Source organism: Cibotium barometz, chromosome 60 (genome assembly GCF_041138505.1).
Source record: "Cibotium barometz isolate CiBa-2024 chromosome 60, ASM4113850v1, whole genome shotgun sequence".
NCBI lineage: Eukaryota > Viridiplantae > Streptophyta > Polypodiopsida > Cyatheales > Cibotiaceae > Cibotium > Cibotium barometz.
In genome coordinates, this window is record NC_141105.1 from 6,246,166 (window position 1) to 6,534,523 (window position 288,358).

The following is a 288,358-nucleotide window of genomic DNA, read 5'->3' on the forward strand; positions in this document are numbered from 1 at the left end:
AGCTGGCGGGAGTGTTTAAAGGACGGCTCACATGGCAAAAACTGCCCAGGTCTTGACCAGCCTAGGTATGGTGAAAAATGGTGTGCTTCCGATACGATCGGCGAGGGCCAACGAAGCGGTCCCCCCTAAGTGAAAAACCAAGACACCTAAGGAGGATCCCGGAGGGTTCTGACCAGGCGATGCATGGGCTCGCGGTGCTTAGGACACCCATGCGTATGTTGTGGAAGATATATATATGTATGATGACGAGAAAATTATTATAATCTATTACTGGATCTTGTTGCAGACCTGCTGGTCTCAACGGAGAGTCCAGAGTGATACTATTTTTTTGTGAGAAACAAGGATTGAATGAAAATTTTGAGCTATGACATCTGTAATAACCAATAATTGTTTGTCAATGAATTGTTTTATAAGTTAAAGTTTAAAGAGGAGTGTGTGCGTATCTATATTCAAAGCAAAAGTTAAGAAAGGCATTCAATTATGGGTGGGTGAGTACTTGTCTGGTTCTACCAATTCCAGTGGTTGGGCGGTGGCTAACCCATGGGCCAGATGGGTAGGCTGGAATCAGTAGAGTTTTAATAATAAAATTGATTAATAGGATTACGCTTAGAACTCGAGTAGTTAAATAAAAGCCTAAAGACTTCTCTAATGAATAGATCAACGGCTGTGCCGCCCGATTCAATTAGGAAAAAAGCGTTGATTCCTTCAAGTTAAGTTTGTAATAGTTTCCCTTCCATCTGATTTAATCAGATGAAGGTTAGTTCAGTATCTTGACCTCGTTAGAAAAATTCGTTAAGAAAATAAAAATGGTGGAATCATCCCCATTTTTTAGGCATGGAAAATTTTCCCAGTTTCGGTTTTCGGAATGACCACTAGCTTAGTCTCGTGCCGGACATTTGAGGGCGAGGCCTCGAGTGAGAAACCGTGCCCCGTCCAAGAGGAAGCTACTTCTTCTACTACCATCTGAGAATCCGGTGCACAGAGGGGGCAGTGGGATCCCACAGTAAGTCGCATAATTTGATTGGGACTCAATGTGAGATCCCACAGCCCCCTCTGCGCACCGGATTCCCGGATGGTAACAGCGGAAGTAGTTTCCTCATCATGCGAGGGGCAGGGTTCTCGAGGCCTCGCCCTTGAATGTCTGGGCACGAGACTAAGCTGGTGGTCATTCCGAAAACCAAAACCGAGATAATTTCCCATGCTCGAAAAGTGGGGACGATTCCACCATTTTGATATTCTTAACAATTTTTTCTAACGAGGTCAAGACTGAACTAACCTTCATCTGAATAAACCAGATAGAAGGGAAACTATAACAGACTTAACTTGAAGGAATCAACGCTTTTTTCCTAATTGAATTAGGCATAGCCGTTGATCTATTCATTTGAGAAGTCTTCAGGTTATTGTTTAACTATTCGAATTCTAAGCGTAATCCTATTAATCAATTTTATTATTAAAACTCTACTGATTCCAGCCTACCCCATCCGGCCCATGGGTTCCACTACCCAACCACTGGAATAGTAGAACCAGACAAGTACTCACCCACCCATAATTGAAAGCCTTTTTTAACTTTTGCTTTAGAATATAGATACTCACACACTCCTCTTTAAACTTTAATTTATAAAACAATCCATTGACAAGTACAAATGTCACAACTCAAAATTTCCATTCAGTCCTTGTTTCTCACAAAACAGTATCACTCTGGACTCTCCATTGAGACCAGCAGGTCAACAATGAAATCCAATAACAGATTACAATCGTCACTCATCATACATATATATTTGACGTGAATTTGGGATCTCGATCACTTACTATTATTTTGGGTAGGCCATGCAATCTGAAGATTTCCTTGAGGAACACTCTTGCCACATCCGCTGGAGTGTAGGTTTCTTTTACTGGAATCAGATGGGCAACTTTGGTTAGTCTATCAACTACCACGAAGATGGAGTTGTAACCTGATTGCATTGAAGGTGATCCAGTAATAAAATCCATACTGATGCATTCCCACTTCACCTGGGGGATGCCTAATGGATGTAATTTCCCATGCATTTTTACTCTCTCGACCTTGACTTTCTAATAGGTCAGACATTGACGTACATGATTAAGCACATCCTTTTTTAGGGCCACGCCAAAAGAAGATTTTCTTCACAGACATGTAGGTTTTGATGAAACCTTGATGTCCTGCAATAAGGCTGTCATGGGCTTCATTCAGAATTTTACCCTTAGTTCCCTCATCATTTGGGAATGCATAGCCTACAATTATAATACATAATTCCATCATCCAGGCTGTACCCTTGAACTCGGTTGTTCAACTCCTGCGGAGTTTTGCTTTCCTGCATAAGTAGGGTAGCAATAGGGCCAAAGAATCTATCCTGCATGATCTTCTCTCTTGCTTCAATAATCAAAGGATTTGACACTACAGTAATTGCAAGCAAGGAGGCTTTTCTGCTGAGGGCATTTGCTACCACATTTTCTTTGCATGGGCGGTACTTGATTTAAAAATCAAATTCCTACAGGGTCTGCATCCACCTTCTCTGGCGCATGTTGAGATCCTTCTGAGTGAAGATCCACTTTAAGCTCTGATGATCTGTCATCATCAAAGTGAATCTTTGACCCAGTAGGTAATGTCTCCACCCACAACTTTAGGGCATATAGTATTGAAAGTAGTTCCAGGTCGTGGACAGCATAATTCCTCTCATGCGTTCTGAGTTTTTGGGATTCATAGGCCACTGCATGACCTTCCTGCATGAGTGCACCTCCCAGGGCAAAACCACTGGCATCAGTTACTACCTTAAAGGGTAGAGAGAAATCTAGCTGCTTCACAACAGGATTGGTTACCAAGGCGGTCTTCAGCTTATCAAAAGCACTCTGGCACCTGGCAGACCATTGAAACGGGATATTTATCTTGAGAAGATTAGTCAGGGGGAAGCTATGATAGCATACTTTGGTATAAAAATTCTATACCAACCAATCAATCCCAAGAATCCTCTGACTTCTTTCACTGTCTTTGGTTTAGGCCAATCTATGACTGCTTGGACTTTCACGGAGTTTGGAGAAATTCCATCTTTGGATACCAGAAAGCCCAAGTATTCAACATGGTCGGCAGAGAAAGTGCATTTGCTCTTTTTTACAAAGAGTTAGTGCTTCCTTAGAATCTCAAGAACTTTTTTGACATGAGCTTCATGGTCAGCTGCATTCTTTGAGTAGATCAGAATATCATCAAAGAAAACAAGAACAAAATCATCTAAGTATTCTCTGAGAATGTCCTACATTAAGCGATTGAATGTAGCTAGGGCATTTTTCAATCCAAACGGCATGACAGTGAATTCATAATGCCCATACCGAGTATTGATGGTTGTTTTCGGGATATCTTGCTCATTATTCCTAATCTGATAATACCCTGATTTGAGATCTATCTTTGTGAAGATCTAGGCTCCGCTTAGCCTATCCAGAAGCTCATCAATTCTGGGGATAGGATACTTATTCAGCTGATTGAGACCTCTGTAGTCCACACAGAGTCTTAGCATTCCATCTTTCTTTTTCTGAAAGAGAACTGGCGCACCCCAAGGTGAAACACTAGGTCTTACAAACCCTTGTTCCAATAGTTGTTTAAGCTGTTCCTTGAGTTCGATGGCTTTAGGAACTGGCATTTTGTACGTGTGCAAGGCTACTGGGCTGAGCTCCGGGAGTCAATTCTATGACATGATCTACTTCCCGAATTGGTGGCATCTCTATTAATTCTATTGGGAATAAATCATCATATTCACTTAACTATTCTACATGATTCATTTTGACAAGATAAATGCGCTGCTTCTTTCTAAGTCCTTTTAGTAACTTAGAAGCTTTTACTAGACTAGGGGATCCTGAAATTCCGGTTCCTTGAACTTTGTTTCCATGAAGGTCACGGAAGGAGATGGTTCCATTATGATAGTGAATGTCAGCTTGATTTTTGTGGAGCCAATCCATTCCAAGGATCCTGTCGAAAACTCTCAAAGGTATAACTCTGAACTGATAGAGTTAAATTCCCATCTAGATTGAACTGAATACGATCTATCTCAAGGTGAGTGAAAAGAATCTTCCCACTTGCCAATTCAACTTGCATAGGTTTCCCTGATTTTTGATCTAAGACTAGCTTACGCAAGCATCCAGGGGAAATGAAAGAATGATAACTGCCTGAATCAATCAAAAGCTTAAAAGGCTTACCCTGATACTCAGTTGGAGTATGAATGACGGAGAATTGATGGTTTGGCCCTTGGTTTTCAACTGCAGTATAAATCTGTCCTCTTTCCTCTTCCACTACTTCTGCAACATTGGACTGCTCTAACTGCTATAGTCTGAGGCTAAACTCTTTCTCTTTGGTTGCCCAATTCTGGGAAGGAGTTTTGAGGCTACTCTGGATAGAGGCAGCTGCACGCTTGAGCTGGAGTTCTTCTGGGATTTCCCTGATTTGGGCGAGATGTTCCTTGATTTGACTGATAGGAAGGGGTTGGTCTTTGCATTCTTGGTCCTTGACTTCCCTGTCCCCTTGACATGGTAGGAGTCGGGCAGTCTTTCAACTGGTGACCAAAACCCTGGCATCCAAAACCCCAGTTCTCACTTCTGAGCTCATCCCCCTAAATCCTTGAAATAGGTGGGGCTCCTGAGAAAGTGTTCTGGGGGAAGGGTCTTCCTTCACTTCTGAATCTTCTCGCATCCTGATTTTGAATTAGACCTTGCTGCCTCTTTGGGGGAGGAAAGTTTGAAGTACTTCCCGGGGTTTGGAATCTTTTAAAGTTAGAGGGTGCAGGCTTTGACGGGACCTTAACAACAAAGGCTTTGGCAAAGTCCTTTGCTATTCTTACTGCTTCGGCCATTGAGACAGGTTTGGCATTCTTTACTAAGGTGTCCAATGGCTTGTTCATTCCTCGAATGAACTTGGCCATTAGCTGCTCTTCATCCAACTGAGGGGAATATTTGAGAAGAAGGGCAAAATCTTGATATGGTACTCTTCAATTGTCCGACTATCCTACTTTAATTCCAAGAATTCAATCATTTTAGTTTCAAGGAAGCCCGGAGGACAAAACCTCTTTCTGAGGTAAACTTTAAGATTGGTCCAGGTCTGGGTATTCCGGTCAAGACGGTTAGTCTCGCAGTGATTCCTCCAAGTGACCCTGGCCATTTCCACAATCTTTAACCTGGTGAGAGCCATCTTGCTTCTCTCATTGTAGCCAGTTACATCAAAGTATTCCTCCATTGCTTCAATCCACTTTTCCACTACTTCACCTAACTGTTCCCCTCCCTTCACCCTTGAAGGGACCAAGTTGGGATCTGTGCAGGGCTTTTCGAACATCCAGATCTAACTCTTCGTCTTATCGGTTAGAGGATCCGGTTGCCTTGCATGGGCCGCGCGCCTCATGATTCTAACAAAACGAGATTTTTGTCAACTTAACTTTGATAACAGATTTATGATTATTTATTTTTTACGATTTATTCAGATATTTATTTCATCATACTTCATGAAACAAGATTAACCACATTCACAATCATGAAAATAATTTGGATTTTTTTTTTTGTAAAACATCATTTATTATCAAAAGTTTTCGATATATACATAGAGCATCATGGCTCCCAAAATCACTGCCTCAATCGTATACACATAAAGAAGCAAAATTGCGAAGGAGACATACCATGGTACACAAGATTCATTACAGAAAGAGGTGCTGTAATTCTATCTCTAGGGATAAAGCAGCTAAGAAGCCTGAAAACTCGGCATGAAGTTCTGAAGTTCCTGGGTGAATGATCAAAGAGTTGCACATGCTGAACAAGCCCTAGCCTTATCATCAGAATCATGGCTAAGGAAATATTCTGCCTGAGCCTCTAACATTGTGACTGGTACTGACATTAATACATTGTCCTCCACAGAACCACATATACCAACGTCGCTCGAGGATAAGGAAAGTAAAGACTCTCAAAATGACGTGCGAGTCTCACTCTGCTTACTCGGGTTGTAGTAGAGCTAACGAGGTGCTCGAATGCAAAGGCTATCATATCATCCTGACTCTAGGAGAGTTCAGGAATGCCAGAAAGATTCGGGGTATCTATCTATAAATTCCAATTCAATTTATGAGTTTTTAATTTTTGAAGTTCCTTCAACATAACATTAACATCGAAAATATTATTTTCCAGATTTACTTTAAAAATTTTAAGTAATTTTTGCTGCTGTTACGTAAATTTACAACAGCGCTCTGATACCAACTGTGAGATCCCACAGCCCCCTCTACTGCACACCGGATTCTCGGATGGTAGCGGAAGTAGTTTCCTCATGCGCGGGGCCGGGTTTCCCACTCGGGGCCTCGCCCTTGAATGTCCGGGCACGAGACTAAGCTGGTGGTCATTTCGAAAACCAAAATCGAGAAAATTTTCCATGCTCGAAAAGCGGGGACGATTCCACCATTTTGAATTTCTTAACGAATTTTTCTAACGAGGTCAAGACTAAACTAACCTTCATCTCTGAATAAAAGGAAAACTATAACAGACTTAACTTAAAGGAATCAAAGCTTTTTTCCTAATTGAATTAGGCACAGCCGTTGATCTATTCATTTGAGAAGTCTTCAGGTTATTGTTTAACTATTCGAATTCTAAGCGCAATCCTATTAATCAATTTTATTATTAAAACTCTACTGATTCCAGCAGCCTACTCCATCCGGCCCATGGGTTAGCCACTACCCAACCACTGGAATAGTAGAACCAGACAAGTACTCACCCACCCATAATTGAAAGCCTTGTTTAACTTTTGCTTTAGAATATAGATACTCACACACTCCTCTTTAAACTTTAATTTATAAAATAATCCATTGACAATTACTGGGTACAGATGTCACTCTCAAAATTTCCATTCAGTCCTTGTTTCTCACAAAATAGTATCACTCTGGACTCTCCATTGAGACCAACAGGAGTCAACAACAAGATCCAGTAATAACAGATTACAATAAGTTTCTCATCATCATACATATATATCTTCCACGACATACGCATGGGTGTCCTCGGCACTACAAGCCCGTGCATCGCCGCCTGGTCAGAACCCTCCAGGATCCTCCTTAGGTATCCAAGCACTTCACTCAGGGACCGCTTCGTCGGCCCTCATCCATCGTACCGGAAGTGCACCATTTTAACCATGCCAAGGCTGGTCAAGACCAGGCTTTGCTGCATGAGCCGTCCTTTGAACACTCCCCGCCAGCTGTTGCAACCGAACTTCTCTTAGAACACACATATACCAAATGCTTCCTCCAGCATTCTGGCGTAAGATAGTCCTTTAAGAAAACAGGGTTTCTATGCAAGTTTTCAATTTTGATTTTCTTTTGAATACAATGAGTATATCTTAATTCCGTATCCCAAGACTTCTAGATCACAGGTCTGGATTCCCAGGTAGAATTCCTCGAATTCTGAATTCTAATTCTGAATTCTTGATCCTTAGATCAAAATCAAAGGTCTCAACTTAGTTTCAGATTCGGTGGGTGATTTGATTGTAGATTACTGAACTGGTCACATCGTCATTTCTTGAAACTGACGAAGGAGTTACATCTTGGTCATAGTCTGATTCAGGGTTTGAGTCTGGAAAGGTCCTCCCTAAACTATCTTTCTCAAAGGTAATATTTCAATTACTACTTTACTGAATTCAAAACTAAACACGAATTCCTATGAGGAATAAATTAGTCATTTATTTGAAATTCTGACTTCGATAGTTTTTTTGAATTTTCTCATTACCATCCTAGAGAATATGAAACGGTATAATTTTCCTTCACTAAGTATTTACTTAGAATGCTTTAAACCATTTGGGATAATTTCTAAGTAACTTGAGAATGAAAAAATTTGAAAAATGGTCAGCAATACAAAGGAGGTTATGGCAAAATTTTCTTAAATTTTAGGAAATAAGTTTTATCTTTTATTATTCAAAAAGAGTAATCCCCACTGCTTGTGTATTCTAAAAGTGTTATTTTTATTCTATGCATATAAAAATTACATATTAGAAATATTTTTATAATAAAAGTGTTATTTTCATTAAAATTAATTTCTATGCATAGAAAGATGCATATTGGGAATATTTTGTTTATAAAAGTGTTACTTTCATCAAAATTTATTTTTATGCATAAATAGATGCATAAAAGAATTTTTTTTATTATAAAAGTGTTACTTTCATTAAAATTGAATTTATGCATAAATAGATGCATAAAAGAGTTTTTTTATAAAAGTGTTACTTTCATCAAATTTTGATTTTATGCATAGAAAGATGCATAAAGAAATTTATTTTTATTTCAAAAGAGTTATTCTCATCAATTTTGATTTATGCATAGAAAGATTCATAAAAGATTTATTTTTATTTTGAAAGTGTTATTCTCCTTAAAATTGAATTTATGCATAAATAGATGCATAAACGGATTTTTATAAAAGTGTTATTTCCCACTGAAGTTGTTCTTATGCATAAATAGATGCGTAAAGAATCTTTATATCAAAAATAAGAATTCTCTTACATTCTATAAATAGATGTGATAAGATGTGATATGAATCAGATAGATGAGAATGAATAGAGGATGGATATAATGAGAATAGAAGTGATGAGAATGAAAGGTAAATAGATGTGATGATATGTGATGCGAATCAAATAGATGGGAAAGAATGGATGGATGAGAATGAGAATGAGAGGTAAATAGGTGTGATGATATGTGATGCAAATCAGATAGATGGGTGGATGTGATGAGAATAGAAGTGATGAGAATGAGAGCTAAATAGATGTGATGAGATGGGATGCAAATCAGATAGATGGGAATAAATGGATGGATGGATGTGATAAGAATAGAAGTGATGAGAATGAAAGGTAAATAGATGTGATGAGATGGGATGCAAATCAGATAGATGGGAAAAAATAGATGGATGGATGTGATCTCGAGTCCCAATCAAATTGTTCCCATCCATCCTAATCTAAGAAGTACTACAGGCATGATATAAAACTTCCCTTCCCAAGGGGTTATTCCCAATGTGAAACATAGTAGTGAAAGCTCCTATACATGTGGTTTGGAACGAGTTCACTCCTTCCACCTGCACTTTTGTGGGAGTCAATGATGGTTGTTGTATCTCACGCTCTCTCATGAGACATTAGGTTATAGGGAGCTCTCTTATGTTTTGTTTGAGACCAATTTCTATGGTCATGTCCAACCACTAGCACGCTTCACCTTCGAGTCTTCCTCTTCTAGGTGAATTGCTTGGGCCATGTTAACAGAGATGGAGCAATTACGAAGCTTGGCTTTCCTAACCTTAAGTTCTTTTTTAGCCTTTGCTAAGGATTTATTTATTGCTCTTCTTGGTAGAGCGAGAGAGTTACAAGCCTCCCCCTTTGTTGAAGTTTAATAGTGTTTTATGCACTGTTACTCTACTCCTCCCAAGAGCCAAGATATGTGAATTTCTTTATAATTCACTAGTTTTTTACCATTCCTCCCTCTTCTAAAGAATTGGTGGCCACTCTTGTTGGCAAAAAAGAGTAGAACCCTCAAACCATCAAACCAAAGGAAAGCTCCTAGATCTCATATAAGTCAAAAATCTTATATTTTTCTTTATTCTTTTAATGGTTTTCTAAATTGTTTGTTATCTTGAAATGATAAACATATGCTATGCCTTCTTGTTGGAAAGGCTTTCCCGCTCTCTCATTCTAAAAATCAACCCTTCTTTATCCTAGTTAAGTGATCTAATTGTTGGAATTAAACTTTTCATATTGTTTCTCTCTTAAAAGTGAAAATTGATTAGTTTAGAATGCTTTAAACCAATTGGGGATAATTCCTAAGTAGATTAAGGTTAGAAAATTTGAAAAATGGTCAGCCATACAAAGGAGGTTATGGCAAAATTTTCTAAAATTTTATGAAATAAATTTCATCTTTTCTTAATCAAAAAGAGTAATCCCCATCATTAGTGTATTCTAAAAGTGTCATTTTTATTCATGCATAGAAAGATGCATATTGATTATTTTTATTATTATAAAAGAGTGATTTTTAATAGAATTAAATTCTATGCATAGAAAGATGCATATTGATTATTTTTTATTATAAAAGAGTGATTTTTAATAGAATTAAATTCTATACATAAAAAGATGCATATTGATTTTTTTTAAATATAAAAGAGTGATTTTTAATAGAATTAAATTCTATACGTAGAAAGATGCATATTGATTATTATTTTTTTATAAAAGAATGATTTTCAATAGAATTAAATTCTATGCATAGAAAGATGCATATTGATTATTTTTTAATTATAAAAGTGTTAATTTCAGCAAAATTAATTTTTGATGCATAAATAGATGCATAAAAGAATATATTTTTTATTATACAAGTGTTACTTTCATCATTATTGATTTTTATGCATAAAATGATGCATAAAAGAAACTTTTTAATTATAAAAGTGTTACTTTCATCAAAATGGGTTTTTATGAATAAATAGATGCAAAAAAGAATATATTTTTTTATTATAAAAGTGTTACTTCTTTTATGCATAAAAGAATTTTTTTAATTATAAAAGTGTTACTTTCATCAAAATAGATTTTTATGCATAAATAGATGCAAGAAAGAATAATTTTTTATTTATAAAAATATTACTTTCATCATTTTTTATTTTTATGCATGAAATGATGCATAAAAGAATTTTTTTAATTATAAAAGTGTTACTTTCATCAAAATGGATTTTTATGTAGATTCAAAAAAGAATAAATTTTTATTATAAAAGTGTTACTTTCATCATTATTGATTTTTATGCATAAAATGATGCATAAAAGAATTTTTTGATTACAAAAGTGTTGCTTTCACCAATATTGAATTTTATGCATAAAATGATGTATAAAAGAATTTTTTTCATCAAATAATCAAATTCCACTTTTTAAAGAGGAACAATATAAAAAGTTTAATTCTAACAATTTGATTACACATCTAGGATAAAGAAAGGCTGAATTCAAGAATGAAGAGAGGGGGAAAGCCTTTCCAACAAGGGATAGCATCATTTTTCATTTAAAAGTAGGATTTCTAGGAATTTTTGTGAGCTTTCCTTTGGCTTGATGGTTTGAGGGATCTACTCTTATTTGTAACAAGAGTGGCCATCAATTCTTTTGAAGAGGAAGTGGTCAAAAACTAATGAATTATCAATAAATTCATTGTTTTTGGCTCTGGGGAGGAGTAGAGTAACAGTACATAAAACACTATTAACCATTTACAAAGAGGGAGGCTTCATTTATAGGAAAAAGTGAGCCTCTAACCAAGAAAACTGATTCTAAAATTTTCCAGATCAGTTTGGTCAATTTTTAACCATTTTTAGGTCAGTTTAGCTTACTTTTTGGATCTAGTTGAAGCAGGAGAGAGGAGAGATAAAAATATCTCATTATTTGTGAGTTTAAAACTCAACCACACATGTGAAATAGGCACCTCCTTCATGAGGGGAATCCCCCCACACTAAGGTGTCAAAAAATGCATCATTTCTTCTAACTATCTCTTCTTTTTTAACTAATAAACTTGACTTAGTCAACTCTTCATCTTATGTGAGTATTTACTCATTTTTGGGGGGATTTCCTTTTATTCCTCAATTTATCTCCTCCCTACATTTGGATTAATCTAATTGATCCATAGGAACCTTAATTCAAAAATTTTAGAAAATTTGGACTCTTAAGCTAAGGTCCTTTTTACCTGATTTCAATTTATTCCAATTGCACATTGGAATTTTTTTTTTGAATATCTGTTTCAGGCGAAACCATTTTAGACACACTAGGAGGATTTTTATATCCTAAAATATCTCAATTTTGAATTACCTCCCTCTAGACATTTTCTCTCTCTAGGCCAAAACAAGGTAAAACAAGATCTTTCTTTTATTTTAGAGAGGGGAATAATTATAAAATCATAAGGGGAGGTTTTTACACTTGCACACCTCAAAAGCCGGAGGGAGGAATCTTACAATATCATCCCTGTAGTACTTCTTGGAGGACGAGAATGGACGGCCATAATTTGATTGGGACTCAAGAACTGCTATCTTGTAAGTAGGCTTGGGATAGGTAATCATTGTGATGTGACAAAAGAGGACTTCTTGGACGAGGGAATGAAGACCATTAGCTTTGATATGTTGAGGCCATAGATTCTCATGTCGACTTTCGCCACTAATGAAAAAGAGAGCTCAATATTTTGATCAAGTTAATGGCCACATAGAGAGATGAACCCTTAGGTTTGGAAGAATATAGGAAACTCTCTCGCTCTGCCAAGAAGAGCAATAAATAAATTCTTAACAAAGGCTAAAAAAGAAGTTAAGGCTAGGCAAGCCAAGCTTCGTAATTGCTTCATCTCCGTTAACATGGCCCAAGTAATTGACTTAGAAGAGGAAGACTAGGAGGCGAAGAGTGCCAGACTATGGTTGGTCGTGATCATAGAAATTGGTCTCAAATAAAACATGGGAGAGCTAGCCATAACCTAATGTCTCATGAGATAGTGTGAGATACAACAAGCATCATTGACTCCCACAAAAGTTCAGGTGGAAGGAGTGAACACGTTGCAAACCACATGTATAGGAGCTCTCAGTACAATATTTTGCATTGGGAATAACCCCTTAGAAGGGAAGTTTTAAATCAGGCCTGCAGTAGTTCTTGGATGACGATGGATAGCCATAATTTGATTGGGACTCAAGAACTGCTACCTTGTACGTTAAACACATGCTATGCCTTGTTGGTGGAAAGGCTTTTCCCCTCTCTTCTTTCTCAAATTTTACCCTTCTTTATCATAGTTAAGTAATCTAATTGTTGGAATTAAACTTTTCATATTGTTTCTCTTTAAAAAGTGAAATTTGATTAGTTTAGAGTGCTTAAAACCCTTTGGGGATAATTTTTAAGTAATTTTAAGCTAGGAAAAATTAAAAAATGGTCAGCCATACAAAGGAGATTATGGCAAAATTTTCTAAAATTTGGTGAAATAAGTTTTATCTTTTATTATCCAAAAAGAGTAATCCCCACCAATTGTGTTTTCTAAAAGTGTAATTTTGATTTTATGCATAGGAAGATGCATAAAGAAATTTATTTTTATTTCAAAAGAGTTATTATCATCAATTTTGATTTTATGCATAAGAAGATACGTAAAGAAATTTATTTTTATTTCAAAAGAGTTATTTTCATCAATTTTGATTTTGATTTTATGCATAGAAAGATGCATAAAGAAATTTATTTTTACTTCAAAAGAGTTATTCTCATCAATTTTGATTTTATGCATAGAAAGATGCATAAAGAAATTTATTTTTACTTCAAAAGAGTTATTCTCATCAATTTTGATTTTATGCATAGAAAGATGCATAAAGAAATTTTTTTTTTCAAAAGAGTTATTCTCATCAATTTTGATTTTATGCATAGAAAGATGCATAAAGAATTTATTTTTATTTCAAAAGAGTTATTCTCAGGAATTTTGATTTTATGCATAGAAAGAAGCATAAAGAATTTATTTTTATTTCAAAAGAGTTATTCTCATCAATTTTGGTTTTATGCATAGAAAGAAGCATAAAGAGAGTTATTCTCATCAATTTTGATTTTATGCATAAAAAGATGCATAAAGGAATTTATTTTTATTTTATTTTAAAAGTGTTATTTTCCTTAAAATTGAATTTATGCATAAATAGATGTATAAAGGGATTTTGATAAAAGTGTTATTCCCACTGAAGTTGATTTTTATAAAAGAATGAATAGATGGATAGATGTGATGTGAATCAGATAAATGTGAATGAATAGATGGATAGATGTGATGTGAATCAGATAAATGTGAATGAATAGATGGATAGATGTGATGTGAATCAGATAAATGTGAATGAATAGATGGATAGATGTGATGTGGATCAGATAAATGTGAATGGATGGATGGATGGATGTGGATGTATGTGAAGAATAGAAGTGGATGTATGTGAAAGAATGGATGTGGATGTGTGTGTATGTGAAGAATAGAAGTGGATGTATGTGAAAGAATGGATGTGGATGTGTGTATGTGAAAGGATGGATGTGGATGTATGTGAAGAATAGATGTGGATGTATGTGAACAATAGAAGTGGATGTATGTGAAACAATGGATGTGGATGTGTGTATGTGAAAGGATGGATGTGGATGTATGTGAAGAATAGAAGTGGATGTATGTGAAGAGTAGAAGTGGATGTATGTAAAAATCAACAATGATGAAAGTAACACTTTTATAATTAAAAAAATTCTTTTATGCATCATTTTATGCATAAAAATCAATAATGATGAAAGTAACACTTTTATAATTAAAAAAATAACCAATATGCATCTTTCCATGCATAGAATTTATATCTAATGAAAATCACTCTTTTATAATAAAAAAGTTAACCAATATGCATCTTTCTACGCATAGAATTTAAATCTAATGGAAATAACACTTTTAAAATAAATATATTTCTACTATGCATTTTTCTATGCATAGAATGAAAATGTTACTTTTAGAATACACAAACGATAGAGATTATTCTTTTAGAATAATAAAAGATGAAACTTATTTCACAAAATTTTAGAAAATTTTGCCATAACCTCCTTTGTATGGCTGACCATTTTTCAAATTTTCCTATCTTAAAATTACTTAAAAATTATCCCCAAATGGTTTTAAGCACTCTAAACTAATCAATTTTCACTTTTAAAAAAGAAACAATATGAAAAGTTTAATTCCAACATGTAGATTACTTAACTAGGATAAAGAAGGGCTGATTTTAAGAATGAGAGAGGGGGAAAGCCTTTCCAACAAGGCATAGCATCCATTTATCATTTCAAACAAAATAAAAATTAGAAAACCATTAAAAGAATAAAGAAAAATATAATATTTCTAACTTACATGAATTCTGGGAGCTTTCCTTTGGCTTGATGGTTTGAGGGATCTACTCTTGTTTGCAACAAGAGTGGCCACCAAATCTTTAGAAGAGGGAATGGTAAAAAACTAGTGAATTATTAAGAAATTCACAGTTCTTGGCTCAGGAAGAGTAGAGTAACAGTGCATAAAACACTATTAAGCTTCAACAAAGGGGGATGCTTCTATTTATAGGAAAAAATGAACTCCTAACCAAGCAAATTGATTCTAGAATTTTCCAGATCAGTTTGGTCAATTTTTGACCATTTTTAGGTCAATTTCGCTTACTTTTTGGAGCTAGACTTGAATTAGGAGAGAGGAGAGATGAAATATCTCAATTTTTTATAATTTAAAACTCCACCACACATGTGAAATAGGCGCCTCCTTCATGAGGAGGGAATTCCCATTGTGAGGTGTCAAAAATCCATTTTTTAAGTATTTCCTTTGGTCCTTAGTCCACTCTTCATCTTATGTGAGTATTTACTCATTTTTGGGGGGATTTTCTTTATTTCTTCTACTTATCTTCTCCACACATTTGGATGAATCTGATTAGCCTCTCAAAATCTTAATTTAAAATTTTGAGAAAATCTGGACCCCTAGGATAAGGCCTCTTAAACAGATTATACTTGATTTCTAATGCAACTTCTGAACCCCTGGGATAAGGCCTCTTAAATAGATTATACTTGATTTCTAATGCAACTTCTGAAAATCTTTTGACCTTCTATTTCGGGGGAACTTATTTTAATAAGAAGAGATATTTTTCCATCCAAAAATATTCAAAATCTGAATAACCTCTCTCTAGAATATTTTCTCTCTCTAGGCTAAAACAGAGGTAGAAACAAGATCTTTTATATTTCTGAAGAGGGATTTGATGGGACTCGAGAACATGACCCGAGTAATTGACCTAGCAGAGGAAAACTGGGAGGTGAAGCGTGCTAGACTATGGTTGATCATGATCATAGAAATTGCTCTCAAATAAAACAACATGGGAGACCTAGCCATAACCTTATGTCTCATGAGACAGTGTGACATATAACAACCATCATTGACTCCCACAAGAGTGGTAGGTGGAAGGAGTGAACTCACTCCAAACAACATGCATAGGAGCTTTCACTACTATGTTTTACATTGGGAATAACCCCTTGGAAGGGAAGTTTTATATCATGCCTGTAGTTCTTCTTGGACGAGGATGGATGGGCATAATTTGATTGGGACTCAAGAACTACTACCTTGTAAGTAGCCTTGGGATAGGTAATCATTCTGATGTGACCAACGAGGAGCCCATGTAGTACTTCTTAGAGACGAGGGAATGAAGACCATTAGCTTTGATATGTTGAGGCCATAGACTCTCATGTGGACTTTTGCCACCAATGGAAAAGAGAATGAAGACAATGCATTATCTTTGATATGTTGAGGCCATAGACTCGCATGTGGACTTTTGCCCCACCAATGGAAAACAGAGCTCAATATTTTTTAGGTTTTGATCAAGTTAATGGCCACATAGCAAGATGAACCCTTAGGTCTAGAAGAATCTAGAAAACTCTCTTGCTCTACCAAGAAGAGTAATAAATAAATCCTTCTAAAAAAGAAGTTAAGCCTAGGCAAGCCAAGCTTTGTAATTGTTCCATCTCCGTTTAACATGGCCCAAGTAATTGACCTAGAAGAGGAAGAATGGGAGGTGAAACGTGCAGACTATGGTTTTGCATGACCATAGAAATTGGTCTCAAATAAAACATGGGAGAGCTAGCCATAACCTAATGTCTCATGAGACAGTGTGAGATACAACAGCCATCATTGACTCCCACAAAAGTGTAGGTGGAAGGAGTGAGCTTGTTTCCAAACCACATGCCTAGGAGCTTTCAGTACTATGTTTCATATTGGGAATAACCCCTTAGAAGGGAAGTTTTATATCATCCCTGTGTAGTACTTCTTGGACATGAATGGACGGCCATAATTTGATTAGGACTCAAGAACTACTACCTTGTAAGTAGCCCTGGGATAGGTAATCATTGTGATGTGACAGAAGAGACAAGGAAATGAAGACCATTAGCTTTGATATGTTGAGGCCATAGATTCTCATGTCGACTTTCGCCACCAATGAAAAAGAGAGCTCAATATTCTGATCAAGTTAATGGCCACATAGAGAGATGAACCCTTAGGTTTAGAAGAATCTAGAAAACTCTCTTGCTCTGCCAAGAAGAGCAGTAAATAAATTCTTAGCAAAGGCAAGTCTCACTACTATCAAGGGAGTAAACAATAAGAAAGATTAAATCAATTTATTTGTTACTCATTTTAGGATAAAGAAAGGTTGAAATTCTTAATGAAGAGAAGGAAGCCTTTTCATTAAGGCTTAACATCCAAAATCACATTAAAAAGCAAGAATTCAAAAAACCATAGATTAGAATTTAAAAAAAGTAGAATTTCTAACTTACATGGAGTTTTGTGAGCTTTCCTTTGGCTTGAGGGATTGAGGGTTCTACTCTTGTTTGGATCAAGAGTGGCCATTAATTCTTTGTAGAGGAATTAGTAAAAAACAAGTGAATTATCAAATGAATTCAATGTTTTTAGCTCTGGGGAGGAGTAGAGTAACAGTGCACAAACACTATTAAGCTTTTACAAAGGGGAAGGCTTCTATTTATAGGAAAAAGTGAGCCTCTAACCAAGCAAACTGATTCTAGAATTTTCCAAATCAGTTTGGTCAATTTTTGACCATTTTTGGGTCAGTTCAGCTTACTTTTTGGAACTAGACTTGAATTAGGAGAGAGGAGAGATGAAATATCTTATTCTTTGAGAGTTTAAAACTCCACCACATGTGAAACAGGCGCCTTCTTCATGAGGGGGAACCCACTCTGAGGTGTCAAAAATTCATTTTCTTAGTATTTCCTTTGGTTCTTAGTCCACTCTTCATCTTATGTGAGTATTTACTCATTTTAAAGGGGATTTTCTTTATTTCTTCAATTTATCTCCTCCCTACATTTGGATTAATCTGATTGGCCCCTCCTACATTTGGATTAATCTGATTGGCCCCTCATAACCTTAATCCAAAATTTTTAGAAAATTTGGACCCTTAGGCTAAGGTCTTTTTAGCAGATTATAATTTATTTCTAATGCACCTTAGAAAATTCTTTTTAAAATTCTATTTTGAGGAAATTTATTTTAATAAGAAAGGATATTTTTTCATACTAAAAACTAAGTTACCTCTCTCTATAACATTTTCTCTCCCTAGGCCAAAACAGATAGAAACAAGATCTTTTATTATTCTGAAAAGGGGATTGATTACAGGGGAAGATACTGGACATCTTGAGGGGCTCGGGAGGAATCTTACATTCTCTCCCACTTGAAAAACGCGAGATGTCCTCAGCTCGCAAAATTGGGGGTAATCCTGCAATAGTTCGGCTTCTTTCTCCCAGGTGGCGTCTTCAAAAGGATAGAACTTCCATTTGACTAAGAATTCTGTTCCTGATGAGAACCTTCTCTCGAACATCAAGGATTTCTTCAGGTTGGAGTTCCATCAGCCCTTGGGTTGAAGAAGTTAAGAGTTCATCATTATGCACATGATTCGGGCTTGGTACATACTTTTTAAGTAAGCTGACATGAAATACATTATGTACTTTAAGATGAGGATGCAGAAGAAGTTCATAGGCTAAGTCACCTACTTTCTTTGTAATCAGATATGGCCCACAGTATCTAGGAGATAACTTCTTGTACTTCCCAAGAGATAGAAGACTTCTTTTTGGGCGTACTTGAAAGAAGACCATATCTGCTTCTTCGAATTCTCTGTCTGATCTCTTCTTATCTGCATGCTGCTTCTGTCTATCCTGGGTAGCTCTTAAATCTTTGCGGATTGATTGCATCTGCTACTCCATGTCGTCAAGCATCTGTCTAAACATCTCAACCCTAATCAATGGATCGGACCAAGTTAATGGTGTTAGGAAGTCTTGTCCATACAGAGCTTTGAAAGGGCTCATCCCGATGCTTCGGTGATAAGAGGCATCATAGGCGAACTTGACTAGGTGCAGATAGCTTAGCCACTTTTTGGGTTCCCTGCTGCCAGCATGAACAAAGTATATCTTTGATTACTTGGTTCACCCTTTCTGTTTGACCATCGGTCTTGGGGTGGTGAGCTGTGCTGAGATCCAAGAAAGTTCTTACTACTTCAAAAAATGCAGTCCAGAATCTTGACGTGAACTTGGGATCTCGATCACTTACTATTCTCCTGACTATTCTCCTGGTGGTGGGTAGGCCATGCAATCTGAAGATTTCCTTGAGGAAAACTCTGGCCACGTCCACCGCCGCAGTGTAGGTTTCTTTTACTGGAATCAGATGGGCAACTTTGGTTAGTCTATCAACTACCACGAAGATGGAGTTGTAACACTGAAGGTAGTCCAGTAATAAAATCCATACTGATGCATTCCCACTTCATCTGGGGGATGTCTAATGGATGTAACTTTCCAAGCATTTTTACTCTTTTTGCTTTGACTTTTGACAAATCAGGCATTGATGTACATGATTAAGTACATCCTTTTTTAGTCCAGGCCAAAAGAAGCTTTTCTTCATAGACATGTAGGTCTTGATGAAACCTGGATGTCATGCAATAAGGCTGTCATGGGCTTCATTCAGAATTTGACCTTTAGTTCCCTCATCATTGGGAATGCATAGCCTGCTATTATAATACAAAATTCCATCATCCGGGGTGTACGCTTGAACTCGGTTCAAGGGTGTACCCTTGAACCCGGTTCCAGGGTGTACCCTTGAACCCGGTTCCAGGGTGTACCCTTGAACCCGGTTCAACTCCTGAGGAGTTTTGCTTTCCTGCATAAGTAGGGTAGGAATAGGGCCAAAGAATCTATCCTGCATGATCTTCTCTCTTGCCTCATTAATCAATGGATTTGACACCACTGTAATTGCAAGCAAGGAGGCTTTTCTGCTGAGGGCATCAGCTACAACATTTTCTTTGCCTAGGCAGTACTTGATTTCAAAATCAAATTCTTGCAGGGTCTGCATCCACCTTCTTTGGCACATGTTGAGATCCTTCTCAGTGAAGATCCACTTTAAGCTCTAATGATATGTCCATCAGAGTGAATCTTTGACCCAGTAGGTAATGTCTCCCCACAACTTCAGTGCATAAACTACCGAAAGTAGCTCTAGGTCATGGACAACATAATTTGTCTCATGCGTTCTGAGTTTTTGGGATTCATAAGACTGTATGACCTTCCTGCATGAGTGCACCTCCTAGGGCGAAACCACTGGCATCAGTTTACTACCTCAAAGGGTAGAGAGAAATCTGGCAATTTTAGAATGGGATTGGTTACCAAGGCGGTCTTCAGCTTATCAAAAGCACTTTGACACCTGGCAGACCATTGAAACGGTATATTCTTCTTGAGAAGATTAGTCAGGGGGGAAGCTATGAGAGCATACTTAGGTATAAAAATTCTATACCAACCAGTTAGTCCCAAGAATCCTCTGACTTCGTTCACTGTCTTTGGTTTAGGCCAATCTATGACTGCTTGGACTTTAGCGAAATCTGGAGAAATCCCGTCTTTGGATACTAGGAAGCCCAAGTATTCAACATGGTCGGCAGAGAAAGTGCATTTGCTTTTTTTTGCAAAGAGTTGGTGCTTCCTTAGAATCTCAAGAACTTTTCTGACGTGAGCTTCATGATCAGCTGCATTCTTTGAGTAAATCAGAATATCATCAAAGAAAATAAGAACAAAATCATCCAAGTATTCTCTGAGAATGTCCTGCATTAGGTGATTGAATGTAGCACGAGCATTTGTCAAACCAAACGGCATGACTGTAAATTCATAGTGCCTATACCGAGTATTGATGGCTGTCTTCGGGATATCTTGCTCATTAATCCTAATCTGATAATACCCTGATTTGAGATCTATCTTTGTGAAGATATGGGCTCCACTTAGCCTATCTAGAAGCTCATTAATTCTGGGGATAGGATACTTATTCTTAACTGTCAACGCTAATTGAGACCTTTGTAGTCCACACAGAGTCTTAGCGTTCCATATTTCTTTTTCTGAAAGAGAACTGGCGCTCCCCAAGGTTTTCTGGGTCTTACAAACCCTTCTAACAGCTGCCTAAGCTGTTCCTTGAGTTCAATGGCTTCAGGGACTGGCATTCTGTACGTGCGCTGGGCTACTGGTGGGGCTGAGCTCCGGGGGTCAATTCTATTACATGATCTACTTCTCGAATTGGAGGCATCTCTATTAGCCATTCTGGTTCTTTAGATTTTAACTTTGTTTCTACTGGATTCATTTTGACAACGTAAATGAGCTTCTTTCTTTCTAAGTCCTTTCAGTAACTTAGAAGCTTTTACTAATTACAGACATGGGGATCCTGAAATTCCGGTTCCTTGAACTTTGTTTCCGTAAAGGTCACGGAAGGAAATGGTTCCATTGTGAATGTTAGCTTGATTTTTGTGGAGCCAATCCATTCCAAGGATCCCGTCGAAAACTCCCAAAGGTAGGACTCTGAACTGACAGTCAGTTATATTCCCATCTAGATTGAACTGAATACGATCTATCTCATGGTGAGTGAAAAGGATCTTCCCACTGGCCAATTCAACTTGCATAGATTTCCCTAATTTTTGATCTAAGACTAGCTTATGCAAGCATCCAAGGGAAATGAATCAATCAATCAAAAGTTTAAATGAATTACCCTTATACTCAGCTAGAGTATGGATGACTGAGAATTGACGATTTGGCCTGTGGTTTTCAATTGCGGCATAAATCTGGCCTCTTTCCTCTTCCACTACTTCTGCTATTGTAACCGCTCTAGTTGCTGCTGCAGACTAGGACGGAACTCTTTCTCTTTGGTTACCCCAGTTCTAGGAGGGAGTTCTGAGGTTACTCTGTAGTAGTACAGACGCAGATGACTGAGCTGGATTCCTCCTGGGATTTCCTTGATTTTGACGAGATGGACCTTGATTTGACTGATAGGTAGGGGTTGGTCTCTGCATTCTAGGTCCTTGACTTCCCTGCCCTCTTGACATGGTAGGAGTCGGGCAGTCTTTAAGCTGGTGTCCAAAACCCTGACACCCAAAACATTTGTTCTCACTTCTAAGCTCATCCCTCTGAGTCCTTGAGAAAGGTGGGGCTCCTGAGAAAGTGTTCTGAGGGAAGGGTCTTCCTTCCATTCTGAATCTGCCAGCATCTTGATTCTGACTTGGGCCTTGCTGCCTCTTTGGGGGTGGAAAGTTTGAAGCACTTCCCGGGGTTTGGAACCTTTTAAAATTTGAGGATGCAGGCCTTGGCCGGACCTTGACAACAATGCCTTAGCAAAGTCCTTTGCCATCCTGACAGCTTTCGCCATTGACACTAGTTTGGCATTTTTCACACTAAAGTGTCTAATGGCTCGTTCATTCCTCGAATGAATCTTGTAAGATTCCTCCCCCAGCCTCTCAAGATGTTCAGCATCTTCCCCTGTAATCAAATCCCTCTTCAGAAATATAAAAGATCTTGTTTCTAACTGTTTTGGCCTACAGAGAGAAAATGTTCTAGAGAGAGGTTATTCAGATTTTGAATATTTTCGGACAGAAAAATATCTCTTCTTATTAAAATAAGTTCCCCCGAAATAGAAGTTCAAAAAGATTTTCAGAAGGTGCATTAGAAATCAAGTATAATCTGTTCAAGAGGCCTTACCCTAGGAGTCCAGATTTTTGAAAAATTTTAAATTAAGGTTTTGAGGGGCCAATCAGATTCATCCAAATGTATGGAGAAGATAAATAGAAGAAATAAAGAAAATCCCCCCCAAAAATGAGTAAATACTCACATAAGATGAAGAGTGGACTAAAGACCAAAGGAATTCTTAAAAAAATGAATCTTTGACACCTCACAATAGGAATTCCCCCCCCCCCATCAATGAGGCGCCTACTTCACACATATGGTGGAGTTTTAAATCATCAAAAATTGAGATATTTCATCTCTCCTCTCTCCTAATTCAAGTCTAGTTCCAAAAAGTAAGCTAAACTGACCTAAAAATAGTCAAAAATTGACCAAACTGAACTGGAAAATTCTAGAATCAGTTTGCTTGGTTAGGAGCTCACTTTTTCCTATAAATAGAAGCCTCCCCCTTTGTTGAAGCTTAATAGTGTTTTATGCACTGTTACTCTACTCCTCCCAAGAGCCAAGAACTGTGAATTTCTTAATAATTCACTAGTTTTTGACCATTCCCTCTTCTAAAGAATTGGTGGCCACTCTTGTTGTAAACAAGAGTAGAACCCTCAAACCATCAAGCCAAAGGAAAGCTCCCAGAATTCATGTAAGTTAGAAATCTTATATTTTTCTTTATTCTTTTAATGGTTTTCTAAATTGTTTGTTATCTTAAAATGATAAATAGATGCTATGCCTTCTTGGAAAGGCTTTCCCCCTCTCTCATTCTTAAAATCAGCCCTTCTTTATCCTAGTTAAGTGATCTAATTGTTGGAATTAATCTTTTCATATTGTTTCTCTTAAAAATGAAAATTGATTAATTTAGAATGATTTAAACCAATTGGGGATAATTCCTAAGTAGATTAAGGTTAGAAAATTTGAAAAATGGTCAGCCATACAAAGGAGGTTATGGCAAAATTTTCTAAAAAATTATGAAATAAAATTCATCTTTTATTAATCAAAAAGAGTAATCCCCATCGTTAGTGTATTCTAAAAGTGTCATTTTCATTTATGCATAGAAAGATGCATATTGATTATTATTTTTATTATAAAAGAGTGATTTTTAATAGAATTGAATTCTATGCATAGAAAGATGCATATTGATTATTTATTTATTATAAAAGAGTGATTTTTAATAGAATTAAATTCTATGCATAGAAAGATGCATATTGATTTTTTTTAATTATAAAAGTGTTACTTTCATCATTATTGATTTTTATGCATAAAAGAATTTTTTTAATTATAAAAGTGTTACTTTCATCAAAATGGATTTTTATGCATAAATAGATGCATAAAAGAAAACAAATTTTATTATAAAAGTGTTAGTTTCATCATTATTGATTTTTATGCATAAAAGAATTTTTTTATTATAAAAGTGTTACTTTCATCATTATGGATTTTTATGCATAAATAGTTGCATAAAAGAATATTTTTTTAATTATAAAAGTATTACTTTCATCATTATTGATTTTTATGCATAAAAGGATGCATAAAAGAAACTTTTTATTATAAAAGTGTTACTTTCATCATTATGGATTTTTATGCATAAATAGTTGCATAAAAGAATATTTTTTTAATTATAAAAGTGTTACTTTCATCATTATTGATTTTTATGCATAAAAGGATGCATAAAAGGATTTTTTTAATTATAAAAGTGTTACTTTCATCATTATAGATTTTTATGCATAATTAGTTGCATAAAAGAATAAATTTTTTATTATAAAAGTGTTACTTTCATCATTATTGATTTTTATGCATAAAAGGATGCATAAAACAATTTTTTTATTATAAAAGTGTTACTTTCATCATTATGGATTTTTATGCATAAATAGTTGCATAAAAGAATTTTTTTTAATTTTATAAAAGTGTTACTTTCATCATTATGTATTTTTATGCATAAATAGTTGCATAAAAGAATAAATTTTATTATAAAAGTGTTACTTTCATCATTATGGATTTTTATGCATAAATAGATGCATAAAAGAATAATTTTTTATTATAAAAGTGTTACTTTCATCATTATTGATTTTTTTACATAAAAGGATGCATAAAAGAATTTTTTTATCAAAATAAGAGTTCACTTTAATCCTATGTTTAAATCCCATGAATATTGAAAAAATGAATAAGTAAATACTCAATGAAGGAAAATTATACCGTTTTATATTCTCTTGGATGGTAATGAGAAAATTTAGAAAAACTATCGTAGTCGGAATTTAGATAAATAACTAATTTATTCCTCATAGGAATTCTTGTTTAGTTTTGAATTCAGTAAAGTAGTAATTGAAATATTACCTTCGAGAAAGATAATTCAGGGAGAACCTTTCCACACACAAACCCATGGGCCAGATGGGGCTAGAATCAGTAGAGTTTTAATAATAAAATTGATTAATAAGATTACGCTTAGAACTCGAGTAGTTAATTAAAAGCCTGAAGACTTCTCAAATGAATAGATCAACGGCTATGCCTAATTCAATTAGGAAAAAAGCGTTGATTCCTTCAAGTTAAGTCTATTATAGTTTCCCTTCTATCTAGTTTATTCAGATGAAGGTTAGATATGTCTTGACTTCATTAGAAAAAAATTTGTTAAGAAATTCAAAATGGTGGAATCGTCCCCGCATTTCGGGCATGGGAAATTTCCCCGGTTTCGGTTTTCGGAATGACCACCAGCTTAGTCTCGTGCCCGAACATTCGAGGGCGAGTCCCCGAGTGGGAAACCCTGCCGGGCGCACAACGAAAGCTACTTCCGCTGTGCTACCATCCGGGAATCTAGTGCGCAGAGGGGGGTAGTGGGATCTCACAGTTGGTATCAGAGCAAGCGCTGTTATAATCTACGTAACAGCAACAGAAATTGCTTAAAAATTTTAAAGTAAATCTGGGAAATAATGTTTTCACTTGTTTATATTATGTTGAATGAACTTCAAAAATTGAAAACTCATAAATTGAATTGGAAATTTATAGATGGATACCCCGAATCTATCTAGCATTCCTGAACTCTCCCAGAGTCAGGATATGATAGCCTTTGCATTCGACCACCTCATCAACTTTGCTACGACCCGAGTAAGCAGAGTGAGACTCGCACGTCATTTGAGAGCCTTTACTTTCCTGATCCTCTTGAGCGATGTCAGTATATGTGGTTCTGTGGAGGACGATGTATTAATGTCAGTACCAGTCAGCGTCAGAGGCTCAGGCAAAATATTTCCTTGGCCATGATTCTGATAAGGCTAGGGCATGTTCAGCATGTTCAACTCTTTGATCATTCACCCAGGAACTTCAGAACTTCATGCCGATTTTTTAGGCTTCTTAGCTGCTTTATCCCTAGAGATAGAATTACAGCACCTCTTTGTGTAATGAATTGTGTGCACTATGGCATGTCTCCTTCGCAGTTTTGCTTCTTTATCTGAATACGATTGAGGCAGTGATTTTTGGGAGCCGTGATGCTCTATGTATATATCGAAAACTTTTGATAATAAATGACGTTTTGTAAAAAAATTCCAAATTGTTTTCATGATTGTGAATATGGTTAATCTTGTTTCATGAAGTATGATGAAATAATTATCTATTTAAAGAATAAATCATAAGAATTAAATAATCATAAATCTATTGTCAAAGTTAAGTTGATGTGAAAATCTCGTTTTGTCAGAATCATGAGGCGCGCGGCTCGTGCAAAAAGCAACCGGATCCTCTAAACTGATGTGACGAAGAGTTAGATCCGGATGTTCGAAAAGCCCTGCACAGATCCCAACTTGGTCTGGTCCCTTCAAGGGTGAAGGGGAACAGTTAGGTGTAGTGGAAAAGTGGATTGAAGCAATGGAGGAATACTTTGATGTAACTGGCTACAATGAGAGAAGCAAGATGGCTCTCGCTAGGTTAAAGATTGTGGAAACGGCCAGGGTCGCTTGGAGGAATCACTCTGAGACTAACCGTCTCGACCGTAATACCCAAACCTGGACCGATCTTAAAGCTTACCTCAGAAAGAGGTTTTGTCCTCTGGGCTTCCTTGAAACTAAGATGAATGAGTTCTTGGAACTAAAGCAGGATAGCCAGACAATTGAAGAGTACCATCAACCTTTTTCCCTTCTCCTCAAATATTCCCCTCAGTTGGATGAAGAGCAGCTGATGGGGCCAGGTTCATTCGAGGAATGAACGAGCCATTGGACACCTTAGTGAAGATGCCAAACCTGTCTCAATGGCCGAAGCAGTAAGAATGGCAAAGGACTTTGCTAAAGCCTTTGTTGTTAAGGTCCTGCCAAAGCTTGCACCCTCAAATTTTAAAAGATTCCAAACTCCGAGAAGTACTTCAAACTTTCCTCCCCCAAAGAGGCAGCAAGGCCCAATTCAGAATCAGGATGCGAGAAGATTCAGAAGTGAAGGAAGACCCTTCCCCCAGAACACTTTCTTAGGAGCCCCACCTATTTCAAGGATTTAGAGGGATGAGCTCAGAAGTGAGAACCGGTGCCTCAGAACTCCTTCCTAGAACTGGGGCAACCAAAGAGAAAGAGTTCAGCCTCAGACTGCAGCAGCCAGAGCAGTCACAATTGCAGAAGTAGTGGAAGAGGAAAGAGGATAGATTTATGTTGCAATTGAAAACCAAGGGCCAAACCATCAATTCTCCGTCATTCATACTCCAGCTGAGTATTAGGGTAAGCCTTTTAAAGTTTTGATTGATTTAGGCAGTACTCATTCTTTCATTTCCCCTAGATGCTTGCGTAAGCTAGTCTTAGATCAGAAATCAGGGAAACCTATGCAAGTTGAATTGGCAAGTGGGAAGATTCTTTTCACTCACCTTGAGACAGATTGTATTCCATTCAATCTAGATGGAAATTTAACTGACTATCAGTTCAGAAATATACCTTTGGGAGTTTTCGACGGGATCCTTGGAATGGATTGGCTCCACAAAAATCAAGCTGACATTCACTATCACAATATTCACTATCACAATGGAACCATTTCCTTCCGTGACCTTCACGGAAACAAGGTTCAAGGAACCAGAAATTCAGGATCCCCAAGTCTGCAGTTAGTAAAGGCTTCTAAGTTACTAAACGGACTTAGAAAGAAGCAGCGCATTTATCTTGTCAAAATAAATCTGGTAGACTCAAAGTTAAAAGCTAAAGAACCTGAATGGTTAAGTGAATATGATGATTTATTCCCAGCAGAGCTAACAGAGATGCCTCCAATTTGGGAAGTAGATCATGTCATAGAATTGACCACTGGAGCTCAGCGCCAGTAGCCCTGTGCACGTACAAAATGCCAGTTCTTGAAGCCATCAAACTCAAGGGGAACAGCTTAGATAGCTGTTAGAACAAGGGTTTGTAAGATCCAGTGTTTCACCTTGGGGTGCGCCAGTTCTCTTTCAGAAAAAGAAAGATGGAACGCTAAGACTCTGTGTGGACTACAGAGGTCTCAATCAGCTGACAGTTAAGAATAAGTATCCTATCCCCAGAATTGATGAGCTTCTAGATAGGCTAAGTGGAGCCCAGATCTTCACAAAGATAGATCTCAAATTAGGGTATTATCAGATTAGGATTAATGAGTAAGATATCCCAAAAACAGCCATCAGTACTCGGTATGGGCATTATGAATTCACTGTCATGCCGTTTGGATTGACAAATGCCCCAGCTACATTCAATCGCTTAATGCAGGAAATTCTCAGAGAATACTTGGATGATTTCGTTCTTGTTTTCTTTGATGATATTCTGATCTACTCAAAGAATGCAGCTGACCATGAAGCTCATGTTAGAAAAGTTCTTGAGATTCTAAGGAAGCACCAACTCTTTGCAAAAAAGAGAAAATGCACTTTCTCTTGAATACTTGGGCTTTCTGGTATCCAAAGATGGAATTTCTCTAGACTCCACGAAAGTCCAAGCAGTCATAGACTGCTTGGACCAAGACAGTGAAAGACGTCAGAGGATTCTTGGGATTGACTGGTTGGTATAGAATTTTTATACCAAAGTATGCTCTCATAGATTCCCCTTGACTAATCTTCTCAAGAAGAATATCCCGTTTCAATGGTCTGCCAGGTGCCAGAGTACTTTTGATAAGCTAAAGACCGCCTTGGTAACCAATCCCATTCTGAAGCTGCCAAACTTCTCTCTACCCTTTGAGGTAGTAAAACTAATGCCAGTGGTTTTGCCCTGGGAGGTGTACTCATGCAGGAAGGTCATGCAGTGGCCTATGAATCGCGAAAACTCAGAACACATGAGAGAAATTATGCTGTCCACGACCTAGAATTACTTTCAGTAGTATATGCCCTGAAGTTGTGTGGAGACATTACCTACTGGGTCAAAGATTCACTTTGCTGACAGATCATTAGAGCTTAAAGTGGATCTTCACTCAGAAGGATCTCAACATGCGCCAGAGAAGGTGGATGCAGACCCTACATGAATTTGATTTTGAAATCAAGTACTGCCCAAGCAAAGAAAATGTGGTAGCAGATGCCCTCAGCAGCAAAAAAGCCTCCTTGCTTGCAATTATTGTAGTGTCAAATCCTTTGATTATTTAAGCAAGAGAGAAGATCATGCAGGATAGATTCTTTGGCCCTATTGCTACCCTAAAATACTTGGGAAGTTACATCCATTAGACATCCCCCAGATGAAGTGGGAATGTATCAGTATGGATTTTATTACTGGATTACCTTTAGTGCAATCAGGTTACAACTCCATCTTCGTGGTAGTTGATAGACTAACCAAAGTTGCCCATCTGATTCCACTAAAAGAAACCTACATTGCAGTGGATGTGGCCAGAGTGTTCCTCAAGGAAATCTTCAGATTACATGGCCTACCCAAAAGAATAGTAAGTGATCGACATCCCAAATTCACGTCAAGATTCTGGACTGCATTTTTTGAAGCAGTAGGAACTTTCTTGGATCTCAGCACAGCTTACCACCCTGAGACCAATGGTCAAATAGAAAGGGTAAACCAAGCAATCGAAGATATACTTTGGTCATGCTGTGGTGGGTGGCAGGGAACCCAAGAAGTAGCTAAGCTATCTGCACCTAGTCGAGTTCGCCTACAATGCTTCTTATCACAGAAGTGTTGGGATGAGCCCTTTCAAAGCTTTGTATGGACAAGATTGCTTAACTCCATTAACTTGGTCCGACCCATTGATTAGGGGGTGGAGATGTCCAGACAGATGCTTGATGACATGGAGCAGCAGATGGAGTCAATTCGCAAAGATATAAAAGCTGCCCAGGATAGACAGAAGCAGTATGCAGATAAGAAGAGGACATATAGAGAATTCGAAGAAGCAGATATGGTCTTCATTCGAGTACGCCCCAAAAGAAGTTATCTATCTCTTGGGAAGTACAAGAAGTTATCCCCCAGATATTGTGGACCATATCTGATTACAAAGAAAGTAGGTGACTTAGCCTACGAGCTTCTTCTGCCTCCTCATCTCAAAGTACATAATGTATTTCATGTCAGCCTTCTTAAAAAGTATGTACCAAGCCCGAATCATGTGCTTGATGTGATGAAATCTTAACTTCTTCAACCCAAGGGGGCAGATGGAACTCCAACCTGAAGAAATCCTTGATATTCGAGAGAAGGTTCTCAAGAACAGAATTCTGAGAGAATTATTGGTCAAATGGAAGTTCTATCCTTTTGAAGATGCCACCTGGGAGAAAGAAGCCAAACTGTTGCAGGATTACCCCCAGTTTGCGAGATGAGGACATCTCACATTTTTCAAGTGGGAGAGAATGTAAGATTCCTTCCCCAGCCTCTCAAGATGTCCAGCATCTTCCCCTGTAATCAGATCCCTCTTCTTCAGAAATATAAAAGATCTTGTTTCTAACTGTTTTGGCCTACAGAGAGAAAATGTTCTAGAGAGAGGTTATTCAGATTTTGAATATTTTTGGATAGAAAAATATCTCTTCTTATTAAAATAAGTTCTCCCAAAACAGAAGTTCAAAAAGATTTTCAGAAGGTGCATTAGAAATCAAGTATAATCTGTTCAAAAGGCCTTACCCTAGGGATCTAGATTTTTAAAAAATTTTAAATTAAGGTTTTGAGGGGCCAATCAGATTCATCCAAATGTATGGAGAAGATAAATAGAAGAAATAAAGAAAATCCCCCCCAAAAATGAGTAAATACTCACATAAGATGAATAGTGGACTAAGGACCAAAGGAATTCTAAAAAAAGGATCTTTGACACCTCACAATAGGAATTCCCCCCCTCATCAATGAGGCGCCTACTTCACACATGTGGTGGAGTTTTAAATCATCAAAAAATGAGATATTTCATCTCTCCTCTCTCCTAATTCAAGTCTAGTTCCAAAAAGTAAGCTAAACTAACCTAAAAATGGTCAAAATTGACCAAACTGAACTGGAAAATTCTAGAATCAGTTTGCTTGGTTAGGAGCTCACTTTTTCCTACAAATAGAACCCTCCCCCTTTGTTGAAGCTTAATAGTGTTTTATGCACTGTTACTCTACTCCTCCCAAGAGCCAAGAACTATGAATTTCTTAATAATTCACTAGTTTTTGACCATTCCCTCTTCTAAAGAATTGGTGGCCACTCTTGTTGCAAACAAGAGTAGAACCCTCAAACCATCAAGCCAAAGGAAAGCTCCCAGAATTCATGTAAGTTAGAAATCTTATATTTTTCTTTATTGTTTTAATGGTTTTCTAAATTGTTTGTTATCTTAAAATGATAAACAGATGCTATGCCTTCTTGGAAAGGCTTTCCCCCTCTCTCATTCTTAAAATAAGCCCTTCTTTATCCTAGTTAAGTGATCTAATTGTTGGAATTAATCTTTTCATATTGTTTCTCTTAAAAATAAAAATTGATTAATTTAGAATGATTTAATCCAATTGGGGATAATTCCTAAGTAGATTAAGGTTAGAAAAATCGAAAAATGGTCAGCCATACAAAGGAGGTTATGGTAAAATTTTATAAAAATTTGTAAAATAAAATTCATCTTTTATTAATCAAAAAGAGTAATCCCCATCGTTAGTGTATTCTAAAAGTGTCATTTTCATTTATGCATAGAAAGATGCATATTGATTATTTTTTTATTATAAAAGAGTGATTTTAAATAGAATTGAATTCTATGCATAGAAAGATGCATATTGATTATTTTTTTATTATAAAAGAGTGATTTTTAATAGAATTAAATTCTATGCATAGAAAGATGCATATTGATTATTTTATTTATTATTATAAAAGAGTGATTTTTAATAGAATTGAATTCTATGCATAGAAAGATGCATATTGATTATTTATTTATTATAAAAGAGTGATTTTTAATAAAATTGAATTGTATGCATAGAAAGATGCATATTGATTATTTTATTAAAAGAGTGATTTTTAATAGAATTGAATTCTATGCATAGAAAGATGCATATTGATTATTTTTTTAATTATAAAAGTGTTACTTTCATCATTATTGATTTTTATGCATAAAAGGATGCATAAAAGAATTTTTTTTAATTATAAAATTGTTACTTTCATCAAAATGGATTTTTATGCATAAATAGTTGCATAAAAGAATATTTTTTAATTATAAAAGTCTTACTTTCATCAAAATGGATTTTTATGCATAAATAGTTGCATAAAAGAATATTTTTTTTATTATAAACGTGTCACTTTTATCCTTATTGATTTTTGTGCATAAAAGGATGCATAAAAGATTTTTTTTAAATTATAAAAGTGTTACTTTCATCAAAATGGATTTTTATGCATAAATAGATGCATAAAAGAAATTTTTTTATTATAAAAGTGTTACTTTCATCATTATTGATTTTTATGCATAAAATAATTTTTTTATTATAAAAGTGTTACTTTCATCATTATGGATTTTTATGCATAAATAGTTGCATAAAAGAATAATTTTTTTAATTATAAAAGTGTTACTTTCATCATTATTGATTTTTATGCATAAAAGGATGCATAAAAGAATTTTTTTAATTATAAAAGTGTTACTTTCATCATTATGGATTTTTATGCATAAATAGTTGCATAAAAGAATAATTTTTTTATTATAAAAATGTTACTTTCATCAATAAGCGTTGATTCCTTCAAGTTAAGTCTGTTATAGTTTCCCTTCTATCTGGTTTATTGAGATGAAGGTTAGATCAGTCTTGACTTTGTTAGAAAAAAATTTCGTTAAGAAATTCAAAATCGTGGAATCGTTCGCGCTTTCTGGGCATGGGAAATTTCCCCGGTTTTGGTTTTCGGAATGACCACCAGCTTAGTCTCGTGCCCAAACATTCGAGGGCGAGGCCCCGAGTGGAAAACCCTGCCCCCCGCAACAACAAGAGGAAGCTACTTCCGCTGTGCTACCATCATCCGAGAATCTGGTGCGCAGAGGGAGCAGTGGGATCTCACAAATCTGGCCATCAGCTGCTCTTTATCCAAAAGTGAAGAATATTTGAGGAGAAGGGTAAATGCGTGATGGTACTCTTCAATTGTCCCGGCTATCATTCTTCAATTCCACGAATTCATTCATTTTGGTTTCCAAGAAGCCCGGAGGACAGAACCTTTTCCTGAGGTATGCTTTAAGATCTAACCAGGTCTGGGTATTTTTGTCGAGATGGTTTGTCTCGCAATGGTTCCTCCATGCGACCCTGGCTGTTTCCACAATCTTTAATCTGGCGAGAATCATCTTGCTCCTCTCATTGTAATCGGTTACATCAAAGTACTCTTCCATGGCCTCAATCCATTTTTCCTCTCATTGTAATCGATTACATCAAAGTACTCTTCCATGGCCTCATTGTAATCGATTACATCAAGGTACTCTTCCATGGCCTCAATCCATTTTTTCCTCTCATTGTAATCGGTTACATCAAAGTACTCTTCCATGGCCTCAATCCATTTTTCCATTGTTTCTCCTAATGACTATTCCCCTTCACCCTTAAATGGACCAGGTTGGGATCGGTGCAGGGCTTTACAAACGTCCGGATCTAACTCTTCATCATCGGTAAGAGGATCCGGTTGCCTAGCATGGGCCGTGCACCTCATGATTCTGATAAAACGAGTTTTTTTTGTCAACTTAACTTTGGCATCAGATTTATGATTATTTATTTTTTTGACTTATTTCTTAAACAATAATTCTTCCATCATAATTCTTAAAAACAAGATTCACTTTGATAATTTGCTAATCAATATTCACAACCACGAAAAACAATTTGGAATCTTTTGTAAAATGTCATTTATTATCAAAAGTTTTTGATATATACATAGAGCATCACGGCTCCAAAAGTCACTGCCTCAATGGTCTAATAAAGTCAATTCCTCCCTTTTCAAATGGTTGAAGAGACACTACAAGGTGGGGCATTGCCTCCTCTTTGATCACATCAGGATACCGATATCCTAGGGCTACTTACAAGGTAGCAGTTCTCGAGTCCCAATCAAATTAAGCCCATCCATCCTTGTCCAAGAAGTACTGTAGGCATGATGTAAAACTTCCTTTCAAGGGAGTTATTCCCAATGTGAAACATAGTAGTGAAAGCTCCTCCTATGTATGTGGTTTGGAACGAGTTCACTCCTTCCTACTGCACTTTTGTGGGAGTTAATGATGGTTGTTATATCTTACATTTTCTCATGAGACATTAGGTTATGGCTAGCTCTCCCATGTTTTATTTGAGACCAATTTCTACGGTCATGCAAAACCATATTCGGGCACACTTCACCTCCCAGTCTTCCTCTTCTAGGTTAATTACTTGGGCCATGCTAACGGAGGTGTAGTGCAGCAACTAGTAGTGTAGCTGCTACCTGAGAGAGAAACGCCGTAGTTAGGCTGGTGATCATGCGCACAACTGCCTAAAGTTCGAGCAGTGCAGCCTGACAGCATGCGCAGCTTGTATGGGAGAGGCAGCATGCGTAGCAGTTTTGATGCAGGTGGAGTGCACAGCCGCCTGGGGGAGCAGTTCAGAAGTCGCCTAGGTGTGCAGTTTAGTAACGCCTGGCTGCAACACCTGACTGCAGCCTGCGCAGCCGCCTGCAGAGCAGCAGCAGGGGAGAGGAGGTGGTGTGGGTGCCTGCTGCAGTAGACAGGGCAACGTGCTGACAAATAGGCGCAGGCTCCTACAACAAGTACAGTCGCCAGCAGAGGAAAACATGCGCAGAGATGGTCGCCTGGTTTTTTTACGATGGATGTGGTGGCTTTCTTTTATAAAGGTTGGAGGGGGAGTAAACAAATAGATTTGGCTGGCTCCCCACGTTTGCATGTGGGCGGCCAGTTCCAAGGGGGTGTGGGTAGGTGACCATGCACCCACCCCCACACACACACAACTTAAGTGTGGCTACCCACTTTGGCCCCTAAGTGGGTGCTACCCAAAGTGGGTACCCACTTTTAAGTGTATGTGAATATACAACCTTATAAATCAAAAGGTTAGAGATTAAAGTATTAAACTAACATGTGCAATATACTTACCACCTGTTCACATGCAAACAGAACTCGTCTCAGAAGACAGAGCAGACTTCACGACTCACTGGCAGGCGTCCTCGCTCAATAAGTAACACGTCAAGCAAGCAAACACAAAAATACAAGTCATGCGAAAACAGTTTAAAACATGCAAAACATGAGTGCATGTGCAAATAGTATCATGGACATATCTCCCGTTCATGGAACAAATACAAAATATCTATCAGCACAAAAATGGCACGACGTAAAACATAGATCCTAGTCTTCCTATGGAGTGACAGTCCCATAGGTAAGACACAGTTCCAGGCACGAGCCTTCCTATGGAGTGACAGTCCCATAGGTAAGACACGGCATAAATACTGGCTCTTCCATGGCGTGACAATCCCATGGATAGAACATAGTCCAGGTCATACACGGGTGGCACCAGTCTGGCTCCCGTCATACGACACCTTCCTACTAACACACGGGTGGCACCAGTCTGGCTTCCATCCATGTCAGCAAAATACTGGCCTCTTCACATGAGACACTGGCCTGGCCGCCTCAAGTGAATGAGACACAAAAACTAGAGATGGACCAAATGGTCGGCCAATTGGTGACATCCCCCCAGGCTTCTAAAGAGTTGTCCTCAACTGAAAAGCCTCAAGATATGCCTGCACAACAACTGTGGGTAATCAACAAAATAGTCCTCATTTACCCACTTGGCATCAATAGGCAAATAATTCTTAAACTTCACAAGGTATCTCCTGGAAAGCTTTCGTGCAGGTAGCTTTCTCTCCTTGTGAAAAACAATTTGTTCTGGCTGGAGGATCTCCTCAAGCTCTTCAATCTTTGGCGGATCTTTTGTGATGAGACAGGCTCATCAGGATATGGCCCTACATATTTCCGAAATAGACTCACATGAAAAGCATTATGAATCTTCCAGTGACTAGGTAAAGCAAGCCTGTATGACACTTCATTGATCTTTTGAATCACCTTGAAGGGTCCATAATAGCGAGGAGAAAGCTTAGGATATGATCCTTCTCGTCCTGGCCTCTTCCGAAGCCTAGCCTTCTCAAATTTCAGCAAAACCCAATCACCTTCTTTGACTTGCATGTCTCGTCTATGCTTGTCAGCAGCAGTAGCCATTTTATGCTGCTTATCCTGTGACCTTGCAATGGCTGTCTGCACCTGACCAAAGGCTACATCCAAGTCACGAAAATATTCATCAGCTGCTCTGCTGTGCAAAAATCTCATCCTTTGTATGAAGGATGGGTGGCAATACCACTATGCCATAAATAATCTCAAACAAAGCCTTTCCCGTGGAGGCATGGATTGTATTGTTGTAGGCAAACTCAACAAGTGGAAGATACTTCTCCCATGCAATCTTTTGATCTGCCACATAACATTTCAACAAATCCAACACGGCTGAATTTGCAGCTTCACTTTGGCCATCTGTTTGGGGATGATAAGCTGATGAAAACTCAAGTTTAGTACCCATATTATCAAATAAAGCCCTCCAAAAGAGGCTTGTAGTCCTGGGATCTCTATCCCCAACAATGGATTTAGGCATACCATGATGCTTGAAAATATTAGCAAGAAAAAGCTTTACCATATGATCAGCTTTAATGGATTTCTTGACGGGCAAGAAATGAGCTTGCTTGCTAAACCTATCCACAATGGTCCAAATAGCATCATTCCCATGCTGGGATCGAGGCAAGTCCATAATAAAATCCATAGTAATACTTTCCCAAGGTTGCGAGGGAATAGGCAATGGCTGAAGCAAACCTGGAGGTTTTTGCCTGTCAAATTTCACCTTTTAGCAAGTGATACATGCACGTACATAAGCCTCAATGTCTTTACGCATGCTTGGCCAAAAGAAATATCTCTGAATCATGCGAGTAGTGGTCATAATACCTCTATGACCAGCATAAGGTGGAGCGTGACATTCGTTCCATAACCTTTGGATGCAAATCCTTCACCACATATAGGCAATTATCCTTCATAAGATAACCCTCATTGATAACATAAGAGGCATGTGAATGACTAGCCATCAAATCAGTCCATATATGGCAAAAATCAGCATCCAAATGATACAAATCTCGCATAGTAGATAAGTCACCATGAGAGGCCATTGAGACTACAGCTACATAAGGCCTCCTGGATAGTGCATCGGCCACCACATTTTTCTTTCTTGGAGTATGCACAATCTGAAAATGAAACATGGAAAGAAAATTTACCATTCTCATCTGCTTTTCCGAAAACTTTGTTTGAGATAGAAAGTATCTCAAGCTTTAATGATCTGTCTTGACTACAAATTCAGCCCCAAGAAGATAATGTTTCCATATCTTTAAAGCATGAATTACAGCCAAGAGCTCTTTCTCATAGATATCCATATGAAGCTCAGCATCATGCAAACGACGGCTCTCGTATGCAACTGCATGCCCTTCTTGATTTAGGACAGCTCCTATGCAATCACCACAAGCATCACATTCAACTACGAATGACTTGTGCAAGTCAGGAACAATCAAAACTGGTCCACATATGATAGCATGCTTGAGCTGCAAGAAAGCATCCTGTTCCTTCGAAGTCCATTTGAAAGTGGTTTTCTTCTTTGTGAGATCATGTAGAGGAGTGGCTATCATAGCAAAATGCCTTATGAAACGCCTATAGTATGAACATAATCCCAGAAAACTACGTACTTGATGTACGTTTTGCAGTTCGGACCAATTCCGAATGGTCTCTATCTTTGCAGGATCCATTGTTACTCCTTCTCTGGATACAATATGACCCAAATAATGAATCTCTGAAAGGAAAAACTCACTTTTCTTGGCATTAATGAAAAGTTTATGCCTCCGCAACTCTTCGAATACTGTGACCAAATGAGTTCTGTGTGCCTGTTCATTCTTGGAGAAAACCAAGATATCATCAAAGAATACTCCTGTGAATTTATGATGGGGTCGGAATATCCTATCCATCATACGATTAAACGTAGCAGGAGCATTGGTGAGACCAAAAGGCATTACCAAAAATTCATATAATCCGAAGGCTGTCCTGAATGCAGTCTTATGGACATCTTGTGGTACCACACGTATTTGGTGATAACCACTAGTCAAGTCAAGTCGGCTCAAGCAAGCCGAACCATCAAGCTTATCCAAGATGTCATCAATACACGGAATTGGGAATCTGTTCTTGATGGTAAGCTTGTTTAAAGCTCTATAGTCCACACACATGCAGAATGATCCGTCCTTCTTTTGAACAAGAAGCACAGGAGAGCAATAAGGTGAGGCTGAACTTATCCTTCTTTTGGACAAATAGAATGGGAGCGGCAAAAGGGGAGGATGATGTTCGGATAAATCCAGATCGGAGTAGCTGGGCTAATTGTTGCTCTAGCTCACACTCCAATGCCTCAGAAAGATCATAGGGGAACTTGCTTGGAGGTCTTGAACCAAGAACCAACTCTATGTGATGGTTCTTAGGTCTATCGGGTGGGAGGTCATCTCGTAGCATGATGTTGCTGTATTGAGACATAAGGCCAGCCATCCGCTACTCCATTGCGGGTGCTATTTGAACAGCATTAGACTGAGAGCGGACATATAGTAACACACACTCTGCTCCTTTTCTAATGGCTCGTTGGGCCTGAATGTGGGAAATGAGTGGAATTCCAAGAATGCTTCGATCCCTGCGAATCACGATGGGCTCAAGAAAACCTTCAACGATAGTGAAAGTGTCCTGCCTCCAATCAAGAATGGGTGCATATTGTCTAAACCACTGGATCCCGAGGATCATGTCACACCCTAAAAGAAGGGAGACAATAAAATCGTGTTGGAATGTGGTTCTCTGAACTTGAAACTCAAACTGCTGAGCTTTATGAGAAATGTGTGTAAGTAGACCAGGGGTAAACCCGTCCACACCTAGATGATAAGGAACCAAGGTATAACTCATCTTGTTTGCCAATTGCAGAGAGATGGCATCCTTAGAATTGCCCATGTCAAAGAGGACAATGAATTGCTGCCCCCTTGCAGTGCCATAGGTATGGATGAGAGCCTTTGTCTATCCCTCAGTCTCACCCTCCTGCTTATCATCAAATACCATTGGTGGCATTGAATTCAAAGCGGGCAAAAGTTGAACAGCATTAGAGGTTGATGGGGGAGGTGTGGATGGGACTTCTATGGTTGCTACTGTGAAAGTAGATGCCTTAAAAGACTTTTCAGCTTCAAACTTAGTGCAATCTTTCTTCATGTCCCACAGTGTGACAGAAGAAACAACGGTTCTCTGTCTGTTCATCCGGTTAGAGATAACCTCCGGTGATGCCCTCCTTAGCTTTTTCCTCAGGAGTTTTCTTGGGCGTAGAATCCTTTCTATTGCCCGATTGACCTTGAGAGTTTTTCTTTTGGTCCTTTTGGTCTTTGCTGTTCTGAGTCCCCTTACCCTGGTAGATGACTGCTGGGGCTTAGGGGAAGACTGTACTCACTTGGGCTTACCTCTGTTCAGCATCAGTTCTTGATTTTGAGCAAGGGTTGGTGCCTATGCATAAGTCTAAGGCTCAAAATTCCTAATTGGGTACCACCTTGTTGGAATAGGTCAAAACAGGGGAACCATCCAGAGTGAGTTTGTAAAACTCGTCCTCAAGATTAGTCATGCAGTGTGGTGGAAGAAAACGGGCTTTGAGGTAAGCCACAAAGGTAGTCCAATGAAATTGAAATTGGCTTGTGATGGGGTCTGTGTGAAGTTGTGACCAATGCTGCCCACCAAGTAACAGCTTTCCCAGTGAGTTGGGGTGTTGCCACATGGTCTTTGTCTTGTGGATCTGTGATTTTAGCTAAAGGAAAATGTGCTTCAAATTGATGAATAAATTGAGTAACAGTAGCATGATTATACTTACCATCATACAAACGTTACACCGATGAATTCAACAAGTTTACCACTTGGGCCGATAGGTGCGGGTAATCTTTTGAAATTTCATCCGTGATGGGGATAGATCATTGCAATTATTGACGAGGAATTCCTAGTAAGCGCAAGTCATCAGCTCGCATTGACTACGTCCTTGCACCCTTTGTACACACCGCATGTCGCTCCTACCGATTGAATGGTATGGTGAAGTTTTCGGATTGGCGACGTTGGTAGTTTGCCGCCGCGACGTTGTGAGAAGTTCATTTAGCTTTATCATTTAGAGGAAGGAGAAGTCGTAAGGTTTTCGTAGGTGAAAGCGGAAGGATCATTGACACACATCCGAGAGAACCCCGTGAATACCGTGGAGGGGCCTTGGAGAGGTTCGTATGACGATGGTGGTACGGGGCAGTGGAGGACGAGGAATTTGGAGCCGACTGGGGGAGGGATGACAGAATATGTGCCATCGTTTGTTCATGCTGGATTTGCATAGGCTCCCTCTCGAGTCCTTTCTGAAACTCTTGATCAACGATTTCTCGACGGCACTGGTCTTTCTCATATTTGTGTGTGGCTTCCTTATCTTGTTGTTCCTCCGCATGTCTCAGTTCTTTTTGTTCTTCATCTTTTCTTTTTGCTTCTTTATCTTTTTTTCTTTCTTCGTCTTTTCTTTTTGCTTCTTCACGTTGATCTTCATCTTTTCTTTTTTCTTCATGTCGATCTTCGTCTTTTCTTCTTTGTTCCTCCATAGTGAGAAGGATCTGTGCCAGATTTAAGTTGCCTTCTTTGGGCTTCTCTTTTTCTGCTGGGCCAACTGCATCTTCAAAGAATTTATATCATTATTCTCAGGAGCACTTCTGTGCTTGGAAGAAGCGTGCTTTCTGTTTGGAAGCTTTGTGCCTTCATAACTTCTTGCTAGCTTTCTTCTTGATGTGATTTCTCTCCCGACATGGTGGAGGTGTGGGTGTTTTTTCTGGACCGCAGTATTACCATCCACCGGATGCTCACTTCTTTAGGTCGCCAAGCTGGGTCACCAACCTAATGTTCTGATACCAATGTTACATGCAATGGGCTTGATCGTTGATAACGCACAACAGGGCCTGTCAAATCCCCACAGGATCTCCTCGTAGAACGCTCCTGGTACAAGACTCGAATCCTGCAAACAAACATAAAGGGGTGCAGGCCTGACTCACCTCCCAACCTTGACATCCGTGGGCAAGCCCACAAGTCTTGGTTGTCCCCACCGAGCCACGAGCTGAGCTAACTAGATGGACATACCAACCAATCTCTACCTTGTGACGTCCCATACCGCCACGAAGCTACCCTCGTGGGCCTCGAAACTGCTGTCGGCCTCGGCTGCATAAAGTAGGTGCACGTTTGCACTAGATCCATGCTCCTGACCATAGAGCTCTCACAAGACATGCGAGACTCTATATGAACTAATGACTAACCTTGGCCACACTTTTATAGGCTCTTGGCTGGTCATCGAGCATCCACACTTGGGCGCCCGCCCGTCCATACTTGGGTGTTAGTCTATCCCTAACTCAGCTCGCCAAATCAGCTTGCCTAGCTCCAAGCTTCCCCAAACCTCGAAGCTAGTCTTGTGTGCATGTAGCACACGGTAGATACACACTGTGCACATGACATACTCCCCTTCCTCTAAGAGCTCACTCTTGAGCTCACTAAAAAGCCAGGGTAATCTCTCTGAAGAGTAGTCAATGTTTCCCATGTAGCGTCCTCCTCAACACGATCCTTCCACTTGATCTTGTATTCCGTGATGATAAGCGTATTACGCAATCTTCTTTCATGAAATCCAAGAATCTTTTCAGGTTCGTGTTGTGGAACAAATGTCATGTCCTCGACATCTATGATTTCTTGAGGAGTAACTAATTGATCTATTCCACCCAGTACTTCCTTAAGTCTACTGACATGAAATACAGAATGAACTTTCACATGAGAAGGTAAATCCAATTCATATACGATTGAACCAATCCGTCGTGTAATGAAATGGTCCACAATATCTAGGGGATAATTTCGGAGATCGACCTGTCCATAAAGTCTCAGAATCTTGCGGAACTCATCGTTCCTTCAGAGAACTCTCTGGGTGAACGATGTCTATTAGAATAAAGTCTTGATGAGCACTTCTAATAGATTCTTTCGCAACTTGTAACATTTCTTGCATATCTTGCAAAAAATTACGTGCTGCATCATGCTGAAGTCGTGAGAATCCCACTATAACAGGTGATCTAGGTTGAAAACCATACATAAGCATGAAAGGATTGAAACGTGTACTCGTATGCTTAGTACTGTTATATGCTGATTCTAACATAGGAAGATAATCCTCCCTTGAACGCTGTCTTTTGGATACATATGCTCGAAGCATATTCTCCAAAATCTGATTCACTCTTTCAGTCTGTCCAACCATCAGATTGAGAATGATCTGAGGAACTCAAATTCAAAGTTGTTTCCAACTTCTCAAAAACAAGTTTCCAAAAGTCACTTGTAAACTTAGAGTCCCTACTTAGAGTCCCTATCATCACTGACTATGTCCTGCAGTAACCTGTATAGTCTAAACAATTGCTCGATAAATGTCTTGTGTATCCCAGGGTTTCCAGGTGTTTATTCTCCTTTGATTCTTGTCTTCGTTTTGGAGGCACATATGTCAAAACAGGTGTTTATTCTCCTTTGATTTTTGTCTTCGTTATGTATGACAATCTTATGTGTAGTTTCATCAAAACAAGGGAATGCCAATGCATTTGAAGAATCACATGATCACATGGAGGCTGGAGTAACACATGAAGCTAGATGAAATGAAAAGAAGGGTTTACACATGGAGCATTTGGGTTGCATACGTTTCAATGGTTCACCATTGAATATATTGCCATATGCAGAATAGAAGCATTTGGATTGCATACGTTTCAATGGTTCACCATTGAATATATTGCCATATGCATGCAGAATAGAAGCATTTGAAAGTGTGATCATGGTGGCCACGATCCATGCTCATCTTCTCTCTCTCTCCTCTCTTTCTCTCTCTCTCTCTCTCTCTCTCTATATATATATATATATATATATATATAGAGAGAGAGAGAGAGAGAGAGAGAGAGAAGATATATATATATAGAGAGAGAGAGATATATATATATATATATATATATATATATTCTCTCTCTCTCTCTCTCTCTCTCTCTCTCTATATATATATATATATATATATATACATATATCTTCTCTCTCTCTCTCTCTCTCTCTCTCTCTCTCTATATATATATATATATATATATATATATATATATATAGAGAGAGAGAGAGAGAGAGAATATATATATATATTCTCTCTCTCTCTCTCTCTCTCTCTCTCTCTCTCTCTATATATATATATATATATATATATATATAGAGAGAGAGAGAGAGAGAGAGAAGATATATGTATATATATATATATATATATATATATATATATATAGAGAGAGAGAGAGAGAGAGAGAATATATATATATATATATATATATATATATATATTACATTCCTTTATCATATGGATTCGAACTTGAACTTACGTGGAGATTCCTCTCAATTGGCAAGGTTACCTTGGTGACCAACAAAGGTAAGACTAGGAGGTTCAGTATGAATGTGAGTTATAGAGTGTAGCGAGCATGAACCAAAGAGAAAACACTGCAAGTGTTAAAAACGAAAGAGATTTAATGTAAATCTCATTCGCATATAATATCTTGATCAAAACAACATAAATATTCAAAGACTCTCTTCTTCTCTCATTAGAGTTTACAGTCTCAATCCTTGAAAATTAAATTACAAAAAGAGAGTAAAAAATGTCCAAACTCTCTGTCAAGATTACAGATATGTTTTTTCTAGATCTATCTCCTCCTCCATTTGTCTTGTTTGTTTGGTTTTGCCATTGGCCATCGATCGTGTATTTGTTGGCTTCCTCTAGGTTGTCTAAAGTGTATTTGTCCGTCATGTTGAGTTCCTCTGGGTTGTCTAAAGTGAATATGTCCGTCATGTTGAGTTCCTCTGGGTTGTCTAAAGTGAATATGTCTGTCATGTTGAGTTCCTCTTGGTTGTCTAAAGTGAATCTGTCCATCATGTTGTGTGAAACGGTAAAACCTAGTGTTGGCCATGCTTGAGCCCCGCTTTGTTTACGCTCTACTCACATACCCTTTCTTTACTCTCACCATGGTTATGGAAGGGTAGTAAGTGTGGTTAAGCTAGAGGGGGTTTCTATGGATAACATAAAGCATCGGGTGCGAGTGCTAAGGTTAGTTGGTCGAAAACTTTCTATTCTTATTATAGTCATAAAAGACCATGTATTCAAACGTTGATCAAGGACTAATATGGAGTGGATGATGGCATGGCTCTAATAAGAGGCCTCTTGAGGCCATGGGCGGGTCTCTGCGGAGTAAGGGTTCACATTGTGGTGTCTTTTGACATTTGAGGGGAGGAGAATAAGGGTTCTTGTGAGGGCCTAGCTTCTTTGGGTACCGCCCCCAACCCAAGGGGGTATAAACAAATTCTTTTTATCAGGCACAACAGAATTCGTAACCTTTTAATAGTTCACACAAAAAGTATAAATAATCTCTTATGTTAGGTGTATAGGCTAAAAGGTTTAATTATGCAAACATCTAATATGCATAGAGATTGTCACGCAAAACACATTAATTGTCGGCAATTCTTAACATTATGAAATTGATGATTATATGATTAGGGAAATTGTGTGTAAGCTTACTAGGATGTAAGAATTGGGGTTTATATTGAATCGAGAAATTAGGTCTACATGCAAATGCTTTACAGTACTTAAGAATTGAGCTAATGATGTTTCATGAATAGGTTAAGCATTCTTAGATTCTCTCTTATGTATCTGCACTGCTAATGATGCTTGAATGTATCTGCACTAGATTCTCTCTTATGTATCGGCACTAGTCCCAAAACGTTTTTTTTTGGGTACATTAAAATAATAAGTACCCAAAACGTTTTTTTTTCCTTGCATTAATAACCTTGGAAAGAAGTTTTGGAAATTTGTAAAGGTTCAAAGGTTCAAAGGCCTATTATTTTCTTTTTAGAAACAAATCTCGCCGGGATTTCATCGAAATGATGACCACCACATGCGCGCTTTTACAAATTCTCGAACGCGCAATTTAGATTTAATTCGAATTAGCTCTCTCTGAGTGCAGGCTGCCAATGAATGAATGAGAGAGAGAGAGAGAGAGAGAGAGGAAACCAGTCAAAAAAAGGCGCAACCTCAGAATCGTCGACAGAGATCCCAATCACGATGACCGGTTTTCAAGCGCTATAATAAAAAAATTCACTTCAAATTTGGTGAAGCTTATCCACTCGGCAGGTCTTATTGGCAACGTGGAAGTTGCTAAGCTTTTCAACCTTCATGATAAGGTGCTCCTATTAAAAGGCCGATGAAGTCGGGGCCTTGTTAATATACCACACTAATAAAAGTTGTTAATACACCACCACACTACTAATAAAAACCTAATTATTTTATCTTAATTACAACATAAAATTGACATAATCAATAGCAATTGACTTAATCACCTTATCTTAATCACATCAAAAATTTGACATAATCAATAGCAAACCAGCAATCAACAATCATTTGCAAAGAACAAATCAAAGAAGCAATTTACCAATTGAAATAGGGATTGATCAAAAGACGAGCAATAATAGAGATTATCCCTTGATGTGCAGCCAAATGAGAGATGAAGAAGTTACACCACACTCCCCTCTTTGCTCCAAGATCCAAATGATGAAGCCAACAGCAGTCTCCAAGCTCCAATTCATAGGTAGAATGCTAAATTTTCAAACCAAGAAAAAAAAATCAGCTTCTTGATTGATGATTAAGACCCTTAAAAACCCACTAATTGAAGCCCCAATAGTGCCTAATCATAAGCTTATATAATATAGATGAGGTTCAATGTCATAAACAAGTAATTGGCAGCCACTAATGATGGTTTATGAGCTCCCTAATCATCGTAGAAGTAGGCGTCCGTTTTCAACTTCAGGGGAAGATACAAAAGCTGCATGTGATCACTTCCCATAATTAGATGGAGTCGAGTTGAGAATCATGTAGACACAATTTGGCCATTTAAAGCCTAATTAATTAACTGCCTCATAAATAAAAAAACACAATCTTAGGCTCATACTCTCAATTTTAATCCTATTAATTAATGTGTGAGAGATTAACCATTACCAAGGTAATATAGATAATTAGGATTTGATCAAAGCAATTACATGAGAGATTAACCATTACCAAGGTAATATAGATAATTAGGATTTGATCAAAGCAATTACATAGAGTTCATATACGAAAGTTAGGTTCTTGCTCTAGACAATTTTCATCGACATTGGCAGTACTCGAACACCTACTTTTACAATTAAAAATATAATCCTATTTCCAAACCCAAGTTTCATAATCATTTGCAAATTTACTATTTTTAGAAATATTTGGGTTAAGGATTCAATCTTGATGGGGAGAAGGCTAACATGAAACACATTGTGAATCCAAAAATGAGGAGGCAGTAGAAGTTCGTATGCATGTTCTCCTACCTTCCTTCTTGTCACATACAGACCACAATACCTTTTTGCCAATATTTAATATTTTTCCAATGCGTTGAGGAACTTCTCTTAGGCTTGGTCCTAAGGAATACCATATCCCCGTCTTAAAATCAAATCTGCGTACCTCTTTTTGGTGATCTTGACCCCTCTTCAAATTTTGCCGAATAAGTCTGACTTGTGTTTGCATTTCAGTTAGCATTTGTCTTGCAACCTCAACTCCTCAACTTTAATTACAAGTTAATGGAGTAACACATTCTTGACCATACAAAGCCTTAAATGGAGACATTCCTAGATTTCGATGAAAAGAAGCATTATAAGTAAACTCCACTAAATGAATAAAATTCATCCACTTGCTAGGTTCTGACTGCAATGCGCTCAAAGCATATCCTTGATCATTTGATTCACATGCTTAGTATGGTCATCCGTCTTACTAATGATAACTCGTACTCCTATCCAAATGAGTGCCAATAAATTCAAATAAATTGGTCCAAAACTAAGATGTAAACTTAGAATCTCTATCACTGGCTATACAACGGCGGGAAGAAGACCATCCAAATGCACAATCTCCCTAAGGAAGAGGCTGGAAATATTGACAGCTATAAAATTCTTCTTTTAACATGAATGAGATGAACTACCTTGGTCATCCTATCCACCACAATCCTGATCGAGTCATATCCACCTTGTACCTCAGGAAGTCATGTGATAAAATCCATACTAGTACATTCCATTTCATATGTGGGCAAATCTAAAGGTTGGAGAGCTCTAGGTAATTTTCACTATCTTGGCTTTAACCTTTTACAAACCAAACATTTCCTAACAAAGTCTAAAACATACTTCTTCATTCCTAGCCAAAAGAAATTTCTTCTCAAGGAATCATAAGTCTTATGGTAACTTGGATGAGCAACTAAGGGTCCTTCATGAGCTTCGCTAAGAATCTGTCTCTTTAGTTCAAGATTATTAGGCACACACAACCTTTTATTGAAATACAAGTTCCCCATCGTCTATGGTATGAACATGCATTTTGAGTTGATCATTTCCCTGCATTAACCTTGTCGGACCAAAATATTGATCTTTAGCTATACCCTATCTGGATAACTCGGGAAGGGTGTTAACAGCATAGAATATACAGATATCGAGGCTTTTCTACTCAAAGCAACCATAGCTACATTCTCCTTACTTGGTCTAAACTTAATTTCAAAATCTATAGTATTTGCACCTAGCTTTATTGTCTCATGTTTAACTCAAGTTGATTAATTCAAGTTGAGTGAAAACCCATTTGAGACTCTTATGATCTATCACAAAAGTTGAAATTTATTTTCTAATAAATAATGTCTTCATAGCTTGAGATCATGGATCACTACCAATAATTCTAAATAATGGGTAGGTAAATTATTCTCATGAGGTCGAAATTTTCTAGATTCATAAGCCACTATTATATCGACATTCCAATGGCATCTACCACTACTTTAAATCGTTGATAGAAATTTGGAAGTTTCAAAACTGGAAAATTGCTAACCTTCAACTTTTCAAAACTACTCTAGCACTGCAGAGTCCATTTGAAAAGGCAAGTCTTTCTTCGTCATTTAAATAGAGGAGCAATAACCTTTGCATAACCCTTCACAAAAGTTGGCACCAATCTATCAGGCCCAAGAAACTACGGACTATCAAGAGTTGGCTGGGAAACTCTTACACCATAGAAAGAACGCAGGGACAAACCAATGTTGTGGGGCTTTGCCTAGCCACACTCGTGAGTAAGCACAACAACTCAACCGAAAAACCAAATTACTATGGCCTAGCACACAAATGCACAGTTGAAGTGTGTCACTCACCTCATGAAAGCTTGTTTCATGGGATTCTTGTAGGAAACAATATTGCCGTGTAGCCACACCCGAAAGCTCCACTCTGCCATCACACTCCAAAGGAAGCTCGACTCTCCTCACAACTTAATCTCTCACCTACGCACACATAAGAGCTCAAAAAAGAAAACAAGCAATAGCATGAGATAATAGATAGAGAAGAAGAGCACTTTATTGAATTGGCATAAAAGAATGAGTTATGAGAGTTATATTTTGCCTCTTATGTATGGCTGCTAGGGTATACACTCTTGGGTGGCCAAAGTTAAAATTAGGTCCTAGGGCTCATTAAACCACTCTAGCTTGTGTAACACCTAATAGTACTCTCTACCTAAATTCATGTGGTGCGACTTTAATAGACAAGCGACGAGCATACATGTAAAATATACAATACGTGGATTCTGACCATTCTGGCGCTTATGGCCCAAAGGTGGTGAAAGGACAAATCAATGTTGTGGGGCTTTGTCCAATCACACTCGAGAGAGCACAATAGCTCAACAACCGAGAAACCAAATTACTATGGCCTAGCACATAAATGCACAGTCGGGGTGTGTCACTCACCTTGTGAAAGCTTGTGTCCTTGGATTCTCGTAGGAGACGATGTTGCCATGTAGCCGCACCCGAAAGCTCCACTCCACCGCCGCCGCACTCTAAAGGAAGCTCGACTCCTCCTCACAACTTAATCTCTCACACTCACTCTCTCACATGCAAGTAAGCAAGCAAACATAAGAGCTCAAACAAGTAAGCAAGCAAGCAATAGAATGAGATAATAGATGGAGAAGAAGAGCACTCTATTGAATTAGCATAAAAGAATGAGTTGTGAGAGTTACATTTTGCCTCTATGTGTGGCTGTTAGGGTTTACATTGTTGGGTGGCCAAAGTTAAATTAGCTACTAGGGTTTACACTCTTGGGTGGCCAAAGTCAAAATTAGGTCCTAGGGCTCATTCAACCACTCTAGCTTGTGTAACACCTAATCTACAAAATAGTTCTCTCTACCTAAAATCATGTGGTCAGCCTTTAATAGACAAGCGGTGAGCACACACATAAAATATACAATACATGGTTTTCAAGTGAATTCCAGCCATTCCAACGCCTGTGGCCCAAAGGTGGTAAAAATGATATGGTGGTTGGCATCAATGCTATAGAGGTCTTTGGCAGGGGTTAACATACCTCCCTTCCCTGATGTAGATTTCGTCCTCCGGAATATGTCGATAAAGATGCGTCGAGGCTATATGTTGGATGCATGTTGGTGTTGGAAATGTCGGAGGTCTTGTAAGGTCTACAAGATAACAGGGTATAACTAGTAAGGTGTTCATGTGAAAAATAATTGAAATTTACGCACAATGCAAACACCTAATCAAGTAGTGAGGAAATATTGTTGTGACTGGTCAAATTTATCTAGTTAAGACAAGGGTAATATTAAGGTTGGTCCAAATTCGATCTAAACCGAGATGGAGCAAAGAGCATGCCTTGGGTTATGACCCTAGTCTCTAGACACTATCACTTTGGTGAAACCATCTCTACCTATTATCGAGCCTCATAAATGAAATTGCTAATTGATTATTATAAGCTTTTACCTTGATTTTTTTTAAATTTAATAATAAGATAAAAATATAAAAGTAGAGCACCACCCTGCACAGGGACCCAAGCAATGGCCTAGAGGCCTCATACAAGAGCATCTAAGAACCACTAAGTACCTCTACAACAATTGGTAGGTTTTTAGCCACAAGATCCTATCCCCATGGAGATCAAGGCTACAATCCCAAGGCTCCATCACTAAGAGCCAAAAGTCCTACCTAGATTGTACATGGTGATGGTTATCTTCTTGGGTCTTTTTTTTGTCTTTTTTCTTATTTCTTATTTTTGTATTTTTGGTTTTTGTTTTTTGTTTAAACTACTTTCACTTTCACAATTCACCTACTAGAAGGCTAACAAAAGAGGGCACACTAAGGAAGGTGGATTACTTGGCATACTCATGTGGCATACTTTAAAGTCAATCTTCAAAAGGCAAGTCCTGAATTCTGACATATAGGTGTTTGTCGTGTGTGGAGGTAAAATAATCAAGAGTTCCTTGAATAGTGACGCTAAAGTGCGTATCGTTAGATTTTGCGGATGTTGAAGCTTCCTCGTCGTTTGCGACTCTCGACAAGAGTGAGAGGTGGTAGGGGTTTATGAGTAGAATGTTTAGCCATGGTTTCATCCACAGAGATACGTCGTGTTGACCAATCAATCATACATCCAGTAGCCTTCATCCATTTGCGACCAAGTATTACCAGTTCAGGTAATGTTTTGGCAGGCATAACCAGGAAGTCTCCCACCAGATGCTTGTTACCATCACAATATGTCTCTATTTGTAGTAACCCAAGAACCTTGGTATTCCTACCATGGATACCCTTCATCTTTAAAGAGGTACCTAAAAGTTGGGGTTTTCCCAACTGGTTTCATGCATTGAAAAAAATTAGATTCTGACTAGCCCCTATATCAAGCAATGCATTGTAAAGAATTTTACCACAAGGGCTAGACAATTGAAAAGATGTTTGTAGAGGTACTATGTGCTCCTTTGTGTCTCCTTCCAACTTCTCCCACAAAAGCTTGTGGTGCGGATCTCAAACTAGCTTCTCATCATCGCTCTGCCTTTTCTTTAGCCTCTTGTCGAGCTTAAGCTTTCTTTTAATGCTACTTTTTTCTTGGCTACCTTTTTATCATATGTGCAACCTGCAAGGCTTCTTCGGCGGTAAGAGGACCATAATACTTTTTGAATTTACTACCATTAAGGAAGCTAACAATTTCCACCCCATCAAGGTTTTAAACACACATGGTACCTTGAGGTGTTATTTTGTAGACTCAAAATGGTCCTTTTTTGGTATATTTTAGTTTCTTTTTTGTTTGTTATACATGAGTACAAGGTCTCCCTCATTTATTTCTTTATCCTTGAGATTATTAATCACCACTTTTTTTTTGGTCGATCCTTTTCTGTTAACATGTTCTGCACAGCAATTTGTCTTTCTTTCTCCAGTCATTCAAGAACGAACAGTCGGTCGGCCAACACGTTATCCTCAAGTCTCTCAGTCATCACTGGCATTACCACCTAACCCCATACATATACCATCTTAAATGGTGTGTAACACAAATTTGTAAGAGGTTTGGTAAGCCCATAGACTTGCTGCTGTGAGTTTGAATTTCCAATCATTGCATCGAGCTTCAACAGTTTTTGTCAATATGGAAATGAGGACTTTGTTTGGTGCTATCACCTGCTTGACCATTTGCTTGCGGGTAGTATGGTGTGGACTTGCTGTGTGAGATCATGAACGTTGTGGTGAGATGTTGGATTACATCATTTATAAAGTGTTTCCCTTAGTCATTCACCAACTCAAAAGGATAGCCAAAGTGGGTAATGATATTCTTATAAAGAAATTTAGCTGTAGCCACAGCATCCGCTTTTCTTGAAGCTCTTGCTTTGGCCCATTTTGTGACATAATCCGTAGCTATTAGAATGTACCTTGCTTGGGTGCTACATGCAGTCGGACTGATGGGTCCTAAAAAATCAATGCCCCATTTTGTAAAGGGTTCTAGAACTTTAATAGAATGTAAGGTCATCATATCCTTCTTTTGTGGTTTGGCACATCTTTGGCACTCGTCATATCCTCTGACAAATAGTGCACAATCCTTGAAGAGCGTGGTCCAGCAATAACCTGATTAGAGTATTTTTCTTGTAGTAATATCTGTTGAAAAGTGCCCACCAGCTACCCAGTGTGCTTGTTCGATCATGTATAAGTATTCATCCTCCTTGGGGTAGCGTCTTAATATGTCATCCTTACCTCTTCTATAAAGAGTTCCAATAATCAATTGTTGGTAAGGTTCTGCTTCTTTAGGCAACTTCCCTGCTATATCTTTCCTTAGCTTCTTTACCTACTATGAAAAATCATTAGCTACTAGAAAGTTAACAATTTTCTCACTCCACTCTGGTATAGCCTCAACTTTAAACAATGTAGTGTTGGGTCATCCATGACATGTTTCTTGCTAGGCTATACCACCAGTATGAAATAAAATCTGAGAATAATCAAAAGCTAGCTAGTGATCATCCATGACATGTTTCTTGCCAGGCCATACCATCACTGTGAAATCAAATTTGAGAATAATCAATAGCCAGCTAGTGATTCTCCCTGTGGAGCATAGCAAGGTTTGATGATCAACATAGGAAAAAAATTTATTAGCTAGAAGATAATGTCAAAATTTCTTCATGGCATATACCATTCGTAAACCTTCACGTTATGTGGGGTATAATTCATCTCAGCCTCACATAATTGTCAACTAGAAAAACTTACAGGAAGGGTAGTCCAATTTGTGTTCACTTAGCTGGGCTAGGATGCATCCAATTGCAAAGTTAAAAGCATCAATATGCACATGGAAGATAACATCCCAATTTGGCACTCGTAGTATGGTGTCAACCAAATCGAAGATGCTACCTCTTGCACAAGAGAGGGAGAGAAGAAGAGAAGGAAGACCATGCAAGGGTCGGTTTGGGGGCTAGCTAGCACTTAGCCAAACCTAATGAGGGTTAACCACTCCACCTCCACTTGTGTCACTCAAATAGAGCTTCCACAAGCTAGGTACTGAGCAAAGAGGAAGGGAGATATGGAGATCTCAACCTCTACTGTATGCCTTTGTGTGTGCAAGAGTGATATCAAAGAAGAAGACGAGAAGAGGGAGAAGAGGAAGCAAGGCAAGAACCATCACCTACATGAACATACCACCACAATCAAACAAGCAAGGATCAACACACACAAGCCTACCACCATAGCAAGAAGAGAGTGAGTGAGAGAGAGAAGGCAAACTCAATTGTGATAATGGGATTGTTCCTTTTTATATTTCATAAGTCACTTATATACATGAGCTCACTTTTTACAATGGTCAACCGTCCATTTAAAAATTAGGGGCCCAAAACTGATTTCCTAGCTCTATATACACCTAGGCTTATTCTTATGGCCCGAATTACACATGTCGTAAGCTCGGTCATCCCATTTATCATTTACATGAAGCGCTAGCGTGGTTACATTGTAATGAGTTACAAGAAGTGTAACCATGCTTAAAAATAATGTTAACCAGTGTGGTTAACATACCCTCCTCCCTAATTCAGACTCGTCCTTGGAGTAAGGAGACTCAGCAATAGTAGATGGAGTAAGTTTGGATGAAGTTGTACCGTGATCTGGGATGTGGGGGGATCGATAGACTTTGTAGCTCGTCCAAAATGTAGTCTCCATCATGCCTTCAAAATTCTGCATGCGGGCATCCATTGGATGTGCTTATAGTAGCCAAACAAATGCTTTAGGGTTGGGCCTTTGTTAAGATCGAAGGTAAGGCCTTGGCTGACCTCGTAGTAGTGGTTCCAATCCAGAAAGGCCTCTAGGAGCACGATGATCAAGTTGAAGAAGTGGATAGTTGCCACAATGGCTAGGTTGGGGACGTGGTCGTTTTTAGCGGTCGATGAATGCATACGTATATCTTTATCAACATGGTGGCCTCTGGGATGTTGGCGGGGGGAACCAAGGAAAGTTGTACAATAGCTTGGGGTTCGTTGTTTACTCCTCCTCGAATAAGTCCCAAGCCCATCGCCTGTGGAAAGACAGGTATGCGGGATTTATCTGCCAAGTGGCAGGGTTCCTTGCAGTATTGCTCCTAGATGTATGGCTTCAAGAGAAAACGTCAACGCCAAACAGGTTGCTCTCCCATGATCTCGAAGATTATGGGGAGAGCATTAGAAGGGGGCCACTGGTAACTGCTGGATTGGTGATGTGGCTGATGCAGTTTTTAGGCATCATGTTTGGCATCTAGATAAGGCCGAAGGATGTGGATGTGCAGTCGGTATATAAGCCTATTGATTGGGGGTTGTTAGAGTTGTCGAGACTAAGTAGGATATTGATTTCTTGCTTAAACTCCATGTGATCCAGTGGGTCACGCCAGTTGAGGGGGTTGAGTGGTGGGTCCACCTCTTTCTGCTCTTGCAGGGTGGTAGGGGAATCTCTCCTTCCTCCAAGGGTGTGGGGGAAGGGAGGTCAGGCAGTGAGTGTGACTGGGGTGGAGGAGCCATCTCAAGGGAGAGAGTCTCAAGGGAGAGGTAATAGTGGTGGCGAGGGTGGCATCGAGGAAGGGTGGGGGCCTTGCTGATGTTGAGGGTATACCCTTGAGGTCTTTGGGGAGGCCCAGATGAAGGTTGAGGGTGGGTGGTGGTGGGTGAAGGAGGTGTGAGTGAGGGAGGAGGAGAAGGAATGTGAGGGGATGGTGCAAGGAAAAGTGGAAGAATTGTGGTGGAAGTGGTGGGGGGTGTCAAGGGACAATATTGGGTACCTGGGGTTGGGGGGTGGAGGTTGTGAGCTTGGTCCAGGTTTGGATTGATGAGGGGGTGGTGGTTGGTGAGGAGGAAATGAGGGTGCGGGTGGATTAGTGGGGGGGGATTGCAAGGACCGGCTCCATCGCCATTATTGTCATTGTTGTCCTCACAGGCGTGTGGGGCACTTGAAATAGAAGAAGTTGTGTGCTTCTTCAGCTTCCTAGGGGGGAGATGTCGAGGGTTAGGTCACATGGGAATTATCAAATTGCATGATCCCAGTGGCTTGGATCCACCTGGAGTTGAAGGAAGTAGTGGTGGTATAGGACTAGGAGCCCGTTAAGGGGTGTAGGGTGGGAGCTCACAGAGCGACATAAAGATTTATAAGCCTAGTAGAGTGTCTCCCATCCCTGGTGTTGAAGGAAATGTAGGGCTTCGGCGGTATAGACCCTTGGGAACGGCAAGGTTGAGGGTGTCGGTGTGGTGGGGTGCCCGTATCTGATGAGGTTAGCCCAATTGATAAGGTTTGTAGTAAGAGGGTGGACAGGGAGGTTGAAGAGGGAGGCGAGTTCTGAGAAGGAGATCTGGGACTGAAAGAAGAGGGTGATGAGGAAGGGGATGGAGTTAGATGGAATTTTGGTGAGGATATAGGAAAGAGTGGCGAGGGAGATGGGGTCATTGATGAATATGTCGTGTTGGAGGTTAAGGTGGGAGGGCATGGTGGTGGCGAGGTTGAGGATCTGGTTTGGGTTTTGTAGAGTCCATCAACGCATAAACCTTGCACTTGAGCACGCTTGGTACTGGCCCGAAAGATGTGGGTTAAGGGAGAGTGGCGTGGGCCTCTGCGGCGGCTTGCAATTATAGGTCCTTCTGGCGAAGGGTGTGCTTTTCCACTTCTCTGTATTTTTTGAAGGAGAGGAGGCAACGGTTGCCTTCATCCCCTTGGTGCGCGAGAAGCTCTTTGTTTGAGTTGGTGGGCTTCGGTTTAGGTGAGGGCAAGTGCTTGGGTTGCGCGTTGTTCTACTTCTTAGGCAGCTTGGAGATTGTGCTAGAGCTTGGTGGTGGAAAGGGCGGTGGCGAGTGTGGCCTCGTGGTCCTCCAAGGCCACATGGAGTCACTAGTTGGCAAACATAGCTTCACAGAGGCTGGTCTACCTTGGCGCGATGAGCATTTGCTATTATGCAGTTGTGACCCGCTCCTTCTGTCTCTACATGTAATCTATATAGATGTGAATGACTCCTGGGCAAGGTTGGAAAAGCCTTGGGAAAAATCTGGGACAATGCTATGGGTCGAGTAGATGCCCTTGGAGTAGGTAGCTTGGGAGCAAAAATTGTTCGCGTGGGCCCAACACTGCTTCAAAAAAGGGAGAGTGAGGAGAGGAGAAATGAGGAGGGGGGTTTCAAAAAGGTTCTCTTTAAAAAATTGGGCAATACGTTGGAGATCTTCCTCTTCCTATGATTTTCTATGGGCTTTAGCCTCCAATTCCTCCATGAGTTGTGCCTCAGTCATAGCAGTAGCTTGGTGGCGGGCAGCTCCCTATTCTTGGGTGTTGGTGTGATGGAATTTCGGGGGTGGAGAGGTCTCGGAGAGGGTCAGGGTTCTGGTAGAGGAGTGGGAATGGGGGTGGCACCCTGGAGTCTAATGGGTGGGGGAGTTTTGGCCAGCTAGTGGCGTGGTAGATCACTTTGGTGAGAAGGGAGGAGGCCGCAAACTTGCCTTGGGGGTTGGCGTGCATACTCCATGGAGATCCTTGTGGATGTACTCCACCCAGTTGACCTGCACCCCTTATTGATGACACGAGCGAGGATGGACAGGTGGCACCTGTTGAATCTGTCGGTCCATCGGGTGGTGAGGAGGAATGAAAGGGCTCGGGTTGGCATAACAAGCTCTTGTAAGAAATATTCTGCCATTCCACCCCATCCTTTGTTGTGGGCCCTTGGTATGTACCCCTAACATGGTGCATCACCTTGGCTAGCCGAACATAGGGCTGCTCCATGCGGAGGAGATGCAGTGCCTCCCAAACATGGTCCAGACTAAGATGGAGAGTCTGGAGGTGGCCCTCGTTGTCGATAACGTGCCTTGTAGATTGGTTTGCATCATATGTTTCGATGAAGTAGAGGAAATTGAGAAGATCCAGGCCCTAGGGTCTGAAGAGGGGATAAACTGCCGAGCCTTATCTGCGAGCCTTATCTGGTCCAGGCGTAGGCCATATTATAATAGGATTGGTTATGGCCCTGTAACAAGGTTCTGTATGATAGAGAAACTTGTGCTCAACCTTGTGGTTGTTCTTGATGAGGCTGTGGACAGTGTGGGCCCGTTGGACTTCCACATAAGGTTCTCACCCAGGGTGGGAGAGCTGGGTAGGGCGATTCTCGTACTCCTCGAAACGGGGACTGGTAGGTCGCTTCTTCTAGGGTGCATGAGGGAGGACCTCACAGGAGGAGTCAAACTGGGCGAGGGGCTGCCATGTTGCTAAGGATAAAAAGATGGTATGGGAGTGTGAAAGCTCGAGAGAAAAAACGGCAAAAGTTTAGCTAGGGGAGAGAGACAAAAGTGAGTGAAATGAAAGTGTGGTGGGCTCTTTTTATAGATTTTCAAGAAGTGAACGGCCGTGGCCTCTATTAAGGGACTAAAGGTTATGTAGAAGGGGAAGAGAAGGGTATGAGTGTGAATGGACTTAAGGTCCACTTGCTCACCTATTTAAAGGTGGAGCTATGAGGCATTTTGTAATTGAGCAAGGCCTAGTTGTATTCATAAACAACTTAATAAGCAAGAGTTTGTTCTTGTACTTTGTGAGTCTCTCCTCTCCACACACTTGATCTAGCATGAGCACCACGTTTTCTCAACATGGTATCTAGAGCTTGGTTGATTAGAACCTCTTGTGGTGTAGAATAGGTCAAAAATCTTCACTTTTTCTTATCTTCCCTTGTGTGGAGCTCAACCCTCTGCCGGTGGAGGCCTTCTACCAGCTTGTAGAGGCCATATCTTGTGGAGATTTCTTCAAGGTAAGTGGAGTAGAGGCATAGGCGTTTCATTTCGTACGACCAATTGCAAGGATTGATGGTGCGCTGCTGTGGCATTCGTCACTGTGTGTGCCGCCTGCAGTTTCTGCTCTGCCCACTGGTCGTACAGCCATTCCCCGCTTGTGAGCCATCATTAAGCATGGTGTTTGAGGGCTTTAGTAGCCCATTGAATGAGGATTCCATAGCTCTCGTTTGAGCTTCAACGCTTCGAGGTGCCGGTTTGCAGACAAAAAACCAGGCGGTGGTCTTCTTCTCCTTCAAGCTTTCCATTAAAGCTTCAAGTGTGAATGTTTTCTTGCTCTAATCACCTACTCCCTTGCTCTAATCACTCAAGTGATGTAGTGAATGTTTGTTGTTGCTGAGTTTTCTCTTGATTTTGAAGAGTTTCCATTCACATGAGGTATCTGTTGGATATCGAGCTCGTCTAGTGAGGTGGTGGACACTGATGACCCGCCTGGGGGATAGGCCCCACACTTACACCAATCTTGGGTGATATGCGGCCAGTGGAATGACAGGCTGTGTGACAGCCATTCTAGAGACTAGCATAGTTATAGCGCCAGCTCATTTAGTTGGGTTCACACTATAGAGAACCCTCGTATGTATTGGTTGAGTACCTTTCATATTATGTGTACTCTTATCTTGTATATGGTGTGTTGAGTGTTGAGTGAAGAAGAAGAAGATTTTCAGCCTCTCACCTTGTGTGTTCTCTATTAGGGTTTTGTGAGTGTGTGTGTGCTTGCAAGAGCTCAAGCTCTCTTCCCCCCTGCATCTTTTCATGCTAAGGGCTGAGCTGCAAGCAAGAGAACCACAGGAAGCCGTACGAGGGTAAGAGCTTCAACTACTCTTCCCTATTTGTGTTGGTGACTACACCCTTGTCGGGAGCTCTACGGGAGGCACCGACAAACGATCTCTGAGATTGAGGAGCTTTCTTCACGGGAGTAAAGCTATAGGCAACTATACTGTCCTATCGAACTAAATTTTTTGGGCCAAAAACGCGTTTCGGGCACGTCTGGACCTTCGTTTTTCAGAAAGCAGGCGATTTCGAGCACTGTGGGTAAGTCATTCGATTCTCTGCAGAAATCTGTTTTAAGAACTACAGGAAAACAGATTGGCTATGCAGACACTGTGGGTGCTGCAAAGAAGTCAACAATTGCCATTGGGTGTATGTATGCATATTGAAGTCACTAGTTGTGACATTTGAGAGTACTACAGTACCGCTGCAGAAAATACAACAGTTTGTGCAGGACAAACCAGAGTGCTGTTTCTGGTAAATTTGTGTGTCTGGCAAGATGTCAAATGATGGCATAACCCAGATTGTGGCTGAGAAGCTTGATAAGAACAACTTCCATGCTTGGAGGTTCAGGTTGACGAATTTCCTGAGATGGGAAAGGGCTATTGGGACTACATAGAAGGTGAGCATAAAGAGGCACCGGAGATACCGGACATAAATCCGACTGCTGATGTGAAAGAGTTTAAAGACTAGAACCAATGAGCCAGGAAAGTTATGTATTGGCTCTCCATTAGTATGGACACCATGATTGGGCACATTCAGGATGCCAAGTCCCCCAAGGAGGCGTGGGACACCTTGGTAAAACTCTATGAAACAAATACCAAGGCACGTAAGATACAGTTGAAGAATAAACTTCATACTGTGGAGAAAAAGAGCATGTCTGTGAATTTAAAGACTAGAACCAAGGAGCCAGGAAAGTTATGTATTGGCTCTCCATTAGTATACAGGACACCATGATTGGGCACATTCAGGATGCCAAGTACCCCAAGAAGGCGTGGGACACCTTGGTAAAACTCTATGAAACAAATACCAAGGCACGTAAGATACAGTTGAAGAATGAACTTCATACTGTGGAGAAAAAGAGCATGTCTGTGAATGACTCTGCATTGAAGATAAAGGGTATTGTGGAATCCCTTGCATCTATTGGTGTGTCAGTAGATGATGATGATAAGGTGGAAGTCTATCTACGTGGTCTCGGGCCACAATACAAGAAGGCATTCAAGACGTCTATTCAGACTCGGGAAAACATTCCCAACTTTACAGATTTGGTGTCTATGCTGATTATAGAAGAGAAGAGCTTGGGTGAAGACCAACAGTCTTCACAAAACAAAAACAGTTCAGAGCAACAGGCCTTCTACACAAGTTCAGGAAGAGGACGAGATAGAGGAGGCCATGGACGCGGTCAAGGAGGTGGCCGAACAGGTAATCAAAATTAAGGCCAGCAGCAGCAGCAGCAACAACAATCCCAGAATACACAACAACAACATCAACAACACACAGGTGGAAGAGGCAAATTCAGAGGCAGGGGGAGTCAAAGAGGACGTGGAAATTGGCAAAGGCAATATAATGATGCACGTGAATGCTTTTATTGTGGTAAGCCTAGAGATGTGCAGGCAGAATGTTATAAGAAGCAGGCTGACATGGAAAATGGGAAAGTGCAGCAGAACAACTATGCATCCTCAAGCAGAAACAATGAGCATAATGAAAGGTTGTTTGTTATGCAGCATGTCGTGAATGCCATGTCTGAAAATGTTGAAGCAGCACAAAAAGATGATGTATGGTATGTGGATTCAGGTGCTTCGAACCACATGACAAGTCATGGGGAGTGGTTCAAGGAGATGAAAAACCTTGAAAGACTAGGTTTTGTAGAAACAAGGGATGACACTGCTCATCCGATTGCCCATGTTGGAGATGTGCCATTATCTATGCAGGATGGCAAAGTGAAGTACCTTGCGTACTATATGTTTCACATTGGGAATAACCCCTTGGAAGGGAAGTTTTATATCATCCCTGTAGTTCTTCTCGGACGAACATCAACATCAACTTTCAAGCTTTTTCAAAGCTTTCAAAGTGTGCCTTTAAGCACTAATTGTGTTGTTTAACACTAATTAATCTGATAATCGAGCAAAGAAAAAGTGTTCTTAAACATTAATAGTGTTATTAAACACTAATGGTGAGTTAATCACTAAAATAAGTGTCATTTGACACTAAAAATATGTTTTTTAGCACTAATTATGATTTATACACACACTAATGGTGATCTTAATCACCAACCAAAGTGTTCTTTACCACTAATTCAGCAAATCCCTATCAAAATTAGTAATTAAGCACAAACCCTAAGTGCTAAACCATAAAAATTACTATTTTAATCTCCTATTTATGCAACATTCTCAACTTCATTAGGGTTGTTGCACTCTCATAAGGCTCTCTCTTACTAATTAAACCTCGCTCTTACTAATTAAACCTAAATATCATAAATTTTTGGTTTTTTCTTCTTCATAATCAGTCCATTACTCTCTCATAATCTCTTTCAATACCCAATGTCAAAGGACACTCAAATCAAGAAGTTCTCGAGAGAGGGCTTCCACACTTGGCAAGTCCTTGTCAAGTACAAGATGATGTCCAAAGGCTTTTGGCCATTCATCTCTGGCACCAAAGTAATTGATTGAGCAAAGGCTGAAGATGTTGAAGATGATGAGAGGGCACAAGCCATCATCATGCTTCACCTTGATGAGGCACTCATCCACCATGTGGACTTGCTTCGGAGACTGCAAAGGAGAAATGGGATGAGCTTGATAAGCTCTATGGAGCTCGTGGTAAGAATTCCAAGATCTCACTCAAAATTGAATTTTTCAGCTTGGAACTCAAAGAGAGAGATGGCATTGGAGCCTTCATCTCTCACTTGAAGGGCCTTATGGCTCAACTTGCATCAGTGAATGCGAGAATGGATGAAGATGATGCAGTGGCTGTTTTGCTCAAAGCGATCAAAAAGGTGTACCCCACTTTAGTCACCACCCTCCTGAAGAACATACCTAATCCCACCGTCGAAGGAGTCATCCAATCATGTCTTGATGAAGAAAAGAGGCCAAAGGGAGCAGCTGAATCTTCAAATGCAACCACTTCATCGACTATCGAACAAGGTTTGTCACATCAAGTGGTCAAAGTAAGATGTGCCCATTGCAAAAAGGTGGGTCACTTAGCAAATAATTGTTGGATCAAATATCCCAACAAAATGAAATGTAACAAATGTAAACAAATGGGGCATATCACTTCTAAATGTCCTAACAAAGAGTCAGAGGCAAACTTTGTATCAGCCTCTACCTCTGCTGAGAAATTGTTTTAATTCTCAATGTAATCACACCTATATTCCAAACCTTGTACGCCTAATGTTATAAAGGCATCCTATGTCCAATACCACCTATTCCATCCTTTCATAGTTGGTATTGAGGGGGGGTATTAAGGGACTAAGGTTATGTAGAAGGGGAAGAGAAGGGTGTGAGTGTGAATGGACTTAAGGTCCACTTGCTCACCTATTTAAAGGTGGAGCTATGAGGCATTTTGTAATTGAGCAAGGCCTAGTTGTATTCATAAACAACTTAATAAGCAAGAGTTTGTTCTTGTACTTTGTGTCTCTCCTCTCCACACACTTGATCTAGCATGAGCACCACGTTTTCTCAATAGCCTCATGAGGGTACGGTTGTGGATAAGGAGCATACGATCATGGCTAAACAGAGTAAATAGCCGTGTCTTAGAAGATGAGGAGTGAACGGCCATGGCTTCATGAGTGAAGGACTGTGGCTAAAGCAGATGACAAGGGAACGACCGTGGCTTTTAACCTTGGACAAGAGAATGACCGTGGCTTCGTTGAGTGAATGGCCCTATCTTCATGAGTGAACGGTCGTGGCTAAATAGATGATGAAGGAATGGCCGTGGCTTCATTGAGTGAATGGCCATGGCTTCATTGAGTGAATGGCCGTGTCATGAGTGAACAGCCATGGCTAAATAGATGATGAATGGCCGTGGCTTTAGCAGTTTACAAGGAATGGCCATGGCTTAGCAGCTTACAAGGAAACAACCGTGTCTTCATGAGTGAACGGCCGTGTCTTCAGAGAGAGATATTTTTTTGGCACCCTAGAAACAAGTTTTGTACCCTAAGGCTATATAGCCAGCACCCCATTATGGGTTTTGTACTTTGCCTAGATTGCAAGAGTGAGAAAGCAGCTCTAATTAGGTTTTTTGCAAGGTTGGTAGATCCATTAGGAGCTTGGAGGCTTCATTGGAGGGAGCAACTGGGTAAAGGGGGGTTGGAGAAGCAAGGGATTGAGTGGGGGTGCACCGAGGGAGTCGGCGGATGATAAGGGGTGGTGGAGTAGTTGAAATTGAAGGTACATCATTGTCGGGGACAGTGGGGATGGAAATTGTATGGTCATGGCGTCCTCCTAAATTTTTGCTTTCCCTTTTGTTTTCCGCACATTAGTGGTGGTGGTGGCAATGGATGCTATCTTGGGCCACCCATTGGAATTTTTGTGGTTCCGGAATCACGGGAGTAGGAACAATGCACTTCGGTTGTCACTCGTGGTACCCATTGTTAAAATTACAGCAATGTGATGAGCAAAAATTTCTTGCCACCACAATACAAAGCTAGAGCTAGATTGTAGTGGGATATGCTTTCTTAGTTAGATAAGGAGACTAGAGAAATATATTGTGTCTGCTTATATAGACTAGGAAAAGAAATTGTGCCAGCTTATATAGATGAATTCTTCTTCATCTAGAGAAGGAGACTAGAGAAAGAGATTAGTTTGCTTATATAGATAAATGCTTTCTCAGCTAGAGAAGGAGACTAGATAAAGAGATTTATTTGCTTATATAAATAAATTCTTCTTCAACGTTAGGGCATAGATAAAGTTCACGAGAAAGAGTAAAACAGTAAATCATGGTTTGAGACCTACTACTAGAGAGGAAGTTAGCATGTTTGACCCAAATTCTCTTAGCTGTACTATCTGTCTAGCTATGAATTGTGAAAGAAAGAATGGAGTTCCAAAAGGAGTATAAGATTTTGAGCAATATGTGTGAGAATGTCCAAGTTGTGAATTCTTTTCTAGACCTACTACTACTAGACCTTAACATCTTTCACCCTAATTCTCTTATTTCAACTATAGAAGGAATGGAATTCCAAAAGGAGTTCAAGTTGTGGATTCTTTTCTAGACCCTTTGATAAACCAAGGGGCAACAACAACAACAACAACAACACCAACACCAACAACAACAACACCAACACCAACACCAACACCAACACCAACACCAACACCACCACCACCAACAACAACAACAACAACAACAACAACAAGTGACGACGACGATGACAACACCACTACCAAGTCTAACAAGGGGGGATTCCAAACCTTGTGTGATTAGATATGTTATAGGTGCAACAATAGATTGACTAGACAAGAAGAAGAACCAAGTGGCTAAGCTACACATGATTGAGGATGACGAGAAAGACTACTCTTTTTCAAGCAAAGGGTTATTTTGACTACGATTGTTCTGATTATGGATTGTGACAACACTAATACCAAGTCTAACAAGGGGGGACTCCAAACCTTGTGTGATTAGATATATTATAGGTGCAACAATAGATTGACTAGACAAGAAGAAGAACCAAGTGGCTAAGCTATACATGATTGAGGATGACGAGAGAGACAACTCTTTTTCAAGCAAGAGGGTAATTTTGACTCTACGACTGTTTTGATTATGGAGGTAAAAGTAAATCTCGTTCTCTTTTGAAAATGAAATGGAAAAGATGAGCAACTATTTTGCATGATGATGGTAGCACACAATTTCATTTTTGAAAGAGTTTTGAGATTACTTAACCTTGAATCTTCACCCTCACATTTGTAAGAATCCTCCTCAGTCTGAATAATGAAAAGGCTCTTCTTCAATCCCCTGTAGTCATTCCATGTTTCTGAATACAAGAAAATATTATTTTTCATTGTTTTTGCCTAGTGAGATGAAAATTTCTAGAGAGTGATAATTCAATATTGAGATATTTTTGGATATATAAATTCTACAAATATCAAAAATATGTTTCCTTGAAACATAAAATCAAAATAAATTTTCCAAGATGCAATTGAAATTAATTAAAAATGATTTAAAAGACCTTAGCTACCTAAGGGTGGTCAAGATTTTCTGAAAATTTTGGATTATGGTCCAATTAAGGTTCTTATGGGCCAATAAGGTTAATCCAAGTGTTGGGATGAGATAAATCCAATGAATTTAAAAAAAACTAAAAATGAGTAAATGCCCACATAAGATGAAGAGTTGACTGAGTACATGATTTATTAATTAAAAATTATGAAATATTACTAAACAAATGAGATATTTTGGAGTAATCATACCATTTTGACACCTTGGTAAGGAAAGGGAGAGCCTTCAAGGAGGTGCCTATTTCACACATGTGAAGGAGTTTTAAACTCAAGAATATAAAGATATTTTTATCTCTCCTCTCTCCTGGATCAAACCAAATAAAAAAGGGAGCCAAACTGGTCCAAATCTTATCCAAATTCAACCAAACTGAAGCTAGAAAATTCTAGAACTTAGTTGGACTCAGTTAGTATCCTCCCTCACCTACAAATAGACCCTCATTCTTTTAAATTCTCGTCTGTGAACTAGACCATGTGAGTATTACTCTAAAATAAGCATATTTTCTATTATCCTCTAAAAATCCTTTACAATTTGGAGAGATTGAAACTTCTCTCTCTCTTCAACCTTCTTTGGAGCTTTCCTCAACATACCAACCAATTGATTGGTTGGGGGCCTCTACTAAGACTAGAGAATCAAGTAAAACAAGAGGTAAAGTGTGACTTTATGATTTTTTTTCTTCTTCTAAATGTTTTTCACTTCTCAACCCTTCTCAAGCTTGAGAAGTATTCAATTGAATGGTTCTTAAATGTAAATGAAGCTCTCTAATAAATTTTAGTGATTAAGCACATAAAGTTTACATTTATGCATAAATTAAAATGTTTTTTAAGCATATCTCTCTCCCCCCCAAAGAATGGTCATTCCTATGACCAATTCTATATTCAAATGATGCTTCTCATGGAGCAATTCTTAATTTTAAAAGTAAACTCTATGCTAGTCAAATTAGAGGCCAAAGAAATGGCTTTTTAATGCTTTTATGTTACTTAATTTATGATAAATTTAGGGATTAAGTCCATAAATTGGATATTGATCCAAATGATAGTTATTCTATCATATTTTATTAACTAAACCTTATGCTTTTCAAATTTATTAAAAATTTTCAGTAATAGTAGTACCGGAGCTATGGCAAAATTTCTAAAAAATTAACACATAAATCATTTTCATGCATAATATGAAAAGAGGAATTCCTACCATATTCTAGGATTAGTCATCCTAGGTTAAATGAATAATTCTCATCATATCCATGGAAAATTTGATTTTAATGTTTATGCATAAATAGTTAATTAAAGAAAAAGAGAAATTTCTAGTAATTTTATTTTGATGATTAAAGAGAAATTTCCATGACAATGGAAATCCATGTATTCCAATGGAGAAAGAGAAAAATTGGAATACTAAAATAATGGATATTTTATTTAAATTTAAAGAAGAATTTTAGTTAAATTTATTTTTATGCATAAATAAATTTAAATGATGAAAGAGGAATTTCCACCATATTTGGAATTCAATCATTTAAATGAGAAAAGTGGAATTCTTAGTATAATAGAATTAATGGATATTTTTATCTAATTTTTAAGAGAAAATTTAGTTAAATTTATTTTTATGCATGAAATATTTAAATTATAAAAGAGGAATTCCCACCATAATTGGAATTCAATCATTTAAATGGAAAAAGTAGGATTTTTATCATATTTGGATTAATGGACATTTTTATTCAATTTTAAGAGAAATTTTACTTAAATTTATTTTTATGCATAAGAAAAATTTAAATGATAAAAGAGAAATTCCCATCATATTTGGAGTTCAATCATTTAAATGGAAAAAGTGGAATTCTTATCATATTAGGATTAATGGATATTTTTATGTAATTTTTAAGAGAAATTTTAGTTAAAATTATTTTATCCATGAATAGATTTAAATGATGAAAGAGGAATTTCCATCATATTTGGAATTCAATCATTTAAATGGAAAAAAGAAGAATTTTTGGTATATTAGAATATTACATATTTTTATTTAATTTAAAGAGGAATTTTAGATACAATTTATCATAAAAGAGGAATTACCATGATAATTGGATTACACTCATTAAATGAGAAAAATAAGGATTTGAATAAATTTTTAGTGTCAAAAGATGAATTTCCACCATAATTCTACCTAGGGAATTAAGTTCGAGAAATTAAGTAATAGAAAGAATATCTTTGGATATTTTCTTTGGTTAAATCACTAAATTGGTATTTATCCAAAAATAAATCACTAAATTGGTATTTACCCAAAAATAAATGTTTATCTAATGGGAATCCTTGTTAGAACTAAACCTAATGAATTTGGTTAGACTACGAGAGGGACGAACAGTAAACCTACTTGTCCATCTCTCGATCAGAATCAAGAAAAAACTTCGTGACCAATTCTAGTTTCCAAATACAAGGAATAGACTACCGTTGAACTAAACTAGTTTTCCTTTGACCGAACTCACCAAGAATCTAATTGGACAATCAGTCAAGTTGTCCTTTTTATCGAGTTGATTTTTAAGTTGAATCTTCACCCACTTTTGTGTACCCTTAGATGAAACTAGTAGCAAAGAACCTGACCACCAAAGAAACCATGAAAAATTAGCCAGCTTAGAGACCTGCATGGTTTGCCAAAGGCCCTCTTTACACAGGAATACATACTACAAGGATTTGACCCAAAAAAGAATAGATCTACGATACATGCCAATCACGAGGATCTACCCGTGGTGTATGTACTTCAAGAACAAGGATCATGGGTGAGCATAAGGATTCTAAAGACCTACATGTCCAAGCCACTTGTAAGATCTTCCATACCTTGAAAACCTACCTTAAAGGATTCAACAAGGTGAATAGCTCTCAGGGTCAGCATATTTATCATGAAAGCAAAATGTAGTAAATTGGCCTTTGACTTTACCAATCAACCCAACTCTGAGATAGATCTACGGCTAGTAGAGCGTATCTACTAGTACTTATCGTCCCATCATCGCATGTGAGGAGGGCTTTATGATAGAATTTTCACAATGTAGCATGTCAAAGATTTTCCAACCATTTTATGTAAACCCTCTACTTCGGCATGATGCCATCAAAAACTTTTCACTCACACACTGCTCAATATAGTGACACTTTTGAGGTCAGAAGCTTGGCTAGGTAGGGGAGGTTGTTACTCCTTTTTTGCAAAATTGAACATGGAACCTAAAGGTAGAAACAAAGAAGTTCAGCACAGCAACAAAGAGACACAGATAGAAGCCCTCCACCACAAGGCACAGTAATAACATTGTTCAGTTGGGTGGAAGGAATAATTAAAAACTCCCACAAAGAGCTAAAACGATTGCATCAACAAATGCCCAAAAGTGCCCAGGTGACCCCTTGGTTCTTGTGGGCAGTAAAACAGAAAGGTGTACAATGGTTGCACAATGGGTATGAGGTAAGCAAGGTATCATTCACTCATTATGTGCATGTTTGACTGCTTGAGCATGAAGGGAAAAATGAGAAGGTATCGATCTTATGCATTCAAAATTTGAAAGGGTTCACGCTGTGAACAAATTCACAAAGGTTCACGCCATGAATAAATTCACAAAGTTCACACTGTCGTGAACAAATTCACGAAGGTTCACGCCGTGAACAAATTCACAAAGGTTCACATCGTGAACAAATTCAAAAACATTCCTACCGTGAAACGGTAATTTCTCTCACAAGCCAATCAAGTAGCGCCATGTGGTTTTCTTCATTAAGGCAGCCGCCCTGTCCGATAGCTGTGTTATAAAATCAAATTTCTTTCCTCTTTCATCATTTTGCATCGTGTGACCTGCACTTTCAATTTTTGTCGCTTCCGCTCTTGATCGTTCTCTGCATCTCCCATCCCACCATCCCGGATTTTGGACTTAATCGACTATCTCCTTCCGAGGTGGGAGCTTGATCCTTTTTCTTTTCGTTTTCTTTTTCTTCTTGTATTTTTGTTGATCTTCATAATTGATCAAAATCTTGTCAACACTGCTTTGTGTACATACATCGTAATTAGTCTAAACAATTTCTTCATGGTATCCTCACATGCATCTCTATAATAAAAGCAAAAATGAAAACCCTCATAACAAACAACCTTAACTAACGATTCAGGATATTAACACCCTGCGGTTTCACGGAAACTCAGCTTCGTGATCCTGCAGTTTCACGGAACCTAAAAGGTTCACGGAACCTGCAGTTTCATGAAAACTCACTTTTTCTTCACGAAACCTCACCTTTTCACGCCTAACCGGTTCACGGAACCTAACTTTTTCATGGAACCTCACCTTTTCATGCCTAACCGGTTCACGGAACCTCAAAGGTTCGTGGAACCTGTAGTTTTACGAAAACTTACTTTTTCATGAATCTAACCTTTTCACAGAACCTTACTTTTTCATGGAACCTCACCTTTTCACGCGGCCTAACCGGTTCACGAAACCTAACTTTTTCATGAACCTTAGCTTTTCACGCCTAACCGGTTCACGGAACCTAACCTTTTCACTCACACGGAACCTCAAAGGTTCATGGAACCTAACCTTTTCACGGAACCTGACTTTTTCACGGAACCTCATTTTTCATAAAAACTAACTATTTCACGGAACCTAACTTCACGGCCTCCAAATTCACAAAACCACTCTAACCCTGCACCTTCACACCACAACCTTCACCTATCTATTAACACACCCTATGATTTCTTCTACACTAACAAACTCCTCAATTCAACTAATCAATTACCCATCCAAAAAAGAAAAAGAAAAAGAAAAAGAAAAAAAAAGATGGTATCAACTCCACCAGTCTCGCGGTAGACTAATGCAATGTTCATGTACAGATGTCGGCCTCAAAGTCAAAAGCTCTCGAGACCCAGCTGTGCGACTCAAGCCAGCACCACTGGATCCCTAGCAAGTCAGAGAAAGAGGCTAGCGGCACGGGTCCCAAAGTTAAACTGTTTGGGCGCTTATGCCCAGGCCTTCCATGGGGCCATCATTAGCAAAGAAGCTCATGACCTATGGAAAGGTAGCCCTACATCACCACAACCCAAAATGCCTCCAAATTTTGGAGGAGGCCGAAGTCAAAGCAAAGCTGGACAAGGTTGGTTTGGGGAAAATGGCATAGATGCTCCCAAGAAGTATCTCGACACAGAACTCTACACTGAATACATCAAGACCTACTACAAGGTCACCAAAAGGGGAACCATCACCAAAGCTGACGGCACTTCCGAGAAACTCCTCATCACATAAGAGCTCATATGAGATGCTCTGCAGCAACTTCCGTGCGCAATCAAGGTCCACGTACACACCATCGACAAAATGCCTCTAGATGCAATGCTTAAGAAAATTTCTTACAACTCAAATGGGGTAGAGTACGAAAACATCCAGTATGAGGCTTTGAAAAAATTTTGCAGGGCCATGTCCTTGATTATGCAGGTGAAGCTCGTGGACAGATATAACAGGGTCACCTTGAATAGGATTGCAAAAGTACATGAGGAGAAAGAAGAAGACTGGGCCTACTAAGTCCATAAAGAGATGGAGAACTACTTAAAGGCCCACCAATCCAAAATCTGTAACCCATACCTACTCACACAAGTTCTAAATCACGTAGCAAAAAGGCCTCTCCTAGAGCTCGAACCAGAGGAGAACTTGCAGTTGGCACTGCTGCCAGAACAACCCAAATTAATAGTTTAAGATATGCAAGAGGGGCAGGCTATTTTGATGGAGACCCAGGCAATCATAAAGGAAATCAAGAAGGGGCGAAGGAAGAAGACAGATAAGAAGATGAGGGGAGTAATTCCAGATATAGCTTCTGAGTTACAAAGATTAGAGGTGGAAGTGGCCAAGGAAATCCAAACATACAAGAGGCATTGCAAGAGACCACACTCAGCCAAGCCATGCAGGAGCCCCTGCAACAACAAGTTACTCCTCCGACAAGCCCGACTCAAGTAATATTTACAGATCTATCTCCCCTCAAAAAATTAACTCAGGCATACACGCCACAATAGAGACAACGCCCGAACAAGAAGCACCAATACAGGCTGAGGAAAGACAAGGCGTTGAGGTGGCCATAGCTCCAGTACAAGAAACAGAGGCCCCAATTGACGCAAGAAAAAGACAACGAAGTCCAAAGCCATCCAGTCCAAGCAAGAGAAGGCGGTTGGAAGATGAAGTAAGAATACCCCAGCTGGCCTCCCTGCAGAACATAGACTATCAACAATTCTTGTAAGAGACCATGGAAGGACTAAATGAGCTCCTCAACCAACCACAGACTGGGTTGGAAGAAGAAGCAAGAATAAGTGCAATATGGGAGCAAGAACAAAAGGTCTGGTGGTGCCACCTCCTCACAACACACATGCTCCATGATTGTAACGCCGCCCTCTGGAAATAGGTTAACGTGGATGCACACAAGTGTGAAAATTAAAAGACAACTTGGCAGTAGTAGCAGGGCTGCTGAAGCTACCCATAAGGATGTAATCATGAAGAGCTTGAAGGCCACAGAGGATCAAGAGAACATGTATAAAGCCCTGGAGAGAGCAATAACATGGTCCTCAGCCTACAAAGAATCAAGGAAAATGTGGACCTCAAAGAAAAATTAGAACAAGCAAAGGAGCAGCTTCAGAAAGAGGTCACCCACACAAATGAGCTCACTACACTTCATGCACACCAAATACAGGAGCTCCAAACCAATGCCAAGGCCAAAGAAGAAGATTTGCAATGCCAAATCCAGCAGCTAATAGCACAGCTAAAGGCACTGTGGAGAAAAGGGCAACTCATTTGTAGCATGGGAGGGAACAAACAAACAAGGCCCATGTAAAAAAGAAGAGGGTACAAAGAAAAGAGTTGGCACACCAAGAGACAATGACGCAGCTTACACAACAACTACACGACATTCAGAGGCTAGTTGCCCAAAGGCTCCAACAAATCACCAAAGCTCAGGAAAGAGAAGCAACGGCCACGCGAGCCCAAGAGGACGCAACCAAAAGATTCAAGGAATTAGATGCTGCAAAGATGGTCCAAGAAACAGCACTTTCAAACCTCCTTAGCAACACTGACTCCTGCCTACAAGAGTTAGAGCGTCGGCTGGCGGTCCAAGATAGAAGTCAACGGTCGGAGCCTAATGATGATCTCCGCCTCCTCCTTGAGTGCACCTCCGAGTTGGGTCAGCCTGCCAGTAACTCCTCAGGCCCCTCCTGAAACTCTTACCTTGCTTTTGTCTACACTAACACTCTCTCTACTTTAGTATGACATAAATCTATATGAAGATATAGGCCTAGGAGAACTATCACTAATTAAACAAAATACTAAAAGCGATTCTCACCCTACCATAATAATGGGAGTTTTGCGGGGAGACTTAGTATTAACTAATCCACAAGAAATCTTCTTCAACCCTTTACATCCTATAGTGCTAAACCTTGGTGTCGCATCCTCCAAAATTCAGAAATTATGGACAACAGTGTCGAAAAATTAGACCCGTTTGTCCCAAATTACATTCTTGAGACGCTCGCCAACTATGAGGTAGTAGCACATAGTTACCTATGGATTATAAGTCATGGGTGGCTAGAAGTATATAACACTCACCAGCATCTAAATTTATGTGAGTCAACTTTATATCATCCTTTTGGCATTCTAAAACTTTACTCTAATATCTACGTACTTAAAAGCCATGCTAACAAATGTACAACACAATTTTGATGCTACCCACATTGAATATCCCACTATCGATTCCGAAGAGATTCCAGACTTACAAGAATTTATTGTCTCATAAGCTTAGCTACCCACCCCCTAGCATAGGTCAGGGTCAAGAAGAATCCTCTTCTTCATCTTCAAAATCAACTTACCCTGTCTATTCTAATGTCGCTAGTAAGCTACTTAACCCCTATCCTAACACACCACCTACTAACACATCTCAAGAGGATGACTGCATTTTCTCAAACTTGAATCCTCCAGAGATAGATTTTCCCACTAACCCTCTCGCCCCCCGAGGAGATACTGGCACCTCACCCATCTCCACAATGGTACTCTCAAGAGGTACGACATCCTATCCCACAAGATAATATTGAGACATTCACTGATGACACCATTTTGGAATCTTTATCAGGTGTAGATTACGAGGGTTTCATTCGTGCTGGAAACCCTCTTTTGAAGCCAAAGTTAATGTTCAAGGTCCTCATGCAGATAATTCCATTTGAGCCAACTAAACGAATCATGCCAAAAGCTTACTCGGAGATCACCCCAACAAAACAGCACAATGTGCCATACTCTCTCCGAGCTCCATGCCCTGACTTAGAAGAATTAATTCCTTTAGCTGGAGAGGGCACATTATGGGCAAATGTGGCAAAGCACACAAAGTTGGCAAACCCCCAATTAGCTGATCTGCTAGAAATACAGATCGTTACATTCATGATCAGCTACTGCTTCCGAAGGTGGAGGAAAGAACACCCTGTGCTGCACACAAGAGGCACCTATGCCACCATAGTCACCGATGAAGGGCAACCAGATTGGAAGACTTTGGCATACAACCAGACTTACGGAAGGAGTACCTGCAATTCCAGAATATAGCCAAGTATATATGGGCATGCCACCAACATAGTGGGTGGATCCTTTATACATGCCAATTAAAAGAAGATGGACACCGTTGGAATTTTAGGAAACCAAAAGGCGCGACTCACATGTTTGCTACAACTTCCCAATTTTCATGCTAGCAACATTTACAAACATACAGGAGAAAGGACAGCAAATGCTTACATAGATACGGGCATGGCACATAATTCTAGACCTGGCAATTGTGGCTAGCATCAGATTTTTAACATTGGTGGTGGTGTTGATAGACCGACCCAAGGAACCCTATGATGGGTATGAAGCAGAACAACTGAAGGTCGACATGATACGGGCATGGCACATAATTCCAGACCTGGCAATTGTGGCTAGCATCAGATTTTTAACATTGGTGGTGGTGTTGATAGACCGACCCAAGGAACCCTATGATGGGTATGAAGCAAAACAACTGAAGGTCGACATGAACCAAGGGCATCGGGCATCATGATTTAATACCATTGACTACGATATCTTCCAGGCTACATGCATATAACATTTGAAGACATAGTGGATACAGGATTCTGGAGATCCCACTCATCATTCCAACGCACACTCAGAAAGCTCCAATCTAGAAGAAATTTAGTGGATGAGCTTAGTAATGCCATATTAGAAAAATTGAAAGCAAAGGAGGGAAAAGAAACATCTGGGCATGGGCATAATCATCTTTGACCCCGTAGGGAATTGGTATGGTGCTCTATGTGTAGATTGAATCATACTACCGAGTGTCCATAATTAAGAGCAAGGCCATTACTCTATTATGCCCATTGTGTAAAATTAGAAAATCATGACACTTCAATGTGTAGATATCCAAGATTTCAAAATGTTGCATAGCCCCATTTGAGTTGTAAGAACTTTTCTTGAGCATTGCATCCAAAGGCATTCTGTCAATGGCATGTGCGTGGACCTTGACTGTGGGGCGGAAGCTGCAGAGCATCCCATATGAGCTCTTCTGTGATGATGAGGAGTTGCTCGGAAGTGCCGTCAGCTTTGGTGATGGTTCCCCTTTTGGTGCCCTTGTCCTAGGTCTTGAGGTATTCAGTGCCAGAGTTTTGTATCGATACTTCTTGGGAGTATCTATGCTATTTTCCCCAAACCAACCTTGTCTAGCTTTGCTTTGACTTCGGCTTCCTCTAGAATTTGGAGGCATTCTGAGCTGTGGTAATGTAGGGCTACCTTTCTAAGGGCCGTGAGTTCTTCTTTGCTTCTGATGATGGCCCCATGGAAGGCATGGGCATAAGGGACCAAAAAGTTTAACTTTGGGACCCGTGCTAGCCTCTTTCTCTGACTTGCTAGGGATCTAGTGGTGCTGGCTTGAGTCGCACAGCGCTTCTGACTCTGAGGCCGACATTTGTACATGAACATCGCATCAGTCTACCACTGGTGGAGTTGATACCATCTTTTTTTTTATTTTTTTATTTTTTCTTTTTTTTTGGATGGGTAATTGGTTAGTTGAATTGAGGAGTTTGTTAATGTAGGAGCAATCATAGGGTGTGTTAATAGACAGGTGAAGGCTGTGGTGTGAAGGTGCAGGGTTAGAGTGGTTTTGTGAATCTGCAGGCCGTGAAGTCAGGTTTCGTAAAACAGTTAGTTTTCGTGAAAAAATGAGGTTCCGTGAAAAAGTCTGGTTCCGTGAAAAGGTTAAGTTTCGTGAACCTTTGAGGTTCCATGGAAAAGGTTAGGTTCCATGAACCAGTTAGGCATGAAAAGGTGACGTTCTATGAAAAAGTTAGGTTCCGTGAACCTTTGAGGTTCAGTGAACTGGTTAGGCGTGAAAAGGTGAGGTTCCGTGAAAAAGTTAGGTTGCGTGAAAAGGTTAGATTCCATGAAAAGTGAGTTTTTGTGAAACTACAGGTTCCATGACCTTTGAGGTTCTGTGAAAAGGTTAGGTTCCGTGAACCGGTTAGGGGTGAAAAGGTGACGTTCCATGAAAAGGTTAGGTTCCATGAGCCGGTTAGGCGTGAAAAGGTGAGGTTCCATGAAAAAGTGAGTTTTTGTGAAACTGCAGGTTCCATGAACCTGTAGGTTCACGAAGCTGAGTTTCCGTGAAACCGCAGGGTGTTAATATTGTGAATCGTTAGTTAAGGTTGTTTGTTATGAGGGTTTTGATTTTTGCTATGTACACAAAGTAGTGTTGTGACAAGATTTTGATCAATCATGAAGATCAACAAAAACACAAGAAAAAGAAAATGGATCAGCTCCCACCTCGGAAGGAGATATTCGATTAAGTCTGAAATCCGGGATGGCGGGATGGGAGATGCAGAACGATCAAGAGCGGAAGCGAGACGAAAATCGAAAGTGCAGTCACACGATGCAAAATGACGAAAGAGAAAATAAATTTGATTTTATAACGCAGCCGTCGGACAGGGCGGCTGCCTTAATGAAGAAAACCACATGGCGCTGCTTGATTGGCCCTCGTAAGAAATTATCGTTTCATGGTGTGAACGTTTTTAATTTGTTCACAGCATGAACCTTTGTGAATTTGTTCACGACGTGAACCTTTGTGAATTTGTTCATGGTGTGAACTTTGTGAATTTGTTCACGGCGTGAACCCTTTCGAATTTTGAATGCATAAGATTGATACCTTCTCATTTTTTCCTTCATGCTTAAGCAGTCAAACATGCACATAATGAATGAATGATACCTTGCTTACCTCGTACCCATTGTGCAACCATTGTATGATACCTTGCTTACCTCGTACCCATTGTGCAACCATTGTACACCCTTCTGTTTTACTACCACGAGAACCAAGGGGTCACTTGGGCACTTTTGGGCATTTGTTGATGGAGTCGTTTTAGGTCTATGTGGGAGTTTTCAATTGTTCCTTTCCCCCAACTGAACAATGTTGTTACTGTGCCTTGTGGTGGAGGGCTTTCTATCTGTGTCTGTTTGCTGAACTTCTTTGTTTCTACCTTTAGGTTCCCTATTCAATTCTGTAACCGGAGTGGGTACTTTCATTGCTTTGGCAATTCCCAACCCATTTGGCTGAGTTGTCTTTTTCCTCCACACAAGGGTTGGCAAGGTTCTTGCTTGAGTTGGGAGTTGATGTTGTATGCTCTTACTACTCTCTTTTTTATGACTTGAATTGCTTGTGGTGTTGGCCACAGAGTAGGGTTTGGGCACCCACATTGCCATATTGCCTTGGTAGTATCCTTGTGCTCGCAGTAAGTTCTTTTTAGGACCCATTGCTTATGGAACCTTTGAGGTCTATTGGGATGCTTGGAGTCGTGCCAATCTGTTTGTGTCAGCAAGGTTTGACTTTTGATTTTTTTACAGATTCTTCTTGTGGTCCCCATATTATTCATGGTGTCCTTTTTGTCAGGTTGATTTTTAAGTTGAATCTTGGGCACCCACTTCTGTGTACCCTTAGATGTTGGGTATTGTGTGTGCAAGCTTCGTGGGACTGATGCTTGTTCTATTTTATGATGTGTTGCCACCACTGCATTCAGTGTTGTTTGTTCATCAGTTATGATTGGTTTCCCTCTGTTTGTCAAGCTCCATTTGGGTATGGACATGACCTTGTCACCCGTGCTTAACAACGTTGTCCTTTCTTCCCATTGGATATTGCATTTACTTGCACAGATCCAGGATCGTCCTCCTAGAATCATTTCCTCTTCCATGGAACCTGCAAGTATGACAAACACCTTCTCAACCAAGGAATTATTTCTTATGGAAATGTTAACATTTAAAAATCCCTCAGCTCAAGTGAACATATCTTTGGTCATAATGCTCACTCCTAGTCCCCTATCAAGGATCATAGTTATTGTCACTCCTTCCGATTTGATTGATTGAAATGGTGGAGTTCATATCGTTTCCTTTATAGGACTTCCTAATTGCACACTGACTGGTACATCCTTGAATGTCCCTCATGGGTTCTCCTCTTCAGCTTGGTCCGTCTCCTCAATTTCTCCAATGGGTTTAAGATTTTCTTTCATCATTGATAGCCCCCTACCTAGACCTTTCAATATTCCTTGCCTCCTCCCTAAGTCTTGGGGTATATGTGTTACCTTCTTCACATCGACATAGTCGTTTGATCCATATGGTTGGCTGGCAACACTTGCTCCATGAGGGGTGCTTTAAGGAATTATAAAGATCCCTAAAATTCCTTAGGAATATTTGTGGTAGTGTAGAGGTTGCCTGAGAGGCATCCTCGTATTGTGTTATTCCCTCATTTGACTCTAAGACTCCTTTTATATTACAAAGAGTATGTTAATCACATTTGAGAGCTTAGTCCTCACCACCCCCCAAGATCAACCTGACTTGACAGCTGGAGTCTTTTATGAGAAACATAAGGACATGATGCACTTATTGGTGAAAATAGAAATATTTGGAAAGGTGTTGGGATTTGTTTCTGTTATTGAATTTCAAAAAAGAGGCTTGCCACACATGCACATATATTATTGATATTAGAAAGTGGAAGTAAACCGGTTGAGATTGCACACTATGATATGTTGGTATGTGCTGAACTTCTTGATAAGGAGATGTTTCTTGGGGGTTGCACACCATAATTAGTCATTGTAATATCCATGGACCATGTGGGGAACTAAATATGTGCTCTCCTTGCATGGTTAACGGGAGGTGCAAACATCGGTACCCTCAAAATTTTTCCAACACTACTAGCGTTGATGAAAATGGATATCCAACTTACATGCGGAGAGACAATGGTAGTTTCATACAGGTAAAGGATCAAAGGCTGGATAGTCGATGGGTTGTTCCATATAACCCTTTTTTGTCTATGAGGTACAAAGCCCATATTAACATTGAAGTATGCTCTACTATTACTGCCGTAAAGTATTTGTATAAGTATGTATCACTCGAGGGTGATAGAAGTAGAAATCATTACAGGTACAAACATTGGAGACATGGTCTTTATTGCCAGGATAACATTCATACCTACAATGTTGCAATCGCCTTTTGACATGAGAAGGAGAAAATTTCCTATAAGGTTAGCCTTTGGTATGTCAATAAAGAAGTCTCAAGGACAAACATTGAGTGTATTGGGACTTTACTTGGCCACACAAGTATAGCTCTAGAAGTGGAGGATAAAAAAATACCATGGTTCCACTCTTTTATAACAAGATCATTGTATATGGACCTAGGTGACCAAAAGAGCGTAAACGATGTCTTTCCATGTACTTCAAATACAATGGGTGCCATAAACATGAATACCCTTGAATTTCTCTCAGCATCTGGTGTTCCAGATATGCCATGTCATGATATTACCAATAATCTACCAGGTGGTGTCAATACTCAGGTGATGCGTATCATAATTAGGAGGGAGGTATCTTGAAGCAAACATCTTTGAGCTTTTCCCCTATGGACAAGCATAACATGATCTTCTCCGCTGTCCTCAAAAAGAAGTTGTGGGCTAGGTTGAGTCAGCCATGCAATAGCGCCCCAAAGAAAATAGATAGGATCACTTCTCAATCTACCCAACAGCTGAGCTATAGATACGAAGATCCTTTGTCCTCCTTTGCACTCCTATAACCATTGATACATTATCTTAGATGGATCTAGGCTATTAGATACCTAGATCCTCTATAACCCCATTGATACATTATCTTGGATGGATCTAGGCTATTATACCAAGATCCTCTATCGTACTTTGCACTCCTATTACCATTAATACATTATCTCGGATGGATCTAGGCTATAGGTACCAAGATCCTCTGTCCTACTTTGCACTCCTATTACCATTGATACATTATCTTGGATGGAGCTAGGCTATTAGATACCTCGATCCTCTATGCTCCTCTACACTCCCATAAGCACTGATACACTATCCTAAATGGAGCTGGGCATCTAGGATAAGAGGGGTCCATGCCAAAAATAGATCTCCACTAGATAACCCACCATGTAGAAATAACCAGAAGAAGTAGGAAATTTGGCTCATCTTGTACAAGTGCTCGAGTCTGTCAGAATCTCCTCTAAATGGGGGATGTATTGTTTTAAGCCTCTAGTGAGGCCTAAGAGTAAAAAAATTTTGGGTTTGTCTAAGCATGAGTAACTTGGCATTACACACAATGTAGATGAAGAAAGATACACTCCTCGTTGGGGTTAATCACGTCAATCCATTCCCATTCCAATGTCGTTATCTCTGATAGGGCATCCACCATATAACCATACGCACCACCAAGCACGAGTAACCACCATCACTGGGGAAGGGCCAATACACTAACACTTCTTAGAGTGCGACCCACTACTCTCACATAACAGGACAGATCACACAACTAGGTGTGATTACCTATACATCACATCTCTCCATCTACCATCTAGAGAATGAATGGAATAGAAAGCAAGACCCTCTTCCTCCTCTTACTTTGGAAATCCCAACACCGTGTCCCAAAAAACCCCCCATACAATTGATACTTATCTAAAAATGCTTTAGTGAACTGTACATCACATGTCTCCATATGCCATCTAGACTGAATGGAATAAAAGGCAACAACCTCTTCCTCTTTTGGCTTCAAGAATCCCAAGATTTGAAGGGGCACACGTGTCCTAGAAAAAACCCCAATGACAAGTGATGATACTCATCTAAAAATGTACTAGTGATCTATTGGTTAGGTATAGCTGCATAAAAACTCTATGTTATCCATTGGTGGCTTCCTCTAAGATGCTTGGTAGACACTGGCTAGGTAGCCAGGTGGCTAGGGGTCTGCCAAGATCATCTCATCTTCCCTAATACAATGGTCAAAGAGCCTACATTGAATGCTCTCTAGATAAGCTTTTCATATACTTTTTTGACCACAAAATGATGATGATAAGGTGATATTTTTGGTACCTTCATAGTTTAATTTTCCTAAGCTTGTGCTAAGTGGTATCCCTAACCATCAATTGGTAGGTATCAGAGTAGCTTATAGAGGAATCTTTCCAAAGCTATCTGTACTAGGTCTTAGAACACTTGCCTCTGCCATCATACTTGTCATATCGGTTACCATGTGCACCTACATCCTACTGCTATGAGAATATATTGAGGATGGAAAGGGAAGTAAAAAGGAGCATGCAAATCATGCTTATGCATAGAGCCTTAGATCAAGGACAACTAGTCCACAAAAGCAATGACTGAGCCACTCCACAAAGATAATGACTAAATTTGAGGAGAGCGAAAATACAATTGATTAAAAATGGATTAAGCTTATAACTTTGCATATATTTTAAAAAGGCCTTTCTAAAGTGTGTCTAAAAGATTCCTCCTTTCACTCACAGGTGGAAGGCCCTATGTAAGAGGTGTTTCTATGCATAAATTTGGGAGCCTATAAATTGAAAAAAAAATCATTGATTCCATTTTCTCATTTCGGTTCTATTACAAAATGAAATAATTTCTCTATTTCATCTGTAAGTGTCTTGAAGTGTGATCGTCTTCATGTATCACACTCAAGCTGTTGGACTAGGAGATTATTGATACTCGTTTGGAGACTACCTATCAATCAAAGTGTGAATTATGACTTTCAACTCAAGGGAGGCATTGATCTTTCTTCTTTCGTTATTTTGAGTGATATATAAGAAATTTTCTTTTTACTTTTATTTCTCTCATTTTTCTCTTCTTCGTGTCTCTTTAATTCTCAAACCATGGGTGATAATCCATTATCACCCACTATTCAAGACCACTATGTAAGATAAGCTCAATGCACTTCAAGAACAAATAGCTTTAGAGAGGGAGATAATAAGGAGAATAGAAAGTTATCCTACTATAGAAAGAGGAGTAGATGAAATTATGGTCTAGAATCATCTAACATCGAAGAGGATTATATCCATAGGACTATTCATGCAACCCTTTGGACATATAATTCTAGAAAAGAGAGTAAAATCAATCGTAAAGCATTTACTTTCTAAAATTATGTCACGAAGAAGGATGCAAGTGTTGTTCTTTCTTTGGTGGATTGTCCAAAAATTAATGATTACTTTTTTTGGAAAGAGATAAAAATCAAGGGTGCTAGTTTGGTGAAGCAATGGTGCTTTATGTTGGAATTTTATGAAGAAGAGCCTACATAAAATCGACAACAGTTTGAGAGCTTTCCAAAATCTTATTAAGAAGAATTTCTTGCCACCACAATACCAAGCTAAAGCTAGATTATAGTGGGATATGCTTTCTCAGCTAGATAAGGCGACTAGAGAAAGATATTGTATCTGCTTATATAGACTAGAAAAAGAGATTGTGCCTGCTTATATAGATGAATTCTTCTTCATCTAGAAAGGAGACTAGAGAAAGAGATTATGTCTGCTTATATAAATAAATTCTTCTTCAACTTTAGACCATAGATAAAGTTCATGAGAAAGAGTAAAAGAGTAAATTTATAACTGGTTTGAGACTACTACTAGAGAGGAAGTTGGCATGTTTCACCCAAATTCTCTCAGCTGTACTATCTCTCTAGCTATGAATTGTGAAAGAAAGAATGGAGTTCCAAAAGGAGTACAAGGTTTTACAGAACGTCCAAGTTGTGGATTGTTTTCTAGACCTATTACTACTAGAGCCATTATAAGAGTTTTGGCACCTTATCTTCGTAAGAGTTTTGAAGATCTACTTTGGAGATGAATCTATGTATGGAAAGACTTAGAGAGTCATTATAATTTCAAGATCATGAATACTTAGAAACTAAACCTGGTTGTTTTTTTCCTATTCATAAGAATCTTAAGGATATATTTTGGAGATAAACCTATGTATATCTAAGTACAGATCATGGAGTTCTAATAAGTGTGAAATCATGTTTATTGTTAGATGCTTATTGAAACTGATTTTTTCTTTATCCATCATAGTATGAGAAAACATTTTATCTATTTTTTCCATCAATATCGATGGAAAGACGTTAACATTGTGAAATTCGAAGGCTCAGAAATCTGAAATGTATTTTTAAAGAGAGGCTTAATTTATAAGAGCATATGAAAAAATGTGCCCTTCTATTAAAAAAAATGGACGGACAACTTATAAAAAGTGACCTCGGTGGCATTGGGTGCTATGTCATCATCCAAAATTTCAAAACAAGGTTGTGTGTGTCATGTGACAAATGAAGATACACATCGCTACGTGGCACTAGTATGATATGTACGTTGGGTTGGGTTGCCATGCCTCAAACAATGTAATAATCTTAACTCCCCAAGAAAAGGGATGTATACAAAATGTATAGAAATCTTCAAGTTGGAGGAGTATACATATACATCACCTTTTTATTTACTCCCATCTCACAACACACAAACACACGCATCTTTTTATTCACCTCGCATCTCATGACACACACAACTAACCCTGTCATTGCCAACTCTTAAGGTACATCTCTAGATGGGAAGACTATGGTGGACGCAAGCTTGGCCCGTGATACGACCCATCACCTAGAGAACCCTTAACCTTCCATGTACCTCTAAAGAGCTTCAGGACATGCAACCTTTTCTTTTGACTCCAATTCAATACAAACAAAACCTCACCTTGGATGACGTATTCGTTACGAAGAAGCACAATCGCTTTAGGTATCACGCTATGAAGATGTGCACCGCCACTTACACATGCAAATCATTCCATAGTGGTTGTGGCATTCATTTCACCAATACAAGGTACAAAGTACTTCTACTAACTATCGATATTTAAAGGCTCCAAGCCATTTCCTCAACAGAAAGAGACCTCGCATGAAGAACTTCTACATCACCTATGCCTTTCATACCATCTCGACAAGTTACTTACCACCAAGGCGACCCAAAGCATCTCACCAATGTCCTACATTCGATTGTAGTTCACTCTTGAACCAACCTCACATGCCAACTTCATGGTATATCCTAGACCATCCACATCTCTCAATTGTGATAGCAACTTCACGACCGACTTAGGTGACACGAGAACATGGTCACTATTAGATAGGAGGGTATGTAATCACTCCATAGGTTACGGTTTTACCCGCTCAACCTACCGTAAGACTTTTTGCTATCTTACTCAATCAAACATGTGCTTATCTAACACAATGCTAGAACATGTACTTATCTAACACAATGCTAGAACATGTAAAGTGGCCCAATGTGCCTTAGACTTCATCTACATATTAAGACTAGTAATAGATGCCAAACCATGTACATACTTAATTTCAAATAAGAAAACTCTAAGGATTTCATACACATACTTAAGACTACTAATAGATGCCGAACCATTTTTATGTTTGAACGGTCTAGTGTAAAAATTAATCACGTATTTTTTGATAGGAAGCAATGGACAATCATTTCCTTGCAAGAGAATACTCCTAAGCTCCTTTGTTCACAACTCTTGTTTGCACGTATGCTACTGAATCTTGCTTGCTCGATGGATGCATGTTACATAAGTTTGTTTGTAGATTTTCCCTACATAAGCTTTCTTCTTATTCCCCCCGCTTTTTTTGACAGAATAGTTGTGAAGGCTAACTCTTTTTACTTCCATAAAGGCATAGACGTCTTTTCCTTGATCCTATTAGCAAAGAAGCATTCCAATGTGACAACAAGGAGTGAGAAAGCAACGATGGACAAGTTAGTGCACCCACATCGAAAAGTTGCAATATAATACTTTTGAGCTCCCTTCTTCTCTATTCTTGCTTGCATGTATGCTACATAAGTTTGTAGTTTTTCCCCTTAAGTAAGCTGCTTCGAACCATCTAAAGACTAACAATTTTTGCCTCCATAAAGGCATAGAGTTCAGCCTGGGTTGGATATCAAGGAGCAATGCAACTTGTAAAATTGTATGGTTAGGAAGGTTACTTATAGATAAGGACCTACTAAAGTCCTTTGTGATAGCATTCTAGCATAGATTTGCCTAGTTTGCATGCCACATTAAAGCATATATCAAGATGCAATTTCACTACACTGAGGGAAAATGATGGATAAAGAGGTTGACTAGAAACACTATTCTACATAATAAATTGCATATATTTTTGCAAAACCGTTCAGTCAGTAAGTTCATGGTTACTTTGAAAAAACTTGTCATCGAGCAAATATAACTTTATAACATTTGGCTCTAATTAAAACTAAACAATGGGTTATAGCACTTGCGTGATGATTATTGAGATATTACACCACAATTCAAAATCTACTTGTACCGATTAGATCTATATATCTCCAAGAAGCCGAAGTTATTAGTCAAAAATATTTAAGTGTTGTCCATTCCACAATAATACAAAATCTCGAGTCTTCTTCACCTATTTTCCACCATTCATATTATTGAGTGGTTTCATTATTCATATTGGTTCTCGAGTTATTGAATTGACCTTGGTTGCTGCCAAAATTTATCCCTCTACACACACAAATGAGAGAGAAGAGAAGAAGAAGAAGAAGAAGAGGAGGAGAGTGTGTGTGAGATCAAAGTGCAGAAGGCACACTCGCTCTTCTGATAATGAAGGAAAATTTTAGATAATTATTTATACACCGGAATTAAACTTCAGTTTTCCACCAACAGAAGCAGACAGCTTGTTCCACTTCTTGATCAAAAAATTGTCCTGGAAATGTTGCTATCCTAGGATGCTTGCCTTGGGAGCAACTGCCTTGAGAGGAGTATGTCCATCTTACCATCCTCTGTGCATTTCTCGTTTTTTACCCCATGCGTATGAAGATTGCCTGTTCAATCTGTTTTCACATTGGACAAGATGAGAGCCCTGGTCATTAACCTCTTGAAAGCATGAGACACTTCTTTGTTTGTCTCTACCTAGACAATCTCTTCACCAAATAATGGAGTAAATATATCCGCAATGTTGTAAGGACACGAAAACAAACCTGTTTTTATCCTCCTCTTTGGACGCTAATATTTCTTAGGGATCCTCCTCCTCTTCAGAAGCTTCTTGGAGCCACTACGGATTACACATGAGGCTTTGTTAGCAGAAAAGGAGAAGAACCAGCTTGAAGCTTTGAAAATGTTGCTAGACCAAATAAAATGAGGTGTCTTGTTAGAGTCTCACCATGCACCATGCATTGCAACCACTTGGGCTAACTTAAAAGTGGAAGTTCCTGGAATGGGTGCAGAAGGCACAAAGGGCACACATCAGCAAAGGCAACAACCTTGACATTCTAGCGTTGGCATGGGTGGTGAGGAATGACTTTACAAGCCTCGACTCTGTGAATGAGAGGGTACCAAAATGATACAGGTTTCAAACGCAACTCCAAAAGGCAAAAGTGTGGTCATAAAGAAATCTGAGACAAAGGTGATGAGAGTCACCAGCATAGCTGCAAAAAACGTGAATGGGAAAAAGAAATTGGCAGATGTGTTAAATTGGGATGTGTCTGGCACGCATTTGAAAAAAAGCCCTCGTGTCGCTTCTCTGTTGCGAAAGGCATGTGTGTAGAAACAGTGCACATGCCTGTAAGGGTGTGGGCAGCACGTGCATGTGCTAGTGTACATGTTCACAAGTGTGCGTGCATATGCCCATCCATGTGCATGGAGTCACTTAACAATTACAGATCTTCCTTATTTCTGTGTATACACCTGCATTAAGTTAGATGCGCATGAGGTCACTTAACCATTAAGAATTTTTACCTTGATAAAAGGCTCACACTGCCTGACAAAAATCTTGTCTGCTTCATCTGCCTCCTGCTTCTCCGAGGCCCAAGACAATATGGCATCCTCTGATATTGTATCTTGATCATAAAGCACACGTAAAATCTGCATAATGCAACGACACTATCCGTTATGGCTGTTGGCTTTTCTGATCATCATTTTGGATGGTCATATAGAAACAATCCTTACACCTAGCCCTTACCCCAAGGTCCAGAACTACTAAACCGACAAAATAACCTTTACAAAACATACAGCTCTGCTTCTGCCTTTCTGTATATTGCCCCCCCCCCCCCCCCCCCCCCCCCCCCCCCCCCCCCTCCTTCCTCTTCCCCCCTCGCTCCAGCTCTCACAGAGACACATGTTAATGGTTTTAAATCTATAATTAGAATCTAAGACTTAGTTGATAATAACATAAAGACTAAGGCAGGTGAACCAAGGACAGATACAAGCTCATACTTACAGGGCAGAAGATAGGTGCGAATTCCTTTCCAGACTCCAGGCAGATCTCTTCAAATTTCAGCAACACTTCCACCTTTCATATGTAAGCAGATTTAGAAGTGCTTCAGATGTCTGTTTGCAGCGTTCTAATGCAGCCCTCAAACTGCAAACTTGACTTGTATAATTTACCTGGTCATCCTCAGTTGTTAAGTAGTGCTCCATAATATTTTTCCACTTGCCAATCAACCTTCTAGCGTTTGCAAACAATTCACCTGAATCCGAAAAGAAGATTCAGTTGGTCCCACTTGAAAGCATGCAGAGCAAGAAAAGCACCAAACAATGGATGTGTTGTTTTTAAAACCGTTGCACCTCTTTAGTGGAAGCACATTACGGTGGAAAATTGAAACGGTAACCGCTGCCTCTTAAAGAATAATGCAAAACACACACCGGGATGGCATTTCAATAAGAAATCATAACAAAAAATGGTAGGAATTGTACTAAAAAATAAGATGACTACATTCATCAGCGTCTGTAGGGCTTGCCAATATGCGCATGTGCACACACATACGTATGCACGTGGATGAGGAGGGACATCAGCTGGTTGGGCTTACACGATCTCACCAACAGTGTACATGCATGACCATGTACATCTAAAGGTAAATGCAAAATGAAACAGTCACTTCAACTGTCAAACTCTCGTGTTTGGTGGTCCGGAGCAGCCGGGCCTATGGTTGGGTCGGTGAGACCATCAACTGCTTTCCGTGTCTTCTTAAGAGTTTGGTTGTGTGTTTGGTGCTCTGGATACAAGTGAATCCCTGGTGGTTCCAGAAAGTGTGGAGGGTGTAACATAAACCACGTGATTTGACATCCCTATGCATTCTCATGAGTAGATATGATTCTACATATCAATACATATATGCCCTGTTAAAAAATGAAAACTACACAGGTAACTCAAGATGCTGAATCTCCACAACTTCTCTACAGGTAAAAGGTATGCTGACAAAGGCTTGAAAGCCACCTCTTTCTCAAGATAGATTTTCCATTCATGAGCACAAATGTTGGAAAACCCGATTTTCACATACAAGGTTTCCAGACTTACTATCTTTACTATGTGGTTCTTCCAAGGCCAGGTTAATTATGGACTTGAAAATAGCCCCTGCGCAATCTGAAGAACTAGCATTGAAACCTAACCTGTTAAACAAAACAAACATAAGCTATAAAAATCCTCCTGTGGCTTTGAAAAAGATTCTGTTGACAGCAGATTCTTTTTGTGAGTCTCTCTCCCCCCCATGTAAGCACAAGGACACCCTCACAAGCGCAACCCAATATTATGAGCCAAAAAGTGCAAGCATCTTTTTGTGGCCTGTAGCAGCGATTCTCACCTCAAAGCTTTCACTTCTAGAATGACATTAGTTTCAGGCACCCCTTCAAAAAATAAACGCCTAAAGGTCTCCTCTGCCTGCATCAGAAATCAACCGCATGTCAACAAGTCCAACAGATGAGCCAAACAGGAGTTTCTAAACATCTGAATCAAGTGATGCCAGAACACATTGCAAAATGATAGCAGCAGCAAAGCTATTCGAGTCAAACCTCTTTCTCGAAATAACGTTTCTTTTTCAAGGCATCTTCTACTTCATCCTCTTCCTCATCAACTCCAACAGTGACTCCAGCATCTTGATCTGCATCATCTAAATCAGCCTGCTCCTCTCTCAATCTCATCTCTTCAATTTTATCAGTTGGAATAGGAGCCACAGAGTATCTCCACTCCTCATCATGACTCGTTTCCTTCACAGACCATCTATATCCAGCTCCTGAAGTTCCTACCTGACACCAAAAAGCACAACTCGGTTACACTGATATGAAATCAGTACAGAGAAAACTATGAACACCCTTATTATCACCATTTGTTAATATACTGAACAGAAATGCAAGTTTCTTGCTCCCACATGTTCCTAGTACCTAGTTTGGCAATATTTCATGTACATATGTTGAAGAAGTGTGGTTCCAGTGCCTAGCACCTGTGCTGATCTTAAGAACTGAAAGTATCATATCATTTCTGATACCTCACGAAACTGTGCGATAGCACATTGTTGACTGCTAATATGTGAAAAGAAAGGTTGCTGGAATTCCCAGTTGTACAGAGCGCAGGAGAACAATGGCAGCAATGCACATATGATCATGGAGTGATATGGGAAGAGGCAGGTTCCCCTTCCAATTATAAAAACAGCCCCACAGATTGCTAGGCTGGTTGCACTGTTTCAGGCAACCAACCAACTGGCTGGCATGCTTTGATCAGTTTGCCAGCCCCATCAAAGCAATAGAATTGAACTTTCAAGAACAATCACATACAAGGTTCAGGAGGATAACTGATATCCTTCATTTAAAAGCCACTGCTGAAATTCTACGCCTGAACACCTTTCCCTTGCCATTCATGTTCGCATGGCAACTCACAGTTGCCTCAAGTTTGTATCCACCACACCTCCTTAGGGAGATGTGATAGATGGTGTCACAAACCTTCGATGGAGTCCTCCACATGACGTGATAAGGGCAAGGCTGTACCGTATATGTACACAATAGATCACCACCCAACAAATCCCTCACCACCGCCCCCCCCCCCCCTTTTTAAAAAGTGACGTATGTGCATGAAAACCACTTCGAATTCCCCAAAAAGGGTTGTGACTTAGTTCAGCGGTCATGAGAAAAAGTAGCAGTGTATAAACAAAGGCATTCCCAGCTTGACTGATTCTATTTGGTACAGAAAACAGAGAGAAATTAGGGAATAAGGTTAGAAGACGGAGACGGTATGCTTTAAAATTCAAGCATTCATGTAGCAGAAGCAAATTTCGAAAAGCACCCATTCTGAGAGAAGACTACATCAGCAATGATGGCATCAAACAGGAAACAGCATTGTAGCACATATCACCTCTGATTCATCCCAAACTTGTGATTGAGAACCTTCCTCAACCTCAGGTCCTGATCCCAAACCATTAGAGGATCCCTGTTCGACTGTTTAAACAAAGATAAACATTAGTATTTGATTTCCAGCAGCTATAAACCAACGCTGCAAAAAAGTATATATATAGGAAATCAGTGGTTATCTAGAAGGTGAACATCGAATCTCAAATGGGCATCCATTTCGCAGATATGCTTATATTTAATGCTCCAAATTCCTGTCTATTTCCTAGTTATAAAGGTTTTAATCTTTCAATGTAAGTGAGCTCATGGGGCCCACTAGATTAGCAAAAGGCACCTTCTACTCTTGCTAAAATAGCCCTTCTGTTACAGTGCATACATGCCACCAAACCTGGCCTGTTCTGATGGATATTTCCATAAGCCCCCTGTACCTTCCAGGAGGATCCCAAACAATTGGGAATTGAGCCCCCTCAGCCTGTCATCTTGGAACAATCCTGACACTTCACTCCTGGCCGTCATCCGTTTGCATTTTTGCATCCAGTTGCAATTTATAAATGAACATGAGGGGGAAGTCAGAAAATAGTTTTCTCTACTGCAACGCTAGCTGCCCAACAATCTCATGTGCGTAATGGCCACGTGCTTTGGGCAGCAAGGGCACTTGATAAGTCATGCCCAGCATGAAAGAAAAACTCAACCCAGAGGGTTGTCCACTCCTGCAGAAATAAAAGTTGCACCTGTTTCTCATCTCTGTTTAGTTGTTTCTAGAACTACCTTATAGATCCTGGAATCTTTTATCGTTTCTATAAACTACCTTGTAGGTTATCTAGACAATGATTCTGTTAGAGACCAAGCCGAAAGAATCTGCCTTGTGTGCAACTAGTACAATTCTTTTGATCTTTATAAAACAACAAACACCTTGAGTTGGTTTTGGAGGACTTTCTGAGGTACCACTTGCAGTCTCCACATACTCCAATTCTTCATCGCTACTGTCCTCCTCAGTTGGCTGAGCAATGAGTGAGATTTTAGAATATGATGGAACAGTAAAATTCTGTCCAATAACAACCTGCAAGAGCAACATGAAGCAATGCATCATTACTTATGTCAAAAGAGAAGATCCAAGTATAGGTCATCTTTCCTTTAAAAGAGCTGCCTTAAAACATGAACTTTTCCCCACCCTTTTAGTTTAAGAGTTTGAAAAAAGCGTCGTCTTCCCATAAAACACACGCGCAGGCACTGGATCTTAAATAGTCTACTAAGGCAGCAAGAATGAAGCTACTGTGAAGACAAGAATACTACAAACCCAACTCTAGTTACGATAAATTCAATGGTATTTGGTGCTGGCTCAAGAATCACTGACAGTAGGCAGCAATGCATATGACTAGCCACGCAGACCCTCAAACGATCAGCTAAAATGGCACATGTGCAATCAATAAAAAACATACATCCGTTCCCCACTGAAAGAAGGAAACACCAAAACACCTTGCAGATGTGTTGTATGTTCCAAGCTTGTAACAAACTTTTGCTCTAAAAGCGCAATATCATTAACAAAACGTCAGAAAGTGCAAAAAAGTATTCTTTAGGCTAAAGCAGGCCACCAGGGCATGCAATCAGCCGCAACTGATTAGTATTATAAGTGAATCAATCTCTTTCACTCATGCAAAACTCAACTCTCTGCCTCTTTGATGGCAGTGGGGCCTTGTCCTCTACATGACCGCCTTATCCCTTCACACTAATACCCCATGAGCACCTCTCTGGGAGTTCAAGCTAGCAAATCTTGGGCTCATGCACTAAAGCCCCAGCATTAAAGCCAAACAGATCTTCTTGATGTCAAAGCAACAACTCTGACAGAAGAGGGGAAAAAATTTTCATTTATTAAAACTTTCCGCTAAGGTACAGTCCTTACACTGAAAGATAAGACGGCACCCGGTTCAATCACAACACCGGCTTTCACGACACACCCATCACAAACCACTGCATATCGTATATGTGCATTATCATGAATGGTCACATTATTCCACACATAGCTTCCCTCAATAATAACATTTTTCCCAATGACACAGCTGCGGCCAATCACGGAGTTCGAAATAACGCAATCGTCATCAACAGACGTCCCTTCTCCTAATACGGTTGCAGGACCAATGTATGCAGAGCGCGGCAATAACACACCTGGCCAACAACATGGTACAAAATAAGATTTAATGGCAACCACACACGCGTGCACACACACACACACACACAGGTTGACATTGACCGCAATTTCTTATTTTTATCTGGACAGTACCTAGTCCACATGAAGTTTGGAAACAAATTAATTTTAAATTATCATAAACTTTACCATTTTCTCGGTACACATTGCAGCGCTCAATCTTCAATCCAATATTGTTGCCGGTAAACCGTATATCTGGCACGATAGGGTAAGTCCATCTGTGTATGATGTCCTTGCTTACAGAGTCATATGACCTTAGATTATCAATGCGTGCTGCATACTCCCCCGTTATTTCAAAGGTGAAAATCTTGTTCCCGGATATCTTTGCAAGAAAAAATCATCATAAAACCCCACATATTTATTCAGACAAAACAGGGAACTCCCCCCCCAAAAAAAAGGCATAAAGCCATAGATCACAGTAGGTTTTGATGCTATGAAACATACTGTCAGCCTCATCATTTGCCCAAAAAAAAGGGTGATATCTTACTTAAAGCAATTTCTACCAATCTCTACATCCAGTATGTCAACATCAAAAGAAATGCTGAGATACAAAATCTTGACCATCTAGAAATCTGCGTACAAAGTTCCAGTTGAACAGCTTTATTGGGCGTGACAGAGACTGCTTGATATTGAATCCTTCTTATGTCAGCAGTATGCCATTCAGCGACTTATACCAATTATGTATTCAAGTTGCAATTCTCTGTACTGAACCTAAGAAACGAATCTGAGAAAGACCAAATAAAAAGTCTGAACTGTTCACTGAATGCCCTAGACTAAAACATTTTTATATACTAGAAAATACCCAAAGCATACCTGCACATGAAAAACTACACTGCAAGGAGAAGAACTTAATGTGAAAAAGTGTAATCAAACGCATCTATATTTTATAGGAACGTGTATATACACCATAGTTGCATGCAATGGAAACAGATGTGATGTCTCCGCTAGAAACATTAGGTCTTTAACATTATATAGTAGCTGTACATAGAAATGATGAAAAAAGTTGAGAGAAATGAATTTGGGATAGATCATAAGCTAATAGAGACACAAGGAAAGAAACTAGGGGAAAATCATGGGATATTTCTCAAGTGAGATTAGGAAACAGGGAAACAGAAATGGAAATGGCTCCTCCTGAGAAACCGAGTTTCTGCAACTTTTGTCTAGGAAACGGAGGTTTCCTGTTACTATGATATACACACATTCATACATAGATACATGTATGAATGGTCATGCATATGTATGTATGTATATGTATTCCTATTTGTATACGTATACGTATATGCATATCTATACCGCACATTGAACTAGCCACATGGCTATCTATACTACCTTTTTATCAACGTATGTTCATAGTGTATACCTAGATGAATCCAGGAACATGCCCAAATTCACCTTTCAGGAACGTGCATGTTACATACTCATGGTAGTCAACCCACAAGACTATATACCTATCAAGTCCATTATGCATAGTATGGACTAGATACTACAACATCCCCACTAACGTCATCAGTGCTCAATAGTGGGTGTAGAACTCTGTATCAAGATATGCTCTCTCTCTCTCACACACACACACACACACACACACACACTCCACACACACACACAAGATATGCTCTGTATAGATAGCTAGTTTATGGATCAATACTTTCATGAAGCTATTATATTTCTCAGGTGAGATTAGGAAACAGGGAAATAGAAATGGAAATGGCTTCTCCCAAGAATCCACAACTTTTGGCTAGGAAATGGAAGTTTCTTGTTACTATGATATACACAAATGTTCGTGCAAATGTATATATGTATATGTATTCCTATTCGTATGCGTATACATATATGTATACACATACCTATACCGCACCTTGCATTAGCTATATGGCTATCTATACGACCTTTTTATCAATGAATGTTCACAGTATATAGAGCTAGTTTATGGATTGGTACTTTCATGAAGCTATTTTATTACCCTTTCCCACCCATATAAATAATTGTATGTATTCTATAGGCAACCATGGCTTCTCCTCCTCGACATTCAATTCCAATTGACACTTCTCAAGACCAAGATGTGGTGCAGCTACTCTTCATCGTCGATCAACGTTATGGGCATCAGGGATGGACACAACTAGCACATACACATGTATATTCATATGGATAGACAGGCTTTCAAAGAAGCTACTCGACCCTTGACCACATCTTCACCCTCTGTGCCATCATCGAGGAGGGTAGAGCACGACACCAGAGGATTTACTGCTACTTTGTGGATTTCGGCAAAGCTATTGATACTGTACCCGGAGCCCACCTCCTACACCGTCTACAAGAGATAGGAGTCCCTTCTGACATGGTTTGGAGCATCATCGCCAAGATTCTGTCACTAGACGAGTGAGAGCCCCAAGAGGTACATCGCAAGAGATTTCCAGTACCGTTGGGGTGAAACAGGGTTGCCCTCTATCACCCACTCTTTTTGGCCTTTACATTGATGAGATCTTGAGCTTCATTGACGGATTAGGCAGAGCTGGTCCCACATTGTCAAGCATATTGGTCCCCATACTACTTTATGGGGATGACATTGTCGTCCTCTCAGATTCAGCCAAGGGGCTTCAAAGACGGTTGGATGCCTTACAGGACTTCTGCACTCAACCGGACACCTCTGTTAACCTTGGTAAAACCAAGATAATTGTCTTCAATACTTCCCACCCCTTCACATCCAGATTGAGCTTCACATACAGAGGGGATCCTATGGAGATTGCCTCATCCTATGTCTACGTTGCTGTCACCTTTAGTGGCCCACGCTTCACCATGCTTCTTGTAGCACATGCCAGAGCAACACAGGGATATACAACCTTGAGCTTACTTGAGCGGCAATGCTTCTAGACACATTTCCAAGAGCCCAAGACGAAGGGTTGGCTTTTTGACACCCTCGTCACACCAGCCTTGATGTATGGAGCAACCTTTTGGGGGCCATATTTATCCCATGAGGATTGCCCCAGCGAGTTGAGAGGCCTTAGATCATGATGTTCTCCTTTATGATCTACAGTAAACCATCAATCCCACACCAGATTATCCATGTAGAGTTTGCTGCAGCCCTGATGGTAGTGGATGCACTCTTCCAAAAAGTCACATAGATCCCCACAGGTACCCGAAGGTTGCCTTGGAGTCCTCGAGATAGCAGCTAGCACTTGAGGGCCACTTTCGAGTATGGTGTGCCTTAGTTTCCACTTGGCTCTCATTATATGGGCTCTGCATGGACCACCTACCACCCCTTCAATATAGTTTTTGGACTCCCCTTTCGTCCGGCTCTCTCATGAGGATACCAACCAGGTTATCCGGTTAGTTCTTCTTAGCCTCTACACCCATTGCACATGGATCACACCTTCGGTGCTCCCAACAAAGATGCACTTCTATAGAGATCACTTCCTCATGCTCACTGAGGATGTATTCATACAACCACCTAGCTACCTTAGTGTTCACATGTCCCATGCCATGCGGATTGCAATTGGCAAGATAAGTGTTTCATCCCACCGCCTCAGAGTGGAAATAGGTAGAGCTGAGCATGTCTTTAGGGCTGGGGAGCTCATACAAAGACCCAAAGCAGAGAGGATCTCCCAATTATACCACGCAGAGGTTGAGATAGAGGAGCATTACATATGCCGCTGCCCAATATACTATGTGATCCACGGAGGGTTTCACTGTCTATCTCTTTAAACCCCCATATATTTGACCAAAAAGTTCCGCAAATACAAACTACCATTTCCAAGGCATCTTTGGTAGAGAAAGAAAGAAAAGAAAGAAAGTTATATTAACGTCTGAGAGAGAGAGAGAGATAGAGAGAGAGAGAGAGAGAGAGAGAGTGTCTACTAAAGACCCAATCGGCCTACGAGACCAAAGTGATACAATAATGTCCATGGCATATCTCATCATGGAATGGAAAATAAAATACAAACAAAAACATAGCTATCTCATTGGGGTGATACAAAACTATCCATGGAAACTCGTCATGGAATACCAGGAACATAGAAACATGAAAGGAGCATCGGCCCCCGTATACCACTCTCCAAAATATCAAGCATGGGGCCACTGAGTATGGTCGAGAGGTCTCTCTCAGCTATGTCACGTGGAAAGGTAGGTAGCCCTCTTTCAGGGCTTTGGTGAGTTTATGTATAAATGAAATCATCTTGATGTGTAGACTTCATTCCAGCATCTTGTACTTGAATTTCAGTTACATGCACTAAGGTTGATCGTGGTAACACACAATAGGGCCTTCTTTATAGCTTTATGTGGTGAGATCTTTAGCACCCAATTCATAGAGTAGAGAGAGAGAAGAGAATATAAGAGAAGTAGACGACACAATATTGGGTCCCAATTACCCCCACTTAAGGAGTATTTGCTTATATTAATTCTTTGGAGAATTGTTGTACAATGCTTGAGAACAATCGATATGACTACCCAACACAAGGACGAGAAAGACCGAACGTCATCTGAGTATCCACCAATCCAAGGCACTGCAGAAGACTCTTCGGGCCACTTATGCACGTCCAGATAGCTATAGGACTGCACATATGCTGGCTGAGAATGGAAGATGAGCTCATAGTCACCAAGACCGGGAAACGGACCGGGACCGGGCCAAGTAGAGGAAACGAGACCGGGCCAATTAAAGGAAACGGAAACAGCAAGAAACCACAGGTGTACAACTTAATGCACGAAAAACAAATAATTCAATACGCCGACGACTCACATAATTAAGCATACACAAAGTATTCAAAAAACATTAAAAGAAGTTGACATTTATTTGCTCAATGAGATCTCATTATGTAGCACAGTGAAATACCTCAAGATCATGAGGCTCTACATAAGAGTACAACAAAACAAACGAGAGGGGAATCTCAATGCCAAGGTCTAGATCTAGTAAATCATCTGAAGGAAAAGAGCCTGCACCGCTAGAACTAGCACCTGTGTCCATGGGTCCACCACACTGCTCCTCTACATCTAAAGTACTCTCATCCTCCTCTGACCAATGTTTCCATTCTTGTGGGTTCTCTAAGCACTCTAGAAGCGCATTAACAAAAACCAAATCATCGGGTTTTCGAGTGCCAAGATGGTTTCGCTTTTTTGAAGCGATGTGACTGAAAGAGCTCCAAAGCTGCTCTAGGCAAGAAGAACTCACAGCTTGGCTCAAGATCTTGATGGCCACCTCCTGTAATTCCAGAACATCGGCCCCATAGTCCTCCCACCACACACAGGGATAGGTGGTCAACCGATCCACTAATGCATTTGCTTTACCAAATCTTTTCTTGCAAGCTCTGTAATCAGCTAGTTGATTCTTGATCAATCTTTGCTTCATAACATCTAGTTGTAGTCTCTCCAAGACAATGTCCCATCCATCCATGACCTCATCATCTGAGAACTGGTTGCCTAGCTGAAAGTGAGGGTCAACAACAAAGGTTGCTCCATGTATAGGAGAGTGATAGCCATCCCATCTATCCTGACATAAGGACCTCAACTCCTTATATTGTATTGGATTTGGCTCAATCTCCTTAAGTTTCTCCACCATCTTGTCCATGGACTTGTATATCTGGCCAATGCATGGCTGACGTGCATCACACATCCTCAGCAAGTGGATGATGGGATTTCCCAAAGCCACTATGCGTCTCCACTGCTCGATCGTGGACGTAAGAAGCTGATGCCTTGCCTACAACTGTGCCTAATAATGCATGCCTCTCATACTCGTCACTGACGAACAACTGCTTCACAGCACTAGCGCACTTCTCGATGGACTCCAACATAAGAAAGTTGTAGGCAAATTGAGTATCAGAGTACTTGCGCAGGTCCCTATGAGATTTCTTTCTAAACTCTGAGAACAAGAAAGTGTGCCTGTAAATGAATGTGACGATGTCCTGGACCTGCTCTATGATTTTTGCAAGTCACTCTAGCCTTCCAATGTCTTTGAGAAGGTTGTTAAGACAATGAGCCATGCACATGGAGAAGGTGATATGTGGGTATCTCTCAAAAAGCAACCTACCAGCTGCCTTATTGGCATTCTCTCTATCTGCTACAAACAAAATTACCCTCTCTGCACCCACCATCTCAACAGCTACTCACTAGTGGCTGATGCATCGTGCGAGGAGATCAAGTACGCTTGCCCCCTAGAGTAGGCAACAACAGCATGAATAGGGTGAGACCTGGTGTCACTCCAGCCATCAGGAATTAGCGTGATGCCATTCCTATCCCATGAGGATTGCACGATCTTAGTAGGGGCTGCAACAGCTTCCCTCTCCTTCACCAAGAAGGTGGTCCTCAATGCCTCTGATGATGGAGTGTAAGTGGGCCCAAACTCTGCGATCCTCCGCACCATCTCCTTGAAGTAGCAGTTGCATGTGGCATTGAAAGCTATTGCGTTGTGATAGAAGAACCGCGCAACGCTCGCATCAACTTCCTCTTTCTTCTTTGGGTCCCAACGTTTGGCAAGTGTGCTTTCCCTGGATTGCCCTTACTAGTGGTGGTGCCGGTCCAAATGGACTAGCAGTGGGACCAAAAAAGGAAGGCATGCCACCCATGGAGGATCTCCTGCTGCCAACACTCGGTACTTGGTGTTGAGGTAAAGGCATTATGCCCACCCTTGTAGTGTGTACAAGCCCATAAGTTTTATAGTACATAGTACACTTAGTACTGTTAATGTACTAAGTGCACTATGTGTACTAGAGCAAATATACATGTGTGATAGGGGAGTCACACACTCATACACACTGATATACTGTGAGTTGACTTATCCCCACATATGTCTCTCTCTCTCTCTCTCTCTCCCTTCTTCTCTGTGTATGTCTCCCACATGAAAACCTAACCCTAATTCTCTCCCATTCAACTGGTATCAGAGCCCTGGTTTTAGGGTTTTATTCTCAAGGGTGCAGAGCTGGAAATCGACTGTGGAGGTAGTATCTTTCGCTGTCAGCCAGTTGCAGCCGAGGGCTGGTTTACAGAGCCGATAGCCTGTGCGTGTGAGCCTGGAGAAGAAGCGCAAGGAGTCAACGTTAGCAAGCGTGTGCTGGGCGCAGTCTGTGTGAGCGTTGAACGTTGGACGCCTGGCCACAAGGCGTAAAGCCACTAGGCGGAGGCGGCGTCAACAAACGGCGTTGCGTGTCCCCGTGAAGCGTGTCCCCGTGAGGCCCATCGCGTGTAGCGCTGGCCACTAGGCAGGCGGGCGTCCATCGACACGCCTACGAGCGAGCCCCTATAGCCGCCAGCTTCGGTGAGAGCCGTCGCGTGTAGCGCTGGCCACTAGGCAGGCGGGCGTCCATCGAACACGCCTACGAGCGAGCCCCTATACACAGGGGCTTCTTTTGCAGCACGCCTGAGGAGCTCCCGCCACGTCAACAACTAGTCAGCACTTCAGCAAAGCAGCTAGGAGAAGCCTTAACCTGCAACCTGCAAGACCTACACAGAACAGCAGCATCATCATCACTCCCTTTTCCTGCAACAAAAAGAAAAATCAAAAATTACAAGGTATTTGCTTCAATTTTTTTTTGGGATTTGCAATTGAGCAGGTACAATCATCAATTGAGCAGATACAGGTGCCAAATTGCTCAAATTTTGAGCAAAATTGGCAAAATTGGGTGACATTGGTCACATTCAGGATCAATTTGCAGGAAATTGGATGTCAAAATTTGGGGCTTTTGATGTATTTGTGCCATTGGGCATTCATACATGCTGTATGATGTGAGCAATCTCACATTCGGGCCTAAATTGGAGTGCAAATCAAATTGGGCATTCATACATGCTGTATGATGTGAGCAATCTCACATCCGGGCCTAAATTGGAGTGCAAATCAAAGGGCTTTTGTGCCGATTGGGTTGATTTGCATGCAGGCACTGGCATTTGATGCTTTGGGCAATGTGTTGATGCCTGTCAAGCACTCAATGTGCCTGTAAATCAAGGGACTTTTATGTATTGGATGTATATGTGGCCAGGGGGAAGCATTGTGAAGACTCTGGATGCCTTCATGTGTGTTAATGTACCATGTATGATCAGAAATTGATCTTGAATCAAGGGGCTTTTCAAGATTTTATGTTTGTTGAGCTTGGCAAAGCAGCAGGGAAGACTTTTATGCCTTGAATCCTCAGAAATCCACTTGCAATCAAGGGGCTTTTGCCCAATTTCTGTTCGGGACTGTTGTATGCAATGGTGGGGACTGTTAAAGTCTGATTTTCACTCATTTGGACAGCCAGGAGAGCATTTATTGCTGCTGTACTTGTTGGTACAGATTTGGTACAACTTTGTGCAAGTTTTGGCATGGCTGTACATTGATTTGAGTGAGGAAAAGGTTCATTTTCAGCTGCTGTACTTGCCGGTACAGGTTTGGTACATCATTGGTGAGCACTTAGTACTGATGTACAGTACTTTGGAAGGGGAACAGAGCACATTTAAGGTGCTGTCCTAAATCTGCAGCAACCAGATTTTGGTGATTTTATCACATACAGTGGGAGTAGAGTTGCATTTGTGCTTCCGTAGTGGGAGATAAACTTTGGGAGAACAACTGTGAGCACTTTGTGTGCTTTGGTGCAGCGTTTGCACATCTTGCAGGGAGTCAGGCATTGACTGTGACAGGTTGCATATTGCTATGGCAACCACAGGTGAGAGCTCTTCATTGCTTCACATCAAGAAGCTTGAAGGCTCACATAATTATGACATTTGGCAAACCCAGTGCTATAATGTGTTGCTCCAGAAGAAGCAGCACAAGCCCATCAAAGAAAGGGGTGTAATGCCCGCTTCTCTTACTGCTGAAGAATGGGAAGATATGGATGAGCTGGCAAGATCCACCATCATGTTGTCTGTGTCAGACTCTTTACTTTTCAGCATACGTGAAGAGAAGACAACTTGGGGAATGTGGCAAAGATTGCAGGACTTGTATGCCCAGCAAAGTGCCTCAAGCAAAGTGTATTGGTTGAAGAAACTCATAAGTCTTCAAATGAAGGAAGGGGCGTCTATGAGTGACAGCTCATCTAAATGAGTTTAATGGTGTTGTCAGCCATGTCATCAATCAAAAGTTGGCAATGGACGATGAGTTCAAAGCCACCTTTCTCTTATGCACTTTGCCAGAGAGTTGGGACACATTCAGGACAGCCACTAGCAATTCAAATGCTATGCTGTCATATGCAGATGTGGAGGGTGCTCTCCTTCAAGAGGAGATGAACAGGAAGAACAACTCTGTTGGAAAGGGTATACCATCTACTCGAAGCTTATGCTGCTCTCATGTTTCTATGTTCTTAGTATTTCCATGATGAGTTTCCATGGATAGTTTTGTATCACCCAAGTGAGATAGCTATGCTTATGTTTTCTTTCTGTTTTATTTTCCATTCCATGATGAGCTATGCCATGGACATTATTAAATCACTTTGGTCTCATAGGCCCACTGGGTCTTTAGTAGACGCTCGCTCTCTCTCTCTCTCTCTCTCTCTCTCTCTCTCTCTCTCTCTCTTGTGCACCATCAATTTTCTTTCAAATCTTTCTTGCAGTGTAAGGGGATTAAGCATCAATGTAGCAATGTACAGTGCCATAAACACTTGAACAAAATGGTGCAGCATAAAGGAAGAACATAACTTTGATAGGGATGGCCAAGATGTATGATCAAAGGCCAACAGTTACTTCACAAGTTTTGAACTGGGGTAGTGTTGACTTCGGCACATCTAACACGTCCTACAAAAGCTTTGGAGAGCATCACTCCATTTGAAGCTTGGTATGATAGGAAGCGAAAGGTTGACTATACGTGCACCTTTAGTTGCATGGCATATGCACTTGTCCCTGCAACAGCAGAGATGAGAACCAAGCTTCATAACAAAGTTGTCAAATGTATTTTGTGAGATCAAGAGCAAGGGTTACAAGTTATACAATCTCTCTACTCACAAAATCTTCACTGGTAGAGATATTTTGATGAAAAACAACCTTTGTCTCTCTCTACTTCAAACAAGGTCACCGCGAAACGTTTCACTGCTGAAATGAAACGTTGTTGAAACAATTTATTTTGGAACGAAATGTTTCAGCGCCGGGCAGGTGGACAATGAAAAAATAGGCCGAAACGATTATATACATAAAATGTCTTGGGGTCCAAATTTGAAATTTCACATTCGCGCCTTCAAGTGGAGAGGAAAAGTGCAATTTTCCCCTCCAATTTAGGGGCTTAAATGTGAAATTTCAAATTTGGGCCCTCAACTGGAAAGGGAAAGTGCAATTTCTTCCTCCAATTTGAGGGCCCGAATTCAAAGTTTCAAATTTGGGCCCGCCAAAATGTGAAATTTCGAATTCGGGCCCTCAATTGGAGAGCGAAAGTGCAATTTCCCTCCCCAATTTGGAGACCCAAATCTAAAATTTCAATTTGAGCCTTCAAACTTATTTACAATTTTACTTTAATACTTACAATCAAGAAAACAAAAGTACCAAAATCCAATAGCCTATACATGTTAAGCGATTTCCTCATTTTGAGTCATATTGTATACATGTTACATAAACAAAAAATAGCATGCCTCATAATTGGTGGAGCAGCAAACACAAATTGCAGTAATGTTCAATATTGAACGTTTTTATTTCTTCCTTCTCGACTTTTCAACTGCCCTGAAACGTTGCACGAAACATCCATGACTGAAACGTTTCAATAGGGAAACGTGTTTCACGTTTCGCAGTGACCATGACTTCAAACAGGAAAGATATTGCTCACACTAAGGACATGTTTGCTCATTGTTTGATCCTGCCATACGCTGAAAATTTGGATCAGCCAGCTGATTTTCAGCAAATTCCTCGTGTTGCATGTTTGGATGAGCCCGAGATGCCTCACAATTCTGAGGATGTTGGAAGGGATAAAAGGGAAGCAATTTAAGAGGCCGAAACAATCCCAAGATGGCTTCTCAAGACACTCCAGGACAACCATATGCAAACTCCTTTGGAAGGGAGAATGAGAGCTTCAACACAGGGGCTAGGCAGAGTGCAATCTTTGCTTTTATGAGCATTGTCATGGATGTGGAAGACCCATGGACTTATGAGAAAGCCAAAGGCATTTTACATTGGGAAAATGCAATGCAAGATAAATATACCTTTATTTTGGTTCCTAACTTCCTAGAAATTCTTGTACCCAAAGTCAGCAAGATAGCAAGAGACGATTGTGGAGACGAGTCTGGAGAAAAAACCAAACATGGTGTAACATGCAGAAGCTTCCAGACGAGGATTACGTTTTGATAAATAACTTTCATCCCTTCTGTTCTTGACTATGTATAGTGATGAAAATAAGAGTGCAGAGAGAGAAGAGAAACAAGACACAGTGTTGGGTCCCACATACCCTCTGAAAGGCCCCCACCACATATGGTGTATTTGCTTCATTGAATGAGTAGAATGACAGATTGCTAGCTGTAAATAACCAGGACTGAACTAACTTGGAGACCTTTCTTTGGCCGAGACGACTTTCAACCTAAAGATGACACTCCTATATGCGGTTCGGTTTGATCAACTATAGTTGGCCTCCTCTGAATAAGCTCACACTCCAGCAAGTTCCCAATGCCTCGGATTGATTGTACCTTAGAGAGAGTGAATGGAACCAATGTGTTTATCTTCGAGCTCCGAGCTAACAATAGCACCAATTGAAGCCGAAGAACTAGAGGCATCCTGAGGAAGGAAGGGGGGGGGGGGGGGGGGCGCTGTGTGGGAGCTAGGCTCACCATTGAAGCTATGGAGGCTCGGGTTGAGCACTCGGCAGGGGCTTCTTAGGACATGCCCTAGAAGTATGCCCTATTGTATGACAATAGAAGCATCGCGCCTCCTTTTTATATTGGGTTTTCTCATCCTGGTTGTGCTTACCACCAGTCATCCCATTGGATCTGCATGTCTAAACCATAGAGGAACTGCCCTCATTTGTTCTCCACAAATTAGTTCAATCATAAAGGCAGGTGAGTGACTTTGTTGGCGAACCGGAGAACCGGCTACATGCTCTAGCAAAATCCCCTGAGCTCGTCCTCAAGATGCTCAAGATAATGAGACAGTAGAAACCGCTTCTTGACGTTGGTGACGAGCTGGTCCCACGCATAGGTGGCAACTCCAAAACGGGAATTGGCTATGGCCCAATGAGTCCACCAACAAATGGCCTTTCGCTTAGAGTAGAAACCGCTTCTTGACGTCAGTGACGATCTGGTCCCATGCATAGGCGGCAACTCCAAAACGGGAATCGGCTAGGGCCCAATGAGTCCACCAACAAAATGGCCTCTCCCTCAATTTATTAACTAGCTAACACTACTTCATCCACGTCCAACTTTCTACCCGTAGCAAAATAAGCTTCATGAATCCTAGAATACAAAGCAGTGGGTTCGAGTTTACCATTATACTTACTGAAGTTCACTTTCTCGTACAGATGAGTTGAGAAAGTGACCGTCGTACCACTCTTGAATCCAAGCTGCAAGGAACCGCTCGTATTCCATGTGTCACCTTTGGTCTTCTTGCACGGAGGCACCACCTGCTGCTTCACGGTCCGCCTGCATCTGAAGTTGAAGCTCCCGTTATCTGCAACTCAAGTGGAGAACGGGCGTGCTGCGTTAACCCCTCAGTGGAGTTAGTAGAGATAGGGATTGGGGTAGGGATCTGGGTCAAAAATCGCGAGTGGAGGAAAGGAGGAATGGGGGAAGAAGGGGCAAGAAGAGGTAATCGCTTCTCTAGGGCCTAGTTCATAGCTTGCTACTCAAGCAATTGATCTCTGTTTTGCTTCATGAGATTCATGAAATTCTGGAACATCAATGTCATTTGGTCCCCAATGGAAATAGTACTCCCTGATGCCGTTGCTATAGAAGTGGCAGCCTCTTCCTGGATCTGTTGTTCTCTCTCATCGTCGGAGGTTACCATAGTGGGATTGGTCAAGGTTCTTCCTAATTGCAAACAAACCATCCACTATGTGAGGGAGACGTTTCCAATAGTGTTCTAGAGGCTGAAAACCAACCGTCCTTTGAGGGACAGCAGTCACCAGAATGGAGAGTGCTTCATGTGTCTAAAATCCACCCACAGAAGAAAAATTTTCCTTGGCTGAAATTCTTCACCAAACGGCAAAAAGCTCTAGTACCACTATAACATGCGAAAGCTTATAGACGAGGATTATCTTAATAACTTTCAGCCCTTTTGTTCTTGACGATGTATAGTACAATGTAATGAAAATAAGAGTGCAAAAGAAAGGTATAAAATACCATCACTTTCACATGTGCGATACAGACTGCTATAGACTGCTCTTGCTGCTAGCCGATACGGTTGGCCTATCGCTAGCGCCTCATACTCATTGAGTCTTGGTGGCTCTTGGGCTAGCCCTTTGGTGGGCCATGGCCTACCATGAGACTGGAAGCCCAAGCAAAGCCCGGTCCACCTCTACATCATTCCAAAGGGTTACATAGACGTGCGGGACATGCACACCTGACCATGGCCCTCTACGGTGGACCCTAGCTAACTCCTCCCAAACAAGGGCTTACAAGGGGCCAGTTACCGCTCTGCACCGACTGTACAGATATGTCCACGTGGCAGGATGTCCGTGACACATGGGATCTTGTGGATTTGCCACCTTACAAGAATGTGATTGGTTCTAAGTGGACTTATAAAGTCAAGCGTAAATCTGATGGCTCAATAGCCAAGTACAATGCTAGACTTGTTGCCAAAGGATAATCCCAGCCGACTATGATGAAACTTTTGCTCCCACCTCAAAGATGACTATTGTGACTTGTCAAAGTGGTAACTGCTTTAATAGCTCATCATGGATGAAACTTTTGCTCCCACCTCAAAGATGACTATTGTCAAAGTGGTAACTGCTTTAATAGCTCATCATGGATGGAGTATGCATGAGTTGGACATAAAGGGTGCTTTTCAGAATGGTGAACTTCAAGAAGTTTGTGTAGCAACACCTAGATATGAGGTTGTAGGACACGAAAATCAAGTGTGCTTGTTAAGAAAGGCTATTTATGGTTTGAAGCAAGTTCCTAGAGCTTGGTATGAGAAGATACATGCATATCTGAGCAGCCAAGGGTTTCAGAATAGTCCAACAAAGGACACTCTCTACATTTGGAAGGAAAAATCAAATTTGGTCAACATATTGTTGTATGTAGATGACATGATATTGACAGGGAACAATACAAAGAAAATTTCAGCAGTGAAAGCTGAACTGGGGACAGTCTGACCTTGGCCTCTTCCATATTATTTGGGCATAGAATTTGTGCAGAAAGAGGATGGCATGGTAATGTCGCAGACAAAGTATGTCAACGAGATTCTGACAAATGCAACTCCTGTTGAGAAAGGCCTCAAAGCTCTATAGCTTTGATGCCGGAGATTCCATGGATGCCACTCTCCACAGTCATGTTGTTGGATGCCTAATTTATCTATGCAGCACCATACCCAGCATATCTTATGATGTTTCCTTGCTAAGCAAATTTATGTACAGCCCATGCACTTCACATTGGAAAGTTGTGAAGAGGATCTTCTAGAAAGTTGTGAAGAGGATCTTCAGGTACCTTCAGGGCACAGAGTCACTTGGATTGTTTTATGACATAGGAGGTGACATTCACTTGTTTGGCTACAGTGATTCAGATGGGCTGGTGATTATGATACACTACAATCCACAAGTGGAAATTGTTTCCTTCTTGGGCAACTCACAGATTTCTTGGCTTAGCAAGAAACAACCACTATGGCAACATCCACATGTGAAGTTCAATACAGTGCACTACAATGCAGTCTTCACACCAAGGTTGTTAGAGGCGTCAGAGGCGTTTGGTATGAGGCGGGTATGGTACGCGCCTCTCTCTCCCTCTCTCACACACACCCTCTCTCTCCCTCCCTCAAGGCTCATATATATATATATATATATATATATATATATATATATATATATATATATATATATATATATATATATATATATATATATATATAACAGACCCCTCTAACACACCTCTAACGTCTCTAAAAAATACGAGTCTTTCAGGGAGGGAGAGAGAGCGTGTGTGTGAGAGAGGGAGAGAGAGTGTGTGTGTGAAAGAAAGAAAGCTGTATTAAACGTCTGCAAACTATGAGACCAAAATAGTCCATCCTCATCATCTGGATACATCATCAAGATGTCTAGATCATCCACAAAGCTTGCCAATGAAAGATTTAATATCTAAATTATTGATATCTATATACTTAAACTGCAATAGATTAATCAAGTACATATACCTCATCACTCAAAATCCCCTTCACAAAATCACGCCGAAGATGCTGATAATCGAAATTGTCGGTAAAAAGAAGCAACACTTCAGGAGAGCATATGTCGATGTAGCAATCCTGTAAAATAAAGCGATTTAGAAAAGAAATGGAAAGAAAATATTTGAAAGAAATGGAAAGAAAATATTTGAAAGCCAACAAAGCCTAGATTGCTTGTAATACTAATGTGACCCACATGAACAACCATTACAAGAAAACAGAGATGAACCTATCACAAATTCAAAGGGATACAAGAAACATGTTCCAATTCAAAATTTGGTGATGAGATCAATGGCCAAGCATACTGCAAATTACATGATCAATATTGTAAGAAACACGTCTTGAAAGACCACTTGTCGTTAGCTTACTTATGGAGGAACAAAAGGAGCCTCGCATCTTGCTCACCACACAATTGTAGATCCCCTCAGGCTCAACACCAAGCTAGAGGCCTAGAGGCATCAGAGACATAGCTCATTTGTGTAGTAACCCCTAGCATCCCATATTATGAACAGGACACACCCCTCAAGTGGCATTGCACAAAATAGTCTTGCTAGGCCAAGAGTCCAAGACTGAAATGATCAATCCCCCCAATGAATTGTGTCAATAAATGATTTAAATAAGGAGCCATAATTCGCTTAATGTCTCTTTTAACCACTAGACCTCCCCTTTAGATGTCTTATCCCAATGCCCAGGTTAGGCCTGATAACACACCTCGGGCTTGGGATAAGCATACTTCCCTACTTAAGAACCACTAATATCCTTCATAACACGCCTCGGGCTTCGGATGAGCATACTTCCCTACTTAAGAACCACTAATATCCTTAGCAAAGAAATTTAGGAAAGCGACTCTTCAAACTCCGCACACTTTCCCAACTAGCCTCAAGCTTGAACTGTTCCTTCCACTTGATCAAATGCTCGTAATAAAGCGCATTTCTAGACCATTTAGTACGCTTGCCTAAAGCCAACTCAAGCTCTAAAGGGACATATATGGCCAAATTTCCTCCATTGGAATTTACCTTGTCATCAAATGACTACCGTGAAACACTCAGCGAATCCAGATTCCTCAAGGTAGTGCTAACCAATATACTACAACACTTGTCTTCGTTGTGATCCAAGGACCCTACTTTCATATCTTTTCTTGGCCAAAGTTGGCATACTATGTACATCCAAAACTGGTGATGGTAAGATATCACTCCGGATTACAAAAAACTCAACGCATGAACAAAATAGAGTAGAGACCGATAATTCAACACAATGGTCTCTCCCCTATTAAAAAAATAGCACATCCCGAAGATCACATCCAAGACACTACACTCGGCCAGTATGGGCCGACCCCCTCTTGGATATATTTATTACCAAGGAGTATTCCAACTGTACAAGCTTTGGGGGTTTCTCACTCATGGACAAATCCAGATACAATCACCATAATAATATGTACAACCAAGCTCAATACATGCCCCAAAAATTCCATCAACATAAGAGAAATGAACCTTCTTTGTGTGGGTACTGATCTTCCCCCTTTTTCACAAGTCTTTGTGTGGATAATATAAAATAGAAAACTCTGCTCAAAATCCTGTTTGCCAGAAGAAACTACAAAACCGCAATACCCGGAAAGTATTTCTGTAAATTCAGCCCGTACAGATGCAGGTACATTCAGTTCAATGACATTGTACTCATAAGAACACATGTGGGAGAGCTGGTACTGCAGGTGGAGACAAAGATGGGCATGGTGCAGTGACCCTATCATGCATTGTGGAGAAGCTCCAAAAGCATTTCCTCCTGCCTTGTGCTAAAGAATGGTGTTCAAAAGTGATGATTACAAGGAATTCGAAACTGAGGAACACTTTGCCTTCGGAGTTCTTGCACATCATACTTGCGCCGTCTACTTCTTAATTAAGTGAATTTTTAGGATCTTACGGTAAACCCTGGTATAAGAGCATTATCTCCATTCTTTGAGGGGAAGCAATCTCAGAACCTTGAGAACTTGGTGATTGCTTGATGAAAACTTGCGACTTTGTGATCTTGCTAAGAGTAAGTCTCCTTTGACTTCTAAAGAACTTTGGCGGGAGAATGAGATGTGTGTAATTGAGAGGGTGGATTATGCAGCACTTAACTATTAACATGATTAACTACTTGTTAATTTAACCACAACACAACAAGTTTAAGATAGCCAACAAAGCACTAGATTGTGCTTAAAAATACCAAGACCATCAACACCTCATTGGGGGCGAAGGGGAGCCGATCCCCCATTCTTCTGAATAATAGAGATTATCAATGAGTTCTTTATATTACAACCTCAAGGGTGATTCCGAATCCCAAGTTACCAAGGCAATGACTTGTAGATGTACAAAATGGAATACAATAGTTCAAACCATTGAATCCTTACCGATTAAGAGTAGTTGTGGCTTCTTTCTCTCTTGGAGTGGTTGAACAAAGGGGTCAAACCTCCGAAACACTCAGGACAACTTGTAGATACCCGTCGAGCCAAAAACCACCTGCAAGGAGTCTTTAAGAGAGTAGATGAATCCAGGACATAGTTGTCACGGTACGAAAATACGATACCGTACGGGAATTTTCGGTACGTTATGAAATTTTGGGATACCGTACGATAAAATACGGTTTTTTTAATTAAAGAACACCTACAAACATATACATTTTCAATTTGGAAGGGTAGAGTCTAGAGAAGTTGTTTCAAACCAAAATATCATTAAAAACAACTAAACAAGTTTGAAGTGACAAACAAAAGTACATAAAGTATAGAGGTGCGATGCGATCATGTGCGCTAGGCGCGAGTACAAAAAGAGAGGCTAGAGCCAAGGCCCAAGGAGAGACTAGACAAAGGCATCACTATCAGAGCTCTCGCTGAAATCATCCTCATGAGAAGAGGACACATCAGTGGCCTCGCCGAAGTCGCCATCGCTAAGAAGGTTGCCCTCATCATCGAACTCGGGCTCTCTAAGCTCATGTGAGAAGCCAAAGGGAGCATCCTCATCTGCAAGAGCGAGTGTGGAGCTACCCGATCCACGCCGCACATAGGTATGCACTATGTCCCTGGACGCACCACGAACCATGCATCTACGGCTTCCTACTTGCACTCCTCTGCCACTGCCTCCACGCCCACGACGAGTGCGAGTAGGTCGTCGATCAAACGACTCGAGCTCTCGATAGATCTCTGCATAGATCCTCTCCTCCTCATCTTGCACTTTGTTTACACTCTCAAGAGTGCCCCCTGTGAGAAGGAGAAGCGCGCAACTCTGCTATGGCCTCTCTCATGAAGTGAACAAGAAGGCACATGGTGGCTCCCTCCATGTCGGTCATCCGCAATACCCTATAGAACGGCGTGACCGCAATGACAATAGTGCGGACCGACTGCCAAAACTCCTCCTTCAGGCAAAAGCCGTTGCATGGCTTTGGCCTCCGCCGATTCTCGCTCATCCCACTCATTCCACATTGTGGAGACCACTGCTTGGTGAAGGGAGGATTTCACATCATGGAGGCGCTCCAAGAGGAGCCACATGTAGGCGAAGCATGTAGATGAAGGCTTCTTCAATTCCAACTTGCTATGTTCGCGGAACATGGCAAGCACCTTCACCTTTGTGGTGAAGAAGGTGACAATAGAGATAGCTTCAGTCATTACTTCCTTCATCCACACTAACTTGCCCATATCCTCCATGAGCAAGTCAATGCAATGGGAGGCACAAGGCGTCCATACTATGGAGGGATAGTCCTCCTCGAGCAACTTTCCCATCCGACGGCAATTTGAAGCGTTGTCGGTGATGACTTGCACCACGTTCTTCGATCCAACCTACATGTCACAATGCACATGAATGGATGCAATGAGCGTATGCGGTATGAGACTTGAGTCATGATATAGCCACATATGATCATATAACATATACTAAAGCCTAAACTTTAAAGACTTGAGTGCAATTTGAAAGTTGAAACTTACCTCCATGATGGCTTGCTTGATATGGCGATATATGAATGCACCCGATGTTTTCCTCCCCGCCTTTTCGGAATCCACGCCCCGCACAAAGTATGTGCCAAGAGGGCAAAAGACAAGTATATTGATGATGCCTCTCTTCTTCCAGTCACTCCATCCGTCGGAGAGGATGCTACACCCATACTTGGACCATGCCGCCCGCACCGGATTGAGAGATCTATCGATTCTCTCCCTCTCATCCACAAGCCTCTTCGTGCGCATGTCATGATAGGAGACGCCGGTCCATCCTTCACATGGGCCCACATTTGCAATGGCTTTCACCATTGACTTCCATTGATCTACCTTGAGCACATGGAATGAGAGATTGCACTCAATAATGGTGCGTGCAATCTCTATATCCGCTAGCCGTTGCCGTTCTCGGAGATGTGATAGAGAAGAAGAGAACCCCCCGGTGGCTTGGGCTAGAGTGGCTTGCCTCATGGGAGACTCAAGCCTTTGTCTCTTTGAGGAGGCGGTGGCGGCACCGGCGGAGGCGGCACCGATGGAGGCGGCGGGGGAGGATGTATCACAAGGCGGGAAAATGACCTCATCATCCGCCCTTGACCTTCTATCACTATCATAGTGAGCACCCAATCCACCCTTGATCTTGTTGAAGATCTCATCGGATATAGCAAGGGGGACTTCCTTGCATGGCGCAACTTGCCCCCCCACCTTTCCAAGATGTTGGAGAAGCCTAGTAACTCCACTTGTGTATTGTTTGCCACAATACTTACAAGTCCACCTATATCAATATGACTTGGATTTTCCATCGGCTTTCTCTACATGGATAGCATGCACATTGAAGGCTTCATTCTTCTCCCTTGTCATTGTAATAGAGAGAGAGAAGTTAGAAGATTCAAGAGATGGATAGGCTTGAGAGAGAGAGAGAGAGAGGCTTGAGAAAATGAGAGAGTGAGGCTTGAGTCTTGACTCTTGAGAGAGAGAGCCTAAAGGCTTGAGAGAGAGAGAGAGGCTTGAGAGAGGGCCTATGGGGGAGAGAGTGGCTTGAAAGTTGAGAGTTGAGAGAGAGAGAGAGAGAGAGAGAGAGGGGCGAGGGGGGGGGGGGGGGGGGGGGCTTGATGGTCACTTGAGCAAGACGCAAGAGAGGGGGGGCTTGATGGTCACGACTCACTTGAGTAATGAGAGGCTAGAGCCTTGAGAGAAGCTTAGGGGGTGGGCATTTTATAAGCATGTAACATGTCCAATGGGCCAAGCAAACACATGGGCCACAAAGCAAGCCAGCAAACGGCCAGCAAACGGTAAACGGCTACAAAACGACGAAAGAAACGGCGCAAGTGGCAGCGAAACGGCTATAAACGGCCATATCGTACCGTACGAATTCGTACGGTATCGTACCGTACGAACCTGTTCGTACGCGTACGAGAAACAACTATGATCCAGGAACATGCCCAAATTCACCTTTTAGGAACGTGCATGTTATATACTCATGGTAGTCAACCCACAAGACTTTATAACTATCAACTCCATTATGCATAGTATGGACTAGATACTACGACATCCCCACTAACGTCATCAATGCCCAATAGTGGGTGTAGAGCTCTGTATGAAGATATGTACTCTGCGGCCACGGGCCTCCAAGCTCGGAGTGCGGGCTGAAATCCGGGCCAAGACGAAATCCTCCCAAGGCTCACCACGAGGTAGGAGTCCTGTGACAATCAACTTGCCCAGCAAGGCACGACTCTGTATAGCTGGATCAATGAGGCCAAGCCTCCCTCTGCTACGTGGTTGAATGATCACTCTCCAGGCCACCTTGGCCCTGGTTGGCCTCCCATCACTTTTCTACACAGCCTGTGTGACATGAGGGGGATTGATCGTCGTAAACAACCTTAGGCTAAACTAAAACTTCACTTAATGATATAGACAATGGTGTCAATGCAATGCAATGCAGCTATATTAAATGGATGAGTTACAATGAAGATCTGTAAATAGATCTATGCTGTCCCTAGATGAGTATATATCTCGGGAAGAGAGAGACACTGAATGCTGCTGATGAGTGACTGATCCCTTCTCCAATGCTGAGGTCCACCGTTGGAATGTTGGCTTTCCTCTATGTAGGAGATAGGAGAATGATGACTAAATTCTGAATACTTACTGAATGCTGAATATGCTGGATGTTGAATGCTGAATGCCTTGTGGATAATGAACTGCCCCGCCGTACCTTTGGGTATGCTGTACTGCAGGCTGCTGACGATCTACTGACTCCCTTGGCTCCTTAGGAAGGAAACGCTGCGGAGAATGCAAGATGCTCAGATGCCCCATGACTGAAATGATGTGCTTCTATATATACTGGAATCTGGATGCTGATTGGGTACTGTACAGCAGTCAACAAGATGTCAGGGACTCCATGACTACATTAAATGCCTAAAATACTGCTATCGGCTGCTGAATACTGCTGTCGGCTGCTGTAAATGCTCACGACTTCATAAGTGCTCTACTACTGCAGTCAGCTGCTGACCAGGTCCTGTCGGCTGGCTCCACAGTCCACAAACTGATGTGATAAATGCTCTAAATACTATGTACCCGCTGTTGGTGCTGTAGAAGCCCCAAACACATGCTCATGCTGTGTTATATGCTGTAAATGCTTGGATAAATGGATTAAAGCTTGCTAAATGCTTGTGGAAGCCATGTCACTTGTACAACCCATAGGCTGTGCACGTGTCAGCCCAACTGTTACAAGTATTTTCCCAATCAATGATGCATATCCCTTCTCCAATGTGGGTCAACTCTACTTTGCCTCCTTGCCACCACCCATGCAAGGTGGTGTCAAGTGTGCGGCAGCTCCTGACACATGGCAGCAAGTGCCCACACATTTGGTTGGTCGCCCCCTCAGTGTCTATAGACCCATAGGTAGCACAATGCACAGAGTGATCAGCAGCAGTAAAGCCATGCAAATTGAATTTAGAAGGCAGCTTATTTTCGACCTCGGAAGACCATTTCTGGCTGCCCAGGGTTTGGGCACCCATGTGTGGAGGCCAAACTTAAGGATAAGGTTAGAAAATTACAATTGGACACCCGTGATAATATTACTGCCTTCCACCAGCCTAAAACGCTGAATATTCCCTCCTTTTCAACATTTTTTCTAGTCGTGGGGCTGTAGGGCTGGCCCATTAGCTCTAGGAGGCAGCCATTCTCCTATAAATAAGACCCCTAGCCTCCCTCGTGCATCATCTCTGAGGTATTGAAGACTTCAGCCTTCAGCATTCGAGCAAGGAGATCATCAAGCCCCCAGGAATTATCAGAATCTTCAAGATGCTAGCAATAAAGTCTTCCAAGGCTCAGCAGGGCATCCACCCCAGCAAAGCAACAAGCCCAGTGTGACAATTGCCAACAGTCAGCTTAGAATCAGGCAATGCGCCTTCACCGAGGTCTAGGCACTCCAACAAGTCAACATTTTGGTAAAAAACCACTTTGTACTCACTTATAATCCAATAATATAAGCACATGCACCACAAGATGGGGCACTTCAGTTGGTGAATTGGGACCCAATTGGGTGTACTGTCTCTTGCAACTCTCTCCTCTCATTAGCAATGATTGCATCTTAAGAACACCTAATCAACAATCTTCTGCTACGCCTGTAACAATTGCATTATTGCGAGATGCAAGGGTCAAGACAGCAAATTGGCCAACACCAGAGAATTATGCGGACAAGTTCACAAAGGCTGTTGGGAAGCTCTTCCACAAGAGCATCCTCATCGACACGGCATTCAATCGAACGGGGTTCACCTTCAAGTGGACATTAAGCAGGTGAATATATCGCCCAAAGATCAACTCTTAAGTATTTCAGCAACTTACTTGTCGCAGGAATTTATCTAGCCCATAAATGATGGATGCCATATCTGATAACAGTTCAACCCAGCACAGTCACTTTTGAACCTAGAGTGTTTCAAGATAGCATGCTCTTCAGACAATCCATAATGAGTGAAAAATTTTACAAGCGACGCTGTTTAGCTACTAGCTAGCTACACATTGGAAGCACCAACATGGTAAACCTCTATAAACATTTACCTTCCTATCATTGCATATACCTTCAGTATACATCTTACCTCAGAGATAGGAAAAATGTTTAGAAGATTTATAAAACTGAAAGTAGAATCGATTACCTGAAGATCCGTACACAGGCTGACTGAGGCTTTGTTGAAATAAAGTGAGCTGTCTAGCACAACCTGCCTTGAACTGCTGCGTTGTAAGTTGCTGGAATGCCCATCGTCATAGTGTAGCAACTCCTTCGTCAGCGGGTCAATCGCTAGCAGCAATTCATCATTTCCTAGCCGGGTTTGGTGCGTTACAGGTGAGGGTTTCGAACGCTTTACAACCATAGTCATAACAGATAATTTGTCATTTTTTCTCCTCTCCTTGTGCTCTTGTAGAACTTCTTTCAAAGACATGTTGCTCACGGTGTCGCCACTTATGAGCACAAAATCACCCCGTACCTTTCATGGCAGCAAAAACTTGTCATTTGACTGAAAAGCTAATGTGAATATGACATTTAACTTATAATAATTAAACCGTCCACAAATGGACACCATGAAGTAATGAATAGAGCGCAACAGAGCATGCAACACAAGAATAGCATTAAAACCAGTCCCTTATGTTCCATGAATGAAGGAAAATATCCTGAATAGCGTCATGGTTTATCGATCAAGCGCAGTCCCCCCTTGCACCACCGGGAGACGTGCAGTATATTATGAGTGTTCCAGAGTGGAGCTGCAACCTTCAATGCAAGGAGATGAGGTTTTCCAGTGTATGCTGACGTAATGGCCTCCCAGAACCCATGATGTCAGCAAATGGATGCCCATTTACCAATCCTGCCGGCATCTTCCCATGCCCATCTCTTCCTCATCGACAAATGTAACATACCACATGCAGCAAGTTCTCACTCTAATAATGCGTACAAACACATTTGTACAGATGAACATACCACATGAGCCCTGTAAGAAAGTAGCACCTACACACCTTCACACCATATGACATACAACATTCGGTAACATTCATAAACCTGCCACATGTGTGCTAAACTGAACAACTGTGCATGTTGCTGTGGAGGAGCATCATAACCCAAAACAACATACTTAAAAGTTCAAGCATGCAATCAAGTATTTGAGCATACCACATTTCGCTGATCGATTAGACGGAGAGCCTCACCCACACTGACGCAATCATGAGATTCTATGGGAAAGACTTTGAAATTTGGCTGTGACCGCCATGCTGAATTGTCAAGATAACTTGTAACTTGTTTTGCATGCGCACAGCAAAACACAAAAACCTCCTCTACACCAGCCGATGCCAACCATTCAAGCGTATAATCAATCATAGGAATATTCACAAGCGGCAAAAGCACCTGGTAAAAAAGTGATTGATTCAGTCATACATACACACAAGTGAACAAAAGATCATGCATCTTGTGTTCCCACAGCAGACTATCCCCTGAAAAAGAAGGGATTTCAATGTAGGTATATTAATTAGTATTATGTGTTGATTTGAGCTTTAGCTTCTTGCAAAGATAACAAACACAAGTCACGCAGTCAAAGGAGGAGAGAACTAAACACATCTGTACACGTGCTCACCATAGTGCACACCATGCTCATGATGATGATGATGATGATAAGATAGACATACAGCTAGTTTGTATGAAGTCTTCAGTTTTCTTAGTCTTTTTCCATGGCCCAGTACCACATGGAACTCTTGTATCACTTTTGGTCTCAAAGACCTATTGGATCTTTTGAAGACATTTAATATAACTTTCTTTCTATAACTCTTCCTAAAACAATCAAACAAGATTTACGGTACAAAGATATGGATTGTGGAGGAACTCACCCAATGCAACTCATGCAGAAGAATACAAAATTAGCCAAGGTCAGAGCACCTCAGAAAGAGGGCAAGTGTGCAGTCTATTGTGAAGGTAGAGCGCTCATTGAGGATTTTCGATCCAAACAAAAACCCAAGCCAATACCCAAAAAGAAACCAAAAGATTTCTAGCGAAGGTTCTGGTCGAATATTTGACATTTTCCATGATTCTCTCTCTTTTAGGTATTCGGGGAATTCTCTCGAATAGAAGAAATATTACTATTATGCCGACGCTAATTGAGTCAATGCCATTGGCTATCAATTTGAACTTTCCGGTATTTTCTGTCTATTCGGATGATATGACGGGTTAATCATTCGCTTCACTAGAGTTAACGGTGGCAGTTGCGGAAACCGCAATTGGGCTGGCCATTCCGGTGGTACCTTTTCGAACTCGCGGGACCATTGCCGTGGAATTTCCTAATCGCATGAAGGGTCGAGCGCTATTAAACTCGTTGCAGGTGATTGTACTTGATGCTAGACATGGCAAATTGTCTAGCTGATTATTAAGATGTATTTTTTTAATGTATTGTCCTTCTTTTTTTGGATCATGGATATAGCTCAAGACCAACATGGTCTTTCAGTTATGTGTCCGGTCTCATAGGTCATTTGGCCTTCTGCAAACTTTAAGATCTCTCTCTCTCTCTCTCTCTCTCTCTCTCCGAACTGTATTTGCTGCTGTGTGCCCTGTTTGCACTGCTGTGAGCACCCCCCCCCCCCCCTCTCTCTGTGTGTACCCCTAGCCTCTGCTTGCGTGCTGCACACAGGCGCTGTGCTCTGTCTGTGCCGTGCCACCTCTGCCGAGTCTGCGCTGTGTGCCACCCTCAAGGTAGCAACATAATCTTCTCTCCTCCTCTCTCGCCCTCCCGCGCTCTCAGATAACCCTCCGAGACCCTCTCCTTTTCTCCCCTTTTCCTCCATGCCCAATACACATAAGATGACAAGATCCACCAAATGGGAGGGGTTGTACGCCTCCCTCAACGGAGTAATCGAGGAAATCAAAAAACACCTTGCCGCCTCCACTGACAAGCACCCACTCGGCACCTGCGTCCAAGGGTTGAAATAGATGCGGGACATTCTTCTCTTGCAAGAAGACCACCAAGCCCAGGAGATGGAGGAGCTCAAGGAGCTTCACCGAGAGGAAATCGCCAAGCTCAAAGAAGAGCTTGCCGAATGAAAGCCCGGATGAAGGAGGATGGTGAGATCTCCAATATTACGGAGGTCAAGAAGAAGATAACGAAGGACATGGAAGCACACATTCAAGCTACAAAGGATGAGCTCACCAAAGGGTGGGCTGAAGTGGTCAAGCAAGAGGCAGTGGATAGAGGTGAAGAAGAAGCACAGGTCTACACCCTCTTCGGAGATTATCAATGAGACATTGGAGGAATAAAAAAGGAGAAGGACTCACATGCTTCATGTGCGAGTTACCGGCACGTCTGAGGGGAGCTCCCCTAAGGCTGATGTTCTACAGATGTGCAAGAAGCTCGAGGTTGACAGACATCCCTTTGCAGATGCATGGAGAGCTGGAACAGACACTGCACGACCACGACCTCTGCTCATTCGCTTCCTGGATCTTTTGAGTCATCAAGCATTCATGGATACCCGCAGAGCCCTTAAAGGCGAGACCATTTACCTCTCAAATGATCTTACACCCACACAGGTGGCTCATCGGCAGAGCTCCATGGAGAAAGTTATGGCTGCTCGTATGGAGGGGAAATGGGCAGTTTACCGAGATGGGGAGTCATCATCACACAGATGCGCACCAAATAGGGGCGCGGGGCCTGTGAGACACATGGTGGTTTGGAACTGTAATAGCACTTTATTGTCAGATGCAGGTGGTTTCCAGGATACTTTCACTGGACGAGATGTCATCTTCTATACAAAGACACACCAAAGTCCTGAGAGAAGTCTACCCAGGGTTAGAGGATATCAGTGGGAGTACATACCGCAGGAAGACCCACACATCTGGGGAAGTTCGAGGATCTGGAGGTGTAGCAGTCCTTTTTTGAGACCAGCTACAGGGGATGATCAGTATAGTCTGGAGAGACGAGGAGGCAAGATACATGTGGATTCGACTCCAGCTCACACCCACCAGGCCACTTTATATAGCTGTATGCTAATTTCCAACAGATGCCTAACGATATGCCCAGCCTCAGGTGGTCCATGAGAAGGAGGAGGGGTGTTTCACCATATTCATCACTCTCCGACGAGATTGTCAAGGTTATGCGGCTAGGTGAAGTTCTCCTACTGGGGGACTTCAATGCCAGGACCAGGAGCAAGCAGTGTGAGAGATGATTTTGAGGATCCCACCCAGTTCCGCACCCTGGACCACGCGGACACAGGAGACCAGCGCTTCTCTCAAGATCATGGGATTGTTACAAGATATGGGAGACATCTACTCGAGCTGGGATCCAGACATCGTCTTGTTATTTATAACGGGATGACACGATGGCCAAATTCAGGAGGGCTTACTTGCTTTCCACATGGAGGGGGATCCAGCACGGTTGACTACATTTTGGGATCCATGGGGATAGCACAGCACATATCAGCCTTAACCATCCCCACACACCCACTTGGAGCGGATCATGCCTATCTCACTCTCTCTCACCACCACTCCACCCACACCCGCACCTTTACCCCCCACTACACATTACATCACTACTCATTTCAACCACAATAGCGATCATATCTATTGCAATCACATCTACCACCACCTCTTATCGATGGATCCAGCTGCACCTCTTGACACTCTCTTCTCAACTCACAGCGCTTCTCCATTCATCGGCTATTGCCAGCTTCCCCCATACCTCTCATTCCATGACCAAACCTCGGACTGGCACGATGCCCCAGAATAGTTGGTATGACGAGTGCAACACTACACGTGCCAGTCTTTTGCAAGAAGTAGCTACGGGCCAAACCTCGGCCCTACAGGCTCACAGACTAAACCAATCCCTTACTTGTCGTAAAAAAAGTGCATAGAGACGTAGAGCAATATTGGGAGCTATACAGACTATTCTTGAGCGGTAACTCTGAGGAGGCTTGGCGCTGGATACGGAATGCCAACCACCCACACCCATCACTGACCCACATATTTGGCACACATACGCCCACTCATTATATCACATTCTTGATCAGCCCCCCCCTTCCACACCCACCATAGCCTTGCCCCACTACATCTAGCTTTTTCACCATAGACATGATAAAGAAAGCTATGAGGAGACTCCAACATGGCCGATCCCCAGATCACACAGAGGTTAGAGGAGAGCACCTCTCCTATGCCTCTGAAACACTCGCCCACTTATAGTGCACATATTTAACAGAGCACTTTCAGAGGGCTTTCCACACACCTGATCTCTTCATACTACTACCCCTATCCACAAGGCTGGGGATACCATGGATCCCAGCAACCACAGGACCATTATGATCGGCCATATCATGGCCAAGCTTTATGGATCAGTTCTTGAGGCACAGCTCAGTGCCTTGGCACAGAGGGAGGGCTTCCACGCACCAGGCCAGGCCAGCTATCATATCTTCACTCTCAAGAGGCTCGTTGAGCAAGCTAAGGCGGATGGCAGACGCCTTTATTGTTGCTTTGTGGATTTCTGCAAAGCCTTTGACACAGTGCCACATGACCGCTTGCTCCAGAGGTTGCAACTACTGGCGGTTCCATCGGATATGATTTGGGGGATCATTTCATTATATGAGCTGGTAGTGGGGAGAGTTAGATGCAAAGATTGCAGTTACTGGGGGTTCCATCGGATATGATCTAGGGGATCATTTCATTATATGAGTTAATAGTAGGGAGAGTTAGATGCCCAGGGGGCTTTTTAGAGGAGATCACTAGCACCATTGGGGTGAAACACAGATGCCCCCTATCTCCTACACTCTTTGGTATCTATATTGATGAGATCTCAGCCTTTATTGACCAGGCAGGCGGGAGAGGTACATCTTTGGCAGGCACTTTCATTGCTATACTCCTCTATGCTGCTTATCTCAGATTCTCAGGCCACAGTAAGTCGTCATATGGATGCACTGCAGGATTTTTGTACACAGCGGGTGCTCTCAGTTAACCTTGGGAAAACCAAGGCGATGGTCTTTCACACTTCCCAGAAAGTGATGAAGGATACAGTGATCACATACAGAGACAGTAGAGTGGAGGTGACTAGTTCTTATGTCTACCTTGGAATCACCTTCACCGATACGGGGAGACATTTCTCCATGCGGCAGGCCCTCCCGGATAGATTGACCAAAGGATATGCCACACTAGCCCTCCTGGAGCGCCAGTGCCAGTGCCAGCGCCATCAGTCTCACTTCCAGAAACCCTAGACAAAGGGGTGGCTCTTTGACACCTTGGTCACTCCAGCCATGATGTATGCAACCCCCTTCCAGGATTATCATCAGCAGACTGGCAACGGATTAAACCGCCACTGATCCTCATGCTATCACAAATGATTCGCAACAAACCATCTGTCCCACATCACATCATTCAAGCGGAATTTGCTACATCCCCCATGGTTATAGAGGCACTCTTTCAGACAATTACCTATATATATAGGTATATATATATATGTATATGTATATATATATATATGTATATGTATATATATATATATGTATATGTATATATATATATATATATATAACTATAGGTATATATTACCTATATATATATATACATATATATAACTATAGGTATATATACATATATATATATATATATATATACATATATATATATATATATATATATACATATATATATATATATATATATACATATATATATATATATATATATATATATATATATATATAACTATATAACTATATATAACTATATATATATATACTATATATAACTATAGTTAGCTATATATAACTATATATATATATATATATATATAACTATATAACTATATATATATATATATATATATATATATATATATATAAAACTATAACTATAACTATATATAACTATATATATATATATATATATAACTATAACTATATATAACTATATATATATATATATATATAAAACTATAACTATATATAACTATATATAACTATATATATATATATATAGTTATAGTTATAGTTATAGTTATAGTTATATATAGTTATATATAGTTATTGAGCTCCAGGGATCGATTTCATGATCGACTTCTCGAGGAGGCAGTAGCCCTGTAAGCTCATCAGGGAAGATGTCAGAGAATTCTTGGAGCCAAGGGGGTTCTGTCTCCATACTAGGTTCAATGGCTTTGTTGAGCTTGACTAAGAAAACTTGCTGACCCTTGCGTGTTCCCTTCAGAAGATGTTTTGCCTTGACGACCCTAGATTTAGGTTTTCCTGATATCCCCTGAACAGATATTACTTGGCCATGCTCATTTTCAAAAGTGATACTCCCCTGGTTACAATGAATGCTAGCTTTGTTTGCAATTAACCAATCCATCCCATGGTTTCCATCATAAATTCCTAATGGCAAGACTCTAAAGTGGCCATGAGTTTGCTCATTACCCAGCTCAAAATCAAGGTTTCCTATAGAGTGGCGAGATACTACTTCTTTCCCACTGGCTAACTCTACAGTCATTCTTCTAGCTGTTTTTTGACTCAAGTTTAATTTTTGCAAACACCTAGGAGAAAGAAATGAATGGGTACTGCCACAATCAATCAAAAGCTGAAATGGCTTACCCTGATGAGTGGCTGGGGTTTGGATTACACCAAATTGTTTATTCGGACCTTGGTGTTCTACTGCCGCATGGACGGTGGCACTCTCTTCTTCAGCCATTTCCAAGGTCGGTTCTTCACTTATAATACAGGCGGTCCTAGCAACTGCTCCCCTGCGGCCTCTACCACGCCCACCCTCTTGCACCTTGGTGGATAGGGGTTCCAAGGCCTTGATTTCCTCTGCTACCTTGGGAAAATGATGTTGTCATCTTGGGACAGTTGGCTCTAAAGTGTCCCGGCTCATTGCACTTATATATATATATATATATATATATATATAACTATATATATATATATATATAACTATAACTATAGTTATATATATAGTTAACTATAGTTATATATATATAACTATAGTTATAACTAGTTATATAGTTATAACTAGTTATATAGTTATAACTATAGTTATATATATAGTTAACTATCGTTATATATATATAACTATAGTTATAACTAGTTATATAGTTATAACTATAGTTATATAACTATAGTTATATAGTTATATATAGTTATATATAGTTATATAACTATAGTTATATATAGTTATATACATATAATATATATAGTTATATATATATATATATGTATACATATATATATATAGTTATATATATATATATATATAGTTAACTATAGTTATATATATATAACTATAGTTATATATAGTTATATAGTTATAACTAGTTATATATATATAACTATAGTTATATATAGTTATATATAGTTATATAACTATAGTTATATATAGTTATATAACTATAGTTATATATAGTTATATAACTATAGTTATATATATAGTTATATTATATATATATATATATATAGTTATATAACTATATATATATAGTTATATATAACTATATATATATAGTTATATATAACTATATATATATAGTTATATATAACTATATATATATAGTTATATATAACTATATATATATAGTTATATATAACTATATATATATAGTTATATATTATATATATAGTTATATTATATAACTATATATATATATATATATATATATATAACTATATATATAACTATATATATATAACTATATATATATATAACTATATATATATATATAGTTATATAACTATATATAACTATATAACTATATATAACTATATAACTATATATATATAGTTATATAACTATATATATATAGTTAACTATATATATATATATATAGTTAACTATATATATATATATAGTTAACTATATATATATATATAGTTAACTATATATATATATATATATATATATATATAGTTATATATATATATATAACTATAGTTATATATATATTTATAGTTATATAACTATATATATAACTATAGTTATATAACTATAGTTATATATATATATATATATATATATATATGTATAGTTATATAACTATATATATAACTATAGTTATATATATATATATATATATATATATATATATATGTATATAGTTATATATAACTATATATAACTATATATATAGTTATATATAACTATATATATATATATAACTATATATTATATATATATATAGTTATATATATAGTTATATATATAGTTATATAGTTATATATATATAGTTATATAGTTATATATATAGTTATGTATATATATTATATATATATATAGTTATAGTTATATATATATAACTATATATATATATATAGTTATATAACTATATATATATATATATAGTTATATAACTATATATATATATATATAGTTATATAGTTATATAACTAACTATATATATATATATATAACTATATATATATATAGTTATATATATATAGTTATATAACTATATATATAGTTATAGTTATATATATATACATATATATATATATATATATATATATAGTTATAGTTATATATATATATATATAGTTATAGTTATATATATATATAGTTATAGTTTTATATATATATATATATATATATATATATATATAACTATAACTATATATATATATATATATATATATATATATAACTATATATACATATATATATATATATATAGTTATAACTATATATATATATATATAACTCATATAGCTATATATATATATAACTATATATATATATAACTCATATAGCTATATATATATATATAACTATATATATATATAACTATATGTATAGTTATATATATATACATATATATATATAAAACTATATATATAGTTATATATATATACATATATATATATATAACTATATATATATATAGTTATAACTATATATATATATATAGTTATAACTATATATATATATATAACTATATATATATATAGTTATATATATATATAGTTATATATATATAACTATATATAACTATATATATATAACTATATATATATATATATATATAGTTATATAACTATATATATATATAACTATATATATATATATATAACTATATATATATATATAACTATATATATATATATAACTATATATAACTATATAACTATACTATATATATAACTATATATATATATAGTTTTATATATATATATATATATAACTATATATATATAACTATAACTATATATATATATATATATAACTATATATATATATAACTATATATATATATATAGAGTATAGTTATATAGTTATATATAGTTATATATATATATATATATATAACTATATATATAGTTATATATAACTATATATATAGTTTTATATAACTATATAGTATAGTTATATAGTTATATATATATATATATATATATAGTTATATATATATATATATATAGTTATATATATATATATATATAGTTATATATATATATATATATAGTTATATATATATATATATATAGTTATATATATATATATATAGTTATATATATATATATATATAGTTATATATAGTTATATATATATATATATATATATAGTTATATATAACTATATATATAGTTATATATAACTATATATATTTAACTATATATATAGGTAATTGTCTGAAAGAGTGCCTCTATAACCATGGGGGATGCAGCAAATTCCGCTTGAATGATGTGATGTGGGACAGATATATATATATATAACTATATATATATATATAACTATATATATATATATATAACTATATATATATATATATAACTATATAACTATATATATATAACTATATATAACTATATAACTATACTATATATATAACTATACTATATATATAACTATATATATATATATAGTTTTATATATATATACATATATAACTATATATATATATAACTATATATATATATATATATATATATATATATATATATATATAGTTATATATATATATAGTTATATATATATATATATAGTTATATAGTTATATATAACTATATATATAGTTATATATAACTATATATATTTAACTATATATATAGGTAATTGTCTGAAAGAGTGCCTCTATAACCATGGGGGATGCAGCAAATTCCGCTTGAATGATGTGATGTGGGACAGATGGTTTGCTGCGAATCATTTGTGATAGCATGAGGATCAGTGGTGGCGGTTTAATCCGTTGCCAGTCTGCTGATGTATATATATATATATATATATATAGAGAGAGAGAGAGAGAGAGGAGGACCCACACAACTCCTGGAGTCTTCACATGCGATTGCTACGAGAGCCACGCACTCATCTTGGTATGGCTCTGTCATCACATGGTTACGGCACATGGACTTCGGATTGACCAGCTCCCTTTCTACTGGTATGACTCAGACTCACCATACCTTAGGCTTTCCCATGTGGACCGTAACCAAGTGCTCCGATATGATTTGCTTCAAGCACACATTAGGGACACTTGGATTAACCCAGTGCGGCCCTTGCCCGCCAATATGCAGTATTATCGAGATCGATTCCTTAGGCTCACTGAGGATGGGTTCATACCGAGACTAGGCTACATGGATATCTTTGTCTCATGCCATGAGGATTGCTATTGGTCAGCTTCGAGTTTCATCCCATTCCCTAGAGATCGAGGCCGTCCGAGCAACTAGGATACCCAAGGAGGACAAGATTTGCAGATTATGCAACAGAGAGGTGGAGTATGAGGAGCATTATGTATGCCGATGCTCAATCTACTATGAGACCAGAGGGAGATACCATTGCCTTTTCAGAGAGGGGTTTGGTCCTATTAGCCGTATAATGGATTATCCAGACTAGAGATGCTTGGGCTTGTTCTTGCTGGAGCTACGACGATACAGAGAGAGCCTCCTCAAAGCACAGACCTCACGAGCTAGTTCAGCCCAGCTCAGGATCACCAACTTCTTCCAGCCCCAGCATCTTGTACCTACTCCACCAGCAGATCGGGCACTTCATCAGACCAGGACAGTATCTAGGAGTAGAGGGGTCGCTCTACCACGAGCCACAGTGCTCCGAGCTGCAAGATGACCTCGACCCGCTAGACCACAACCACCACCAATCCATCAAGCCTAGATCGATGTGATCCTTACACGTCACCGACGCACGATGGAGGCCTCTTCTCTCAGCCTCACTTCACTATTTCAGATCTTGCAGCCACCCTCTCCTGCTCGATGATGGATTTCCTCCATGGACCCCTCCCCTCCATACATTCAAGATCCCAATGTGTGGATCCAAGTGCTCAGGACCCCAGTTCCATGCATTTGAGTCCGGATTACATCTCATCTATCAATCGGGCTTGGAACTTCATCCAAATCAAACTTTGTAACAGCTCATAGCCTTTGTTCTTGCCACCGAGCAATTAGAACAAAAGATCAAGCAAAGAGGGCTGTCTAAAACCTACAAAAAGGTGGACAACCACCTAAATGGGTCTCGAAAGAGGCCAAACATAAGGAAAAAAACTGATAATATCAACAAAAGGCACAAGTTTGGACTCATACCCGAGCAAAGGGATCACTATGTGCCAATGAGGTGATAGCCCAAGTGGTGAAGGTGATTAAGGTTCTGGGTCCAAAAACCCCACAAGACGCTTCCTCGGCGGCATCGCCTGCAGGCGGATAAGCCTACAAGTGGGCGCCTACGGGCGGTGAAAAACGGTAACTAGAGGAGGATCTTGGACCTAAGGCCAGTCAGAAGGGGAAAAAAAAGGAATCAATATGTGAAGGCAGGGAAGTGCTTTGCATGTGGGAGCAAAGACCATATGTTTAGAGAATGTCCTCAACGTAAGAAAAATGAAAGCAACAAGCAACCTAGAGTGATTGTGCATGAAGTTCCCAATGTGCAAGGGAATACTAGTCATGAAGGCAATGAGAGGGTGGTATGCAATGTTGGGTTTTATGCTGTGTATGCACCCAGAGGAGTGCTAGTGATCATCAGTAGGTTACTGGGGCACTTTTTACTTCAGTTAGTGGAGGTTTTTTCCCCCAGTTTAGTTCAGTTTCACTTATATGCAGTTTATAAGTGTTTTGGTCCACCCGGCACATTTATGGCCGGACATGTGAACACTTATCCTTTAGGGGTCACTATCATGTGGCTTGTACTTGATTTTTCTATCATTGAAGAATACAGCAGTAGTGTTCACTTCTTCTCCTTGTTTTCCACGCTTGCTTGAACCTGTGTAAACCCTAACCCTAACCCTGTTTGTCTTCAATTGGTATCAGAGCTGTTGAAGCTGTGCTTAGCACTGCCCGTACACTGCCAAGTCTTTGCTGCATCTGCCCGTACAGCATACGTACATTCAATCTGCGCTGCCTGCATCGCCTTCAGAAGCTGTACCAGCCCGTACAGTCAAGCGAAGCCACCATCACCTGTGCGCCGTCAGATAACCTCTGCGCCTGCTGCCTGTACCTGGTCGCCTTCAGTCGGGTACTATAGTACGCCGCCTATAACTACTGCACGTAGCCTTCTGTCGGGTACAGCACGCCGCCTACAACCTCAGCGTACGTGTACCAGCCACCGTACAGTCAAGCGCAGCCAAACGCCTGTAAGCTGCCTGCGCCAACTGTACAAGACAGCGCCGACTGTACCTGCACAGCTCTGGTCAACTTTGTCAGTACGGTACTGTGGTCGCCTCAGTACCCGTACTGTACCTGCTTGCTTACAGAGGACTGCTTTCGTACTGTACCTGCATACAATCGACTGTACTTGCTACGAGTACCTGCACAGTACAACAGTCCACGTATCTGCACACTACAGTCAACTTGTACCTGTTGAAATCTCAGCTGGTAAGCATTACAAGTTTTGATTTTTGGGCATTTTTATTTTCTCTGTGAAAATATACAGGCACAACAGGCAGATTTTCTAGCAAGAAAATATACAGGTTTTTTGCACAGTTTGGGTGCAGCAAATTTGGGCATTTTTGGGGCATTTTGGCATTGTGTATGCCATTTGCTGCTCTACTCAGTCATTGGTGCATTGAGCTGCACATTCAGAGGATTGAGAGTGCAGGCAGATTTGGGTGAACTGTATTCAGTGGAATACAGTTGTTATCAGGGTTTCTGTTATTGGGTTTTTTGGTAAACAGGTACAACATTGTGCGTAAAGCATAATGGCAAATCAACAGCAAAGTGATGTATTCACATATTTGTCTAAGGAAGACAAATTGGATGGCACGAACTACTCCTTGTGGAGTTTTATGCTGAAAAATGTGCTTGTGGCTAAAGGTCTTTGGGATTTTGTTAGTGGTGATGAACCACGTCCAGGTCCATTGGCTCCAGAGACTCCTCCCCAAGGGGGTGCTCGTGGACGAGGACAACAGGTACAGGCTCCAGGACAGCCATTGCCTGTTCAGAGAACAAATGCTCAAAAGACATGGGATGCCAGGGATGCACAAGCTTTGTCACTCATTGCATTGTCAGTTCAGAGGTCCATTATACCTCATATTCGTTCAGCTGGCTCTTCACAGAATGCATGGGTGACTTTGGAGCAGATGTATGCTGCTCGTAATGAGGCTAGGATCTCATTTTTGAAAAGAGAGCTTGAAAATCAGAAAATGAATGAAGGAGATGATATGTCTAGCCACTTAAACAAGCTGCAGGATTTGAGAGAGCAACTCATCAATGTGGATGAGATTATTCCTGAGACACAGCTTGTGTCCACCATCTTGCACTCTTTGCCAAGATCTTACTTGGCTTTCCATACCTCTTTAAACCTCAGCATGAGGAATGTTGTTGAACCCCTCAAGTATCAGGAACTTGTCGCTCTCTTACTACAAGAGGAGCAAATGAGGAAGAATATGAATATGAACACAAATGCTGAACAAGCATTTACTACAGGTCAAAAGGGGAAAGGGAAATCTCAGCCAAAGAGTGCAAATCAAAATTCAGGTGATGGTGGTTCTTCACAGGATACCAAGAAAGGTGATGGACAGCCCAAGAAGAAGGGCAAATGTCATTACTGTAAGAAGCCAGGTCACTACATCACGGAATGTAGGAAGAGGATTGCCAAAGAGAAGGCAAAGGAAGCTGGGATGTCTGTTAATGATGCTCCTAAAGCTCCTCCAGAGACTGCTTCTTTTGTTGAGGACAGGGATTACTGTTTTTTTACATGCAGCTATGATGCCTCTTGGTCTTCACAGGCACTCAGTATGACAGAGCATGCATGTACTTGGTATTTTGATAGTGGTGCCTCAAAGCATATCACATCTCGCAGGGATTTGTTTAGTCATGTTTGCCCTGCCCCTGTTGGCAAAACTGTTCAGTGTGCCAACAATGCTTCATATCCAGTGTGTGGCATTGGGGAGATTCAGCTTACAGCCATTGATGGCTCCATTCTCCGCCTTACAGATGCCTTATATGTACCAGGGATAAAGAAGAATTTGTTGTCCATTTCTTCTTTAGCACATTGTGGAATGCAAGTCCATTTTGATGATGATAAATGCATGGTCAGAGACAAAGCAAATGCCTTGACCTTGATGCTTACTGGTACATTATGTCATGGACTTTATGAGTTGGATGCATTTCAGCCAGTGGATCAGTCTGCTTATCATGCATTCACTCTTACTCCAGCTATGGTTGATGCGGAGTTATGGCATGCTCGCATGGGGCATGTAAATTTTGGTAGTCTTATGCTTATGCAGCGACATAATATGTTTACAGATCTACCTCTCATGGAGAAGCCTCCAGATCACATTTGTGAAGGATGTATTTTGGGAAAAATGCACAGGTTTTCCTTCCCACGTGATCAGGCTCTAAGAGCAACTGCAAAGTTGCAACTTATACACAGTGATCTTTGTGGTCCCATGCAGACGAAGTCATTAGGTGGTTGCTTTTATTTTGCAACATTTATTGATGACTTCTCTCGTATATGCTGGGTCTATCCTTTGACACAGAAATCACAGGTATATGATGCATTTTTGGCCTTTGTAGCACTTGCTGAGACAGAGTCAGGATGCAAGGTGAAGACTCTCCGTTCTGACCGAGGGGGGGAATATATGTCACATCTGCTGAATTCCTTTCTTGGGAGTAGAGGTATAAAACATCAGTATACTACTCCTTACACTCCAGAGCAGAATGGGGTTGCAGAAAGGAAAAATCGGTCACTCATGGAGATGGCCAGATGTATGCTAAAGGCAAAAAGACTACCACATATCTTTTGGGTGGAAGCAGTAATGTGTGCTTGTCATATTTTAAATCGATGTCCCACAAAGGCATTGGTTTCTATTACTCCTTTTGAGGCTTGGCATGGCCGCAAGCCTTCTGTATCGCATTTTCGTATCTTTGGGTGTCTTGCTTATGCACACATACCCAAAGAGTTGAGGAGGAAGCTTGATGATAAAGCCACAAAATGCATTTTTGTTGGGTATAGCCGTGAGAGCAAGGGCTACACGTTATATGACCCACTATCCAGGAAGATATTCATCAGTCGGGATGTGATTTTTGATGAAAAATCAAAAATATCCATGGCTGGTTATGAGGCAAATCAGGCTGAAAATGATGTTTTTGAAGGTCTACTACCCATGGAGTTTCATTCTACAGTTGGTGATCCAACTCATGAGGGTACTGGACAGCCAGCAAATGATGTAGGTGGTGCAGAAATTCAGCAGCCAAATGAGCCAGAAGCTGAACCAAATATGGGACAGCAGGCACCACAGGTCAGACATATACCTAGATGGTATTTGAGGACATTACAGGACAGCCATTTAGAGGGTCCTCTTGCTGGTCGTACTCGTAGGGAGACAAGGACCAATGAGCATGCACACATCATGGATTTGAATCTGGTTATGGCAGCCAGTTTACAGGATGATGATGAGCCTGATTCATTTGTGGATGCACGAGATAATGTGCATTGGAACAAAGCCATGCAGAATGAGATTGATTCTATTAAAAAGAATCAAACATGGGATTTGGTTGATCTGCCCAAAGGCAAGAAAGCCATTGGTACTAAATGGGTCTATAAGTTGAAAAGACATGCAGATGGATCCATTGACAGGTACAAAGCCCGTCTAGTTGCAAAGGGCTATGCACAGAAGAAGGGCATTGATTATGAGGAGACATTTGCTCCTACATCCCGTATGTCGACACTTAGGTGTGTCATTGCATTGGCTGCACATCGTGGTTGGGTTGTTCACCAGTTGGACATAAAGACTGCATTCCTACATGGGGACCTCGAGGAGGAAGTTTATGTATTTCAGCCCATGGGATTTGCAGAACATGGTCATGAGGGGAAAGTATGCAGGCTGAAAAAGGCCTTGTATGGTTTGAAACAAGCTCCACGAGCTTGGTATGCAAAAATAGATGCTTTTCTACTCACTCAGGGATTTGTGAACAGTCCATCAGAGACCACTTTGTATGTGAAGAAAGAAGAGACAGATCTGCTGGTCATCAGTCTTTATGTGGATGATCTCTTGCTCATGGGATCAAATGATGACAAAATTGCAACTTTTAAGGAGATACTGCAACAGACATTTGACATGTCTGACTTGGGCCTTGTACATTACTATTTGGGCATACAGTTTGTGCAGGATAACAGAGGCATTGGGTTGTTGCAATCACGTTATGTTGCTAAACTTCTGGAGAAGTTTAAATTTCAGGATTGCAAGCCTATTAGTACTCCTATGGAGCCTGGGATGAAACTGTCACTACAAGATGACAGTGTTTCCTTTGATGCCACTACATATGCTCAGGCTGTTGGGTGCCTCATATACTTGTGTAATACAAGGCCAGACATTCAGTATGCAGTCTCTCAGTTGAGCAGATTCATGCACAGCCCACGGTTGTCACATTGGTAAGCTGTGAAGCGTGTATTCCGTTATTTGCAGGGTACCTTGTCTCTTGGGTTGCTTTATCCTGAGGGGGGTGACATGCAGTTACATGCTTACAGTGATTCAGATTGGGCTGGTGACTTTGATACCAGACATTCCACTAGTGGAAATTGTTTCTTCCTTGGCGCTTCATGCATTTCTTGGCTAAGCAAGAAACAGACCACAGTGGCCACTTCGTCTTGTGAGGCAGAGTACAGAGCAGCCTACACTACTACTGTTGAGTGTGTTTGGCTGCGTCGTCTTATGACTGATATGGATATTTCAGTGGAGGAGCCTACACCTATCTATACTGATAGTCAGAGTGCCATTGCTGTGGCCAGGAATCCTGTGTTTCATGCTCGCACGAAACACATTGAGATTCACTATCATTTTGTTCGGGAGAGACTCCCGGCAGGAGATATCAGTCTGATCTACTGTCCTACAGATCAGAATGTGGCAGACATCTTCACCAAGGCATTACCACGTCCGAAATTTGAAGCATTCCGCAATGCTTTGAATTTGTTTCCTTTTGGTGGATGATGTACAGTGATCACATATCACTCCAGGGGGGTTTGTTGGGTTTTATGCTGTGTATGCACCCAGAGGAGTGCTAGTGATCATCAATAGGTTACTGGGGCACTTTTTACTTCAGTTAGTGGAGGTTTTTTCCCCCAGTTTAGTTCAGTTTCACTTATATGCAGTTTATAAGTGTTTTGGTCCACCCGACACATTTATGGCCGGACATGTGAACACTTATCCTTTAGGGGTCACTATCATGTGGCTTGTACTTGATTTTTCTATCATTGAAGAATACAGCAGTAGTGTTCACTTCTTCTCCTTGTTTTCCACGCTTGCTTGAACCTGTGTAAACCCTAACCCTAACCCTGTTTGTCTTCATGCAAAACTTGGCACCAAATCAAGGATTTGCCCGCTCTCTTTATGTTTGATATATTTGTGCCACGGACACAGTTGCATAGAAACGTGTTTCGTACAGGTTGGAAACGTACGAAACGTTTCGAAACGTTTCATCCTGTACGAAACGCGTTTTTTTCATCATGCATATTTCAAAAACCTAAAAAACGAATCGTTTCGTACGGCGCACTTTCGTTCACGTTTCCCAGTGGCGGCCGCCTGTGACTTTTCGCCGATTTGTGTGCCAGCCTGCCATCGCTCATGTCAGCCCGCCTGCTCCTTGGTGTCCTTGGGCCTTGTGGAGGTCTTCCAAACGGGTAATGTCATGTTTTGCTTTATGTTGGTTTTCTCTGCACAACTCACAAAGGAGCACACTTTTTTCTCTTCCATCAATATTTATGGCATATCTTCCACGGTCCACCCTTGCTCTATTGAGGCTTTACTTCTAAGGCTATCTACCTTCTCTTCCCCTTGCTCTATTGTTGGCCAAGATGACAGTTAAAATCATGAATCATATTATGAGATTAGTTTATGTTCTGTGTTGCACTTGCAGGGCCAACAATCTGCATTTATCCCCGCCTTGTAGGATGCCTCAAACAAGTGATTCTCTTTGGAACAATGTCACCTTCGAGTCTAGATATGGTGGCTCGGGCTCCGGAAAGTGGAAATGCAACTTTTGTGTTGATAAGCACCATGGCAGTGTCACCAGGCTGAAGGCACATTTGTCACAAACAAAGGGTTTTGGCATCGGGCCATGTAAGCATGTGCCACAAGAAATCTATGATAGCCTCAAGGCTTGGAAGGCCTTGCAGCTAGGTATCCCCCTTGAGGATATTCCCAATCTGGGAGAGCCTGAAGCACGTCAAAGTGTCTCCAAGAGGACTCGCAATGATCACCCACGTGATTTGTGATATCATCATATCTATGTCAACAGTTCCTTCTTTTGTATATTTCAAGTTAATAATATACATGCTTTTTCTATTTTGTATGAAACCTTTTTGTACCCGTTTCTTACCTTTTATGAAACGTTTCAAAACGTATGAAACCCGTTTCATACCTGCCGTTTCAGAAACACCTGGCAACACTGGCCACGGATAACATCATCTCCGTGCAAACGACCGCCGCTTTGGGATTGACGTAGGGGACTTGGGACCCCAAATTGAGACCAAAGCCGCCTTTGTGGGCAAAGAGGTGCAGGTTACGCCTATCATAGGCAAGCTACGTTAGACCATGAAAACTTTTTGGTTGCACCATTGCATGGATGTGATGTGTTGCTTGGCAAGCCATGGCAGCACTGTCTTGATCTCCGCAAGGATTACAAGACGAACAGATTTTCTTTTATGCATAAAGGCTGCATGCATGTTATTGATGCTAGCAAGGAGGGAGACTCTATTCCCATTGTATCTCACATACAAATTAATAAAGCAATGAAAAAGGGTCTTTCCATGTACTTGGTTTGTGTTCATGATAACGTTGAACATAGTGATGTGCATATGGATATTCTCACTCAAGAGGCTGAATTTTCTTACTGAATTTAAAGATCGCTTTGCTGACACTTTGCCTCAAGGGCTACCACCTAAAAGGCTCGAAGATCATCGCATTGACATGGTTCCAGGAAGTTCTCTACCTAAAAGACTCGTCTACCGCGTGAATGCCACGCAACAAGAGGAGATAATGAAGCAGATAAATGAGCTTTTGGAGAAGGGTTTGATTCAGCCAAGCTCCTCACCATTTTGCTCCCCTGTACTCTTCGTACAAAAGAAGGATGGGTCTTACCATATGTGTGTTGACTACCGGGCATTAAACAAGCTTACCATCAAGAATCATTTTCCGATTCCACACATAGATGACATTCTTAATAAGCTTGATGGGTTGGCATGCTTTAGCCACATTAATTTGAAGAGCATGTACAACTAGGTGTGTGTGGTACAGCAAAATGTTCACAAGATGGCATTTCAAGCAACTTTTGAACTTTTTGAGTACCTACTCATGCCGTTTGGTCTCACGAATGCCCAGGCTACATTCAATAGAATGATGGATCGCAACTTTTGTGAGCATCGGAGATTCACACATGTGTTCTTTGATGACATCTTGGTGTTCTCCAAGAATGAGAAGGAACATAGAGCTCATTTGGCCATAGTTTTTAAAAAGCTTCACAATCATAAGCTCTTTATAAACGACAAAAAGAGTGCATTCTTCCTTTCGGAAATACACTATTCGGGACACATTGTGTTCAAGGATAGTAAAAGAATGGACCCCGCAAAACTTGATGCTGGTCGCAATTGGCTAGCGTTGACATCCATACATGAAGTACGAAGCTATTGTCGACGCTTCATAAGGCATTTTTCTTGGATTGCCTCTCCACATGAGCTTACTAAGAAAAAAGTTGTATTCGAATGGACCGCGGATGAGAGGGATGCATTCTGCTAACTTAAGAAGGTACTCATAAGTGGGCCGGTGTTGATAATTTTGGACTTACAGAAACCTTTTAGTGTGGAGTGTGATGTTTGTAGAAATTGCATTGGAGCTGTCCTAAATCAAGAGGGACATGCAATGTTCTGTGAGAGCCATCGTTTGCATGATGCCAAGCTTTCTTTGGGCATCTATGAGAAAGAGTTATTAGCTATAATTCATGTCTTAACCATTTGGAAACATTATCTTCTTGGGGCTGATTTTACGGTGAAGACAGATCACCAAAGCCTAAGATACTTTCAACTTTCTGAGAAGCATATGAGGATGGCAAACTTCCTCTTTATGTGTCATTTCAGATGGTGCACACTCCGAGAAAGAAGAATGTTGTAGGAGACCATGTGTGGCCGCAATTTCCATTGCCTCACAAGGGGACCTCTCTACCATGCGAGATTTGTATCATTTCCAATCCAGATTCTGCAACTTTATGGACTGATTTGATGGCTGGTCATGCATATGCTTCATATGTGATCAAAGATGGCTATCTCATGAAGGATAACTACCTATGTGTGATGCCTAATATGAGGCGAAAGATTATGGAAGAGTTTCATGCTTCTCCTTATGCTAGTCATAGAGGTACATTGTCATTCCAAGGGCCGGTTGGGCTGATTTGGGGCTGTTCCTGGCATCCATAGTGCCTGTTTGTGCCTGCGGATGCAGCTCGTAACAAATCCTTTGAATTTTCCGCAACAAAAATTCATCGTCAACATCATCGTTGCTTGAAATCATGTCCGACAGTGTCCACCAATCCTAGTTCTCCATTTTCAGCATTTCCGCGTTGTGAGAGTGTAACATGCAGCGGAAGTATTCGTAATTAAGGATCCTATCACACAAGTCTCACACCGCCTTCTATATCCTGAGTTTCGCGAGTTTAGCGATCCACTTTTATGACTTCAAACTTTAAGAGATTTAGAGAGAAAGAGAAATGAAATGAAATGAAATAAAATGTTATATTAACGTCTTCAAAAGGCCATAATGACCTATGAGACCAAAAAGCTACATCATGGTGGATCTGATACAATGTCTGGGCAAAAAACCAAAAAATGAAAAATAAAGATGATACTACTGGCACCTAGAAAATGAAACTGGAACTGGAAGGTAAACAGAAACCCTTATAGGGTGTGAATATACTGAGAGGGGGGGGGGGGGGGGTACGCTATGGAGGTGAGTGGAGTACAGTGAGGGGATACAATATCATGTGGGACGGGGGGGTACACTATGGAGGTGCCTCCATCTCATAATATGTGCCGCATCGGACGCTGGCGGATCTCCTCAATATCCTCTGAGGTCAGCACCCTGACTGGGTGTCCCGCATGTCTCGCAAGAATAATCCGAATCCGCCGCTGCAACCTCCGTCTATGCTGGGATGCCCTCCTCCGTAGTCGTGGGCCTCTAGACCACCCAAGCTCAATCGCACGATCAATCAATGTACCTCTGGTGTGGGCAGTATCCATGTCCTGCTCCTGCTGTGGTCCATCTGGCGCAGTGATGGCTGGACTAAAGAAGTCCATAATGTGCCTCTGAGTCTGGCTCTATGTGCGCCTAAGCAGGCTATCTCTATATCTCCGCAGCTCAAGCAAGAACAATCCCAAACACCTCTGGTCCTGGTATCCCATGACTCTGGAAAGTGGTCAAAACCCTCTCTGAATAAACAGTGGAAACGACCACGTATCTCATAGTATGCAGTACAATGGCATATATAATGCAGCTCTGTCTCTGGCTCCCCATGGCATACTCGACATATCCTGGCCTCAGCTGGTATACCTGTATAGCGGCCAATCTCAATCTCAAGCTGGTGTGAGGATGTGCAAATCTGACCAATAGCACATCGTACTGCATGAGACAAGTGTACATCCATGTAACTGCGTCTGATCACAAAACCATCTGCTGTGAGCTGAAGAAAATGCTCTCTGTAGAAAGCCATCTTCGTGCCCAGCTCCTCAGACGGCTGTATCCATGTCCTCCTAATGTCCAGCTGAACTAAATCCTAACAAATGAGTCTGGTAATCTCTGTCCATGTGAGAGTGAGAGAGGGTGCCTCCAAAGAATACTGGAAGGGAGGCAATCTGTCCATGCTAAAACCATGTGCCTGGAACCAAGATGTCATCTGTCCATACCAACAAGCCGTGTCTCCCTGTAAAGCTAACTGTCGGGAGGACTCAAGGGTGAGGCGTGCATATCTGTCTCGGGGGAGATCCCACAAGCCATGTACGTAGGAGACTGATCTCGTAAGAACCTCAATCACCAGAGGGGCAGCCGCCAGCTCTGCTCGAATAATCTCATGAGGTACCGGCTCTAATAATCCTAGAAATCATAGATACCAAAGGCCTCTCCATACCTCTCCACCCGCCTGCGCTGTGATGGCCCACTGAAGGTCCCCATATCTGCACTCCATAAAGCATAGTTGATGTCACTAGAGTGTCAAAAAGCCAAAGTTTCGTTCGAGGTTCCTGAAATTGAACCTGCGAACACATCCTCTCCAAACCACCCAGGGCTGCATGTGCTCTAGTCAATCTAGTCTCTGCTGCTCTCCTCATCGAAAACACTGGCCCACTGAATACTATCCCAAGATATGTATATGCATTTGTATACTCCACAATCTCTTGCCCATATGTAAATGTGGGAGCTGATCGCCTAACCCACTGTGGCGTGGTGTTAAACACCATAACCTTGGTTTTGCCAAGGTTGACAAACAATCCACTATCATGTGCAAACTCATGTAAAGCATCCAAATGATGCTGCATACCCTAAGGGGAGTCAGAGATCAACACAATATCATCAGCATATAACAATAGTGGGATCCATGTACCTGCTAGCTGGGCTCCTCTGTCCCCCAATCTCTGAATGTAGTCAGAAGCCTCATCCATATACATACCAAACAATGAAGGAGATAATGGGCAACCTTGCTTCACTCCTATAGTGGAGTGAACCAAAGTAGAGACCCCCTCTGGGGTGCGTACCTGTCCTACAACTGATCTATATAAAGCCATAATCCCCCATATGAGCTCTGTGGGTACCCCCATCTCCTGTAATCGCCTCATCAATCTGGCTCTGGGCACTGTATCAAATGCTTTGCGGAAGTCCACAAAGCTACAATAAATCCATCGCCCATGCCACCTGCCCTCCTCAATAATGGCCCGCAGAGTCAAGATGTGGTCAAGAGTAGAGAAACCTCTCATGAACCCTACCTGTCCCTCTACTCGAATGCCCTCTCTCTCTGCCCATCATAGGGTCCCCTGACTTGAAGATAGGCACGATGGTGGACATACTCCAAGTCTCGGGTAAGCCTTCACACATAGCACGATTGAACATCACTGCTAGAAGCTCTGCCAGCATGTCTCTCGCATCGATAAAGTGCTCAGCGACCAATCCATCATGATCATATGCTCTCCCAGTCTTCATCCTATCAATGGCCTTCCTTACCATCTCTGCGGTAAAGAAAGTACATGTCTGTGGGCATGGTGCTGGCGGGTCAGGAAAAAGTGTCTGTCCAGGAACTATATATAGAGATGCTGCATAACTACCCCAGACCTATGTAGAAGTGATGGCCAAAGCAGGGGAGGACTCGTGAAACAAACGCCAAGCCTCCCTCGAATCCTGGCTCAAGAACAGCTGGTATAATTCCTGCTCTAGCTGAGCAAGGAAGGCCCGCTTCTTCCTTCGCACAAGGCGCCGGAAGGCAATACCTGACTGTCGGTGAGTAGTGACTCCCAAAGCAACCTCCCGCTGCAGTCGGGCTCTTGTCTCTCTGCACTCCTCATCATACCAGTTGTTTTGGGGCATACACCCAGAACGCTGTCTCTGTCCAGGCTGAGTATGTGGATATGTCTCTCTCGCTGCATCCTGTAAAGTCTCTATCAGTATATGGGTCAGACCACCCATTGCTAATGCAAACTCTCCACGATGTATATTCAAAGCATGGCTGGAACTAGCCCTTGTTCTACCTGTGAGTAGAGCTGCAAGTTTGCTTTCTTGCAAAGTTTTCAGCAACCATCTTGGCACTGACTTGGCTGTGTCTATGGCTGTTTGCTCTTCCCTGACAAGATCTTCCACTTCTTCCATAGAAGGAGGCTGAATGGCTGGCTGTTCCACATGTTCTACGTGAGGATTTTCTTGTGTAGGGGCTGGCTGATCTGAATCCCCCCTAATTGCAATGGGTAAAAGTCCATCAAATATGTCCTGTATGCCTGTATCATTGCTTTTATACAAGCTGTACATGGGCTGTTCTGAATTTTCAGCAAATACCACATCTCTACTGACAAAAATCCTTCGTGTAGTTGGATTATAAAGACGGTATCCTTTGCTTTCATTGCTGTAGCCCACAAAAATGCATTTAATTGCTTTGTCATCTAGCTTTGTTCGGAGTTGTTCTGGCACATGTGCATATGCCAAACATCCAAATGTACGCATATAATCCACTGTTGGCTTTCGGCTATACCATGCCTCAAATGGTGTTATGGTTTTCAAAGCTTTTGTTGGACACCTGTTTAACACATGAGTTGCACACATTATAGCTTCCATCCAAAATTTGTGAGGCAACTTTTGTGCTTTGACCATGCATCTTGCCATCTCCATGAGAGATCTATTTTTCCTTTCAGCTACACCATTCTGCTACGGTGTATAAGGCACAGTACATTGGTGTTTGATGCCCTTTTGAAGCATATAATTCATGAATGCATTTGACATGTATTCTCCACCTCTATCTGAGCGGAGTGTTTGGACTTTACATCCACACATATTTTCAGCCATTGCTACAAAGTGTCGAAAGCATGTAAACACATATGCTTTCACTTTCAAGGGGTAAGCCCAAGCAAACCTGGAGTAGTCATCAATGAATGTGACGAAGTAAAGATGCCCCTCTATGGATGGTGTCCGCATTGGACCACATACATCACTATGTATGAGCTGTAATTTACTTTCAGCTCTAACAGCTCCATCTTTGGGAAATGGTTTTCGTTGCATCTTTTCCAAAATACACCCCTGACATACATGTCTTGGTGGAGACTCAAGAGGCAGCATATTATCAACCATATGATGCTTCTGCAAAAGCATCAAACTCCAAAAATTTACATGCCCAAAACGAGCATGCCATAGCTCTGCATCATGCATAGCAGGAGTGTGGGCAGCCACTGTATTTGCATCATAAGTACGCTTGTCATAGCTGTCCAGCTTATACAAGCCTTTGTATCGTGTTCCAGAAGTGACTATTTCATAACCCTTTGATGGGTCTTTTACCAAACACTTCCCATCTTCAAATTCAACCTTTAAACCTTGGTCGTTTATGGCTGAGACGGAGAGCAGATTTTTCTTTATCCCTGGAACATACAATACATTTTTCATACAAATATTGGCACCATTGGCTGCAATAAGTATGACATTGCCAATTCCCGTTACTGGATATGTGGTATGATCTGCACATGATACAGTGCGGCCATTTGAAGCATAAACCAAGTGCTGAAATACATCTTTGCATGAAGTGATGTGGCTTGAAGCACCACTATCAAAATACCATGATGCATTCTGTCTGTTAGATGCAATGCAAGACATATCAGTGTCTGAAGCACTTGGTGTGCAACTAGTGCATGTGACCAAAAAAGTGTACTCTTCTTGGATTACATTAGCTGATTGCTGTGCTTTGTCATCAGAAGAGTTTGCTACTGCATTGCCTGCTTCTTTCCTTTTCTCTTTTGCAATCCGCTTCCTACATTCACTGATGTAGTGTCCAGGCTTATGGCAGTAGTGACATTTGCTCTTCTTTTTGGGCTTGTTTGCATCCCCTTTGTCAGACTTTTCACCACCAGAAGAGGGCTGTCCATGACCAGCTTTGCTAGACTGTTGTCCCCCATGCTTAAAACTCTTTGCTTTACCCTTATCCTTGGCTGTAAATGCCTTGTCTCCACCACGGTTGCTCGATAAGTTTGCTCTTGTTTGCTCTTCCTGCAAGAGTAAACCCACGAGCTCTTCAAAAGTGACGGGATCACCACCTCCTCTCATTGAGAGGTTGAGACAGGTGTGAAAGCCCAAGTAGGAAGGCGGTAAAGAATGAAGAGTGTTGGTGACCATCTGTCTGTCTGGGATAACCTCATCAATGTTGAGCAATTGTTCCTGCAAATCTTTCACTTTGGTGAGATGATCTGCCATGGAGTCACCCTCATCCATAGAAAGAAGATCCAATTGCCTCTTCAAGTAGGCAACTCTTGCCTCGTTGCCTACCTGATACATTGCTTCCAATGTGTCCCATGCAAGCTTCGATGTCTTGCAAGAACAAATGTGCGGAATAATAGTCCTTTTCACTGAAAGGGCTATCAATGACATGGCCTGTGCATCTCTAGAGTCCCATCTCTTCTGCTCTTGTGTGGGAGCAGGTTCTACATCAGGAGCTCTTTGAGCACCTCCCCTTTGAGGCGTGGCTGGCTATATGGTAAGTGGGCGTGTGTCATCACCACACACAATGCCCCAAAGCCCTTTGGCTACCAGCAAATTACGGATCATGAAACTCCAGAGTGAGTAGTTAGATCCATCCAACTTGTCCTCCTGGGTGAGCACACCAAATACATCTGTAGCATTCTATGCCATGTCAACAAAATACACCTGCAAGCAAACCAAGCACCAATGTGCACTGCCAGGTAACCAAATGTCCTGTGCAAATGTACGCCTACAAACCAGAGCAAGTGTAAACCTGCACCAAATTGTCCAATTACACACAATGTGTATACATACGCGACAAATCACAGCTGTAATGCCCAATTACATGCTCCAATCTGAAAATCCCCAATTTTTATGCACTCCAATCGCTTCAATGTGCATCTAATTGGCCAATTTTGACAAAAGCCCCAAATTTTTGCAAATGAAAGAGGTTCAATTTGCTGATTTTGACCTCAATTTTGAAAACCCCCAAATTGCAGGCAAAGCAACATGCCCAATTTTTTCAGTTTGTCCTGAAATTGAGAAATCCCCCAAATCGCTTGAACCCTTTACCACATGCACTGTAGTGTCTGCAAAATCTGCATATTTTCACCACATGCACTGTAGTGTCTGCAAAATTGTATCTGACCTGCAATGAAATGGCTGCAAATTTTGTATTTGTGTTTGAACAAAAATGTGTACAGAGAATACCTTTAGGCAATGGCAGCACGTGTGAAGCAGGTGCTAGGCGGGGAGCACACAGGCGAATAGAGCTAACAGGCCAGCAGCCTGGCTAAGGCGTGCAGAGGGATCCGAGCAGCAGCAGCCAGGCACAGGCGCAGGTGGAGCGAGAGGGAGCCTCCGGAGCTGCCAGGAGCGCAGAGCGACGGGAAGCTAGAGCGCAGGGTCGTCGGGCAAATAAAGATGACGAGGTAGGCGGAGAGCATGCGCCGCTGCACCAGGACTTGGCGGCAGCCGTGGGCTAGCACGGAGGGCGCAGGTTCGCGGGGGCCTGGAACGGCCTGGAGTCGTCGGCCTGGCCGCGTGCGGAGGTCGGACCAGGACGGATGACGGCAACGGGAACGGGGCACCAACGGCGACGGCGGGTCGGCTACCAGTGAGCAGAATGGAGCAGGGGCAGCGGACGACTGCGGCTGTGGGCGGCCGGGACAGAGATGTGACGGCGCGGTTGTGGGCGGCCGGGACGGAGTGCTGACGGACGGAGGCGCTTCGGGCAGCACTATCGCCGCTGGCTGGAGAGAGCGGTGCCGCCAGTGGGCTGAGCGGCGGTGGTGGGCTCCCCACTAGTCCGCCGGCTTCTGGTGGCCGGAACTGGCGGAGGAAACGGACGGCGACGGAACTGTCCGGCGGACAGCGACCGAATTCCGCACAGCATTAACGAAGAAGAAAGCAATCTTTAAATGGACACAAGAAGAGAGAGATGCCTTTCAAAAGTTGAAGAGTGCAATCATCTCGGGACCGGTACTCATTATTCCGGATTTGCACAAACCTTTTGTGGTGGAATGTGATGCATGTGGGCACTGCATAGGGGCTGTTTTGAACCAAGAAGGACATGCCATTGCCTATGAGAGCAGACGCTTGCAACATGCAGAGCTTCACTTACAGGTTTATGAGAAGGAGTTGTTGGCTGTAATTCATGCCCTTACTATTTGGAAACACTATCTTTTAGGGGCTGATTTTATGGTCAAAACTGATCATCAAAGTTTGAGATACTTTTTGACTCAAAGTAAGCTCTCAGAGAAGCATATGAGATGGGCAAATTTCCTCTCAATGTTTCATTTTCAAATTTTACACACTCCAGGGAAAAAGAATGTGGTGGCAGATGCCTTATCTAGACGACCACAGGTTCATGCTATTACAGTTGCATACCATGAGGACTTATCGGATATGCGTAATACTTATCATCTGGATGAGGATTTTGCACATGTATGGGCTGATTTGCAAGAGGATATTGCTGTCCCATCTTATGTCATAAGAGATGGATATCTCATGATGCAAAATCGTATGTGTGTCGTAAAGAACCTTCGCCATAAGGTTATGGATGAGTGCCATGCTCCTCCATATGCAGGTCATAGAGGCATTTTGGCCACAGCACAAGCTTTGGAGAGGTATTTCTTTTGGCCACATATTCGCAAGGATATTGAAGCATATGTACGTGAATGTATGGTATGTCAAAAGGTCAAGTTTGACAGACATAAAGCACGTGGATTGCTTCAGCCTTTGCCTATACCAAATGAACCATGTGAAAGCATTGCTATGGATTTCATTATGGATTTGCCAAGGACGCCACAAGGAAATGATGCTATTTGGATCATCATTGACAGGTTTAGCAAGCAGGCACATTTCATTCCCGTGCGCAAGACAATAAAGCCAGTTCATATGGCTAGGATGTTTTTGGCACAGATATTCTAACACCATGGCATGCCTAAATCTATTGTGGGGGATAGAGATCCTAGAACCACAAGCTTATTTTGGCGCGCATTGTTTGACAATATGGGTACAAAGCTGAACTTCTCATCAGCTTACCATCCACAGACAGATGGGCAAAGTGAAATAGCAAATTCAGCCGTCCTCAACTTGCTGAAATCTTATGTATCCGACCGTAAATCGGATTGGGAGAAGTATTTACCACTTGTGGAGTTCGCCTACAACAATACGGTACATACTTCTATGGGCAAGGCGCCCTTTGAGATTATCTATGGCAAGGTGGTACTACCACCCATCCTTCATACAAAGGATGAGATTTTTGCAGCAGATGAGTATGTCAGAGACTTGGATACTGCATTTGCACAGGTACGGACAGCCATACAGAGGTCTCAAACCAAGAATAAAAAGGCAGCTGATAAGCATAGAAGGGATGTACAATTCAAACAAAGTAATTGGGTCTTGCTGAAATTTGAAAAGGCATGCCTTCGGAAGAGGCCAGGGAAAGAGGGAAAGTACCCTAAACTTTCCAACAGGTACTATGGACCTTTTCAGATCTTGGAGAAGATCAATGATGTTGCATTTCAGCTTGTACTCCCAGATCATTGGAACATGCATAATGCTTTTCATGTGAGCCTATTGAGGCCTTATGTGGGACCGACACCGTTTGGGCCGGTTTTGGAAGACCCACCCGAGGTGGATGGGCTGGAAGAGATTCTTCAACCTGAACAGATTGTTTTTCACAAGGAACGAAAGCTTGCGGGAGGCAAACTTGTTCGTAGATACCTTGTGAAGTTCAAGAATTATTCAGCTTTGGATGCGAAATGGATGGATGAGGCCTACTTCGAGGATTACCCAGATCTTTTGAAGGCCTATCTGGAGGCTTTTCAGTTGCGGTCAACTGATTAGAAGCCGGGGGGAATGTCACAAACCCCTATATTCTAGGGACATGCGGATGCGTGTCAGGCCTAGAAACATGCGGATGCATGTATGTATTATACATGGGCATGTGTATGGACTGGTTATTGCACAAAACAGGCCGGACAGCAATGGAATATGTGAGCATGGATGTGTCTCAAGGATTCCTGGTATAGCAGGTGCTTAGGGCAAGCATTGGGAACACTTGCTCGCGGAGAACACAGGTTTTTGGATCAGTTTCTCGCGTGGAAACAGGGCCTAAAGATCCATTTACATCTTGTGCAGGGCGGAGTACCTATGAGGATTGTGATACTCTTGTGCAGGGCGGATGTACCTGTGAAGAGGCTTGTGCAGGGCGGATATACCTGTGTGTAGGGCAGATGTACCTACAGATTCTCTTGTTTGAAATGTATTCATTCATAATGCATTTGGAAGAATCAGGTGCAGGCTGGTGGTGAATCCCCAGGCACCCGTAATCTTGTACTTTGCAAACTCTTTTGGTAATATAACCTAAAGGGGGAGGGTCAGCCTATCATCGGCCCCTTTATGTGGTGTACTGTCATTTTCAGCTTTGTGGTTGTAATGCTCAAGTGTTAAGTGCTCAAAATCTTGTTCACATTTATACGATTCCAATACACGCGTCCGCCTCCCGTTACACTTAGTGGCTGTATTTTCCTCTAGCTGCTGCATTTTCATCATGATGGTTGCGTTTTTTTTTCTAGCGTGTTGTTCTTCAGCTTTTATGGCTGCGTTTTTGTGGTGGCAGCAGCTCTCTCTCTCCTATGCTAACTTCTCCATCATCCATTGGTGGTGGTGGTGGTGGTGGTGGTGGTGGTGGTGGTGGTGCATGGGCTGCGTTTTCAGCCCGGGCAGCAGTGGAGGTGTTTCTTCCCGTGTGCTTCAACCTTGCCTTCGCTTTAGAGGGGACTGTCGAACCTATGCTTTCACGGTGTTGGCATTTGGAACAGATCTCTGGACAGCAGTTGGTGGTCCTCTTCTTCACGTGTGGAGTGCCACAAACTTGTGGCATTTTCAACGTGCTCTTCTTCGATGTACCTACTTTGTGGGTGTTTTCTGGCAAGTTTTGGTGGACTGTTTGGACCAACACTTCAAATACCAAACACAAAATGAAAACACAATAGAAGAACAATATACAATATAAAAACACCGCACTGAGCCGGAACAGCCTGCCCCCTGTAGGCACTTCTTTATTGAGAGAGAAGCTTTTACAATAAACCAAGGTGTGGGTGCTCCAAGTTTCAGCCCAAAATATCAACTTTATGCTTTCCTTGGCTTGTACTCCAAGTTTTAGCCCAAAAATATCAACTTCTGTGCTTTTCCTGGCTTGATGCCCAAGTTTCATCTAGGCACCTCCTTATGTCCACCTTTCCATGCCCAAAATAATAATGTCCATGCCGTCTTTAATGATGTGTGACCACACCGACTTATAAACCATGCTGTGTAAATCCCATGCTGCTCATGCTGTGTGGCCATCTCTCAGGCCAAACCATGCCAGTAAAATGCTCTAGCTTTCTTCTGTGGAAAATCCTCGTTCACACCTTGGTTCCGCGCAATGTGTGAAGCACTGGTCAAGACTGGTGAAGGGGACCAAACGGTGACATCCCCTCCGTCTTATAAAGCAGTTGTCCACAACTGTATAAACCTGATACCACTAAGATATCCTTCCAGATGCACTGCCAATCCATAATATTTTCGCAGTCAGATACGGGCACAAGAGCCAACCATATCGAGAAAGAATCTTTCTCCATATCTTGAGTTAATAACTCTGATAATAACTAGACACAGCCACAAGAGCCAGCTGCATCCAAAATATCCATAAATCCATAAGCCAAATAATCAATAGACACAGGCACAAGAGCCAACTGTGTCCCAAAAATCCATAATTGCATAAGCTGGATAATAACTAGACACGGGCACAAGAGCCAACTGTGTCTCAAATATCCATAAATGCATAAGTGGCTTTAACTACCTACAAAAAGAAAATAGGCAGAATACATAGCCACAAAACATCTTGCCATGCCATTGGATTGCATAAGGACACGCATGCCCAAGCCACATGGTTCACCAAGGCAACAACCTTTCCATGAAACCATACATGCTCGCCACGGTTTCCCCTTCAACGAGGCTTCACTCACCAGAGCAACTGCCCTTCCATGAGTTCATGCGACTCACCAGGGTTACGACCCTTCCATGAGTTCACAAAAAGAACTCACTCACCAGGGTTACCACCATTCCATGAATGAACATGCTCGCCAGGGTTTCCCCTTCCAAAAGACTTCACTCACCAGGACTACCACCCTTCCATGAGTACTGAGAACACTCACCAAGGTTACCACCCTTCCATGAGTTCACGTCATCACTCACCAGGGCTACCACCCTTTCATGAGTGAATGCAGATTACATGACCCTCAGTGCAGACATAAGTTCCCCGCCAACAAGGCATCATGTCCACTCTACCACATGCACTCCATGTCGGTACTCAGAACATAGATTTTGGAGGAGAGATGGGCTCAAGTTCACTCTACCACATGCACTCCGATAGATAGTTTTAAATGCATTTCAGCCGATAGAAATCTATAGAAAATCCTCCATCCATGATATATCCATAAATTCCAGAAATCCATTGCATCCCAAATAAAGGGAGCCAAAAACATACTCCATCCAAGCAAAAGGAGCCAAAAACTTAGTCCATAGTCCTTGGTCATGTCTGTATGAAAAACAATGTAAACCAGGCTTTTCAACCATACTGTTTACCTGAAACAATTCAAGGCAAACAAACAACACACAATTCTCCTTGTACGGGCGTCGGGCATACAAGGGTTAAGTGTCCAAAAACACTTACAAAAATTTGCAAAAAGCACAACTTTGCAAAACTCAAAGAATACTTAGCTTTTATCTTTGCCAGGTTTGTCATGAAGCCAAAAGAAATATCTCCTCATAAAATATCTAGAGATATAGCTCCATATTGCTTGCTCATAAGCTTGATTTATAATCCACAATAATCCATATGAAAAAGTATTGAACATAGGCACATAAAACCAACTCCATATTCTGAGGATAAAATTTGTGAATCCATAAATCCTTAGACCAAGCTGTCTACTACTCATGCTCTTGATTGCTTCCACAAGCTCAATAGCAAAATTGTTGCTAAATGTAGTCCCCACTTCTAATCTTTTCTCTTTCTCATTGTTAGAAGGAAGCCTCTACTCAAATACCATTGTCACAAGTTCGGGGATACAAGCCCAAAACAATAGTAGACCAACACTTCAAATACTAGACATAGAATGAAAACACAGCGGAAGAACAATATAAAATATAAAAACACCGCACTGAGCCAGAACGGCCAGCCCCCTGTAGGAACTTCTTTATTGAGAGAGAAGCTTTTACAATAAACCAAGGTGCGGGTGCATACAACACCGGATTTTCCACAAAGCATCATCAAATCTCTTGCCCAAATATCCATCCAATGCCGAGATTAAAAAAAACACACCACCAAAAGCCATCTGAAAATTGTCTCAAAACAGTCCCATGAATTCAGCTCATAATCAGCCCATAAACTGTCCATAAAACAGCCCGGTACGAAGCCCAAAACAGACCCGAATTCCATGCCAAATCAGCCCCAGAGGAGCTCTGAAATCAGCCCCAAAAACAATCCATAAATCAGCCCCAGCAAAGCTCTCAAAACTGTCCCAGATTCCTCCCAAAAACAGTCCCAAAAAGGAGTCAACCAGCCTTGTCAGGCCCTGGGAGAAAGCAATCAGCCATGTGGCTTCCCTGGGAGAAGTCAACCAGCTCTATGGCTGTCCTAGAAGAAGTCGACCAGCCATGTGGGAGGTTTTGAAGAAGTCGACCAGCTCAGTAGAGGGTATGGAGCAAGTCGGCCAGCCCTATAGAAGGTAGAGAGCAAGTCGGCCAGCAGAGAAGAGAGAGAGAGAGAAGGCTCCGGATGGATGCGCCTCATCAAAACAGCCCCAAATCCCTGCTTTTATAAAGTCGAGTTGCTATATTTGAAGTGCTTTTCCTTTTTTTGCCCAAAATAGGTAAACTTGGCCAAAAATATGAATTTTATGCTTTTTGGCTTGTACTTCAAGTTTCAACCCAGCTCATCTGCCAACAGATGGAGGAGGAAGCTTAATAACCACCTCACGAAGCTCATGAGAGGGTGGAGGAGAGGATGTGTTAGGAGGAGGAAGAACCCCCTCTAAAAATGTCAACTTTATGTTTCCTTGGCTTGTACTCCAAGTTTTAGCCCAAAATTATCAACTTTTATGCTTTTCCTGGCTTGATGCCCAAGTTTCATCTAGGCGCCCTCCTTTTGTCCACCTTTCCATACCCAAAATAATAATAATATTTACAGCCCATCTTTAATGATGTGTGAACACACCGACTTATAAACATGATAAGTCACTTTGATGAATAAAATCCCATGTTGTTCATGTTGTGTGGCCATCTCTCAGGCCAAACCATGCAATAAAATGCTCTAGCTTTCTTATGTGGAAAACCCCCCTTCACACCTTGGTTCCACTCAATGTGTCAAACACTGGTCAAGACTGGTGAAGGGACCAAATGGTGACAAAGGAGGCATCTATCCTTGTTTCTGAAGAGCAGGTAAGGCTCCCTCCTAGTGGACAAGATCAGGCACTTGCTACAGTGCAACACACAGGGCGGTGTCACTGCTGCTCTTCTAGAAAGCAAGTTCATTTGACCAAAGATTACAAGACCAAAGGTACAGCCTAGGCCAAGCCCAAGTTTTCAAAGACGGGCAATGATCGTATACAAGATGATGACTTTGATACTTCAAGTGTCCCCAAGGCTGCAAAAGCCAAGGAGAACTTGGATGGTTAGCTTCTATAGTTATACAAATAGTTCTCCCCCATGTGCTTCCAACCAGAGAAGGCTTGTGGGTGGGAGAGGGGGCGCATGGGAACCGTGAGTCGGAGTTCCAAGCATGTGAAATATTTGGCGAGATAAGTTCATTTTTTGAGCTATGGACTCGATGTGTTCCAAGTCTATTGCTTGGTGTGGCAGAGATTGTGGACTGGATGAATTCCAAGTTCATTGTTCGAGGTTTTCTAGGATGTGATGTGCTCATCGTCCACTATTGGGGAAAAATGGGCGCGGTGTGTTCGACAGCTCATCATTCTATACCTGGAGTTCACTGCACACTAGTGTGGGAATTTAGAGCCAAGCAGATTTCTTTGGAAATCGGGGTGGCATTTTGTTTTAAAGAGACAGGTTGGCATGTGCATCTTCCACAGTGTATTCAGTATCCAGTCGGTAGTGGGGTGTCGATGGTCGCATCTTCTTTATCAGTTTTCTTCTTCCGACTTTTGCACACTATGAGCTACAGAGGGGGTGTTAGAATTTGTGCATCTCATTGTGTGTGGGGACCGGGCCTTTTATTGGCACACATGTATTTATCTCATTTGTGCTGGTCGTGGCGTTATTTGCTGCAAAGTGTATTGGCTGATTAAATTCAGCGTGGTATCACCCTCAAACAAGATTGAAAACAAATGATTTGGAATCTCCTAATTTGTATGTAATGGCTTACCATACACGCACAAGAGTTGGAGAAACTCACCCTTCTGTGTGCCACCCCAATGACCTTCCAATGGGTCACACAACCGGTTGTCTTCTCTTGTGTTTTGGATGCACACAAGCGTGTAGTCCTTCGAAGAAGAATTCAGCTAGCTTTTCTTCAAGGGCTTTGAAACACTTTCTCACATACACTTCGGCAGCACCTCCGCCACGAAGTGATGGTCTTCTCTTTTGCAAAAGAATCTCAAAGGACCACACTTGATAGAGTAGCTTTAGCCTCCTCGTCTTCTTGCTCTCAAGCGCTAAGTGTTGTTTCTCTCTCATGAAATGATTATGAAGTTCTCACCTATCCTCTCACATGTGTATAATGAGAATAGCTAGCCTATTTTAATAGTGAAGTTCTTTCCCCCTTTCCAAAATAGAAAGAGATAGTCTAAAAGTGCATCTCCCTCTTCAGAGTAGAGAGAGATGGTTCTAAAAGTGCGTCTCCCTTTTGAAAATAGAAAGAGATGGAATTAGTGAGTGTGCATGAGAAACTTTCTTAATAGCTCTCTCCTCAAAATAGAAAGAGATGATCTAATCTTCTTTTTTAAAATAGAAAGTCATGGTTCTTCACTAGTAACTTTTCCCCTTCAAGAAATAGAAAGAGATGTTGATAACTAAACTTCTCAAATGAGTTTGCATGTTCAACACAAGGGAAAGTTACTACACTGGCATGGGCGAACAAATGCGTTGCCACGTCATCAGGTTTTTTTTTTTTTTGCCTTGGGGATTTTCAACCATTCTGATTCTAATTCCGATCTTCGTTTTCCCAAAAGATGAAGGAAAAGCCCTTAAATCAGATTTCGATCCTAAAAGTTAGTATATCTTTAAAATTTGTTGGAATTGATAGTTGTTAGGTTATAAGAATATTAACCTCTTGCAAAATACAAGTAGCTAGATCAACAACCAATGATATGCAAAATGCCTACGTGTTCACGCATTCTCAAAACAGCATGCGATGCTGTAACGCGCGGAAGCTCTGGGTAGTCTTCTTTCAGCCCTAAACACTCTTGAAAACCTTCTGATGCAAAAACGCACCATCTGATGCAAAAACGCAGGTAGAGAGAGAGTAGAGAGAGAGAGTGAGAAGTGCTGGAATTTCAGTATATACTATGTACAAAAAAGGTACAGATCTTTACAGCCTTGGCTGCCTTCATAAAAAGGTTCCTAACCCTAAATTCTGTCCCCTATGGGACCTCTAAGTGACCCACACCCCTAGTGGGTGGAATGCTTACAATGAGGAGCACCCTTGGCCTTTTATACCTGCTCTTGGACTTCTAGGACTGCTGGGAAACTGGCCGACTGCTGGTCGGCCAGTCATAAATGAGTTAAATGTCATTTATATCAGCCGACTGGTCCTTTTTGGTGCTGCCCGACTGCTGGTCATTGTCATTGATGCGCCTGCTGCCCACCATTCCTGCTGACGTCAGCCGACAGCCAACATCCCCTTTTCCTTGCAGCCGACAGCCCTTCTGATCCATCTTTGCTCCAAGTCCATCTTCTACTGGTTCATAGTCTTTATCTGCTTGCCCCTTCTGGATTTAGTCTTGAGAAGGTCCATGGCATTGCTGATGCACATGACAGATGCGAGTTCATCAAGCAATTTAATGTGCATGTGCCTAAGGTGAATACCATCCGTTCAATACACTTTGTATCCATCTATACTCTCCCCCATAAAGGAAAGAGTGCATAGTCGGTGAGGCACATAAGGAATAAAGAAAAAAGGAGGGGGGATGCAAGGGATAGTAGGAGGGAGAGGGGGCGACGAAGACAGCAGGGGGGACTGGGCAAATGTCACCCACCTGTGTTTGTGAGAAACCCTAACTATGTACATGGAATCTTCTATCAAGAATCTTGAAGATAAATATAACTTGGACATGTTGTCTGACCTAGCAAGATAGGCTTCATGATTAGACATCAGTTCTTATTCTGGAGGAACCCCTCTTTCAACCGTCAGCCGCCCTCCCCCCCTTTTTTTCAGCACCCCCCCCTTCTTCCTTTCGCCCTGCCCTCGCCCCCCCTTCGATTTCTCTCTTGGTTCCGTTTTCCCTTTCCTTCCATTCCGCCAAGTAAACTCTTTGTTTCTTGGGTATTTCTATTTTGGCAAGCCTCGGCCCCTTCTGGTCTTCACCCCACATGAGGACTCCATGGTAGCCGGCGGCCCCTCCGTCATCCCCCAATGGAGGCTACCATCCCTTGGGTTTCTTTCTCTGAAGCGGACCTCCAACTCCTCGCTACGACAGTTGCATCTTTAGAGGCCTCCACCATGGTATGCAAGATTGTCGATAGCCGCCCTGCACGCGGACAACTCAAAGATCTTCTTCACGCTAGCCTCCTTGGAGGGCCTGTAAAGATCATAGACATTCATCCTTTGGGGAGCAACTACTACCAGGTTGAGTTCGACTCGCCAACGGCGTCAGATCGAGTCGTGCAGCTAAGCCCCGTAGCATACGGCCCAGGCCTTCTTTGCGAGGTGGTAGCATGGCATCGACCCTGCATCCGACCCACTCGCTGGCGTTTCAAGCTTTCTCGACAGTCCACTTCCCAGGTCTCAAGAAAGAGTACCTTCCTCTTCTCCCGGGGATTGGTGGAGCCATTGGAAGAGTGATGTAATCATAGTCAGTTGGAATGGCATTCCAGAGTGCAAGGAACGTGGGAACGCCAGATTGCTATCCATGGGAGCCTGGGAACACCACTTGCAAGCCCGTCACACAAAACACGTTCCGGGAACATCTAGGAGCTGTTCCAGGAGCGCCTGGACCCCGTTCCAGGAGCGGTTGGTGCCAACAGTGACAAGCTCAGGTGTCATTATCTTTGGGGGAGGCTTGAGAGCAAAGGATTACCATTATGATTGGAGAGGATTGTGTGGGCTTCCTCAATGTTTATGCCCCGAATGCCGTAGCAGGTAGAGCCATCTTCTGGAGTATAATCCGGGAACATCTAGGAGCCATGTTCCGGGAACATCTAGGAGCCATGTTCCGGGAACATCTAGGAGCCGTTCCGAGAGCGCCTGGACCCCGTTCCAGGAGCAGCTGGTGCCAACAGTGACAAGCTCAGGTGTCATTGTCTTTGGGGGGGCTTGAGAGCAAAGGATTACTATTATGATCGGAGAGGATTGTGTGGGCTTCCTCAATGTTTATGCCCCGAACACCATAGCAGGTAGAGCCATCTTTTGGAGTATAGTCCGTCTGGCCTCAAGTTGACTTTTGGTGCATGGGTAGAGACTTTAACATGATCCAATCAGCAGAGGACAGACTTAGAGGAGGCACGGCTACAATCTCAGGTGCAGAGTACTCTACATGGGAGGAGTTGACCCTAGCACTCAGGGGACAGGACCTTTCGCATCTACCAGGGTTTGGGCACAGTCCCGAGAGCCTGTGCTTCTCACGGTCCAATGGGAGGAGCATTGGCCCCAACCTCTCTCGACTTGACAGATTCTATGTGGATGAGTGGGCTTGCGGTTGGGGGGATCATGCTCTGATTATCCTGTCCTTAGAGGACCCTGGACACAAGACAGGCATGCAAGCACTGGGATTCTAAATAGCCTCATACAGGACCCTAAGATCTACGGCATTAGGATAGAGCAAATATGGGCAGGATTGGATTTTATCTCGGGTTCTTCCCCGAGCACCTTGGATGTGGGCCTTGGTGAGATCAGTTGATTTTTGCAACAAGTACCAACAGAGAGCAGATTGACAAAGTGCCAAACAATGAAAGAGAACTGAAATTCACAAATACAAGATGCACAAGAACTAAAGGAAGATCATATACATCAAAAGGTGGTTACAAAACTGGAGTAGGCACAAGGAGGCACACCGTAGGTGCAACCAAGATCCCTGAATATGTGGAAAATGAGATGATACAATTGAGGGCAAAGCCCATGCTTATATAACACCTAGAGAGCCCAGTCGGCCAGCACAAAGCAGGCTGACTAGAGCATAAAATGGAACATGCCAAAAAAAGATGCCAAAAATGTGGAAAAAATCCAGAAAAATATGAGAAAATTTCCCAGGCTGGGGGAGGTTCTACAGAGGTGCAGAAACAGTGGGGAAGCACCCAGAACACTAGAGATGACCCCTCCAACACCTCCTCTTCAGCTCCACTCATAGTTGTTTCTCGTACCGGTACGAACTGGTTCGTACAGTACAATACCGTACGGTATCGTACGGTACGAATAGCCGTTTATAGTCGTTGCACTGCCCGTTTTGTAGCCGTTTTATGACCGTTTTAAGGGCCATTTTCTGGCTGTTTTTGGCTTGCTTTGTGGCCTCACATGTCACATGTGTTTAGGCCTTTGCTTGGCCCACTGCCAAGGGCCAAGGGCCATGGGCCATGGCCCATGGCCCATGGCCCATTGAACATTCCTATAAAATGCCCACCCCCTAAGCTTCTCTCAAGGCTCTCATTACTCAAAAGTCAAGACTCAAGTGACCATCAAGCCCCCCCCTCTCTTGAGTCTTGCTCAAGTGACCATCAAGCCCCCCCTCTCTCTCTCTCTCTCTCTCTCTCTCTCAACTCTCAACTTTCAAGCCACTCTCTCCCCATAGGCCATCTCTCAAGCCTCTCTCTCTCTCAAGCCTTTAGGCTCTCTCTCTCTCTCAAGAGTCAAGACTCAAGCCTCACTCTCTCATTTTCTCAAGCCTCTCTCTCTCTCTCTCTCTCTCTCTCTCTCTCTCTCTCAAGCCTATCCATCTCTTGAATCTTCTAACTTCTCTCTCTCTATTACAATGACAAGGGAGAAGAATGAAGCCTTCAATGTGCATGCCCTGTCCATGTAGAGAAAGCCGATGGAAAGTCCAAGTCATATAGGTGGACTTGTAAGTATTGTGGCAAACAATACACAAGTGGAGTTACTAGGCTTCTCCAACATCTTGGAAAGGTGGGGGGGCAAGTTGCGCCATGCAAGGAAGTCCCCCTTGCTATATCCGATGAGATCTTCAACAAGATCAAGGGTGGATTGGGCGCTCACCGTGATAGTGGTAGAAGCTCAAGGGCGGATGATGAGGTCATTTCCCCGCCTTGTGATACATCCTCCCCTGCCGCCTCCATCGGTGCCACCTCCGCCTCCTCAAAGAGACAAAGGCTTGAGTCTCCCATGAGGCAAGCCACTCTAGCCCAAGCCACCGGGGGGTTCTCTTCTTCTCTATCACATCTCCGAGAATGGCAACGGCTAGCGAATATAGAGATTGCACACACCATTATTGAGTGCAATCTCTCATTCCATGTGCTCAAGGTAGATCAATGGAAGTCAATGGTGAAAGCCATTGCAAATGTGGGCCCATGTGAAGGATGGACCGACGTCTCCTATCATGACATGCGCACGAAGAGGCTTGTGGATGAGAGGGAGAGAATCGATAGATCTCTCAATCCGGTGCGGGCGGCATGGTCCAAGTATGGGTGTAGCATCCTCTCCGACGGATGGAGTGACCGGAAGAGAGAGGTATCATCAATATACTTGTCTCTTGCCCTCTTGGCACATACTTTGTGCGGGGCGTGGATTCCGGAAAGGCGGGCAGGAAAACATCGGGTGCATTCATATATCACCATATCAAGCAAGCCATCATGGAGGTAAGTTTCAACTTTCAACTTTCAAATTGTACTCAAGTCTTTAAAGTTTAGGCTTTAGTATATGTGATATGATCATATGTGGCTATATCATGACTCAAGTCTCATACCGCATACGCTCATTGCATCCATTCATGTGCATTGTGACATCGGATCGGAGAACGTGGTGCAAGTCATCACCGACAACGCTTCAAATTGCCGTCTGCTGGGTACGTTGCTCGAGGAGGACTATCCCTCCATAGTATGGACGCCTTGTGTCTCCCATTGCATTGACTTGCTCATGGAGGATATGGGCAAGTTAGTGTGGATGAAGGAAATAATGACCGAAGCTATCTCTATTGTCACCTTCTTCACCACAAAGGTGAAGGTGCTTGCCATGTTCCATGAACATAGCAAGTTGGAATTGAAGAAGCCTTCATCTACACGCTTCGCCTACATGTGGCTCCTCTTGGAGCGCCTCCACGATGTGAAATCCTCCCTTCGCCAAACAGTGGTCTCCACAATGTGGAATGAGTGGGATGAGCGAGAATCGGCGGAGGCCAAAGCCATGCAACGGCTTTGCCTAAAGGAGGAGTTTTGGCAGTCGGTCCGCACTATTGTCATTGCAATCACGCCCTTCTATAGGGTATTGCGGATGACCGGCATGGAGGGAGCCACCATGGGCCTTCTTGTTCACTTCATGAGAGAGGCCATAGCAGAGTTGCGCACTTCTCCTTCCATCGACGAGGAGAAGCGCGATGGTATGTTGGCCATTGTGGAGAAGAGATGGAAGTGGATGCGAAGACCTATCCATGGTCTTGCCGCTTTATTGCATCCCCGGCTTACAAATCACCCGCCCTCTTCACCAACGTGGAGCTACTTGAAGCCAGAGATGCTTACTTGCCCAAAGCATTCCCGGAGGATCGCCATGGGAAGTTCCTTGAGGAGCTCATAAGCTACAATGACCAAAGGGGAGGAGCCGCGTTTGCATCTACTACCTATTGGAAGAGGGAATCCCTTGTGAAGCCCCTCTTTTGGTGGGAGACATTTGGGTATGCACTCTCAAGCCTCCAAAAGGTGGCTTTGAGAATCCTAGCTCAGGATTGCTCTTCGGGTGCATGTGAGAGGAACTGGAGTTCCTACTCACTTGTACACACGAAGTTACGCAATCGCTTGAGCACGCAATAGTTAGAGCGGCTAGTGTATTGCCACGCTAACTTGCGCATGGTGCACGCAATGCAAAAGATGGAATCGGCGAGACAGGTATAAGTTACAACTTATTAGTTATAAGTTATAAGCATTCAAATTTCAAACTTCAATGTTTATTGAAATTTGAAACTAAATTCTAATACATTGCTTGTCACTTGATCATTGTATAATGTAGGTGAATGTGGATGCATTCAAGCTCACAGGGGGCACTCTTGTGAGTGTAAACAAAGCGCAAGATGAGGAGGAGAGGATCTATGGAGAGATCTATCGAGAGCTCGAGTCGTTTGATCGACGACCTACTTGCACTCGTCGTGGGCGTGGAGGTAGTGGCAGAGGAGTGCAAGTAGGAAGCCGTGGATGCATGGTTCGTGGTGCTTCCAGAGACATAGTGCATACCTATGTGCGGCATGGTTTGGGTAGCTCCACACTCGCTTTTGCAGATGAGGATGCTCCCTTTGGCTTCTCACATGAGCTTAGAGAGCCCGAGTTCAATGATGAGGGCAACCTTCTTAGCGATGGCGACTTCGGCGAGGCCACTGATGTGTCCTCTTCTCATGAGGATGATTTTAGCGAGAGCTCTGATAGTGATGCCTTTGTCTAGTCTCTCCTTGGGCCTTGGCTCTAGCCTCTCTTTTTGTACTCGCGCCTAGCGTGCATGATCACATCGCACCTCTATGCTTTATGTACTTTTGTTTGTCACTTCAAACTTGTTTTTAATGATATTTTAGTTTGAAACAACTTCTCTAGACTCTACCCTTCCAAATTGAAAATGTCCATGTTTGTAGGTGTTCTTTAATTAAAAAAACCGTATTTTATCGTACCGTATCCTAAAATTTCATATCGTACCGAAAATTCCCGTACGGTATCGTATTTTCGTACCGTAACAACTATGGCTCCACTGAACAGGACCGATACCGGCACGTGGAAGTAAGTGATACAAAGTTGGTATGGAAAGCGCCTTGGTGAAGATGTCCCACCACATTGTCCCTGGTAGGACACTACTCCAGTGTTAAGGTACCAAGTGCCAAGTAGTCACAAACCATATGATAATCAACAGCAATGTGCTTGGACTTCGAGTGGAAGACCGGGTTCCATGCAAGAGCCATGGCACTCTGAATGTCGAAGTAGACAACGGTAGGCATCAGAGGAGGGACATGAAGATGATCAAAAAGCTGATGAAGACACAGAAGCTCTTTGATAGTTTCAAAGTAAGTACGATACTCTACTTCTGTTGAAGAACCGGCAATTGTAGGCTACTTCTTCGTTTGCCAAGAAATGAGTCCAGTACCAAGTAAGTAACAATAGCCCATAGTAGACCTCCCGGTATCCAGATCACCTGCCGAGTAAGAATCTTAATATCCAACCAAATCAAGACTAGAGCCATATGAAATCCCATGTGTCAAGGTGCCTTGTATATATCTAAGAACATGAACAGCAACCTGCCAATGAGAAGTATGTGGTGCTGAAAGAAACTGACTTAGGATACTAACGCTATAAGCAAGATCAGGCCTAGTAATGGTGAGATGAACAAGCGAGCCGACAGGCTCTCTATACTAAGTAGGGTCATGATAGGGTGGAGAGTCATCGTTTTTACTCAATTTCTGATTTGGGTCCATGGGGCAAGATAAAGAGTGACAGTCCTTCATACCAAACCTCTCCAAAATCTGAGAAGCGTACTTTTGTTGAGAGAGAAATATCCCTTGTGGGCACTGCTAGACCTCCATGCCAAGAAAGTAGTGAAGTAGACCAAGATTAGTCATCTCAAAGGTCATAATCATAGTAGTGCGGTCAGGGTCGGATCCGATGAGAATGAGATCATCGACATACAAAATGATAATCACAATGTGATCCTCCTCTATCAAAACGTAAAGGTTACTGTTCGTAGGAGTTCTCTCAAAGGAATGAGAGAGAAAGAAAGCATCGATCTTTTGGTACCATACCCTGGGAGCCTGTTTAAGGCCATAAAGAGCTTTTCGCAAAAGATAAACATGGTCCTCGAAACCATTGCGGATGAAGCCACAGGGTTGTTCAACATATATTTCCTCCTGAAGGTCCTTGTTTAGAAAGGCGGACTTGACATCCATTTGAAAGATGGGCCAAGAGAAGTCAGCAGCAAACAACGGCAATAACAGTGTGAATGGTGGTATACCTAGCGGTGGGAGTAGAAGTCTCGGAGAAGTCCTCGCCTTCCTTCGGGGCATGGCCCTTACCCACCAAGCGGGCTTTACATTTGTCGAGTGAACCATTGGCAAGAAACTTCACTTTATAAGTCCATTTGACGCCAATAACCTTCCCATGAGAAGGGCGGGAAACAAGTTCCCATGTGTGATTTATGTTAATGGCATCCATTTCCACCTCCATCACAAGCCGCCACTCAGGAATTTGTAAGGCCTCCTCTGGTGTAGAAGGCTCCAAAGGATGCATCAAGGATGTCATCCATGCAAAATTAACTGTAAGCATGACAGCACTCTAGGGTTGTAATCTGGTAGATCTCCTCAATTCCGATGAAGCAATCCCAGACTGATAAATGGTTGGAGAAGGGACTTGAGAATTCTGCAATGTAGAGTGAAGCCACTGCCGAGGGAGAGAGATACTCGGCGGAGGCAGAGGCGGAGGCGGAGGAGAGGTAAGAACCAATGATGAGGGTGGAGCCAAGGAAGGAGTTGATAAAGCTACTGGTGATTCCCAGGATTTGGAAGTCTCCGGGGTTTCATCAAAGCGCACGTCCCGAGATAGTATAACTTTCTCTTTCTTGGGATCCCAAAGCCGGAAGGCTTTGGAGTGTTCGTTATAGCCAACGAAGATCATTTTGGTGGATTTGGAGTCAAACTTTGTCCGATGAGAATCGGGAACATGTGTCAAAGTCACGTAGCAGCAGCGCGCACACCACCCTAGGGAACTGAGCAACGTCGATGGCTAGGCTCCCATCTCCTAGCCGTTGCTCCCCCCCAAAAACCCGGCCAGAGGAGATATCTATAACAAGGTGCCACCACACTCTATATCTGGCTCTTCGACTTCCCATGCTCTTGCATATGGGATAATCCACCACAACTTCTAGTCATGCGATAACCCGAGAGTAGCTACGAGAATTGCCACCTCCAACACCCTCCTTCAATTCGAGCACCTCGATCAAACAGAGGTTAGGATCGCCCAGGACCACGCAGGCCGAGCTCTGATACGGCTCTTCGACTTCCCATGCTCTTGCATATGGGATAATCCACCACAACTTCTAGTCATGCAATAACCTGAGAGTAGCTACGAGAATTGCCACCTCCAACACCCTCCTTCAATTCGAGCACCTCGATCAAACAGAGGTTAGGATCGCCCAAGACCACAGAGGCCGAGCTCTGATACCATGTCAAAGTCACGCAGCAACAGCACACACACCACCCTAGGGAACTGAGCAACGTCGGTGGCTGGGCTCCCATCTCCTAGCCGTTTCTCCCCCCAAAAAACCCGGCCGGAGGAGGTATCTATGACAAGGTGCCACCACACCCTATATATAGCTCTTGGACTTCCCATGCTCTTGCATATGGGATAATCCACCACAACTTCTAGCCATGCGATAACCCGAGAGTAGCTACGAGAATTGCCACCTCCAACAACATGAACTTGAGCATCACATCTAAAGACATGGAAATGAGAAACTGATGGCTTTCTCCTAGAATATGCCTCCTCTGGAGTCTTCCCATCGACCGCCTTTATGGGGGAACGGTTGTTGATGTACACATCAGTGTTAACTGCTTCAGCCTAAAACTTTTGAGGAAGCTGAAAAGGAGAAAGAAAGATCGAGCCATCTCAACCACGGTCATGTTCGTCCGTTCTACTACCCCGTTTTATTGAGGAGTGTGGGGAGTAGAAAACTATCTCTGTATGCCGTGGGAAGTACAAAAGTCAGTGAATGCTCGAGAAGTGAACTCACCACCATTGTCGAAGCGCACTGACAACTTTGAGGCTAGTGTCAGCCTCCACCATAGCAATCCACTCTCTAAACTTTGTAAATGTCTAAGATTTCTGGGAGAGGAAAAAGACCCAAACCTTCCAGGAAAAATCATCCACTAATCAGAAAAAATAGGTGGCTCATCCAGGTGTGTGACCGTAGTCATAGGTCCGCCCAAATCCATATGGACAAGCTGAAGAGCCATTGAAGCATTAAAGAGGCCTCCTGTCATGGCCCTGTGAAAATGGAACAGTACAAGTGTGGGCATGGTGGTTGCAGAGTCAGAATATTTTATGATTCACATGGGGGGTGCCCGGACAGAGTTTAAGATGTGTGGACATCCCTAGGTGTGAAGGGGGGAACTAGAAACATTAAACTTTAATGTTTATTAAAATTTGCCCCTAGGCCTTAGTGGCCCTAGGGACTTATTAAAGTTTGGGGACCTAGGGATTATTTTGGGGAAGAGGGCCACTTTTGGAGTGTTTCTCTCTCCTCTCTCTCTCTCTCTTCCCTTTTGGGAGTCGTGGAGCAAAAGGGACACACATGCGTGGAAAAGCAGAGGAAGCTCTAGGCGGCTACTGAAGACTGGTTTAGCTGCTGTTTTTCTGTGAACTGTGTGTTGAAGAAGGTTGAACAACAGCCGTACAGTACTGTACGACTGCAGGTATTGCTGTGGACAGAGAAGCGCAGGGCTGTGGGACTGATACAGGCGCCTGCAACTGCTGAATACAGGCTGTACATTGCTGTACGACTGCAAGTACAGCTCTGTACTTTCTGCAGGTACACTGTACGGCCAGTTCTAGGGCAAGTACAGGTGCTGGACAGTACTGTAGCAGACGGCGCAGGCAACCAGTAGCAAAATCCAGCAGGCGGCTACTTCTGATTCTCTGCAGAAAGACCGTACCGTCAAGTACAAGCAAGTACAATCAAGTACAATCAAGTACAGTGCTGTTTTTCAGATCTGTACTTTCAAGGACAGCATAAGAGTGAACATCAGGAGGAGGGTACAAAGAAGTACATGCACATGTGTGAAGCAGGGTTGTGGATACAAGTGCCTGCAAGTACAGATTGGTGCTGTTGCTTCCTCCAGTGTTGTTTCACGAGCTGAATTTGGTAAGCTCCGTTTCTGTTCATCTATCTCTCTTTCTACTGCTTGATGTCTGTTGCAGATATGAGTTATCTGGCCCCTTGTGAGAGGAGGGGTATGGCAGATTGACAAGGGTTGAGACAGAGTTTGGACAGCACATGTATGTTTGAGCTGAGATGATGTATCATGCACTTGAGTTATGCCAGATGTATGCCCATGGCTGGCCTGCTTAGTGGTCTTGGCTGATCAGAGGGAGGCACAGTGTGTTATTGTGGAACACAGATCTGTGTGCATAGATCCTCTGTGCTAAGAGGGATTGTGGGCCGTCAGATTGGACATACAGGTGTAAACTCTTGGCTGATCTTTGTGTTGTACTCAGCCATTCATCTTATTATAATTGAATAAAGAAATACCGCAAGGGGCGCCAAGCTTTGGGGCCAACAGGTGTCGCTGTGTTTTCAGATTTGGGCACTCTAGCTCCAATCTGTTTTGTTTTATCATCTAGACTACAAGTGGACGGGTGACTGCTAGTCTCCCGCACTCTGGTTTTCTATCAGAGGCCGGTTTCAAGGTTCCGTCCCCGGGACCAATCATCAACTTTCTGAAGGGGGTGAGCTCGTGGTTGCTTTGAAGAAAGCCATCGCTGAAAATTCAGCAAACATGTCTAATACAGAGGATGAGTACTTCTATCATGAAGAAGAAGAGCAAGAGACTTCTCCTGAGAGAGATGTATCTGAGGATATTTTTGCAGGAGAACAGGCTGCAAATGTTGAGCCTTATGAGGATGTAACACAGCCAGAAGATGTGCATGGTAAAGAGGATGATGATGCTCGGTTCAAAGATCGTTTGGCTAGTGTTATGGATACTTTTATGCAGCTCACTCAGAGCGAGAGATTTGCTGAATTTATGAGATCTCGCACAGAGCCCCAGAAAAAGAAGAAGAAGGTTCGTTCGAAGAATCTTCCACAGGGTCATAGTGGTGCCATCCCACAGGAACCATCTTTTGGCCAGTTTCCGAATATGCAGCATGCTTATGGAGCAAACTCTCAGAGTTCCTTCTATGGACAGCCACCTATTCCTCAGCAGAATATGCATCCAGGTTATTTTGGTGGTGGCTCGGTGTTTCAATCCATGACTGTGGGTTATCCTCAGGGAGGCATGGATATGTATGGGCCTTTTGGAGCCAATTTTCAGCCTGGCATGCAAGGGAATATGTATGGTGGTATGCAGTCCGGTATGCAAGGAAATATGTTTGGAAGCATGCAACCTGGGATGCAAGGCAATATGTTTGGTGGTATGCAGCCAGGTATGCATAATGGAATGTATGGAAACATGGCTGGAATGTATGGTATGCCTGGTGTGGGAATGGGAAATGTTGACCCAATGATGGGTATGAATGTTGGGGGCAGCAATCTTGCGAAGCCACTTCCATATGATAATCTAACGCCTATGGGAAAGGCGAAGGATTACAAGGAAGGGGGAGCTGCAGTGAAGTTTGACACTTTCAGTGGGGCCAAGGATAAATTGAAAGCACTTACCTTTTTACAGCAGTTTGATGCTGCTTTTTCTGGTGGGAATTACACAGAGTCCTCTAAGGTGAGGAAAGCTGCCACTTTTCTCAAGGGCAATGCTTTGCAGTGGTGGTCTACTCTTCTTTTGCAGGGCATAGCACCCACCACATGGGTCCAATTCAAACAGGTTTTCTCTTCCGTATGGCTCACATCTACATTTGAGGTGGATGTTATAACCGCATGGCACAAGCTGGATGCTTCAAAGTGTGATAGTTTGGAGGATTATAACAAGAAGTTTTGGGAAGCTTTACTCCCAGTGACTTCTTATCGTGCCGTGCCATTATCTGAGCAGGTAGAGAAGTATTGTTGTGGGCTGCCCAAGGAGGTACGAGGTTATTGTATAAAGACAAGAGAAACGAACATGTCACAGATGATTGAAAATGCTATGACAGCTAATGCGTTACTCACAAGTGGTTCATCTGGGTTTAAAGGCAGTAAGAAATTGAGCAAGAAAGCTGAAAAATTTGGGCATGCTTCCCGTGATGCTAAAGGGTCTTCAGAGACAAATTATAAGAAGTTGCCAATGCCCAAAAGGACTTCTGAGGAAAGACAGGCTTTGAGAGATGCTCAAAAGTGTTTTTACTGTACTGAAGAGGGGCATATGTCGTTCAATTGTCCCAAAAGAACGTCCAAAAAGGACCCTGACAATAAAGGAGAGCCCAAGCCAAAGAAACCAAAGCCTTCTGCAGGCTTAGTTCCTGATCTTGTGGGGGAGCAGCTAGGTGGTGAAGCTACAGAGTTGTGCAGGGCATGGGGCAAAGTGAGAGATCAGAATGCCTTGATCTTCTTTGACACAGGTGCTAGAGCCAACTTCATTTCACCAGATTTGGCTGGCCGATTGGGGATTCGCGCAGAGGAGATGGGGCCGTTACATGAGGCAAATATGGCTTGTCCAGGGTATGCAGAACCCGTTACTCCTATCATTGGGAAGCTTCGGCTTCATTTGCAGGGTTATGTGGACAGCGAGGAGTTCTTCATCATGCCTTTGGATGGCTGTGATGTTGTAATATGCGGAAGCTTCGGAGAAGGATCGGTACTTCAAAACTCAGAAAACAGCACTCTTTTCGCGACGGAATTAACGCACAAACTGAAAGACGATGTGCAGAAAATAGAGAGAGAAGGGGGAGATGGAGAACGACACAGTATTGGGTCCCAATTACCCTCTGTAGGGCCCCCACCACGGATGGTGTATTTGCTTTATTAGAATGATGTAAATCTGAAAACAAATACAAAGTACTTGACCTTTTCTTGGCTGGAAAACCTGCCCTTGACCTTCAGTCCTTCACCCCTTTGCTTTAGCAAACCCTTGGCTGTCCTGGCCCTTGAATGCTTGGAGCTCTTGGTGAATTATGAGATGAGATGAATGAGATCTTGGCTGGGCTTTTATACCCCTCCCTTCATGCAGTCGGCTGGCTTATAAAAGCTCCACGACTGAGTTTATTCCCATAAAATGCTTGCACACTAAATATAAATGCATTCACACTAGGCCACCCTGCTGTCCAGCCTGCGCATGCTTCTGGGACAGCCCCTGGCTGCTGGGCATGCTGCGCATGGGTGTGGGGACCTGGCCGACTTGCAGATTAGGGCTTTGGACCCAGTCGGCTGCCTGTCCAGCAGTAGTACAGCTGGCCGACAGCCCCTCCAGCCCATGCCAAAGCTGGTGGGCACAATGTGGGCCCTCCTGGCCCCTTGGGGATGGTTCTATACCTCCCCCATGCCCATTCTACAAATGCAAATACAAATCCTCACACTGGGGTAGCCCTATGGGCTGGCCCCATCTCTACATGCAACCTACATGCCTACAGAGGCCTGGCATCCAGTTGCAAACCAGATACTCAGCACATCTGACATCATTCCAGAGGGAGACTCACAGCGCGGACTGGCACTGCTTCATGTGCAGGACAGTGCACACCTGACCTTGGACTCATGTGCAGGACAATGCACACCTGACCTCGGACGACTGAGATGGATCCCTGGCTGACTCGTCCCGGACTGGGCTCACATGGGACCAGTTCACCATCCCAGGTCCTGCACCTTCTGTACAGAAATGTCTACGTGGCATCCAAGTGCGGGATGCACGTGACAGATGTTTTGTTGGGGATGCCATGGTGCCACAGGGTACATGCGGTGGTGGATACCTACAATAGGACAATCACTCTGACTCATAGAGGGAAAGAGCATGTATTGGATGTAAAACTCAAAGGGGAATCTGTTCCTATTGTATCCGCTTCGGCGATTTCATCAGTAATGAAAAAGCATCTTTCCGCGTACTTGATTTATGTAAAGGATGCACAGGATGATGAGTCTAAGTCTAATTTGCCTATGTTAGATAAGGACAGGACTGATTTCTTATGTGGGTTTCAAGATTGTTTTTCCGAGTCATTGCCAGGAGAACTTCCTCCTGAGAGGCCAGAAGATCATGCCATAGATCTGATTCCTGGTAGTACTCCACCGAATAGACCGCCGTACCGTGTTAGTGCAGCCCAACAGGAAGAGATTATGAGTCAGGTGCAGGAGCTTTTGAATAAGGGGTTGATACAGCCTAGCTCATCACCCTTTTGCTCACCTGTGCTCTTAGTGCAGAAGAAGGATGGTTCTTGGTGCATGTGTATTGATTACAGGGCGCTGAACAAGAATACCATCAAGAATCGATTCCCCATACCGAGGATCGATGACATCTTGGACCGCTTACAGGGCTCCACAGTTTTTAGTCGTATTGACTTGAAAAGCGGGTATCATCAGATACGCATTAGACCCGAGGATGTGCATAAGACAGCCTTCCGAACCACGTTTGGGTTGTATGAGTTCTTGGTTATGCCCTTTGGTTTGACAAATGCGCCTGCCACATTTAACAGAATGATGGACAGGATTTTCAGGCCTCATAGAGAGTTTGTGGGCACATTCTTTGATGATATGATTGTGCATTCACAAAATGAGGAAGAGCATAGAAAGCATTTGGCCATTGTGTTTGCAGAACTCAGAAACCATAGGTTGGTGGTTAATGGCAAGAAGAGTGAGTTCTTTTTGCAGGAGATACATTTCTTGGGGCATATTGTGTCTGGTCATGGAGTCCGTATGGATCCAGCAAAGGTGGAAGCAATACTTAATTGGCCAGCTTTGAAGACCGTGCATGATGGACGCAATTTTCTAGGATTGTGTTCCTATTACAGGCGTTACATACGGCACTTTGCTGAAATTGCTTCGCCTCTTCATGCTTTGACGAAGAAAGCAACTCCGTTTAGATGGGCTGATCGGGAAATTACGGCATTCAAAAAGCTCAAAGAAAAGCTTACTTCGGACCCAGTATTGGTGTTACCGGACCTCCGAAAGGCTTTTGTTGTCCAGTGTGATGCATGTGGAAGTAGCATTGGTGCAGTTCTCATGCAAGAGGGACATGTCATAGCCTATGAGAGTAGAGTTTTGCAAGATGCTGAGAAGCATTTACAGGTGTATGAGAAAGAGATGTTGGCTGTCATTCACGCTCTTTCTACATGGAAACACTACTTGCTTGGGGCTGATTTCACTGTACAGACAGATCATCAGACCTTGCGTTATTTCCTCACGCACACTAAGCTTTCAGAGAAGCATATGCGTTGGGCAAACTTTTTGTCAATGTTTCACTTCCAGATTGTGCATGTGGAAGGCAAAAAGAATGTAGTGGCAGATGCTTTGTCACGCAAGCCACAGGTCTCTGCAGTTTCACTTGCTTATCATCATGAGCTTGATGAAATGAAAGAGCAGTATGCCCATGATGAGGACTTTGAAAGGTTGTATGATCAGATGTCTGAGGGTCAGCGGCATGAGCACTATACTCTCAGAGATGGGTTTTTATTGATGCATGGCAGACTGTGTGTTACCAGGCCGTTGCGACTCAAGGTTATGATTGAAAGTCACGCTCCACCGTACGCAGGTCATAGAGGTATTGACGCCACGGTCAAAGCAATGGAGACTTTCTTTTATCGGCCAACCTTGAGAAGAGATGTTGATGCCTTTGTGAGGCAATGCATCGTATGTCAGAAGGTAAAGTTTGACCGTCAGAAGACACCAGGGTTATTACAGCCTTTACCTATTCCGGATATACCTTGGGAGAGCATTGCCATGGATTTTGTATTTGACCTTCCACGGACACAAACGGGAAATGATGGCATCTGGACTATCATATGCAGGTTCAGTAAGCAGGCTCATTTCATTCCCGTGCGGAAGACAATTAAAGTGGATCATACGGTGAAGTTGTTCATGGCGAACATCTTCAAGTAGCATGGCTTGCCTACGTCTATCATTAGTGACCGTGATCCACGGATGACGAGTTTGTTTTGGAGAGGGTTGTTTGACAACATGGGTACAACTCTCAAGTTTTCATCGTCATTTCATCCACAGACAGATGGTCAGTCAGAAGAGGCTAACTCTACAGTGTTGGATCTTCTCAAGTGTTATGTGTCAGAGCACAAGCAACAATGGGAAAAATATCTTCCTTTGGTGGAGTTTGCATATAACAACACTGTACATAGCTCGACAGGCAAGGCGCCTTTTGAGATTGTAGAAGGAGGGAAGAAGGTTCCACCCATTTTGCATACAAAGGATAAGATCTTTGAGGCTGATCAGTATGTGGAGAGCTTGGATGAAGCTTATCGGAGAGTTAAGTTGGCCCTCCAAAAAACTCAGCAGAAGCAAAAGAAAGCCGCAGACCGTCACAGACGTGATTTACACTTTGCATTGGGTGATTGGGTTCTTTTGCGCTTTGAAAAGGCTAGACTCAAGAAGATGAAGGGTAAAGAGCGCTTATTCCCTAAATTGAGCATGCGATATTATGGGCCTTTTCAGGTTTTGGAAAAGATTGGTGAGGTAACCTATCGTTTGAAGTTCCCAGATCACTGGAGGATTCACAATGCTTTTCACGTGAGTCTTCTTAGACCTTTCCGTGGGGATGTGCCTGAGGATGTATCAGATGAGGCTCAGCCGGAAGTTGAGGAACTTGATGAGGTTCTGATTCCAGAGCAGATACTGGCACATAAAGAAAGGAAGGTACGAGGTAAAGTTTCCCGTCGCTATCTTGTGAAGTTCAAGAACTATTCACCGATGGATGCGAAGTGGATGGAGGAAGGTGACTTAACAGATTCACCTCAGGTTTTGCAGCTTTATCTCGATGCCTTTGAGTTAGAGCCGACTCTTATTGTGGCTCATTCAGGTTCAGCAGAGCATGGGTCTGGAGCATTACCTAATGCTCAAGAGGGGGGTAGCACCTCCACTCCCTTGATACAGACAGGCTCAGATGACATCTAGAGGTCGCTTGGTGCAGTTTTTATCTCACCCGAAGGTACTGAGGCTGACAGTACATCTGTTTATGGGACTTCTATGATATATGTGTACTAGTCACATGAGATTTTTGTGGATATATGTGGTTCACAGTGGTATACAACTTGGACTATTACTATGCCATTGGTTTGCAGTGAATATTGATACATGTGTATGGCTTAGAGAGATTGGGACCCTGATCTTGCCATATTGTATATTTCACTTTGGATATTTTGATGCATCACCAGAATGCAATCGAGGACGCTTGCCATTTTTCAAGAGGGGGGTATGTCATGGCCCTGTGAAAATGGAACAGTACAAGTGTGGGCATGGTGGTTGCAGAGTCAGAATATTTTATGATTCACATGGGGGGTGCCCGGACAGAGTTTAAGATGTGTGGTGATGTGGGAGAAGGAAGAATTAGGGTTAGGTTAATGTGAGAGACATACACAGAGAAGAACAAGGGAGAGAGAGAGAGAGAGAGAGAGTTGTGGGGATAAGTCAACTCACCAAGTGAGTGTGTGACTCCCCTATCACACATGTATATTGCACTAGTACACATAGTGCACTTAGTACATTAAAAGTACTAAGTGTACTATGTACTATAACTTATGGGCTTGTACACACTATAAGGGTGGGCATAACGCCTTTACCCCAACAACCTCCCACTTAAAGGCAAAGTGCCCTTAAGTAAAGGAAAAGAAAAAATCAGCATGTACATGATAATATACAAGGCCATATCAAGGCTGAAACTGGCCTCATCCAATACCCATCAAGTGTCTGCAATGAGCAAACCGCTCCGGAGGCAAACTCTTCGTCAACAGATCAGCCGGGTTGTCATCCATATGAATCTTAACAAGCTGAATTTGCTTGTTCTCTATCACCTCTCTGATGAAGTGATACTTCACATCCACATGCTTCGTCTTTGCATGAAAGACAGGGTTCTTTGCCAACTGGATGGCACTCTGACTGTCACAATGCAACAATGGAATATCCCCTGTATAACCCAAATCAACCACTAACCGAGATAGCCATAATGCCTCCTTGCAAGCCTCTGTGGCTGCAATATACTCGGCCTCTGTAGTAGATAAGGCAGTGCACTTCTGCATCCTGGATATCCATGACACAGCACCTCCTGTGAATGTAAACACATAACCGGTAGTAGACTTCCGGTTATCTGGATGACCGGCATAATCCGAATCCGTGTAACCATGCACTAATGCATCCTGTTTGCCAAAGCAAATGCACATATCCTGTGTGCCCTTCAGGTATCTCATGACACCTTTCACTGCTTCCCAATGCTTCTTGCCAGGGTTGGCCATGTATCTAGAAACCACTCCCACTGCAAATGCAATGTCCGGCCTAGTAGCAACCATGGCATACATGAGACTGCCACAAGCTGAAGCATACGGAATCTTGGCCATATCAGCCCTGTCTCTATCTGACTGTGGGCTGTCCATAGCACTGAGTTTCACATATGGAGGCAAAGGAGTACTAGTCTTCTTCCCCCCGTCCATATTGAACCTCTGCAAAATTTTGCCAATATATTCCTTCTGAGACAAATACAACACATGCTGATTTCTGTCCCGAAGTATCCGCATACCCAAAATGTGATTTATATCACCCAAAACCTTCATATCAAAGGTTTGATGCAGCCTCTGCTTCAAGGCATCCATCTCCTTACGAGATTTCCCGGCAATCAACATATCATCAACATACAAGATGAGGATCAATAGACTGCCATCCAAAGCTTTCTTGGTGTACAAGCAGTGATCTATGTCACTTCTCCTAAATTTCTGAGATTTCATGAATGTATCAAATTTATGATACCATTCTCTTGGTGCCTGTTTGAGCCCATAAAGACTCTTTTTCAGCTTGCATACAAGCTTCTCCTTTCCACTTACTGCATAACCCTCTGGCTGCTGCATATATATCTCCTCATGGAGATCACCGTGAAGAAAAGCAGTCTTCACATCCATCTGAATCAAGTCCAGATCATCATGCGCAACCAAAGCCAACACAGCTCTAAGTGTGGTCATTTTGACCACTGGAGAGAAGATTTCCTCAAAGTCCACACCATATTCCTGCTTGAAGCCCTTAGCCACTAACCTGGCTTTGTATCTTGGCTTTGCATCTGGTGCAACTTTGAGCCTGTATACCCACTTGCAAGGCAAAACCTTCTTGCCTGCAGGCAAATGCACCAATTTCCAAGTTCCATTTTTATGCAGAGAATCCATCTCTGACTTCATGGCATGCTCCCATAGAGCCTTGTCTGCCCTCTGTAAAGCCTCTTTATAACATGAGGGCTCCCCACAGTCAGTAAGCATCAAGTAGTCAACCCCTGGAACAAACCTATCAGGGGCTCTAGAGGGTCTAGTGGACCTCCATACCCAATGACCATCATTTGCAGGTTGCTGTCCAGCCTGCATATCACCCATTGGTGGCTCCTGTTCCATGCCATAAGGCTGAAATATCATGCCCGGTATCTCCTCTAACTGTGGTATATCCATAGGGATATCTTCTGCCATCTCTGGCTGTCCATTTGGACCATTTTCAGCACCATTTAAGGGCTGGTTTTCCTGCTGTAATGGCTGATTTACAGCCCTTTGTTGTTGTCCATGATGTCCATCATCATCAAAGATGACTCTGCCAGGCTCCTGTTGCCTTGCTCCTTATACATGCATGTTTCATCAAAAATGACATCATTGCTGCGTATGATCTTTCTATTCATGGGATCCCAAAGTCTATACCCCATTTCACCTCTGTCACCATATCCTAGGAATATGCATTTGTGAGACTTAGGATCAAGTTTGGTGCGCATTTCCCTGCGTATGTGCACGTACGCAACGCAACCAAACACTCTCAAGTGCTTGTATGACGGAGGCTTCCCTGTCCATACTTCCTCTGGCACTTTCCCACCAAGCCTCGTGTTAGGTGACTTGTTTATAAGGTGAACGGCTGTCATAACAGCTTCAGCCCAAAAACCATGAGGTAATGCAGCATGTGACAATATAGAACGGACCTTCTCCTGTATGGTCCTGTTCATCCTCTCTGCTGTCCCGTTTTGTGGAGGATCATAAGGAGTAGAGAGCTCCCTCTTGATGCCTTTAGCATCACAAAAGTCCTGAAACTGTTTGGACATATACTCTTCACCATTGTCGGAACGCAAAGCCTTCAGTGTTTTGCCAGTTTGATTCTCAACAAGAGCAACAAACTTCTCAAACACTGAGAATGTATCTCTTCAAACGAAGAGGATAAACCCACACCTTGCGTGTGGCATCATCTATAAAAGACACAAAGTATTTTGCCCCTCCCAAAGAAAGCTGAGGAATCTCACATACATCTGTATGCACAAGCTCTAACTGAGCATCTTTTTGTCCAAGAGCTTTCTTGTGGGGGCACTGTAGTTGCCTACCATATATACAATGCTCACAAAACTGAAAACTTGAAAACTTTAGAGAAGGCAAGTAACCCAAACGAGACAATTGCTCCATTCCTTTGACACTCATGTGTCCCAACCGGCTATGCCACATAGAGATTTCCGGCAGCTCGGTTGCATTTACATTAGCATGGTGACAAACACCTGCATGCATAAAATAAAGAGTGTCCACCTTAGAGCCTCTGGCAACAACCAGTGAGCCCTTACTAATTTTCCACTTTCCACGACCAAATGTGGTAACATAATCAGCATCATCAAGCTGTCCAGTAGAAAGCAGATTCTTTTTGATCTCAGGCACATGCCTGACATCATGGAGCATAAGCTGTGAGCCATCTGAAAACACAAGCCTCACATCACCTCTGCCAAGAATCTTGCATGCATGGTTATCACCCAAATAAACCACTCCTTCATTGCCAGCAGTATACCTGACAAACAAGTCTCTGCAACCTGTGACATGAAAGGAGGCACCTAAATCAATGATCCATGAGTGCATACCATGACCACCTGTAAGAAGTGAATGGGCATCAAGTGAAGACGTAAATAGGACCTCATCCTCACTGCCACCTGCATGTGACACATTGATTTCTTCAATCTTGACTCCACTTTTGCCCTTTGGCTTTACATCTTTGGCTTCATCTTTCTCTTTGTCTTTGCCTTTTCCCTTTTCCTTTTGATCATTTTTCCATTTGTAGCATTGCTTTTTATTGTGTCCCTTTTTGCCACAATAATGGCATTCCAAATCCTTTTTGGAGCGAGACTTGCTCCTTCCCCTTTCTTGGCTTTTTCCCCTTTTGGAGCTCCCACGTGCATTCATTGCATTGGACTTTCCAACAGAGTTGTTTTTCCTGTTCATCTCTTCTTGAAGAAGAGCACCCTCAACATCTGCATATGACAGCATAGCATGTGAATTGCTAGTGGCTGTCCTGAAAGTGTCCCAACTCTCTAGCAAAGTGCATAACAGAAAAGTGGCTTTGAACTCATCGTCCATTGCCAACTTTTGATTAATGACCTGGCTGACAATACCATTAAACTCATTTAGATGGGCTGTCATAGATGCCCCTTCCTTCATCTGAAGACCTATGAGTTTCTTCAACCAATACACTTTGCTTGAGGCACTTTGCTGGGCATACAAGTCCTGCAATCTCTGCCACATTCCCCAAGCTGTCTTCTCTTCACGAATGCTGAAAAGTAATGAGTCTGACACAGACAACATAATAGTAGATCTTGCCAACTCATCCATATCTTCCCACTCTTCAGCAGTAAGAGAAGCGGGCATTACACCCCTTTCTTTGATAGGCTTGTGCTGCTTTTTCTGGAGCAACACATTGTAGCACTGGGTTTGCCAAATATCATAATTATGCGAGCCTTCAAGCTTCTTGATGTGAAGCAATGAAGAGCTCTCACCTGTGGTTGCCATAGCAATATGCAACCTGTCAATGCCTGACTCCCTGCAAAATGTGCAAACACTGCACCAAAAGCACACAAAGTGCTTACAGTTGTTCTCCCAAGCTTGTTCTCCCACTGCGGAAGCACAAATGCAACTTTTCTCCCACTTTATGTGATGAAATCACCAAAATCTGGTTGCTGCAGATTTTGGACAGCACCTTAAATGTGCTCTGTTGCCCTTCCAAAGTACTGTACAACAGTACCAAGTGCTCACAAATGATGTACCAAACCTGTACCGGCAAGTACAGCAACTGTAAATGAACCTTTTGCTCACTCAAATCAATATGCAGCCATGCCAAAACTTGTACAAAACTGTACCAAATCTGTACCAACAGGTACAATAGCAATAAATGCTCTCCTGGCTGTCCAAATGAGTGAAAATCAGACTTTTACAGTCCCGAACACTGCATAAAACAGTCCCGAACAGAAATTGGGCAAAAGCCCCTTGACTGCAAGCTGATTTTTGAGGATTCAAGGCATAAATGTCTTGCCTGCTGCTTTGCCAAGCTCAACAAGCATACAAACCTGAAAAGCCCCTTGATTTAAGATCAATTGCTGATCATACATGGTACATTGACGCACATGAAGGCATCCAGAGTGTTCACGATGCTTCCCCCTGGCCACATATACATCGAATACATGAAAGCCCCTTGATTTACAGGCACATTGAGTGCTTGTAAGGCATCAACACATTATCCACAGCATCAAATGCGATTGCCTCCATGCAAATCAACCAAATCGGCACAAAAGCCCCTTGATTTGCACTGCAATTTTGCCCAAATGTGCGATTTTTCACATCATACAGCATGTATGAGTGCTTAATTGCACAATTACATCAAAAGCCCCAAATTTTGACATCCAATTTCCTGCAAATTGATCCTGATTGTGACCAATTTCCTGCAAATTAATCCTGATTGTGACCAATGTCACCCAATTTTGCCAATTTTGCTCAAAAATTGAGCAATTGGGCACCTGTACCTACTCAATTGTTGATTGTACTTGCTCAATTGCAAATCCCAAAAAAAATTTGAGAAAAATACCTTGTAATTTTTGATTTTTTCTTCAATTTGCAGGCTGAATGATGATTGCAGGAATCTGATGCAGATGAGGGACTCCTCAGGCATGAGTATCCTCAAAGAGAGCAGCCCAAAACATGGGCAAAGAGAGATGCTGCTTTACTGCCATGTTGCAGGTGCAGCAGCTTAATCGTGTGAAGAGGTTGCAGCCAGTACAACAAGGGGGCAGCCAAGTAGAAGCCCTGCGCAGCAATAGCCCAGCCAGCGCAACCCGTCCAGGTGACGTGGCGCTGCCACGTGGCACTGGCGACTACTGCAGAGGCGGCTGATGGGCACAGGCGGCAGGCATGGCACGGGCGAGCAGTCCAGCAGGCGCACAAAACAGCTGCGAACCCCAAAAGCGCTACACGTACCCGGTACTTATCACGCCTTCGCCGTCGAGCGCTACGTCGCCTACGCTCAGCGTTTGTTCGCCAACGCTCACTTCAGTGGCTCCGCCAGCAGCGCTAGAACTCCACGTCACTGCTTTTACGTCGTATTGCTGCCTTCGCAATGTTCGCTCGCTTATGAGCGCCACCCGCCTACAGCAGCAGCCGCTGGTGGCCACAAAGCGCAACAAGCTTTCTTGTACGCAGCCTTCTACGAACGCTCACAGGAGCTTCTTACTCGCTCCAAATTTTGCCACCACAGCCTCTGCGCCTGGTCTTCGCTACAAGCTTGCCTTCACGATTGCTGGCTCGACTGTGTGCTCCAGTTGATGGCTCTGATACCAGTTGATGTGGGAGAAGGAAGAATTAGGGTTAGGTTAATGTGAGAGACATACACAGAGAAGAACAAGGGAGAGAGAGAGAGAGAGAGTTGTGGGGATAAGTCAACTCACCAAGTGAGTGTGTGACTCCCCTATCACACATGTATATTGCACTAGTACACATAGTGCACTTAGTACATTAAAAGTACTAAGTGTACTATGTACTATAACTTATGGGCTTGTACACACTATAAGGGTGGGCATAACGCCTTTACCCCAACATGTGGACATCCCTAGGTGTGAAGGGGGGAACTAGAAACATTAAACTTTAATGTTTATTAAAGTTTGCCCCTAGGCCTTAGTGGCCCTAGGGACTTATTAAAGTTTGGGGCCCTAGGGATTATTTTGGGGAAGAGGGCCACTTTTGGAGTGTTTCTCTCTCTTCTCTCTCTCTCTCTCTTCCCTTTTGGGAGTCGTGGAGCAAAAGGGACACACATGCGTGGAAAAGCAGAGGAAGCTCTAGGCGGCTGCTGAAGACTGGTTTAGCTGCTGTTTTTCTGTGAACTGTGTGTTGAAGAAGGTTGTACAACAGCCGTACAGTACTGTACGACTGCAAGTATTGCTGTGGACAGAGAAGCGCAGGGCTGTGGGACTGATACAGGCGCCTGCAACTGCTGAATACAGGCTGTACATTGCTGTACGACTGCAAGTACAGCTCTGTACTTTCTGCAGGTACACTGTACGGCCAGTTCTAGGGCAAGTACAGGTGCTGGACAGTACTGTAGCAGACGACGCAGGCAACCAGTAGCAAAATCCAGCAGGCGGCTACTTCTGATTCTCTGCAGAAAGACCGTACCGTCAAGTACAGGCAAGTACAATCAAGTACAATCAAGTACAGTGCTGTTTTTCAGATCTGTACTTTCAAGGACAGCATAAGAGTGAACATCAGGAGGAGGGTACAAAGAAGTACATGCACATGTGTGAAGCAGGGTTGTGGATACAAGTGCCTGCAAGTACAGATTGGTGCTGTTGCTTCCTCCAGTGTTGTTTCACGAGCTGAATTTGGTAAGCTCCGTTTCTGTTCATCTATCTCTCTTTCTACTGTTTGATGTCTGTTGCAGATATGAGTTATCTGGCCCCTTGTGAGAGGAGGGGTATGGCAGATTGACAAGGGTTGAGACAGAGTTTGGACAGCACATGTATGTTTGAGCTGAGATGATGTATCATGCACTTGAGTTATGCCAGATGTATGCCCATGGCTAGCCTGCTTAGTGGTCTTGGCTGATCAGAGGGAGGCACAGTGTGTTATTGTGGAACACAGATCTGTGTGCATAGATCCTCTGTGCTAAGAGGGATTGTGGGCTGTCAGATTGGACATACAGGTGTAAACTCTTGGCTGATCTTTGTGTTGTACTCAGCCATTCATCTTATTATAATTGAATAAAGAAATACCGCAAGGGGCGCCAAGCTTTGGGGCCAACAGGTGTCGCTGTGTTTTCAGATTTGGGCACTCTAGCTCCAATCTGTTTTGTTTTATCATCTAGACTACAAGTGGACGGGTGACTGCTAGTCTACCGCACTCTGGTTTTCTATCAGAGGCCGGTTTCACCTCCTCTGGAAATGAATCCCAATGTTGCTTGCCTTGAAGACAAGCTGAGCAAATGCCAGACATCCAAGGTAGTCAAGGCAAGCCTTCCACCATATGGTGGGAGACAAGACGCTCCAGTGAAGAGAAGGCAAGATGCCCATAGCGGGCATGCCAAAGAGTAGTATCCTCCTCTATAAAGAGCCTGATGAGAGGCTAGAAGTTGGAACAGATGAGAGCGATCAAGATTGGGCTCCTCCTGAAACTTGGTGACCTTGTAGAGATCACCCTCTTGTATGCCCCAAGCGCTAATCCTGTGAGAATCTCTGTGAATGATCTCCAAAACCTGATCATCGAAGTATAAACCGTAGCCTTTCTAGGCTATCTTGGAGACAGAAAGTAAGTTTTTGTATAACTTTGGAACATAAAGAACGTTCTCTAGGTACTGGGGCCTCCCTGTGCGAGTGACTAGAGGAATATTATCCTTAATCGGTGTATCAACAAGTTGATTGTTCGCAAGTCGAACCTGTATAGAGATAGAGTGAGTGTCCTCCAAGATATCCTTGTTGCGAGTCATGTGAGAAGTAGCCCCAGAATCCGCGATCCAATCCTCAAGAGAGGTAGTAGTCCGCGCCTCAGTGGATGAGGTGCACTCTTCGACTAGAGCAACAGCCACATCTTTGTCTTTGGGTTTGGATTCTTTGTCATCGGAGTCCTTTTGTTTTGACTTTTTCTCCTCATCTCTCTTCTTCTTGAAGCAATCGGGCCAAAGATGACCAGCCTTGCCACAATAGTGGCATTTCCTCTCCGTAGATTTGCCCTTTTCTTTTCCTTTATCTTTATCCTTGGAGCCTGAAGCAGACGACTCCTTGGATTTGCCACCGTTTTTAGTATAACTCCTTTGGGTTGCCACTTGGGCTTCCCTTTGGCTGAAAAAGCTGGCTCAGTAGCAAAAGAGTAAGAGATCTTCATGAAATCTAGCCCATCCTCAAGCATGCCAATCACTGCATCCACTGGGGGGAAGAACACGGCGAAAGGCAATGGTATCCTTAAAGGATTGATAAGATGGAGGAAGTTTGCCCAATAACTCAATGACAAAGTCATCGGGAATTCAAACACCCAAGATAGCTTGTTGTTGACGGATCTTCTGGAGTTCTTGCACTTTGGCCGCAGCCAAGATCCCAGAATATGCAGAAAATGAGATTATACAACTCAGGGCAAAGCCCATGCTTACATAGCACCTAGAGAGCCAAGTCGGCCAGCACAAAGGAGGCCAACTAGAGCATAAAAAGGAACATGCCAGAAAAAGGTGCCAAAAATGTGAAAAAAAATCCAAAAAAATATGGGAAAATTTCCTAGGCTTGGGGAGGTCCTCCAAAGGTGCAAAAACAACAGGGAAGCACCCAAAAAAGTGGAGATGACCCCTCCAACACAGATTAGAGGGATTTCGTGTGCAGTAGAGGAGCCTGAGGAGGGGTCTTGCTTCTCTCCAACGCCTTCAAGAGCGTTCCCCCGATAGCCGATGGATTGAGAGTCAACTTGCTGCCGCCCATACGGAGATGAGATCCATTGAGGAGGAGGGTGGAGTACATGTACCACGCCACGGCTTCCTTTTGGACCTAGGCCGAAGATAAAGTCACGGGGGACTTCCATGAGATTACAAGCCCCCATAGGCGGAGAAATGGTATTCACAGGTTGCGTGGCCAAGATGGAGCTATTGTTTTTGAGAACCCCCCCCCCTTCTTTTTCCCAATATGAGAGCCATTGCCACTGACTTTTTACGATCCCTCCATATGAGCGTCCCATTATCCCCACACGTGATGGACGTGCGCGCAAGGGTCTAGCGGCACACGAGAGAGGTGGTTCCCCCCGCTCTCCAAACCTTCTTATTGACTCCCTTCACAGCCAAGGAGCTGGCGAAGGCATTGACGGCTCTCCCTAGCGGCAAATGCCCGAGGACGGGGACTAGCTTCTAGTCTCCTTCTTTCCTTGTCACTGGGATCTCGTGAAAGGTGGCCTTCGAGCAGCCTTCAATGAGATTATGATCATAGGCGCCATGCCAGAGAAGCTTTCAGAGGGTTTGATACACTTGATTCGCAAGGAGGGTGGTGACAGATTGGAGATCCGGCACTGGAGATCCATCACCCTCCTTGGGGACCGGAATAAAATCTTGGCCAAGGCCATCAGCCAGAGACTTCAACCTTTCCTCCCTGACTTGATCCATGACACTTAGACAGGTTTGTTCAAGATCGGAGCATTCTAGACAACATCTTCACTTTCAAGGAGGCGACAGCTTTGGCCAGGATGCGGTTGCAGGACCTCATTATGGATGCGGCAATAGGACCTCATTATGCTCCTCCTTTGGATCCACAATGTTTCAAGCCTCTACTCAGCCTCTCACAGTCAGGTTCTCATTCAGGGAGCGCAAGGTGACAGATTTCCCATTTCTCGCTCGGTTCGACAGGGATGCCCACGGGCACCTTACCTTTTCCTATTCATCGGCAAGTCCATGAGCAATTTTCTCTCAGCTCAAGAGACGGGGCTCCAGGGACTGTCTCCCCCTCTGTACTTAGGAGGAGTTGCTGGACTCAGAGTTTGCAGATGACACTGCAGCATACCTATCCGGAGATGTGCCCTTGCGAGTGATCATTCACCCCCAACGCAAAGGGGGCCTAGGCATCATTGACCCCGCCATTTAGAGTTGTGCCCTGTTGGGCAAGCTGATTGTTAGAGGACTCCTTCCAAGTGGTGAGCCTTGAAAGGACTTCCTCTTGGCCCGGATTTCAGCCCATACTCTAACCCTGGGGGGCGCTACCCGCAGAGCACCAAATGGATCTTCACATAGATGCGGGCCCACAGATTTAGCTTAGCTTTTGAGGACAAATTTGCAACCAGTCTACCCCGAGCTTTGGGAACACCTCAGGCCAACCCTCGAGCAGTTAGCTCCAGTAGCCTCAGAGGAGGATCGTTGAAAGCCTCTGATCCATTTACCTAGTGGCCACATGTTGGGGGCCTGACCTCACATATCATAGGGAGCATTGAGCATAGGACCTACCAAATCCCTTGGAGATTGGCTTGCACACAGACAGCTTCCCCCAAAGGCTCAAGAGACAGGCCGGCACGGACCGGGGATAGATACAGACTCGGCCTTGACATGGACTCTGCTATTCCTGTGATATGCAGCGGAAGTCTTTGTATTGGTTGATCTTGTCACACAAATGCTCACACCGTCTTCTGTATCCTGAGTTTCGTGAGTTTAGCAATCCATTTCATTACTTCAAACTTTAAAGAGATGAGAGAGAGAGAGATGAGAACTGTACACCAGATTGGGTCCCGAATTACCCACTGAAGGGCCCCCTATCCCGATAACGAGATAGTATTTGCTTTATTACTTTAGAGAGAATGACTTTGGACTGTAGATAAGCCAAACGCAAGATCTCGGAGGATCGGAGAGCGGCTGATCTGTACACTGCTGTAGAAACACCTCAATGACATGATCTCGAGCCTATGCACTCTTCCCAAGGGCATGAGGAGGGCTGCACACCTGAGGCTCAAAGAAGAAGAAGGTGGACTGTTCTACACACTGTTACAATGCTGAAAACACATATGAATGCTGTGTTACCTTCACCAGATGACTGCTGAATGTGTGGATGATGCACAGAATGCTGGACACTGATGCAAACAACATATTCAGGGCTGGAAACTGCTGTAGACTGAACCTTCAGGGCTGGAATCTGCTGTGGACAGAAACGCCAAGGTGTAGAGAGGGCTGTGGACTGAAACGCATGAGCAAACAGAGGCTGCAGGGCTGCTGTACGGCTGGAACAGAAACACAGATGGACTGTTGTACGGCTGTGCAAAAACGCAGAGAAGATTGCTGATTGCTGGCGTTGATCTATGCTGAACTGTGGGCTGAACTGTGGGCCTGAACTGATGCTGAATTCAGGGCTGAATGAAGCTGAAGGCAGGCGCCTAGGGCTGGATGAAGCTATGGTTCTCAAGGGGCTGGAGAAGAAAGCTTATGGGCTCTAGGGCTGGATTAGTCTTGGGCTGAAAGCAAGGAGGAGGAGAGCTCTTAGCACAATGAAGACTGAATGAGAAAAGAGGCTCTAGGCAAGCCTATTTATACTAATTGGAGGTTGGTCATTTAATAAAGTTAATATTTATAAATGCCCAATAATGCAAATAATGCTAAATAAATACTAATAAATGTGGGAAAAATACCAGATAAATCCCAGTAAATTCCCTAAGGCTTTGGGGATGTTCTAAATGATGCACAGGCATATGAATGCATATTATGCAGGATGCAGAGTGCTTTCTGATGCAAACCCTAAGGCTTCTACTGACTCTACATGCATGAATGATTCTCTCCAAGTGGGTTAAGGGACTTGACTGACTGACTGACCCGCTAAGGCTGAGGAATGACCTACGTAGCTCGTGCCTGACTTATCCTGGATTGAGGATGTACAATGGGGTTACAGCATACGACAAATATCATCCTATTGGGTTCTAAAACTGTACAACTGTTGCACTTCTGATGATGAGCCATCTTGTCACCATGCACTGAGTGCAGAGTGCATGTGACATTCCCTCCTGATTAGCTTGGCGGCAGGTTCATGGCTTCCAAGTAGTCCGCCAATAACTGGGGGTACTCCTGGAAGAACTCCTCGTCGAGCCATACGGCTTCGTGGGTGCCTCGATCTCGGAACTTCGTATAGAACTGACGAATCCGTCGACCGGAACCATGCTTCCATCGATGAAGAAGGATCTGTTCAGGCTCAATAACTTCTGCCTCGTCTACCACGTCTGGCTGCTGTTCATCTGAAACATCAAACACTTCTGGACCAACATATGGTTTTAGCCAAGAAACATGGAAAACATCATGCATTGTCCAACTGGCAGGCAACTTTAACTTCATTGAGACATCACTTATCTTCTTAACTATTGGAAAAGGACCAAAACTACGGAATGAAAGCTTGGGACAACGTTTGCCCACTTGTTTCAATCTCTGCTTCATGATACGCAAATAGACCCAATCCCCTTCCTTGAAGTGGACATCTCGTCTAGACTTATTTGCCTGTCTGCTATATGCTTCTTGAGCTTTGGTCAAGCGGTCCTTAACTGACTCAATGATCTCGGAAAATGCTTCCGTGGTTTTATTAGCCTCTAAAGATGGAGACACCATTCTCGTTAAAAGAGAAGAAAAACGGCAACCAAAGGCTGCTTCATATGGAGTCCGTCCGACACTGGATGAATGCGTGTCGTTCAAGATAGCTTGGACCAACGGAAGATAGTGCTCCCATTTGGACTGCTGGTCATGACAATATGACTTGAGGACATCAAAGGCCAACTGATTGTAAATTTCTGTCTGGCCATCTGTCTGGGGATGGAATGCACTAGACAACTGCAACTTAGTTCCAAAGTTTTCAAATAATGCCCTCCAGAAATGCGAGGTAAACTTGGAATCTCTATCTGATGTTATGGTGCTAGGCAAACCACAAATTGGATACCAATGCTTGAGAAACAGACGGGCTATGTCCTCGGCTGTGGTCGTATGCTTGCATGGGATGAGCATGCAGAACTTACTAAAGCGATCCACAATGGTAAAACACTGAGTGTTACGAGATCCAGTGGATGCTGGTAGAGGCCCTATAAAGTCCATAGATATGTCAATAAAAGGTCCGTCGGGGATAGGCAAAGGTTGAAGTAAACCTGCCTTCTTTGTATGGGGAACCTTGACTTTTTGACAAATCTTACAGGCTTGTACATGTGCATAGACATCACGCCTCATCTTTGGCCAATAAAAGGACCGTTCTAATTTCTCAAGGGTACTGTTGATATCCCTATGTCCTCCAACTAAGGAGTCATGGGCATCGTGGAGAAGAGCAGAACGCTTTTCCCGAGTAACACAGAGACGGTTCTTGTAGAACAACCAACCGTTCTGTACTGAATAGTGGCCAGGCTCAGAAGTGAGGGCCAAACTATACTGAGTACCAAACTCAGGGGAGTCGACATATTGGTCTTTCATACTATCCAAGTCCTTTCCCGTGATTTCGAGAATGGTAGCTTCTTGGACTGCCTGGATGCTGGACTTTCGACTGAGAGCATATGCTACTGGGTTATGCTTACCAGGGATGTATTCAATCATACCTCCAAACTGTTGGAAGATTTGACTCCACCTGGCCTGTCGATCACTCCACTGGGCACTTGGCATAGTCTGAAGCCACTTAAGTGCTTGGTGGTCTGTTTTCACTGTGAAAGCCTGTCCATAAAGAAAAGGCTTCCAATGTTTGAGCGTTGTGATCACACCCAAAAGCTCTTTGTCATATACCAAATAATTCTTTTCGGCGACATCCAACTTTCTGCTGTAATATGCCACGGGTCTATTGTCCTGTTGGAGGACTGCACCTATGGCTACATTGCTGGCATCTGTGATGACCTCGAAAGGTTCGTCCCATGATGCTAACTTTAATACAGGTGCTTCTGAGGCAGCTTTCTGGAGTGCACGGAATGCATCAAGTGCCTTACCTGTAACTGAGACTTTCTGCTTGCGAGTCTTCACCCCCTTGAGCAAGTCGGTAAGAGGTGCTGCAAGGTTGGGAAACTGATGGACATGGGTACTATAGGCCTGACAAAGACCTACGAATGAACGGATTTCTTGGGCGGTCTTAGGAATGTCCCAATCTAAGATCTCCTGAACCTTTGATGGTTCCAGTCTAATCCCATCGGAACCGATGATGTAGCCCAAATACTGAACTTCCTTAACACCAAAGATAGACTTTTTGGCATTTATGTAGAGCTGATTATCTCACAAAAGTTGCAAGACTTTCTCCACATCTTTCTCATGCTGCTCCGCAGTGGCTGAGAAGACTAGTATGTCATCAAGGAATATGAAAACACACTTCCCAATGTGGACTGCGAAAATCCTAGACATCATCTTATTGAACGTTGCCGGTGCATTTGTAAGCCCAAAAGGCATGACTACGAGCTCGTAGTGACCACGCTCTGTCCTGAAAGCTGTTTTTGGAATGTCAGCTTCAAAAATGCGGACCTGATGGTAACCACTCTTGAGGTCGATCTTAGTGAAAAACTTAGCACCGTCTAAACGCTCCAAAATGTACTCTATCCTGGGCATAGGAAACTTATTCTTGATAGTGAGTTTGTTTAATGCCCTGTAGTCTACACAAAGGCGTGCAGACTTGTCCTTCTTTTGGACAAATAGGATAGGTGCAGCAAATGGGGAGGAAGAAGGCCGAATGAATCCGGCTCGAAGAAGCTCAGATAACTACTTTTCCAACTCGCCCTCTAAAGTCTTGGAAAGACGATAGGGAAACCTGCTAGGAGAATCTGATCCAGGGACCAAATCAATGTGATGGTCCTCAAGGCGAGAGGGTGGGAGACTGGGTGGGAGATCGTCCCTAAGCATAATGTCCTGGTGTCTGGATAGGAGGTCTGCTAACTGAGGGACTGAAGATGTAAGGGATGCTACTAATGAGGGAGGGGCTGTTTGAGCACGAACATAAAGGAGTGCTCCTTCTGCTCCCTTGCGGATAGCTCGTCTGGCCTAGAGATGTGAAATCAATGGGATGCCAAGAATGCTTCTATCCCCACGAATCATGACAGGCTCAGGAAAACCTTTACAAATAGTAAAAGTGTCCTGCCCCCAATCGGGAATAGGCTCATACTAACGGAACCACTGAATTCCTAAGATCATGTCACACCCTAACAGAGGGGAGACGATGAAATCTCGTTGAAATGAGGCCTTCTGAACTTCAAAGGCAAACTGCTGTGCCTTCTGGGAAATGTGGGTGCGAAGACCAGGTGTAAACCCGTCCACATCCAGATGATATGGGACTAAAGTGCAGTTCAATTTATTAGCCAACTGGGGAGAGATGGCGTCTTCAGAACTACCCATATCGAAAGGGACTACAAACTGTCGGCCCTGGGCAGAGCCATAAGCTCGGATGAGGCTCTTCTGAGCAGCATCGCTCTCATCCTCCTGCTTAGCATCAAATACCACAGATGGCATAGGATGCATGGAAGGTAAAAGTTGAACTGCATTTGATGTAGTAGGCGGGGCTGGAGGAGATAGGGAGGCTGTGGCAACTGTGGCAGAAGGAGCTTTGGCAGCTTGTGCCGCTTGCCATTTGTGGCAATCCTTCTTACCATGCCCTATAATATGACAGAAAAAACATCTATTTTTTGACTGGTACTTCCTTTGCTCCTTTGGAGGAAGATAACCTCCAGTAATGCCTGCTTTAGCCTTTTCATCAGGAGTTTTCTTAGGTTCTTTATCCTTCTTACCCCCTGAACTGGAGCTATTACTGCTGTCCTTCTTAGCATCTTTAGAAGATGCGTTACCTTTCCCTGTCTGTGCAGCTGATTGCTGCTGCTGGGGTTTGGTACTGGACTGAGATGTCTGCTCGGGCTTGCCCCCGTTGAGCTTCATTTCTTCATTCTGAGCAAGAGTCAGAGCCCGGTCATATGTACTTGGTTCAAAGTTACGAACTGTGAACCGAATGTTGGAGTCCAATCCACGAATGAATTGCTCCATCTTGGCCTGCTCAGATAACCCTAACTGCTGTGCTAAAGTAATAACCTTACCGGAAAACTGAAGCACTGGGGATCCGTTCTGTCTGAGTCCATAGAACTCGTCTTTCAGACCGGTCATGTACTGGGGCGAGAGAAATCTGGTCTTCAGGTCATGGACAAAGATGTCCCAGTCAAAGGCTGTGACACCTGTAGCCTGGTCAGTATGAAAATGGGGAGCCGCTAAGTGGACTTTGTCTTGTGGGTCTGTGATCCTAGCTAATGGAAAAAGAGCATTAAACTGATGAACAAATTGATTAACTGAAGAATGATCACACTTACCATCATACTTGCTGAAATTCGGTTGACTGCGAATGATGGTGGTTGATGCTGCTGCGGGATGCTGGCTGGTGACACCTATGACTGGGGAGACTGAGGAGAGCTGCTGATACCTCAAGTATATGGCCTCCTTTTTCCGTTGGTGTTCGAGTAACATACGTTCTCGATCAAGCTCACGTTGGTGTTCCCGAGCGGCGAGGTCAGCCTGACGCCGGTCTTCGTCGATCCTGCGTTGGGCTTCCTCATAGTCCCATCTTTCTTCTTTTTCTCTTCTCCTTCGGGCCTCGTCCTCTCTCCTTTGTTGTTCCATCTGAAAGAAGAGGGAGATGTAGTCGGGTGCTGCTGGAGGTGTAGAAGGATGTGCTGCTGCTGCCTCCAAGAGTTGGAGACGCTCCATGAGTAGCTGGTTCTGAGCTCTAAGAAGAGCTATGGTGTCTGCTGTAGGCGGAAGAACAAGGTCTCCTTCGGGGGAGACGTCTTCCGGCTGATGTGTACTCTCTCCTGTAGACATGATGCTGAAGTCGGTGGTCGTGCCGGAACGCAATCTAACCATCCAAGGATGCCCCCACGCTAGGATACGGTGTGTGTGGACTATCTGAATCTGATACCAATGTGATATGCAGCGGAAGTCTTTGTATTGGTTGATCCTGTCACACAAATGCTCACACCGTCTTCTGTATCCTGAGTTTCGTGAGTTTAGCAATCCATTTCATTACTTCAAACTTTAAAGAGATGAGAGAGAGAGAGAGATGAGAACTGTACACCAGATTGGGTCCCGAATTACCCACTGAAGGGCCCCCTATCCCGATAACGAGATAGTATTTGCTTTATTACTTTAGAGAGAATGACTTTGGACTGTAGATAAGCCAAACGCAAGATCTCGGAGGATCGGAGAGCGGCTGATCTGTACACTGCTGTAGAAACACCTCAATGACATAATCTCGAGCCTATGCACTCTTCCCAAGGGCATGAGGAAGGGCTGCACACCTGAGGCTCAAAGAAGAAGAAGGTGGACTGTTCTACACACCGTTAGAATGCTGAAAACACATATGAATGCAGTGTTACCTTCACCAGATGACTGCTGAATGTGTGGATGATGCACAGAATGCTGGACACTGATGCAAACAACAGATTCAGGGCTGGAAACTGCTGTAGACTGAACCTTCAGGGCTGGAATCTGCTGTGGACAGAAACGCTGAGGTGTAGAGAGGGCTGTGGACTGAAACGCATGAGCAAACAGAGGCTGCAGGGCTGCTGTACGGCTGGAACAGAAACGCAGATGGACTGCTGTACGGCTGTGCAAAAACGCAGAGAAGATTGCTGATTGCTGGCGTTGATCTATGCTGAACTGTGGGCTGAACTATGGGCCTGAACTGATGCTGAATTCAGGGCTGAATGAGGCTGAAGGCAAGCGCCTAGGGCTGGATGAAGCTATGGTTCTCAAGGGGCTGGAGAAGAAAGCTTATGGGCTCTAGGGCTGGATTAGTCTTGGGCTGAAAGCAAGGAGGAGGAGAGCTCTTAGCACAATGAAGACTGAATGAGAAAAGAGGCTCTAGGCAAGCCTATTTATACTAACTGGAGGTTGGTCATTTAATAAAGTTAATATTTATAAATACCCAATAATGCAAATAATGCTAAATAAATACTAATAAATATGAAAGAAATACCAGATAAATCCCAGTAAATTCCCTAAGGCTTTGGGGATGTTCTAAATGATGCACAGGCATATGAATGCATATTATGCAGGATGCAGAGTGCTTTCTGATGCAAACCCTAAGGCTTCTACTGACTCTACATGCATGAATGATTCTCTCCAAGTGGGTTAAGGGACTTGACTGACTGGCTGACCCACTAAGGCTGAGGAATGACCTACGTAGCTCGTGCCTGACTTATCCTGGACTGAGGATGTACAATGGGGTCACGGCGTACGACAAATATCATCCTATTGGGTTCTAAAACTGTACAACTGTTGCACTTCTGATGATGAGCCATCTTGTCACCATGCACTGAGTGCAGAGTGCATGTGACAATTCCCCAAGAGTGGTTGACCCCTATCCCAAACCCGACCCCCCCCCACAGTGGGTAGGCATGTTTACTAGGCATGATATTCTCTTGGTAGTCCATGTCAAGGATGAGGGCGTGGTGTGCTCCATGGCAAATTAGAGAGATCAAAGCCCCCTTTTTCTATTGGTTCCCATGGCAGATTAGAGAGATCAAAGCCCCCTTTGGAGGATTTTAATGGCTGCACCTTACAGAGGGTGAGAGTGGTCGGATTTCCGGCACATGAGTGACACATAGACCCCCCGCCGGCCAAGGTGGCTAGGGAGACTGGTGGTTATGGATTTGGGAGAGCCGGCCTCTCACGTGCCTCCAGTGGAACCCAGGGGAGTGGACTTAGCATGATCCTACTGATCGGGAGGAGACTCTGGATACCCCCTTCTCCGCATACTCAACCCGGCTAGGCCACAGGATTCAGAAGGCACCCCGACTCCTCGTGGCTGGTTTTTTGTTAACTAATAGAGAGATCTTGGGATCTTCCTTGCAAAGAGTTGGTCAATGGCGTCCCAAGGGTGGATGAAACCGGCCTTAGTTTATCCTCATGCCTTGAGTTTGTGGAGATAGTTCATGTGTAGTGTGGGCATATTTGGTGATTGTTCACACGTGTGAGGTGTTTCACACACAGGGGAGCTAGAATGCTCCTGTAAATAGTACAAGGACACCGATTGGCCCCAAAACGCAATGGCACCCCTTGCGGTATTTCTTTACTTGATCAAATATGAGTACAAAGTACAACTTGTCGAATCCTTTACCAATAGGATCCCTTTCAGCTTTTCACCCAGGACTTTTCCCAATAAGAACTCTCGTTATCACAGCAAAGCATTCCATAGAGAAGGCACACCTGTACGACACCTCCCTGCTTGAAAAAGTCTTCTCCATCTCAACCATGGATCTCACGAACCCTTTCCCAGACAGCAGTAGGGCTGTACCAAACCACATGTCCTTCCTATAGTCACAGCTTGCATGTAACCTCGAGAAAACTAGAACCTATTCACATGAATTCCAAAGACATGTTTTCCACATAAAACCAAAGACCTGTATCTGATAAACCATGGACCTATATCCCATAACCATAGCTCGATACCAAAGTCCTGTTTCTTCTCGAAAGACCAATGTCCTGTTTCCATAACAGATAAATCCTCATATGCACCATCCAATCACGATGCCAAAAACTCAGAGAGAGAAAGATAGAGGATGTGTCAAGCCATCCCTGAATACACATAAGTCCCAGACGAAGAGCAACACACATCTCTTCCAAGAACATCATCCTGTGCATCTTAACTTGATCCTCTGTATCCAAATCTCGTAAACAAAACCTGCATGCGAAGAAAGAGAGAGAGACCCCTTGGCAGTTAGCCCCTCGGCGCCTCCTTCAGCTCGCCTTCTTCCAAGAGAGAGATAAAGTGAGACCCAAGCTGACTGCTTCCACACATGCAGCCACCTGGCGTAGAGAGCCTCCCATCTAACACTCGTTTGGCTGCCCAACTATCTGCAGAGAAATTTATGCTTGACGCCTACCTGGCTGCCCATTGCTCGTTGCCCATAGATGTAGTCGCCTGGTTGCTTTTTTACTTGCTAGTAACCCATGCTCAACCACCTGATCACCGGCCTGGTTTCCCATGTGTAGCAGCACCCAAGTGTAGGCCATGTGCATCAGCACTTGTCAGCACCCAACAGCAGCAACTCATGCATGCAAGTATAACAACACCCAGCGGCCAACAACAGCATCAGTACGTCAACAGCAGCATCAGTACGGCAGCAACAGTATCAGCCAACAGCAGCGGCAGTGGTAGCCGGCAGCGGCGGCGGCTCTGTACCCGGTGGCGGCGCCTGTACCCGGCGGTAGTGCACTGTACATGGCGAGAGCGGCGACTATACCTGGCGGCAGCGGCGGCTGTGGTACCTAGCGACGGCAGCGGCAATGGTACCCGACGGTGGCTCTGGCAGTAGCGGCGGCACCTGGCAGTACCCGACTGCAGCGGCGGCGCCGTGGTGGTACCCGACTACAACGGCGACAGCGGCAACGGTACCCGGCAGTACCCAACGGCGGGTGCGACAGCACCCAGCCCGACGATGGTACCTGGCTCCTGGAGACGGTAGCAACAGCAGTCATCCGGCCACCTTCCACACGACAACCAACACACGGTCACCCCCTTCAACTCGCCACCCTTCGCCCTCTTTAAAGAAACAATGCGCTTTTCATAAAAACGCCAAAAGCAACTTATCAAAAACGCATGCCTTCAAATAATAATAAGCCTTTAAGTCATCAAAGGTTTAAAAACCTTAGAACTTTAAAAATCTCTTTTGTCCCCTTTTACACTTGGTCTAGCCACACTTATGAGTTTCTTTTTCACATTCGGTTGATGCCTGTCCACACTGTGCGTCCTGTGCCCGTGCCCGTGCCCGTGCCCACCTGCTCATTGTCCAGAGGGAAAAACACAGGGTCATAACAGTGGAAAGAGTCATGGGCTCGCAGTGCCACTCGAGAGACCACCACTCACTAATGGTTTAACCCACACCAATGGCCATAAAGGGTGCCCGTGCCTAAAAGGGTTGGCCACACTTAGCCTTGGCCCCCTGGCACTCATAAGTGGGCACCTCAATTTTTAATGTTAAGTGTGAACGTGCAAAGATTATAAAACACTACATTTAACCTTATAGAAATAACACTAGTTTAAGCAATACTTACCACCTATTCACATGCCACAAACCACGTCACAAGACATGGCTGGCATTCGCACGGTTCACGGGTGGGCGTCCCCTACCCGGGAACTCAATACGCCAGAGGAAGTCACACGAAAACAGTTCATGTGAAAACACTTTCACGCACGCAAACATGTGTGCACATGTAACTATTCCATGGAAACATCTCCCTTTCATGGAGCTTGTAAAATATAAGCATCTCTGGGCACAATTCTAGCTCATCGAAAAGCACTAGTTGAAGGATCGCAAGCACTCGGATCCACCCACTCGCCACAATATAGGTGGCACAAAGGATTCTTGGCCTCCAATAAAGCGACACAAGACTAGGGGACTACTAGGGGCACAAGTCTAGCTCACCGAAAAGCACTAGTTGAAGGATCACAAGCACTCAGATCCACCCACTCGGATCACAAGCACTCGGATCCACCCACTCACCACAATATGGGTGGCACGAAGGATTCTTGACACGAGACTGAGGGACCACTAGGGTGGCCAAATGTTGACACCCTATATTATGAGATTCGAGGGAGGTTTAATTGTTTGGCCCCTTCATGCACGTGGTACACTACAAAGACAATAGATGCTTCGGCTTTTTACTTACTAAAGCTGTGGCATCATCAAGAGGCCTTATTGAGGACATTGACAAGGCGCCATGCTCAACAGAATACTACTATATCATTCATCATGGACTTATTCGGACTTCCTTAGGTGGATGTGACAAATCCTCAGCCTTGTTAGCACTCGAGGGGATGGGGAGACCATGGATGGGACACCACCCCGAGACCTCCTTCTTCCCGCTAGCTCTATATGGGACATCATTCAACAATATAGAGTGGCTTTGCCTCGTGCCCTAGCCATTGTCTCCATGTATACCATAATAGATGAGGATGACATGAGATGAGCACCACTACATTTAGGATCCCCGTAATATGCAAGTCTAGTTTTTCTTTGACACTTCTTTTAATCTCCATGTTTATGATCATCAATTACACATGGATTTTTTGTAACACTTTTTGGTCTCATAGACCCACTGGGTCTTCAGTAAATGTTAATAAAATCTTTCTCCTTGCCTGCCACCCTCCCTCCCTACAAACTTTTTGGGCCCCAGTGCCCCACCAATTTCAAATCCAGATCCAGGACATCCTCGAACTCCATGGATATATACAGCCACATGAAGTGGACATCGTTGCACACATAGGCCCGTTTTCTCTGGTTGATGTTTCTTTTCTCTTGTTTCTGACATCCAGTTATTAGAAGTTCTTTCTTCATTTTTCTGACATCCAATTATTCATTTCACTCATTCTTACTCTCGTGGACCCTTGGTCTTTAGTGAATGTATAATATAATTTTTCTTTCTTTCTCTAAAGGTGTGTGTGAGAGACTCAAGCAAACCTAATCAAAGGATATCAACAAACAGTCAAGCCGTTCATTTTTTATAGAAATTACATGCTTTTAAAAAACAAAGCAAATGCGTTGTTGAGTCCTTTCTGAAGAAAAAGAAAACAAAGCAAATGCGTTGTTGAGTCTTTTCTGCAGAAAACCAAAATATCGTGAAAGCAAAAATGGTCCGATCTAATTAAATTAAAAAACTTTGCGGGAACTGAACCCTTGAACACCAACAGGAAAAAAAAAAAACCCACACATGCACACACGGAGGATGACATGGGAAAAAATTATAGAGGATAAAATAGAAAATATCTGATGGAAACGCTAAACTGCAGACTGACCTTTGGACGCTCAAGTGTGATCGGGCGAAATTTCTGAGCAAAGGAGTCTGCGAGTAGGACGGCTTGCAAAGGGACTTCTGCTTCATCGTCTGCCATTTCCGAAACCTTACCCCCCTTCTTCACAGCCATTGCAAAAGCAGAGTTATATCAAACGCGCGCGCAGGCTGCAGCAAATCTGCTTCGACGAGCAAAGGCTTTTTACTTGGGTAGTGTAATAAGAGGGGAAAAAAGGCACGCATTAACTTGAGCCACGTGGCTACACAAGATTGGCTTTATGCAGTCTTGGTGCCATTATTTAATTTAAATTTTTATTAGTGTTTATTTTTGAAGGTTGCAGAGCCCTTCTAAGGCCAATTTGACCTGCTAAAGAAGTATGAAAAAGAATCTAGTATTGCTCAAGAAGTATGAAAAAGAATCTAGTATTGCTCTTGAAGTGCTATAAAAAAAAATCCCGTCACATGGAAGGGTGAAAAAATTTGAACCTTGCACATGAAGGGCATGTAGGTATTAGTTTGTTGCTTCTTTAGATACACATTACACATTAATTAGCTCTTTTTTCGAAGACATTCGTTGATAGCTTATTGAGAAAACTGATGAAGCTTTATAGCAGAACCATGGTGATCAAGAAAAAACAAACTGATAAGCAAAGAGATTGTAATACAGTGGGTCAATGGATATATTGTTACCACAATGGGTCAATGACTTAACAATTTCATTTCATTTGTAAATGTTTTACGAAGGAACTTGAAAGATAACCTTTATGTTGGCCATCTTTTGAAAGGAAAAGAAAAAAATATGCCCTTCACATTGAAAGAGGCCTTCTTAAGAAAAAGCATACCCTACTTGCAAAAATAAACACTGGTGCCATATGGCATGTGGCTAGAGAGGAGCTTTCACACCTGATATGGGATTAGTTTCCCACATTGTTGTGCTCGAGCGGCTGTGTTGTTCTCAAAAGAGAGACCGTGTGGCAAGAGAAAGCATGCAAGTCAACATGGACCAGTATGTAGAAACATAACTTAGCAACAATCAGCTTGAAATAATATTTCAATTGCCCTATGTACCAACTTGTGAGCTTATATTCGAATATGAGTCACTATATGTGTGAATACACTCATAGTGTGAGATGTGCATATGTGTTGTTGGGATGAACACTACTATATATATATGAACACCACAACCAAATAATATATGCAATGAATAAGACAACCCTTATATTTAGATCCACCTACTCAGATACGGTGTGAAGCAATAGATACACGGAACCAAAATATCAACTTTCATAATTAAAAAAATGACACATTTATTCCAAGCGAAATTCAAAATTCCATGTCTAAAGAGACCAACGTAAAATTCCATGTCTACAGAGACCAACGTAAAATTCTGTTAATGGCATAGTTAAAATATCCTTTGAATGATATGCATGTGCATTTTTTAGGGCTAATATCCATAAATATTCAAAGAAGCAAGAAATTATCAGAGTTTATATGAGGCATGCACTCCTTTGAATGATATGCATGTTATTTAGGGCTAACATTTGCATTTTTAGAAAAGAAAGAAATTATCAGAGTTTAAATGAGTCATGCAACCGCAAGATGCATAAGCCATAATAGAGCATCAATACACAAAAACCCTTTAGATGGGATTCAAAAATCATTATCCCATAAATGCAGACTGTCGTCTATATGACTAAAACTAACCGTGGCATCGTAGGTACCTGAGAAGATGAGCTCCCTATCGAAGCAAGCATAATCGACATAGCCGAAAAAAAACCTATCATACACAACAAGGCTAAGTGAGTTTGTATAACTCACATGAATGATGACATTTTTATACCTACAATCAAGTAGAGGATGCCAGGTACCATTGTCATGAGCGTTCATGGAAAATCAATATGAGATTTTGTGCAGAGCACCCCCTTTGTATGTTGCCAGGAATGACCAGTGCAGTTATACCCATTAATGGTGCTACAACCAAAGGTGATAAGGCTTGATTTAAAGCCATAGATAGCACTCATCCCTCAAAAAAACCATTGCGTCACTTATGTTAAAAAACTATATGAGCATTGTGTGTGTGTGTGTGTGTGTGTGTGCACGCGTGCGCACACACACATGAACATGTATGTGTGTATACATGTGCATGTGTGTCAATTGTGTATACACCAACTTTATGAGTGTGCACGTGCACATATGTACATCTATGTGTGTGTGCATATGTGTACAAGTGTGTGTGTGTGTGTGCACGCACGTGTGTGCATGCGTGCAAGTGTATGTGCAAGCATGCAAGTGTGTGTGTGTGCGTGTGTGTGTGTGTGTGTGTGTGTGTGTGTGTGTGTGTGCATTTATGTGTATAGATGTGCACACATGTAAAAGTGTATGTGTATATATGTGTGCATGTGTTTGTGGAGTGTGTGCGTGCTAAACTCTATGTGTGTGCAAGTGCATGTACAAGTGTGTGTGTGCCTTTATGTGTCGATAATGTGTGTGCAAGTGCATGTACAAGTGTGTGTGTGCCTTTATGTGTCGATAATGTGTATGCACACATGTCTGTGTGAGTGCACCTTTTTGTATTAAAGCCTTAATGGAGGTGGCTCTCATGTCACCCTTACACAGAGATTGTATGTATCAACTTAGGTGTGCATGCATATGATTGTGTGTCGATGTATGCATGCAACACTATGTTTAAGCTTGTATGTGTATGCACGTGTATGTGTCTCTATGTGTGCATATGCAAGGGAGTGTATGTGAGCATATGTGTGCCCGTGTGTGTAGATGCACACGTATATATATTTACATGTGTGTGCAGGTGTACGCCTCCATGTAGTGCATGTGTGTGCATGTATCTATAATTTTTGTTAAGAAAAAGAAAAAGAAAAATATAAATGGTTATTACTTTTACTTTTTTTTTCATTGGTGGAAATGTGTGGTGAGGTGTGCTCACTTATTATATCCTCAAATAGATGCACCTTACATATAATGATGGGGTGATCTATTTTTAAACAATGATGATAGAGAGAAAGAGAGATACGTTTTCATCATATAAGTGCATGCACATGCATGTGTGCTTGTGTGTACATGCATACGTGCAAGTGTATGTGTGAGAGAGACTAATTACTAATAGATAAAATATAAGTTGCTTCATATATAACCTTCAAATGTAAGTAAGTGTGTGTGTGTGCGTGTTTATGTGTGTGTGTGTGTGTGTGTGTGTGTGTGTGTGTGTGTGTGTGAGAGAGAGAGAGAGAGAGAGAGAGAGAGAGAGAGAGAGAGCAATCAATATTACATTTCAAATTACCATGTGATTGAGCATGTGCATCCATGTGTCACACACAAAGTTAAGACATGCCAAACATAATGTAATAACTCTCTCTCTCTCTCTCTCTCTCTCTCTCTCTCTCTCTCTCGCTCTCGCTCTCTCTCTCTCTCTCTCTCTCTCTCTCTCTCTCTCACACACACACACACACACACAAATAGTTACTCTTGCCTTTTTTTATGTGTTTGGTGTGAAACGTAGCTAGGACAGTGCGAGAAAAATAGAGAGACGATAAGTTTTATGTTGTTTTGGTGTTTGTGTGTGATTGTGTAGAGGCAAGCACAAGGACGATAACAAAGTTAGTGGTTTCGAATATCATTCTCTCTTAAACTTGAGGTTAGTTTTATTGTTGCCCTTTTTCTCTCTATCTATTTGTGTGTTTGCAGTTAATATGTGATGCATAAATAAAGAGATTTAATGTTCATATATTTGGTTAGCTAAGAGAGAGAGAGAGAGAGAGAGAGAGAGAGAGAGAGAGAGAGAGAGAGAGAGAGAGAAGAGAAGAGACTGCACATTAAAATACTTTCTATATCTCTTTTTATCTTATCAAGTGTTTTAATATTGATAATTTATATGGCAAATGTGAATGTAATAACGTTTTTTGCATGTCTACTACTTTAGTGTGTGCACATAAATATAGTTTATAATATTGATATGCTTGACTATCTAAGCTAGAAACTTTTCATTTATTAATGGCCTTTAAGATTATAGAGAGAGTTTTAAAGAGAGAATATATGGGTGTGAGAGAATATACAAACTATAGTAGCCTTAAAACAACATATAAATGTTCTTAAAAAGTAAAGAACTTTCTTTATGGTTTTAGAGAGACAATTATATGTCTTGCTAAGAGTTAACATTGTGTACTTTTTCTATAAATGAGGGATCTACATGTATATAGTGTTGGTGTATGATTGGGCTATTAGGGTTATGTTATGTGTTGACAAAGATATAAAGAGATGTTTGGAGAGCCTTAAGATATTCATTTTGGATTTCAGCACATGGTGATCAGAATGATAGAAGTGGCTTAAATGCCATAGTGGCTACGAATGGAGCTTCCAATTCAGAAGTAGCTTTGTCTACCCCACCTGAGTTGATGAATGTTCGAGCTGCAAAACACCTTGCTTCGTTAAGGTCTCCATCTAGATAGCCAAGCTCTAAACATCTAAACTATTGTGTACATAGGCGAACACACCGATAAAAATCAGGCTGCTTGCAAGGAGTACTTAGATGCCCTTTGGGATGAGATCTATGGAAGTTGTAGAGCCAAAAGGGAGATACGTTAAGAGATGAATTAACACATCATCTTAATGGCACTTGAAGTAGAATAAACGTAATAAGGTAATATTATGTTGTCTGTTTGAAGTTAAGAATGTAATAAGGTAATATTATGTTGTCTGTTTGAAGTTAAGAATTTTTGTAAAAAGTAAATTAGTATTTGTTAATTTTTTTTCGAAGGAGGTTGAAGATGTTTAAGAGCTGTATATACTTAAGTTTGAACCAAGTTCGTCAGCTTTGAATTTTAGATGCAATATGCGTGTCTCGCCGTAATTGTTCATGACTTGCATTAAAAAAAAAGGTTGCTAATTTAATGGAGTACTTTAATGAAAATGAAATCAAAACATTTGGAAGGGTTGAAGATGAGGAGAAGCATAGAGAATTCCATAGTAGAATCCACATAGATGCAAGTAACAGAGCAACATTTGGAAGGGTTGAAGATGAGGAGAAGCATAGAGAATTCCATAGTAGAATCCACATAGATGCAAGTAACAGAGCAACATTTGGAAGGGTTGAAGATGAGGAGAAGCATAGAGAATTCCATAGTAGAATCCACATAGATGCAAGTAACAGAGCAACTCCCAATGCTACGGTACTTCAAGAACCTATCAATGAACGTTAGAATGTTCAGGCACATAGAGATATGGCACGAGGCCCTGCTTCTTTTGATTTAAATGAGCTATTTATAGATGAGATTGGTCCTATTGCTCATTTTCAATCTATTTGTTGTGATGTTGGTGATGTGAAAGGTATTAAATCTGAATGTCACTCTGAAAGGTATTAAATCTGAATGTCACTCTGTAAGGCACGTGTTTTCATTTCCTTGGAATGTTAGCACCCAGCAACTACAGTGGTATGTTTTAGAGATTGTACTCTTCACTCATTATTAGGAGCCCTTGCTCATAAGTGCCATTTTTATGGTGCACTAATTTGAAAAATGTGAGGCGTCAAGAAAGCTTGGACAATATGTGGGCAAACACTCTTGTGCAAGTGGAAATATCTCTTTATTGCCTTTGGAAAATCCTCCTCCTACATTGGTTGAGTTGTTACTTGTTGGTAATGATAATGCAAGTAAGAAATAATGATAATGCAAGTAAGAAATACATGAAGAATATATGCTCTTATAACAATGCCTTGGCATTCGCTTCATTAGGTGATCTTTTGGATAATTAGTTCACTAGGGGGGGAGGAGTATTTAATTTTTGAATCCATGGTATTGCCTATTTCATCGTGCTGGTTTTGTAATACTTGATGAAACACAAGATGTGGTTTCTCAATTTACCCAATTATATATGTATGATACGGAGCATGAATTGGAGAATAGACTTCATGGGATGCCTTCTTTAAATCACAACATGTTTGAAAGGTTGCAAACAATGATGTATGAACATAATCCGTATGCCTGTGCACTCCTAAAGCTTGATTAACCTCAAGGCAATACTTAGTTTGTACAGGAAGTGAGGTATATGCTATCATTCTGGGTGAAGGAGATGATTTTCATGTGGGGCATAGAGATATTCACATAATGTCTTGCACAGGTGCTATAAAAAGAATATTTAACATGCATCGTTCATATATACCTCTATTATATGCTCTTTTGTTTCCTCAAGGAGAGGATGGTTGGCATGTTGGAATTCCAATCCTTGGTAGGAATAGACAAGGTTCAAATGAGGAGACAAAGACTGTAACTCAACGACAATATTATGCATATAGATTATAGATAAGGGAAGATACAAATGCTTGCCTTTTACACGGACAGTCAACTTTTACAACATTATATTTTTAATGCATATAGTAGCATGGAAGAATCAAGATTAGTAGGGATATGTAATAACCATAAAGCATTATGCGCTGAAGTATACCAAGGGCTTACAAATATGGTTAATATAAGCGATGGGGTCAATAGAGTCTATGGGGGCATTGTTGGATGCAACCATCTACATATACTAGGGGGCCTCGATATATGCATCAATTGTACCGGGATTCAATAGCAATTGTTAGGAAGATGGGTAAACTTGACCTCTTTATTACCTTTACTTGCAATCCTAAGTGGGATGAAATAAGCAATGCTTTACTGTCGGGTTAAGCTGCCCAAGATCAACCTGACTTGATGGCACATGTCTTTTATGAGAAGCATAAGGATATGATGCACTTATTGGTTTAAAAAACATTATTTGCCCAAGATCAACCTGACTTGATGGCACGTCTTTTATGAGAAGCATAAGGATATGATGCACTTATTGGTTTAAAAAACATTATTTGGAAGGGTATTGGAATTTGTTTTTGTTATTGAATTTCAAAAAAAGAGACTTGCCACATGTTTATATATTATTGATATTGGAAAGTGGATGTAAACTGACTGAGATTGCTCACTATGATATGTTGGTATGTGCTAAACTCCCTAATAAGGTGATGTTTCCTAAGTTGCACAACATAATGAGTCATTATAATGTCCATGGACCTGTGGGGAACTAAATATGCTCTCTCCTTGCATGGTTAACGAGAGTTGCAAACATTGGTACCCTCAAAAGTTTTATAAGATTACTAGCATTCATGACAATGGGTATCCAACTTACATGTAGCAAGACGATGGTAGTTTCATCCAAGTAAAGGGTCATAGGGTGGATAGGTGGATAGTCGATGGGTTGTCCCCCCATATAACCCTTTTCTTCTCTATAAGATACAAAGCCTATATTAGCATAGAAGTATGCTCTACCATTACAGTAGTAAAGTATTTGTATAAGTATGTATACAAAGGACATGATAGAGCTACTATAGAGTTGCAAGATACACATGGGGTTATTGGACGAGGTTAGTTAATATCTGGATGCACATTACATGTTCACATCATAGGCATGTTGGTGCTTATAGTAATATGATTTACATGATGAAAACCTTGATATACAAAGGTTGCATGTTTATCTTCCGATGTAGAATAATGTGTTATTCAATGACCATGATGATTTGTGTGATATAATTAGATGTGACAGAAACCAAAGAACTACGTAGTCTCACCGAATGGTTCAGAGCTAATCAATTGCATGTAGATGCAAATAGCTTGCTATATGTTGATTTCCCTGCAAGTGGGTGTGGAATATTTCTCTTCAATCATAGACTAAAAGAATATATGATTTGATGCATGTATAATGTTAGCCCAAGTGCAGGTGAGCAATATTACCTACGCATGTTACTCACAATGTGCAAAGGCTATAAATCTTTTGAGGATATACGAACAGTAAATGGACATTTGTATCCTTGTTTTAAGACTACATGTAAAGCCAAAGGAATGCTGGAGAGTGATGAGGAGTGGTATATGTGCCTTCAAGAAGATGTATTTAAGAAAATATGATTCCAACTGCGTAAACTATTTGTCATTATACTGGTTTTTTATGACCCTATATGTGCAAAGGCTATAAATCTTCTTAGGATATATGAATAGTGAATGTATTCCTATTTTAAGGCTGCATGTGAAGCTAGAGGAATGCTAGAGAGTGATGAGGAGTGGTATATGTGCCTTCAAGAAGTTGCATTTCAGAAAACATAATTCCAACTACGTAAACTATTTGTCATTATACTGGTTTTTTTGTGAGCGTATATCTCTTGGATAGCTTTTAGATGATTTTTTTCATGGCTTGCAGAGAGGGTGTGCTGATGTTGGTGTTTGTCATTCTATAAACGAAGAATCAAGCTATGTTGCACATGCAAGACCTGTTACAACACAATATGGAAAACAGCTACATGATTTTGAAGGGTTGCTTATTCCTGATAGATCAAGTGCTGCCATTGTCAACAATGGTTTGCTACTGGAAGAGATTCTGTTCAATAGGCTGATTTGTCTATTTCCATGGAAAGGAGTCTAAATAGTTTTATCAAGAGCATTTGATACTATCCTTGAGGCCATTTCTTTGAACCATGGTGGTGTTTTTTTCCTTGATGGACCAGGTGGATCAGGCAAAACATATCTTTATAATGCCTTGCTATCTTGATTACGTGGAGAGAATCATGTTGCTTTGGCATGTCATCATCTGGAATAGCTGCATTGTTACTTTCAAATGGTCGTACAGAACACTCACGTTTCAAAATCCCATTGGATCTCAATGCTTCTAGCACATGTGGTATCAAAGCTAATGCTGATATGGCTGAGCTCATGGAGGATCAAACACTATGATAATAATGATTAAGCATAGTAATTAAGAAATAAGCAAGATAGGATTAGACTACACTAATGATGATGATTTAGCACAAAACCAAGATAATCTCATTGCATTAACTTAATCCAAGTACATGCTTATATAGATCTCATGGAGCTCCCAACTCACAAGATGTGTGCACCCTAGTGCCAACCATATGTCCATCAATGCTCACACTACATGTTCTCCCTTGCACTTTCCATGTGCTACCTTTTTGAACTTTGACTCCACCTTTTACAAACAACCAAACAAATCAACCTTTGCCAATGTACCCTTAGTCTATCCTTTTCTAATGTGCATGCTCCTCCCCTTACTCTATTCGTGTTGTACCCTCACACATTGCTTTTATCAACAGCTCCCCTCAATGTGATGAGGATCTAACACCTAACATGTATTAACCTGACCTATACTCCATACTCATATGGTTGGAGCGGTCCGTCTAGGTTTCTCTATGAGCTACAATGTTGGCTTTGTCTCGACGCTTTACACACCAAGAGAGTGGGGTTACAACCAGGGGTTAGGAGCCATGCTCCTCATATCATTTAGAAGAGATGATCGGTGCTGCCTCCATCCTGCAAGGCCTTATCATTGTCTTCCTCCTTTGACATTAAATTGGTTGCTTCGGCTCTCTTTTTGTGCCAGCAATCCTTTGCTACGTGACCAATCTTGCCACAATGATGACAGTTATCTTTGTCCTTGGTCCTTCTCTAGTCCTCGATCTTGGTCCTCTTGAGAAGAGCGCTTTCTCCTCACTTGATGTAGCTTGAACTCTCTTCCCTTGAATCCACTTCTCTTCTTCTATGAGTGCTCCTTCCACTTCTACAATGGTTGGATCTAGGAGGTTCTTTAAGATAGCCACCAAGGGCCCATAGTCTTCAAGTGTCATGCTTTTAAACAATACGGCTATGGCATCCTCTTATTCTATTGATGCCCCAATGCCAGCCAATTGTTGAGTTATACTCTTCATTTTCTTAAGGTGTGTTGAAAGTGATTCACTATCCTTAATGTCCAAGCCAAAGAATTGTATTTTTAAGCTTATTTTTGAATTCTTTTGCTTTGCTCCAAACAATTTCTCTAGCTCATCCCAATCACCCTTAGATGTATCTTGTGATGTAATGTGAGAATAAATCCATCACCCAATCCTAATGCAATGATAGGAAGAATGGGTATATAAAGATCTTTAAAGAGTGGCGGATTATGTATGCTTCTTCAAAGACGAAATCTAGAGGTTGATGAGATCAATGAACTAACCTTGAGTGCATTACCTGGTCTTGTGTGAAAGAGAATACCTCAGTGCAGGTGGGATTTCTATCCGGAGGGACTTGGTGCCCGAGGGGTATGCTAGCCCGCCCCGAATATATTGCATCTATATGGGGAGGAAGTGCTAGGAGAGGCAAGGCATGGACCCATGGTAGGCACCCTAGAAATGCACTCATGCATCGGGTAGGCACGTAGGCCTTTCTCGGGTACCGGTGGGGTTGCGTGGGTGCCGAGTGCCCCAGGGGTTGCCCTCCCCACCTTGATGGAGTCGGGACCGAAAACGCCGACGGGACCAAAAACGGTGGAAAAATGGCCGACCGGGCAAGCCGTGCCGTGCCGACGGGCCGAGATGCGGCCGGGCCGGCGGATCGTGGATGGAAGGCAAGACCCATGACGAGGCCGAGGGAGCCGAGCCGGGCATGAACGCAAGTGATCGGTGAGACCCGCAAGGAAAACGCGCGAGACGCGCTCGACGGGACGATGGAGCCGAGTCATGAAGCATGGACCGTGGAAAGCCGCGTGCAGTAAAGGTGTCGCGGGACCATTTCCGCAGTGCAAATTTAGTTGTTTCTTTTGGGAATGACATAATATTGTATCCAATTGAGTACTTGAATGCATTGGGCTCCTTGGAATTTACAATCTAAGATTGCAAAAGATTATGGATTAGCTTCATGTACATGTAATGTTTGTAGACTATGAAAAGCCTAATAAGTTAGATTTTCGATGCATAGGCACTGGACATTACAAAATTTTTCGATTTGTTGTCTACAAGCCTATTCAAACATCATTTGTCTCAAATATTGATCCATCGAAGAATGAGTTTTGTAAGGTTTTATCTTTTTTCTTTTTTTTTCTTTGAAAATTATATCTTGCAATATCTAATGTTTTTATCTTAAATATATATTTTTTGGCAGATGGAGGCGAGGAGTATAGGCTTCCAAGGAGCGATAATCCAATTTCCTGAAGATTGTTTTAATGATTTACTCATGTGTGTTAAGATTATCACCACTATATTGAGTTGGAATGCTAGATATATATTTATGCCAAGTTTATTGCTTTATTCAAAGAAAAGTAAGTGCTTTAGGAGCTCTTACATGGATATATTTGGTAAGAATGGTGTGTTCATATATAGGTTGGCAAGTTGAGGATTATAAGGCTTATCTCTACTCACCCCCAAGGATGAGCCTTTGTTTTTATGCATGCAAGAATACTCTTGCCGTTAGGGATTGGTCATGCCACTAGGTTTTGAAAAGGTCAAAGAGAGAGGAAGAGAGAGGTTTACGGTTTTTCTTTGACCTTTCTTGAGTTTGGAAGCACTAAGGTGGAACTTTAAGGTCTTCATCACAAGCATTGAATTGCCATTCAACAAGATTGGATTGGTTAGTATTATGTAATCAGCTTTTTTATGCAATAATAATTTACTCAAGATTATATCAAGAATTTAACTAGTTGATATAGCCTTTCTTTATTACAAAATTATGGAGATGATTATATCATGTATCCAATAGGTGGCCTAAAGTGAAAATGCACTTTTTCAAAAGCTATTTACTTATATTCTTGTATGTATTGTACATTGGATAGAACTGAGGATGCTACCTATCACTATATCTCATGTCGAGGGGGAGTTGAGCTGCTTCAAAGCCATCATATCTTTCTTTTGGTTGGTCAATGAGCACGACGATTAGCTTCAGGAATCTGACACTTACCACAATAGTTGGATCTGGGATATGGCGCCCGCCAGGCACATATCCATGTCAACATGTGCTGTCTTTATTGCGCTATATTAGAAAAGGATGTTGGGAAAAATAATGAAAAGTTGTAGCAAACGTGAATCCCGTTGCTTTGCATCATGGAACTCAAGTGGTGTCATCCTTCTTTTGATGGGCATATACAGTGGATCCACTCTGTGTGTGGGTGGTGCACACTGGTATTGTTGACTAAATTCTAGAATGGTTAAGTACTCCCTCCTCCATGCTAGCTGTACAACACCAATATTTTATTCTTGGATTTGCATCATTCGTGGCAATTGTAGTATATCCCCCTCGTGTATGTACATGATGTGCTTTTTGCCACCGAGACGGCGGAAATAGTAGCTGATCATAAAGGTAACAATTTCGATCTCTAGTAGATCCGCCAAATGAGGGTTAGTCGGTTTGGTATGCTTTGCCACATTCACCCCCCATAAAGTTCCTTCTCCTGCCAACTGGCAATAATTCCTCCAGTTCTGGAACTGGTGTGCGGAGAGGATACGGTACATATGGCTGCTGTGTAGATGTGACTTCAGAGTAAGCTTCCAGCATTATGCGTCTGGTGGGTTCAATTGGTGTGATTTGCATCAACATCTTGAACATCAGTTTCAACTTTAGCAATGGATTTATAGCTGTGATTAATCCTTCATACTCTGCACCAAATAAAGACTCAAGAACACGGTCGTCAGTAAATGGATGTATATCATCTTTAGGTGGAATTGGACATACCTCTTGAATTGGCCTTGGTGGAGACAGGTGGGATGCCGGCAACTCCTCAGGGGTGAGAGTGTCAATGGGAAATTCTACAGGGATAGAAGGAAGATGAGAATATATAATCCGCCTTAGACTTGTTAGTAGGAGTAACACTAGGGTATGGATGTAGTAGTTTACTTGCTATAGAGGAAAACACTTTTTCTTCTCTTCGACTAGCCTTGTCTTCTCTTCTTTGTTGTTCCATCTCAAAGAAAAGGGAGATGTAGTTGGGGGTTGCTAGAGGTGGAGGAGGATGTGTTGCTGTTGCCTCCAAGAGTTGGAGGTGCTCCATGAGAAGCTGGTTCTGAGCTCTGAGTAGAGCTATGGTGTCTGCTGTAGTCGAAAGAGCAAGGTCTCCTCTGGGGGAGACGTCTTCCGGCTGGTGGATACTCTTCTCTGTAGACATAATGCTGAAGTCGGTGGTCGTGCTGGAACACAATCTGACCATCCACCAAGGATGCCCTCACGCTAGGATACGGTGTGTGTGGACAAGCTGAATCTAATACCAATGTAACATGCAGCGGAAGTATTTGTAATTTGAGGATCTTGTCACACAAATGCTCACACCGTCTTCTGTATCTTGAGTTTTGCGAGTTTAGCAATCCACTTTAAGACTTCAAACTTTAAGAGATTTGAGAGAGATAGAAAATGTACACCGTATGGGGTCCTGAATTACCCACTTAAGGGCCCCCTATCCCATTACCGGAATAGTGTTTTCTTTATTTCTTCAAAGAGACCGTCTGTGTGGACAGCAGACGATAAGCCAAACGCAAGATCTCGGAAGACTAAGAGTTGGGCTGAATTGTACACGGCTGTAGAAGCACCAATGATGTCCAATCTTGAGCCTATGCACTCTTCCCAATGGATGTAGGAAGGTAGCAAATCTGAGGCTGAGAGAAGGGGCTGATTGGGACTGTTCTAGACTATGTATGAATGCTGAGTTTTACCAATGCTGAAGGCTCCAAGCGATGAGTGCTTCAAGGTTGAATGAGATATGAATGAATGGAATGATGCAAAGCTCAACTATTTATATGATCTCTAGATGCTGTTTTCTGAGAAGAGTTGTGCAGTAAGCATCGATACTGTCTTCATATGTGTAGACTAATAGGATATCATTGATAATCTTTATAAGTGTCTCGAGTCTGGCCATTAAATATAAAACCTATGCAAATTAATTACTTTGATTAAGTATTGATGGATTTTCCCACATAATATACTATGACCAGTAAGTTGCACTACTCTTGCACCTTATTGCCATTCTCTCTCCTCTTTTATAATCTAAAAGGAGATATCTTTATATTATTTTATAAGAGATTCACCAAATGGGAGAAGTTAAAAAATGGAATAACTTGTAGACATCACATTTTCGAATTTCTGTTTATCCACGCCTACCTCTATTATGCTCTAAGAGTGTGGCTGTTAATTTTCATAAATTTTCATTAAGTATACAGGGGTTTATGAATTTTTTCTTCGTTTAGAGACATCTAGATTTTTAGAATAAGAAAAATAGGGTTTCTAGTGTAGAGCAATTTTAGTATGCTTTGATGAGATATTGCTTTAGGTTTTTCATTTTCTCTCCTTTGTACAGAGAAAATTCAAATCTGTGTTTGTTTTCTTTAATAGCTATGCCCAAAAGCTTTCTTTCCCTCCTAAGCCACATTAATGACTTTAGATCTTCTTAATCATGGGGTTTCTACTCTTCTGTATAATAGAGAAATTGAAGGGTGTGTTGATTATTTGGTGCCATTTAGCTGGAACCACATATTCATCTCCCCGTCGAATCATCTTTATGTTTATTAATCTCTGCAAATCAAAAAACAGAGTAATGGAGGTATGTCCATCTTTTTATCTGTTATATTATTTTATTATGGTTTAATTTTATCTGATTTATTATGTTTTGTTTTCTATTTTGACCATCTTATTATTGTGAATGTGATTTAGTCATGTGTGAAATTGAAGATAATAGTAATAGTTGAGTTTAATGATGTTATTTGGATCGTTCCTTAGTGATTTTATGAGTGAAACAAGTGGGTAAAATATAATTGTTGATTAATAGTTATGATTTACTTTTGCATTAAGATCTTAGACATCATTAAACACAACTATTGACCCCAAATTAGATTTTATATAACAAATAACACAACTTAAATATAACAAATAACACAACTTAAATGAGAAATAACATTATCAAACATAACATATAGAAAGATCTTAATGCAAAAGTATTAGACACAATTGGTGAGCCAATACATTTGGAATAGACATATATGCTTAAGTCTGGATCAAAGGAAGTGCCCTTTAAATTGCATGTAGACAATAACTTTATATTGGATGTATGTAAGCTACAAGTAGCAATGGTGAAGTTCTACAACATGTTTATCGAAGAGTGCAGAGGTAAGCTTCAATTTGTTTTGAAGCTTTATGAGAGTGAAGTTGTTAAGGGCCAAAAGCTTGAACGTGTTAGCTTGACCCTAATGAATAGGGCGTTGGATCCCAGCATCAATTCAAAACATCCAAAATATTTCAGTGTGTACGATTGGAGAATGAAATATTGTGGCTTACTGCATTTGAGGTAACAAAGGAAGACCATGAAGTACTTAAGATTTTTTATAAACTTAATAGAGATACCAAATATTGTACGATGGCAAAATAATGGTGAATTGAGAGCACAATGGTTTCAACGTGCGCACTGATGGTTTCCCCTTTGCTTTCACTTACCTAGCTCGAACTAGATGAGGTGTTAAATATAGAATGGCATCTTGCTGGCGATTTGAAAACATTGAAATGTATGTTTGGTGTTTCAAATTTAGCATAAGCTAAGTTCACTTGCTTATATTGCATGCAATCTAAAACGAAAGGCAAGGATGGGAAGAGGTAATGGATTGTAAGGATAGGATAACGTGGTGCTCCAACACGTTCAAAGGAATGGAATGTTGGTGCCATTAGATCCTAAGTCATATCTTAGAAATACCTTTAGCAAGGGTCCATTTTTGCACCTTGCAATACATAGAAAGGATAATAGAGAAGTTGGTGTTTGAGTACATGTGTTTTGCCTACAAGATGCAACCTGCTTTAGATGCTGATGCAACATGCAAGAAGGTAGAACAAGTCATATCTGATGTTGGATTGCATTGGGGCCAAGTAGAAATAAAAAAGGACACGAAAAAGTTAGGAAAGAGTGAAAATTTACCATGCAAATCGTGTTTTGGGGGAGCGAAGGCTAGGAAATTCATATCTCCACCACGAGATGAAGAGGGCAAGTTGATTTTGAAACAATCGAAGAAGTATGAAGCATGGAAAAAACTACACATGGCTGTCTCCCTGATCAGAGCAATGGGGGATGGACACGGATAGTGAAGGCCAAATGTGTGGATTGCACTCGATAAATTGGCACCACTTTTACAAAAGATGACATCCAATTCCGATGATGCCAATGCATTTAAAGAGGTGGTTGTAAACTTTCATAACTCAATGACATAGGCATGGACTTCAAATTGCATTACACACTATATTGTTAGAGTGGTCTCCATTTTGTTTTTACACTGAAAATGTGAATGTAATATTTTGAGTTTAACTGTGGATCCTATGTTTTAAATGCAGCACATATTGAGGTTCATGGTCCATACTTTGCTGAACAAGGAAGTTTGGCAATATGGTCTACACAAGGCATGGAGTAATCTCATTGGGGGCAAGCTCGATGCGGATTCCAAAAAGCAACGGCACATGGAGGTGGAATCATTGATTCCAATCCTATGAGGCAGTTACTGCAATGGTGGTATAGGAGAATAGAGATAAGGTATGAGGACAAATGACTAAAGCTCAAATAATCCAATGATATAGAAGCTGTTTGCAGGGTAATATATAAAATGATGAAAGTAAGATATAAAAATAGCATGGCTAGAGAACATCATACAGAATGGTTGACAACCTAAGCGAGACTCGGTAGAAAATGGAAACATCGAACACAAAGTGGTGATGGAAGTGATTTAGAATTGTAATTAAGAAATAACATTTTATGTTTATTTCTCGTATTGGAGAAATCCAATGTTTTAAAGAAATAGGTATTTTATGTTTATGAGAGTATTGGAGAAATCTAATGTTTTAAAGAAATAGGTGTTTGCTAAAGTCAACATGGATAACTTTTTCAAAATAAGTGTTTGCTAAAGTCAACAGGGATAACTTTTTCAAAGTGTTGATATTTTTTAAAAGTAAGTGTCAATAACTTATAGTAGTAATTTCCATTTATAAATGAAGGTACTTCTTTCATTTCTCTCCATTCCTTTTAGCTTATGAGTATGCCGCGTACTAAGCAAAGAGCAAATAGGATGCCTACCAAGACACCGGTTCATTCATCCGGATCTATTGAATGTACTACCACACCAACAATGATGATGGTCAACGTAGTAACACCAACAATGATGAAGGTCAAGCTCCTCCAAATAGGAAAGCTGCTCCCACTGCTCTAGCTAGTAACGTTCATCCACCTACGCATAAGAAGAGAAGATGGAGACCACGCACCGCCGCTCTTTGTGAAATCAGGAGGTTCTAGATATAGCTCATTTTCATGGAAAACAATTTGCATATGCATGTGCAAGAAAGTGCATGTGCATGTGTAGGTGCTTTTTTATTTGCACGTGCAGTTGTATATTCATATTTTTTTTTGAGAAAAATCAATGCATAGTGTACAGTGATCCTAATGGGCTAAAATTTGTTCTATGCATAGATCATGTGGCTTACATCATGAGCATGCACGTGCAAGCAAGTTCATGTGCATGTGCAAGTGCTATTTTATACGATAATATTATTTTTTCTAAGAAAAATTGATGCATGGCGTGTAATGATCAGAATGGGCTGAAATTTGTTATGTGCATAGATCATATGGTTTACATAGCCTAAATAAAATATCAGGCCCATCAGAGGCCTGTAGAGCCCCTGTCTCAAGGCTTGCATGTGGAGGCCTTAAAAAAAAAAGACCTCCACACGCAAGCCTTCAGACAGGGGCCCTACATGCCTCTGATGGGTCTGATATTTTATCTAGGAGGTTGTCTATGAAACTTCTATGTACACATAAAATTTGAGCTCATTTTGATAAGGAAAAGTATTTTTAAAAATAAAAAAATGTCAAATTTATGTATTAGGCTAAGTTAAAAAAAATAAATTTTCATCTATAATTATGGAAGTAACCCTCATTTAACATCATTTCTCATCTTTCATTTCTCTCTCTCACCTCCAAAAGTATGGCTCACACCAAGCAAACTGCAAAGAGAGTCTGCCCCCCCAAGATGCAACTTGGAGCACCCCAACCACCATTGCAGCAACATCGTAAGCACAGGTGGAGGCCTAGCAATGTGGCTCTCCATGAGATTAGGTAATACCATAAGACGGTCTAGGTGCTCACGTCGTCGAAGTTGTCCTCCCAATATGTGGTGCGAGAGATCATGTAAGATTTGCAACTCCGACATGACATGAGGTGCTGGTTTCACATAGCATTAAGTCCACTACCTACACGGTGGATAGGTAAGGTCTTGGAGGCACCACAGGAGGCTGTGGAGGCATATCTGGTGGTTTTTTTTTTAGTGAGACAGTGTTTGCACACAGCTGTCCAATGCGAAGAGGCTCACCATCACTAAAAAGGATATGCAGTTGGTGCGATGCATGCGACACTGGAGAGATCCTCTCGGCCAGGATCTTTAGTTATATTTTTACATATCTCGCATGAATGTAATTCTCAAAATCTATGTAAAGCTCGATGTATATCTTGATAAATGTATGAATGGAAATATTATAAGACACGTATTAAACAAAAAACTCCGCAACCCAAATTTCCATTCATAGCATAAAAAAATACATAGTCATCATGGCTATATCCTAGGATTCTTACTACTAGGCTCTCCAGATTCTGAAGCCACCTTGATAGGGGCTTGAATCAAAACATGGAACCCTTCAAGCTCTCCCCCGAGCTCTCCCCCGATGATGGTGGGATCCTATACCCCCGCAACAATGCCACATGCCACCACACAATGTAAGGTGCCCCGAATCGCGCGCTAACCTAGATCCCACAAAGAGTGTTGATTGATTAAGACAGCAGGACGGTGGTCATGGAAGTCGAAATCCGCGAGGAAGTTTATATGGCACATCCAGAAGGATATGTACACCCGTGTATGCAGATTAAAGAAAGCATTATATGGTTTGAAGCAAGCACCTCGTGCTTGGAGTGATAAGATGAGCCAATATCTTATCTCCCTTGGATTTCAGGTTTCTACATCAGATTCTTCACTCTATGTGAAGAAAATAGATCATGGGATTATCTTACTTGTCATCTATGTGGATGACTTAATTGTCACAGGAGATCATGCTACAGATGTTATGCATGTCAAGAAGGCATTGAGTGGGCAGTTTGACATGAAAGACTTGGGTGAATTGAGATATTTTCTTGGGATTGAAGTGATCAAAGACCATACAAGTACATGGTTAGTGCAACGCCAATATGCATTGGATATGTTGAAGTGATCAAAGACCATGCAGGTACATGGTTAGTGCAACGCCAATATGCATTGGATATTTTGGCAAAATATGGGATGACAGGGTGTAAGCCAATGAGTACACCTTTGGAGCAGAATGTGAAGTTGCGGGCTGATTTTGGTGAAGAGTTGGATGATCCATCTATGTATAGAAAGATGGTTGGAAGTCTTATTTACATGACTATCACACGCCCGAATCTCAGTTATGTTGTGGGGCTAGTAAGCCAATTTATGCAGAGCCCCAGAAAACCTCATTTGGATGCAGTGAGATGCATTATGTGATATGTAAAGACCACTGCACACATTATGGTCTTCTTTATGAGCATGGTAAAGGCTTGGATATACATGGCTACACAGATGCAGATTGGGCAGGTAACTCGTATGACAGGAGGTCTACTAGTGGTTATGCCTTTACATTTGGAAGTGCAGTGGTGAGTTGGAGTAGCAAGAAGCAACCTACTCTTGCTTTATCTAGTACAGAGGCTGAATACAGGGGTGCAGCCATTGCTACATGTGAAGGAGTATGGTTAAAGAGTCTCTTGGCTGATTTGGGTGAGCCTATTGATGGCAAGGTTGTCATTCATTGTGACAACATAAGCAGTATACAGTTGGCCAAGAATCCAGTTTTTCATGCGCGAACCAAACACATAGAGGTCCACTATCACTTTGTCAGAGAGAAAGTGTTGGATGGTACAGTGGATTTACAATATGTGAAGACTGAAGAGCAGTGGCCAACATCTTTACAAAGCCACTTAGCAGGGAGAAGTTTGAGTACTTCCGTACTATGTTGGGAGTACGTGGGATGAGCTTGAGGGGGAGTGTTGAGAGCTTTGAGAGCTTTGATAGCCCAAGCTCATCTACATCTTCATCTATGGCAGTACATCATGAGCTTGAGAGGGGCTGTTGAGATTCAAGCTCGATGTCAGCGTGTGCCAGCTATGCTATGTGCTGGCATGTTAGGTAGTAGCAGTATGTGTGACATAAATGACCGCGTCCAGCTGGTCATAGTGTGTGGACATTAGCTAGGGTTAGCTGTGTGTGGACACAACACATAGTGTGAGTTGTGTATTATGGATTATGGCTTTATGCATTGTGTGAGAAGGGAGATGGCTTCCCTCTATGGTTAGGGTTTGCTCCTGTGTGTGTGTCTCCTCTCCCTCTACCTGTTTTTCATCAATTCCTTGATGTGGTCTCAGGTATATAAAGACAGGTTTTAATATGTGAAAGTCTAGGATAAGGCCATCTCATTCCTTTTATGCAAGATTTTATTCATATTTCCTAAGCATACTAGGGAGTTTCAAATTTGTAAGGAATGTATGGGTGGTATCATGGTGGTATGGGACGTTAACGATTCCTCGCATCATGTATTATCTTATGGGATAATTTGGGCTCAAGATTGTTGCCTTGCTAACATTACTTGGCATGTTGACCCCAACATTCAAAGACAATCTCATTTTTTAACTTCACTTAAAGTTGTAGTGTAGGCATTCTCTAGACCTCCCTAATCATGGTTTCATCCTCAGAATCAACCTCGAAATTAACACTAGTGAAGTGAAGCTCTAGGGAGTCAATGGTAGAAGCCATTGAAGTTGCAGTAGAAGTTGAAATAGGACTTCATATACTCTAGATGGTGCAATGGTGGAATGCCTTATAGGATGTCCAAAAGGTGAACATATCTTTGAATGTGAGGATCCTCTAGCCATCAACTGTCCTCGCTTCTAGTAGCCGAGTATCTATCGTAAAGTAGGGCATTTGTTAGTGTTGAAGGCCATGCCTTGGAGACTTTCATGACTTTGATCATTGCTTACATCAGCATAGTAGTCATCTTAGCAATCTACTAAAGATAGTGAGTCTAAGCATCTTGTTTCTGCAAGGCATACATGATTTACCCATGAGTTTTCTTGGAAGAATGACATCCATCATCAAAGGAGTAAATGGAGTTTTGGGCTTTAAGTGGCATCAGCAGGGGATTCTCTTCCACATAAGAAGACGGAAGTGGCTCCAACATTGCCTCAGGAGGTTCGTAGGTCCATGAATGACGGAGATGGTGTGTGAAAGGATTCCACAGATAAGTCGGTGGTGATTCTGGTTTTTCCAAGCAAAATTTTCAGCATTTACCATGCAATTCTCGCAGTGGAGAAGTCTTTGCCTTAAAGGATTCAACTCCTATAGTCGACCTCAGTCCTGGCCAGAAGAAGACAAAGTGGGGGAGTGGTTTCAGTGGAGGGGGATAAGCAGGAGTCAAAGGGTTGTCAGGTGTACCACCCAGCAATAGTTTAACAGAGAGGAATGTTACGTGCACACCCAGGTGGTGTACAGGTGACATGGCATTCGAGGAATTCAAGCATTAATCCAACATTTACCAATTCGTTAAATCAATGTTAACAAGCTTAGATCATAGTAGTTACAGTGAGTGAAACATTGTATGAGGTTGTTGTAGCACCTACAACAGTACACAAGGCATCGACAGCATTTAGGACATGCATCACATCAGGTCGAGGCATGGGGAACCAGCTAATAGCAGCTATGGTGCATATATGAAGTCATGAAGATCCAAACATGCTGGCCGACAGCATAAGCCTAGCCGATCAGCAACATCATTCTATATATATAGAAAAGCGCATCATTTATTTTAGCTATCTCCTTCTTTCCAGCTTAAGGAGCAAGGGAATCAATAACATAGTTAGCATTCAGCATTCAGTTCATCTCCTGCCTCCTACATAGAGGAAAACTAGCATACAAAGGGTGGACCTCAGCATTCAAGAAAGGAACAGTCATTCATCATCATCATTCAACATATCTCCCTCTTCCCAAGAAGGATACTCATTTAGGATAGCCATAGAAACAATGCATTACCTTACACATGAAGGAGTGCCAGTCCGCTCTGGAATGATGTTAGATGAGCTGAATGTTGGATTTGCAAAAACCAAACACCATGCATCTGTAGGAAGCATGTAGGACGGGGCCAACCCTTAGGGCTACCCCAAGAAGGGGATGGTGCATTCCTTGAATGGGCAAGAGGTAGGCCTTATGCCACCCCAAGAGGCCAACAAAGGCACTAGGCTTTGCCCACCAGCCCATAGAAGGGCTGGGCAAGCTATCAGCCAGCCCAAGGGGCTTGGCCAAGTAGCCGAGTGGCTATAGGAGACTTTCCCACCCACAACTAGTAGGGAGCTAAGCACAGAGGCTGCCCAGCAGCTTGCATAGGCCTGGACAACAACCAGGAGTAAGCGTATAAGGGCCAAGGGAGGATTAATATTTGCATTAGAACTAATTTGTTAAATTTAATACAAATCAAAGGTCACAAAGCATTACGTGGATAGATGAAGAAGGGGTGTGGAACAAGAGGAGAAGCGATGGGCGACGATAGCTGATCGTACATCTGCTTGGAAGAGGGCGACGATGCAACGAATGCAGGTGGCTCTTGTGTGAATTCATGAGAGCCATCTGTTTTGGGTTTTTTGTTAATTCCCAAACCGTCGTGTAAGCGACAACCCTATTGGGTGATGTCACTTATACCGTCGACGCATTGCAGTTTGCAAAAGCGTCGCTTCTTTGAGCATAAATATGCGCCACTTATGCAACACCCATTGTGACGGGATTTACGACACTACATTGTCACATTCGAAAGTCGTTTCTTAAGTGATGTTTGTTATCATTTAAGCGACGTGCTTGGAAAAACTCATCATTTTAGGCCCATTGCTAAGGGGGGGTTTTGTTGTAGTGTTTTTTATATAAGAGTTTTATGAACAAGCATCATATCATAGTGAAATCCAAGTGATAATCGGCTATTATTTAGGCTCTTAATATTTGGGTTAGAGTGATTTTCATAGCCTGTCATAATTATCTTTTTCTATTTTTATTGTACACATAGTTGAACACTCTTGCAGCAGCGGATAAATAGGTAATATTTCCTGAAAATGAGAAACATTTAGCATCTTTCAAAGATTTCATAAAAAAAGGTTCACTTTTTACCTCTTTTGAAAAGTGGTCTACATATGCGTACAACATCGCAAAAAAAATGATAATATTTTAGGCACTTTACGCATTTCTTATAAAAATTGACATGAAAAAAATACTTGGTTTTGCGTAACGTTTGAGATTATAATTGAAAATCTAACAATAAGTTTTCAAAAACATGCTAAAATAGAGACACTGTTTATCATTGCAATCTTTAATCCATAAAAAAACAATACAACTATAAAAAGAAGCTATTTTCTAGACATATAGCTCATGGCATAGTTATGGTCCCTCATGATAATTGCTTTCTATATCTTCACCATCACTAGTTGATATGCCTTCACCATCACTAGTTGATATGCCTTCCCCTGAGAAGGTAGACGAGGCATCCTCTTCTTCACTATCCACAAATATATTTTTCCTTCTATGTGTACACTTGAAGCTTAGACTCTTTGGGTCTACTACCATGTTAGCACGATTGAGGATGTGGTACAGAGTACAACTATAAAAAACTATCAGTTTATATGAATATATTACAAAAGCGTTATCTTGATATAATTATTATCTTAATTATAAAACCCTATTTTTGCTCTTAAGGAGAGTAGTATTAAAATCCATTTTGAAGCTCTTGAGTATCAAAATTTACAAATTGATGATATATACTTTTTAAGGAGAGTTTGTTATGTATATATGAATTTAAAATATCATAAATAAGCTTGTATTTAAAAAATATCTAATTTTGAAAAAATATACACTCAGTTTTAAAGAAAATGTCTCCTTGATGTGAGAAAAAGGGGCTAAAATGATAGTTTTAGTTATTAAACAAGTTTAAAAAGCATGAACAAGCTTGCTTTAAGAAAAAAAATATACTTTCCAAAATAGTTTTTGTAAAATATCAAGCTGAGGCTTGGGTTTGAATCCTCTACTACACATGGTAAGGATCTTTTAGCTACACCATTTGTGCCAACTTAATGTAGATCACAACTTTTTGACTGAGTTGTTGTTTTGCATCAAGTTGATACAAAACATTGACTTTTCCACAAAAGATGATGTTTTGCATCATTGATACAAAATATCAAGTTTTGTGGTAAAGTTGATACTTTGATGCAAAACATCAACTTTTTTAGAAAAGTTGATGTTTTACATTTTGCATCAAGTTTTGTGGTAAAGTTGATGTTTTGCTTGTTGATGCAAAACATCAACTTTCCAAAAAACTTGATGTTTTGCATCAACTTTCAGATGCTCTGGAGAAGAAAGATCAAAGGTCAATTTTCACAAATGGCTTGGTTTTCCATTCACGATGGCATGCTCAGACAATCTGCTTTATAAATTTGAGTACCAACATAACATGATCATGTTTCGGTGCGATTTGTAGACATCGCAAAGCTCTACAAATCGCACCGAAACATGGTCACCTTAATACTCAAAATTTGTGGAACTGGTTATTTGAGCATGCTATAGTAAACATAATTGAAAAATCAAGTCGTTTATGAAAATCGATCTCCGATCTTCCAACTTTCTTTTTTGGAGCATCTTTGATGCAAAACATCAAGTTTTGTGGTGAAGTTGATGTTCTCCATTAACTTTGATATGTAAAACATCAAGTTTTCATCAATTTTGATGCAAAACATCAATTGTTAACCTAAAAGTTGATGTTTTGCATCAACTTTAATGTAAAATATAAATTTTTAGAAAAAAAGGACCATTTTTTTGTTAAATTTGAAATATTTTTAGATTTTTATGAGAAATTTTTTAATTTTATCACCAACAAATTTATAAAAAATTATTCTAAATATGAGATGGTAGCCAATAAAACCTAAAAAATTAAGAAAAATTTTCTAAAAATCATAGAGAACTAAAGGAAAAATATGCCTTGGATTAGGTGACATAGGTTTAGGGCTAAGGACCTGAAAAAGACACATGGTCGTAACCTTTGACTACAAATTTGGGAGAAGGTCATTAAAAAAAACACTTGTCCATGTATCCATGTAACCTTTATGTTATAAATAATATCACTACATAGTAGATGTCAAAACTTCATGATAGCAGAAGAGCTAGATGAGTTAATCCATAAAAATAAACCTTTTATGCATTTTACTATGCATAAATTCCATTTTAATGAGAATAACACTTTCAAAATAAAAATAAATCTTTTATGCATTTTACTATGCATAAATTCCATTTTAAAGAGAATAACACTTTCAAAATAAAAATAAATCTTTTATGCATCTAACTATGCATAAATTTAATTTCAATGAAAATAATACTTTCGAAATAAAATAAATCTTTTATGCATCTTTCTATGCATAAAATCAATATTGATAAGAATAACTCTTTTGAATTAAAAATAAAATTCTTTATGCATCTTTCTATGCATATAATCAAAATTGATGAAAATAACTCTTTTGAATTAAAAATAAAATTCTTTATGCATCTTTTTATGCATAAAATCAAAATTGATAAAAATAACTCTTTTAAAATAAAAATAAAATTCTTTATGCATCTATTTATGCATAAAATCAAAATTGATGAGAATAACTCTTTTGAATTAAAAATAAAATTCTTTATGCATCTATTTATGCATAAAATCAAAATTGATGAGAATAACACTTTTGGATTAAAATAAATTCTTTATGCATCTTTCCATGCATAAATCCAATTTAGTAGGAATTACACTTTTAGAATAAAAGAATTTCTCTTATTCATCTAATTTATGCATAAAATCCATTTATGATGAAAATCACACTAATAATATTAAAAAAAATCTTTTATGCATATGTTTATGCATACAAATCATTTGTGATGAAAATCACTCTTTTAATATAAAAGAATTTCTTTTATGCATCTATTTATGCATATAAATCATTTATGATAAAAATTACACTTTTAATATAAAAAAATATCTTTTATGCATACAAATCATTTATGATGAAAATCACTCTTTTAATATAAAAGAATTTCTTTTATGCATAAAAATCATTTATGATGAAAATCACACTTTTAATATAAAAAATATCTTTTATGCATACAAATCATTTATGATAAAAATCACTCTTTTAACATAAAAGAATTTCTTTTATGCATCTATTTATGTATAAAAATCATTTATGATGAAAATCACACTTTTTATATAAGAAAATATCTTTTATGCATATGTTTATGTATACAAATCATTTATGATAAAAATCACTCTTTTAATATAAAAGAATTTCTTTTATGTATCTATTTATGCATAAAAATCATTTATGATGAAAATCACACTTTTATAATCAAAATATCAATTTCATCATACTTCCTTCTATGCATGGAATTTAATTCTAAAAAAAGTAACACTTTTTTTTAATAAAATATTTTTAGTATGCATTTTCTTATACCTAGGATGAAAATTAACACTTTAAGAATACATATACGATGGGAATTACTCTTTTTGAAAAAAACAACTTATTTTTCACAATTTTAGAAAATTTTGCCATAACCTCCTTTGTATGGCTGACCATTTTTTAATTTTTAATTCTCTAAAATTAATTGGAAGTTCACCAAGAGTATTTAAATCATTCTAATGTAAACATTTTCTACTTATCAAAGTGAAACATTATGAAAAACTTGATTTTATCCATTAATCATTCATCTAGGATAAAGAATGGTTGGATTTAGTAAAGAAGACAGGGGAATGCCTTTTTTCAATGAGGCATAACATCATATTCAATTTAGAGAAGACAAAAATCATAAAAAAAACCATAAAAATTAAACATACATGGGAATTTATGTATTTCCTCACTTCCATTCATAAATTAACTTCAATAGCATTAAAAAGCCATTCCAATTAAGCTTCTCAAGCTTGAGAGGGGTTGAGAAGAGAGAAACATTGAGAAATTATGAAAAAAGATCAAAATTCACACTTTACCTTACAAATTGCTTGATTCTTTGATCACGGTAGAGGTCCCCAACCAATCAATTGGTTTGGTATGCTGATGGAGCCACCAATGGAGATTGAAGAAGGAGGGAAGCTCCAATTTGTTCAATTTGGAGAGAATTTTAGAGAATAGTAAAAATTATCATTATTTCAGCATAATTTTGGCATAGTATAATTGTCTTATTTTTTTACAAAGAGCTCAGGTTCTATTTATAGGAGAGGGAGGCTCTAACCAACACCAACTGATTTCTAGAATTTTCCAGATTCAGTTTGGTTGAATTTGGACCAAATTTGGACCTAGTTTGGTTCCTTTTTTATTCGGTTTGGTTCCTTTTTTATTTGGTTTGATCCAAGAGAGAGGAGAGAATATTACATTATTTTTTAGTTTAAAACTCATTCAAGCAAGTGAAGTAGGCGCCTCCTTGAAGGGACTCCCCTTCCTTACACATGTGTCAAAATGGAATCATTATACCCAAAATATCTCATTTTTTTAGTAATACTCATAGTTTTTTACTAATAAACCTTGTACATAGTCAACTCTTCATCTTATGTGAGCATTCACTCATTTTTGGGGGGATTTTCTTTATTTCTTCCATTTTTCTCCTCCACACATTTGGATGAATCTTATTGGCCCATAGGAACCTTAATTTAAAATTTCGAAAAAATCTTGACCCTCAGGATGGATAAGACCTCTTGAACAGATTATACTTGATTTCTAATGCACCTTCTGAAAACCTTTTTGAACTTCTGTTTCGGAGGAACTTATTTTAATAAGAAGAGATATTTTTCCATCCAAAAATATTTAAAAACTGAATTACCACTCTCTAGAAGATTTTCTCTCTCTAGGCCAAAACTGGTAGAAACAAGATCTTTTATATTTTTGAAGAGGGATTTGACTACAGGGGAAGATACTGGACATCCTGAGAGGCTGGGGAGGAATCTTACAATCTACCCCACTTAAAAAACGCGAGATGTCCTCATCTCGCAGGTGGAGTATGATCTCTTTCATCCTCTTCTTCTTCTTCAATCACTTCCAACGTTACTGCCTTGGAAGTGGACGGCCGATTTGGGAACAACTCTCTTTGACTTCCTCTATTCTGAGGTGGAGGTCTGGCATTACCTTGGATTGAAGTTGCAGGTTAGATAGAGGGTCTAGCTCTGGGATTTCCCTGATTTTGGCGGATAGAACCCTGATTACTCTGGACGGAAGGGGCTGGAGTCTGGAATCTTGATCCTTGATTTTCCTGCCCTCAAAACCTTGATCCAAAAGGAGTTGGGCAATCCATGCTGCGATGTCCAAACCCTTGACAGTTATAGCATTTCACTCTCTTGTTCAAGGGTGGAACTTCTGAAGTTGAAATCCAGGGGATTGAGTTTCGGGAAAAGGACATTTCTTCCATTCTGGAACTTCCCATATCTTGGGTTTGACCTTCTGGGAATAAAAAGCTTTTGAAAGATGATGGTGCTGGCTTTGGCAGGACTTTGACATCAAAGGCCTTGGCGAAATCCTTCTCCATCCGAACTGCTTCGGCCATGGAAACTAGCTTGGCATTCTTCACCAGGATATTCAAAGGTTCGTTCAGTCCCCGAATGAACTTGGCCATCAGCTGTTCCTCATCCAATGGAGGCGAGTATTTGAGGAGGAGGGCGAATGCTTGGTGATATGCTTCAATAGTTCTACTCCCCTGGGTTAACTCTAAGAATTCGTTCATCTTTGTTTCTAAAAAGCCGAGAGGACAGAACCTCGTCCTTAGGTAAATTTTGAGATCAGTCCAGGTTTGGGTATTTCGGTCGAGACGGTTTGTCTCGCAGTGGTTTCTTCATGCCACTCTAGCTGACTCCACTATCTTTAGCCTTGCAAGAGCCATTTTGCTCTTTTTATTGTACCCGGTGACATCAAAGTATTCTTCCATTGATTTGATCCACTTCTCCACAGCCTCGCCCAAGTTTTTCCCTTCTCCCTTGAAAGGTCCAGGCTGTGAACTATGAAGAGTTTTACGACCATCCAGGTCGAGTTCTTCTTCATCAAGTTGGGGATTAACATTTCTACCACGATGACCTCAATCCATGTTCCTATCAATACGAAAATTCTTGTTAAGTCTCTTTATTTATGATTCAATCCGATTTTTGATTCAACTGATTTCGGGGTTCTCTAAATAGGTCAGCTCTCCACATAATCAAGGGATAAAGATACTCATATAGAACGCATTATCAGTTAATAATTCATTCAAAATATTTCATTCATATCTTTAACACAATAATGGTCCATCAGACTGAATTTTTCCATCTGAACAGTCCTCCATGGGGATTTCAATTTTTCATATTTTTAATTTATCATCCCTTAACTTGATCCACTGATCAAAAGTTAACAGTAGTAATCTGCCAGCATAATCCACTAATCTCATAGTGATTTGCTGTAGTCATTAACGTCATTCCAGTTATGAACATCATCACAGGGACTCGTCCCATTCATCCTCATTGTGGTTTTGCTCAGTTTGTTACATTTCAACTAAATTTCAGGAATCATCATTTTTCAATCAGAATCCAAATCAACTCATCAGTTCACAACCAGAATTTAAAAATCATATCAACCACATTCGATTTTATCATCTGGATAGCATTAATGCTTATAATTTCAAGTCTTAGATTTACTTGTATAAGAGCTACAGTTATACCCTCGGTATATACGGGTAGTCACGGTTCTTAGAACTATAAGGTAAATACCATCATGTCTAGGCCTCAAGCAGTCAGGGATTCCATACAATTGCGGTACTTCCATCTGAAGACCCAATTACCAATTTACGAATTTCAGTTTGAATATCAAATTGTATGAATTTTATCACACAATTACAACCTTTTAGTGCTTCTTGATAAATTTTTGACATATTTGGCTTCTCGGTTGATCCTCATTAGCCAAATAGCTCTGATACCAACTGTAAGATCCCTGTCCCCACCGCGCAACAATTTCAGGGGTGCTAGCAGCGGAAGTAGCACTTCTTGCGCGGGGCAGGGTCCCACACTCGGGGCCTCGTCCACGGATATCCGGACAAGAGACTAATCCATCGGTTTTTCCAAAACCGAACCCGAAAAAACTTCCTTTGCCCGGAAAGCACAAGCAATTCCACCAGGATAACTTTTCCCTAACGTAGTCAAAAGCCTTAACTAACTGAGCTCATCTAACCGAACCCGTAAGTCCCATAGTCAGATCAGGGAAAAAGACTGTACTTGGATCATAGAGACCAATGCTTTTTTGCCTCATTAAGAGACACAGCCGTTGATTCTTTTCCATAGAACAATTTTTGTCCGGGATTTACTTCATCTATCTCGAACTAAACAGAAATTGAGTCTCGATTTACGGATCCATCAGTCCAGCCTAACCCCATCTAGTCCCATGGGTTAGCCAACCACCCAGCCACTCTAGTGATGGGATCCAATTATGAATTTGGTTAGGTTTTGTCCCGGGTACCAGGGAAAAGAGTTCCCAGGCCCCCTAGCCGGATGTTCATGCAAACATAAAACTAGTCACACCACTTATACACCCAATATGAAATTGCCTTTTTTCTCAGCATCAGCTATCTTTAAAACAATCCTTTAATAAAACCATTGTATCACTGATCACAATCCTTTACACACCCAATATGAAATTGCCTTTTTTCTCAGCTATCTTTAAAACAATCCTTTAATAAAACCATTGTATCACTGATCACAATCCTCCAAAATATCCGGTTGAATCTTAATTTCCAATCATTCGTTCATCGGAGTATCTATGGCATCATTGGCAACCAGAACGCTCACCACCTATCCACTCAGGAGCCTTTTCAATAGTTCCTAGTCATAGTACCCGACAATATAATCACTTATAAAAATCAAGATGGAATCTCCGTTGAAGATCAGCAAGATCAACCCCAACAGATCCATATAAAAGAGCCATGGACTCATTCGTTGAGGACCAGCAAGGTCAATCAACCAGATCCATATAAAAGAGCCATGGAGATCCATATAAAAGATCCATATAAACTCATCCGTTGAAGATCAGCCCCAACAGATCCATATAAAAGAGCCATGGACTCATTCGTTGAGGACCAGCAAGGTCAATCAACCAGATCCATGCCCGGTTTTAGAAAACAACTCTTACTCCTTGATTCAATATCTTCCACGACACATGTGTGGGTATCTTCGAGGCGACCCAGAGCCCGAGCACCGTATGGTCAGCACCCTCTAGGATCCTTCGCAGGTCACCTAGCGCTTCACTCATAGGCCGCTTTCTTGGTCCCTCATCCACCGTATCGGAAGCTCACCATTTAAATCGAATCGAGGCTGGTCAAGACCTCGGTCGACCATGCTACACGAGACGTGCTCCGTTGACTCTCCGTCGCACAGCTATTGCAACTTTATCAGTTAGGTCTCCATGACCTTAATCACAAGACGGTCAAAATGCTTCCCCAGCATTCTTGACATAAAACAATCATTTACAAACAGGTCACAAATACAGTTTCTATAATGAACTCTCGTCTTTCCTCATTATCCCTCATCAGTCCACATTACTTATTCCACATTCCATTCATATGTGTACTCATTCTCATCCAATCACATCATTTTTCATCTCATCACATCAGATTCATTCACATCACATATCATTTATTCACATCCCAATTCACATGTCATCACATCTCATCCATTTACTCATATCGACGTCTCATCATTTCACATACACATTCGCATTCATTATTCCACATACACATCCACATTCGTACATCCACATCCATACATTCAATTCTCATCCAATCACATCATTTTCCATCTCATCACATCAGATTCATTCACATCCCAATTCACATGTCATCACATCTCATCCATTTACTCATATCGACGTCTCATCATTTCACATACACATTCGCATTCATTATTCCACATACACATCCACATTCGTACATCCACATCCATACATTCAATTCCACATCCGCATTCATACATATACATCCATATCCACATCTATACATTCACATCCACATTCATACATCCATATCCACATCCACATCCATACATTCATTTTCACATCTACATCCACATCCATACATCCATTTCCACATCCACATTCATACATCCACATCCACATTCCATATTTACATCCATTCATCCACATCTACATTCACATCCATACATCCATATCCACCTTCCACATTCATACATCCATATCCACATTCCACATTCATACATCCATATCCACATTCCACATTCATACATCCACATCCACATTCACATCCATACATCCATATCCACATTCCACATTCATACATCCACATCCATATCCACATCCATACATCCACATCCACATCCACATCCACATCCATACATCCATATCCACATTCCACATTTATACATCCATATCCACATTCACATTCATACATCCACACATCCATTTTCACGTCCACATTCATACATCCACATCCACATCCTCATTCATACATCCATATCCACATTCCACATCCACATTCACAAACATCCTCATCCAATCATCTATTTACATTTATCTGATTCATATCACTTCCATCCATCCATTTACATCTATCTGATTCCTATCACATCTCATCACATCTATTTATTGAATGTAAGAGAATTCTAAATTTTTTTATATAAAGATTCTTTAAGCATCTAATTAGGCATAAAGACAACTTTAGTAGGAATAACACTTTTATAAAAATCCTTTTATGCATTTATTTAGGCACAAGTTCAATTTTAAGGAAAATAACACTTTCGAATTAAAAATAAACCTTTTATGCATTTTACTATGCATAAATTCCATTTTAATGAGAATAACATTTTCAAAATAAAAATAAATCTTTTATGCATTTTACTATGCATAAATTCCATTTTAACGAGAATAACACTTTCAAAATAAAAATAAATCTTTTATGCATCTAACTATGCAATCTAACTATGCATTAATTTAATTTCAATGAAAATAATACTTTCAAAATAAAATAAATCTTTAATGCATCTTTCTATGCATAAAATCAATATTGATAAGAATAACTCTTTTAAATTAGAAATAAAATTCTTTATGCATCTTTCTATGCATAAAATCAAAATTGATGAAAATAACTCTTTTAAAATAAAAATAAATTTTTTTATGCATCTATTTATGCATAAAGACAACTTTAGTAGGAATAACACTTTTATAAAAATCCTTTTATGCATCTATTTAGGCATAAGTTTAATTTTAAGAAAAATAACACTTTTGACTTACAAATAAACCTTTTATGCATTTTACTATGCATAAATTCCATTTTAATGAGAATAACACTTTCAAAATAAAAATAAATCTTTTATGCATTTTACTATGCATAAATTCCATTTTAACGAGAATAACACTTTCAAAATAAAAATAAATATTTATGCATCTAACTATGCATAAATTTAATTTCAATGAAAATAATACTTTCGAAATAAAATAAATCTTTTATGCATCTTTCTATGCATAAAATCAATATTGATAAGAATAACTCTTTTGAATTAAAAATAAAATTCTTTATGCATCTTTCTATGCATAAAATCAAAATTGATGAAAATAACTCTTTTAAGATAAAAATAAAATTCTTTATGCATCTATTTATGCATAAAATCAAAATTGATGAGAATAACTCTTTTGAATTAAAAATAAAATTATTTATGCATCTATTTATGCATAAAATCAAAATTGATGAGAATAACACTTTTGGATTAAAATAAATTCTTTATGCAGCATAAATCCAATTTAGTAGGAATTACACTTTTAGAATAAAAGAATTTCTCTTATGCATCTAATTTATGCATAAAATCCATTTATGATGAAAATCACACTTTTAATATAAAAAAATATCTTTTATGCATATGTTTATGCATACAAATCATTTGTGATGAAAATCACTCTTTTAATATAAAAGAATTTCTTTTATGCATCTATTTATGCATATAAATCATTTATGATGAAAATCACACTTTTAATATAAAAAAATATCTTTTATGCATATGTTTATGCATACAAATCATTTGAAAATCGCTCTTTTAATATAAAAGAATTTCTTTTATCCATCTATTTATGCATAAAAATCATTTATGATGAAAATCACACTTTTAATATAAAAAATATCTTTTATGCATATGTTTATGCATACAAATCATTTATGATGAAAATCACGCTTTTAATATAAAAGAATTTCTTTTATGTATCTATTTATGCATAAAAATCATTTATGATGAAAATCACACTTTTAATATAAAAAAATATCTTTTATGCATATGTTTATGCATACAAATCATTTATGATGAAAATCACTCTTTTAATATAAAAGAATTTCTTTTATGCATAAAAATTATTTATGATGAAAATCACGCTTTTATAATCAAAATATTAATTTCATCAGACTTCCTTCTATGCATGGAATTTAATTCTAGAGAAAGTAACACTTTTTTTTAATAAAGTATTTACATTTTCTTATACCTAGGATAAAAATTAACACTTTAAGAATACATATACGATCGGAATTACTCTTTTGAAAAAAAAAATAAAACTTATTTTTCACAATTTTAGAAAATTTTGCCATAACCTCCTTTGCATGGCTGACCATTTTTTAATTTTTAATTCTCTAAAATTACTTGGAAGTTCACCAAGAGTATTTAAATCATTCTAATGTAAACATTTTCTACTTATCAAAGAGAAACATTATGAAAAACTTGATTTTATCCATTAATCATTCATCTAGGATAAAGAATGGTTGGATTTACTAAAGAAGAGAGGGGAATGCCTTTTTTCAATGAGACATAACATCATATTCAATTTAGAGAAGATAAAAATAAAAAAAACCATAAAAATTAAGCATACATGGGAATTTATGTATTTCCTTACTTCCATTCATCAATTAACTGCAATAGCATTAAAAAGCCATTCCAATTAAGCTTCTCAAGCTTGAGAGGGGTAGAGAAGAGAGAAACATTGAGAAATTATGGAAAAAGATCAAAATTCACACTTTACCTTACAAATTGCTTGATTCTCTGATCACGGTAGAGGTCCCCAACCAATCACTTGGTTTGGTATGCTGATGGAGCCACTAATGGAGATTGAAGAAGGAGGGAAGCTCCAATTTCTTCAATTTAGAGAGAATTTTAGAGAATAGTAAAAATTATTATTATTTCAGCATAATTCTGGCATAGTATAATTCTCTTATTTTTTCACAAAGGGCTCAGGTTCTATTTATAGGAGAGGGAGGCTGTAACCAAGACCAACTGATTTCTAGAATTTTTCAGATTCAGTTTGGTTGAATTTGGACCAGATTTGGACCTAGTTTGGTTCCTTTTTTATTCGGTTTGGTTCCTTTTTGATTCGGTTTGATCCAAGAGAGAGGAGAGATAAAAATATCACATTATTTTTTAGTTTAAAACTCATTCAAGCATGTGAAGTAGGTGCCTCTTGAAGGGACTCCCCTTCCTTACACATGTGTCAAAATGGAATCATTATACCCAAAATATCTCTTTTTTTTAGTAATACTCATAGTTTTTTACTAATAAACCTTGTACATAGTCAACTCTTCATCTTATGTGAGCATTTACTCATTTTTGGAGGGATTTTCTTTATTTCTTCCATTTTTCTCCTCCACACATTTGGATGAATCTTATTGGCCCATAGGAACCTTAATTTAAAATTTCGAAAAAATCTTGACCCTCAGGATAAGACCTCTTGAACAGATTATACTTGATTTCTAATGCACCTTCTGAAAATCTTTTTGAACTTTTGTTTCGAGGGAACTTATTTTAAAAAGAAGAGATATTTTTCCATCCAAAAATATTTAAAAACTGAATTACCACTCTCTAGAAGATTTTCTCTCTCTAGGCCAAAACTGGTAGAAACAAGACCTTTTATATTTCTGAAGAGGGATTTGACTACAAGGGAAGATACTGGACATCCTGAGAGGCTAGGGAGGAATCTTACATTCTACCCCACTTAAAAAACGCGAGATCTCCTTATCTCGCAGGTGGAGTATGCTCTCTTTCATCCTCTTCTTCTTCTTCAATCACTTCCAGCGTTACTGCCTTGGAAGTGGACGGCCGATTTGGGAACAACTCTCTTTGACTTCCTCTATTCTGATGTGGAGGTCTTACATTACCTTGGATTGAAACTGCAGGTTGGATAGAGGGTCTACCTCTGGGATTTCCCTGATTTTGGCGGATAGAACCTTGATTACTCTAGACGGAAGGGGCTGGAGTCTGGAATCTTGATCCCTGATTTTCCTACCCTGAAAACCTTGATCCAAAAGGAGTTGGGCAATCCATGCTGTGATGTCCAAACCCTTGACAGTTTTAGCATTTCACTCTCTTGTTCAAGGGTGAAACTTCTGAAGTTAAAATCCAGAGGATTGAGTTTCGAGAAAAGGACATTTCTTCCATTTTGGAACTTCCCATATCTTGGGTTTGACCTTGATATCTCTTAGGCGGAGGAAGGTCCTTCGCCATCTGAACTGCTTCGGCCATGGAAACTGGCTTGGCATTCTTCACCAGGATATTCAAAGGTTCGTTCAGTCCCCGAATGAACCTGGCCATCAGCTGTTCTTCATCTAGCGGAGGCGAGTATTTGAGGAGGAGGGCGAATGCTTGGTGATATGCTTCAATAGTTCTACTCCCCTGGGTTAACTCTAAGAATTCGTTCATCTTTGTTTTTAAAAAGCCGGGAGGACAGAACCTCGTCCTTAGATAAATTTTGAGATCAGTCCAGGTTTGGGTATTTCGGTCGAGACGGTTTGTCTCGCAGTGGTTTCTCCATGCCACTCTAGCTGACTCCACTATCTTTAGCCTTGCAAGAGCCATTTTGCTCTTCTCATTGTACCCGGTGACATTGAAGTATTCTTCCATTGATTCGATCCACTTCTCCACAGCCTCGCCCAAGTTTTCCCCTTCTCCCTTGAAAGGTTCAGGCTGCGAACTATGAAGAGTTTTACGAACATCTAGGTCGAGTTCTTCTTCATCGAGTTGGGGGTTAACATTTCTACCACGACGACCTCGATCCATGTTCCTATCAATACGAAAATTCTTGTTAATCCTTTTCTGTGTATCAGGAAGATTCAGACAAACCTGCAAATGGTCCATGTGTATTCCAACTAACATAATCCAAAATATCCAGTTGAATCTTAATTTCCAATCATTCCTTCATCGGAGTATCTATGGCATCCTTTTCAATAGTTCCTAACTCATAGTACCCGGCAATATAATCACTTATAAAAATCAAGATGGAATCTCCATTGAAGATCAGCAAGATCAACCAACAGATCCATATAAAAGAGCCATGGACTCATCCGTTGAGGACCAGCAAGGTCAATCAACCAGATCCATGCCCAATTTCAGAAAACAACTCTTACTCCTTGATTTAATATCTTCCACGACGTACGTGTGGGTATCTTCGGGGCGACCCAGAGCCCGAGCATTGTATGGTCAGCACCCTCTAGGATCCTTCGTAGGTCACCTAGTGCTTCACTCATAGGCCGCTTCCTTGGTCCCTCATCCACCATATCGGAAGCTCACCATTTAAATCGAACCGAGGCTGGTCAAGACCTCGGTCGACCATGCTACGCGAGACGTCCTCCTTTGACTCTCCGTCAGCTGTTGCAACTTTATCAGTTAGGTCTCCACGACCTTAATCGCAAGACGGTCAAAATGCTTCCCCAGCATTCTTGACATAAAATAGTCATTTACAAACAGGTCACAAATACAGTTTCTATAATGAACTCTCATCTTTCCTCATTATCCCTCATTAGTCCACATTACTTATTCCACATTCCATTCATATGTGTACTCATTCTCATCCAATCACATCATTTTCCATCTCATCACATCAGATTCATTCACATCACATATCATTTATTCACATCCCAATTCACATGTCATCACATCTCATCCATTTACTCATATCGACGTCTCATCATTTCACACACATTCGCATTCATTATTCCACATACACATCCACATCCATACATCCACCAATTCCGCATCCGCATTCATACATATACATCCATATCCACATCCATACATTCACATCCACATTCATACATCCATATCCACATTCATACATCCATATCCACATCCACATCCACATCCATATCCACATCCACATCCACATTCATACATCCATATCCACATCCACATTCATACATCCACATTCATACATCCACATCCACATTCCATATTTACATCCATACATCCACATTCATACATCCACATCCATACATCCATACATCCATCCACATCCATATCCACCTTCCACATTCATACATCCATATCCACATTCCACAGTGGTTGCTACTATTCTCCAAGAATTTGACTTTGAGATCCTCCTTTGACTGGGCAAACATCATGTCATGGTTGGCGGACCACCTTTCCTGCATTGACACTAGGGAGCCTACACAACAACAAGTATTGATGACCTTCCTGATAGTGTCCTTTTCAAATTCGATGATGCTGCCCCAGACTAGTATGGGGATGTCTTTATCTTGCTTTCCATTGGACACTTTCTAGTCGGGCGCTAGCCCCAAGGAGGATAAGCGCTGGCTTCTAGTAAAGTGCTGACCCTTTCAAATCATAGCTAGCCAACTCTACAAGGCTGGTCAAGATGGTGTTTTAAGCTGGTGTGTCAGTCCTCATGAAGTGCCTCACTTGGTCGAGGATGCCCAATCCAGCCCTGGTGGTGGGGGTCACTATCATGGCCACATTTCGGGCACCCTTTTGTTCCAACATGGCTTGTGGTGGCCCACAATGTTAAAAGATTCTATTCAGTTTTCAGAATCTTGTGATACTTGCCAACAATGCATGCCCAAACCCACCTGCCAATCTTGTGATGCTTGCCAACGGTGTGGGCCGAAACCCACCCGTCAATCTCACCGGCCCATTCATATCTCCCTAGATTAGTAGTCCCCATTCGATAAATGGGGTCTTGAGTTTGTGGGGCGGCCCATTGACCCAGTGTTCGCTCGAGCCAGTGCAACAAATACATTCTCATCACACCGATTATGCAACCAAGTGGGCAGAAGCCCAAGCCACCAAGGATTGCATGGCCAACATGGTGGCTCAGTTCTTATACGAGCACATACTTGTTTGGTTGCCCCTTGGAAATCACTAGTATGATAGAGGCTCCCACTTCGTCAACAATGAAGTCATCCCCACCTTACTAAGCAGCTATAATATCTTCCATCACAAGTCATGTGCTTATTACCCTTAGGATAATGGGTAGGCAGAAAGCACCAACAAAGTGCTCAGTCACTTTCTCTACAAGATGAGCCATAAACACCCCAGTCTCACTACTCGGAGGCCCTCCTCAGCACTTTGTGGGCTTATAGAATCATCTTTACAGCCATGACGCGCCATAGTCCATTTCAATTGGTCCACAGTTTGGAGGCCATTATACCCTTTCAATTCAACCAAGGGTTGTACACAGGGTAGGGATCTCCCCCTAGGATGACACTACCCACAGTGCTTCAATGCTCCATCTAACCATCCTAGATGAACCCAGACATTGGCCAGCCAAGGTGGAACAAAAAAAATGAAAGGCATGGAATGACTAACATCTTAGGAAGCTCTGATTCCAGGAAGGCCACCTGGTCTTAGTGTGCCAAGCTCGTTATTTGAAACCGGCAAAGAAGCTCGTCTTGGCTTGGGAAGGACCATTCCTTATCCACCAAATTCTTCCTCATGGGCCTGCGTAACTCCACACTTCGGACGGCTTGCTTCTCCCATTGGTCAATGGCTCCAAGATCAAGGCATATTTCCCAAAGGCCTCCCCTACTGCCTTTCCTTCACCATAGTCCAATCCTCTCCCAAAGAAAACTCCCCAACTCCACCAATCGTGCTGCTTGCCTTCGGGCAAGTTTACCAAGATGGACTATAGGGTGTGTTTTGTTCTTATTTTGGCTCTCTCCGTTGACATCCAATGGGCATCGACTATTTTCCCCTTCTAGCCTCATCTGTCTCTTGCCCCCTCTTCCCTCACCTTGTCTTCCTTTTCTCTCTCTTTTTCACAACTTACCGCTTCTTTTCTCTCTTCCCTACATAACCTATTCCTGTACCTTTTTCTCCCTCTCTCCCTTTGATGACTCACCCACCCACATCCCTTCTCTCACGACTTAGAACAAACTCAAGCCCTCTCTCCTTCACAACTCGGACAGCCCCCCTCTCTCATGACTCGGACCAAACTTAAGCCCTCTCTCCCTTGCAATTCACCCAGCCCCCCCTTCATGACTCGTCTGAAACTCCCCCTTTGAAACTTCCCCCTCATGGATTGTTCGTCTTCCCTCTTTCCCTCCTAAAACGACTCCAACAGCCCCCCCCCCCCCCTCATCAATGACTTGGCTAGATTTCCCTCCCCACTCTTCACAATTCACCCACAACTCCCCCTCCTCCCTCTCTTATACGAATTGCTCACCCTCCCCTTGTTTTCTCTCTCTTCCCTTCAACAACTCACCCACCCATAAAATCCCCCCTCCCACTCTTCTAATGACTCGGACAACCACCCAACCCTTCCCCCTTATGAATGGGACATAATCCCCTCTACCCCTTCATTACTCGCCCATAAACCCCCCTCTCCCCCTCATGATTCGCTTGACCTCCCTCCCTTCCAACTTGCTGATCACTTTTCCCAATCCCACCTTCCAACTCACCTATCCCATCTCCCTTTTCCCACAACTCGGCCACACACACACCCGAATCCCACAACTCGTCCCTCCCAACCCTTCCGACTCTTCCCTCTCCCTCCTCCACAACTCTCCCAATTAACCCCCTCCCATGCCAGCCCATCCCATGACTCCGCCCCCCTCTCGACTCGCCCAAACCAAATCCCCCTCTCGCACTTCACACCTCAGACCCATCCCCACTTGTTTTTTTCTCTCCTCCTTCGCTACCTACAAGTTTACTACACAAACCCCCTCCCTCTCTTGTCTTCCAGTAGTGCTTCCATCTACCTCGTGTGCTTCCCCATACCTAGTAGAGCTACATTCCTAACCAAATTTCCTTTGATGCCAAATGGGTAGCGCCTCACATCAGCCTACCTTGTCCACCTCATTAGCCCTCCCTCCTAATAGTTTGGTTCTCCACGGTCGCTCTAATACTCATGTTGTGGATATTCCCCCAGTCGAGCTTTCTGCCGTCACAGTAGTGCTATTGGCTCCCACCCCTTCACTCTCTAGCCCCGTACCACACATCCCTATGTTATGTTCCATTACTCCGTGAAATTCCCATTGCTCTATTTCCCTTCATCTCCACTCACTACCCGGAGGCCTTCCACTGCTTATGCACAGGTCACCCCTTTCCCTTCCATCATCTCTTATATGAATCCCTCCGCCTTCATTGCCATTGCTTTCGTACTCAACTTAACAAGCCTGAAATCACATCTTTTACTTGACCCTTGGCATGGTTTCTCACATATCTTCAGCAGTTTCCCATCCCCTTCACCAACCTCACCAATCCACTCCTTCTACATCGTGCATCTGACATTGGGTGCAACGTGATCTTCCCGCCTCATCATGCCGCTACACTTCTCCTCAAGATTCTCCACCCATTCCCCCTACCCCCACTATCATAGCGGAGCCCTATGTCATCCCAACGCACACCATCCTCCACATCAGCTATCTTTTCCCTCTCCATCCTCGACATCAGCTGTCTTCCATCTCCACCTTCATGTCCTTGACATTAGCTCCACCACCTTATCTGCTTTCCCTCCAATTAGAGTCTCGGGGGACATCCACGATGGTGGCCATCGCCATTCCTATAGCCAACCCTATCATTGCCTATGGAGGGCCATCCCTGTGTGCCCCTACTTTGGGTTCCCTGCATGAGGTGATTTTTCATGTTGATCGGAAGGAGGACAAGGAGCGCATAGAGCTTCTTGATTCTCCATTTTCCTCCAGTGCCCTAGATATTTTGGTGGGAGATCTTCCCTGCCTACGGTTTCCCGACCCTCCATAGCTATTCTCCTTTCCCACATCCTCATCGAGCTCGCCGTATAGTTTGGGGTCTAAAAAACCTTTTAGCTGATCTCCGCATCTACTCTGCCTACCTCATTGACTACATTTTTGAGCTCTCAAGTGATTGCTGCCACCACCCGGATAGCACCCACTAGAATGCTGACACCATCTGTAGTCTCTAGACTCAGGTGTCCACATTGGAGCAGTGCCTGTGCAGGACACAAAGTCCGAGCTCACCCACCTCCACTCTTCATCTTTCCACAACACTGAGAAGGTGGTGGTATTATGCGATCTAATGGAGAAATAGAATCGGGAGCTAGTCTCTTTACGGACCCAAGCGAGCAAATTGGATACCCTTCGAGCATCCCTTCACTCTGTACACTCCCTTCTCTGTGGTCTTCCAACTTCTTCCTTCACTGGCACGCCTGGCACTACTTCTGGCATCACTCAGAAACCCTATGATGAACATTTTTAGTTATTATTTTCTTTGTATATACCATCTTTTTATGATATCATCTTATGTGCACCATCTTCATGATGTGATTTGTGCATACTGCATCTTTCAAAATGTAACCACCACATCATGCATCCTTTCAGGTATTTCCATATATGTTATCTATACAGGATTAAGGAGAACCCCACCTCCCTCCACGTGGGCAAAGGAGGTGGGACTATTTCAAAATAACCACTCCTCCTACAAGCGTGAGGAGGAGCCAAATCTCACATCTTCCAATGCAATTTTGAATTTAAATCTAAGAAGATCTCATCTCACATCTTTCAATGAAATCTTTGTATACATGCTTACATACCTATAGATACACACACTTATATATATTATGTATGTATGTGTATCTATAGGTATGTAAGCATGTATATATAAATAGTGTGCATGTATATATATATATTATAGGTATGTGTGCATGTATATATATATATTATAGATACACACACTTATATATATTATGTATGTATGTGTATCTATAGGTATGTAAGCATGTATATATAAATAGTGTGCATGTGCATGTGTGTGTGTGTGTGTGTGTGTGAGAGAGAGAGAGAGAGAGAGAGAGATTACATGTAAGATGCATTTATTTGAGAGTAAGCACACCTCACCACTCATCTCTACCATTAAAATTTAATCTAAAATTTAATTAATTAAAATTATATATATGTGTGTAAATCTATTTAAGTGTGTGTGTGTGTGTGTGAGAGAGAGAGAGAGAGAGAGAGTTTCTATGTGAGAGAGTGTGCGTGAAGACAGAGAGAGAGAGTGTGCGTGTGTGTGTGCATGAGAGAGAGAGAGAGAGAGGCTGAGAATTTCTATGTAGGAGATAGTTTGTGTGGAAGGAGATAGTGTGTGTTTTCATTAGTGTATGTGCGGTGTGTACATGTGTGTATGTGTGTGTGTGTGAGAGAGAGAGAGAGAGAGAGAGAGAGACGACAGATAATTTTTACGCGTAGGAGATAGTTTCTGTGGGAGGAGAGAGTGTGCATTTAGATTAGTGTATGTGCGGTGTGTACATGTGTGTGTGTGTGTGTGAGAGAGAGAGAGAGAGAGAGAGAGAGAGAGTATATGCATGCATGTGCGTACATTTGTATCTATGTGTAGAATGTGCGAGAGAGAGAAAGAGTGAGATGGGGCAGACCTGGAGAGAGAGAGAGAGAGAGAGAGAGAGATGTAATGAGGGAGGGTGAAAAGAGAGAGAAAGAGAGTGAGAGATAGAGAATAAAAAGTATCTTTATATATAAATAGTGTGCATGTGCATGTGTGTGTGTGTGTGTGTGAGAGAGAGAGAGAGAGAGAGAGAGAGAGAGATTACATGTAAGATGCATTTATTTGAGAGTGAGCACACCTCACCACTCATCCCTACCATTAAAATTTAATCTAAAATTTAATTAATTAAAATTATATATGTGTGTGTAAATCTATTTAAGTGTGTGTGTGTGTGTGTGTGAGAGAGAGAGAGAGAGAGAGAGAGAGAGAGAGAGTTTCTATGTGAGAGAGTATCCGTGAAGACAGAGAGAGAGAGTGTGTGTATGTGTGTGTGTGTGTGTGCATGAGAGAGAGGGAGAGAGAGGCTGAGAATTTCTATGTAGGAGATAGTTTGTGTGGGAGGAGATAGTGTGTGTTTTCATTAGTGTATGTGTGGTGTGTACATGTGTGTGTGTGTGTGTGTGTGTGTGTGAGAGAGAGAGAGAGAGAGAGAGAGAGAGAGTATATGCATGCATGTGCGTACATCTGCATCTATGTGTAGAATGTGCGAGAGAGAGAGAGAGTGAGATGGGACAGACCTGGAGAGAGAGAGAGAGAGAGAGAGAGAGAGAGAGAGAGGGAGGGTGAAAAGAGAGAGAAAGAGAGTGAGAGATAGAGAATAAAAAGTATCTTTTAATAAAATATAAATTAAATAAAAAACATATATGTATATGTGTGTATACATGTGTGTGTGTGTGTGTTTTTATTTACATTTATATATACATACATATGTATATATAAATATAAATATATATATATATATATATGTTTGTGTGTGTGTGTGTGTGTTTAGATGTGTGTATGATATATCTATCTATATTTATTTACATTTATATATACATATGTTTTTATTTACATTTATATATACATACATATGTGTATATATATATATATATATATATATATATATATATATATATATATATATATATGTTTGTGTGTGTGTGTGTGTGTTTAGATGTGTGTATGATATATCTATCTATATATTTAAAAGTGACCACAACTTATCACCCATCTTCGCACATTAAAATTTAATCAAAATTAATTAAATTATGTCGATGTTTGTATTTATATTTTTAAATACATGTATATATGTATAAGTATATGTGTCTATGTATAGGTTTATGTATCTAAAACATAATATTGTATATACTATATATTTACATATGTGTATGTATGCGTGAGAGAGAGAGAGAGAGTGTGTGTAAGTGAGAGGGAGAGAGAGATTGAAAGAGAGAGAGAGAGAGAGAGAGAGAGAGAGAGAGAGAGCGCTTCTATGTGTGGGAGAGTGTAAGAAGAGAGAGGGAGTGTGCGCATGTGTGTGTGTGTGTGTGTGTGTGTGTGTGTGAGAGAGAGAGAGAGAGAGAGAGAGCAGGTGTGTATATGGGCATGTGTGTGTGTGTGTGTGTGAGAGAGAGAGAGAGAGAGAGAGAGAGAGAGATGGTTGTAGAGAGGGAATAGTTCTTTTCTTGAACCTTGGTCGGCCGCAGCAACGCGCGGGTGCAATACTAGTACTCTTCATAGCAAAATACCTCTATTTTCCTCATCAAGAACATTGAGTACTCTAGTGGTGGGCAACCTATAGCCACCAAGGGTGCCCACATTATGCCATACTGAATGGACCACCATAATAGTGTCACACCACCTTACCGTACAATGTCGCACCACCACATCAACATCACACCACCATAGTGGGTCAACCTGGAGAATCACCCTGAGCATTTGGGGACCATCAAAAGTGGAGGTGCACCACAACGAACAGGAAGTGCATGCACTAGAATTGAAGGCACCGGATTGACACTTGAATGAGCATCTCCCAAAGATAGGAGATTCTACCAAGGCTACCACCTCAGGGCATCCACCAAAGATAGGAGATGCCACCTATTCCATCAACTCCACCTGTCTTGTCAGACTGCTTATATGGTCCCTTGACTCATCCGAAAAGGACATCCTACATGATTCATCCTTCATACCACTTTTATATCTTGTGCAATTTTGTTGCTTGTGTTGTGTTTTGCTCCATAGTGTCTACTATATTGCATTGTGAGCATCGAGGACTCCAAATATACTATCCAAAGAAGTGCCACCACTTAGTGTTCCCGGCAACCAACCCTGCTATATAAGCCCAATTCTTATGACTATATCCAAGGTAAACCCTTTATAAGAGAAACCAAAATGGTGGTTCATGACTGGGACGACCTACCACATCTACATATGGAAAAGGAATGAAGCCTTCAAGGTAAACCTTAAGAACATGGAAAACTCATCCCATGAGCGGTGGGCCTTTTATCAAAGACTCAGTAATAACTACAAATAACACAATTGAGTTGAACATGTGCCTCACATGCCGAGGAGTGTGAGAGCTAAGAGTTTGCCTCGCTTCGAGAGTAGGAAGACATTGAAAATTGAATGCACATCCTTACAACAATAGACATCCTGCCAACTAGAATAAGCAAGGGATATGCCACAATGGATGGCAAAGAAATCGCTTCGATATATATGTTGAGTGCGTTGCACAACGATGAAACATACACTAGAATTTCAAGGCGATATTTGTGACCACGAAGTGGTAGTTTGGGGGCCAAAACACTCAAAAAGAGAGGACTTATATCTCTTCAAGTGAGGAAATGAAGACCATTAGCTTTGATACGTAAAGAGCATAGACACCCATGTAGACTTTTACCATTAATGGCAGAAGGAGATCAATATTTCTGAACTGCCGGACGTTAATGGCCATAGAGAGAGATGAAGTAGCTCTATCTACACTACGTTTGTCCTAAGATTTCTTCCACTTGGGCACAAGCTATTGTGAGACAACACTCATTTTATTGAGTGCAATCTCTGTTCTTCTTTATGCTTAATCTTTGTGGATTGCTCTCTTGGGTGACCTATTCTTGTCTTATCTTTCAAGTGCTTGAGTTGTATCGCTCACAAGTGTAGCTAGTTACTTTGGATCTAAATCAATGAAAAGATCATTCTAATGAGATCCTAATTAACAAAGAAGGAGAGGAAATGCTAAACACACGATCTAATCTAAGCTCTAATCAAACACTTGCTATGACTAGCCCTAGGTGGCTCTGATACCATGATAGAAACATGGATCTAGGGAGGCTCATAGCAAGTGATCAAGGCCATAATAAAAGACTAAGCAAATGTTAATATAATATAAAGATGTAGATCAACTAATGACACAATGGTCAAGACACAAACTTAGTAATCTTCATTATATTAGGCTTGATCCAAGTACATCCTTTTATAGCTCTCATGGAGCTCCGATCTCACAAGATGTGTACACCCTAGTGCCAACCATGTGTCCATAAATGCTCACACTACATGTGCTCCCTTGCACTTTCCATGTGCTACCTTTTTGACCTTTGAATTCACCTTTTATTACAAATGATCCAAGTATATTCTTTTATAGCTCTCATGGAGCTCCCATCTCACAAGATGTGTGCACCCTAGTGCCAACCATGTGCCCATAAAAGCTCACACTACATGTGCTCCCTTGCACTTTTTATGTGCTACCTTTTTGACCTTTGACTTCACCTTTTACAAATGACCATACAAATCAACCTTTGCCAATGTACCCTTAGTTTATCCTTTCTAATGTTCATGCTCCTTATCTTGCTCATGTGACTCACTCCCTACCTTCCTTGTGCTCTTTGGCACCACATTTCTCAACACATATCCATGCAACGTGGATCTTTTTGTCATATCTTTGCCCAAATCTCTTAGTACAATAAAAAAATAGAGCCCATAACTTTGAAAAGTCAGATGTCCTTGTGGTTTTCACCTTCAACTATTCTTTCATGTCAGATGTACATTGTAGACTTCAACACATGGAAGTTTGAAAAATGTATTTCATTTTTCTCCTTTCTTTATGTCCACCTTTCTACTGTCCCTCCTTTTTCATTTGTCTACCTTTTCATTCCCCCCCTTTTATGAAATTCAATTTCGTCATATCCTCTACATCTCTGCTTCTTTCTTCACAAAATTTTACAGGTAGCTTTCTCTCTGCCATAGCTACCTTCTCCTAAAATTTCATCTCATTTGGAAAAAACCTCAGTGAGTTATGTCAATTTTCTCACGTGAGCTTTCTCTTATGTGCACCATAGTTCCAAGTTTGTTGTGTTGTTTTCTCTTCAAGTTATGATCTAATTTAAAAGTGTTGTTCATTTTTACAGGAGCAAGGTTGGAGCCATAAGGTTATGTTAACATCAAAGCAGTGGGTTGTAGAAGGTAATATTTCTTGATGTTTGAATACTTATTTGTTGCTTAAAATCTTTATTTAGTATTGTTCTAACTCAAGAGTAAGCTTTTATAAAAAGTTGTAGTACAACAACTTCTTGTGCTGATTGAGCTTAAAAGCTTTGTTACTACAAAGCTTATATTACACAAAAGCTTTATAAGCTTTAAAAATATATATATATATATTTTCATTGTCTACAAATGCATCCCAACTTTACCTAAATTGTGGCCAAAGCTTGAAAGATTATTTAATATTATATGGTGATAGATATCAATGCCTAATTTAGAATTTTAAAATTTTCACCAAAATTCAATTGTATTCTAGGGTAATGTTTAGCACAAATTTTCAATTGTTTAATTTCAAGACTTCTACCAAGCCTTATGGTATTCCATGTTCAAGTCTCCATAGCTTTCTCATTAAAGGTTTATTTTCAGTTTTGAAAATTTCAATGGATTCGAATTTTTCAAGACTCAAGGGATCAAGCTTATGGAAGACATCTTGGAGATTGTCTGCGAGACGATTCCCACTAGTGGAATACATAGACAGAGAGCCAGAGGAGACAGCTCTACACCCTGCTAGTTGAGGCCGCAGAGAGCTCTTCCATGGCACTTGCATCCATCCAGACTCATAAAACCCAAAGTCACGACCTAGCACTAGCTTCATTGAGTGCCATCACCATCGAAGGGGTGGAGTACCTCCTCATGCAAGATGCGTTGGAGCTCTTCGAGTTAAGGAAGGAGGAACTCTATAGTATAGTTGTGCGAGATGACACTGATGATTTCTTGGACTTTCATTTCCAAGAAGCCCTACCATAAGTTGATGAGGTAGGGCGATATGATGAAAGTAGTGTAGATGACTCTGTTATCATTTCCATTTAGAAGCAAATTAAGGATGTAGCTCCTCAATATGAGATTTCAAATGAGTTCGAGCGCTTGTAGGAGGAACTTTTCGGACCTCGACCATAGTATGTGACACCTGTCGTTGAGTCGCACGATGGCAGACCCATTCCAGGAGCAAATCTGGAGGCACCCTTGTAGAAGGAGCTCAACAAAGCAGAGAAGGTAACTTCCTTTTTACCAGATGTTCCCCAAATTTGATATATGGGGCCTCTATGGCATTTAGACCCCACACATGTGATCCCATGCCCATCAGAGGCTTGTAAGGGCACTGTCCGAAGGCCTTCTCAAATGAGCCTTCGGACAGTGCCTTTACAGGCCTCTGATGGGCATGGGATCACATGTGTGGGGTCTACATGCCATAGAGACCCCATGTATCAAATTTGGGGCCATTTTATAAAAACAATCTTCCTCTCCCATGCATTGCATGATCGATGCTGACATTAATTTTTATTAGTGAAGCAAGAAATTGTGTATCTTGATGAATTTGCATAGAGGTAAAGTGGAAGGTCTGGGGGCCAAGGAAGGGTTTAGGACTCTGCGCGCTAAAGGAGTACATTGGCAAACTTGCCAATGATGTGATAGTCTTCCACAAGAGTTGCTCTCCGAGAGGTATGTAGAGAACTTTTTGACACTTAAAGCACTTACAAAGGGTGCTTCATTCAAACTTATTTCGACTAATTCAAGTTTGGAAAAAGTTGTTCTACTTTGACGCTCAAAGTTAAACTGATGAATAATATGATTAACTGATGAATGATCACACTTACCATCATACTTATTGAAGTTTGGTTGACTGCGAATGATGGTGGTTGATGCTGTTGTGGACTGCAGGTTGGTGACACCTATGACTGGGGAGACTGAGGAGAGCTGTTGATACTTGAAGTGTATGGCCTCCTTTTCCCGTTGGTGCTCAAGCTATTTAGAAATGCATTTTTCACATCCATTTGATGCATTTCCCAACCATTTGCTGCAGCCATAGCAATGACTGCTCTCACTGTTCCCATCTTTGCCACTGGACTAAATGTTTCATCATAGTCCAAGCCTTGGGTTTGTGCATAACCCTTAGCTACCAATCTCGCTTTATGGCATTCAATGGAACCATCTGACTTGCATTTCACGTTGTAAACCCATTTGCAACCAATAACATTTTTGTCTTGTGGTAATGCAACCAAATCCCATGTGTCATTTTATGAACCAATGTGTCCATCTCAACATCCATTGCCTTCTCCCATACATGCTTTCTAATAGCTTCTGTATAATAGCATGTAGGTTCCACATGCTTCACCAAAGAGGTCATATATGCGTAATGCATAGCAGAATCATGATGTGTCAACCTGTCAATACCTTTGGGATCTCCGCAATGCATGTGGATCACTTTGAACACCTGTCACTCTGGCATGTGGAGGCACATATCTATCCTGCCTTGCACCAGGTGTGCGTAAAACTGGTATGCCAAGTTCCTCATCCAAACTCTCTGAACTTGATGACTCATAACCTGTAATTCCAATTCCTTTAACTTTCTTTTTCCCTTTAGCCACAGCACTACTCCCAGTGTTCACACTCTCATGTCTCAAGTGTCCTGACCATGGACGTATAGTGCTACTCTCAGACTCTGCTGGACCAGACATAGAGATAGAACTTGCTTTTTGCAAGTTCACATGCACATCAGCATCAAGAGAATCAATGACACCCTCATCCTTTGCTTTGTACCAACTAGCAAGTTCATCAAACACCACATCTCGTGAGATAACCACTTGCCTAGTTTGTGGATTGTAACATTTATATGCCTTGCGATCCTGTGCATATCCAACAAACACACACTTCTCTGCCTTAGGACCCAACTTCCTCCTTCTCTCGTCAGGCACATGTACATAAGCTATGCAACCAAACACTTTGAGGTGTCCAATGTCTGGCCTAAAACCTGTAAGCTGCATCTTTGGCGTACTTCCATGTATGGCTACTGTGGGTGTCTTATTAAGCATATACACTGCAGTGGCACATGCTTCTGCCCAATAATAGTCTGGCATGCTCTTTTCATTGAGCATCGCCCTGGCCACTTCACAAATGACTCTATTCTTTCTCTCAGCAGCTCAGCAACACCATTTTGCTGACGTGTATACCTGCAAGTTAACTGTCTTGTTATGCCATGCTTTCTCAAGAAATGCTCAAAAGCATGTGAGGTGTATTCACCACCTCCATCTGTCCTCAAACATTTTATCCAAGAGCCATATTGCTTCTCTGCAAAAGCTTTGAAGTCCATAAACTTTCCCAACACTTCACTTTTCTCTCTGAGAAAGTAAATCCAAGTCATTCTGCTGAAATCATCAATGAATGTCACATAATATAAGCTGCCTTTAATGGATGGGTTTTGTGCAGGACCCCATACATCGCTATGAACTATCTCAAGTGGACTGCTACTCATGTTGCCTTCTCTAAGAAACAGCAACCTCGCCTGCTTTCCAAACTGACAGGCATCACAAACATGCATATTCCCATCATACTTGAATCTAGGCAGCCCACTAACAATGCCTCTTGCCTGCATATTCTTTAACCTTTTTGTATGTTCACATGTCCAATCCTCTTATGCCACATGTCAATGTCCTGTACCACATTTCGGCTTTTAGAGAACATGGCTGATTTCAACTCAGTAATCCTAGCATCCAACTTAAATAACCTACCTTCTTTCTTGCCTTTGGCAATGACTCTACATCCATTTTTGAAATCCTCAACGAAGCAACCATGCTCGTTGAAACGAACCTATAAACCTTGTTCCACCATTTGACCAACTGAGGCCAAACTTTTTGTAATAGAAGGCACATACAAGACATCTGCCATAGACTTTGTTTCACCATTGTGCATAACCAATGGTACACTTCCAACATGTGTAATGGCATGTTGGGTGTCATCTCCTGTCTACACATAGCCTTTCACATCCATAGGCTTCATATGCTCAAACCATTTGCCATGACAAGTCATATGGTTTGATGCTCCAGAGTCCATATACCAAGTGTCATCACTTTCAGCATTTGTCATCATAGATCCCACAACATGTTTCATGGCAAACAAGTGATTTGCGCTGCCATCATTACTGCTTGATGCATAATTTCCACCATGTTGTGCATAATGTCCACCATGTTGTGCTCTACCCTCTCTCAAATCATTTTGTTTGCAGAAACAATCACGTGCCATATGACCAAATTTTCCACAATAGTGGCATTCCACATTTTGCATAGATGTTTGTTGGCCTTGCCAACATTCTCTACCACGAGGATTACCTCTGTCTCTCTGAGGTGTATATCCACGACCACCTCTTGCACCATATGTAGGCTGAAAATTCTGTTGTGGTGACCTGTCCTGCCATCCACAACCATTACCACAGCCACGTGATGCAAATCTCCCCCTGCCTCTAAATCCCCTTTGTGAATAGAAAGCCTGATTTTTGCCATTATCATCATGGATAGTAGATGCATCATGAAAAGTGTCACTGAGTTTGATTTCCTCAACAAAGCAAGAGTGAAACCAACTCATCAAAGTCTGGTAAACCTGTACTCCGGAACCGAGATGGATGTATCAAAAGACTTATACTCTTTGCCAAGACCACGCAAGGTAATGTCTACCAAATCATCATCAGGCATGGGGGCATTGATTGTTGTCAATGCATCTGCATACTTCTTTATCTCTTGTACATAATCATGGATGCTTCTTTCTTTCCGTTTCACATTATGAATCTGTTGTCGCAACTGAGACTTGCGAGCACTAGTGTCTGTATCAAACAGTTTTACCAATGTATCCCATGCATCCTTGGGATTCTCAGCATCATGTATATGTATGAGTATAGCATCCGAGATACATATAGACAGGTAATGCAAAACTTTGTATGCTCTTTTTGACCATTGCTTATGAGCTATAACCTGCTGTGTGTAGGTTGTCGGGGTAGTTCCGACTCTGGCTCCGCACCTGTAATAAGATTCCAAAAACCTTTTCCCTTCAGAAAACTTTTAATCCTGTACTTCCATGCCTGGAAGTTCTTCCTATCCAATTTTTCACCCACAATTTGTACTGGATTGTTTGACATATTTGCTCAATGCAAATGCACCTTCTGCACATGTCCAAATCTGTAAACGAGCCTTCCTCAGCTCAACCACACTCTAATAAGTGTTCCAGATACTCCAAAGTACTCAACAAACTCCACTTTTGATGTAGAAAATCAAACTGATTGCATCCAAAATGAACTAGCATACGCAGTCCAAGGTACCCTGTTTTAGCATGCTTTCCAAGGCTTCAAATTACAATGTAGTGGTTCAATCAAGTGTGGATAACTTGAATTGACACCTAAACAAGCTCAATGTTGCATATAACCACCAACCAAGGTTGGTACATACCTATTTGGTCAAACCCCCTTCTTTGTTTTGAGAAAAACCAAAAAAACCAGTAAAACCAGTAGTAGAATTGCTCTAATTTCTTCAATGCTTGTCCAAATTGACAGACCAGGCATTCATTAGCTTAGAAATGATGTCCACTAACTCCATGTAAAAGGAATTAGACCAATTGTTTAAGATGAGAGAGTAATTAGCCGATTAATCACACTCTGTTTCACTAATCACAGTAGACAGCCTATTTAATCAGCTCATTTCTAGCTCCATAAGGCATAATTGCTCCAACCAATCATGTAGCTTCCTTCTCAAGTGTATGTACCACACAATTGCTAAGCCAATTTTGGAAGTTATCAATCACAACACTTGATTTGTGGCCTCCACTTAGCAAATAGGTTAAAAAGTACTCTGTTTCTGCATATCAGGCTGCGTCGCTTGCTCATGAGGGAATTTGGGTTGATTATAGTGTCAATTGATAGCATGTGTAGTTGCCTAACACTCCAAGGCATGTGTGTAACCCATCAATTGTCTGATTTTTGCCAAAAACTAGCTCTAATTTCATCCACCAAGTGACTCTTTTTCTCTGTTTTGTGAGAGCTTCAAAAACAGTAATTTTTTAATCACTCAACTTGCTCCAAATTCACTGTAGGGCTTGCACATGAGTTGCCAATACATTAATCCTTGTCACATACATGTTTCTTTGCCAGATTGCATCTATTTTCACCATACATCACCGCTTCCAAGCTCCAATGGAAAGCTTGCAAAAAAACCATTTTTTTTTTTTGCTTTGGGCAACCCTAATTTGCCTTGTTTGTGCTTGAATCACCTGCAATCTGCTCAAGGGTGTTTAGTAGTCGGTAGGCCAAGCTCTCAGATCTGATAGAAATCGGTGTGCTCCAAGCTTCACAGCATCAATGGCAAGCTTCACAGCTTTTCTTCACAGTTTCTTCTCCCTCTTCTCTCACTCACTCATAAACCCTAATAGAGAGCACTAGGCTCTGATACCATATGATGAAAAACAGTTAGAGGGAGAGGAGACACACACACAGGAGCAAACTCTAATGTATATTGCAAACCCTAACCATAGAGGGAAGCCATCTCCCTTCTCACACAATGCAAAAGCCATAATCCATAATACACAACTCACACTATGTGTTGTGTCCACACAAATCTAACCCTAGCTAATGTCCACACACTATGACCAGCTGGATGCGGTCATTTATGTCTCACACATGCTGCTACCTAACATGCCAACACATAGCACAGCTGGCACACGCTGACATCATCGAGCTTGAATCTCAACAGGAATAACTCTTTCCGAGTACATCATTAGAAAACAATTTGAATTATTGGCGCCTTTCTAATGATAACTCCCCAATAAACACAATAACGCTGGGGTAGAAAAATAATAATTCACCTAGATACATAAGCAACTAGGTATCTAAGTTGGAATATGTACAAGAGTACAAGGAACATAATCCAAAATTATGTGCAAAAACGAAGGCAAATGCTACTTTCAAAGCACATGAAATTATCCAAAAGATCAAAACATTCTTATAAAACCACGGATAAAAGCATAGAAGCTCCTCGAATCCATGAAAACCATAGTTGATCATAAAAATCAATGCATGCTATCTAATGGTCATTAATCATGCCAAAAGAAGCATTAAAATTGGTGGCCAACTCATCAATCCGGAGTATATGAATGTGGTGTCGTTCAAGCAAAGCTCAAAAGTAAGCAAGTGAAACACATGTGTGTAGCACTCATTAATAAACCCTAGACACAAGTGATCTAGGCAGAACCTGATGAGTTCATATAAAACTTGGAAACCATCCAATAAAATCCACCAAAACAACTAGATCAACTAACCCACAATAGAATTTGTCTTATGCTTAGAAAATTAAGCATAGACCACACTTACACAAGTGCAAAATAAATTATCATGGATGAGTGTCAAAGGCGAGACACTCTTGGAACGCAGATTCTAGCCATCATTGAAGAAAGTAAGGAACATGTCCAATAAGAATGGCTTAACAATGGTAAAAAATCATGAAAACATCGTTTAGAATTAATCCAAATAGAAATAACTACTAATACGAGATACAATCGCATTAATAATATGCGAATAACCCACATCTATCTAATGTCAGCACGTGAAAATGTACTTCAACACTAACCCTCAAAAATATTAAATTCTTGAGAAAAAAGAATTATCATGATTTTTTTCATTTTTCCTAATTTTCTAGGGCCTCAAAATACGCTAATTTTGAATTCCATCAAACCTATCTTAGGGCATTCCAACCTATATTTTTCTTAAAAAAAATAGCAATTAGATTTGCCAAAATAGCATTGATATTTTAGAAAATACCAATTTCTAGGATTTCTAAAAATAATTTCTAGAATACTCCTAATTTCTCCTGAGAATCCCATCGTTCACAAAATTTCCAATTCTGCCCGACAATTCTCAAATCCAATAAATTTAAAATTTTAATGGATTTTTTAAATTTTTGGACAAAAAATAGATTTTAAAGGAATTTAAATGGTCACAGGCGGCCGAATGGACACACCACATGCCAATCACCAATCCCACATTTTCCAAAAAATTAAAATAACCTTTGTCTAACTTTTCACTAATTTTGAGAAATTTTTTAAAATTTTTAATTTACCTCGAACGCATTAGAATACGACCGGTCCAAAAATTTCGGAATCCCAATGGTCTTCCTAGAATACAAAAAGCCAATAGTTTTGGGAAAATAAAAAGACAAAAAAATTAGAATGTGAAGGTCAAAAGTTTCCAGAATCCGAAAGGTCAAAAGATTCTGGGAATTCGGAAAGTCAATAGGTTTCTCGGGAAAGCGGAAAGCCAAAAGGCTCCAAGAGAAAAATTTTAATAAAATTTCAGAGAAGTTTTTTTTTTCAAATCTCTTATTTTTTAACATTTTTTCCCAAGCTTTTTTGAAAACCTTCAAATAAAAAAGAACTCTCTTTTTTTTAAAAAAAATCAAAAACTTTAATAAGAGCTTTTTTTAGCTTTAAACTCAAAGCTTATAAAAAAATTATGGGGGGTGGCATTTTTCCGCCCGGCAGCCTGCTGCGAACTCCCCCCCGCGCTGTGCGTTGCGAAATGATTGAGAGATGAGGAGAGCTCCTCTCTCCTTTCTCCTCTTTCCTCTCCTTCTTCTTTCCTTTCTCCTCTTTCCTTTCTCCTTTCTCCTCTTTCCTCTCCTTCTTCTCCATTCCTTCTCTCTTTCTTTACCCCCTCCTTCTTTGTTTTAACATAGAGGAGGATTAAGCTTTAATTGATTTTTTAATCATAATTAAATCTTAATTATGATTAACATTGATCAAATTATGCCTAAAAAGCGGTGTTCACGCACGCGAGAGAGAAAAATAGGAAAAAAAAATCATTTTTGAGAGGAGAAAAGAATCCCACCCACACGGGAAAGAACTCAATGCATCAATTGGCTGCTCCACACTACATTTCAGCAAAAATTTGGCAAAAAAGTTGATAGCATCTCTGCGGAAAACCTGCCAAGAAAACCTGCCAAAATGCATTAAAAATACATTTTGTATTTCCTAGTATTACCTAAGAGAACCTCAATCTTATGGTCTTCATGTCTAGAATATGGTAGTGTAGGAGGTAATTCCTCTAAGAAACAATCCTTAAACTTAGAGAGGCATACTTGTTGTGAGGAACTAATAGGTGTAGTTTCCATGGATGTAACCTTGTCACCCAACACAATTTAAATTTTCTTCCTCTTATGCAAAGGTGGTGTATTGTCTAGAATTACCTAGAAGAATCTTAATCTTATGGTCTTTGTGTCTAGAATGTGGCAGTGCAAGAGGTAATTCCTCTAATAAACAATCCTTGAACTTAGAGAGGCATGTTTGTGAGGAACTAATAGGTGTAGTTTCCATGGCTTTGTAACCTTGTTACCCACCATCCCCATATAAATTTTCTTCCTCTTACACAAAGGTCTCCTCTTAGGTGGGGTGTGGCTAAGCAAAGGGCTAAGCTCCTATTTTATTTGACCCCCTAAACATAAACACTTACTAGCTTTATGTGTATTATAGTCAATCTATGGGTTATATTGATGTCTCTAAGGTATACCTAGCATGATATCTATCCCTTGCAAAGGTGCTACTAGGAAATTACTTTTCTCCTCATCATAATATTTGATGCATAGACCTATATATTTCACTACCTTATCAACCAAGGTTGGCCATGCAACTAGGTGGTCATTATGGGGGAACTATAGCTCAAGATGAGTAGGTTCTACCTATATATTTCACTACCTTATCAACCAAGGTTGGCCATGCAACTAGGTGGTCATTATGGGGGAACTATAGCTCAAGATGAGTAGGTTCTACCCATGTTTCTATTTTGACCAAATCCTATAGATTGGTTGCATGTATAGAGATTTGTATGCTTAGGATCTATGGCCTCTTTGATTCTTCTTTTATTGGGCGTTTTTTCTTAAGGCATGCCCTCAGTTCTTTCGTTGTCAACCTCTTGCTTCTCCTCTTTTTTCTTATGGATTTGAAAGAGCACTTCCTGCGTGAGAGGTCTATAGTAGCACTTCAACTTACTAACATTGAAATGTACTTCCAACTTAACCCCGACTAGGGTCTCTATCCTTATTGCACCTTAAATAGCAATTTTTGTGACTTGGTAGGGACCTTGGACTCTATACTTAAGTTTCTATTTGTGGTGTTCTTGACATTATACATAAGCACCACGTCTCCTACTTGCATGCACTTCTCTCCTTGAGTTGGTCATCAAACCATTACTTGTGCCATAGTTTTTCAACCATTAATCCATAAGTGGATCACAATCTTTGCTCACTAAGTTTCTCAAAGGCAACTAGGCACTCTATGAGAGGGTTTCCATTGAGATTATGCCTTGTTGCAATTTGAATTGGAACCAAATGTTTCATTAGCATCACTCAAGTCTGAATGCAAGCCAAGAAGGTGTGCTATTGACACAGGGACCTTGAATGATGTTGTGTGGTAGACCCATAGAGCAAAGTTTAACTTGTGCCTCTCCCTTGATGCCTTTACTGTCTTAGTGAGAATATTTTGCAACGTCTTGTTTGTGATTTTGGCTTGGTAGTCAACTTTCTTTATGCACACCACAAGGAACTCTTTGAGCAAGAACTCCATAAATTATGTACCACAATCGCTCCGTTTTTCTAGTGGGAAAGTGAAACGAGTAATCACATTCTTATTGAAGAACTTGGTGGTAGACCTCATGCTAGCTTTCTGCATAGCTTTGGCCTTGGCCCACTTCTTGGCGCGATAATGAAACGATATGCCTGGTTTCCCTTAGTGATGACTAGGCTAATGGGACCCATGAAGTCTAAGCCCCATTTGTTCTAAAATTACAAGAGATAGGGATAGGGACATTCTTTATCCTTCTCTTGGACTATGGTGAACCTTTAGCATTCATCATGCACACACAATGTTTTAACAAATTGGACTACGTCTTCAAAGAGTGAGGCCACCATAGTTCAACGCCTTGTGGTCATTATGTCCTCGCAAACTGTCCTCCACCTATGCTAGAATGGACTTGTTCTCAAGAATAGAGAAAAAGCTATCTTTATGAATGTGTTTCCTCATGATGCCATTGACTCTTCTTGTAAAGCATTCTCTCTATCAATTAATCAATGGCTACCTTCCTAATGACAAATCTGACTTTATCCTTCTTGTTCAGATGGTCAACTGGAAATTTATTGGCCAAGAAGTGGGCATTGTCTTAACTCCAAATGCCAATAATCCCAAAAATTTGTAAAAAACTTCAAACTTCTATTTTGAAGTGAGTATTTAGATACTTAGGGCACTCAATTTCCTTGATCTTATTTATACTAAGAGGAGATATATTTTGAAGTGAGTATTTAGATACTTAGGGCACTCAATTTCCTTGACCTTATTTATACTAAGAGGAGATATATTCAACTACATGCTTTCAATGATTCTAATTGGCCTCGATATTATGACATGTGAGTGTCCATTAGTGGCTTTTGCTTTCACCATGGTGATTCATGTATATCATGGCTCAACAAAGAGCAGTCTCGACAGTGTAGCCACTTCGACCTGTGAAAGCTGAGTACATGGTAGCTTTTATAGTGACTATGGAATGTGTATGGATCAAATGCCTTTTCGCAGATCTTGGTGTTATGGACAGGAGTCTCCCCTCCCCTCCCCCCCTCCATCTTTAGTCATAGCCAGAGTGCATTAGTAGGTACCTATTAGGGACTGTGAGCTGTAGCATGTTATTAATGTATAAAATGATGACCAAAAAATAATATTTACTCCTCTTTATATAGAGGGTACTCTTAGTTTGACTGTTGCAGAAACCATTTGTAGCTAAGTATGTGTTTATCTTCTCATACCATGCTATGGGAGCGTGCTTAAGGCCATATAAATATTTTCTTAACTTATCAAAAAAACCATGAGGTTGAGATACATAAACCTCCTGCACATAAGAAGCACACATAACCATCTCCAACCAAGAAAGGTGAGGCAAATCTTATCTTTTAACCATGCAAAATGGGCCATCTCCATGAGAGATCTATCCTTTCTCTTAGCTACACCATTTTGCTAAGGTGTATAAGGTACTATGCATTGATGTTCTATGTAACTTTTAGTCATATATACATGCAACGCCTTTGATAGATCTATTCTTTATCTTAGCTACACCATTTCGCTAAGGTGTATAAGGCACTATGCATTGATGTTTTAACTTTCAGTCATATATACATGAAACTCCTTTGATAGATACTTCCTCCCTCGATCAGTATGAAGGGTGCCAAATTTACATGTAGACACATTTTTAGCCATAGAATCAAAGTGTCTGAAGCATGTAAAAATCTCCAACTTTTCTTTTAATGGATACACCTAGGTGTGCCTAGAGTAGTGCCAAATTTACATGTAGACACATTTTTAGCCATAGAATCAAAGTGTCTGAAGCATGTAAAAATCTCCAACTTTTCTTTTAATGGATACACCTAGGTGTGCCTAGAGTAGTTATCAATAAAAGTCAATGTAGAGATATCCCTTGATCGATGGTATCTTTTGGACATCTTTCAAAAAATGATGCATGTTGCATCTTGCCTAAAATGCACCCCACATACATGTTGTTGGGACCTTAAGCTTTGACAACTCTGACACCATCTCTTGGTGAAATCAAAGTCTAAAAGAATGAGCAACCATATGGTGGTAAACCTCGTTGTATAAGGCTTATTCACCCTTAAAGTAATGCTTGATGGATGGTGCTTGTACTTTTTCACTACCATGGCTAACCCCTCTTTTTAAGTGGTTGTGTAATTACATTCATCATCTTCATCCATTGATTTGATGGCTTTAACAAATGTCACAAGGATTTCCATGTTGTGCTCCCCCAGTTGTGCGCTAACACACATCCAATATCAAATGTTGAAGCATTGATATACACATGGAAAATTAGATCCCAATTGGGGAAACTCACGATGGGTGCCCTTGCTAATATCTTCTTCAAATATTTTGTATGCCCATTGGCATTCATTTGTATGAATCACCTATAATCCTCTTTGTGACTTGTGAATCTCTACACCCCCTTAGAGTTAATGGTGGGTGGTGGCAACTCTATGATCACATGGATCTTGTTCTCATTTGTGTAGATGCTATTTTTGGAGATTGTGTGTCACATCATGTTTAGTGAGTGTGTGAATGGTATGAGGTGAGAGAAGGGTGGAGGACTTGTAGTCCAGTGCAACGATGTGAATGGTGTGAGGTGAGAGAAGGGTTGAGGACCCATAGTTTAACGCAACAACGCTTGTGGGAGAGATGGTAACAGAAATAGTTTTACCCTAGGATAAGAAGGTGTGGAGCTCTTGTTGAAGCAATGTGCTCAAGCTCGGCCATTGGGGAAAGATCCCCATGATGGTTGTAGCTTGCTAAGGTAATCTCTCTTGTAAATGAGGCATGAATCATTTTTAGTCATGATTGGGCTAGATTAGTGAGGCATGTATTACTTTTACTCATAAATGGGAAAATATGAATACTAGCCCCTTGTACAAGAAATTTTGACATTAAGTGATACAAATAAGTCATTCCCTAAGTAATACAATTCATGTGAAATCTCTTCTTCCCCTCCCTTGCTATGTTGCATGTATTGGACTGATTGATGAATGCTTGCATGGTTGGGTATGATATCTGGGCTCCCTGCATGAGTTTTTTTTTTTTGCCTCTTGCATGAGCGAGCAAGGTGAAGGAATATCTTTTATCTCCATCAAGGCGAGCTTTTTCTTCCTCCACACCCCATTAGAAATGGAGCTTGGCTATGGAGCTCTCCGGTGTGATAAAGGAGTGGCAAATCTAGAGTGGTGCAAGTGCACCCACATCGAGAAGTTGCTTTTATAGCTCTTCACCGTGACACTCAGAAAGGTGGATGAACACTACTCAGAAAGGTGGCTGAACACTATAGGTGTTTCTCTCTACAATGTTACTAGGATTAATGTTAACAAATTAATCAACAACCAAATTAAGATTCAAGGAATCACTTTGAATGGTAGGTAAGAAGCCATGTTATGGGAAAATAGACGTCAATGGATTGATCTCACCAATAAGGAATTGAATGAGAAGAAGAAACTAACAAAAAATAGAAAGTCAATGGTGATGATGCATTTGCTACAAAAGTGGTATGAAGGAGGCAATGGAAGTGTATTAAAAAAATACCACAACACCAAGGAGGCAATGGAAGTGTATTAAAAAAATACCACAACACCAAGGAGGCAAAGGAAGTGTATTAGAAAAATGCCATAACTCCAAGGAGTATTTTTAGTACATGGGACTCAATTAATGGTGGACAAGGACCCAAGATGAGATTTGCAAAGGATGCACACATCAAGTTAAGAAAGACAATATAAGGCTAACTGCAAACACACTCAATATTCCAAATACACAATAATAGTCAAATTTGGCTCAAAATCTTTAATGCGGTAGATAAATTTTAGCATTATGTGATATGGACAACGCTAGGGTAATGCACGATGGCTTGCCTTGCCTTATGAAGTTGAGAAATTAGTTGCTTTGGTGTTAATAGAAGGTAGAAATTAGTTGCTTTAGTTTTAATAAAAGGTAGAAAATCTAAGGTCAATAAAATGTTAAGTGAAAATGCATTTTTTAACACTCCGATGGACAAACTGAATTTGTTTCAAGCTATTAGCTTTCTATTCTAAGCCACATGCTACATGAACTTAATCACATTTAGTCTTTATTCTATTCTAGGCCATTATGTTAACCTTTTTTTTTTGCAAGTGTATAACAAGTGAATATCTTCATTTGAATTAAACTTAAAAGTTTCACAGCTATTTAAGCTTAAAAATATTGAATTTGATTTAGAATTTCATACATGAATTAGCAAGTTTATGATGTGTGTCATATATGCTATGTCTACATATGTTCTTATTGGGTCTTTAAAGTTCTTGTATTTGGAACCAAAATTCATGCACTATCTTAAGACTTTTTCGTCTTCTCCTTATCAATTCTCATGGCATTCTTGGATCTCCAACATTGTATCTTTCTTTACTCATAGAGTAGGTGGAGTCACATTGATTCTCTTAAATTTTTAGATAATTGTGCTCCCATTCTTTTTATACTTATTAAAAGTTAAAAACCATAGATAATGTGGCTTTCTTGATAGCAAGGTCATCTAGACTATGCATCCCTTTTAATTTATATAATCCTACTTTCAAGCTACAAATATATGGATTCATATGCTTCCAATTCCTTACTGATCACCACCACTAGTTTGTGTATTTAACCAAACATGGAAAGAGTACAATTAAGGTGAAACGTTATGTCTCTTCTATTTTTTTTAAGATACAAAGTTTCTAGTTTTAAGAGTGTTCTTTTGCTATACTATATACACTGTATATATTATGTAAAACGTACTAAAGTTGGAAACAGTGGGAGTTGTGCACAACTTTAGTCTTGTCTTTGAGTTTAAATAAGGGTTTCTTTTATGAATTGTATCCAAAATTCAAGGGAAAAGTATGTACTAGAGAGCATCGTTAGATGAATAAAATACAAACACCTTAAAAATCTCATAAAGCTTATTTTAAATAAAGGATAGGATGTTTGACAATTTTTAAATGCACAAAGTGCTTTGGAACATGAATTTTGTAATTATCTAGCTATTTGCACATTTTTCCTCACTTTATCATGGAATATGAGAATTTCTTTTGTACAATGCAGTTCAGAATGCAGTTTAGCATTCCAAAACAAATGTCTTCTTCATAGTGGTTATTACACCAAGTTGGACAACCATGTTGAGGGTATAGGTCGATAGTAAGTTTTTAAGATCCACCCATTTAATATATGGACATATTCACTCCATTTGATACTCGAAATCTAGTCAAAAGGCTTTCTAATGTCTTCCTTAAAAATATAATACAACATTACACCCCAAAATGACAACTAATTATAAAAATTATAGGGGATATGAAAGACATACTTGGAAAGAAGGACAACTAATAATAAAAGTTGTAGGGCATATTAAAGAGATACCTTGTCAATACCTTATAGTTCTTTTACCATAAACAACAAATCATCCGTAGACCAATACTTCTAGTTCTTTTCCCATGAACAAAAGAACATTCATAGACCCTACTTATTGTTCCCTCTTGGAAAGAAGGACAATGAATAATTGAAATTATAGGGCATATGAAAGCGATACCTTGTAAATACCTTGTAAATACCTTATGGTTCTTTTACCATTAACAACAAGTCATTCATAGAGACCAATACTTGTAGTTCTTTTACCATGAACAACAGAACATTCATAGACCCTACTTTTTGTTCTCTCTAACAAGCATAATGCTTTGTTAGGTGTCTCTTTGCTACCAAATATGTGTAAGCTCCCACCCATAGAAAAAAAGGGAAACAAACTTTCTTGCACACTCTTGTAAATTTTACAACACGTGAACTAGCAAATAAAATGTTTACAATTGTAAACTTTACATAGGATCAAAAGTGTATTCTAGATGCTCATTAATAATCACAAGTGACAACCAATAAACTCATTTATCAATTAAAGCAAGTGTGACATATTATTTTTGAATACAAGAGGTTTCATATGGTCTTCCCCTTTCATCTGCATGGCTTCTAAGATTGAGACAACCATCGCCTCCAAGTAGTTGTGCATACATGAGTTGGCCCTTATGTTGAATTCTCAACCTACCAAATAAAAACCAATGAAAGAAGAATGTATAAGATTCAAACTTCAACGTTAATTTTTCTAAAACTCCAAGTAGTTGTGCATACATGAGTTGGCCCTTATGTTGAATTCTCAACCTACCAAATAAAAACCAATGAAAGAAGAATGTTGATTCAAACTTCAACGTTAATTTTTCTAAAACTCCAAAGCTTAAATTGAATGTAAAGAGACATGGATGAAGAAATCTCCGCTTTCCATCACTAGGCAATTTCGCACGTTCATCAAACAGGTGAACATGCTCGACCAACTAGCTGGCCGACAAGTGTGTAAAGACCATAAGGCATTATAATGAAATAGGAATAGTTAGATAGGGATGAAATAATCTCCAATGTCCACCAATCTTGCTCCATCACCATGAATAGGCTATCTTGCTCGATTAACTGATGAAATAATCGATATTGTCCACCATTAGTGATTATCGAGTGATCAAGGTCTTCCTTCCTCAGGACTAAGTGCCACGGGGTCTTAAAGACTCTTGTCAGGTGACATCAATGGATGGCATTGATCAAAATCGTGATGCCTTTTTGGACCGTCGGATAAAGTAAACTAGGAAGTAAACTAGGCCGAGTAAACTAGGGATGAAAAACATAGAATATAATGGCTTGAAACCTTATGGTTTTGTTGCTTGAAGGTATGTGTAGTGGTAAGATGTTTCCAATGGTAACTCAAGGTCTCAAGTTCAAATTCTCTTTTGCACACAACATCTTGTTCCAAAACTTTCTAAGTCCCAAACCCAAATTCACCCTCATTCCATAATGTAAACTAGGAAGTAAACTATGGTTTGTTGATAAACTATGCCCGCTTAGTAAACTATCCCCGCTTAGTAAATTAAAAAGTAAACCAAGAAGTAAACTATGATCACTTAGTAAACTAGAAAGTAAACTATGCCCATTTAGTAAACTAGGAAGTAAACTATGATCGCTTAGTAACCTAGTTTACGCGACCTAGTTTACTCAACCTAGTTTACTTTTTCTGATGGCCTAGAAAAGACGTTGTGATTTTTGATCAATGCCATCCATTGATATCACCTGACAAGGGTCTTTAAGACCCCGTGGCACTTAGTCCTGAGGGTCCTCCTCACCATCAATGGGAGTGTGTAAAGACCTTAAGGTAATAGCCTCTAATAGGGATAGTCCCGGGGTGCAATGCATGCACGTTCAGAAATTAGCCCCCCAAAAAATAAGAATTCACCTAATAGAACATGAGAAAAGGGTGATTGAAATTAAAAAAAAAGGGAAAAATGTGATTGAAATTTAGGAAAAGAGGAAGTCCATGATTGTTTTTTTTTTGTTTTTTGTTTTTTTTTTGTAATGCTAGATTTTTTATTTGTACCAAGCAGTCTAGATGAGAGCTAGAAGTAACACTCTATCACTAGACCTTACCCCAAACACACACACGCTTCAACAATTCCAATTGCTCTACCCCACTGCTGATGAGTCCATGATTGTTTAAAAGAGAAAGGCTCGGTGACTTCAAAGCGAGCCTGCACGCACTCCATGAGCAGAGTTCACTCGAAAAACTCTCAACCAAAAAAAGCAGTTATTTTTCCTGAAAATCTAGCAGAATTTGGCATGAAATTCTTGCAAAGATTGGAGAGACACTGAAATCGTTGGAGACTTGTGGGCACTTTTGGAATTATGTGTCTTTTGTTTCATTTTTTATTTTCAAAACAGGCACTAAAACGGTTAAGAAGGCAGCTTCAAAAGCAAAAGCAAAATGCAGCTACATAAAAATTCTCTTTTAATAATATGCCCACAGTGTGTGCAGCTCGATTCTGTCTTCAAGCTTCAAAGTACATTTTTTCGCTCTCTCTTTTTGCCATCTCTACCTCATTTTGTGCTGGAACAATGTTAGCGAAATATTTGATTTTGGCTTCCTTTTGGGCTCGGCAGCTCAAAAAGAGCTACGCTTTTTGAAGAAAAATCATCAACTCCTACTGTGGAGGCTGAAGGTAAATGTTACCTGTGGCCTCCGCAGCTCTTAGGTGAATTCAGCTGGCCTTTTTTTGGAGGCAAAATCATGTCGCATGATTGGAGAATTGGTGGTGAGTTGCACAAATTTCTAAGAACCCATCTGAAATCGAAGCCACTATCTTCTGTACAGGCCCTGCTGGTCTTGATTTTCCTGGCCTTGATTTGTGTCAGCCTGGTATCACCCCGGCTTCTCCAGCTCAACCTTGTCCTCATACCTTGCTCCCCAGCAGAACAAGAAGACCTGTATGACTGGAATTTGAGGACCACCATTGACCTCAAAAGGCAGCCTCAGTCCCGAGAACTGAAAGCAGAGCAGGAAATCACAGGCACCCATCAGCTGGTGGCAGCAGGCTCCCATGTTATGCATCTCAATTTCACAGAGAGCACCATTGAGGAATCTCAAAATTTGCATCCAACAACAAGTGATGTAGATGGGGGCGGGACATACATTCCCCCAAAGGACACTCACAACCATGAGAATCTTGCTATTTCTGATGTTGGCAAGCAAAGAAGGCGGGTGCCACCGCTGTCGGAGTATCGCAAAGGTATTAAGGTCAAAGGTTTCCGCAAAGCAGTCAATCTCGCATGGAAAGCAGGCAGAAAAGCCTGGAGAGAGCTTGAATCCCTCTCCAACAACACAAACTTCTTGCCCCATTCCAATGAGAAAGGCCACGAACCGTGCCTGACATCAATCTTTCTGAAAGAGCAAGAGATAGAGGAAGCACATCGTTTCATGAAGCTCCCTTGTGGCTTGACCATCGGCTCATCCATAACCATGGTAGGAATGCCTCGCCCACCGCGCTATGAATATAAGCCCAGCATCGGGCACATTGGTGATGCTGGGTCTGTGTTAAACGAGGTTTCACAATTCATGCTTGAGCTGCATGGTCCCAAGGAGTCCGAAAATGAGGAGTCACACAGAATTTTACATATAAACCCTAGGCTGAAGGGTGATTGGAGTGGCAAACCTGTGATTGAGCTGAATTCATTCTCCAAGGGCCAGTGGGGTAGAAGTCAACGTTGTGATGGTAGTCGGTCCCAATATCATGAGACAGGTCTCTCTCTCTCTCTCACACACACACGCACGCACATGCACGCCTGCACTCATGTACGCACATATCTAATTGATTACATTAGAATCCTATGCATTCATGTGTTGATTTTTAGGTTTGTGGAGATACTCTATTATGATCAAAATTATGAAGAGTCGAAAGACTGGCTATGTGCTTGGTGTCTTTTAGATAGACAATGTATATACGTACATAAACATACATGCATTCATGTGCACACACACAATGTGGATGTGTGTGTGTGTGTGTGTGTGTGTGAGAGAGAGAGAGAGAGAGAGAGAGAGAGAGAGAGAGGTATTACCGTTTTACAAAGGCCACAAGGGTCTCTGAAACCAAATGTATATATCATGCACATTGACTTATTACATGCATACATACATACGTACATACAAACATGCATAGATATATACATAATGGACATGTGCACATAAGTCCATGCACATATGCATACATAGATACATATACATATATACATAAATTCAAACATGGATTCATATGTACCACCTACACAGTGTGTGTGTGTGTGTGTGTGAGAGAGAGAGAGAGAGAGAGAGAGGGAGGTAAGTTTTTTGATATTTTTGTAATGGGTTTGCACATGCCAGTGGAAGGCCTTCCAAAGTGTGAAAAGTGGTCACAAGGGGACCGGGATGGGAATGAGCCATCATGGTGGCTTTACAGACTAATTGAAAGAATGGAGAAACCTGAATTGAGCTGGTCATACCCTTTTGCTCAGAACTGCTCCTTCATTTTGACTGTGAGGGCAGGGTTAGAGGGCTATCACATGAGCGTTGATGGCACGCATGTCACCTCCTTCCCCTACACTACAGTAAGTTGCAATTTCCTACTTTAAAATGTTGTAAACAAATTTGCATCATTATGTTGTATTTGACAAAAAAAAGAAGCCTAGACCTAGTAAGGACTACTTAAAGGAGTATGCCTTTCCAAGGGTGGGACTCTCTCATATGGCACAAGTGGGTTGGTGTGGCCTCTCTCTAGCCTCTAGGGCATCTTGCCTTGACAACTACGGTGGCTTCATCCAATCTGTTTACCATATGGTGCATATAAAGGAGAAAAGGTCTGGGATTTTTAAGCCATTAATGTGAAGAACTCAACAGCAGATTGAATCTGCTGTCTTGATCTGTCCTTGGTGACAAAGCTAGCAAATCTATATGCCATTGTAGAGTGTATTTCCCATATAGCTTTGTCTATTTGTGGAGCTCATGGAAGCCTCAAGAACTGTTACATGTTGCCGTGCATATGCACATGTTCACACAGAGGAGAGAGAGAGAGAGAGAGAGAGAGAGAGAGAGAGAGAGAGAGAGATTAACGTCTGCTGAAGGTGAAAGTGACCTATGAGACCAAAATAGTACAATATGCAAAAGGAGATGCAAGCACATTAGAGACATCGATACAAAAATGAAAATGACATTTGATTTGTACCACGGTGCTTGCTGGGGATGCTATTGACTCCTGCCTAAGTGCCTAAGTGCTTATGACAAATCCCGATGTATCTCATGCACTTCATTCTGGAAGGGACAGTTTCCAGATTCATCCATGTCCTCTGAATATATGTCTGCTAACTGTCATCCCTGAGGAGAGAGAGAGAGAGAGAGAGAGAGAGAGAGAGAGCAGGTAACTGGAATGTAGCAGATGCTAGAAAAGCCTTGTGAAGCACTAGTGAATTGTGCGGCATCAATCTCACTCTCTGTCAAAGAAATTGGGTAACAAATATGCCGAAGAAATCTTATTCGTTTGAGGCCATACGTGCACACACCAAGGGGACTAGTCTTGAGACATCTAGGAAACTTGCAGCATCACCCAGGATTTAAGAAAGAGGAGATCACAAAGCAATACAAGACTGGCCTCAATCCACGGTTTGATTGTCTCTCTCCCGACACTGTTCGTGTGTGCACGTGCACGTGTGTTTTTTTTCAAGTAGAGGTCCTGCTAATCAGTCAACGATATTGCTCCTCTTCAAGCTTGATCCATAGGGAGCAGTAAGAGTCCAGAGCCTGCCCATAGGCGAAATATGACAGGGTGTCCATTGGCTGCAGCAATGTTCAAGAGTGCAATCAATTACCAACTCTCCATGGACACTGTGTTGGCTGACTAATGGAAAGGAAGAAGTAATGCGTGTCTGTGTGGTGTCTTCCTGCCTGCAAGTGTGCTTTTGCAAGACTTGCTCTCTATGTCTACAAATCTTATGGAAGTAGGGTAACAGAGCCAATAAAATGACGGGGCTCAATGGCGTTACACATTTTGGGCACTAGCGAGCCTCGTGTCTAAAAGGCAGGGTGCATTTAAGAGGGGGTTCAAGTGGGATCGATGGCTGTGGGGGCCCGATTTTGGGCGGGGTTGATCCGAGCCGTCGGATCCCCGAAAGTAAACTAGGGTCCGAAAGTAAACTAGGGCTGCCGCGCACATATATTAATAAAGGCCGAACACTCTAGCTAGCAGAAATTATAGCCTAATGGTAAGACTATGGCCTCTCTAGCGGCACGTCGTGGGTTCAAATCAATCTTTTGCAATTTGAGACTTAGGCAAAAAAATTATAAGTCCAAACTCGGGAACTGGAGTAAACTAGGCAATTTGGCAAGCCCCCGACAAAAAAAACTCGGCCTGCGAAGTAAACTAGGGATCCTACAAAAAAAAACTCGGCCTGCGAAGTAAACTAGGATCCCTAGTTTACTTCGCAGGCCGAGTTTTTTTTCGGCCCTAGTTTACTTTCGGGGATCCGACGGCCCGGATCGGCCCCGCCCAAAATCGGGCCCCCTCAGCCGTCGATCCCACTTGAACCCCCTCTTAAATGCACCGTGTGATTTAGAGACGAGGCTAGCGAGCGCCAAAAAAAAGAAACAGACTACCCATATTAATGCCAAATTAGCTGTTCCATATTTCCACATAAATCTGTAAACTGAAAAGTGACGGGGCGTCACATTATTGGGCTCCGTGCCATCGAGATTGGCCTGCGCATACTTCACGACTGGAGCCACCCCTGCATATCTTCCAGTCCCACCTGCAACAAAATACAGGTGCCAGGTTGTCAGCATTCAGCCTCCTTAACCACCCTACTTACTCCACACACACACACAACAACCATTCTGATACTTCAAATATTCTCTCATTTAATAACGACAATCCAAACATGCTTCAAGCAACCAATCGAATTACAGAAACTGGATTTACAGAAATCAACGGTGCAAGCACACTTCCATACTTTCTACCATCAGATTTAGTGTATGCAATTTACAATACAACTTACTATTTAGGATTCCCTCTATTGTTGTAGAGAATAGCTTGCTAACAATCCCCACTTCATATTAATGTCCTACACCAAGCCTCCCTGTGAGTGCAAAATATGTCTATTTGAGAGACACCCAAAGATTGCTGACATTCTCTGTGCAAATGTACTACTTTATAAGAATGGAGATCGTGTGTGTTGCTGTGGGGGAGTGCATGTAAGACCGGCCTTCTTGTGCAAGGCCCTGAAGCAAAAGCCCTCTCCTCCCACAATTCCACTTGCCACTGCAAACAAACCATAGCAGAAGAGCTGGTTGAATGGGTTTCGTAAGAGGCACCCCGATCTTGTCTTCCGGGTGAGTGAGCCCTTGGAACATTCTAGGGCAGTCAATTTTCGACCTGAAATTGTGGCAAGCTTGCATGAGAATCTAAAGAAGCTATATGAAGAGCATCATTATCCCCCAACCAACATTTGGAACACGGATGAAACTGGATTTCAAGGATCAAGGGATAAGGGCATGAGGGTCTTGGCAAGGAAAGAATCCAGGGCAGTTTATGGATTGACAACCGACTCCTGGGAATGGATGGCAGTTCTATGTTGTGTCAATGCAGAGGGTCAGTCCATTCCGGGATACTATATCTTCAAGGGTCAAAGACTTGGGGGAAACCACATGCAAGATTGTGAAGAAGGTGCTGTGATGGCCATGCAGGGATACTATATCTTCAAGGGTCAAAGACTTGGGGGAAACCACATGCAAGATTGTGGCCATGCAGAAGAAGGCCAGGATGACTGGTTAGTTATTTCATGCATGGCTTGATCATTTTCATGATGTTATTGAAGGCACTATAGGCTTTGCAAACAGGCACTTACTCATCTTGGATGGCCATGGAAGTCATGTACCAGTAGCCGTTTTGGAGAAGGCATGTCAATGGGGGGGTTGACATATTAACTTTGCCAGCTCATACATCCCATAAGCTACAACCTCTAGATGTTAGTCTTCAGGTCATTGAAGACACATTTCCGCAAAGAAAGGGCAATATGGCAGCATAGGACCAAGAGTAGCCAAGCAAGCAAGAATGACTTGGCTTCAATAGCAGCGAAGGCTTTCAAGTTGTCATGCACCGAGGAGAACATTAGAGCTGGTTTCAAGGCGACAGGGATATGGCCTCTCAACCCGCAAGTGGTGTGGTTTGATGGTGCAATTTGCAATCACCTTAACCTTGTGCATCCATTGGCGGACAGCCTTGAAGATAACTTGTCTCAAGTGCCAAGCATTCCCATGGGAACTGAGATAAAAGGGCAAGCTATAGAGGCACTAACATCAATGGTGAATGAAGAGCCAATTGCCATAAATGGGGAGTCCATGCAGGCTGCAATGCCTACGGCCACAGATGATGCCACAAGGACATTAGATATTCTACGGGTACCAACAACAGAGGTTTGTGTACGGAGAGCTCCATGGGAGACATTTGTTGATTATACTAATAGCCTGATTCTCACATCAAGTCAGTACATAGAAACCGTGCAAGCAAAGAATGCTAAGAAGGATGAAATAGCAAGGGCAAAGGAAGAGAAGAGGATTGAGAAAGAGGGGAAGAGACAAGAGAATCTTGCTGCTACAGAGGAATGCAAAAGGCAAAGGGAAGCTACACGGGCACAAAGAGTTGTCAAGATGGCGTGGGATGCTCAGCAACAAGGATTTGAGAAGAGGCTACGAACAGTTCTGTGGGAGGGTGCAGCCTGCACAGGGTTTCAGCCTATGCTTCTACATGCTGATGGGCCACACCATCGCATGGCACGAATGGCCCGTGTACAAAAGATGCGGGAAGCTCGAGGCACCATTGCTGCCTGCCACCGAAATGGGTTGCCTAGGTGATGTTATCTTATGTTATGCCCCTTTTTGGTACAACCATGCCCTTGTTTGTTTATGTGATGCCCCATCTTGGTTAAGCTTTGGGAAATTTTATGCTGCACATAGATTCAGGTCGTCTCTCTCTCTCTCTCAATCAGTCATGGGAGAAACAAATGCAGAAACTAATAACAACAAATCAACCATGGGACACCCCATGCGTCTCACCCTCCTCCATGCGACACGGATAAAAAATATGACCTGCACGGAAAAAACCAGAGCAACACGGCATTAAAAACTATGAAAACATGGGAGAAAATACAAAACGTAATCGAAATACATTGCTGACAAAACGAACCCTAGCTGGTGCCCTCCATTGCCGCCCTGCAAGAAGACACGGCTCCTGGTGTTCGTAGATGCAACATGACAGGCGTATGCATGTCATGCTAATGGACCATGTGTGAGAGAATAAGGCCATCGTATGGGCTGCGATCGGAAAGTACATCCCCACTTCTTGGTTGTCGTGCTGCATGCTTCAGGGGCTCCCACTGTCTCGACTTGTGTCCCTGGTCAACAAAACAGTCCTTTAGTCACCACCCCTGCTTTTTTTTCATGCAAAGGCCATGTGCGGCGTGCCCCCTTTAGGGCACACCTGCCGACCACGTGTGAGCCTCCAATTGGATGAAATTCAGCATTTTGGGTGCTCAGTCGTGTGACTCAAGCAAGGTGTCACACGACTGGCTCCGTTACCCTAGAGGGGACCACACATGTCTGATCCAGAGTACTGGGTCGTCTGATCCCCTCATTCTGCATAGAGTACTGGGTCCCTCTTTTAATACACAGTGATAGCACCTTCAAATCTTATATTAGGGATCTTGTCACCTACCATACAAACCCTGCATTTTTTGGCCAGAGCCACTTCTCAGCCTGTGTCTACATGCAACTTGTGGGAGACACATGGTGCTTCTCCGTAGATATTTCATTGCATGTGTCAAAATGAACCCTTTCAGTTTTTTGACATCTCAAAAAGAACTTCCTTGGTTAGGGTGAGAAAGTGTTGTTCTGGATGAGAGCATGTCAGGTTGAATTCATATCCCATGGATGTAGAGCTGTGATAGGGGTGGTCATGTGTGATGGCTCTTGTTTAATCAACACAGCAGTCTCTAGTCCGAGAGAGAGAGAGAGAGAGAGAGAGAGAGAGAGAGAGTTCTTGACATTGGCTGCAGGGTCTTTTGGAGGAGAATACAGCCAGTTTCTTTGTTGGCGGTGATGTGGACTTGCAAGCTGTCCTTGCCACGTCACTTCCTTCTGTTCCCCCAAAGACATTAGATGAGCAAATGTTTGAGAACTGGCAGCTTTGGAGAGCTCCAAAGTTACGTGGTGGGCCAATAAGTCTCTTCATCGGGGTGCTCTCTGCAAGCAAACACTTTGCGGAAAGGATGGCCGTGAGGTCGACTTGGTTTCAAGCAGAGCCAATTCAGTCCACTAATGTGGTGGCACGCTTCTTTGTTGCCATGGTATGAGCGTCCAAAGATCTAAGAGCTTTCAAAAAAACTGATTTGTCTTATTATTATATGGCTATACTCTGTTGTTGGTATAGTCAGCATTGTTCCCTTCTTTTGAGCAGCACCCAGACAGAGACGTCAACTTGCACATGAAGAAGGAAGCGGAATACTATGGTGACATGGTGTTACTGCCTTTTATGGATGACTATGATCTTGTGGTTCTTAAGACCCTGGCAATCTGTGAATATGGGGTATGTGTCTGAACTGCTTACTTGAACTCTGCATTATATACTGTATTTAATGAGGATGTGTTGTTTGTCACAGGTTCGTAATGTGTCGACCAACTACATAATGAAGTGTGATGATGACACCTTCATTCGAGTGGATGCAGTTTTGAATGAGCTGAAGATGGTTAGTCAAGCAGAGAATTTGTATATGGGAAACTTGAACATGTTCCACAGGCCACTGAGAACTGGAAAATGGGCAGTCACATTTGAGGTATGCCTTTGATCAGAACCCCTCCCCCCCCCTCTCCTCTCTCTCGCTGCTGTAGCGGTTTATGCATTGGGCTCCTAATTGAGAGGTGAGGTGAGGTTCAAGGCCCATTTCCTTGCACTTTATGGATCATATATAATTAGCACATCTATTAGTGTAAAAATATAAATGTTATTTTTACCGTGCGTCACCATGGTCGTGTAGTGTAGAGCTCGCGAGTCCCATGCCCCCACCTCGATTCAAATCCCATCGTTCTCATCTTTTTGTGTGAGAGTGAATTTGTAAATGACGTGACCTAAGGTTTTTAATCTCCCATGAAATCAGGTGCTGGTCTAATTAATACAAAAGGGGCTATTTTAGGATTAGGAGACATTGATCGTATCATCATTTGTCTCATGGGCAGTTTCAGCACCCAGATGATGTTACTAAACCCCTCTGTGTGTGTGTGTGTGTGTGTGTGTCTCTCTCTCTCTCTCTCTCTCTGGTAAGCGGTTTAACATCGGCTTGTATAAGAGCGACACCAGGTTCAATTCCCGTTCCCTGCACGTCAGTACCATTATATGGATCATACGATGACTCCTCTGTGTGTGTGCGCGGACGTCCGTGTGCGTGTGCGTGTGCGTGTTGGGGCATGGTGGTGTGGCTCTGCGCTGACTTAGGTTTTGAATTTGATGCAGGAGTGGCCTGATGAAGAGTACCCCACATATGCAAATGGTCCAGGATACATTATTTCACGAAAGATTGCAAGCTTTATAGTGACACAGAAGAGAAAGAGAGCTCTAGAGGTACACCGCCAGAGCATTTTAGGTTGAAATTCCGATTACGTGCTAGAGCATGGTTCATATTATACTCACCTCCTGTCAACTGCCTTGCAGCTATTTAAAATGGAGGATGTTAGTATGGGATTATGGGTCAAGCAATATCAGCATGCCAGTGAGAGTGTGCAGTATGTGAACATTTGGAAGTTCTACCAAGCTGGTTGTGAGGATGGATATATATTAGTTCATTATCAATCACCTCGCCAGATGCTATGCATGTGGAAGAAGCTCTTGAAAGGAGAATTGCATTGCTGTAATTAACAGATGATACAAAAGCAGGACGACGAGCTGTAAAAAATAATTTATCATTCTTTTATTCAATTGTTAAGCGAGTCACAAAAAACTCATGGCAACCTTTCGATACCTTAGAGTAGTTTGGAATGCAGATACATTTCAAGCATCTCAGCCGCAGCCTCTGGTGGAAGCGAGTGTTCGTAGTAACATTTAAGACATGAATCTTCATTTGGAGCTTCTTCTGCCTCAAGGCTCGATAAATTGTATGGAAACCTTTCGATAATTTAGAGCTTGGAATGAAGATACATACTTACATGGCTTCAAGCATCTCAACCTTCGGCCAATCTGTAACAAGATAAGACATGCTTTGAGTATTATGAAGCAACACCTTGTCCTCTTGACTCATTTTAATGACAAGAACCAGCTATTTCTGAGATCTGCCGTTCTTTTTCTCCTTTTGAATGTCCCGTAAGTGCCAACTCAAGTCTCACTCAAATGGCTGTTTTTGCCATGCATAAGAGTTGGATTATTTTTGATCTTGAGAGCACACGTGCTGCTAATCTAAACTCTTCTTTGAAATATGACAGCAGCAATTTGGAGTCAATCTTTCGGATTAAGATGTGAAGGGGGGTGGGGGGTTTCTGAGCCATTGTTCGATCATCGAGGTTATGCATTTATCAATATCGTTTTGTGAATGCTTGGTGGTCTTGCACACCGTATCGGATGGAGACTTACACATGCACATATTGCGAGGGAAGGAAAGTGTGGAGAGAGAGAGAGAGAGAGAGAGAGAGAAGCAGAAACATTGTCTTTACATCCTAGGGAACTATCCTAGGACCCGAGAGAGAGAGAGAGAGAGAGAGAGAGAGAGACGGATGCTATCGTTGGGTTAGTCTACCTAATTTGGGGGTTAGAGCATACTGGAATTAGGGATGGGGCAACCTCAAGGCAAGTAGGACACCCACAGCTATTCCACAAAGAGGTATGGTTTGGGTGCCCATTGCAATTATACGACTACAAAGTGTCCAATGCTAAGGCCTAGATATCAAAAATTTTGTGCTCATTACCAATACTCCACGGGAACCATGACATAGCTCATTGTTGGTACCATTAGGAGAAATATGGACTCTCCATTTTGCTCTTTAAGGAGTGAATAAAAAAAGATTGGCCTGACCAATGATAGAGCTGGGATTCTAGATCCATGTAACATGGATCTTTTTGTCATATCTTTGCCCAAATCTCTTAGGACAATAAAACAATAGAGCCCATAACTTTAAAAAATAGAGAAATGTCAAATTTCATGTCATAAACTATTCTTTCATGTCAGATGTACCTTGTGGTCAGCACATAGAAGTTTGAAAATTGAATTTCATTTTTTCATTTTTTATGTTTAACTTTTTACTTTCCCTCCTTTTGCATTTCATTACCTTTTCATTTTCCTCCCTTTTTTTTAGCGGAATTCAATTTTGCTATATCTTCTATAACTCTAGTTCTTTCTTTATGAAATTTTACAGGTATGTTGTTTTCCATCGTAGCTCTCTCCTCATAAAATTTCATCTCATTTGGACAAAACCTCTATGAGTTATGTACGTTTTCTCGCATGAACTTTCTCTTCTTTGCCCCACAAATAGCTATCTTGATCTGAAGTGGCATCAAATTCTTATGAGTAATGATCATATGTTTCTCTATGTTTTGTCTTGATGTAAGATAGGTTTGTTTATGTTTTGTCTTGATGTGTTGTTGTTTATTTTCATAGGAGCAAGGTTGTGAGCAACGAGATTGTGCAAATCAAAGTAGTAAGTTGCTGTTTATTTTGTGTTATTTTAGTCTTTATTTTTTGCTTATAATCTTCTCTATACCACATAACTATCTTGATTTTAAGCGGCATAAAATACTTGTGAGTAATGATCATAGGTTTAGGGTTTGTTTGTTTTATCTTAAGGTGTTTATGTTCATTTTTATAGGTTGTAAGCAACAAGGTTATGTGAATCAAAGCAATAGGTTGCTGTTTATTTCTTGTTGTTATAATGTTTATTTGTTGCTTACAATCTTAACATAGATATTTATTAATCATGCAGTCTAACTTTGTTAATTTGGTGCTTTGTTTTTTATTATAGATGTCTTCAAAGAGGAGGAATATCAGTAATATTAACACAGTGGAGGTGTTTAATAGGAGAGATGATGAAGGTAATTGGATCCCTGGTGGATCAATACAGTAAGTTAAATTAGATTTTAATGAGACCAAGTACTCGCGAGAGTTTCAAGGTCAAGATCAAAGATGTAACAGACCCCAACAAACAATGGAAAGGTAGAATCACAGAGTTTAGGAGACACACCAATGGTACAATAACAGAGGCTTTCATTCAGTATGTTTATATGCACAAAGAGATTGGAGTGTATCATGACAACTTCAGTGCGAGATATAAGCCTAATAGTAAGTTTATATCTCTGTGCTTTGAGTCCATGGTTATTAGATAAAGTTTTAATACAAGCATGTTTGTTGCTTGCAACTTTATATCCATCAACTCTGCATGAATGAAAAAATGTAGAGTGCTTAAGTGGAAAGCTAAATGTTTTACATGCAGAGATAGGTGCCTTGATCTATGACAACAAGAGTGCAAGCGAATTGGCATCTCATAATGTTTACTTTTATGATTCCACATATGTTGTGAAGAGACATAGTTTGGAGTACATTCCACTACCATCGTTGTCTAGTCAGGTTGTCTAGTCAGGAATGGTATAATCCTAGCTTAGACATGTCGTCAGAAGCATGTAGGGTAAAGATAAAAACTGATGTTCATGCTGCCATGAAACCCTCCACACAGGCTCTAGAGATGTGCATCTAAGTTGGTTTGTTCCAATTAGTTTGTTTGGATCTTGTGAAGTAGTAAAGAAAACTAAGATTACGTATCAATGCAAGTGCCCATCTGAGGATTGGATGACTCAGTTACTAGGTGAGTCATGGCATCTCAAGAGAGCTCACCAAATGATGATGTCATTGAGTGTAGAATCATTGTGTCGTCAGATGTTACCTTTAGGTAAGATTACACTGATGTTGATTGTTTATAGTTTTTATTCATAATAAGTACTTCATTGCAAGACACCGATCGTTGATTGTTATTGTTGTTGTTTTTATGTTTTTATGTTTTTATGTTTTTATATTTGTTGTTTATTTTTTATGACATGTACTTCATTGCAAGACAAACTTTGTGCATTCGCTTCAAGTATAGGAGGTGGCGACTTCTACAAGGGGAGTGGCTCAGCTTGGACCAAGACATGCGAGATGGCACGAATTCAACACTCATTGATGTGAATATTCTTTGGGAGGGTCATGACCCTTTTAGCGTTAATGTAGAAAGTCATTGGCCCCTTAGTTTTTTGAGGTAGGAAATCCAACTCATGTCCAATGATCCCCCTTGTAATTTTTATTTCAAGTTGGATGGTAGGAAGGTTGGGAGTCGAAGTGAACATTGCAAAACATGCAAGCAGTGTGTTGCTCCCACACGTCCTTGAAATTATAGAGTCCATGTAATTCTTATTCTTCCAAGTGAATATTAAAAACTGTTTCTCTAAAAGTGTTGTAAATTTTATTTTATTTTATTTTCATAAATTATAGTGATTTTTTTAAGTCTACTGTGTTTCGAACCCATCAATATGTAAGAAAATAAAGATAAGTATAAGTAAGTATAATTGTAAATATAAGTATAAATATATATTTAGATGTAAACAATAATATAATTAATTATCTTAGAAATATAAATATGATTTATGATTTCTTATATTTTAATGAAGTGTCATTAATTTTAAGTCTATGGATATAAGTATAAAAATAAATATAACTTTAAGTATATATTTACGTACAAATAATAATATAAGTAAATTTATAAATAATATATAATAATAATAATAATATGTAACAAGAAATAGAAGTATGATTTATGATTTATTATATTTTATTAAAGTGTCCTTTATTTACTAAAGTATAAACATAAGATATTAAAAGAAATATAAGTTTATAGATATTTTAAGTACAATAATAAACATAAGTATAAATTGCATCCATCCAGCCTCACGAAACCCAAAGTCATGACCCACCACTAGCTTCATTGAGTGCCATCACCATTGAAGGAGTGGAGTGCCTCCTCATGCAGGATGTGTTGGAGCTCTTAGAGTTTTAATGAAATAAATATTACTCCATTAAAATTTTAATAAAATATATATATTACTTTATTAAAGTTTTAATAAAATAATATATAAATTTATATTTATAAGTATAAGTAGGGTTTATTTTCATTCACTTCTATTGCATTCTCTATCTCTCACTTCCACCTTGCTTTTTGCTCCCTTTATGCCTTCACCATCATGATGCGTTTGCACAGTGGATAGGTGAAACCCCTTACGGTCAGATGTGGGACCAGATTTACCGTAGGTTTTGTTATAGTGTTAAGCTAGAGAATATATTTAGGACTCGAGAGCCCGATAGCTCAGTGCTTGCATATTTTTGCGCGGGATGTGATGATATCACTTTTTTTATCCTTGACTCCACTGCTCGGTGGATACCCCTAGAGTTCCTCTTCTCCATGAAGAGTGGTGACAACCATAGAAAGGTTGTGCAAATAGCAGTTGCACATGTTCCTCCCCCCCCTTTCCGATCTACCTCTGTGCCCCTCACTTTTGAGGAGGCAGACCCGATCGATCTCAACAATGAGCGGGATATTGCCTTTGCTATTTGTATATTATGCTCTGATTTTTTGAAGAGGAGAATAATGAGGAGCCAGTGGTGCCTCTTCTCACCTATAAAGAGGAGGAGCTATATGAGACAGTCCTGGACAAGCAAGAGGAGGAGGCACGTAGCTTGTCTTTGGACTTGTCGACTATCCACCAGGAGGCAGCCCATCCTACTGAGAATGCAAAAATTGCATCATTGAGTGTCATCACTATAGATGGTGTTGAGTACGTGCTTATGCAGGATTTCCTTGAGGTCTTGGATTTGAGGGAGGAAGAGCTGTACTGCCACCTTGTCCGGGATGTTGATGAAAACTTCATTGACTTTGACACTGTGGATGTCCCTCCACAAGTAACTGTGATTGGTCGATATACGATGGCACGAGCATGGATGATGTCTCTGCAATCATCCACATCCAAAGAAATGCTGCAGAAGTTGCTCCTGACTATGATATCTCAGATGCACAATTTGAGAGGTTGTAGGAGGAGCTCTTTGCACCTCGACCACGCATTGACCTTTCGGACCCTCTACATGGTGATAGAGCGATCTCACTGGGGCAGACCTAGATGCATTGGTCGGCAGACCTAGATGAGGCTGAGAAGGTACGTAATTTTTTTTTAAAATCTTCTTGAAAATTTCAGTGCGGGGCACACATGTAATCTGGCATCATGCAGAATCAGGGCCATCCTTGGCATGCCTGGAGGGCCCCGATGCATGCCGCCAAATCACATGTGTGGGGTCCCCAAGCCCCTGAGGCCCCACACAGACAATTTCAACTCATTTGAAAATATTTTTTTTCATGCAATTGTATTTTAAAATAATTTTTAATATTTTATTTTTGTATGCAAATATTTTCTTCAGAAATTGTCTATGCTGATGAGTTTGCATCAAGAGCTGGTGGAACAAGAGGTGTGGAAGAGGAAGAGTCGATGATGCAGCTTTGAAGGAGTATATTGGCAAGATCTTCCAAGACATCATTGTCTTTCACAAAGTATGCTCCCCTGATGGACAAGTCTCTCTCATGAAGATCAAGGCTTTAACAAAGGGTGTTGCACTCAAGTCCATGCCTGTGAAATCAAGCTTAGAGAAGTTGGTGCTTGTGAAGCACTCCAAGCTCCTATATTTGTTCGAAGCTTAGCGTGGAGGGATAATTCATTCACTTGTTGGCCTAGGCCTTGCTACTGGGAAGATTTATCTTCATGCTATCCAACTCGAGTTCGATGGAAATTTTGTTGTAATTCCTTTGCTTAAAGCTTCTACTGACTCTGCTGAGCAGCCTAGTACTAAGAGATGCAGAGTTTAGGATTTTTGTACTTGCTTCTATGTCATGATGTAACAGTTTCTATATTAATAAAAATATATTTTTGTAGTTTTGTTGTATTCGTGCTATCAACAAATAATATTTAATCATTAATTTGAAATTGAAATCACAATACAATTATGATTGCTAGATATAATCAAGTAGACACTTGTTGTGGCAAGGATCAAAAAAATATATTTTCATTTTACATCATGATCACATGAGATTACATTGTGGCATATACATGAGATTACAAGATCTCCCTAAAACTGCAGCTCATCACCATAATCTTCCCTCCACTTCCGCATGCGTAGAACTAGCTGCATATCTTTATTAGTGATGGTGACTCTCTTGGCATGGACTGCTGCGTACACTGTGTCACCATACATGTCCACCAAAAAAGCTTCAACATCCTCTTAAAGAGCTTCCAAAGCTACTGTTGTCTATCGTGTGGGAGCCTCACTATTGCCGACCCGACGATGCCATCTCAAGATATCCGGCTTTCGTTCAAATCATTCATGATCTCCCTAACGAGGCGATGAAAAGGTCTCCTCAGGATCAGAAGGTTTGTCGTTTTCTGATACTGTATTTTTTTAGTAAAGATAAAATTTTTAAAATTTTTAAATTCATTGAAATTTTATATTATAGTATTTCATGCATACATGTGTGAAAAATCCTAAATCTGTATGAGGCTTGTGAACAAAAAAATAATGCTTTCGATAAACTTGAAAAACTATACGAGAGAAAAAGATAATAACACCCAAGATATTGAGAAAGAAACATCAAATTATACTTGTAATAAAAACACTCTCATAGATTACAAATACATTGAAACACAGGTTTACAACACATCATATGATTTACTCAAATCATATTATCCATGTTCAAAATGAAGGCATCGCCATTATTCGTACAAGTCTTAAATCCTTGTCCATAAGCTTCGCATGAATGGCTCTGCCAACAACTGACCATCATGCTGCATGAGGTCCACCAAAGTCTTAGTAGGGTTCCTCTTAGCACTTTGCTTGGTGCGTGCCATGCCTTGAAAGCTAGAAGACTATAAAATGTAAATGTCCCACCACTTATAAGCACTTATAAGTAAGGAATAGTTTAGTCAACTTTAAAAATAACATAACTGTTCACACACAAGTATACATCTACTCTCACACATAAAATCATTTAATATTATGGTTATAGTTAGTGAGATTATGGGTGATATATCACATTGGTTTATAAGCTCTATGTGAAAGCCATTTTGGTTTAGTAGAGTAATACTTGCATCAACAAAAAATTACAGAGTTTCAACTTGCATTTGCTCATTTGAAACACTTGACTCTCAGGTTTTTCACTTGCTTCCCTCTCTTTCTTGAGTTCTCAACCATTCAGCATGTTTCTCTCTACCTGATGAATTCTTAAATTGTGCCTTTCTAACCTCACATATGACTCTGTGTATTGCCTGTGATCCATTGGACATAGGTTTCTTCTCTTCTAACCTTATTACTATCTTTCTATACCACCATAGAAGTAATTGTTTCATTGGATGATTGACATCATAGATTTCACCTCCATGAGCAATTGTCTTTTGGAAAGCACACCATGCTTGCCAATGAGATCGCTCCATGCCCTGTGTAGACCATATCACTAAACTTCCTTCATTTGCAAAGTAAGGACCATGAGCATACAATATATGCTACATCAATAAATAACGTAATCATAGTTAGTCTCTAAAAGCATATAAATTAATTGTAATGTCACACTTATTGTAATGTCACACTTACCATGTAATGTGTTATACTACTTGAAGTCCAGGCTTCAACAACTGATGCATAGAATATACCAATCACCTCTTTAAACTCCTTGGAATCATCCGATCCAAATGTCATCTTCTGCAAAAGCATTGCCAATTTGTTAAGAGCAATCCACACATTTGCTTTTGATACTCTAGACTTTCCTCCATTGCTTCAATCAGGAACGGCCATATGTAAGTTTTTCCATGCTTCATATTTCTCTGGTTGTTGTACTAGTAGTTCTCCATTTTCATTTCGTGGTGCAGAGAGTTGCTTTTGTGCCGCCAAAGCAAGGCTTGCACATTGCCGCATGCCCCCTCCTCTCCCAAAGTCTAAGTAGGAATGGAGGGGCAACACCCCTGATATGCATGCTAAACCCGCCCAACAAAGAAGTCACATGAAACCTTGGATGTGCCACCAAGCCAATGTGCAGTGGTGGTGGTGGCTACACCTTGATTGTTCTAATTTCAAATAAGCCACCCAAGGTACCAACTGTTCCATTGTGCCTCACAATAGGTGCTCTCCAAACGTAGAGGGCTCCCTAAGGTCCCACGACATCCTGACCGTTATAATTTTAGATAAGCCAACCAGGGTACCATAGTTGTTCCATTGTGCACCTCACACGTGTTCTACAAACCCATGTGTAACACCATAACATCAATTCACTAGCTGGAAGACCAAAGTTTAGACCCACGCACCAGCAACAAAGTTGACCGCAGTGGCATCCGAGCTTTCATCGTGGATGGGCAAGTGATTCTCATCCCTTGCCCACTGAGCACGCACACGTGGTAGAAAGAGACCAACCTCTCCATCATTATCACTAACCCCAATGCTATAATCCCAACCATGTCGCCAGTAGAAACCACTACATCCACCTAAACCAACATCGACAGCAACAAGGCATCGCCTTGCCGACAAGTAACCACACCGGCGAGAAGAAGATCGCATCCAGCCACTCGATATTTTGTACTGAGATGACCACCAACACAACACTAAGGACCACATTCTTTTTGTGAGAACTAGTAAGTGAAGATAAACCACTTCTTACCCTCCTTTACTACTTATGATGGCTTCTCTCATTGAGTGGCTAAAGCGCTCCCCACATAGAGGTTAGATCTGGCTTTAGACTTAAAACCATGTATATCATCAAATTATTACAACTTTGCAAAAGAATACCGAAGTGTATATATATCTTCCAATACAATTTTGTACTCCTTGCTAGCACCACCGCGAGAATGATATAGCTCATTATTGGTAGTAAGGAAACTCTAGCACCATGAGAGACATTCCTCCCCACACAGTACCAAGGCAACCATTGGCCTTGCCAATCACTCCTCAGTAGTAGGCACAAGCTCCAATGCCTACATATCAAAACCCTTACCGTGAGGTATGTGTAGACCACCCCAGTTCCATATCCACCTCTAGTACTGCCATCACAACCCGTTTCTCCAAGAACTGCACATATATAATAGTACTCGGTGACTCTACCTATAGAGATAAAAAATTGAGAACAAGAGAGCTATAGTCTTATGACCAACAAGGTGCAACAATAATATGATTCCTATGGGTATATTGAACATGCTTCAATCATAGACTATGCCTCTCTATTCAAAGCCATGGTGCAACAAAGAGTAAGAGACATGAACAATATGGTACATAGGGCATTGATGCAATGCTTTTGATTCAAAGGGCCACATAATATTGGGGAGTGTCCCCACAAAGACCATACACAAAATCCCTCCAAGTAGTTCAAATACTGTGCCAAACCTAAACATAATTCCTTATGGAGGCACATGCTATCAGTGTGGATTCTACCATGCTTACAAATACTATCACAACATAGTGACAATCACCCCCATGGGGGAAGAAGCATTTGCGACCACTTCGATGAGATTTAACTTGTTAAGCATACAAGGAGGACTTATTAATATAGTCCCCCTTAATGCTATCTCAAGGCTCCAAGCTAAGATGAGGTGAACCAAAGGAACAATCAAGGCTACCAATAGCAAAAAGCCTAGGTTTCAAATTCAAAGTAAGTAGCCAAAGAGTGAGTGGCATAAGGCTCCAAACGCTACAGTAGCCCCTAAAAAGGCTAATGAACTAGAACCAGAGGTCCAAAAGATCAAGACCTCAAAAAGCATGCATAAACACAATACACAATTAATCATCAAAGGCAACATGCCATAACCATTGAAAGAGGTTCGGATCAAAGCTCTGAAGCTGGAGATAGCCAATAATCTCTTGCTCAAACCTGTTCTTCCCAAAGAAAAGAAACCCATAGAGTACAAAAAGGTTCCAAATAAACTCAAGGAGTGCCCCATCTCCGTGTTGGATAAAGAGAGAATGAAACAAGACCAAGAGCTTGCAAGGAAGGTATAAGCTAGAACAAGAGCCAATGCTAGAGCAAGTGGTTAATTATGAAACACCAACCCCAATTGTGCATATCCTAGACCCTATCCCAAAGCCAATTGTGAGGGGAACTTAGAGTTTCCCTGAGGCCTCAGACATACCCATAACCATCCTTAAGAGACTACACAGAGAACCTGTCATGGAGCCTCTGCCTCTGGGAGTGAGGAAATATTTAGGGGGAGGTGAAAGTTGGCCTTCAATGGCTTCCGTAACATTTTCTCCTAGGTGATCGATGAGGAATTTATCTCATCCCCTTCAGAGGCACCCCCTCTAAGGGAAGGATTAGGGTACATATCTTACACATTGGTAGGTCCTAGCCTCCCCTTAGAGTGAGTATGAACCTATCGAGTGTGAGTATCACCCCCGTGAGACATAGCGCACCTTCTCACAACCTTCTTTTCTTCGAAGGTCCAAGTTCTGATAAGTTATCTTTCGCAAGGAAATTCACAACTTTGGAGAGAATTTTCCAACTAGATGAATGGGAATTCAAGAGCCCGCATAGCTAAGAAACCTGAACTTGAACCTGAGGAGGAGGAGGATGAGTTATGTCTTATTGAGCATCCTCCCTCCATAACCAAAACCAAAGAACAATCTAGGGCACTACTTTAAAATCCAATCTTGCAGAGCCTCAAGAGAAGGAGGATGACGAGTAATGCCTTATTGAGCATCCTCCCTCCATAACTAAAACCAAAGGACAATCTAGGAGACTACTTTAAAATCCAATCTTCCAAAGCCTCATGAGGAAGAGCTGAGGAAAGTGTCACGTAATTTAAGTCCTACAACATCGGGGATAGAGTGGTATACATGGCGAGAAAGAAGATTGGATGGAGAGCCACATGCTTCATACGATGGCTCCGCTAAGTTCAAGGAAATAAAATTTGCTAGTAGTAGCCGAGGTGAAGAACCCAAGCAATGTTCTTTGCCAAAGACCTTACGCCTAAGCAAGAAGGAGAGTTGATAGCCTTGCTCAAGGAATTTAAGAATGTTTTCTCTTGAAACACTTCTATAAAGGAAATTCGTATGAAAGTGGTAAAACACACCATCCCTCTACATAAAAATGTAAAACCATCTAAACAGAAATCTTATCACATGAATCTCAAGTAAGGACAAATGGTCAAAGAAGAGCTAGACAAGCTCATTGTTGATATGGGATTTGTATATGAAATTAAGCACACCGAGTAGGTGTCATCGATAGTGATCGTTCCCAAACTTCCTCCCCTTAATGTTACTTTGTCTCTAGGTGAGGCATGAATTTTGAGCTTGGGTACATCATCGGTCCTAGAGGCTGGTTTACAAGCCCTTTTTGTAGGAAGTAGAAATTTTTACAACAAAGTTTTGTTTAAGAAATGGGTAGTGGTTCGTTAAGGAAACCCTACCCTAATGTGTCGTGGGAAGATTCCTATCCGCCGAGATCAAGCATGGCTCAAGAGCTCCATTGTAGCCACTCGTCACCCTTGTCCTCCCGCACTCTTTGTCACACTGAGGTGGTTGCTCTAATCCAAAGGGTGATACAAGCTCTCTCGCGAAAATCGTTTTGGATCTCCACGAGAAAGAGGATCGCGTTGGTTAGCCTAATCACGAGAGAGAGAGAGAGAGAGAGAGAGAGAGAGAGAGAGAGAGAGAGAGAGAGAGAGGAAGCAAGAGGAAACAAGTGATTATCACTCCCAAACCCTAACCCAAAGCACACCACACATACTAGATTAGAGTTGCAAGAGAGAGGGAGAGAGAGAACACTCCACTTCTATTGCACAAATGGGAGAGAATGAGTTACAAACAAGAGAAATTGGCTTTTATAGTTCCAAACCTTTTCCTTTCCGCCCTGGAGTAAGTGACCCGAGGCGCCCAAAACATAGTTACAATGCTTTTCTCTATGGTTTGGCTAACTGACCAAGATCCTCTTGTATGTCCTGCAGTGTGTGCACATAGGACATAGCCCAATGAGATTTGCAGGTTTTGTGCATGGGCAAGGGCAAAAGGTATGCCTGTGGTCCTAATCACCTAGAGACTCTCTCTCTTTTTTTTATTGACAGTTGGTCAACACCCCTAAAGAGGGGTTTGTACTGAGTGGCCCATGTGGCTAAAGTTGTGAGCTTACCTTTGAGTTTATCTTGGAGTGGTTGGATAAGCTCAACCATGTGTAGCACTACCCCTTGGTTTGGTGACAAAATTGAGGGGTGGGTGGAGCTTCGTGGATGAGGCTCCATGGGTTGAAAGGGTTGGGCGAATCGGGCTTTGGAGTGCCCATGGGTTGGGTGTGGGAAAGTTCGGAGGATTTTGTCAAGGAGGAGGGGAATAGCCTGCCCATTGGTCACTAAACCATATTTCTCAATTAAATAGGTACTGGCATGGTGGGTGTGGTTTGGGCGAACTACTGAGGGGTATGCCTTAGGAGCCAAATGATGGAATTGCCATCATGGAAGCCTTGGGCTTCTAAGAGACATCTGGGCACCCAACGCTGCCAAGTGATGAAGGTCCGTGGTCCGTGGTGGTTGGCGAGGCTTCCAGCTTTTATGTTGATGAGGGTTTGAGCTATGAGGTGGGTGTTAATGCAAATGAGAGGATTTTGATTGTGGCTTGGGAAACCACATGTGTGTGTTGCTGTCATGGAAGCCTTGTGCTTTGAGCAAATTTGTAGGCACCCAACGTTGTTGGCTTCATTGTGCTTGGGGTTGTCGAACTCATGGTTGTGGGACCTTTTGCCCTCGGCGGCTTCTTGGGGAGCTATTGTGGTGGATAAGCACAAGCAGTATGCTTGGGTAGCCAGTGGCGAGTGTTGCCTTTATAGTAGCCTTGTGCTCGTAACAGCTAGTCGGGGACTAGCCAATGTTGAAGCTTGGTCTTAGGGTTGGTGTTTTTTGGCTTAGTTGGCCTTTTGTGCTTGGGTTTTAGAGATGGCCATCTGGGGATCCATAGTTCTATGTAGCCATTGTAGAATCCTTGAGCGGCTAGAAGATTCTTGGGCACCCACCAGTGATTATCATGATAAACATTTGAGGTTGGGGTGCTTGCAGTGTGGGTGGTCGAGGATGTAGAGTTGAGGGGCAATGTCGATGGACGAGGCTTGTTTGTCATTGGTGGGTGGTGTCGACAGTGGCCGATCGACCGGCTTAGGTGAGGCATGGGGTGGGGGAATAGGGGAGACTGCCGATGAGGAGGGGCCGTGAGGGGGAAGGGCCATTGAGGGTGAGGGTGTGTGGATGATTTCCTCTTGGGGACACAAGAGGACATCGGCCTTTTTGCCATTGATTTCCATGGTGGCCGTTTGTGGCATCAATCCACTCTTTTCCAATAATAATTTGGCCTTAGAGCAGTGCATTGCATCTATGACGTGAAATCTATACTCTAACTAGTTATTTCCTATAGAAAGTTTAGGAATGAAATACACAACACTCATGAGACGCATTTCATGTGAGATTTGAATGTAAGTGTCTTCTTTAATTAGTGTGGGTTTTCCAAGAGCTTTCCACGCCTCCAAGAATATGAGATTGGTGTGGACCATAGGATATATGTGGGCTTGCCATTGTTGTAGACCATTCTCGGTCGAAAGTCCAATCCATATTCGTGGTGGGTTGATTTCTGGTGGTAGTTCAAGGGCAGTGGAAGACTTACCAGTTGTTGGGGAGGGTGTGAGAATATCCTTTGTGGAAGCAGTTGTGTTGGTTGGGGTAGAGGATCAGAGTCGATGCACTCCCTGTCTCAAAGGATCATTGTTACCTTGCCCTGGACTGAGGGTAGCTATGTTGTCAGCTGAGTTAATTATACTTGTAGCGTTCTAGACCCAGCGTTCTAGACCCAGCTTCCACTAAGGACGATTGCTTCTTTTGTTTCACCTGTGGGAACCGCATAAAACTTACAAGCCAATGGGTTAGATACGATATGTATAGTTTGTGTAAAATACCCAAGGCTTTGTATGCGTTGTCCACTAGGCAATTGAACTTTGGCATAGGCAGTTTGAAGAGAGAGTTTGCCCAGAGAGACCCATGTTTCCCAGGGAAAAAGATTATGGTTAGCTGTGGGAGACAGTAAGGTATGTTTTCTTTACATAGTGAGGCAATGGCTTGTAGGGTTCATGAAGGGTCTGGCTGTTTGGGAGCATGAATCGACCAAGCATCGCAAACCAAGAGATCATTGCTCTTGGAAGTGGTTATAGAGTCTTTAGCAAAGGCAGATTTGGCAATGGGATGTGAGTGCCAGGTATATAAATTGAACTTAATCGTTTGAGACCCTTTGTAGAGGTAGACATGATGCAGGTCCCAATCATGGATCAATCCGGTTTGTCTCATGAAGGGTCGACCCAAGATGGCATCATAGGCGGCATTACGAAAGTCCATGACCACAAGTGTGAGGTGGAATGTCATGTCACAAACTTTGACCTTGAGGTCATGCACTAGGCCCATGGGTTTTGCAAAGTTCCCATCCGCAAGCTTGATCACCAATTTGGTGGGATCAAGGCATGGTTGGCCCCAGTTTTCCCAACATGTTTGTGTGAGGATACTTACACCAGCACCTCCACCAGGATGCCTTTGACCACATGTCCATTATAGGAAACAGGCAATGCTGCGTTTGTGTCATCACCTTTAAAGTATTGTCCCAATGCATTAACGCGAATTGTGGGTGCACCTTTGGGTTGTGGAATGTGGTGATGGAGTAAGTCTGGATGACAGGGCTCAGGTTCATCCGAGGAATCTGAGGTAGCATCCTGCTCCATAGAAGCCTGTAATTTGTGTTCCATCCAACCCCTTGAAGATCATCCCATGAATTTGGACTGCCTTTTAACAAGGTTCCTATGGACATGTGGATTTGGGAGGAAAGGAAGGCAAAGCGGTCGACCAAGTCGCGTTGATGATGAGTAGGGTCGTGAGGGGCGGGGCCTTGATCATAGGGTGGACCAACAATGGTATATGGAAGTTCAATTTGGTCCTTATTTGACATGTGTGGAGATGGATAGTTGGTTACAGTAGAAGGAGGATAAAATACCTTAGCAAATTGGGTGTGCGAACCTTGTGATTTGCTGTCAAACTCAGTGTTCACATCAAGTTGTTTGATGCATGGGATTTGGACATGTTCGTTTGTGGAATAGGCATTGGAGGACAAGGGGATGCAGGAGGGAAAAAATCGTCGTTTGTCAACATCATGTTGGCGAATGGATCTTCCATGGCCTTGAGCATTTGCCGGGGGGCTCTTGCCTAACTTGGTGTGGAGGCTGAGATTCAATGGGGGACAATATGCACTCAAGCATTGGTTCCAAGGTTACAAAAATGGGTGGCAGTTCAAGTTGAGCCTGGTATTGCTCTACCAATGCTTGGGCCTCCTAAAGACGTTGCTTCTTAAGGATGGCATTGGGATAAGTGACCAATCGTTTTTCCCGTTTGGTGAGCTTTTGGTGGGTTGCATGGGGGAGTGGCAGTTCAACCCAATCATCGCTCCTGGAGGAGGAGGATGTGGTCTTTTTTGAGCCCGTACGGATGCTAACCCGATCATCTTCATGGCCAACGTGCTTAGAGCGTTGTTTCTTTTGAGATGTGGCCTTCTTTAGCTTGGCCTGCAACCGTGTGACGACATTCAATGGGAGAGTGGATATCTTCCCATTTTGAACGTTCAACACGTTGAGGGATGGCATGCCTTCAACTGTGGAATGAGAAACTGATTGCAAAGGGCAATCCTTAATGGAGAGGGGCGTGGTGGCATGTTATGTGAGTAGCTGGTTTGGGGCGGTGCCACCAGTTGCGGCCCAAGAGGAGAGGAAGGTTGTTGAGATATCGAGCTCCTCTAGTGAGGCGGTGGACACTGATGACCCGCCTAGGGGGATAGGCCCCACACTTACACCACTGGCATCGTTGGTGAGATCATGGGTGATATGCGGCCAGTGGGATGATAGGCGGTGTGTCATGAGAATATATTTTAAGTCCTCTTTAAAAATATTATTTTTCCCTCTTGAGTAATTTGGGGACGCCTAGGTTACTCTTGCGTCATGCCGGCTAGGTTAATATCGTGGGTGACACCACTGTAAATATTAATACGTGCGGTATATGACAAATGCTTGGGGCTGCCTATGAGTTTTTAGTTGGGTTTGTATGGCAGGGTGATTCCTGGGGTACTTACGCCTGGTAGTCATCATGAGTTGGTGATGGTTTGTGCCTTTTTAATATTTGTGGGATTAATTTAATTATTATTTGGGCTTATATTTTCAGGTGATGAAGATTACGAGGATTGATGAATAATGTTGAGTGTATAGCCTCTTGGCCTACACCTCGACATTATTCATCAATCCTCGTAATCTTCATCACCTGAAAATATAAGCCCAATTAATAATTAAATTAATCCCACAAATATTAAACAGGCACAAACCATCACCAACTCATGACTACCAGGCATAAGTACCCCAAGAATCACCCTGCCATACAAACCTAACTGAAATAATCATAGGCGACCCCAAGCATATGTCATATACCGCACGTATTAATATTTATAGTGGTGTCACCCACGATATTAACCTAGCCGACATGACGCAAGAGTAACCTAGGCGTCCCCAAATTACTCAAGAGGGGAAAATAATATTTTTAAAGAGGACTTAAAATATATTCTCATGACATAGGCAATAGGATAATTGTCTTGCATAAGCATAGCACCAAAACCTTTGCCGCTAGCATCAGTTACTACCACAAAGAATGGTCTATGAAAGTCGAAAGCTAAAACCTGCTGAAATAAATTATAGTACATATGACAAGGAATTAGCAGCAGTTGTGCATGCCTTGAATATTTGGAAGCATTACCTAATGGGTTCAGAATTTCTTATTAAGAATGATCAACAAAGCATTAGGCATTTGCTTTCGCAACCCCTTATTTCAGATAGGCACATCAAATGGGCATCTTTCATACAAAGTTTCCAACCCATGATTCAATACCAACCTGGAAAGGAAAATGTTGTTGCCAATGCCTTAAGTAGAAGACCGCATATCAACAACATTTTCACTATTGAAAGTGAACCATTTGTACTTATGAAAGAAACTTATGAAGTAGATCCAGATTTTTCTAACATATGGATCAAATTGCGTGAAAACAATTGGACACCTCAAGGAAATTATTCTCATAATGATGGCTATCTTTTCTTTGAGAAAAGATTATGTGTTACTCAACCCTATAGACAACTTGTCTTGGAAGAGATGCACCAACCACCATTCATGGGACATAGAGGAGTTTCCGCAACACTTCAATTAGTTTCTCGAGAATTCTTTTGGCCTCATTTGAAAAATGATGTAGCAAAATTTGTAGCTGAGTGTAACATTTGTCAAGCAATTAAAAGCTACAAAGGCAAAGCTTTGGGATTGCTTATGCCTTTACCCATTCCAGATCGACCATGGGAACAAGTGTCTATGGACTTCATTACAGGCTTTCCTACTACTTCCAGTCATCATGATATGATTTGGACAATAGTGACAGGTTTAGTAAGCAAGCCTATTTCATTCCATGTAAAAAGAAACTGACTTCTCAGCAAGCTGCGACCATATTTGTCAAGCAAATCTTTGTTCATCATGGTCTACCCACAGTGATAGTTTCTGATAGAGATTCCAAATTTTGTAGTCACTTTTGGATTGCTCTTTTCTCAAACTTAGGCATTAAGTTAGATTTTTCTACGGCTTTTCATCCTGAATCAAATGGACAGACCGAAGTCACGAATAGCACTATCTTGGATATGCTTAGAGCCTATGTTTCTTAGCAACCTAGTTCATGGGATAAGTACATACATCTACTCCAATTTGCTTATAATAATACTCCTCATTCTACTATTGGTCGAGCACCATTTGAGATTATCTATGGTAGAGCTTTGCCTATTTCGGCTACTAGACTCTCCCATAAGATTGAAGCTGCTGACCAATATACTCAAGACTTTGATCGTATTTTATCTGAAGTGCGTGATTGTATTGCAAGAGCTCAAGAGAAGTATACATTTCAAGCAAATAGGAAGCGTAAAGATTTTTCATTCCAAGAAGGTGATTATATACTTTTGAGAATTGAGAAGAGACGATTGAAGAGTGTGGAAAAATTCCCTGCAGTTAAACTTGCACCTAGATACTATGGACCATTTAAAATTATTCAAAAGATTAACGATGTGGCCTATAGACTAGAGTTGCCATCTAATTGGAATATCCACAACTCTTTCCATATTCATCTCTTTAAACCCTTTCGAGGAACACTTCCTTCTCACCCAATTTATGAGGAACCACCTCTTGTGAAGGAGAGGAAGAAGTCTTAGTTCCTGATGATTATTGATCAAGAGACGACAACAACAAGAACTAGGAACCAATACATCAAATATCTTTTGACATTCAAAAACCATCCTCACAAGAAGATGCAAAATGGATGCCCAAGAAATTTTTCCGAGCTTATCCTGAGATCCTTCGTTCTTTTCAAACCCAGCAAACCTGCAATTGAGGGAAATTGCAAACTCAAGCAAGAGGGATGTCATGAGAATATATTTTAAGTCCTCTTTAAAAATATTATTTTTCCCTCTTGAGTAATTTGGGGACGCCTAGGTTACTCTTGCGTCATGCCGGCTAGGTTAATATCGTGGGTGACACCACTATAAATATTAATATGTACGGTATATGACGTATGCTTGGGGCCGCCTATAATTATTTCAGTTAGGTTTGTATGGCAGGGTGATTCCTGGGGTACTTACGCCTGGTAGTCATGAGTTGGTGATGGTTTGTGCCTGTTTAATATTTATGGGATTAATTTAATTATTAATTGGGCTTATATTTTCAGGTGATGAAGATTATGAGGATTGATGAATAATGTCGAGGAGAATGTTTCTTATGCGCATCATATTTAGTAACCTTAGTAGTTGATTTTTTCATTTTGATACATTGGGAAAAATACATTTATAATGTTGAATTTATTAAAGCCTAAAGGCTTTACCCTAGCCCCAATTTTTGGGACACTCTATTTTTGTTGTGGAAGAGTGTCGTGCTCTCTAAAAGCACACTTTGTATATTTTTGGGAGCTATGGCCTATTTTTGATTGAAAGCTAATAAAAATACTCTTGTGTGGGGAAGGCCACGCACAAGGGGGGGGAAGATTGCACCCAGCATGTTTGCTATGTTTTTGTTCAATTTATTTGATTTTGTTGAAACCTGCAAAGCATGTGTTTTCATGGTTGAATTTATGTGTTGAATTTCTCAAGTGTTCCACAAGCTATCCTAGAGAACGATTCCGTTTTCACTGTGTGACAGCCATTCTAGAGACTGGCATAGTTATAGCGCCAGCTCATTCAGTTGGGTTCACATTATAGAGAACCCTTGTATGTATTTTGGTTGAGTACCTTTTCATATATGTGTACTCTTATCTTGTATATGGTGTGTTGAGTGTTGAGTGAAGAAGAAGAAGATTTTCAG

General features: G+C 41.1%; 2 protein-coding genes, 1 long non-coding RNA gene and 1 pseudogene across 4 annotated transcripts; 2 read left to right on the forward strand and 2 right to left on the reverse strand.

Annotated features, from left to right (window-relative positions):
- Positions 1-84,191: 84,191 nt before the first annotated feature.
- LOC147604910 (Trimeric LpxA-like enzyme) lies at positions 84,192-193,336 on the reverse strand. 2 transcript variants are annotated; one of them, XM_086794013.1, is made up of 16 exons: positions 193,121-193,336; positions 115,493-115,723; positions 114,486-114,815; positions 106,356-106,463; positions 91,290-91,482; positions 90,858-91,120; positions 89,870-90,017; positions 88,965-89,047; positions 87,632-87,865; positions 87,424-87,500; positions 87,141-87,232; positions 86,231-86,313; positions 86,064-86,135; positions 85,583-85,708; positions 84,826-84,899; positions 84,192-84,678 (listed from the first exon to the last, which is right to left on the reverse strand). In XM_086794013.1, exons 1-15 carry the CDS (start codon positions 193,247-193,249, stop codon positions 84,861-84,863), a joined length of 2,208 nt encoding a protein of 735 aa, XP_086650139.1. In that variant the 5' UTR covers positions 193,250-193,336; the 3' UTR covers positions 84,192-84,678; positions 84,826-84,860. The 2 variants fall into 2 exon arrangements, 1 of the variants encoding a protein (XP_086650139.1); XR_015265229.1 differs by lacking the exons at positions 84,192-84,678; positions 84,826-84,899; positions 85,583-85,708; positions 87,141-87,232 and having other exon boundaries at positions 86,091-86,135.
- A 65,620-nt stretch (positions 193,337-258,956) lies between these two features.
- Positions 258,957-269,177, forward strand: LOC147604911 (hydroxyproline O-galactosyltransferase GALT6-like). The gene is made up of 7 exons (XM_086794110.1): positions 258,957-260,584; positions 261,202-261,425; positions 266,916-267,206; positions 267,317-267,445; positions 267,519-267,692; positions 268,367-268,474; positions 268,565-269,177. The coding sequence occupies exons 1-7, from the start codon at positions 259,576-259,578 to the stop codon at positions 268,766-268,768; spliced, it is 2,139 nt and encodes a 712-aa protein (XP_086650236.1). The 5' UTR covers positions 258,957-259,575; the 3' UTR covers positions 268,769-269,177.
- LOC147604912 (uncharacterized) lies at positions 263,448-266,995 on the reverse strand. Its single transcript, XR_015265235.1, has 3 exons — positions 266,048-266,995; positions 265,918-265,950; positions 263,448-263,615 (listed from the first exon to the last, which is right to left on the reverse strand). It is a non-coding gene; the product is annotated as an uncharacterized LOC147604912 (long non-coding RNA).
- On the forward strand, positions 264,195-265,876 carry LOC147604913 (MFS-type transporter clz9-like; annotated as a pseudogene).
- Positions 269,178-288,358: the final 19,181 nt, after the last annotated feature.

Bases quoted from the DNA above. Each gene is read 5' to 3' on its own strand.
- LOC147604910 (XM_086794013.1), bottom strand. From the start codon at position 193,249: ATGGCTGTGAAGAAGGGGGGTAAGGTTTCGGAAATGGCAGACGATGAA. The intron at 106,464-114,485 runs GTAATCGATTCT...TTTATTTTACAG, and splicing joins GCCTGTGTACGGATCTTCAG to GATTGCTACATCGACATATG. The intron at 86,136-86,230 runs GTAAATTATACA...TACATATGAAAG, and splicing joins TAACAACTGAGGATGACCAG to GTGGAAGTGTTGCTGAAATT.
- LOC147604911 (XM_086794110.1), top strand. From the start codon at position 259,576: ATGTCGCATGATTGGAGAATTGGTGGTGAGTTGCACAAATTTCTAAGA. The intron at 267,207-267,316 runs GTATGAGCGTCC...TCTTTTGAGCAG, and splicing joins CACGCTTCTTTGTTGCCATG to CACCCAGACAGAGACGTCAA. The intron at 268,475-268,564 runs GTACACCGCCAG...ACTGCCTTGCAG, and splicing joins AGAGAAAGAGAGCTCTAGAG to CTATTTAAAATGGAGGATGT.